This window comes from Sus scrofa, chromosome 6 (genome assembly GCF_000003025.6).
Source record: "Sus scrofa isolate TJ Tabasco breed Duroc chromosome 6, Sscrofa11.1, whole genome shotgun sequence".
NCBI lineage: Eukaryota > Metazoa > Chordata > Mammalia > Artiodactyla > Suidae > Sus > Sus scrofa.
Genome location: NC_010448.4, coordinates 444,791 through 724,313, shown reverse-complemented (window position 1 = coordinate 724,313; position 279,523 = coordinate 444,791). Strand labels below are relative to the sequence as shown.

At 58.6% G+C, this 279,523-nt stretch overlaps 3 protein-coding genes across 19 annotated transcripts; 2 read left to right on the top strand and 1 right to left on the bottom strand.

Moving 5' to 3' along the window:
• ACSF3 (acyl-CoA synthetase family member 3) lies at window positions 15,514–61,113 on the top strand. 8 transcript variants are annotated; one of them, XR_002344432.1, is made up of 12 exons: window positions 15,522–15,618; window positions 22,167–22,933; window positions 24,015–24,170; window positions 32,010–32,164; window positions 33,732–33,874; window positions 39,431–39,543; window positions 49,776–49,946; window positions 52,264–52,390; window positions 56,261–56,395; window positions 56,636–56,747; window positions 58,698–60,573; window positions 60,689–61,113. XR_002344432.1 is itself a non-coding variant. In XM_021093626.1 (11 exons), the coding sequence occupies exons 2-11, from the start codon at window positions 22,265–22,267 to the stop codon at window positions 58,834–58,836; spliced, it is 1,920 nt and encodes a 639-aa protein (XP_020949285.1). In that variant the 5' UTR covers window positions 15,514–15,618; window positions 22,239–22,264; the 3' UTR covers window positions 58,837–61,113. The 8 variants fall into 8 exon arrangements, 6 of the variants coding, with proteins under 6 accessions (XP_020949285.1, XP_020949289.1, XP_020949288.1 ...); XM_021093626.1 differs by having other exon boundaries at window positions 15,514–15,618; window positions 22,239–22,933; window positions 58,698–61,113; XR_002344433.1 differs by having other exon boundaries at window positions 15,521–15,618; window positions 56,636–58,031; window positions 58,698–61,113.
• On the top strand, window positions 72,054–87,964 carry CDH15 (cadherin 15). 2 transcript variants are annotated; one of them, XM_021093622.1, is made up of 14 exons: window positions 72,054–72,321; window positions 77,600–77,758; window positions 77,892–78,047; window positions 79,204–79,348; window positions 82,388–82,548; window positions 83,225–83,353; window positions 83,678–83,863; window positions 84,819–85,072; window positions 85,599–85,741; window positions 85,876–86,112; window positions 86,387–86,626; window positions 86,733–86,869; window positions 86,984–87,151; window positions 87,477–87,964. In XM_021093622.1, exons 1-14 carry the CDS (start codon window positions 72,280–72,282, stop codon window positions 87,675–87,677), a joined length of 2,358 nt encoding a protein of 785 aa, XP_020949281.1. In that variant the 5' UTR covers window positions 72,054–72,279; the 3' UTR covers window positions 87,678–87,964. The 2 variants fall into 2 exon arrangements, with proteins under 2 accessions (XP_020949281.1, XP_020949283.1); XM_021093624.1 differs by lacking the exon at window positions 77,600–77,758 and having other exon boundaries at window positions 72,178–72,321; window positions 87,477–87,938.
• ANKRD11 (ankyrin repeat domain 11) lies at window positions 111,436–268,458 on the bottom strand. Of its 9 annotated transcripts, none has more exons than XM_021097040.1 (14): window positions 268,197–268,458; window positions 204,402–204,486; window positions 137,559–137,700; window positions 135,291–135,426; window positions 129,173–129,269; window positions 128,570–128,740; window positions 128,256–128,459; window positions 126,712–126,854; window positions 124,467–124,614; window positions 117,771–124,201; window positions 115,792–115,890; window positions 115,580–115,723; window positions 114,382–114,474; window positions 111,436–112,305 (listed from the first exon to the last, which is right to left on the bottom strand). In XM_021097040.1, the coding sequence occupies exons 4-14, from the start codon at window positions 135,315–135,317 to the stop codon at window positions 112,120–112,122; spliced, it is 7,743 nt and encodes a 2,580-aa protein (XP_020952699.1). In that variant the 5' UTR covers window positions 135,318–135,426; window positions 137,559–137,700; window positions 204,402–204,486; window positions 268,197–268,458; the 3' UTR covers window positions 111,436–112,119. The 9 variants fall into 9 exon arrangements, with proteins under 9 accessions (XP_020952699.1, XP_020952701.1, XP_020952695.1 ...); XM_021097042.1 differs by having other exon boundaries at window positions 117,771–124,198; XM_021097036.1 differs by lacking the exon at window positions 129,173–129,269.

Sequence of the window (279,523 nt, the reverse complement as noted above, 5' to 3'; positions counted from 1 at the left end):
CTGTGGACAGTGCGGTAGGAATCCGACACCCGCGGCCCCAATGGGTTAAGGATCTGGCGGTGCTGTGGCTGCAGCTCGAATTCAGTCCCTGGCCCAAGAACGTCTTTGGGCCTCAAGTGCAGCCACAATAAAAGGAAAAAAGAAAGAAAGAAGATGCCAGAGGAGTTGAGAGATGAAGAGGTGTCGTGTCTGCCCCTTCGGCTCCGTGTTCGGAAAAAGCAGAGTGAGAGGTCTGTGCGGAGAGAGCGTGAAGTGTCGTGGACTCTTGACAGGGAAGGGACTGGGGACCCTCTTCGTACAGTTCCCCCAAATGTTCTGTCAACTTGAAAGTATTTTAAGGAGTTCCCGTCGTGGCGCAGTGGTTAACGAATCCGACTAGGAACCATGAGGTTTCCGGTTCGGTCCCTGGCCTTGCTCAGTGGGTTAAGGATCTGGCGTTGCCGTGAGCTGTGGTGTAGGCCGGCAGCTACAGCTCCGATTAGACCCCTAGCCTGGGAACCTCCATGTGCCACAGGAGCGGCCCTAGAAAAGGCAAAAAGACAAAAAAAGAAAAGAAAGAAAAAAAATGAAAGTATTTCAAAATAAAAAGTTACAAAACTGAGCAAATACACCTTCCCCCTGAAAGAAGTAAACGGATGATAAGGTCATCAAACAGGAGTTCCAGAGTTTCTCCTTCCTTCCTTCCTTCCTTTCCAGTTTCTCCTCCTCTGTGTTGGTGTGAGAAATTCTAGAAGTGGATCTCCTTCTGTGGAACGATGCTCGGGTTTCTGAGTGAACTGTGCTTGGTCGAAGTAGAATGTTCTCTAATACACAGGAAGAGTCCGTCTCTGATGTTTATTTTCCAGTGTCGGCTTTCGTGGCCACTGGAAGAACAGTCTGGCTTTCCTCTTCTTTTTCTGTTGCCTTAGTTTGGTTTTACGGTCAGTGTTAAGCTGTTCTCATAAAATAACTTGGGAATTGACTTTCCCGGACTGTTCAGAAGAGCTGTCTGAACCTAGGGGCCTCCTCAGAGTAACTTTTTAATTATTTTTTCGGTTTCTTCTTAACTGTAGTTATTGGTTCAGATTTTCTACTTCTTTAGTTCAGTTTTGATCACATATATTTCTAGGGAATTATGTTTCAATAATATTTAGAGGAGTTCCCGTCACGGCTCAGTGGTTAACAAATCCGACTAGCATCCATGAGGATGCGGGTTCGATCCTTGGCCTCGCTCAGTGGGTTAGAGATCCAGTGTTGCCGTGAGCTGTGGTGCGGGTCACAGACGCGGCTCGCATCCAGCCTTGCTGTGGCTGTGGCGTAGCTCCGATTCGACCCCTAGCCTGGGAATCTCCATATGCCGCAGGTGCGGCCCTAAAAAGACAGAAAACCAATGATGAGAATATTTAGAGTAGACTAGCATAGAATTATGCATGTTCTCTTGTGATATTCGAGTCCTCTCCTTGGTCATGGCACGGCCTTTCTTACGCCTCACTCTGGGTCCCAGTTTCTTATTTTCTAGGTTAGATAAAGTGGAGGTTAAACTATTGTATTGTTTGCTTGTTGAATCTAGAAATATCTCTCAACGGAATCTATCGATATGATTTTTTCTGCCTTCTAAATTATTTTTTCCTGCTTTCTTTCTTCTACTTTCTTTGGGTTTATTTCCTCTTTTCTAAGTTTTGCTTTGAATGCCTCATACCCCACGTTTAATAGTGAAAGTAGGAGTTCCCGTTGTGGCTCAGCAGAAACAAATCTAACTAGGATCCACGAGGCCGCAGGTTCGATCCCTGGCCTTGTTCATTGGGTTGAGGATCCGGCGTTGCTGTGAGCTGCGGTGTAGGTCTCAGGTGCGGCTTGGATCCCGCATTGCTGTGGCTCTGGCGTGGGCCGGTGGCTACAGCTCCAATTCGACCCCTAGCCTGGGAACCTCCATATGCCACAGATGCAGCCCTAGAAAAATTAAAAAGTGTTAAAAAGTGAAAGAATTTCCGTCCGTGGGTGTGCCTTTTAGTTCAGCTGGAACCGTACCCATGAGTGTAAACGCCTAGGAATCTCAGTATGTTAGTTTCTCGCTGCCTTGTAGCTCCAGTGGTTTTGATTGTCCTTGTGTTGAAATAGTCAGTCGTGTTATGTGTCACATTCTCACGTCAAATTGTAACAAAGCTTTGCTTGTTCATTAAATGAACCTTTCCTCAATTCCGTATTTTTACCGTGTGGGGCCTCTGGGTTCTGCCTGGGGGGGGGGTGGTGTCTGGGTGTCCGTCTGTGCTGGATGCCTGGGGACCGAAGGGCGTCCCAGGACGCAAGCCCTTCGATGCCAGGCAGATCGGGGCGGGCTGGTTGCCTTATCCCTACGGCTTACATTGTCACCTAAAATGTGACTTGTTTTAGTCCTTGCTACAAAGACCTTGAAAAGACTGTGTTTCTTGTTTGTAGGGGACAGGATTTAAATTTAGATGTACTTAATTAACTTAATGATATTTCTCAGTTCCTCAGTGTCTTTTTTTTCTAACTTGATTAGTCAAAAAAATGAGAGAAGTATGTTAAAGTAAGTCACCAGTGCCGTTCTGCCCGTTTCCCACACTTTTTTCAGACAGATTTTGCCTTGTATATTTCACTGCCGTTGTTTTTCACCTTAAGGTTTATTATTGTGGGAGTTCCCATTGTGGTTCAATGGTAATGAAGCCAACTCGTATCCTGAGGATGCGAGTTCAATCCCCGGCCTCACTCAGTGGCTTAGGGATCCCTCATTGCCGCAAGCTGTGGGTGGAGCTGTGGTGCAGGTCGACGACATGGCTCAGATCTTGCTGCAGCTGTGGTGTCGTTTGGCAGCTGCAGCTCTGATTCAACCTGTAGCCTGGAAACTTCCATATGCTGCAGGTGCAGCCCTGAAAGGCACAAAAAAAAACTGCCCCTCTTTGCAGATGATGTGATTGTCTATGTGAAAAAAAAAAAAAAAAAAAAGGAAAAGGATTCTACACCATACAATTAGAACGAATAAGTAAGTTCAACAAGGTTGCAGGATGCAAGGCCAACAGACAAAAGCCAAATATAACATTAATGTATATGTATCTCTACTGAAACTTAAAATCCCGTACGATTTATGATCACTTCAAAAAATGAAATGGTAAGGTCCCAGTGTAACAAAGCACAAGCTACGCTTGCTGGCACCCAGGCCCAGCGCCGTCTTCTTCCGGCGAGGCCCGTCTGTTTGCCGTTTCCGCTCATTCTGGGTGGTGGTGGTGTATTTGCGTTTGCCGAGGGCGTACGTTTTCTCCGCATTCTGTTGGCAGATGGACTCTATCTTATTTAATTCATTCTCATTAGTTGTTGGGAGATATTCTTCCTGTTCTTAATTCCTTGTAGTTACCATATTTTAAAAAATGTATTTGGAATTCCAGTCATGGCTCAGTGGTTAAAGAACCTGAGTAGTATCCCCCGAGGACTCGGGTTCAATCCCTGGCCCTGCTCCGTGGGTTAAGGATCCAGCGTTGCCCTGAGCTGTTGTCTAAGTCCCAGATGCGGCTCGGATCCTGTGTTGCTGTGGCTGTGGTGCAGGCCGGCAGCTGCAGCTCTGATTCAGCCCCTAGCCTGGGAGCCTCCATATGCGGCCCTAAAAAGACAAAAGATAAAAAAAACAAAAAACAAAAAAACACCGAAAAACGCATTTGAGCTCCTGTGTTCTAACTGGCGGTATCCGGGAGTTGGAGGAGCTTTGCCCTCCTGCCCCCGTCCCCAGCTTCACCCTCACAGTTTTAACTGGTTCATCAGGAAAAGGAAGACCCCACTGTTGGTGTCATTTGTTCAGTATATTGAATTTTCTTTTTGGTTTTTTGTTTGTTTGTTTTTGTTTTGTTTTTTGGCCTCACCTGCAGCATGCAGAAACTCTGGGGCCAGGGATCAAACCTGAGCCACAGCAGCGACCCACACTGCTGTGGTGACAATGCAGATTCTTAAGCTGCCGCGCCACAAGGGAACTACGTGAATTTCCTTTTTAAATTGTCTATGGCATGACAGTTTTGTCTTTTTTTTTTTTTTTGCTTTCTAAGGCTGCACCCGCAGCATATGGAGGTTCCCAGGCTGGAGTCAAATCAGAGCTACAGCCAATAGCCTTTGCCAGAGCCACAGCAACGCAGGATCCAAGCCGATTCTGTGACCTACACCACAGCTCATGGCAACACCAGATCCTTAACCCACAGAGCGAGGCCAGGGATCGAACCCGCAGCCTCATGGTTCCTAGTCGGATTCATTTCCGCTGCACCACGACGGGAACTCCAGTTGTGTGCTGTCTCGGGCTCTGTCGCAGGTCGTTTGCATTTGTCTCTAACGTAGACTTTCTGGCTCCCGGTCCCCACGTCTCCCCACTTCCTTACTCCTCTGGGGCCCCACCTGGGCTGGGGCTGCTGCGCTTGCGCATGACGGGGCGTCTTTCTGCTGCAGTCACACAGGGCAGCACCTTGGTTCTCACGAACGCTTGCATCAGAACTGCTTTCTTCCAGAACCCTGACTGTCTTGCTTATTCTCAGAATTCATTGCTTTAAGGAAGTGCTGAATGTAATGTAATTTTTTTCTGCCTGGAAGTTAACAGCATTTAGTCTCCAGGGTTGAAGTATTTTTTCCTCTGAGATCACCTAAGGTTTTTTCCTTTCATTACTTTCACCAGATACAAGACGGGCCGTCTCGCCTTTAGGGGACGTCTGCTCTGCCACGTGACGGGCAGGGGGGCAGCCCCCGGCCAGGGCCACCGCCCCCCCCCCCCATTCTCCTGGCCTCTCGCAGGCTGCTCCCCCTTCGCTGGCCAGGCCGTCAACCCCTTAGACAGACACAGGATACACTGCACCTGGTACGTTCTGACATCAGCATTTAGTCACGAAGTTACCGCAACCAAGACACTGAGTACAGGAGCGCCCGTCGGGGCTCAGTGGTTAACAAACCCACCTAGTATCTGTGAGGACTCGGGTTCAATCCCTGGCCTTGCTCCGAGGGTGAAGGATTCGGTGTTGCTGTGAGCTGAGGTGCAGGTCGCAGACGTGGCTCAGATGCTGCATCGCCGTGGCTGTGGTGTAGACCGGCGGCTACAGCTCTGGTTGCACCCCTAGCCTGGCCCGGGGGAGCCTTCCTGCAGACACCGGGGACCCCAGCGGCTGCCGTTCCCACCCCCACCCCATATGCCGCAGGTGCAGCCCTAAAGAGACGAACAAACCAACGAACCACGATACGGAGCCTGCTCGTCACCGCCAAGGTTCCCGCGCATCCTTGGGACCCGGCCCTCCCACCAGGGGCGTGGGGAGAGGAAGCTGATGGGGACAAGGAGAGGGTCCCGGTGTCAGGGCACAGCCAGCCCTGACAGGTGTGACAAGGACAGACGTGCCCCTGTGTGGTCGTTGGGGCCGTGGTGACCAGGGCCCTGAGGGGTACGGGGCCGTGACGGGTGCGATGACAGGAGGATCCTGTCGTCCCCGGGGTCTCTGGCAGGCCGGGGTTGACCCAAGAACAGAGCCAGGACCCTGCCGTAAAGGGTCAGCTCCCATCCCTGCAGCGTCACCAACCGGTGCCTGGGCCTCCCGGGCCAGCCCACTGGGTCGAGACCACTGGCCCAAGGGCTGGAGGCGCCGGCGGCTCTCGGAGGCGCAGAGCGGAGGTCAGCCTGAGGCTGTCTGGGGGCCCAGCCCTGCCCCGCTTCCGGCCATGGCCCTTGTCTCTGGGCCGCAGGTGCGCGCGGTCCGCCGAAGCCGGGTGGTCGTCTGCCCGCCCACCGGCCGAGTGGCTGGCGCTGCGGTGGCCTCCATCTGCCTCTGCACCACGGGCGTGCAGGGGGCTCTGGGGGGCCTCGCCTCACACCCTCCTTGTGGGAGGAGCCCTGGGGTGCTGGGGTGCACGGGAGGAGGCTGAGAAGAGGGCAGCTGCCGGGGCCGCAGCCCAGGTGTGGTCCGGCCAGGCCGGGCCCGAGGAAAGAGGAAGGGCGGGGAGTTTCCAGCCGCACAGCCAGCCCCTGCCCGGCGCCCGGGGGCCCGGAAACAAGGGCCGGCCAGGCGCGTGACCCACTGGCCTGCCCACCCCAGACCACGGGACAGCAGGACAGCTGGCTGCAGGCTGGGCCACGTGTCACCCGGGGCGCCCCTGGCCTGCCTGGAAGGGAGGCCGCCGAAGCCCTGGCTTGACCCCAGGGTGCATGTGGGCTCAGCAAGGGGCCGGAGAGGGGCTGCCCTGCCGAGCCCAGGCTTTGGGTCTTGCTGCTGTGCTGTAGGAGTCCCAGTCCTGCCTCGACCTGGGCCTGAGCCTGGGCTCGGCTGGCCTCTCTGCTTCCTGGTGGGGTGGGGCTGGGAACGGCCGCCGCTGGGGTCCCCGGTGTCTGCCACAAGGCTCCCCCTGGGCCACCAAGGAGTCCAGCTGTTCCCACCGGGCCCCTGACTGGGCCCTGAGCAGTGTGGGGTTCAGCCGGACAGGACCTGCCCCCCTGCTGGCTGCACGTGTTCCTCTCTGAGCCTCAGTCTGCTCGGCCGCTGGCTGGGAATGGGGGCCCCTAGCACAGCTGGGCCATCTGCGATGTCCCCATGCTAGTTCCTGTCCCCCGGCCCCACCCCGCCCAGGCTTCACTGCAGGGGCACGGGAAGCTGTGCCTTCCCTCCCACGAGAGCAGGGGCCACGTGGTGACTGGGGGAGAAAACCAGGATTAGGCCAGAGGTTTCTCTGTGCCTGTTAGGTCTGAGCCTCGGGGCTTTACCAGGCTCCGGGTGTCACTGCTGAACGAGGTTACGAGTGATATTTCTAAGGCCCTGCCCACCCAGAGCCCTCTCAGTGGCCCTCCTTTGCCAAGAGCCCGCTGGCCTCAGGGGCCCCGCCGCCTCCCCCAGGGACTCTAGGACCAAGGCAGCCAGCCTGCAGGGAGCCAGGCCCCCACTGCGCCTCCACGGTTGTCCTGAGCACAAAGAGCCCCTAGCGACCCAGAGGGGTGCGTGTTTGTCCTGGGTCCCCGGCAGGTCCGTGGGCACCCCTGACCGGGACCAGGCTTGCCTGTCTCCCTCTGGCCAGGAAGACCCAGAGGCTGCAGGCGTTTGCAGGGATCACTCGGAGAGCCCTGGGGTGGCCGAGGCTGGTCCTGTGAGAGGGCTCAGCTGGGGCCAGGTTGCTCTGCTGCAGCTTCTGGAAGTTTCCATGGGCTTGATGGCGTGGCCAGGTGAGCCCCTGGCCTCGCTGATCACACCCTCAGCCTGCCGCTCCTCCCCCTGGAGAGCGACCACCGGCGGCAGTGGCTCCAGCCCAGGCCGTGAGAGCGGCGGCTGCACCTGAGCAGAGGGGACGGCGTGTGGGCGCAGGGATGTTCCGCCCGCAGCGGCGCCCCACCCACCGACTGGGAAGTGAAATCGCCGGTGGCGGGCCGTCGGGGTGGCTGGGCCTGGCCTTTCCGCCCAGGCACCGGGGCAGAGGCTGGGGTCCGCAGCGCCAGACCCAGGGGGGTGCGGTAAAGAGACCCCACTGACCGCCGGCCTGGGCCAGAGGCCGTTCTGCCCCGGGTCAGTGGCACCGGCCCAGGTGGCCCCCAGCACGTCATCACCACAGCCCCGCAGCGGTGCCCTCATCACCCCATCCCTCTGAGAGGAGCCAGCTGCGGCCTAGGGCCAGGACCAGCGACAGCATCTGTGCGGTCCACAGAAAATGAAAATTCGGGCACTTGTTTAAAAAGTCTGGAGCGTTTGAAGACATTGACAGCCAAGCCCTCACCAAGGCGGGCGTCCCTGAGCCTTGGGGACAGCTAAGGTCTTGCCCCAGCGCAGCCCAGCCCCCAGGCGGCTCCCACGACCAGGCACTCCCAGGCCACGCTGCACGGGTCCAAAGGTGGCCTAGGCTGGGCACTCTCAATCTGGGTTCCCTAGAGGATTGGGTGCCCCTCAGAGGCTGTGCTGGGGCGGCCAGGGAAGCCCACAACCCCGCCCACCCCCAGGAACCCCAGCGACCTGTGTACGCACTCCCGGGTCAGCAGTGTTTGGAGTAAGAGAATCTTGGGCTTCCATGTTAAGAAAAAGGAAACTGGGCTTGGCGTTCCTCCTGTGGTGCAGCGGAAACCCACCTGACTAGGAATATGAGGTTGCAGGAACAGTGACAGGAGGCCAGGCCGTCCCTCACACCCGGCCTCTGTCCCCTTACCCGCTGACCAGGGACCAGGAGCAGTGATGGCCAAGGCGGATGACGCCAGCCAGGTTCAGACGAGGAGGTAAGTGGGGGCACGGGCAGCAGGGGGGTCACACCTTAGCAAAGAGGTCGAAGTTTTAAAAGAGAGGTGTGCACGGGCCAAATAAAACCGCTGCACAGCGGCCTCGGCCAGGCCTGCCGCTCAGGCCGACCCTGTGCCCTGGAGCCTCCTCCTTTGCTGCCTCCTCCCTGCCGTCAGCGGATGTCAGCCGGGTGGCTTCAGGCACCTGCCCCACATCCTCCCTGAGGCACCAGGAGCAGAGCCAGCCCTGCCGCGGGGCTCTGAGTTTGGGTCCTCCTCTGCCGTGGGCTTGCCATGGGGCCCCGGTAAGCTGCGGGCCCTCTCTGACCAGGGCCTGCCAGTGGAGCTGAAGCAGCACTGGCGCCCTGGGGCTGCAGCGGCCGTGGAGACGCAGCTCATGTGTCTCCCATGCCCGAGGGGCCTGGCCATAGTGCAGCAGTACTGCCATCCTGCAGGCCTGGGTGCCCAGCCAGACATGTGGCAGGCGGCGCCCAGCACTGCCCCACAGCAGGGGCTCTTGCGTGCAGAGTGTTGCCCAGGGCGGCTGGGCCTTGCCGAGGCAGCCCCACCCCGATCACTCTGCCCAGGGCTGGAGGCCGAGCTGTAGTTGGCAGCTGCTGCCCTTACCCTGGTTTCCTGCTCGGCAGCCTCCCAGGCAGGGATTCCTGTCACTCACAGGGCCCAACGTGCTGGTCGGTGAGGGGGTCCTGAGTGCCAGGTGCCATGGGAGACCCCGGGAAGGTCCGGGTGGCCCAGTCTCAACACTGAGCTCACGGGGGCTCCCACTGAGTGTATTTCATGAGCTCGAGTCAGGGTCTTTGACGCCGTTCCGTCCAGTTGCAGGAGAGGGGCCGCGATGACCTGAGGCCACGCGGCTGGGGGACAGGCAGTGGGGATTCAGCCAGGGTGGTGGTCACGAGGGTGGCGGTGGCGGTGAGGATGGCGGTGGTGGTCATGACAGTTATGGCGGAGGTGGTGGCGGGGGTGGCGGCGGGGATGGCGGTGGGGGTGGCGGGGGTGGTGTCTAATGCAGCACTTACTGCAGCACCCGTGCTCTTAGCAGGCTAAGCGTAATAACCCTTTTAATTCTCAGAGTTAGCCAGTGAGCATCTCCGGTCTACAGATTAGGACAGGGAGGCATAAAAACGGGAGTAAAGAGGAAGTTCCCATCGTGGCCCAGCGGTAGTGAACCTGACTAGTATCCACGAGGACGCAGGTTCAATCCCTGGCTTTGCTCAGGATGGTAACGCGGCAGAGGTTTAAGGCTTCAGGCGGGGTGGGCTGAGCTCCAGACGGCGCCAGCCCCAACTGGGCGGGGATGCTGGCCTTACCAAGGCTCTGTGGCGGTGGGAATCTGTGGTTGCAGTTTACACAGGAGCTTGTGGCAGGAGCGACGAAGGAGGGAAGGTCGAGGGAGGGTAGGGGATCGAGTCTGGTGACAGAAGGCAGTTAATTTATGCACGCCGTTGTTTTCTGCAGTCCATTGTTTCTTGCTGCCCAACTTGAGCCTCCACATGCCAGCAAAGGTTGTGGGTCTTGTGCTGAGCTGCCCCCATGTCCCCAGCAGCTCTCCAGGGTGAGCAGCCGCATTTGGGGGCTGGGGGTGTCTGTCTCCATCCTCCTGGGAACTTATCACTAAGTGGGAAGGAGAATCCTTGGCTCACCCAAGCAAAAGTCCTGAGCAGGAGTTCCCGTCGTGGCTCAGTGGTTAACAAATCTGACGAGGAACCATGAGGTTTCGGGGGTGATCCCTGGCCTTGCTCAGTGGGTTAAGGATCTGGCATTGCCATGAGCTGTGGTGTAGGTTGCAGATGCGCTCGGATCCCTCGTTGCTGTGGCTCTGGCACAGGCCAGCGGCTACAACTCCGATTAGACTCCTAGCCTGGGAACCTCCATATGCCACAGGAGCAGCCCTGGAAAAGACAAAAAAAAAAAAAAAAAAAAAAAAAGTCGAGAGCAGGACAGCTCCAGGTACAAAGGCAGAGGCGCTGGATGTCGCTCTGCACTCAGGGTCTGTCTGCCTGTCCTTCTGTCGGCTCACTCTCAGGATAGCACTCGTGGGTACAGGAAGGCTGCAGTGACTCCAGCCATTGCATGCAGACAAACATCCACCATGGAAAAAGAGGGGCACTTCTTCCAGCACATCTCTTTTCCTTGGTGAGGAGAACCTGTCCAGACTTGCCCTCACATGTCATGGGCCAGAATCTCTGGCAAGGAGAACGAGAGCCCAGTGGCTGGTGTAGGCCAATCACGGCCTGCCCTTGAGACTGGCGGTTGGGGCCCCATCTTTCTGGAAACAGATGACTTGTGGGGAAGGCGGGACTGTGAACAAGGTCAGGGCTCAGAGGAAAGAAGGAAGGTAGAGCGGCCAACGTCTGTCGCCTGGGCATCCGCAGAATCTGCCAGAACCCTGGGCGCGGGGAGTAAGCAGGTCAGGTGGCAGCAGTAGTCTGTGACAGTTCCAGCGCCAGGCACCCTCTTCAGCACTTGTGCCTGCCAGAATCTGTGAGCTGTTGGGAGTTGGGAGAGTTTAACTCATTCGCAGCCACTTCTTCCAGAGGGCTTTCGTGCGCTGGGAGAGCATGAGGGCCAGCTGTGGCCTTGGCGTGAAGGGCCGCCACCTCCCCACGGCTCAGAACCGGTGGCTTCGGATCCCACAGCGTAAACGCGAGACCCTGTAACTCCAGCGCCCCACCCTGACTCCAAGTGGGCTTCAGAGTCTCACCAACTCTTGCCCCGAGGTTCCGCCGAGCACCGCCTGCCCTCCGCGGCCCGCCTGCCCTGCCTCCGTCCCCGGGTCTAGAGCCCGGTTCTCCTTTAAGGGCCCCTTCAGGGGTCACATCTCCACAGAGCCTTTCTGGAGCCCACCAGCTCTTCCGAAGCCCTTCCCATCTTGTGATGGAGGTGTTTATGTCAACATTGTATAATATGGGAACCATTTCAGCATTCGCGGAATCCCAGGCACGTTGCCAGGAGCTTTTTTCATTTTGGGGACCTCCGTTGGAGGTGGGCACTCTGGCCCTTAGGTGAGAAACTGATTCAGGTTAATTTACCCTCGATCACACAGCTACACCTGGGAGAGGGTAGCCGTTCTATTGCTGTGTTCAAATCACTCCAAACTTCGCAGCTGAAACAATACAAATCTCTTGGTTTCTGTGGGTGTCGAATCCAGCAGTGGCTCAGCCAGGGCTGCCCGAGCGCCCCCCACCCCAGGGTGGCTCCCCCTCCTCAGGTGAGCCATCGAGAGCCAAGAGGAGGCCTGGTGCTGTCAGGACCTCGCCCAGGTCAGCCCTCCTCGGCTGGGATGGGACTGCATGTAGGGCGGGGACCCCAAGAGGCGGCTGGACCCTAACACCGGGGCCCACAGCCTCCCCCCAGCTGCTGGCTAGTCCCTCCTCTGTGTGTCCAGAGCTGCCTCCTGGGTGCCGCCTCAGTCTGCAGAGGAGCCCTTAGTGAGCACGCTGCTGCCAGCGCATCTGTGTTTTGCTTTAATCCAGTGAAAAGGTGTGACCAAGATTCCAGCAGTTTGGGCTCATTAGGCTGGAGGTGCCAACAGAGTCCCGGAGGGAGAGAGGGCGGCTCCCTCTTCTCTGGGGGAGGCTGGGGCTGGGAATGGATGGGGGCCCTCAGAGCAAGGTGCCAGGTGGGGAGGCCCACCTGCCCCCTGGAGGGGCCCGGGAGCCCCCCACCCCCACGCGGAGGCCCCTGGCTTCCTAGAGAATCCACCGGTTTGATGGACTGACTTCCATCTACCCAGTGCCTGCTCAGGGTCTCCCCGAGGGGCTGGTGACAACCATGCTGGCAGCGGTGGCTGCAGAGGGTGAGCGCAGGGCCTTAGGTGTCCCTTCTCCTTGGGCTCAGGGGCTGAGCGAGGAGGGATGGGCAGCACCTCCCAAACACACATTGGCGGGGCTCTCAGCTGCAGCAGGTGCAGGCTCCGTGGCCAGCACCCCCTCCCCGGGGTGGGGGGTGGGGGCAGGTCCAAGGGCAGCTCGGGTCCCCTCCAGCACGACCCGCGCCGACTGACCAGCCCCTGGAGCCCGTCTCTTCCTCAAGCGTCCAGACTGGGAAATCCTAGTGCACAGTTTTGTGTTCCCATCTTTAAATTTGAGGGTCTAGGGAATTAACTTCTATTTCATGCTATTTTTATTCAACTGAAGAGGCGATGTTTGCGGTGTGGCTGCTGCGGCCACCATCCAGGACACAACCCAAGTCCCTCCGCAGACCGTTCACTACGGAGCATTGTCTGGTGCGTGGGGGAGTTTGGTTTCTTTCTGTCTGTCTGTCTCTTTTTTCTTTCTTTCTTTTTTTTTTTTTTTAGGGCCACACCCACGGCATATGGAAGTTCCCAGGCTACGGGTCAAACCAGAGCTACAGGGGTTCCCGTCATGGTTCAGCAGAAATGAATCCAACTAGGAACCATGAGTTTGCAGGTTCGATCCCTGGCCTCACTCTGGGCTAAGGATCCGGCATTGCCATGAGCAGTGGTGTAGGCTGTAGGCACAGCTCGGATCTGGCGTTGCTGTGGCTGTGGCGTAGGCTGGTGGCCACAGCTCTGATTGGACCCCTAGCCTGGGAATCTCCGCATGTCGCAGGTGCGGCCCTAAAAAGAAAAAAAAAAAAAAATCGGAGCTACAGTTGTTGCCCTACACCACAGCCACAGGAACGCAGGATCTGAGCCACATCTGCAACCCACACCACAGCTCACGGCAACGCCGGATCCTTAACTCACTCATCGAGGCCAGGGATTGAACCTGTGTCCTCATGGACACTAGTCAGGTTCATTACTGCTGAACCACAACGGGAACTCCAAGAGTTTGGTTTTAATCACATGAACACAGCGTCTGCCTGTTCACTGGAGAACTTCACAGCCACGAATGTGGGAGGCAGGCGGCGGAGTTCTGGGCTCAGCCCCCAGCTCTGTCACTCTGTCAGCAGGTCATGTGACCTACTTCTCCAGCCTCCGCTGCCCCGTGTGTGACCCGGGGCCCCCAGTGTCTGCAGGCCTCCCTGGCCTTGACCTGTCATCCGCCTTAGTCTGGACGCGTAAGCAACAGGTGCCTATTTCTCAGAGTTCCCAAGGCTGGAATCTAAGGTCCTGTGTCTGATGAGAGCCACTTCTTGGCCTGCAGACAGCCGTTTTCTCCCGTGTCCTCACCAGCTAGAGGGCAGAGAGGGAGGCACGCTCTCTCGTGACTCTCATGAGGACACGAATCCCGTCCTGGGGGAGGCAAAAGTTCAGTCTATGACGTCATCAGCATCATCAGTGGCTCATCAAGGACATCTGACTTGTCTAACTACGCCCTTTCCTTGTCCCCCACAAGCATGTAAGTGACAGGAGTGCGATGGCTCTCTTACCCCTCGCCCCCGTGCCTGCAACATGCCCGGGGACAGGTTGGCATCTGCACCAACACCCACCTGCCCATTGGGAGCTGTGGGGAGCCAGTAGCAAGATGGTAAGGATTCGTGTGGACGCTGATCAGGCCCCTTTTCCCATCCTGTGCCGGGTAGAAAGCAAACCCTGGGGGAGTTCCCGTCGTGGCACAGGGGAAATGAACCCGACTAGTGTCTGTGCCGTGAGCTGTGGTGTAGGTCGAAGATGCAGCTCAGATCTGGCATTGCTGTGGCTCTGATTCAACTTCCACGTGCCAAGAGTGCGGCCCTAAAAAACAAAAACAAAGCAAACCCTGGGGGCGAGGTGAGTGTACTGCGGAGAAGGCTCAGTGGTGGGCAGGGGCTGCCTGGAGGCGGAGGGGAGACTCGTCCACGTGGACATCCTTGAGGGGCTTCCCCGTGCCCTCCCCCTTCGCAAAGTACTTTATAGTCTAATGCCACTTATCGTCATCACAGGTTCGGACTGCCTTCTCCTTCCCAACCACCAGAGGCTCGACTTGGGGTTAATTCTCTTGATTTTTGCCTCCCTGTGTCCAAATAGTGTCACGGTCACCCTGTCCCTGTTTGTTCCTACGATGGACACCCCAGGCTTCCTCTCCTTCTCCACCCCCACCCGCTTCCTGGGCCCGAGTCCCTCCTGCCTCACAGAGGGTCTGCCTAGACGGGCTTAGATCAGCTTGAGGGCAGGGTCAGTGTCCGCATGTCAGCATGTAGGTGGAAACCCTTAGTTACCACATGTCTGCACCAAGCCTCCCGGAGCTACATGGTTCCCTCGCCTTTGCGGTTTTCCCAGGATTTTGTCATCACCTGCTTTTTCTTCATCAGTGTTCTAGGTACGTACCATTTTCTGTCCCCAAGCTCTCCCTCGATGGTTCAGAGCTCTTCTCCGAGCAGACACCCCAGATATTCCCCCTGTGCCATCTTCCTGAGAATGACTGCTCCCCTCTGTCAGGTGGGGGCCCCAGGAGTCCAGGATACTGGCGTCTGACCAGGGTCTGAGTGTCACCTGAGTCACCTGGCTGCTGTGCTGGGAACAGACCAGGAAGTGCGGCAGGTGCAAGCAGGACCTGGCAAGAGGCTATTTTAGCAACTGGGATGTGAAACCAGGGTCTCCTAGCCCCTCCCCTCTGCCCCTTGCCTTCTTAGTCCAAGATCAAGGGCAGCTGCCTGCTGTGTCCTCACATGGAGAAGGGGCCAGGGAGCCCTGCGGGGTCTCACCTTTAGGAACCCTGATCCCATTCAGCCCCCTCATGACCTGTCACCTCCCAGAGGCCCCTCTCCTAACACCATCACGTGGCGCGATTAGGGCTTCAACACACGAACTTGGGGGCACACAGAATTCAGAACACTGCAGGGAAGATGCGCGTTGACGGGCGGGGCACGTGCACGTGGGTGTCGCCTGGGCGGTTTAGGGTCGACACCCCCCCCCCACGCTTTTCCAGGCTGAGTCGCCGCCACTCGCTCCAACCTGGAAGCTCTGCGGACGTCCCTTTCTTTCTTTGGCCGTTTCCTCCCCGGTCTGGACTCTGTCCCTTCCTGTCTTTTTTCTTCCTGAGCGCTCGGCGGCCCAGGGGCGACCCCTCCCCCTCGTGCTCCCCGCGTCCTGCTGCTTCGGGGCGTTCGCAGCCCCTCTTCCCTCGCGTTGGGCCGCCGGTCCGGCTCTGGGGAAGAAGGACGGCGGGAAGGCGCCTAGTGGCTTTTCCCTCTAGGGAGCCCTCCGGTCCCGGTCCCGGTCCCGGCGATGGGCGCCGTGCCCCGCTCCGCCCAGCAGCGAGTTAGGGCCGTCGGCGCGCGTTCCCAGTCGTCTGCGGGCCGGAGCGCGCAGTGGCCGGCCCGCCGCGCTCGCCCCGCGACGCCGGGTCTGGAGCCGCGCGGGTCGGCCGGGCTGGGGAACGTTCGCGCCCGGAACCCGCGCCGCCGCGCCGCGCCGCGCCGGGGGGCGCGCTTGGGCAACGGACGCAGGGTGCGCGCTCCGCGTTCCGGTTCCGGTTCCGACCCGGCGAGGAGGAGGCGTGCGTGCCCGGCCGGCAGAGGTAGAGCCCGCGCGTCCCCCGCCCCGGCGCAGGGGCCGCGGCGCGGGGGTTCCTGCTGGCCCTGGAGAGCTGGCGCCTCTGAGCGCACCTGAGGCCCGCGGGTGTGGGAGGGTCCGCGTGCAGCCACGTTGCAGGGAATCTGGTCTGTCGAGTCTAAACCAGACCGCTTGGGGCCTCTTTGGGCAGCAGGAAGCCTCCTTGAAGTACCTTTACCCCCGGCCTCGCCCCCGTGGGCTTGCTCGTGCAGCGTTAGGTGCAGATGCCCAGCTCCTGTGGGCAGGTCTGTATGTAAACAAAGGCAGAATGTTAAGTCGGAGGTTTTGGGGAGGCCTTGTGAGCAGCCAACTTCCCGGAAAGACTAAAGAGGAGGTGATACTGAGTCGGGTTTTGAAGGATGAGTAGGAGTTTGCCGAAAGGAGAAAGGGGAACAGTGAAAGGTGGGAACAGGAAACACATGTTTGAAGCGTACAGGTGGGAGGGAGATGTGTGTCAGGGGCCTCGGCAGTTGGGAAGGGGCACCAGTGCTGGGCCCAGGAGCACAGACGCACCCAGTGGGCGTCAGGTGGCCTGCGGGAGGTTCTTGTGTGAAACGCGAGTCTAGCGACCTTTCCAATGCCTGCTATGCCCCCCCCCCCGGCCCAAGTCCCAGAACCACTGTTCAAAGCAGACAGCAGCTGTGGATTAAACGACAGGCCTAGGAGAGTCAGCTTCATCCTTCTGACGGCATCTTTAAAATAATGTTTTACCTCCTAATATGGATATGGGTTTAAGAATTTGTTTTTCCCTTTTGGTTGTTTGATTTGAATGCAGTGCTCATGAATGCAGTGTGAATGCCTGTCACTTAAAAACGTAACTTTGGAAACAACCCCAAACCGCAGGCTGAAACTAGTGTCCTGCCCAGAGGGAGAGTGCGGCCCCTTCCCCCAGCCCATACCTCCCCCGGGGGTGGGGGAGAGCGGGTGGCGCTGGTCCATCAGGTGCCGTTTTATTCATTTCGAAACCAGCCACCTTCGTTTGAATGCAAGTATCATTCTTATCAAGTAGTTTGCGTCTCCTGGCGAACATGGTGGTGAAGACGGCAGAGCCGCTTGCTTCCTCCTCTGCCGCGGGCTGGTTCCCACGGGCACCCTCTGCAGCCGGTCTTGTTATCATCCCTGCGCAGACTTGGAAACGAAGGCTTGGGCAGGAAGAACGGGGGGCTCTTTCAGTCTGCTGTGTTTGGACTCACAAACCTGTGCTCCTTCCCGCACCCTGGTTAGGCCGGCACAGCTGCCACCTTCCTGGCGTTGGGCACGCGTCCTGAGAGGGCTGTGTGGGGTCGGCGGTGTGACCCGAGATCCTGACGGTTAGTCTCCGTCTGGGCTCCGCCTCCTGGAGGAGTCTGAGCTCAGATGCGGCTTTCCCGGGAGGAGGCGCCCGTGCACCAGACTCTAGGTCTCCGTGCTCTGGGCTGCCACCGGCTTCGAGAAGCTGATGAATCAGGATGGGGAGGAGGGGGGATGGACAGCGATCTGGGGTTAACAGATGCAAAGTATTGCGTCCGGAGTGGATGAGCAGTGAGAGCCTGCCGCACAGCACCGGGAGCTATGTCTAGTCACTCGTGATGGAGCAGGATGGAGGATGACGTGAGAAAAAGAATGTGTGTGTGTACGTGTGTGTCTGTGACTGCGTCCCCTTGCTGTGCAGTAGATAACTGACACAACACTGTAAACCAGCTATAATGGAAAAAATATAAATCATTATTTAAAAAAAAAAAAAAAAAAGATGGGGAAAAACCTGCATTTACCTGGTGGCAGTGTCGCTCCAGAATGGGCCACCGGGTGAGGAGAGCCCGTGACCAGGAGGCCGTGGTTGGGAGGCCCAGGGCCTCTTCCTGAGGCAGCTGTTGATCTTTCCGCATCTGGAGCTGCTCAGGACACAGTCATCTGCCCCAACCAGGTGCTTCTGCCCGATCAAGGCAGGGCCTGATCCCCACGGCCTAGGAGGTCTGAGCTCTGTGCTGAAAGACAGGGATGAGCTGTTTCAGGATCCCCACCCGGGGACAGAGCAGCTGCTTCGAAGGGGTGGCCCCATGCTCCCCTGTGTTTGGTGGGAGAGTAAGTTAGGGCAGCCTCTCTAGGCGACTCTCTGGTGGCATTTCCCAAGTTAAGGGTCCATGGTGAGCAGGCCCTCTCCACATCTGCCCCAGTGCGTGCCCAGCTCCCGCCCCTGAGCCTCCCTCCCTGCAGGTGAACTTGGGGCTCCCCCCCCAGCACACACACTGGGGGCCTGCCTGTAGGGTGCTGTGCCACAGGTCACCGTCTCTGCGCTGAGCGCAGGCGGGGGCCAGTCCCTGCTGCCAGATGCTAGCCTGGCGGTGCTCTGAGTGCCAGCGCAGGGCGTGTCCATGCCGCTTCTGGGAGACCTGCCTCTTCACCGTCTGCCTAAACCGCCTGTGAACCCCTAGCTCTAAATAAAAGAAGTTCTTATCTCACTTTGATTTGCTTCTACCATTTTGAGAAATTAAAGAGCTATAGACTATTACACACAGCCTGTAGATCCACCATCCAGAATGAATGATTTTGATATTTTTGTCTTCGTTGTATAAAAGAAAACGTTCATGCTGAATGTGAAACATCTCTGCTTTAAGATATAAATGTCGTTTATTAGACTTTAAAAATCTGATTATAAAAGTCACACATGCTCAGTGCAGAAAATTAGGGAAACCCAAGACGCACTTAGAAAACAAGAGTCACTGGCAGCCCTGCCACCTTGTGACCACCTGGAGGTGACCTCTGACGGGTGTCCCTCCCCTGGGCAGCGCTGTGGGCGGGCGCTTCTGCAGTTGGGCTGGGGCCCCAGCACCGCACGTGTGTGTCCTGCGTTCCTCAGACCTTCCTGGCCGCCTGGTTTGGCTCGTTTTTCTTTTCTTTTTCTAATGGCCACATCCCAGGCATATGGAAATTCCTGGACCAGGGACTGAACCCATGCCTCCACTTAGCTTGCTTTTCAGTATCAGACATGACCCTGCCGTGAGCACCCTGTTTGTGAAGCTTTGTGTCCATCGCCGACGAGCCCTTTGGGACACGTTTAACAGCTGGCTGCAGTGCGGGCTCCGAGGGCCTGCGGGCCTCTTTACCTCTTTTCATTTGTCATCTTGAAGGGACCTGCCAAGTGTCTCTTGGGTGGCAGAGTGGATGCCCTGGGCCTCACCCGACTCGTCGCTGGTGACGCTGGGGCAGCCGCCCAGCACGGACTTGCCCCCACGGGCTCCTCGCCCCTGGGTGTCAGAGTGGGCAGCGTGCTGGGGCAGCCGGGCCGGGTGCAGCCGCGTCTCCTGTTCCCTGCAGCCTTGGGCGGGCAGCTTCACGTCTTCCCTTTGGCGGTGCTGTTCTGGTGCCTGCGCACCGCCTCCGTGCCAGCCTGCGGTGGTTCCACTGCTGTGGAGTCGCGAGTCAGCTGGCCAGAGAGGGAGGGAAACTGGGGATCAGCTCTGTTTTCCCCCGATTCTCCCTGGCTCTGGGCCCCTTGTGGGGTGTCTGCATGGGGGCAGGCAGAGCCGGAGTCCCCTGGCTGAGGCCTGGCAGGCGGAGGGACAGGAGGCCATCCTGGGTCTCTGGGTGTCTGTGAGAGCCTGGTTGCTCTGCTCCTCAGCCCCCCAGGAAATGGGGGGGCACCCCTTACATCTCTCTTGCATTGTCACCAGCGGAGCCTGGCTTCGGCCGTAACCCGGAAACACTGCAGTAGGTTTTCTGTTTATAGGTTGTCTTGCTTGCTCTCGCCTGTGGAGCAATCGGAGACGAGTTTGCTAGAAGTGAGACCGGGAAGCTTGTGAAGACCCGGGCCCTCCCTTGCCCACGCTGGCACCTCACACGTGTTTATCACATGTCTTGCTGTCTCGGGTGGAGCCCAGCTGTTTTCTTACACTTAGTCAGCTTTCTTTAGAGTAACAGGAGTCCAGAGGTGTAAAGCCGGCCGTGAATCCGCCTCTGAACCTTGTGCAAAGGGCGGAGCGCGGAGGCGTCACGGGACGCTGTGGCTTCCGATGGCACCCCTCTGATCCCGAAAGCGTGTGGGCCCTGAGCACTAGAGAGCCCACCGGCTGCTGGCGGCTGCAGGGCCTTCCACAGTTGTTGCCCGGGACCTCAGAGGAGCCCCTGGGCTGGAGAGGGGTCTGCCCGGGGCCCTGTGGGCAGGAGGGCAGGGTGGGGTCTCCGCAGTGGGTGCCAGGTTTCCACCTGCTTGGCCCCGAGGCTCGGAGGCCTTGTGGCAGGAGCCCCCAGCTGCAGGGGCACAGCTCGGGGAGCCAGGCTCTTGTGCTGGGGGCTGTTCGTTAGGTGATTATAAAGTGCCAGGTGTCTGCTTTTTAAATTGAGAGCAGAGAGCAAAACTGTTTGGCATATAGAACAAACATAACACGTTCATTTTGCCCTGTGGCAAGGAGCTGAGAGCAACCGGAGGAGGCTCTGCCCAGAGAGGAGGAGCCGAGCCAGGACAAGAGCCTCCTGCCTTCCTGGTTTTGCTGGACCAGCCCCTCGCAGGCGTGCTCATCCACCTCAGACATTCAGAGCCTTCTGGGTCCCTGTGCCTCCCCCCCTCCCCCCCCCCCCCCGCTCCACCCGATGGCACGGCCAGCATCAGGTTATTTCACTGGGTCCTCATGGGGCTTCTGGCCGCGCAGGCTTACAGCGCATTTGACTCTGGCGGGGACAGTGGCTGGTGTGGGGGGCGCCTCTGGTCCACCTCCGATCTCTAATCGGGTCGCTGGGCAACTGCATTTTCTTATGTGTGAGACAGGGTTAAAAGTGGCCGCCTGGTTTATTGAGCAAGGCAGTTGAAGGTAAAAATGACAAGATGAAAATGACAGAGTAACACGTCAAGGGTATCATCATGTCAAATAATAGTCTTTTTTTTTCTTTTTCTTTTTAGGGCCGCCCCTGCGGCATATGGAAGTTCACAGGCTGGGGGTCAGATCCGAGCTGCCGGCCTACACCGCGGCCATGGCAAATGCCACATCCCTCACTCCCGCACGAGGCCAGGGACTGAACCTGCCTCCTCATGAGACCTAGTCAGATTTGTTACTGCTGAGCCACAGCGGGAACTCCAGAATAATACCCATTACTGATCCTTCGGGAACAGCTTGGCGAGCTGGCCCACCCTGGTCAGAGATGCTGCTCTGAGTCAGTGCCCTGTTGGAGCTGAGGCTGGCAGAGGCCAGAGGGAGCTCCAGGCGGGAGGGGACCCTGCCTGCCTGCCCCAGAAGCGGCAGTGGGGCGGCATGTGGGTGGGGGCTCCAAGCCAGGGCAGATGGTTGTGGGCCCCGCCGGCCACCCTGGCACTGGGGAGGAAGCGGCTTCCTTCAGAAGCTCCTCGCTTCTTGGTAAAGCGACGTGCGGCTATGACCCGCCCCGGATGCAGAGGCATTTTGGAATGTGCACCTTTTCTAGCTAAGTGCCCACACCTGGGGCTGCGGGCCGGGTGCCCTAGGGCAGACACCATCAGGCCGGCCCTGTCCTGGGCCTCCCTTCTCTCCAGCAGCCTGGAGAACTCAGGAGAAGGTCATGGGTCATGCCCTCCTGGGGAGCCCTCCTTGCTGTTGGGTCAGTAGCCGTTAGCCTGTCGGGGAGAGAGGGAGGTTGTTTCAGCTTTAAAAAGCAGACTGAAGGGGAGTTCCCGTTGTGGCTCAGTGGTTAGCAAATCCAACTAGGAACCATGAGGTTGCAGGTTCAATCCCTGGCCTTGCTCAGTGGGTTAAGGATCCAGCGTTCCCGTGAGCTGTGGTGTAGGTCGCAGACGCGGCTCAGATCCTGCATTGCTGTGGCTGTGGTGTAGGCTGGCAGCTGTAGCTCCAATTCAATCCCTAGCCTGGGAACCTCCATATGCCACAGCTGCAGCCATTAAAACAACAACAAGACAGCCTGACACTTTGCTAACACATGAACTTGCTCTGTTGTGGACAATTTCTGAAATGTTCACAGTTGGGAGTTCCCTGGTGGCTCAGTGTGTTAAGGATCTAGTTGTCACTGCAGTGGCTCCGGTCACTATACTATAGTGTGGCTTCTGTCCCTAGCCTGGGAACTTCTGCCTGCTTCAGGTGCCGCCAAAAGATGGATGGATGGATGGATAAAAGTCAGTGTGGACACTGGCAGGATCGAGTCCTGACCTGTGTTCCTGCTGCTGACCCTCGGCAGTCAGAAACCCTCAGACCCTCACAGCCAGCCCTTCCTGCGAGCTGGCCTGGGCTTCCTTGGACCCTGCGAAGTCCACCTGCTCGTGGGCAGCATGGTTGGCCCAGGGCCAGCTGCATTTCCTCTCTGGGCCTTAGTCCGTTTTCCTCTTCAGCTGGCATTTCCCCAGGCTTAGGCTTTTAAGAACCATTGTTCAGAATTCACCTGAAGTGCATTGGATTCTACTTGCTTCTCCTTGGCTTTACTTAGTTTAGTTCATTGTTTTAGAATCTTGTAAGTTTTTAAAAAATCCTTGAAATAATGAAATTAACAGGCCGAAACGCTGGCCATTTAAGTTGCCAAGGCATGTGTGTTGAGAGGACCGATCCGCTCCCGTTTCAGGTGTCCCCTCGTCACTGGGTGTCCGGCTGCTTCCCGCCTGCGCAGTGACTGCCTGCCCTCTCCCTGCCCCAGGTGCCTCCTGCCGCCTTGCGTCGGCGATGCTGCCCCACGTGGGGAGGTTCCCAGTCCGGTGCCTGCTCTGCGCCCTGGCCTCCTGCCGCCGGGCTCCCTGGAGACCCCGAGGAAGCAGCGCCCTGCACACGGCCCCGGCATTGCGCTCGGACGGGAGCGGCCCGGTCTTCACCCGCGCCCTGGCCTTCGGGGACCGGATCGCCCTCGTGGACCAGCACGGCCGCCACACGTACGCGGACCTGTACTCCCGCAGTCTCCGCCTGTCCCGCGAGATCTGCGCGCTCCGCGCCTGCGCCGACGGGGACCTCCGGGAGGAGCGGGTCTCCCTGCTGTGCGCCAACGACGCCTCCTACGTGGTGGCGCTGTGGGCCACGTGGATGAGCGGCGGCGTCGCCGTGCCCCTCTACCGGAAGCACCCCCCGGCCCAGCTGGAGTACTTCATCCGGGACTCCCGCAGCTCCGTGGTCCTGGCCGGCCCGGAGCACGCGGGGGTGCTGGGCCCGGTGGTCGGGAAGCTGGGGGTCCCGCTCCTGCCTCTCTCGCCCGAGGTCTACCTGGGGGCGGCCGAGGCCCCCGGGGCGGGGCGGGTGCCGGAGCGGGACTGGAGAAAGCGAGCCGCCACCATCATCTACACCAGCGGGACCACGGGGAGGCCCAAGGGCGTTCTGAGCACCCATCGCAACCTCGAGGCCGTGGTGAGTGGTGGTGAGTGCTGGCGGGGCCGCTACCCTGGGGAGGCGTCTGCTCTCGCCATCCAGCCACCCTGCCTATAGGGCGCCGAGGGCCCTGGCTCCGCAGGTGACCACTCTGGCATGAAGGAGGCTCTTGGGAGGGCCGAGGGGGGTGGCCCCGGGTGGCGGCCGCGGGAACTTACAGCCCCACTCGGCTCCCCAGGGCATGGGGGCGATGAAGCCGCCGCAATAGGTGATGTTGCTGTGGTTTTCACAGAAACCAGCCACCGAGCGCATACGAGGGTGTGCACCGACCGACGCCTGAGGTCGTGGCCCATTTGGGAAATAAGAAAGTCTCGACTTCAGCAGTAGTTTATGTTCTGTGGCCCGTTAGCATCTCTGTCAAACTGCCGGCCACTTTACTTATCTGCAGTTTGTACCCTTCTTGCTGCCAGAAAATATGTCTGCCTTCGACAGACGCGTACAGCAGGGGTGGTGACGTGAGAGGCCCAGAGCACAGAGGAAGCTCAGAGGCCAGTGGCACTGAGTCAGGCCGATTCAGCCCAGGGTCCGTGGTGAGCTGAGTCGGCTGCCTGCAGCAAGGCCTGACTACGTGTTGGGCCTGTCTCCTAGACCAGGATGTGCTCTTTCTCCGGAGAGGCCGTCTCTGGGCCGGATTTCTGGGGCCTCTGCGGCATGCACGGGACGGGGAGGTTCTGGTGGAGCCAGGGTGAGATGGCGCCCCGGCGTCTCAGACGGGCAGTGGAGCTGGGGAGCTAGATTCCAGCCAGCCTGGACCCTGGGGAGGCCGAGTCCTAGGGACCTCTGACCACCCTGGGGAGAGCTGCCAGGGGTGTCAGCAGAGGCCATGGGCCCTGATCAAAGCCCCAACCGCAGCCAGCTCTGCTGGCTCCAGGAGGGCAAGCCGGTGGACAGACAGAGCCTCACCCGTCCAGGAGCTGTCGTGCTCCCCCTGCTTAGCGGGGGCGGTGGGGGGCGGGGCGAGCCTTCTCCTCTCGGCTGGGGGCCGGGAGCACCCTGGCTGAGCCCCAGCTTCATGGCCGAGGCTCCTCTGCTGTTCTGAGGCTCTGCTCTCCTCCCGCAGGTGACGGGGCTGGTCCGCAAGTGGGCCTGGACTCAGGACGACGTGATCCTCCACGTCCTCCCGCTGCACCACGTCCACGGCCTGGTCAACAAGCTGCTGTGTCCGCTCTGGGTCGGGGCCGCCTGCGTGATGCTGCCTGAGTTCAGCGCCCAGCAGGCAAGTCGGCTCAGGCTCCTGCGTGAGCCCCTGTGCCCGGGGCCGGCGGGCCGGGCGCGCCTGAGGGAGAGGCTGCCGGGAGGCCAGGGCTCGGAGGGGGCCCCAGGCTGGCACTGATTCGCACCCTAACTTAAACCCCGAACCGGCGGAAAGGGGCTGCTCAGTGCGGGTCGGAAAGCGCGGGAGTGTGGCTGGGAGCGCCAGGCAGCCCTGAGCTGGGCTGGGCTGGGCGCACCCGGGAGGGGCCTGGAGACCCTGCGCAGGGTGGGGCGGGGCCGGCCTGGGGTCTGGAGAAGCTCCCAGCTTGCCCCGCAGCGCAGAATTTGCAGAATTTGCCGTGTACACATTTCAGTCAAGTGTGACCTTTCCCCCGAGGGGCTCTGAGTCTGCAGGCTTCATCCGTCCCCGAGGTCCCTTCGCGTCTCCTCCAGAAAGAGGTGGCTCTAGAAAGGTGGCCCCCCGCATGTCCCCTCGCACAGTGCCTGCCAGTGGCAGGAGCGGGAGGATGAGGCGCTAAGGACAGGCCGGCCCAGGGCGCCCTCCGCCTCTCTGACCCTGCGTCTCTCCCTCTAAAGGGGGAGCGGTGCGCAGCACGCGGGCACCGCGGGCCCCTGCCCTCCGCCTCACCGGAGTGAAACCCTTGAGGGTCCCGCGTGCAGAGCAGCGTCGGGGGCCAGGGAGCGGGTGCGGACAGGCGGCGCCTCTGGGACTCAGTGGAGACAGAGCAGGCCTTTCCCTCCCCAGACCAGAGACCCGGGAGGTGAAGAAGGGGCAGGAAGGCTTGCCTTCCACCCGGCCAGCCAGGCCTCGCCCGGGAAGGGCGCCCCCACCTCCTCCGCTCCGCCCCTGCTGCCCGGGGCCTGGCCTGCCGGGCTCTGTCTCCACGGGTCTTTGCCCTGCTGCTCACTTCTGCCCCAGGGTCACCCTCAGGACCTGGGTGTTCTTTCTCGACCCGGTGTGTCTGTCCCCAGGGCCTAGAGCTTTTGTGGTCATTCAGGGGCTCCTGCCCACGTGACCAGGAGAGCGGCTGGCGGCCTGCACCCTCTCTAGAGGCCTCCCTGCTGCTGCTGTCCCTCTGGGTTTGTGAACAGGCACGGGGGGTATTTGGTGAATGATAGCTTTACTGTGTTAGCTCTTCAGGAGTCAGAGCGTAAACACAAACAGTGCAACAAGATTCCACTGAAAAAGCCACAGGTTTTCCTGAGACGCACAGGCTCTTCTGCGCACTGTGGGTTCGTAAACAGCCGAAGGGACACACCGGGGCTCCCGGGCAGCTCAGCTTCTTTCAGCCCCTGCCAGTGTGTCGCTTGGAATGTGTAGCTTCGATGGTGTGGAAGGAGAGCGGGCTTTGGACAAGGAAGCCCTCGAGGGGGAAACAGGCCTCAGGGACGCCCACCTGCTCCCAGACCGCCCAGGCCCTGCATGTTTTCTTTGGCCTCTGGGTTTCCCCTCTCTCCAGGGGTCCCTCGCCATCACCCCTCAGCCTCCCTCCTGCCAGGGTGCCCATCTGGCACACTTTCCTGGTTCTCGGCACTGCCTGGGGATTTCTCAGAACTGTGCAGCGTGGGAGGTGGCAGTTGAGACCAGATTGCAACCCTGGACTTCTTGCTGTGGTGCAGTGGAATCAGCGGCATCTCGGGAGTGCTAGGATGCAGGTTCAATCCCCGGCCCAGCACATTGGGTTAAGGATCTGGCATTGCTGCAGCTGCAGCTTAGGACACAACTATGGCTTAGATCTGATTCCTGGCCTGGGACCTGCACGTGCTGCAGGATGGCCAAAAAAGAAGGAAAAAAAAAAAAGATTGCAGCCCTGAGTTTCAGTCCTGTGAATTTAGATACTTATATTAGTAAAATACCACTTTTAGCATTATTAAAGGATTGTCTAAGTATTTTTATTTTAATTAAAAAAAATTTTTTTTTCTTTTGTTTTTTTAGGGCCGCACCCATGCCATATGGAGGTTCCCAGGCTAGGAGTCTAATTGGAGCTACAGCTGCCAGCCTACACCACAGCCACAGCAACACCAGATCTGAGCTGCATCTGCGACCTACACCACAGCTCACGGGAACGCTGGATCCTTAACCCACCGAGCAAGGCCAGGGATCGAACCCGCAACCCCGTGGTTCCTAGTCAGATTCGTTTCTGCTGCACCCCGACGGGACCTCCTAAGCATGTATTTAAGAAATAAGTGTAGAGTAGTTGTGTTTAAAGGGTCTCGGGTCTTGGCCTCTTCAAATCCTCCTACGGACATGGGGTGACAGGCTGCTGGCGTCTGACAAGCTGCCTGACGAGGTGGCAGTGACTTGGGGACAGCAGGAAGCTGGGCAGCGGGCTGGCCGCCGTCACCCGCGCGGGAGAGAGTCTGGCCGATGACTAGGTGGCCCCGTCTCCATCGATTCATCACTTCAGATGGTCCCTCTGGGGACCTCCTCCGTGATGCCCAGCGCTGGGCACTAAACCAAGCCAGGACCTGCTGGCCACCTGCGGGGCAGAGACCAGGCCAAGAGTGTGATGAGCTGGCGAGGTGGGAGGGCGGTCCCTGGGGCTGCAGGGCCACCACCAGCAGACTCTGTGGAGACCAGCCCCTGCGCAGGACTCCCGTTCGCTTGGTGAAGGGCACAGCCCGGCACACCTCGGCCCAGGCCCCACTCTGAGCTTTGAGAGACTGGCAGCGTCGGAAGCAGGCGGCTGTGCAGGTGGCGTCTGGGGTGGGGGGAGCAGAGCTCCTAAGCGCAAGGCGTCTCAGAACTGACCCACAGCCTGGGGTTGCCAGGGCGGGGCCACACACAGGCCCGAGGACCCTCTGCTCCTGTCTGCAGCCTTTCGTCGTGGGGCGACCTTTCTCATTGCCAGATTTTGGCCAGAGCACCTTAAAAGACAGAACCAGGAGTTCCCGTCGTGGCGCAGTGGTTAACGAATCCGACTAGGAACCACGAGGTTGCGGGTTCGATCCCTGGCCTCGCTCAGTGGGTTAAGGTTCCAGCGTTGCCGTGGGCTGTGGTGTAGGTCGCAGATGCAGCTTGGGTCCCGTGTTGCTGTGGCTGTGGTGTAGGCCAGCGGCCACAGCTCTGATTCGACCCGTAGCTCGGGAACCGCGCAGCCGTGCTGCACTCTGGTCTGGCTGCCGCAGGCGTGTTTTCACTGGTAAACCACGGGCTTCGAGGGGCCTCTGAGGGGGCCTCCCGCCCTCCTTCTCAGGTTTGCGGATGTGCAGGAGCCTCCTGGAGGGGGAGCCGCTGTTTAAGCGTCTTGCTCCAGGCCTGTGGCTGCGGGCGGCTCTCGGGCGGCAGCACCTGGGGGAGATTGTCCCCTTGCCGGGGTCAGATGTTCCTGCTGATGACCGCAGGACCGGCCCTCACCCTCCACGTGGCCCTCAGTGGGCTCTGTCCTGGCTCCGGCCTCTGGTGGGCAGCCTGGCTGGAGACCACGTGTGCAGTCGCTGGAGGAGGCCTGGCTGGGACACGGGTCCCCAGAGTGGATGACCAGCTTGCCCCCTCCTGGGCCGGGCACGGCACCTCAGCGGGCACGTGGGACGGTCTGTGCGTCTCGTCCCCGTGTTCCTGGTGTGGGCGAGCCCTGGCGAGTGGGTGTTGTTGAGACTCGCTGGGCTGGGGGGGAGGTCTGTGCACATTCGAGCAACACGGCCGCTCACCGTAGACGCCTGGGTGGGCGAGAGGCTGCTCCTGGACAGCCAGTTGGGGACATCCTGCTTCTGGGGGAGCCCGAGTGGCGTCTGGTGTGTCCCCTTGGCCGGGCTCCTCCAGGGATCCCCACCCCCCGTGCCCTGCTCCCGGGCAGTGCCCTGCCCAGGCAGATGGACCGGCGGCCATGTCTCGCCACAGGCCAGCGGCAGGTAGGAGGCCACACAGAGCTTCCAGCAGGTCCGCCTCTCAGCTCGGAAGGGACCTGAGGGCCTGTGTCCACGTGATCCCTGTGGTGTGAGGCCAGGGAGAAAGCCGCAGGCCCGTCAAGGCCACCGCCACAGCAGGCGGGGAGGCCGCCTGTCGGGTGGTCTGGTCGCCGAGCCCCCGGCGGAGGGCAGCCCACTGCCCGGGCCGCATCTCCTTCCTGCTCAGCGCGGGAAGAGGCGGAGCTTGTGGGAGGGGACTCCGCTTATCTCCTCCACTTGTCACTTCTCTGAGAGAGCCCGGTGGCAGGCGACAGGCGCCAGCTCCTCTGTCATTCCACCTGCGGAGGGTGTCACGTGCACTGCTCCCGTTTTCCCATAAATAACAGAAGCTCATTTCCTTGCCTGTGAAGGAGGCCCGGGTATCGCGTCTTACAGGCCCTTGGAGAACCGCCGGCCCCCACCCCGGACCCCTCTTCTCATCGTCTTTCTGAGACGGAAGATCATGGAACTGCTCAAGCATCTGCAGGCGCCTCGGTTCCCTGGAGCCGCTGCCCGGCTCCGCGATTTTAATTCAGAGCCATCCTGGGTTCACGGGGAAAGCGCTTCCGTCTCAGGGTCACTGCCGGGCCAGCGTCCAGCCTCACCGGCCTCAGGTCTCCGCCGGGCGGGGTGCTGCCGCCGCGCCTCAGCCGTCCCTGCCCCCTGCCCCTCGTTGGAACTGGATTCACATGACACCCCTCCCGAGTGCCACTCGGGGCGCCCCTCTCATCCGCCTCCCCCGGCCTTGGCCCCGCCGTTGCTGTTTGCGAGGCCGGGCCTGCCCACCGGCCAGTTTCGGGGGTCGCTCCCCGGGATGCTGCTTAACAGGCCCTGCCCTCCCTGGTGTTTCTCGCACGTTGCTGGTTCGCGCCGGAGGCGGAGGCGGCTCAGGGCTGTGCTTTGCCCTGTCGTTGGTGGGGAGGCCGCGGCCGTGAGGCGGGGCCTTGAAGTCCCACTTGCTCGCAGCCGGAGCTGTGACATGACCGGGGTTTGTAAAGCGGGGCGCGTCCCCACGGCTTCTTTTATTTTACGTAAAGCGCCTGTGCCGGCCGAGGCCCAGGACGGTCACCAAATGACAGTCACCTCTCCGACGGACAAAGACAGAGAGCGGTTCATCCCCACAGAGGGTCTCTCCTCTCGGAGGTGGCACCAGCTGGCTTCTGTCACCATAGCGTAGTGGCACGGGGTTTGGGGGTTTTATTTTTTCATCTTTTTAGGGCCACACCTGTGGCATATGGCGGTTCCCAGGCTAGGGGTCGAATCGGAGCTGCAGCTGCCGGCCTGCACCACAGCCACAGCAATGCTGGATCCGAGCCGAGTCAGCAGCCTGCACCACAGCTCACGGCAATGCAGATCCCTTAACCCACTGAGCGAGGCCAGGGATCAAACCTGTGTCCTCATGGATGCTAGTCAGGTTCGTTTCCACTGTGCCACGACGGGAGCTGCCCGGTTTCACGCATTCTTAGCAGTGCTTTCTGTTAGCTGTACTGTATTATTTAGACTTGTTCTTGTGCTCTGTCAGCTGTTCGTTGTTCTTTTTGTGTTGCCATGTTGTGTTTTTTTGTCTGAAAGTGCCACCATTTCTCCGCTCTGCCGTCGAAGGACCTGGCCTGTTCCACAGACACTGTGAGTAAAGCTGCTGCGTGAAGACCTTTCTGTGGACGTGTTTCTTAGACCTGTGTTGTCCTGCTGCTGCTGCTGGACACCCACTGGGCCAGGTGTGCGTGTCATTGTGGGCGGAACTGCCTCTCCCACCTGGCTGCACACCATACCCCACCCGTGACCTGGGAGAGCCTGGGACTCCCGTCCTGCCTGCACCTCGGATGGTCGGTCCTGTTAACTGGAGCCCGCTCCGTGCACGTGTCTTTGTCTCCTTTTGCCGAGGCGGATGTCCAGGAAGTGCACTGCACAGGTCTCAGCGCACCCCAGCGGGTTTCGGTGACGGCCCTTGCGTAACCCACACCCAGGCCTCCAGAGAGCCCTGTCCCGTCGCCGCCGAAGCTCTTTCTCGACTCCCCCAGTCACCCCTGCAGGCTCCACCTCTCCTGATCCTCAGGCCTCAGGCCGTGGATGCTTCTGGAAACGTGCCCGGGACGGGACGGGACCCGCGTGTGTGTGCCTGGCTCTCCTTCCTCTTGGAGTGCCGGGCGGTTCATCTGAGCCGCCGGTGTCCACCCAACACCCCGTGCCCACACTCGTCCCTCTTGCTGGTGGCACCTGGGTTCTTCCGCTCGGGCTTTTATGAAAGAAACTGCTGGGAACATTCTCAGACGTCCTCCCGCAGACGCACGTTCTTATTTCTCCTGGGGAAACACCCGGGGTTAGAATTACTGGTTCCCAGCGTCGTGCGTGTTAAACTTCATGAGAAGCACTTGTGAGAAGCACTCAGGGAAAGAGCGTTAAACACTGTAGGGACCCTGCGTGTTGCCAACGTGCGGGTCCGCGCGAGGTGGGCGCCCAGCCCTCGTAGCACCTGGGGAAGCCTCTTCTGACTCCAGCATCACCTCAGTGTCCTGATAAAATCTGCAGTTCTTGGAGTTCCTGTCGTGGTGCAGTGGTTAATGAATCCGACTAGGAGCCATGACGTTGCGGGTTCCCTCCCTGGCCTCGCTCAGTGGGTTAAGGATCTGGCGTTGCCATGAGCTGTGGTGTAGGCTGCAGACTTGGCTCGGATCCCCTGTGGCTGAGGCTGTGGTGTAGGCCGGTGGCTACAGCTCCGATTTGACCCCTGGCCTGGGAACCTCCGCATGCCACAGGTCCAGCCCTAAAAAGACAAAAAAATAGATCTGAAGTTCTCTGATGAGTAACCCTGGTGGGCACTGTGCCTACTAGTCATTCAGAGATGGGTTTTTTTGTCTTTTTTTTTTTTTTTTTTTTTTTTTTAGGGCCATACCCACAGCATATGGAGGGTCCCAGGCCAGGGGTCGGGTCGGAGCTGTAGCTGCCGACCTACACCACAGCCACAGCAACGCCAGATCCAAGCCTCGTCTTTGACCTACACCGCAGCTCATGGCAACACCGGATCCTTAACCCACTGAGTGAGGCCAGGAACTGAACCTGCGTCCTCATGGATGTTAGTCGGGTTTGTTAACTGCTGAGCCACAGCAGGAACGCCCGTCTGAATTCTTTGGCCTATGTAATGATTTGTTGTAGTTACTTAGAATTCCTCATCTGATCACGCCCATGCCTAGATCCTGAGGCTCTGCTTCTGTTGACGCTTTTGGCCTTTGGCTCTTTCTGTTGTCGTGCGTGCTTTGTGAGTCAGGGCGTGTTGGTCACTGTCTTGCAGAGAGTGACATTTTCTTCCCCAGGGCGAGGCGCCGGTCCCGGTGTCTGGCTGGGAGCAGGGTGGGTGGCGGCCGGCACAGCGCCCACACCTCCCCAGGTTTCAGCTGCGGGGGTGAGGCAGTCTGTGCTGCGGGCTCCGCACTCGCACATGGCTGACGCACAGGCGCTGCGCCTGCTGAGACACTGGAAGCATCTCTGTGTTAAAACGAGAAGCATGCGTTAGAGAACAGGGGACAAAGCTGACGTGACTGCTTTGGACAACACGGCGGGCGCCACCTGTCCCCAGGCCCCCTGTGCCAGGCACCGGGCTGTGCTCGGCCCGTGGGAACCACTTCCCCAGCACCGTCAACGGTCGTCCACGTGGCTGGGACGCTCTGAGGTGCCACATCTGAACCCAGGGCCCCCTCCTCCCCTCCCCCTCCCCACAGGCCACCCCGAGGCCAGACAGGAATGTCCCTGCACAGAGACTGCACAGAAGGGCCAGGGGCTCACCTCACCCTGTCCAAGTGGGACCCCTCTGGGGCGGGAGCCGCTTACAGACCCGCCTCCCCCAAACGCGGGGGCTCCCCTGCTGAGCGCAGTGTTCTGGAAGCGGGGGTCTCCGCACGTCTGTGCAGGTGTGTTTTCTCACCTCTCTTCCGTGCGCTCCCTTTTCCCGCTGTAGGTTTGGGAGAAGTTCTTAAGTCCGGAAGCTCCCCGGGTCAACGTGTTCATGGCCGTGCCCACCATCTACAGCAAGCTGATGGACTATCACGACAGGCACTTCACCCAGCCGCACGTCCGGGATTTCGTGCGCGCCGTTTGCGAAGAGAAAATCAGGTAAACGCCAAGTCTTCAGGTCGGCAGCTCTGTCTTCCTTTTAGCGAGTCCTTTCTTCTGAGTCTCAGGAAGCGGGTTTCTGTTTCTCTGCAACGTCTCTGCCCACCTCTGTGGTACCCACACCCCCGATGCTGCGGCCGGGACCCGGGGTGCCCAGCTCTGTCCTAGCTCCGCGTCGCTCTCTCTCTGTCCGCCTGCCCTGCGGGAGATCTCAAGGACGAGGGTGAGGATGTCTTTCCTTTTTTTTTTTTTCTTGTCTTTTTGTCTTTTTTAGGGCCACACCCGCGGCACATGGAGGTTCCCAGGCTAGGGGTCCAGTTGGAGCTGCAGCCGCTGGCCTACGCCAGAGCCACAGCAACGTGGGATCCGAGCCGTGTCTGTGACCTACACCACAGCTCACAGCAACGCCGGATCCTTCACCCACTGAGCAAGGCCAGGGATCGAACCCGTGACCTCGTGGCTCCCAGTGGGATTCGTTTCCGCTGCGCCACAGCTCTGAAGACACCTTCTCTGATCTCACGTCACACGGCTCTCGTCCCCTCAGCGAGCGTCCCCAGAGCCTGTGACCCCAGCACCTCCGCTCACAGTCCGCGTGCTCCCCCCGGGGGCACTGGAGGCGAGTAGCTGGCGAGTTTTCTCGCCGCAGACAGCCCGTGCGCCCCGGCGGCGTGGCACGCTGTCCGTGGCTGGCGCAGCCTTTGAGACGGTGGTGAGAGGGCGCCGGCCGCCGTGAACATCAGGCCCTCCGGGCGTCTGATGCCCGGGCAGGAGGAGCTCAGGACGCCACCTTCGCGGCCTGGCCAGAGTTCTGGGCCGTCCAGCATCTCGTGTCGGGGTCCCTCTGCTGTCCCGGCCTCTCCCTGCGCCTCTCCCCCCAAGCCCTCTTGGTGGAGCTAGAGCTTTTGTGAGGGTGCTGCTGCCGCCAGCTACCTGGTCCAAAGCCTGGCCGCCAGGACCCAAGGGGGACTGGCACATGCTCTACCCAGGTGGCAGGAGCCAAGAACGAGATCAGAGAGGGCGGCCACCCAGGGAGACTTTTGCGTGACAGAGGCCCTCTGACCTCACAGGCCCGGCTCCTGGCAGGGAGGGTCCGGGTGGCTGCGCCCTGTGGGAGGCAGTGCTGGCTGGTCACTGCAGCAGCATCTTCCTTCCACACACAAGGCTTGCGTGAAGCCCTCGGATGTCACCACGTGTCACTGTCACCGCCAGGCCGGCAGCACCAGGCGGTGTGCGTGAAGGACCCCCGAGCACCGCCTCCGGTAGACGGCCACCTCCCACCTGCGCTTCCCCAAGAGCCGGGGGCGTGTGAGGCATGAGCCACCGCCTCTGCGCGGCTCTTGCTCAGGGCTGTGTTTGGGGAGCAGAGCGAGTGGCTGGAGACGCGCCAGAGCCCAGAGTCATCGCCTCCCGCGTGCCCCTTCCTCCGAAGCCCTTCTGTTTTACTGGCAGGCAGACCCAGGAGTCCTTTTCCGGGAAGGAGGGACCTCAGCGCTGCCCGCGGTGGCAACAGGGCCGGGCCGGGCGCGGCTGGGGGGCGCGGGCTCAGGCGCTGTGCTCGTGCCGGCAGGTTGATGGTCTCAGGCTCGGCCGCGCTGCCCCTGCCGGTGCTGGAGAAGTGGGAGGGCGTCACCGGGCACACGCTGCTGGAGCGCTACGGCATGACGGAGATTGGCATGGCCCTGTCCAACTCGCTGACCACGCGCCTGCCAGGTACGCGCGCCTGCCTCCGCTCCCTCTGCTGCTGGGCCAGGAGTGTCCCTCCCAGGTGACCCCGGGGGACAAGTGGGAAGAGGGGGCCCCACCAGAAGCAGAGTCCTCAGCGGGGCTCCCCCATCCCGGGCTCGGTGACCTGCACGCGTCTGGATGGCCCTCGGCTCTTCCTGTCCAGTCTTCTCTAGCACATTCCACAGGACAGAACTCACAGCCCGGGCCCCTGATAGGGAGCCCTCGGGCAGAGCCCCAGGCCCGAGTCACGAGCCTGGCCCTCTTCCTGGATGGTAAGTCCCTGCAGTTTGTCCAGGACACCAGAGCTGTCTCAGAGTGGAATGTAAACGAACCCCGACCCTCTCCTCTGTCCATCGCCCCACGTGTCTCACACACACAGTGAGAGTCACACTTGTCATGCTCAGGTCTGAGTTTTCAGGAACACGGTGACGTCGGGAGGTTTAACCGCCTCCAGAGCCTCCCTTTTCGGGAGCAGCGCCTCCCAGGCCCCACGAGCACGCACCTGCTTCCGCCCCTGGAAAGTCACATGGACCAACTCTCCAGGACCTGCCTTTGGGTCTGGCTTTTAGCAGGATGTGCCCAGTAGCATGTGTGGTGTGGACAAGCCGCCGTTTAACCTGTGCGCCACCTAAGGACACTGAGTCGCGTCCAGTCTTGGACGGTCACCAGTCAGGCTGCTGTGAACGTCCAGTGCGGGCCTCTGTGTACGCACGTCCCCGTGTGGTTGTGGGTCAGACGTGGCTGCAGGCTGCACATAACAGCCCTGACCCAGGGCTGACCTCCCGCCACCAGACCAGACGCCCTCTGTGGAAGCCTGCAGCGCTCAGGTTTGGAGGAAGGAGCCCTGCGTCCCAGGGCTCCGGAGATGCTGCTGATCCCGCTCTGCCACAGTGGGAACTCGGGGCAGTACCTCTCCAGTCTTAGATTCTGGCTGCAGCTCTTCTTCCAGCTCAGCGCGAGGCCTCTCCTGCTGGAACCGGACGCGAGGTCCATTCCCCATGTCGGTCAGTGCAGGGCCGGCTCTTTGATTTGGAAAAGATGAACCCATTCGCCCTCACCCTGAATCCCGGAGTGAGTCCCTGAGCACAGGCTCTGGAGGGAACAGGCCTTGGCCTCCGTGCCCGCGACCCCTGGGCCGGCTCCTCCAGCCAGAGGTACTGGGCTCACGCAGGACGCCGGCCCCTTCTCTCCAGCTACCACCAACACCCCAAGGCTGGTTATGGTTCACTGCAGCGCAGGGGCACACGGCCTAGAGGAGGGTGTTCAGCCGGCTGGCGCTCGGGGTCAGGTACCTGAAGGGAGGGGGGATGCTTGTGCCCTGTGGGGCTTGACGTGCCCTGATTGGGGTGGAGATCAGAAGCAGTGGCATCTCGGGGCCCTGAGAACGCCCCACCTTTTATCTCTTGGACCGAGTGGCAAGGTGGCCTGGTGCTCCTGGGCAGGGGGGACCCGTGGGACCCAGACAGACAGCGTCTGGGTCCCACGGACAGACCTGACAGCTCTTGGAAATCAGTTCTTCCCAGTGGCTGCTCTTGCCAAGGGGATGCCAGAGAGCCCTCCTCCAGTGGTGTGGGAGGGGCCGCGTGCACGTGCTGTGGGAGGCTGTGTCACGTGAGTGTAGGGGGGGTTTGCATCTGCGTATATACGAGGGCAGGTGCTGCTTGTTGACCCTCTCTGCCCCGCCAGCTTGGTGTGGGATGTGGGGGTGTGGGGTGAGCCTTTGGGGGAGGTGGTTGGGCTCTGAGCACCTGCCCGCCCTGTCAGCAGTGTCTGCTCTGTGTAGACCTCACTTTGGCAAATCCTAAGTCTGTCTGCATGGAGGTTTTAACTCCAGTGTTGTGTCATGCTGCAATTAAGATTCGGTTCGGGAGTTCCCGTCGTGGTGCAGTGCTTAACGAATCCGACCAGGAACCATGAGGTTGCGGGTTCCGTCCCTGCCCTTGCTCAGTGGGTTAACGATCCGGCGTTGCTGTGAGCTGTGGTGTAGGTTGCAGACGTGGCTCGGATCCTGCGTTGCTGTGGCTCTGGTGTAGGCCGGTGGCTACAGCTCCGATTGGACCCCTGGCCTGGGAACCTCCATATGCCGCGGTAGTGGCCCAAGAAATAGCAAAAAAGACAAAAAAAAAAAAAAAAAAAAAAGATTCAGTTTGGGGAGTTCCCGTCGTGGCGCAGTGCTTAACGAATCCGACTAGGAACCATGAGGTTGCAGGTTCCATCCCTGGCCTTGCTCAGTAGATTAAGGATTCAGCGTTGCCGTGAGCTGTGGTGTAGGTTGCAGACGTGGCTCGGATCCCGCGTTGCTGTGGCTGTGGTGTAGGCTGGTGGCTACAGCTCTGATTAGACCCCTAGCCTGGGAGCCTCCCTATGCCGCAGAAGCGGCCCCAGAAAAGGCAAAGAGACCAAAAAAAAAAAAAGAGAAGATTCAGTTCGTGATTTCATTGGAATTGTAACAGTGTATTTCAGTTCCGATGGGGGAGGGGAAGGCCTCACAGAACAGAGCGGGGCGCCCTGACCACCTCAGGGTGGGAGAGGAGCTGGAGGTTGAACCAGTTGCCAACGGCTGGTGATTTAGTCAACTGTGCCAGCGTCATAAAACCTCCATAAAAACCCAAAACAAGGCTAGTGAGGTGGGGGTTTGGTGCTGGGGGTGTGATGTGCCTGGAGACTAGAGAGAGTGCAAGTTCAGGGCCCCCCACGCCCCCCAACATACCAGGGGTGCCTCTTCCACCTGGCTGGTCCCAAGTCGTAGCCTTCGTGATGAGCTGGTGTTCTAGAAAGCGGTCTCTCTTCCGGGGCTCTGAGAGCCATTCTAGCAAATGACCGAAGCCAGGTTGGTGGGGGCGTTCCCAGGGAGCCCTCAGGTTACAGCCGAGTTGGACAGAAGTCTCGGGTAACCGGGACACACCCTGTGACAGGCAGGCCTGTGGCACTGAGAGGCAGGGTGGGCCGGCCGCATGCCTCCCCTGCCCTGAGGCCATGGCAGGGTGCCATCCTCCTGGATGGGGCCTCTGCCTGCTTCCTTGGGGAGGCCAGTCCCCCAGCCCCCACTGGGTGGCGGGAAAGGGAAGGGCAGCGCTTTTCTGCAGGCGCCGAGGAGCGCAGGAAGCCCGTGCTCGGAAGACCCCGACTCCCTGGAGGCTCTGGGAGGGGCTGCATCTCACGGACTGGCTCGCGCTTGGTGACAGGGTGGTCTCTCAGGAAGCCCGGTCACTGACCTTCCACTTCCCGCTGCTCTGGGGCCTCAGCCTGTGGTCCCCCCCACCCGCCGTGCCCCGGGGGGGCCTTGGGTCCTCAGGACGATGCAGGGCAGTGCTGGGCTGGCTGTGTGCGCCCTGGAGGAGCTGGGGCTCTGGTTCGTGCTGAGGTCTCATCCCTCTTCCGGCTTCCGTGCTTTTCCTTTGTGCCCGAGCCCCTCACCTCCCGGCTCGGTATTGACTTCGTCTGCTCTCTGGAGCTTCAGGGAGGCCTAAGAGTCTGAGACTAAAGTCTCTTCTACAAACAAGAAGCGGGGGACACGGGGCTTCTGGACCTAGTGGCCTGCACGGTCCTGCCTGGCTTGGGAGGGCTCACGTTTCCGGAGGCGTCGCCGTCCCACCGTTGCTGGGACAAGAGTTCGGACGGAAAGGGAGGAGGCGGCGCTGGGTTCTGCTTCAGGCTCTGCAGACAGTCCGTGGGGCGGCCCCGACGAAGTGCGCAGTGCCCGCTTGCCCAGGTGCAGTCGAGGGCCTCTGGCAGCTGCCCGACGTTCCCCAGCCAGTCTCCGAAGGCAACGGCTGGGTCCACGGCAGCAGGAAACCTGCCGACGGCCTCGGAACACAGGAAGGAGGGCTGTCAGCCCAGCGGGGCGGGGGGTGGCTGGGCCGCACAGCCCGTCAGATGTCCTGACGCGTGGCCCTTCTCGCTCGCACTTTACTGCCCGCGTCCCCCCTTAAGTGTTTCGTCCTGTGGCTGCTACACGTGCTAATGTCAAAATCCTGACCACACACTGGAGTCACTGAGGGCTAAAGCCAAGGCAGCTGCTGCAGTTTGGCCATAAAATGCAAGCCATCGTGAGGCATCTAAAGACCTTGGAAGACTCTCCAAGATGCCCGGCCGGGCCTCATCAGATGCTGGGTCCAGGGAGAAGCAGTGCAGACGGCAGGTCCCGAGCTAAGGGGCCGTTTTACCTAGAAAACCAATGCCCCTGAGGTCCCCTGCGCACTGCCTCCTGCGCGCTGGGGCGGCGGCCAGCCCTGGCCCAGGGTCCTGCAGAGCCTGCGGAAAGGTCCAGCTCAGACCCGGCTCACGGCCCAGGCGCCTCCTCTCTGGTCGTCTCGTCGTGCCTGCACTTGCCCTGCACACCGAGGGCAAGCGCCCCTCTTCCGGTCTCGGGTGACCGCAGAGATGCCCACGTGCTGCTCCTTTTGTACAGAATGTCCAGGGGCCAAGTCCGCAAGCAGAGTGGGTTAGCAGTTGGCAGAGGTGGGCGGGTGGTGGCTGCGGAGGGGACAGTTTCCTTTGGGGCTGATGGGACGTTCTGGAACTAGACGGGGGTGTTGGCTGCACAGCGTCGTGAGTGTGCTAAAGGCCCCGGAATCGTACGCGTCAAGATTAATTTTATCTTATGTGCATTTCACTCTGGTCTGTAAACTCTGGAAGCAGAGAGGAGGAGGTTGGGCAGGAGGAGAGGAAGAGGCGGTGGCGGGCCCTCAGCCCTCAGACGGAAAGCCGGGGGAGGACAGGGCGGCACCACTGCAGCAGAACGAGGCCGCGTCACAGGCCTCTTCAAGAGTGTGGCTCCCAGACCGTCAAGCGGCTTGTGGAGGCTGCTGCCCTCTGACAAATCCGCATTGAGGCCAGGGGTTAAAATAAAGGGCCTGAAACCTTGAAGGGACTCCTCTGACTCTGGGTCTCTGGTCCTGGCACCTCTGCCTCACCGCGGTGGTTTATGACAGTGGCCGCATGGACTCTGCGCCGGCCCCGCCTGCCCTCACCTTGGCAGGTTCAAAATCTGTAAGCTGCCCACCGCACACGCTAGCGAAGTGCAGGACCCTGTTAAGCCAGCCAGGGTGCCGGGGCCTCACCCCTGCCTTGAGGACCCGAGGACCCGCCCTCCCTCTGCCGGCCGTTCCTCTTGGACCTGCTCTGCACAGGCCCACTCCAGTCTCTCGAAGGGGCAAACTGCGGCCATCTGTGCCCCAAGCCTCCGGCCAGGCACTGGTGTGAAGCGGAAGAGCCCCTGTATCCTGCTCTGGGCGCTGGGGGGCCCTCCGCAGGTGACCTGAAGGCTCTCTGGGGCATTGGGAGCACTGGGTGCTGCCCAGCATGTCCTGCTGAGGCTGTGCCCTCCTTCCTGGGGCCTCGCTCTCTGTGCGCACGTGACGTCAGGTGGGGTGGCCCCGTGTGCGCACGTGACGTAAGCGCGGGATGGCTCTGTGCGCGCAGGTGCCGTGGGCGCGCCATCGTCTTTCGTGGGTGGTGTGGGATCCGGGCACGTCGGGGTGGGCTGCCCAGCCTCAGAACCCAGCCGACCGTCTCTTCGCCCGTGTCCCCGCCCTGCAGGCTCCGTGGGCACCCCGCTGCCCGGCGTTGAGGTGCGGATTGTCTCGGGAAACCTGCAGAAGGACGGCTGCCCCTGTATCGTCCATGCGGAAGGAAACGAGAGGGACACTGAGGTGAGCCCCGTGTTCTTGCTGGCAGGACCTCACAGCAGGCCGGTCGCAGAGGTGGAGTCCCCACCGCAGGGGGACGCTGGCTGGCCATGACTCAGGGCACTGCTGGCGTTTCGGGCGTGGCCCGCTGTGTGGCCATCGTGCCGAGGGGAGCCAGGCCCAGCAGTGGGGCAGCCAGGCCCCTCCCCGGCTCCATCCTCCCGTGGCTCTGAGGTGCGTCGTGGTCGCCTTGGCGGGGACAGCCCGAGTTATACAGAGGGCCTTGGCCTTGGCATTAGCTTGGGAATCCTGTGCTGGCAGGCCCCTGACCCCTACTCGGCACCGACGCTCACAGGGTGGCCGGGCCCCAGCCCTGCGATGGCTCCTTGCAGCAAATTTGCTGAGCCTGTAAACTGAGGTTTGTGGGGTTCCCGGTGTGGCGCGGTGGAAGCAAATCTGACGAGGATCCATGAGGACGCAGGTTCCATCCCTGCCCTCGCTCAGCGGGTTGAGGATCTGGCAGCGCAGGTCTGGGCTCCTGCTGCGGGGCCCCGTCCGTGTCCTGGGTGTGCAGCTGTCCGGCCCCTGCGGGGCGGTCTCTGGCCACAGCGGGGGGCGCTCAGCCGTCTGCTCTCAGCGCTCCCTGAGGCCTGCGCTTCCTTTGGCCCGATGGGAGCTGGAAGAGCGGTGGCCTCCCCACCACAGCTGGTGCCTTGTCCCGTTGGGGTGGTTCCGTATTGGAGGTGTGCTCTGGCTGCTGGCTCCTGTGCGGCCCCACGTGTGGCGCGTCTCTCCTCTGGCTGCGGCCCCGTTCACGCCGAGGCCTCCCAGCTGGTTCCCACCTGCAAGCGCGCCCCTGCATCGCGTGGTCTCTCCGCACCGGTGGCGTCCAGTCGCTCGCTTACAGGACAGCAAACGGCAACAGCAGCAGAGCTGGGTGCATCATGGGGTGGGCGGCAGCGCTGCGTGTCACACACAGGCGACCTGGCCTTCACACAGAGTCCGCTCGTCTGGAGGACGCAGGCCCCACCGGGGCGCGGGGTGGGCTGGAGCCCGCTTCCCGCCTTCCCCTTCAAACCTGTCACGGGGCAGGCGTCCCTCGGGCGGCCACTCAGGGCTGCTCTGCTCCGCGGCCGCCTGTGCTCCCGGCTGCCACCCACGTCATCCTCTCTCGTCTCCTGCTCCATCCTCCCCTCACTGCCCTCTGTCGCGGCTGCCGACCGCGGCTCAGGAGCCCTGGCGGTCTGGACACACTCTGCCTTGTGATGGGGGGCAGGGCGCTGTCCCCAAAAAGGCACTCAGTTCAGACCAGCAGCTGACTGTCATCCGCCCACACCCCTGCCTCTTGGGGTGTTGGGGTGTGTGGGTCCACGAGCCTGATGGGAGAAGTAGGACGTGCGTGGGGACTCTCCACCTGGAAAGGCGGGGCCACCCCTGAGGTGCCACCAGGGCCTCTTGTCCGCCCCCACGTGGGAGCAAGGCCCGGGAGCCGCCGCCTCCCTTGGCTCTGTCCTTCCTGGTGACGCGTCCGGCTTGGTCCAGGCTGCGTGTGGGTCGAAGCAGGACAGGGGCCTGGACCTTCGGGGACGGGCTCTGCCCTGAGTCCCGACTCCTCCCCCGCAGCCTCGGCCCTGCCGCCCGGGCTCCCGCACCTCCTTGGAGCTTGTGTTGCGGTTCCACCCGGGACTTTGCGCAGCTCCTGCCGCTGAGGGAGAAAAGGCGGCTGTTGCTGGCAGGTCCTCAGGCAACAGACTCGGTGCCAAACGGGCCCGGCCTGCTGCGCTTGAAGGTGGGATTCGTGCTTCCCGATGCAGGACGATGTTCTCGCCCCAGCAGCTTTTGGGTGCGGCCCTGGCCGCCCTGTGACGGGTGACCCTTGAACTCGGGGTGTGCGTGGCAGGTGTGGATACAGGCCCAAACACGGTCCCCTGTGAAGATGGCCCAGGCTTTTCACTGCAGGGTGGATGGCAGGTGTGGCTGAAGGTGCCCGGGTTCTGGGTGCATGCCCTGCCTCCTGCACCTTAGTGCCCTCAGGATCAGCTGGGTCCCCCACATGGCCCCCCAGCCCTGTGACGTAGTGAGCACGTGCATGGCTCTGCGGCATCACAGCGGAAGTCTGCGGGGTGCTGGCCTCGTGACGCAGGCGAGGGATTTGAGGCAAAGACCCTGCCTCTGGTCACGCGCTGGCTCAGGCCTCGGGTCCTCTCTCCACGCGGGCCCGGTCCCGGTCGGCTCCCGCGGGCCCAGGGCTGAGCCACAGCCGCTCCCCTTCCCGGCTCGGCTCCACCCTTGACTGCACCTCAGATCCTGGTCTCAGATCCCCAGACATCAGCCGCCAACGCTGAACTGGCCTTAAGGGCCCCGGTTGTGTCTGCTGAGCGGGGGCCCCTGCGAGGTGTGCAGGGTGTGTGTGCGCGTGTGTGCAACGCTGAACTGGGGGCTCCCTCCCCCCCTCCCCGAAGAAAGGAAAACATGCCTTGTCTTTGGCATAAAGAAGATGGGGACATGTCTTCGTTACCGGGTCCTCATTTTCCGCAGACCAGAGACTCCCTGGCGGGTGGGTGTGTCCGTCTTTCTGCTCCGGAACCAGCGATGGGAGCTGGAGCGTTAGACGACCCGAGAGCGGCGGTGGGTGTTGAATGGGACTGAGCTGCGGGTGGGCGTCTCGACAGGGTTTAGCGAAGGAGTTGAGTTGGTTCCAGAAGCCCCGACTCCGCGACTCTCTGGCCACGCAGCCGGCAGCTCCCGTGCTGGGGGGCTGCTCAGGGTGTCACTGGTGGGGGGGGGGTGCAACACCTGTGGACGGGGTCAGCCTTGTCACCAAATCCAAGTCACCGTCTGTGCTGAGACAGCCTCACGTCAGAGACGCTCGTCGGAATGAACACAACGAGGAGATGCGGAGCTCCCGTCGCGGCTCAGCGCAGACAGACCCACTTGGACCCGTGAGGACGCGGCTTTGATCCCTGGCCTCGCTCAGTGGGTCAGGGGCCCAGCAGGGCTGGGAGCAGTGGTGTGGGTCGCAGACACGGCTCGGAGCTGACATCGCTGTGGCCGTGGTGGGGGCTGCGGCCGCGGCTCAGCTCCGATGGGACCCCTAGCCTGGGAGCTTCGTGTGCCGCAAGCGCAGTTCAGAATCCAGCGAGTCCAGTACAGTTCACATCTCTTTGCTTCATCCAGTTCACCTCGTCTTCTCTTGCCGCGGGAAAGCAGAGATGTAGGGCTCAGTGCTCGGGTGGGCACGAAACCCTCCTGCCTTGATAAGCTCTGGTCCCTGCCTCCCTGCACCACGCAGACCCACTCACGAGCGGTCAGCATGCCCTTGGCCGTGGGCCCAGCGTGATGGGGACACAGAGAGGGTGCACAGGCTGCGGGAGCTGGAATGCCCACAGCACGGAGTGGGGTGCCGGCGTCTGAGTGACCACGCGGTGGGTGTGGTCGGGAGAGGGAGTCCCGGTGATGTGAACGTGGGTGGTGTCTTGTGATGCCCGGAGTGCCTGACCTGAGACAGAGGAGTGACCGTGACGAGCGGTCTCTCGAGGGCACCCAGAGCTGGGGGAGCCTCAAGACGGGGCTGTGCCTGTCAGGTGGGCTGGGATTCAGGTCTGCTCATTTCTCCCTGCCGTTCTGTCAGTTTTGTGCTTCGTACGTTTTTTTGGGCCTGTCAGTAGGTGTGTGAAAGCTTACAGTTGTTATAATCCTCTTGACGTATCAAACCTTTTCTTCTCACATAGTGTCCTCTGTGCTGTCCTGTAACCTTTTTTGATTTAAGGTCTGTTTTTTCTGACGTTGGTGCAGCCACCTGCTCTGTTTGGGTCGTGCGTTTACGTGGAGTGTCTTTTTTCCTCTTTCCCTCTCCCGCCACCTGTGTGTCTGAGCTCAGATGGGTTTCTTGTCGGCAGGATGTACAGCTGACCTTTGAACGCTGGGGGTTTGCACAGGTCCACGTACACGCGGGTTTTGCTCAGTAAACAGGCCCACCCCGTCCATGGTTGGCTGAATCCAGACTGTGGGGCGCGGGGGCGGAGCGCGGCTGTGACGTCACCTGCAGGTGTGCAGCTGGGCGGGGGCCGGGCGGTGACCCTCATGCTGTTGGCGGGTCGGCTGTGGCTGCAGCCGGAGCCTTCGTCCACTCTCTCGTCCAGCCTCTGTCTTGTGGCGGGAGACCCGTTCGCGTTTAAGCTGATTGCTGACGACGGTGGGCCCGTCACGCGCTGTCGGGGGTTGGTGGTCCTCTGTGTGCCGCGGAGTTTTTTGGTCCCTAATTTCCCGTCTCACGTTTGTATTTAATTCTTTTGTAGTGAGATTCCTTTCTCTTTTCCTTTTATGTATTTATTTGAGCTACTTTCTTTGCGGTTGCCGTGAGGATTATATTTAACATTCTAAAATTTTAACATTAATTTGAATTTATACCAACATAACATTATTATTATTATTTTGCTTTTAAGGGCTGCACGCGTGGCATATGGAGGGTCCCAGGCTAGGGGTCCGATTGGAGCTACAGCTGCCCGCCTGCACCACAGCCACAGCAACGTGGGATCTGAGCCACATCTGCAGCCTATACCGCGGCTCACGGCAATGCCGGATCCCCAACCCACTGAGCAAGGCCAGGGATGGAACCCGCAACCTCGTGAATACTAGTCGGATTCATTTCTGCTGTGCCTCAGTGGGAACTCCTAGCTTTATTTTTTTATTTTTTGGTTTTTAGGGCTGCATCTGTGGCTTATGGAGGTTCCCAGGCTAGGGGTCAAATCAGAGCTACAGCTGCCAGCCTGCGCCACAGCAATGCAGGATCCAAGCCGCATCTGCGACCTCCACCTACCCTCTGAGGCCAGGGATTGAACCCGCACGTTCATGGATACTAGTCGGATTCGTTTCCGCTGCGCCACATGGGGAACGCCCCCAGCGTAACTTTTTCTTTCTTTTCTTTTTTTTTTTTTTTTTTTTGCATTTACATATATGTACACACACACATATTTTGGTTTATAGTCTTTTTGTGTGTGTGTGTGCTCTTTTTGTCTTTTCTAGGGCTGCTCTCTTGGTTCCCAGGCTAGGGGTCGAATTGGAGGTGTAGCCACCGGCCTCCGCCAGAGCCACAGCAATGGGGGATCCGAGCCGCCTCTGCGACCTACACCACAGCTCACGGCATCGCCGAATTTAACCCACTGAGCGAGGCCAGGGGTCGATCCCGCAACCTCTTGGTTCGTAGTTGGATTCGTTAACCACTGAGCCACGACGGGAACTCCCTGTTTTATATTCTTTTCTGTTGTGGTTTATGATTGGAGAATATCTCCCCCCTTTTTTACTTTATTTTATCTTTTAAAGGGTCATAATCACTTTTATTACTTTTTTTTTTTTTTTTTTGTCTTTTTGTTATTTCTTGGGCCGCTTCCGCGGCATATGTAGGTTCCCAGGCTAGGGGTCGAATCGGAGCTGTAGCCACTGGCCTACACCAGAGCCACAGCAACGCAGGATCCGAACCATGTCTGCAACCTACACCACAGCTCATGGCAACGCCGGATCCTTAACCCACTGAGCAAGGGCAGGGACTGAACCCAAAACCTCATGGTTCCTAGTCGGATTCGTTAACCACTGCGCCATGACGGGAACTCCACTTTTATTACTATTTTTAATAGGTGTTTCCCCAATACAGTTTTTTCCTACTGTACCGCACGGTGACCCAGTCACACACACATGTACACATTCTATTTTCTCCCATTATCAGGCTCCATCATAAGTGACTAAGCATAGTTCCCAGGGCTACACAGCAGGATCTCATGGCTAAACCATTCCAAAGGCAATCGTTTGTTACCTATTAACCCCAAGCTCCCCAACCACCCCACTCCCTCCCCCTCCTCCTTGGCGACCACAAGTCTGTTCTCCAAGTTGATGAGTTTCTTTTCTGTGCAAAGGTTCATTTGTGCCGTATGTTAGATTCCAGATATAAGTAATATCATGTGGTATTTGTCTTTCTCTTTCTGACTTACTTCACTCAGCATGAGAGTCTCTAGTTCCATCCATGTGGCTGCAAATGGCATTGTTTTGTTCTTTTTTATGGCTGAGTAGTATTCCATTGTGTACGTGTACCACGTCTTCCTCATCCAGTCATCCGTCCATGGACATTCACATTGTTCCCATGTCTTGGCTCTTGTGAATAGAGCTGCAGTGAATGTGCGGGCGCATGTGTCTTTTTTAAGGAAAGTTTTGTCCGGATAGATGCCCAAGAGTGGGGTTGCTGGGTCATATGGAAGTTCTATGTATAGATTTCTAAGGTACCTCCATACTGTTCTCCATAGTGGCTGTACCAGCTTCCATTCCCACCAGCAGTGCAGGAGGGTTTCCTTTTCTCCACACCCCCTCCAGCGCTTGTTGTTTGTGGACTTTTTAATGATGGCCTTTCTGACTGGTGTGAGCTGGTATCTCACGGTAGTTTTGATTTGCTTAATCAGGGATGTGGAGCATTTTTTCACATGCTTGTTGGCCATCTGTACATCTTCCTTGGAGAAATGTCTATTCAGGTCCTTTGCCCATTTTCCATTGGGTTGTTTGCTTCTCTGCCGCTGAGTTGTATATTCTAGAGATTACGCCCTTGTCCGTTGCATCATTTCAAACGATTTTCTCCCATTCGGTAAGTTGTCTTTTTGTTTCCTTTTTGGTTTCCTTTGCTGTGCAGAAGCTTGTTAGTTTGATTGGGTCCCGTTGGTTTATTTTGCCCTTATTTCTGTTGCCCGGGCCCCCAGCGTAACTTTAATAACATTCAGAACCTCTGCTGCTTTGCAGCTCTGCTCCACCGCTTTCAGTTGTTGATGTCACGTGTCACAAGATCACCTCTGGTTTTGGCCACGCCTGTGGCGTGTGCACAAGTTCCAGGCCAGGGATCAAACCCATGGCACAGCAGTGGTCTGAGCCCCCGCAGTGACAGTGTTGGCTCCTGACCCACTAGGCGACCAGGGAGCTCCACACAGTTGTATCTTTATACATGGTGGGTCCACAGCCTAAGTTACTTCTTCTAGAAGCATTCGTCTCCTACGCTATGTAGAAAACAGGACTTGCAGTTACAAACCAGAGTTCGTCATACTAGCTTTTACGCTAGCAAGTTTTCGGAGGTGTCGGTGACTTGAATCTCATAGAAAAGAGAAGGTCCACCTTCCGCCCGTTGTTAGTCGTGCTGGCTACGATCCCTGTCGCTGAGGCCTTGTTCCTCTGCACAGGTCCAAGGTGCTGACCAGCGGGCTTTCTTTCCGCCTGCAGGGCTCACCGGGGTGTTCCTCGTGGGCGAGGTCCGGGGGTCGCGGGCTTCCTCGGCCGTGCTGGCAAGTCCTTGTGAAGGATTTTGCACCTGTGTTCATGAGGGACTCAGGGCTCTAGTTTCCTCTTCTTGTTCTTCTGTCATGATTTGGGTATCAAAGTGATACTGGCATCATAAAATTAGCTGGGGAGCTCCAGTCATGGCTCAGCGGAAACGAATCTGACGAGCCTCCGTGAGGGCACAGGTTCGAACCCTGGCCTCGCTCAAGTGGGTTCAGGATCCCGCGTTGCCGTGACCTGTGGTGTGTGTCGCAGATGCTGCTCGGACTCCGAGTGGCTGTGGCTGTGGTGTCGGCCATCGCTGCAGTTTCAATTCGACCCCTCGCCCGGGAACCTCCGTGTGCCGTGGGTGTGGCCCTAAAAAGACAGAGATGAAGCTGGATGAAATAGAAGTGGTCTTGTCCCTCCTGTCTCTGGAGGCGATGTCTGGAGGTGATGCACCACGTACTTTGTAGGATAGTCACTGAGGCCGCCTGGGCCTGGAGGGGTCTCTTCTGGAATGTTCTAACTATGAATTCAGTGTCTTCACTCGTTGTGCAGCTGCTCAGGCCGTCTCTTCCACCTCGGGTGAGTTTGGGCAGATGATGCTTTTTGAGGAACTGAACAATCTACGTGCATGTTTTTTCACAAGACGCGCTCGTGAGCCTTGTCACGTCTGCAGAATCTCGAGGGACACCCTTCCCGCGCCTCTTACTGGCAAGTTCTGTCTTTTTCTCCGTAAGTCTTGCTAGAAGATGATCTATTTTTAATCTTTTTTCACAGGGTCCAGTTTTGGAGTCATTGAATTTTCTTTATGGCCTTTCTCTTTTCAGTGTTAATTGGTTTCAGGTTTTATCTTCTTTTTCTGCTTGCTGTTGTCTTGCGTGTCTCTTTTTCGGGTTTCTGGGCGTAAATAAGCCTTTAGGTTGTTAACTGGGGACGTTTCCTCTTTCCCAACATGTGCTCTCAGGGACGCAGACGTCCCTCTACGTGTTGCTTTGGCGTTTTTACCCCTGGAATTCTGATATGTTGTCTTTTTTCACGCAGTTCCAAGTATTTTCTGATTTCAAGATTTTTTCATCCACGCATAGGTCAAGCCTGAGTTGATCTTCCAAGAACTTGGCGATGTTTGGGTTAGTATGATTCCGCCCCCGTCGGAAAGCAGGCTTGGTGGTATTTCCGATCCTCTGCGTCGGCCGAGGTGTGTTTCGGGCCCGGAATGTGGTCCCTGGCAGAGCAGAGCCGAGCCGAGGGTGCCATCCGCCGGGTTGGGCGAAGGCGCGCGGTCGGGGCCGGGGCAGGGGCTCTGATCTCCCGCGGCCCCGCCACCGGGGTTCTGGCGGCTCTTTCGGTTGCCAGGTGCGGAAGTCCGTTGCGGGGGAATAATGCGCATTCCTCGCTGCGCTGTCTTCCTGGCGAGGTGGGTTTATCGCCTGAGGCTGCCCAGGTGTCCTCCTGTTAGGCTGATTTGTTTGCCGCCTTCCCAGCCACTTGGTTTGGTTTTGATTGATGTTTGCGTGGCGTCTGTTTTCCGTCCCTTTGCTCCTAACCGACCTTGTGCCTTGTAACTGTGTTTGAAGCGAGTTTCTTACGGACACCACGTCGTTGGATCGTGGGTGTCCTTTAATCCGCTCGGACAGTGTCTTTTACCTTCCACGTGGCACGTCTACAGCGCGTGCATGTCATGTGACTCTTGATGTGCTTGAATTTAAACCTCCCGTCCGTTACTCGTTCACTGTGCTGTCACTCGGTTTCTCGTCGCCGGGCCTCCTTTTGCTGCCCTCTCAGGGTTTGTGTTGTGCTGCTGTTGTTTCAGTAATTCCATTTTAACGTGCAGAGTTTTTCCTTTTCTTTTTTTTATTATAGTTGCTTTGCGGTGTTGTGCCAATTTCTGCTGTACAGCAAAGTGACCCAGTCACACATACACAGACACTGAGGTTTTGCACGTGGGTTTTGCGTGGTTTTGTCGTGGTGGTTGTAGCGACTACCAAATACGTACTTCGCTTTTGCAGCCTGCCCAGACTCCACTTTCTGACACTTCCAGAAGAACGTGGAACTCCTTCCGTTGTCCGAGAAGGGTTTAGTCATCACGCTAAACCTTTGCTGGAGATGAGGGCTCGCTCCACTTGAGGCCTGTCGTGAGGGGTGCAGGGCCCCTGCGGTGGGGCTAGGAGGAGGGACAGTGTTGGCCGCTGGGTTCATCACCAAGGGGCAGGTGGGGTCCCTGGGTGGGAGGCACCAAGAGGAGGCGTCGGGACCGAGGGGCTCTGGCTGCGCTGACCTGACGGGGTCTTTGCCGAGGGCAGGCGGGTGATCAGACATTGCCTGGGAGGTGGTGGGGGGACAGGGGGCCCGGTCACACGTGAGGGGGTCCGGTACCAGGATGGGGGCTCCTGCTAGAGGAACCGAGCAGAGTTCTTTTTAAAACTGGATTGTGCAGGAAGTGCACCGACGGCCTTCGAAGGAGGGTCGGGAACCTGGCGGCAGCCCGAGGAAGCAAAGGGTCTTGGCCCTGTGTGGGTCACTTTGGCCTCTGCTCTCTGTGCTAGTGGTAACACCTCCGTGTGTGGTACCCTCCATGGGGCAGCGTTACAATTTTCGCTCTCAGTGATCAAAAATATTTTAGAGGAGTTCCCATCGTGGCGCAGTGGTTAACGAATCCGACTAGGAACCATGAGGTTGGGGGTTCGATCCCTGGCCTTGCTCAGTGGGTTAACAATACGGCGTTGCCTTGAGCTGTGGTGTAGGTTGCAGACGCGGCTCGGATCCCGCGTTGCTGTGGCTCTGGCGTAGGCCAGTGGCTACAGCTCCGATTCGACCCCTAGCCTGGGAACCTCCATATGCCGCTGGAGCGGCCGAAGAAATGGCAAAAAGACCAAAAAAAAATATCTTAGAGAACTCACGAGGAAAAGAAGAACGGATTTTACTCGACTAGGCGTTTACCAGTTCTCTTGTCCTTCCTTTGCTGTCAGTCTTCCCGGCGTTTGCAGGCGTCATTTGCGCTCTGGCTGAAGAACACTGTCGGTCAGATCTGCTGGCAAGGAACCCTCGTCTTTCGCCCTCCCCTGAGCATGTGCCTCATTTGCTGTCATCCCTGGGCGTTCTCGTCGCGGGCTTTGGAATTCCGCACGGCGGTTACCTCGGTGGGTGCTCGTAGAAGCCTCTTCCTCGTTTCTGGCCTCGTGGTTCCTGCTGAGAAGTCAGTCGTCTTGTGGCCTCCGCGCGACGCTCGGCCTCTCTGCGGCTGCTCTGCTCTTCGGTTTTCAGCGGCTGCACTGTCACAGGCCTGGGCCTCTGCTCCTTTGGGCTCGTCCTGTTTGAGGCTCCCGGAGCTTCTTGAATCTGTCCATTTTGTCTCCACCAAACGCGCAGGGTTCTAAACCAAATTTCATCAGGTAGCTCTCTGCCCGTAGTTTCTCCCCGTCTGGGAATCCGGCCGTGTGAATGGTCGCCCTTGCGGTGTGGCTCCAGGCTCCTGAGACTCTGTCTAGTTTTCCAGCAGCTTTTCGTCCTTGTTCAGATGATGGGTTCCTGTCGATTTCTCTGGAAGTCCTCAGGCTCTTCCCCTTTTTTCAATCTGTTTTCTTTTGGGGGGGCCACACGTGTGGCATGTGGAAGTTCCTGGGTTAGGGGTCAAATCAGAGCTGCAGCTGCAGCCTACACCACAGTCACAGCAACGCCAGATCCGAGCTGCATCTGGGACCTACGCCACAGGAACGCCAGGTCCGTGACCCACTGCGTGAGGCCGGGGGTAGAATGTGCGGCCCTTAACCTGCTCAGGGGCTCGTAACAGCCAGGCCGGCTCTCCCCGTCCTCTCCGCGTTGCTGTTGAGCTCACCCAGCAGGTGTTCCTTCTGTGTGTAACTGCGTTTTTCACTTCTAAACTCTCCGTTTGGTTCTGCTGGGTTTTGGGGGGTTTTTTTTTTTGTCTTTTTAGAGCCGCAGCTGTGGCATGTGGAGGTTCGCAGGCTGGGGGTCGAATCGGAGCTGTAGCTGCCAGGCTACACCCCAGCCACAGCAACACGGGATCTGAGCCGCGTCTGCGACCCGCACCACAGCTCACGGCAACACTGGATCCTTAACCCACTAAGCAAGGCCAGGGGTCGAACCCGTGACCTCATGGGTCCTAGTCGGATTCGTTAACCACTGCGCCACGACGGGACTTCCTGTTTGGTTCTGTCTTATGTCTTTATTTCTCTTCTGAGATGTTACAGTCTCCCGTCCTCCGGGCTGCTCTTCTTGGTTGCAGCGTGTGGACAAGGTGTGCTCTAGTGTCCCTCGGCCCCCGCCCCCAGCATCTGTGCCATCTGATGTGGTCCTGCACTGGCGGCCTCGTTACACAGCGGTGGACGTTTCTTTGGCTTCTCGTGTGCTCAGTAATTTTGTATTGTGTTCTGGACGTTTTGAGTATCGTATCACGAGACTCTGGATCTGGTTGACGTCCAGTGGAGAATGTTAGTATTTGTTATTTTGCTTTTATCCAGTTGGCTTAAATCTGCAAGTTTCAACCTGCCATCTCTGGGGCTGGTTTCCATGTCAGTTTATTTTCACAGCCTTTGCCCTGTAGGTGTGCCCCCCCAACCCCCGCCCCTGTGGCTAAGCTTCCCTGGGCAGTGGGCACATAAAGGACAGCGGTGGAAAAATGGGTGAAATTCAGATGAAGTCTGTTGAAAAACAAGCACCTCTGAGCCGGCTGAGGGCAGGAGCCCAGCCCCTCGGGCAGGAGACGCCGTGTGAGAGGCGGGGCGGCGGAGCTGCTGCTGCGGGGATGGCCGTCCTCGCCCTCCGCCTCTGTGCCCCTTGGGCGGGTTCACCTTCCAGTCCAGGCCCCGGACAGACACCTCGGCTGGTTTGCCAGCCTGTTTCAGAGTTCATCCCGCGAGGGCGCTGGCAGGCGACGCCGGCCTGCAGGGGGCGCCCGATCTCTTGGCTCACAGGTACTTGCGAACTCAGGACCACAGCGCCGGCCGCCCCTCCCCGGCTCTTTCCCGGCTCCGTGTCCTGTAAATCCCAGCCCCCTTCCCGCCCTTGCTGCGGTCCTGGCAGAGAGACACAGGCCACCTGCTTCCCGGGATGGTATGGGTTCCCAGGTGGCACCAGGTGTGGCAGTGACCCCGGGAGGCTCTGCAGCAGGTGCTGCCCACTCTGAGCCCCTCTCGCAGCCGCGGCAGGTGTGGGCAGCTGCCCACTCCTCCTGTGCCCACTATTTGCCCAAGACATACCCTGCAAACGGAGTTGCGTGGAGCATGGCTTTTAGAAGTGGACAGACACTGGAACCCGGCCAGGTGCCAGCCAGGCCCTGCGGACAGGGCTGTGCCAGGTGACGCGGTGGCGCGGGAGGCAGCCAGCTGTGGCGGCTGCACATTCCCACCCCGGTACCTGGCTTCAGAGGAGTGTGTGGGAGGGGGTGCGAGGAAGGCGGGAGGGGCACGCTCTGACACACACCTCTCTGCCCCGCAGGTGACCCCGGGGTTCGAGGAGAAGGAGGGGGAGCTGCTGGTCAGGGGGCCGTCCGTGTTCCGGGAGTACTGGGACCAGCCAGAAGAAACGAGAAGCGCCTTCACCTCGGATGGCTGGTTCAAAACAGGTAGGAGGGGGGCCCAGGGCGTCCTGCCCTCAAGTCTGCCCTCCGTGTCCTCTGCCAGAGCAGGGAGTATAGCCGGTGCCCGGGGCCGGGCGTGGGCAGGCAGAGGGCCCGCACGTGGGCGTCCTCTCACCCCCGTCGGCGCGGACCACACGCAGCTCTGGGGACAGACTCACCGTTGTGAGCACCCCGGGTCCCCATCGAGAAGCTGGGCTTCTGGGCAGTTTGCCCTTTTCTTACTGCCCGTCTGAGCTTCTAAAGCTTCCGTGCTGCCCGCGTGTTATTTCATGGTCACCTCAAAGCAGTGTTTTCCAAAAAGAAAGGCCCGGATACCTGTCATCACGTGCTGGCCTCATCATGACAAACGTCCCTTCTTGCAGGTTCTGCGGGAGCACTGCTGAGGGGCGCCCTGGGGGGACGGTGCCTGGGAATGGGGGGCCCCAGGGCACCGAGCGATGGGGTGCACTGCAGACGCCCCAGAAGTCGGGGTGCCGGGGGCCCAAGGGGGGAGGGCAGGCGAAGGGTCCTCCGGGGAGACCCCGAGGGGCTCCCTTTCTGCCCCGGAGCAGAGGCCCTGGGAGCCCGGGCCACCGTGTTCCCGCGGCCCTGCTTTCCCTTTGCTGACCCGGTGGCGCAAACCTGTGATTGTCCTTCAAATGCGGGTTTAACCGGATTACTTTTGAGCTGATTTTGCGTTTTGGGGGTGTCCCTCTCGTAATCCTCCTTCCAAACGTCCTGATCTGAAAATCTCACTCGCTTTCTGGTCGCCGTCTTTTATTTTTAAACTCTGTTAAAAAGCTGCAGTTTTTCTTCTTCAAAAACGCAGGAACCCAAACCCCGTGGATTTGCCGAGAGCGGATTCGCTGCACGCGGGGCTGGCAGTTAAAGCGTTGCAGCCACTGGTCTTGATGAATATTTCAGCTGAAAGGAATAGCATGCATTAATTATTGTAAAGAGATGTCTTTAGGAGAAAATGATTTCGAAATTCAGTTTAATTTCATTGTAATGCGCAGCAAACAGGAAGGGAGTATGTGTGTTTAATTGGCTCTCGGGGGTGAGGCCTGGAAGCCGCGTGCCTTTGTCACAGGCCATTAGCGATACAGGCTGCATAATGAGTGCCCGCAATCAGCTCACAGCTGCCGCTCCGACGGGAGAGCATGATATTAAATAGAAATCAGGAGGAATTAAACTTAACCCTTTCCCCGGCCAGCCTCTCCTGCCGCCCAGATTCGGGCCCGACTGGGAGAAGGACTGTGTCCGCCGGGTCGCCCCAAGGGCCTCCCCCGACTGGACAGAGGAGAGAGGCCACCCGCTTCCACACCGGCCCCTCCCGCCCGCTCACCTGCACGGAGCCTGGTTCTCCAGCACAGGGAGCTCCATTAGCCCCGAGGCCCTGCGGCTGCTCAGGGAGGGCATCAAAGCTGTCCCACCAGGAGCCCCCACCCCCAACACTGGCGACACCAGCCTTGTTCCACCTGAGCACACCAGGCCTGGCGAGAACGTTACACACACCCACCCACCCCCTGGTGCCAGCCAGCCCTGGGCAGGGAGATGGAGATGCCAGGACCCAGCTCAGGACCCAGGGCTTTCCTGCTGCTGGAGATGGAGCTAAAGATACACGTGAAGACGCAGAAATGGGGACGCAGGAGAGGTGGGGCCCTGGGCCGGGGCAGAGCTCCCGCCCTCGGCACGTGGAGGCTGGTACTGGCACCCGAGGAGACACGAGCCTGTGACTCACTCTGGGGCCGCCTCACACAGCTCGATGGTAGGAGGCGGCGGTGACTGCCGCAGAAGCCACGCGGTGACGGGGCGAGGACTGTAGGAGCCCTGGCCGTTAGCGGAGGGCCTTCGGGCTGAGCTCGCTCCCGCTCTTTTCTTCCGCAGTGAGCACATCCTCTTATCTTCAGAGAAAAACGCTGAAGCCTCTTTTTCTAAGACAAAAAAGATCTGCAGCAGAGCGACAGGGGAGCCCTGCCGTGGCCTCCACACCCGTGGCCGGACTTTGCAGCCCTGGCGACGCGGCGGGGGGTGGGGGTGGGCGCAGGAGCGGGTCCCTGAGCCCAGCCGATCCCAGCAGGAACAAGGCCACAGGCAGATCTCGGGAGAAGTGCCGGCGGCCGTGGACACGGAATGGTTCCCTGCCCGATGGTGAAAGGGACTAACGTGGAAACACACTCCTTCCACTGAATCGGCAAACAGTCCCACGAGGCTGACACTCGGGGCTCTGAGGTGGCGGCACCGTGGCAGGGCGCCCTGGGAAGCTGCTGGCAGGAAGCAGGGTCGGACGCATGGGTGGGGAGCTGTGTTGGGGGGGTGGAGTGCCTCCTGCGGGTCCAGACGGGAGCTCTGCCCCCGCTGACGGGGTGGCCCGAGGAGCTGGCTGCTCTGCACACGGCAGGGAGTGGGGCGGGCAGACGGAGAGCCAGGAGGGGGTTGGGGTTGGGGGTGTCCCCTCGAGGGGCAGGGCCCCTGCCAGGCAGGGGCTGCAGCCGTGGTGGGCGGCCTCTCACCCTGGCTTAGCTGCTGCCCCACAGGCGATGCGGACTGGGGCCCAGCGGCCACGCTGGCTTTGCTCTGGGCAGGGGTGGGGCGGCCCTGGCAGAACAAGGACGGTGGGGGGGGGGGGGAGCCCAGGGCAGGGCTGCAGGTGGAGGCAGTGGGAGCCGGATCTGGAAGCCCCGGTAGGGGCCTGAGCACCAGGGCACCCCGGCAGTGGCGACCAGACGGGCCGGGCTGGGGCCATGCATCGCCTGATTCAGGGGCTGGTGTTCAGTGATGGGAAGCAGTCGGGAGCCCGGACAGCCCCCTAGCCTGGGGGGAGCCTGGCCGGAGCCAGGGCTGACAGCAGGAATGGGAACGCGGCCGTGGCGGGCCTCGTGGGATGGGGACAGACAGCGTCCAGTCCCCGGGGCCCGCCTGTCGCTCCAGGCCTGCGTTCTTCCCTGCTAGCCCGTGGCCGTCGCTCAGGCTGTCCTGGGACCTTGACGGCTCCCTTCCTCCTGCTTCTGCCAGCGCGGGAGAGCCTGCCGTACCTGCAGAAGCTGGGCTCCCGCTGCGTCGTAAACCGCACAGCCATCCGTCTTGTCTAACAGGCTGGGGCGCCTGCGCCACGCGGGTCGCCAGGAGCGCGAGGTGATGGATGGCGCCTCCTGCCTGGGCGTCGCGAGGGGTCATGAAATATGTACGACTTAGGCCGGCTCCCGTCCCTCGTGGAGCACGGCGCGCGGGGCAGGCGGGGCGTCAGCGCGGCTCTCAGAGCCCAGGGGGGGCCTCCCCGCGTGCACCGCTCCCAGGGACACACAGGCGGGGAGGCCCGCTCACACTCAGCCCGCCGTCCACGATGCCCCCCGGCCTCGTCCCGCCCACCCCCACCCCGGGCTCGGGCTGGCGGGACCTCGTGGGTCCTCAGCTGGGCAGGGCTCCCGCTAGGCCTGGCGTCCAGGAGGAGGAGGTGGGGAAGCAGCACTGAGTGTGGGGCGGGGGTCCCTTCCTCCTGCCAGACCCCCGCCTGACACTGTGAGGCTCCTGAGCCCCGTCGGAGGGGCCGCACTGCCGCCCACACCAGGGCTCTGCGGTGGAAGCCCCAGTTCTCCTGGGAAACGCGGGAAGGGCACGGGGTCACCGAAGGACCTCCCTGTCCCCGTGGGACACTGGCCCTGCACAGGGACACGGCCAGGGGGCTTCTGGCGTCGGCATCGTGTGGGGTCAGACACCAGGCATCCGAGGCGGTCCTTGCCGCCTCGTCCCAGAAAGGTGCGGATGCTCGCCCAGGGGAAGCCACCCGTGAGGGGCGGGCAGCGCCCCCAGGCGTGTGCACCCGACCCACGCTGAGCCGCGGCCGGGCGCGGCCCGCTGACCGGGGCCTCTCCTCAGGTGACACGGCCGTGTTCAGGGACAGCAGCTACTGGATCCGCGGCCGCACGTCTGTGGACATCATCAAGAGCGGCGGCTACAAGGTCAGCGCTCTGGAGGTGGAGCGGCTCCTGCTGGGTCACCCCAGCATCACGGGTGAGTAGCCGGCCGACACTGCCGTCCAAGCCCACAGCCCTTGCCGGCGGGAACCCCGTGCTTAGGGGCGGAGGTGTGCTCGGGGCCAGCCTCCGCCCGAGCGCCCTGGGCAGGACTGGAGCCAGGGGCCACCCTGGCCCTCAGAGCCACCGTGTCCCGTGTCCCCCCCGCCCCTGGCGTTTCCTGCACACCAGACCGCAGCGGACTGTTTGGAGACCTCACCCTCTTCTTCCTCCACAGACGTGGCTGTGATCGGAGTTCCAGACATGACGTGGGGCCAGCGGGTCACGGCAGTGGTGACCCTTCAAGAGGGACACTCACTGTCCCACAGGGAGCTCAAAGAGTGGGCCAGGTGTGCCTGGGCGGGCAGGGCCGGGGAGGGGGCCTGAGGTTGGCTTCGTGGTCTCTGTGGAACTGCAGCTCCACGGAGGGCCCTGGGGGAGCTGCATGGTGACAGCAGGTGCAGGTGTGGGGCCCAGTCACACCTACACCCAAGGGCCACCAGCAACAGAGGAACCAGGGGTTGCGTGTGTCTCAGAGGCTGGTTCCGAGGTGACGGGTCCCGCGCTGAGCGAGTGCGTCCTGTCCCCGGTGTAGACGGACCCTGTTGGGGAAGGTCCAGAGCAGCGTGATCCTGATGTGGGCTGAGCAAGCTGGGGTGCCCCCGCCATGTCCTCGATGCTCCCAGCGCCTGCTCTGAACACAGGCTCCTGCCTTTGGGGCTCTGGCCACAGACTCCGCCACCCTCACGTCCTCTTTGCGTCTTTGGTGGCTTGAACTCCCCTCACCCTGAACCTCCCCCAGAGGCCCTCCTGCCCGTCCTTGGTCCCCGGTCCCAGGGCCCGGCCTGAACCTCTGTGCTTGTCGGGGGCTGGACAGGACGAGGGTGGCGCTCTGACCCGCAGCGGCTGAGAGAGGAGCCGATGGGAACATCTCCAGGTTCCTTTGGGTCTGAGAGGCCCCTCCTGCCTCGCCCCGCTCCCTGCACCCCGGCTGGACCTGCGTCCCCCTTCTCCTTGGTGCTGAAGGAGGGAGACTTCCCGAACAGCAGGAACCCTGTTTGTCAGGGCTGCACTGCCGGGCAGGTCAACTCCCCTGGGATTGCAGAGTCACAGGGGATGCTGCGGTTTCAGAGGCGCCGAGAGTTCGCGGGTCAGCTCTGCGGCTTCACTTAAACCCTTGCTCTGTTCCTGTTAAGAACCCGAGGCGGAGTTCCCGTCGTGGCGCAGTGGTTAACGAATCCAACTAGGAACCATGAGGTTGTGGGTTTGATCCTTGGCCTTGCTCCGTGGGTTAAGGATCCAGCATTGCCGTGAGCTGTGGTGTGGGTCACAGGCGCGGCTTGGATCCTGCGTGGCTGTGGCTGTGGTGTAGGCCGGCGGCTGCAGCTCTGATTCGACGCCCAGCCTGGGAACCTCCATATGCCACGGGAGCGGCCCAAGAAAAGGCAAAAAGAGAAAAAAAACAAAACAAAACCCGAGGCACCTGCGAGGACCCAGGTTCACTCCCGGGCCTCGGACACCCACGTGCCCTAGGGGTGGCCGTCAAAGAAAAGCCAGGGCATTTCCCTGCGGCTCAGCGGGCTCAGAACCCGACCCGTGTCCGTGAGGATCCGTGTTCTTCCCAGCCTCGCCAGGTGGGTTAAGGATGAAGCGCCTGGAGCCGGGTGCTGCTGGGGACTCCAGCTTCCTGGGATTCCAGGCCAGCGGGTTTTCTTTTAGTTCGCGCTTTGTGACCTGGTCCTCGTGGCCACACCCGATGCGCTTATGGCTGGCGGGCAGAGGGAAGTCGGGGGGCCGGGCGGCCGTGTTCCAGGAACAGGGCGGCCCTGAGGTGGTGGTTCTCGCTGTCTGTGGGCAGATGGCCCAAGGCCACGCGCCCTGCATTTACTCGCGGGCACCGGCTGCTGAATGGAGACGTGGTGATTTCTCTGCCAACCGCCCTGCAGGGGTGGGGGGGGGGGGTACAGGCCGGCTCCTGGACCCAGACAGGCTCCTCCCCCCGTTTGCGAGGGGCGGCGCCAGCCTGAGCACATGGTCAGGGCACCCAGGGGTCTGCGGGGTGCCCACCCACCTCCCGCGGCCACAGTCTAGCCAGAGCCACACTGAGTGGGCGGCAGGGTTGGGACCAGGGTCTCGGCAGGCCTGACCTGAATGAGGCTCACCTTCTCCCCTGTGGGAAAGAGGGACCAGTAGGGCCTCGGACAGTGTGGCGTCTTGGTGGCGGAGGCCACACCCCGGCCCGCTGGGGAGGTGCGGCCTGCTCCCCCAGCGCCACGCTCAGGCCCTTCTTGTCTCTGCAGAGGCGTCCTAGCCCCGTACGCGGTGCCCTCGGAGCTCCTGCTGGTGGAGGAGATTCCTCGGAACCAGATGGGCAAGGTGAACAAGCGGGAGCTCGTCAGGCAGTTCTACCCGGGCGCCCCCGAGGCCGGGCGCCCGTGACCACAGCCGTTCTCCCTGCCCGGGCCTTGGGGCCGCGGCCACAGCGAGCAGCCCTGCAGGTCCGGAGGTGTCGCTGGGGTAGCAGGTCTCCCCAGGGAACGCAATAAAGGCTCCATGGAGAAGCTAACGCCGTCCCGGTCCCGTGCTCGCGTGCGAGGCTCGTGGGGCCGCGTCTCCCTGGACTCGGAGGCGGGACCCTGGCGGCCGAGGAGGGTGTTTGCCGGCTCGGGAGGCTCGTGGCGGTGGGCGCCTGTCCCTGCGGCCCTGGTGGCTCACCAGGCCTTCCAGGCTAGGGCGTAGCTCCGGTGCCAGAGGGGAGGAGGCGGAGTGCCCCTCGGCCACCGAAGGGGACGCCCTGGGACTGAAAGGGGCCCATGTGTTTCCTGTTGCGGCTGCAGCTGGCATCCCGCTGTGCTCACACGGCGTCCTGAGCGCTCACGGTAGCCAGCGGCTGACCACGAATGGCTCTGCCGCTGCACTTCCTGCCTGCAGGTAACGCTCCCTGGGCGGTGAAGACCGTGGGAAAGGCCGAGCCGTGGAGAGGCTTGGCGAGTGTCTCCAGGACAGGGGCCTACCCAGAACCATGCCTTTCCCAGCCTGGGAGGGGTGGGAGCACAGGCCGGACGCGGCCCCAGGGGCCTGGGCGAGCATCCTGTGACCCATGGCCCCCAAGGCCACGCAGGCCCGTTACCCTGGGACTGGGCCACAGGCTGGTCAGCCTCTGCCCACCCCACAGGCTCCTCAGGGACTGCCCGCCTCTGACCCCTGACCCCAGGTACACCCGGCTCCTGGGCCTCTGCTGACGCCAGGGCTTTCCATGGGCCTAACGCGTGCAGGCACGTGAGGTGCAGGCACGTGGGGCTGGGTCTCCACCCCCACGTGTGTGTGCCAGCAGCTGTGTGTGTGGGTTTCCATGCAGGCTTCTGGACACAGTCTCCCCACGCCTGGGGACATGCCTGTAGGGTGGCAGCATAGCACCCCACCCACCTTCACATTTCTCCACACGGTGCCCCCCGTGCCCCCCACCCCCACTGACTGGCAGCACACGATACACAGCCTTGGTCACTGTAACGGCTGCGGCCCTTAGGCCATTAGTCTGTCCCCCCCCATCAAGCCCTTCAGGCGACCGCGTCCTTGCGGTATCAGCCCCGTCCCTCAGCACCCGCGAGCTGGGGCGAGGCCGGCGAGGCACCTGACCGGCGGGAGTGGCTGCCTCGTGCACCACATGCGTGCAAACAGGGCAGGACATGGGGCGAGTCCACACGTGTGCACTCCATCCTGTACAGACACACCACTCAGACACGTACAGACACAGACACCTGCACGTACGAAGGGACACAGGCAGAGACACGCACACGTATATACCCGTGCGGGGCCACATACACATGCCTGCCGGTGCACACGTACCTGGATGTAGAGACATGGAATCACACAAACTGCACACCTGGACACGGAAGTGTCCATAAACAGCCCAGTCTGGGCTCCGAAGCCCAGGGGTCAGCGGGTCTGGCCCCCACTCCCTGGTCAGTAGGTGGGGTCCACAGAGCCCCGTGTGTCCTGAGGCTCCTCGCAGCCCTAGAGCGTGGAATCAACCGAGGACAGATTAAGCATGTCTTAAGTCGCTCAACACCGAGGACAGAAGAGGGGCGCCTGACCACTGTGTGTCCTGCCAAGGGGCTCTTTCTCAAGATGAAAACACAGCAGCTGGTGCCTCCCCCCAAGCCTGCCTCCTGGGAGGTAAACACGGGCAGGGGCTGAGCGGTGGCGGTGTGATGGTTTTACGGGCGCCAGGTGCGCCCCCGCAGCACCATCATTGGCAAAGTGGCCTCCCCACATCACTTCCTGTGTGCAGGTGCAGAAATTTGTCCAGAAAACACTCCTGGGTGGTGCAGTTACAGGATTTCAGGCTCCGCTGTATGATCGGCTGGAGGTCCAGCCCCATTCTTGCAAAAGCAGTGGTGCCCGTGTCGCCCGGCCTGCCAGCCCCTTCCCTCTCCTCCAAGCCAGGCAAGAACAGAGTGGTGGTCTTCGCCTTTGGGCTGGGTCTGAAGTGGAGTCTCTTTGTCTCCACTTGCACTTCCCTGATTATTAACTAGGCGGGATCTTTTGAAAAGTTTACTGGCCATTTGGGTTTTTATTCTGTGAACTGCCTCTTCATGTTCTTTGCCCATTTTCTGCTTGGGTGTGGATAATTTTCTTGATTGTGCATTGCTTACGTGGCTGGCCTGCTAGTGGTAGCTATTGGCGTGCAGAATTTGAAAGTGTTAATATCTTCAAGTGCATTTGTCTTTTTGATGTGTTTTTCTCGTCTGAAACATCTTGTCAAACCCTAAGCTATTAAATATTTTCCCATATCTAAAAGTTACAAAGCTCTGCTCTTCCCTTTTAAGCCCTAATTCATCCGAAATTTATTTCCATGTGTCGTGTGAAGAGCTAGTTTTTCCCAGAAGGGATAAGCGGTGGTCCCAGCGTGGCTTTCAGCATCTTCCGTTTCTCCCCACCGGCCTGGGGCGGCCTTGTTCGCATCCGTGTCCAGGCTGCCCTGCTCCCTGCCCCCACCGCCGCCTCCCGGCACAGCCCTGGCTGTTCTTGGCCCTTCTCTTTCCCATATGAATGCTAAGGGCGGCTTGAACGATTGCGTCTGGAGTGCATAAGCAACGAGAACTTGCTGTGGAGCACGGGGAGCTGTATCCAGTCACTTAGGCTGGAACGCGATGGAGGACGATGTGAGAAAAAGAACGTTCGTGTGTGACGGGTCACTTTGCTCGCAGTAGAAATTGACAGCACTGTAAACCAAGTATAGTGGAAAGAATACAAATCATTGTTTAAGAGCAAGCCGCTGACAGTTCCTCTCAAACACAGCAGCAGCAGCAGCCCTCCTTGGAACAGTCGTTGGAGGCGATTGGCTGTGTAGGTGAACGGAATCCTCCAGCGCGCGCTCCGCAGCCTTCTCTGCCCGTCCTGCAGTTGGAGGGCTGAGCCCCGGCTGTCGCGCCGCTCTGCTGTGATGCGAATGCATCTTTTCTTTCCTTCCTTCCGCGGGTTCTCAGTGTGCGGTCCTGTCTGCACCCGCAGGGCTGGCCTCTCCAGTGAAGTGAAAGCCGGGGCAGAGGCGGCTGGGGGCGCGGGGCGCGTCCCCCGGCAGGTGCCTGCAGGCCACGCCCCCTGAGACCCGGGCGCTCCCGGTGGCTGCCCGGATCGCTGAGGTCCTCGGGGAGGGGCGCTCAGGTGGACCGAGGCCTTTCGTGTCTGCTGAATTGACCATCCTTGGCGTCCGCAGTCTGTGGATACGAGGTCGCGACGAGTTCGGAGGCCAGAGGGCGCTGCTGCCGCTGGACACCCCCTCCCTCACCGTGCAGGGAGCCGGGCTGTGGCGACCCTTTAATGTAGTTGTTTCAAACCCCAGAAAGCTCAGGATATCCAAGTTGTTTGGTTTGGGTTTTATTTTCTTTGTGTTTGCGGTAACCTCATTTGGCAGGACTGATACTCGTGTGTTGGAAGGAGAGTCCCAGTGTGATGGGGGCGGGGGAGGGGGGGTGCCCGCTGGGACGGGGTGAGGTGGGGGGACCCTTATGTTGGGATCAGGGCTCCCTCAGCTCTTTTCCAGCCAAGGTGAGGCATTTGCCGGAGCCAGCATCTTGGGCTTGCAGCCTCCGGAACTGTGAGATGCGAAGTCGGTGTGCTTTTGTCACAGTGGCGCAAATGCACTGAGACAGGACGTGTGGGTTTGGACCGACCTGAGGCCAGTGAGCCTTCTGGACACACTCGTGCGAGCACCAGGACCCGAGGGAGTGGCATCCTGTGGCAAACATGGCATCCAAGTGTGGGAAAGGCTCTGAGTCCCGCACACTCTCTGCCCAGGGCTTTGGGGTGGGGCGTGGGCCCCGAGCCGTGTCCACCTCAGGCTTCTGACAGGTGGGACCCACCCGCCCGGCTGTCTTTGGTGACTGACTGGGACTCCTCCGTGGCGAGTGGTCACTTTCACCTGCTCCCCTGAATCTTGCGTAAAGCCACGTCTGTCATCCAGGCTTGGGATCTGTTGGCAGGTTGTCACAGGCCTTTCTTGGGACGTCAGACCCCTGTCCCTGCAAAGGTGCTTCTCCTCCTCAGCCCGGAGCCCCTCCTGGGCCCTCCTTCTCCTGTCCTGGTGGCCGCTGGGACCCACTCTTGCTGGCTCCCTCCCAGGGCTCCAAAATCTGGGTCTCTCTGCTTTAATTTAATCTCTCAACCCACGAGCAACCGAAGCAAATCTTCTTTTTCTTTCTTTCTTTTTTTTTTTTTTTTTTTTTTATCTTTTAGGGCCGCACCTGCGGCATATGGAGGTTCCCAGGCTAGGAGCTGAATCGAGCTGCAGCCGCCAGCCTACACCACAGCCACAGCAACGCCAGATCCGAGCCGCGTCCTCGACCTACACCACAGTTCACGGCAACACCGGATCCTTAACCCACGGAGCGAGGCCAGGGACTGAACCCGCGTCCTCATGGATGCCAGTCAAATTGGTGTCTGCTGCGCCACGGCAGGAACTCCTGGAGCACAGTTCTATCCACCATTTTCCCCTGACCTCTGCAGGGACGAGAGCACAGGCCATGGGGTTCCTGGGCTTTGAATTCAAGGCCCCTTGTGTATCCTCCACAGCCGTTTTTGTTCCAGGGCGGATGGCTACACAGAATCTGTCAGGGGAAACCTTGGCTTCCTTGGTGCCTCCCTGGGCCTGCTGGTCTCAGCGAAGTCAGGAGCCACCTGTTCCCACTCCCTTGCAACGACTCTCCTTCAGTTTTTCAGAGCTGGCCCAGGCCCAGCCTGTACTTGATTCTTACATATTTCCCCTCATATCATGTTTTTCCTGAGATCGGTACCCCTGTTCTGACCTCTGGTGGGGGCGTATTTAAACGGACGTCCCTGGAGTTCCCATCGTGGTGCAGTGGAAACATATCCGACTAGGACCCATGAGGACACGGGTTCAGTCCCTGGCCTTGCTCAGGGTTAAGGATCCGGCGTTGCCGTGAGCTGTGGTGTGGGAAGCAGACACGGCTCGGATCCCGCATTGCTGTGGCTGTGGTGTAGACTGGCGGCTGCAGCTCCGATTCGACCCCTAGCCTGGGAACCTCCATGTGCCACGGGTGCAGCCCTAAAAAGCAAAAAAGAAGAAAGCAAGCCATCAGAAGGTCTTGGAACAAAGCAGGCTTGCTTCGCTGTAAAACCACGACTAAAAGCAGGAGCTCTGCCTCAGGTCATTAAGCGAAAGGGAAAGTGAGGCCCGCACTCAAGTTCACAAGACAGTGAGTTCAAGGGAAGGGTGACCTTGCAGTCGGGGACCCTCATTGTACAAACCCGAGATGATTCGACGCACCTCAGCGTCTGCTGCCACCCTCGGCCGACGTGAGCCAGCATCGTGACGGTCCTAGTCTGACCTCGGAGGGCCAGACACTCCCTTCCCCAGTGCAAAGAGCTGACGGTGTCAGCCCGCTGTCTGCCCGAGGGGCGAGGAAGCTGGTCCCTTCGCCCCTGCCCCCCGCATGTGACACTGCAGCCCACCTAATCCTCAGGGCACAGCTTCTTTGCCAGCCCGAGTGTATTTCTCACAAGCATCTTTTTTTTTTTTTTAAAGAACCACACCCACGGCACACGGAGGTTCCCAGGCTAGGGGCTGAATCAGAGCTGCCCCTGCTGGACTACACCACAGCCACACCAGATCCTTAACCCACTGATCAAGGCCAGGGATCGAACCAGAGTCCTCATGGATCCTCATCGGATTCATTTCCACTGTGCCACAACGGGAACTCCCACAAGCGTCCTACCTTAGTAAATCTGTTTCTTGCCTATCACTTTGACCCTGCATGAATTCCTTCTGCGCCAAGACACAAAGAACCTGAACCTCAGTAAGTCCAGGCACCAGGTGAGTGATTCTCATGTAAAAACTGCCCGTTGGAGTCAGAGGTGTTTTGGTTTCACTGCTTTCCCCGCAGTCCCTGACCCTCTGCCGTCTTGACCTGTCCTGGAGCATTTCGCTTTTGTTTGGGAGACGGAAATTAATAGGCTTTGTTGTTACAAGCAGTTATTTCAGTTTACTGACGTTTTACCAACTTCTTAGCTGAACTCATTTCATCTTAACGAATCATTCTCAGCAGTAGTTGTTTCCGGAACAGTCTCTGAGTGTCTGTCTCTGTAATTCGCACCCTTGAGCGACGGGCTGTCCGGCGGCCCGCGTCCTCTGCTGCCGCTAAGGCGGTCTTGCTCCTCCGCCCCATTCTGCCTACGCAGCGCTCCTGCCCCTCTTGGCCTGACTCGCTCACCCGCCCCGCGCAGAGCCGGCCCGGGTCCCGGCCCGGGAGAGCGGCTGGCTGCCAGCAGGGGGAGCCAGAGTGCGGGGAGCCGGCGGGCTCGGGTTCCCCGCAGCGGGCTGGGTGGAGCCGCGCGGCGGGGCGGGGCTCAGCCGGAGGGCGGGGCGTCCAGCCGAGCCCCGGAGCCGGGGGAGCTGCGGGCGCCGCTCAGGAGTGCACAGGCCCCGGCTCACAGGAAAAGGGGGACAGGGGGACCAGGACAGCGGCTGAAACAGGCCGCCTCTCCCCAAAGGGGCCAGGAGACCGCAGCTGGGCCTCCAGCCCGGGACCTGGCGTCCTGGACGCGGCGGGGAGGCCTCTCCCAGGCCGTCTACCCGGGTCCTCTGTCTGGAGGAGAAAGGGCCCACGGCCTGCCCACCCCATTCTTCAAGGCTGTCCCTTTGTGGCGGAGCGGAAATGTTGTGGTTTCATCCCTGCCCTCGCTCAGTGGGTTAAGGATCCCGTGTTGCTGCGGCTGTGGTGTAGGTTGCAGACGCGGCTTGGATCTGGCATTGCTGTGGCTGTGGTCTAGGCTGGCGGCTTCAGCTCTGATTAGACCCCTAGCCTGGGAACCTCCATACGCCGCGGGTGCGACCCTAGAAAAAGACAAAAGACAAAAAAAATGACCAAAAAAAAGGCTCTCCCTGCAGAGGGACACACCACAGGTCCCAGGAGACCCTGCTGAGTGAGTCTGCCCCAGCCCCACTCCAGCGAGACCAGCGGTTGTCAGACTAAAGTGATTCTGTTACAGCGATGATTTAATCTGGCGGTGATTACTGTGATTTATACGGATGTTTGGGATTCTTTGCGCCCAAATTTGTCACCTGTCCACTTGATAGTAATTGGTGCTGGAGTCAAGGTGAGCGGGATGGGGGATGGGCAGGGGCTACACTGCCTGGCGGACTGGGGGACCCCACACCCTCCTGAAGCACCCCCAGCCCCTCAAGTCCCCCTCCCTTGCCAGCACCCCCTCCATCCCTTCCAGCCTCACCTGCCCTGACTGGGGAGATGCCCAGAAGCTGCCACACTGGCGGCTCTTCTGGGCCACATGGGAAGAACCATGAAGCAGACGAGGGAACCGCTGTCCTGCAGCCCCCGGGCAGCCTGCGGTACAGCCCTGGCCCCCTCCTCCAGGACCAACCCTGGCCCTACCCCAAACCCAAGGTTCATCCCCTGGCCCCCTCCCCCAGAACTAGCACCTGGCCCTACCCCCAAAGCCAAGGACCCACTAGCTCCCAGGCCCCTCCCCTCCTCATGGAACAAGCCCCCTGCCCTCCTCAACCCCCAGGACCAGCCCCTGCCCTCCTCCCCTCCCCTCCCCACCCTAGGCAGCCTCATTGACCTGAGCCCATCCCACCAGGGCCACAAGGACCCCCCAGCCTGGCCTTGCACCAGGGTAAGCCTGTCATGCAGCACAGAGAGCTCAGAAATGAGTGAGCCGGGAGTTCCCGTCGTGGCGCAGTGGTTAATGAATCCGACTAGGAACCATGAGGTTTCGGGTTCAATCCCTGCCTTGCTCAGTGGGTTGACGATCCGGCGTTGCCATGAGCTGTGGTGTAGGTTGCAGACGCGGCTTGGATCCCGCGTTGCTGTGGCTCTGGCGTGGGCCGGCGGCTACAGCTCCGATTGGACCCCTAGCCTGGAACCTCCACATGCCGCGGGAGCAGCCCAAGAAATAACAAAAAGACAGAAAAAAAAAAAAGAAATGAGTGAGCAGGACACAGCCTGGCCACATCTACCGCCCCAGGAGCCCCCAGAGCAGAGCCCCCCTGGTCTCCCCCACACTTCCTGCTCCCCCACGTCCGCCCGTTCCAGCCAGGAGATCCTGGGGAGGGGACCCGAGAGGGTGTCACCCTGGCCACTGGCCCGTGCCTGCCCCTGCCTCCCAGGTCGGGGCAAATGGCCTCTCCTGGTCCCCAGCTCCTGGAAACCAGGACAGAGGCCTGCACCCCTGCCCTGGAGTCTTGGGGTGAGTGGGTGCCCCAGCCCACCTTGCTAGAGGCTTTTCCCAGAGTGAGTTTTTCCGTCAAAGCCCCGCTCGGGGGTGACAGTTATGCTTATAAATTGCTTTAAAACTTGACTGGAGTTCCTGTCGTGGCACAGTGGTTAACGAATCCGACCAGGAACCATGAGGTTGCAGGTTCAATCCCTGGCTTTGCTCTGTGGGTTAAGGATCTGGCGTTGCCGTGAGCTGTGGTGTGGGTTGCAGATGTGGCTCGAATCTGCTGTGGCTGTGGCTCTGGTGTAGGATGGCTGTAGCTCCGATTGGACCCCTAGCCTGGGAAGCTCTATATGCCGCGGGTGAGGCCCTAAAAAGCAAAATAAACAAACCAAGGAACTTGACCATCTGAGCCCACAGACCTGAGCTCTCCAGTGTGCACTGCCCCTCTGTCACTGTGGCCGGGGCTGCCCCTCACTGGTACTCACCACAGTCTGAACTGAGCTTGGGAGCTCAGGGTTCTGGCAGGGAGCCTGGCTCAGCCAAGGAAGGTGCCATCTGGCAGAGGCAATGCCCCCCAGACCGCAGGGCCTTCCCTGGAGCCACACTGCCCTCTGCCGGTCCTGGTGGGTGTGACGGGGGCCACCAGGACCCCTGCTCTCCTGCTGCTGCTGCCTGACCTAGCTGGGGGCAGCTGGGACAGAGGCTGCCCCCTCAGGGCCTCCAGATCCTGAGTTCTTTGGGCCACAGGGCCTGTGGGGGCGGCCAGCACCCAGTCTCTCTTCTGTCTTCTGTCTCTGTCCATCTGTCTGTCTGCCCATAATTTTGAGCAACCAGGACTTGAAAAACATAGTTTGAGAATGGCCAGCTATTATGTGCTCGGGGAAGATGTCACAGGCTGCTGAACAGGCAAAGCTGACGGCAGCCCCTCAAACCAGGGCTGGCAGCCTGACTGTGCCGAGGCCAACCGGGGACACGCGCAGCCTGGACCAGCAGTGACACCCTGTGCTCCCCAGGCCACCTGTGTTACCGTCCAGGGCTCCTGGCCCCCTTGATCAGTGGAAGTTGATGAGAAGCCACACAGGAAAACAGGCAAGGTTTTACTGGGGCCCCTGCAGGGAAGTGACAACAACCGGTTCCTTTGTTCCCTGGGGTGGGGAGTTCCCACCGGCCTGCACCACAGCCACGGCCACGCCGGATCCGAGCCACATCTGCCACCGACACCACAGCTCCCGGCAGTGCCGGATCCCTAACCCACTGAGCGAGGCCAGGGATTGAACCCGAATCCTCATGGATCCTAGTCAGATTCCTTAACCTCTGAGCCATGACGGGAACTCTATTTTGAGTTCCTTATGGTTTCTCTGTATTTGTTGCTCCAGGAGGTGTTTGTCCACGTGCCAGTATTGCCGCCACTGCAGCAAAGGGCCCCAGGCCCCAGGCCCAGCCTGTCTCACCTGCACGCCTCCCCCTCCAGCCCACCCCAGCACCCCTCTGACCCGGGAACCCATTTAAAGGCATGAAGCCCTCTGCAGGATCCCACTGCTTGACCCAGGCCACGGGGCCAGGTGGGCTGCAGGACCCTTCCCGACCTGCCCCCGCTGTTTGCCTGGCTCCGTTGCAGCTCCTCCCTCATGCTGCTTCAGCACGTCAGGTCTGTTGTCTGCCCTAGGAGTGCTTTAGTAGGGCTAACGCCCTGGCGCACGGAAGGGGCCTGGCACAGGGGGACTAGAAGGCGGGAGGAGGCGGGCAGGGGGGCAGAGTCTGCATCCACCTAGCCTCCTGCCCACCTGCGGACCAGGCTCCAACGTGGAAAGGGCGTGGGCCCTGCAGCCGGATGCCTTTGCTGCTGCCAGGACCCACCGTCCGTGTCGCCTTGGCCTTCTCAAGCCTCCGGTCCTTGCTGGTAAAAGGAGGCCCCAGCGGTACCAGCCGCGTGTGACTGGGTCAGTGACTGGGCCTCTAGGAGCACCTGGAGTCTGACTGTTGTTACTGTCGCTGCTGCCCTCTGGGCGCCGCCACCTGGATGGCAACGGTCATGCCCAGGCCGATGCCTGGTGTCCTCCTGAGAGCCAGGCATTCTTCTTCCTCTGCGCTGTGTCCACTCTCTCTCCAGCCCCCAGCCCGGTCACAGGAGCCTGAACCCCGGCCAGGCGGGCACCCCAAGGAGCTGCGTCCCCGCCATCCCCTTGCCACACAGCCCTACGTGACCCTCGCTTGTGAAACAGATGCAATGCAGATGCCCCATGAGACCAGTTGTGCTGCCAAGTCACATGGCCACCTGCACCCCCAGATCACTTACTGCCAACGGCTGACAAATACGGCTCCATTATCTCCCCATCTTAGGTCAGGCGTCTCGGGGGCTCTTCGGAGTCGTCTGTTCCAGGTCACACGAGGCGAAATTGTCCCCTGGAGCTGGGGACAATTTGAATCAAACTCAGCAGGTCCTTGGCAGAATCTGGCTCCTGGGGGTTGTGGAGCTGAGGGCCCGGCTCCCTGGCTGTGGGCCGGCTGCCCTCCGCTGCCAGAGGCCTCCTGCTCCTGAGCCCACCTCAAACTCTGGCTCCTTCTTGCTGCGTTTTTCCAGCTCAGCCGGCCCCTCTCTGCTCCTGAGGGTGCTTGTGACTCGATGAAACCCGCCCCACAGTCCACGACCCTTCCTTGCCGCAGGGTCAGCTCCTTCTGTCAGGGAACTGGGTGTTTTCACAGGCTCAGGGAGGGGACTTCGGCCATCTGGGTGGCACCTGTGTAGCCGGAGTGTCACCAAACATCTGGCCCTTAGGACAGGGTAGCTTGTGTCCAGTTTGGTGTAAGCCTGCCTGCTTTCACACTGGACAGTTCTTATTTCGCTGTATAACTACAGTAGTCCTTTTTTTTTTTTTAGGGCCACCCTGCAGCATATGGAGGTTCCCAGGCCAGGGGTTTTATCAGAGCTGCAGCTGCCGGCTTCGCCCCCAGCCACAGCAACAGCCACACCAGATCCGAGCCACGTCTTCGACCTACACCACAGCTCACGGCACCATCGGATCCTTAACCCACTGAGAGAGGCCAGGGACTGAACCCACATCCTCGTGGACACTTGCTGGGTTCTTAACCTGCTGAGCCACAATGGGAACTCCCCTAATGTACCTACTTATACTTCTCTCAAGTTAATAATAGCTTCACTTCTCTGCTGGAGGTCTCAGTACCCGCTTTTATCAAGGGCACCGGCCCCTCCTTCCCACACCCCCTACACCCCTCCCCCAGCAGGGGGGCCAGTGCCCTTCCAGCTCACAGGTGCACCCCAGTGTATACGTATTGCCAGCCTGTAGACCAGACTCCAGCCCGAGTGGACGCGCAGGTCATCTGCCCAACTGTGTCCCCAAGAGGGGGGTGGTCATCCAGGGTCAGGGGGGTCCTGGCTCCCCACGAGGTTGGATGGGGAGCCCCTAGCGCCTTGGGCTCCAGCCACTCCTGCACCGCACCAAGGACCTGAGGGAGGTCAAAGGTGGGACCCTGGTGTTGGCCACCTGGTACGCAGGAGGGGGCACCAGAGCCCATCTGGAAAGTGGGCTTTGGGGGAGGGGCCTGGCCCTCATTAGCAAGGAAGGCCAACTGGCCCTTGCCGCCTGGGGTGGACCAGCACCAGATGGGACCTCGGGGCTCAGGGAAGCCATCCCTCCTCTGGGTCACAAGAGGAAACGGAGGAAATGGCCACAAAAGTGAAGGGAACGTGCTTCGTGGGGCCCAGAGATGGGACCGACTGCAGGCTGCCCTGGCCCAGGAAGCAGGGCCGTGGGGGGCCCTACCGGCCTGGGGACCACAGCCCTCCCCCAGCGGCCCCTTCCTGCCCTTGGGGCTCCCCTGTGACCAGCTTTCCCATGCCCCCGCAGACGCTCACACCCCGGAGGCTGTTGAGCGGGAGACAGGAGGCCAGGAGCAAGGCGGGGGAGGGGTGCCTGGGGTCAGCCCCTGGGACTCCGCCCAGCCCCCAGACCCCCTACTTCGCCTGCTGCACTGCGACCAGGGACGGAAACCCAAAGCTTCAGAGGGCTTCTCCACCCAGGGTCTGGCGTCCCTGACCTCAGAGGCAGGACAGTGGCTCCAGGGCCGCTCAGCCCCAGGATTTCAGATCCTGTGGCTGGAAGATCTGCAGAGCCTTCAGAGCAGTGAGTGCCAGCGTCACGCTGGAGCCCCCCACTGCCGCCCGCGGCAGCCTGGCCTCCGGCCAAGCAGGCCAAGGGCACAGATGGCGCAGCACCTGCTCAGCTGCCCCTCAACCTGGAGAGGAGGGCAGAGGCCCGTGACTGCTCCTCCCCAGCCCAGGCTCTCCTCGCCCTATGGGGCGGGGAAGGGGGGGGTGTCAGGGGTGCAGGGCCAGGAGAGAGACCCTCGCTCCCCTTCGCCAAGTAGTCACCAACCCAATAATGGCCCATCCCGCAGTAGGAAGACCTTCTGGGTGAAGGGCAGGCCGGGCACCAGCCAGGGCTGCCCTGTCCTTCCTGTGTGTTAGCCCCGTGGGTCAGCAGTCGACAAGCAGCCCTGGGGGCTGCACTCCAGCGCGCGCGGGGGGGGGGGGGGAAGACCGTGACCACACACAGCAAATGTGATCCGAGCCCTCAGGGAGGCGAGCGGCTGGCCTTAGGGACAGTCGGAGAAGCAGTTCTGGTGAGGGCGCGGCCAGTGCAAAGGCCCTGAGACAGGAGCCTGCCTGGTGCTCAGACAGAGGGACTCCACTCTGGTCCCTAATTCAGCCCCACCACCGCTGCCTTTCTGCCCGCCTCCGCCGCTCCACGGCCTGACCCTGGAGCCAGGCATCCAGCTTGGGTCACTGCCTGACCCCTGCTCTGCCCCACACGTGGGGAACACTATGTGCTGTCACTCAGCCCCACGCCCCGCCCCCGCGCCCGGGCTGTCGCTCGGCCCCCTGGCCCGCCCCGCCCACCACGTGCCGTCACTCAGGCCCCCAAGTCCCGCCCCGCGCACGTGCCGTCGCTCAGCCCCCTGGCCCGCCCCGCCCACCACGTGCCCTCACTTAGTTCCCAGGCCCCGCCTGGCCCCGCCCAGCCTCGCCCCCGCACACGTGTTATCACTCGCTCGGCCCCGCCCGCCGCACACTTGTGCTGTCACTCAGCCGGGTCCCGTCCAGCAATAGGCGCCGCTCCCGCCGGCCGGCCGGACACTCGGCCGGACCCCCACCGCCGACCCATGGACGCCGCGCTTCTCCTCGCCCTCGGGCTGCTGGCCCAGGTAAGGCTCCGGCGCCGCTCGAGGTCCCTGCCCCCGCACTGAAGCGGGCATCCCGGCGTCTGGGCCCAGTGGCCCTGGGCACTCTTGGGGGCCCGTGAGCTGAGGGGCCCGGGAGGGTCCTGGGCGGGGCAGCACGGTCAGGGTGCTCGCGCCACGTTCCCGGGGTGAGTGTAGCAGCCTCTGCTGGAGAGAACTCCGAGCCAAACGGGGGTGCCGCCCGCGGATCAGGTCTAGGGTATTCAGCCTTGGGGGGTGGCAGGGGGAGAAGGGAGCGCCGGAGCACCCCCAGCTGGAAAAGCCTGGAGGCCAGATTCCTAGGGACGCCATGAGCTGCTCCTCTCGAGTCTAGCTTCGGGTGGAGCCGGAGCCCCCACGGGTCCAGGCGGTAGGGCAGGTGCTGGCTCTTGGCTCCAGGAACCCCTTCTCCTTGGGAGCACCCTGTGTCCAGGAGACCCCAGTTCCAGCCCCCACAGGGCCACCCTCCACACATCCTAAGGAACCCCAACTTGCCCACCCCTCAGCTGGTCCACGCCACGCCGGCACAGGAGAGGTGGAAGGAGCAGGACCACCCAGCTCCCCACATGGCCACCCGCTGGGTGGAACCACCGATGCCTTAGGCTGCTGGGCAGGCGCCAGGACTCACCTGGGAGTGGGGCAGGCGGCCTCCTGCCCCAGCAGACCCAGCTGAGCCAGGGTCACCGCTGAGGGCCAGCCTGCGAGAACGGCCTCAGACCTCCCAGACTTGAGCAGATGTGTTGCCGTTCCAGCTCCAGACCCATGAGGCAGTGTGGACGCTGTGAGGGCCCCCAATCCCGGGCTCGCTGGCCAGCTCAGTTCTCAGCCCCTGGCAGGTGCTGGGGTGCCCACCAGCCGGCCCCTCCTGCACACGGCCCCACCACCCCAGCCATGCCAGCCCTGCCCTGGGGTCCTCTCACCGGCCCCAGTGGAGATGGCGCCTGCTGCTCCCAACTGGTCACTCAGCCGGCACGGCCTGGCCGCCACGCTCCACCTGAGCCCCTGAGCCCTCTGCTGGGTGCCCACCCAGGGCAGCAGGCCCTCTGGCAGCCCCACACTCACTCCAGAAGGCTCTGGCCTCCTCGCGTGACCCTACCTACTTGTTCCAGGAACAGGCTGACACCCACTCCTTTGGGTCTGGGGGTGTCATCCTTTCAGCAGGACCTGGGAGACTCCGTTGTGGGGGCAGGGGGAGCTCCTTCTCAGATTCCTCTCCCCTCTCCCAAGGCAACTGCAGAATGCACCCCCTCCCAGACAGCTGGAGACTGCAGGGATTCTGGTGGGGGTGGGGGGCCAGCCAAGGGCCTGGCCGCTCATGTTCCCACACTCGGTGTGGCTCAAATTAGCTCCGGTGTGAGGGGAGCGTCTCCGGGCCTCGCTGAAATATGTCCGTGACAGAACCTGGCCCAGCCCTCCCCCACCCAGCTCAGCTTTCAGACGTTTGTCCCCCCGTCCAGCTACATGGTCCTGTGACCGCCTCCTGGACTCTCCTCCCTCCACCTCTGGGAGCCCCCAAGGAGGCTGGTGCAGGCATAGCAGGACTCCTCGGTGGCCTCTGGGGTGGGGGCCTGTTGACCATCGCCTGTTTCGTAGCCGTGGACCAGCCTCATTCTTCCTCTGCCTGTGTCCCCCTAGATCTCAGCCAGGGGCCGAGCGTGTCTTTCAGAACTGGCCTCTGGGGGCCCCCTTTCCTGTGCCCACGGCATCCCAGCAGCTGGGCCCCTGGGGGCCTGTCCTACCGGAAGGGGGGGAATGGGAGCACAGGTGGTAGGGGCAGACCCTTGCCGTTTTGGGGAGGCCCCGAGCCTGCGCCCAGCTCCGGGAGGCCGTGTGGGACTGTGCAGGATGCCAGCCACCACTGCTTTCAGGCCTGGCTTTTAACTCTTGGGACCAGGTGGGAGGCCTGGAGCCTGGGGGGATGTGCACGAGGTTTGCGGGGGCAGGGGGAGAGGCCGAGGTGCTTTGTGGGCAGAAGGCCCCCGCAAGCTTCCCAGGCATTAGCCCCTTCCCACCCCACCCCCCCAGCTGGAATCCAGACCACCCCGTTCCTGGATGGCCTGGCGGGCATCAGGCATGCCAGGAATGGACCCAGCTGTCTGCCTGGCCCGGAGCGGCCCCCACGTCTCCCCTGAGCCCCCCTCCAGCTGTTGCAGGCTTCAGGATGGTGAGACAGAGGTGCAGCTGTCCCTCCAGCCTGCCGGCTGCAGCCCCACTGGGGCAAGTCCTGTGTTCCCGGATGTCCTGCCCACCTTCAGTAGGCAGGGGTCCAGCCCGGCTTCCCTGGGTTCCTGTCACACCGACCTGGAGCGGATTCCCGTGCCTGCTCTGGAGGAGACGCTGTGTATCTCCTGCTCCAGGACTTGCCCACGTTGCCCCCCCGCTTGGCAAAGCCCCCGGCAGTGTGGACTCAGAACCCCTCCACGAACCAACCTGAGCTGTGGAAGTTCTGCCTGGTTGCGCCATTCCGTCAACCGGTGCCACTCCCGGAGCCGTCAGAGGCCGCAGTGCCAGCGCTGGGGCAGGCTCTCCTCCCTGTCCACTGCGCTCCGTGGTCAGCAGCATCTCTGCCCAGAGCAGCTGAGTGTCCAGCTTTCTTCCCGGCTCCCTGCCTGGGGAATTCTGTGTTCGGAACCCACCGAGGGCTGGTGGAGTGAGGCAGAGAGGTCTGCGGCCCCCAGGTCCGGGCAGGACAGACCCCCGTGGGGGGCAAGGGCTGTCAGCAGAGCCTCCAGGGCTCAGGCACTTTCCTACTGTTGCTTTAAAACCGTTGTTGGTGGCGTCGTGCCCACCCCACACGCAGAATCTCCCAGGGGTGGAGTGGAGCGGGAGCCAGGTCAGGGCTGGGGGACCCACGTGTTTTTGTTTTTGTTTTTCCATTTTGGCCACCCTGCGGCGTGTGGCGTTGCCAGGCCAGGAACCAGATGCAAGCCGTGTTTGCCATCTAAGCCACAGCTGCGGCAGCGCCGGGTCCTTAACCCACCGTGCTGGGCTGGAGATGGAACCTGCGGCTGAGCGCTCTCAAGATGCCACTGACCCCGCTGCAGCACAGTGGGAGCTCCCCGGCTGACCCTCAGAATGAGCGTTAGGAAGCCCGGATCTGTGTGAGGGGCCGTCCCACTGCGTCAGCCCCCCAGGGAGGAGGGCGTGGGGACCGCCGGAGGCCAGCAAAGCACCCAGCAGGGGGCATCTCTGGGGGAGGCGGCCTCGCCGGGGTCTGTGCAGGGGACACCATCCCTGCCCTGCAGTGGCATGTGAAGTGCTTACCACGCAGCCAGGTCCCACTGGCTCCACCTGCGGCCTGGAGCTCTCTACTCCGTGGGCTTGGCGGACCGGCCCAGGCTGTGCTCTCAGGCTCTGGGCCAAGGGCGGGGCCGAGGTGGGTCCCTGACACCCGTCGGCTCTAGAGAGTGAGCGGCGGGGGGAGGTGGCATCTGTGAGCAGCGTCCAGCCGAGGTGCTTTCATGGCTGCACACTTGCTGGGCTTCTGAGGCGGCCTTGTCTGTGGGCCTTTGTCCTGGCTCCGGATGTCCCTTGACCCCCCAGGCGGCTCCCAGGCCTTCCCCGAACCACCCACATCTTCTGGGAAGGGGTGGTGGGAGGACAGAGGATGAGAGAGAGAGAGATGTCCCCAGAGCCGGAGGTCAGCTGCACTGCAGCCTGGCCACCCCACCCTCCCAGGCTCTGATCTGAGCAAGGGGCCCCTGCCCAGGCTCGGTGGCTCCTGCCGCTCTTGTGAACTTGGTCCGCAGGGAGCCAGGGAGCTGGGACTCCAGGCTCTGCCACCACCACGCCAAGCTGGTGGGCGTCCTACAGTGTTGCCAAGGCCACTGGCAGGGAGGGCACAGCCACAGGCTCTGCGGTGGGCTGCAGGGGCAGAATGCGTCCCCCATGTCCTCCAAGGGCCTGAGGTCAAGGAGCACCCGCAGACTGTCCCTCCCGCCCAGTCGTCCCCCCCACCCCGGCTGTGCCCCTGGGTGTCACATAAAGGCAGTAGAGATTCAGGCGTGGCTCCCAGCCCTGCTGCTCTCGGGGCTGTGAGGCTGAGAGGGGCTGGGGCGGGCCGGCAAGGGAGCATGCCAAGCTCGCTGTCCCCAGGAGCGCTGTGACAAAGGCCGCCAGGTTCCCGCTTGGTGGGAACAGCAAGCTGGCCTGGAAGTGCCAGTGCTGGGCCGTCCTGGTGGGAAGCCAGCTGCCCAGGAGGCGTGGAGCCCAGCAGTGCCATCTGTTGGGCACGGGGAGCTGGGGGCCTGGTAACCCGCCCGTCCTTTCTCTCAACTGGGTTTGGTGCTTCTTGGGGTCCAGACCTTGGCCCTTCGGGTGAGAGCAGGAGGGGGACTCAGAACCGGGGGGGGCTGGCCCGGGCCCGGCGGTGGGGGGGGGGCAGCCCTGGTCTGGAGGTTACTCTCACTCTGTCAGCAAAGGGCGTGAGGAGCCGGGTGGGTTGCCCTGGAGGAGGGCGCCAGCCAGAGGTTGTGCAGGACAGCAGCCCCCCCTACCTCCCCCCAGCCCCCTGTTTACCAGTCACCGCTCCCTCCTCCCCTGGCGTCTCCAGCCCGGGGCGGCCCCTCCACAGACTGTGAGGGGACAGCAAGCTTGGCAGAAGTCAGCAGGACCCAGGCTGGGGGTGGGGACCAGGGCTTGAGGAGCAGCCAGGGAGGGTCCCCCTCCAGAAGAGTTCAGAGGGCGGAGAGCGGCCTGCGCAGGAGTGTCCCTTCCGTGTCCTGTGTCCTTCCCCTGTCCCTGAGGCTGCCCCTGCCTTGGGTTGGAGGAGGGAGCGCAGGGAGCTACAGACGCAGGGGACGAATTTTGACAGCCCGGGGGGGCCTGCTGCCCCTCTCCCTCCCTGGGCCTTGCCAGTCCTTACCCGAGCCCAAGCAGTTAGTTCTGTGCCGGCAAGAGCTGCAGCTGTGTCAGCCCCACTCAGGATTTGGGAAGCAGCAGGCCTGCAGTATCTCCGCACCCAGCCGCCACCCACGCCCAGTCAGGGTGCGGGTGCAGGGGCCGCGGGTTTCAACCAGGGCCTTGCGGGAGTGCGCGGTGATGGTTGGGGCTGCTGCCCGCTCTGCCCTCAAGCCCCCAGAGGGCTTCCTTTTCTGGGCCTCGGTTCCCGCTCTGAGCGGTGGAGGTGGGGCGAGTTCCGGCAGGGCAGGTGCCTGCCTCCCCCAGGCTTCATCAGGTACCTCGGCTGGGGGAGCGCGCTGCGCTGCCTGGCCCACCAGGGCTCTGGGTGTGTGCTGGGTGACGCGGTTTGTCTTTGTGGCAGAGTGTGTGCCTGTCACTGGGGGTCCCCGGGCTGAGGAGGCCCCGCACCCTGTACCCCTGGCGCCGAGCGCCCACGCAGGGCCGTGTGCGGAGAGCCTGGGTCATCCCTCCCATCAGCGTGTCCGAGAACCACAAGCGCTTGCCCTTCCCCCTGGTGCAGGTGAGGGGCGGGGCTGGCGGGCGGGGGCGGGGCTGGCAGGGGCGGGGGCGGGGCTGGCAGGGGCGGGGCTGGCGGGGTGGGGCTGTCCCCCCTGCTCCTGGGGACACCCAGCAAGCCCATTTCCGGCCCGCAGATCAAGTCCGACAAGCAGCAGGCGGGCGGCGTCATCTACAGCATCCAGGGGCCCGGCGTGGACGAAGAGCCCCAGGGCGTCTTCTCCATAGACAAGTTCACCGGCAGGGTTTTCCTGAACGCCCTGCTGGACCGAGAGAAGACCGACCGCTTCAGGGTGGGCCCCTGCCCTCTCCGTTCTCCCCCTCCCCCACTTGCCCCCCTCCCCTCTTAGATAGGGTCGCTTAGGGGTCGGCGGCCACAGGCTCCCACTCCCAAGGGGTCAGCGGCCACACCTTCTCCAGCAAGACGCAGCGTTCTTTTTGCCAGGGCCTTGGAAGTGCTGGGGTAGGGATTGGACCCGCACCACCGCAGTGACCTGAGCCACCACACTGACCTAGTGGGATCCTTAACCTGCTGCACCACAGGGGAACTCCCAGGACCTAGCATTCTTAACTGGGGGCCAGGAGTGGGATTTGGGACCATTTGGCAGATAAGCCTGAGCAGCCTGAGGGCTGGCGCTGCCCCCCCACCCCACCCCCGGAGAACTGGGCAGCAGGGTGGGTGTCAGCTTCCCCAGGAAAGCAGCGCTGGACAGTGGTGTCACCATTCCTCCCCCAGCATGTGCTGTGCCTTGTGGGGGCTGGGAGGCTTGAAGAACCCCAGCAGCAGCCGCCCCAGGACTGTTGGGGTAGGATGGAGGTGGCCTGGAAGCTGGCCCTTGAAAGGCTTGGGCTGTGGGGTCTAGGACAAAGAGCCGTGGAGAGAGGGAGGAGAGCTGGGCCAAGGAGGGAACGTAGAACTCACCTGAGTCCCTATAGACATGGGTACCCCCCGGGCTGACCTGACCCAGGGAAGGGGCTTCAGCCTTTGCCATTCAGGTGCCCTAAAGCCTTGTCAAGCTTTAAGAACCCTCTTTGGTTTCCACAGAAAGACTGTGTTTTCCTTGGAAGTTAAATCTCACCTATTCTCTGAGGGGCAGGAGGTAGGTTAAGTCAAAACTGCACCCATACAGAGAAGTTAAACTTCAAGAGCAGCCAAAACCATTTACAGAAAAAGAGAGAGAGGCTAGGAGAGCATCGCCTGAGTCACGTTTGAAACATGGCTGTGAGCTTCCTGGTGGCCAAGGTGATAGGGGAAGCATGGCGGCCGCCCTGCCTGCTGGGAGGAAATGGGCTCTTCTTGGGGGATTCTGTCTGCCCCTGAACTGCTTCTCACTTGTTTCAGTGGGGTTTTCAGCAGGCACCACCTCTGCATTTGCTGTCCCATTTGCCTTTGGGGGGCTGCTGAAAATTGGGGAACCCAGTGCCAGCCCTTGCTCTCTGCTCAATTAGCTCAGGGCCTTCGCTCTGGACCTGGGGGGGTCCACCCTGGAGGAGCCCACAGATCTGGAGATCGTGGTTGTGGACCAGAATGACAACCGGCCGGTCTTCAGGCAGGAGGTGTTCACTGGCCAGGTGCTGGAAGGCGCTGTCCCAGGTGAGTGCCAGCCACCTGCTCCAGCTGCCAGTGAGGTAGGGAGCCTAGAGGTGGGTGCTGGGGAGCTCAGGAATCCAGGGGTTCTCCTCACCGAGGACTTGAAAAATAGGTACATAGCCTCCACGACTGCAGGAGTTTCCACAGGTCACTTCTTGCAGTGTAAATTCAAGCCGCACGTCTTCCAAAGCTGGAGAGCATCTGCGGATGGCTAAGCTCTGGTGGTTCCTCTGCTCCCCCCTCCCCATCCCCTCTCTCTCCCCCCTTTTCTAAATTGAGGTGAAGTTCACATAACCTGAAATTAACCATTTTAAACTGAGCAGTTCATGGCATTTACGCGTTCACAGCGCACAGGCCCCACACATCACCCCCGAAAGGAGGCTCCGGCCTGTTAGCTGTCACTTCCTGAATCACGACAGCTGTGGCGACGCGGGATCCTTAACCCACTGGCCAGGCCGGGGATCAAACCCGTGCCTCCACAGCAACGTGAGCAGCTGCTGCATATGGAAGTTCCCAGGCTAAGGGTCGAATTGGAGCTGCTGGCCTGCACCTCAACCACAGCAACAGTAAATGCAAGCCAGGTCTGCGACCTACACCACAGCTCACGGCAACACCAGATCCTTAACCCACCGAGCGAGGCGAGGGATCGAACCTGCATCCTTCAGGAGCACAGAGACTAGTCAAGTTCTTAACTTGCCGAGCCACAGCGGGAACTCCTCGTTGATTCTTGATTCCATGTTTTCATGGCAAAAGCCCCACAACGCTTTGTCTGTCATGGGCCCTGAGGCAGCACCTCGCTTGCCTGAGTAAATGCTTTGACTTTATAGGCAAAGGAGGTGTTTTTGGGACTCGAGGGGGGCAGGACTGAAGCTGCAGGTTGCGTTGGGTAGTCCTGTCATCTTAGCAATTTGCCCTCTTCCAAACCGTGACTGTGGCTTGTGTTTGCAGCCGTCTGCGTTTCCTTGCATTCCTCTCAGCAGCGTTTTCTGCTTCTCACTCACTGTTCATTCTGCCACCTCCCCTTGGTTGCGATTGTCTCCAGGTGTGGGTCTGTGTGCCTGGAGGCCCCCTGAGACCCTGGTTCCGGGGCTTCCTGCTGTTCCCTTTGTTTTTTTTTTTTTTTTTTTCCTTGGGCCGCTCCTGCAGCATATGGAGGTTCCCAGGCTAGGGGTCGAATCAGAGCTGTAGCTGCCAGCCTACGCCAGAGCCACAGCAACTCGGGACCCGAGCCGCATCTGCAACCTACACCACAGCTCACGGCAACGTCGGATCCTTAACCCGCTGAGCAAGGGCAGGGACCGAACCCGCAACCTCATGGTTCCTAGTCAGATTCGTTAACCACTGCGCCACGGCGGGAACTCCTGCTGTTCCCTTTGTGATGAATAGGCCTCTGGTGGAAGGTTCTCTGCAGGCCCTGCTGCCCTCAGACCGCCCGCCCCCGGGCTCCTGCCTGAATCTCCACTGTCCCCATTCTTGTTTCATCCTGTCCTTCGTCTCCGTTACACGATAGAACTCAAGTGCTTGTACGTACTGTATATGTCTGTGTGTCTTCAGTGTGTGCATGTGTGTGTGTACATAGGTGTGTGTGCGTGTGCTTTGGGTATATGTGTATTCACATATGTTAGTCTGGACGCTTCATGTCCTCTTAATTCAATGGGTAAGAATTCTTTCTATTTTATGATCGTTATTTTTTTGGCCTCCCCGTGGCGTATAGGTTCTCTCTCTGGGGGTCAGATCTGACCTAATCCGCAGCTGCAGCCGTGCTGGATCCTTAATGCACCTTGCCGGGCGGGGGAACGAACCTGTGTCCTAGCGCTCCCAAGATGCCGCGGATCCCATTGGGCCACTGCGGGCACCCCATTGCTTGATCATTCTTCGCAGCCGTGATTTTTTTTTTTTTTTTTTGCTCTTAAAGGCCGCACCCTCGGCATATGGAGGTTCCCAGTCTAGGGGTCCTGTCGGAGCTGTAGCCACCGGCCTACACCAGAGCCACAGCAACGCGAGATCCGAGCTGCATCTGCAACCTACACCACAGCTCACGGCTGTGCCGGATCCTTAACCCACTGATCGAGGCCAAGGATTGAACCTGCATCCTCATAGATACTAGTCGGGTCTGTTAACTGCTAAGCCATGACGGGAACTCCTGCAGCCATGATTTGATGCTCGCGTTGGCTCAGTGAGAAACTCATCCACTGGCCCAGGCCCTTTCAGCAGGCAGAGCTGGGCAGTAAGTTCACAAAGGTGCAGCTGTGCATGTGTCTGCGTGTGCGTGTGTGTCTGGCGTGTATGTGTGCGCTCAGCCATGTTTGCACGCTCCTCCACCTTCCTTCTGAGTCACAAGTCCTTGCCAGCACCCACTGGCATCCCGGGTCTGCGAGGTCCCTTGTGGGGTCCCTTCTCTGATGGTGAGAAGCTGGGCCCCGGTCCCCCGTGTGTGCTCACCTGCCGGGCGTCGGGGCTTGGGGCCCCTCGGAGCGGCTCACCTGCGCTCCAGGAAGGGGGCTGCTTGGAGCGCTGTTTCTGGCTCTACTCTGGGGTCCAGAGTTGCACCAGGACGTACCTGCTTGGTGGCTCCCCACCTTCCGTGGCTTGGCCAGCGGCTGCTTTGATGCTGTTCCTTAGTCACCCGCCAGCGACAGGCCTGGCTGCCTGGGCTGCTCCCAGGCAGGGGAGCGTGCAGTGCCCCAGGGATCAGAAGGAACGCAGGGCACCGGGACTGGTGGGCCTCCGCTGCAGTGACCCCTCTCCTGAGGCTTGCTGTCCTGTTTGCCCTGGAGCTGCCCAGCTTGCCTGCACTCTCTTCCTCCTGGGGCTGGGGTTCGGGGCCAGGCCCAGGTGTCCCGTGGAAAACAGGTGTCAGCTGTGCACGTCGGACACCCACCTCCCCCAACCCAAGCAGCACGAGTCAGCAGCTTGGACGTTGGGCATGGGCTGAACACAGCCTGGACTGGGCCCGTGGGCTGCAGCAGAGCAGGCAGGGTGTGCTGGAGTTAGGGGCTGGTGCCCGTGGGTGTCACCGCCACACGTCCCCGCCCTTCCCAGGTACCTTGGTGACCAGGGCGGAGGCCACAGACGCGGACGACCCGGAGACGGACAACGCGGCCCTCCGGTACTCGATCCTGGAGCAGGGGGGCCCCCAGCTCTTCAGCATCGATGCGCTCTCAGGGGACATCCGCACGGTGCAAGTGGGCCTGGACCGCGAGGTGAGGGCTGCTCACCGCGGCCGACATTCCCCTCGGGCCTGGGCCGGGCAGACCCAGCCTGAGCCACCCTGCCCTGTGGGTGGGCGGGTGGGTAGATCCGAAGCCGGTTTACGGGCCCTCAGCCCCTTTTCAGCCCAAAGTCCCGCCTGTTGCCTGTGAAGAATTCAGGCTCCCTGGCCCGGGGTAGGGCCGTCCGTGTGGCCCCTCGCTGCCAGGCTCCTTTCCGTGTGGCATCTGCACCTCCAGGAAGCCCTCCTTGGTTCCCCACAGCCACCCAGGTGCTCTGTCTGGCTACTTACCATGCGAGGTGATCTTTGCCCCCTTTCTCTGCCACTGCTCCCGGCTCCCCAGGGCAGGGACTAGCACCTTGCATGCAGCAGGCGCTCTGTAAATGCTTATCTGACTCGGTCACTGCTCTTCTGCCTGCTCACAGGCTGGGGCAGAGCCTGGAGTCGACAGTCCTGTGGTGGGACTGAGAAGCCAGGCAGCACCTTGTGCCCCAGGACTGCAGAGCAGGGCAGGTACTCGAGCCACCTGGGGTCTCAGAGCCACGAGCGCCTGGCAGGGGGCTGAGCTGCAGGGGGTGTGCCTACCCTGCCCCCAAGCCCTAAGGTGGCCACGCAGCCCTGGCCACATGCTCCATCCAGTCTCCTGATGCTGCGTCACCTGTCCCCAGGTGGTCGCCGTGTACAACCTGACCCTGCAGGTGGCAGACATGTCTGGAGACGGGCTCACGGCCACCGCCTCAGCTGTCATCACGCTCCAGGATGTCAATGACAACGCCCCCGAGTTCACTGGGGAAGAGGTGGTGGCTCCGCCCTTGCCCCGCTGCCGCTGCTTGGGGCTGCCCTGGTCGGGGCTCCTGGTGAGGGGTGGGGGGCTGGGAGCCCGGAGGAGACACCCCGCATGGTTGGTTCAAGGCCCCGATCAGCACAGGTGGCTTGTGAGCACGTCAAGCGTCGGGAGCTTGGTGGTGGGGGCCGTGGCCCTGCCTTGGAGAGGGCAGTGCCTGCCTGGCCAGCAGCTGAGGGGGGCGGTGGTTCCCGGGCCCCTGGGCCAGAGGACTGCGCTTGGGTGGGCAGTGGGTGGGAGAGACCGGCCTGTGGGTAACGGGGCCGAGTTTCTGCAGTTCTTCCTGGAGGCCGCCGAGGCCGTCAGCGGCGTGGACGTGGGGCGGCTTGAGGTGGAGGACCGGGACCTGCCCGGCTCCCCCAACTGGGCGGCCAGGTTCACCATCTTGGAGGGTGACCCTCAGGGGCACTTCGCCATCCGCACGGACCCCAGGACCAACGAGGGCGTGCTGTCCGTGGTGAAGGTGAGCTGGCGGGCGTCTCTCACACCGGCCACCTGATGGAAGCGTCCGTGGCCCCTCAGGAAGGAGCAGCCAGAGGGCCTGGCGCGCGGGGACTGCAGGCTTGGGTCACGCAACACAGGACGACAGGGCTGAGAGGCGGGGCAGCACCACCCGCTCGGGGTTATTTCCGGCGTTCGACGCATGTTCCCGGTGAGCACGTGCAGACCTCACGTGTCGACTGACCTGAAACCAGAGAGAGAACCAGCAAGAGATACATTTCTGCATGCCTGTGCACACACAGCTACACACACGCGTGCACACACGTGCACATGCATGCGCACACAGCCACACATGCACACACACATGCGCACGCACGGCTACACACACAGCTATACACACGCATGCATGCACACGTATGCGTGCACACTGCAGCTCACATATGTTTGTGCAGAGAGAGATTTCGATGGTTCCTGGGGCCACTGAGTGGCAGCTGGCCGGCTGAAAGCCTAGGAGCTGAGGCCGCACCTGGAGGCCGGGTTCCTTCTTCTGCAGGGAGATGGCACGTTTGCTCTCAAAGGCTTCCAGCCACAGACAAGACCCTTCCCCACCCGCTTATCCAGGATAAGCCGCTTGGTTTAAAGTTTCTGTATGGCCAGCTTAAGCATGGGGCCCGATGAGTGTCTGCCCCCCTGAGTCACTGAGGGGGACAGTCCAGCCAAGTGACAGAAAACTGACCACACAGCTCCCCACAGACTCATTTCGAGTGAAGAGTATTTGTCGTTTTTACAGTCTTCTTCGTGCTTTTTGTCTTGCATTATTTTTATTTTCCCAAGGCTGAAAAGAAGGAAGTTGGGGCTCTGAGGTCAGAGGAGGGCGGCAGTGCCAGTGTGCAGGGCTCTCCAGCCCAAGCTGCCTGGGGCGCCCCCGCTGCGCAGGGCCCCGAGGCGTGATGGGCCGCCCCTCTGCTTTCCTGCAGCCCCTGGACTATGAGAGCTGCGAGCGGTACACCCTCAAAGTGGCGGTGCAGAATGAGGCCCCCCTGCAGGCAGCCGCCCCCAGGGCTGAACGGGGCCAGGCCAGGGTCAGCGTGCAGGTGCGGGATGTCAACGAGCCCCCCGTGTTCCGGGAGAACCCGCTAAGGGCCAGCCTGGCTGAGGGGGCAGCCCCAGGAACCCCCGTGGCCACCTTCTCTGCCCGAGACCCTGACACACGTCGGCCGCAGAGGCTCAGGTGGGGGCCTCGGCTGAGCAGAGGGGACCCCCAGCCAGGGCAGCACAGCTCAGAGTGTGAGGCCTGTGCCCCGGGTTCCCGCAGGTCTGCGCTGTGGTTGGAGGGTGGGGGCTCATCCGTGTGTGTCACCAAGCGTCCACGCATGTGCTTGTGTTCATGCGGCCTTGCTGGCGGGGCAGGGCTGGGCTCTCCCCGGCGCAGCTGACTTGGCCTCCATCGTTCCCCAGCCGCGCTGGGAAGCCGCTGTTCCCGTGGGACTGGGTGTTAACACCTTGGACTTCACCCCCTGCCCTGGCCCCGTGGATCTGGGTCTGTCCCCGTGGTGCCACGGTTGAACCCTGTTGTCACTCAGGGGCCGGGGGCCCTGAGCAGCTTGCCTGCCCTCCCGACCCTCAGTTTCTTCGTCTGCTGTTTGGGCCGCGTAGGGCTCTAGAACCAGCTTCAGAGGTGTCTGTGTGTCTCCGTGGGACACACCCCTGGGGTCGCACTTGGGCCCAAGGCCACCCACTGCCCTGCCCCCCAACAGCTACTCCAAGGACTACGACCCTGAAGACTGGCTGCACGTGGACGGGGCCACTGGCCAGGTCCAGACGCAGCGTGTGCTCAGCCCCGCATCCCCCTTCCTCAAGGATGGCTGGTATCGCGCCGTCATCCTGGCCCAAGACGATGGTGAGTGCGGAGCCCGGCCTGGGCCCCCCGCTGCTGCCCAAGGGCTCTGGGCTGGGGGCTCCACCGAGCAGGCCTGCGGGGGGAGGCGAGGGTTCCCGTGGGCCGAGGGCTCACCAGGCCCGTCCTGCCTGCAGCCTCACCACCCAGCACGGCCACTGGGACCCTGTCCATTGAGATCCTGGAGGTCAACGACCACGCCCCCGAGCTGTCCCCGCCTTGGGGCAGCCTGTGCAGCGCGCCAGACCAGGGCTCCGGCCTTCTCCTGGGGGCCACGGATGAGGACCTCCCCCCCCACGGGGCCCCCTTCCACTTCCAGCTGAGCCCCAGGGTTCCAGAGCTGGCCCGGAACTGGAGCCTCAGCCCTGTGAATGGTGAGCTCTCCCCACGCCCCTGCGGGTCCAGAGCCTGGGGCCTGCCGGGGTCACTCCGCATCGTGGTCCCACTGGCTCCCTCCGCGGTGCCTCCGCGGGCCGGGTAGGGATGGGTGACACACCCTATGGACAGATGGGGAGGCAGAGCCCCAGCATCTCAGGAACCCCACGCAGCAGGCTCCCACCCCAAGCACAGGCACAGAGGGGGTCGGGAGGTGGATGGGCAGCTCGGAGCTGCTGCCTCGCCCCTGCTGACCGCGAGCGCCCTCTGCAGTGAGCCATGCGCGCCTGCAGCTGCGGCACCAGGTCCAGGAGGGTCTGTACCGCCTCAGCCTGCTGCTTCGGGACTCAGGACAGCCGCCGCAGCAGCGCGAGCAGCCCCTGAACGTGACCGTGTGCCGCTGTGGCCAGGACGGCACCTGCCTGCCAGGAGCCGCTGCGCTGCGGGCGGGCGGCGCCGGCATCAGCCTGGGGGCCCTGGTCATCGTGCTGGCCAGCGTCATCCTGCTGCTCTGTGAGTGCCGGCCTGCGCACCCCAGCGCTCGGACCCACGCCCCCCGCAGCCCCTTCCGTCTCCCCTGCCCCATGCCCACCCGACCTCCGCCCCATCCCCCACCTAGTGCTCGCCCTGCTGGTGGCCCTCCTGGCGCGGTCCCGGCAGCAGTCGTGGGACAAGGGGCTTCTGCACGGGCTGCAGGACGATCTCCGGGACAACATCCTCAACTACGATGAGCAGGGGGGCGGGGAGGAGGACCAGGTGAGGGGACGGGGCTTGAAGTGCTGAGTGGGGGGGGTCTCTGTGGGGCCCCTGCCGGCCGCCCCAGGAGGGCACCCAGACCCGCGGCTGAGCTCCCTGGCGCTCTGTCCACAGGATGCCTATGACATGGACCAACTGCGCCACCCAGAAGAGCTGGCGGCCCTGAGCGCCCCCCTAGGAAGGCCGCTGATGCGCCGAGATGCCCCGTTTGGCCGAGCGCGCCCCCAGGCTCCCCGTGCGCTGCCCACCAGCCCCACTGACATCGCTGACTTCATCCTCGATGTAGGTGCCAAGCGGGTGGCGGGACCAGGCCCGTGCTCACATGCCCCCTCACGCCTGGGGCGCGCTTGGGGCGCAGGATGGAGGGCTGGAGGTAGGGGCTCGAGTCCGCGAGAGGGAAACCCACCCAGAGGGGACCTTGCCTCTAGTCCGCGTTCTGTGGCAGGTGCTCCCAAGGGCCGGCTCAGGGCTGCTGTGCCAACCCTGGTCACCCCTTTCCCCCTTCTGGCTCTGTCTCCCGGGAGCCTCTCCGGAGCCACTGCCACAGTGGCGGAGGCCACCGGCCGGGCAGGTCAGCACTGCTCCTGAGCCCCAGGCCTGTTCACAGGGCTTGGAGGCTGCAGACAGTGACCCCAGCGTCCCCCCCTACGACACGGCTCTCATCTACGACTACGAGGGGGACGGCTCTGTGGCCGGGACGCTGAGCTCCATCCTGTCCAGCCTGGGCGACGAGGACCAGGACTACAGCTGCCTCCAGGACTGGGGCCCCCGCTTCGCCCGGCTGGCCGATTTGTACGGGCCCCCGTGAAGGTGCCGGGGACGTGGCTTTCGGATGGACCTGTACCCTCCTTGCTCAGGGCACTTCCTCCCCATCCAGAGGGCACACCACAGGGGTCCAAGTGGACACGCTGGACTGGGCTGTGTGGCCGGAAGGGTCAGCTGACCTCTGCACGGCAGACAGGGCACCAGGTCCGTGGCGTGGGTGGGTGGCCTGAGGCGTAGGCCAGCAGCTGCAGCTCCGATTCAGGAACTTCCATATGCCTTGGGTGCAACAACAACAAAAAAAAGCAAAAAAAAAAAAAAAAAAAAAAAAAATAGCCCCTTCATGTAGAATCCTTCTGACCTTAGTCCCTCGGGCCTCGGATTCCCCAGTGCACCCTGGGTAGACGGACAGGGTAGAACGAACAGCAGCCTCCTGCCCACCAATCATTCTGAGGGCTGACCCCAGAGCTGCACCCCCAACCAATGGGCAGACCTCCGGCCAAGCAACAGCTCTGTTGGCCTGCAGGGCCCACACTCACATTGGCCCCCATGAGGAGAAGTAGGGATGCCAGCCTAGGACCAAGGCAGCAGCACCAGGCAGCACCCCCAGAGATTTGCCGCTGCCTCCAGGCTGGCCGCCAGGAAGCAGGGCCAAGAGAAGGCGGGCTCACACGGGGCCAGGCTGCGCAGGAAGTTGACTGATGCCCCTGCCCCTCAGCCTGGGAGGGCTGGCCAAGCTCCAGGCCACCCAGCCAGGGACTCTTGGCCCAAGGAGAAGGCGGAGACCTCACTCCAGCCTTCCCACACCCTCCCTTCCTCACAAACCGAAGCCCAGGATGAGTCCGTTTCTCCAGGCGATGCGGGTGTGCCAGGGTGCCAGGACATGGGTGCCAGGGCTGGGGGCACCCCGCACACTGCACGTCCAGCTCTGTGGCCCCAGGGATACAAAGGGGCACGAGTGATGGATGTCACCTGTCCTCACTTCACCAGCACCGGCGCCCCTTCTCCCTGCTGCTGCATTACCCAAGGCCAGGGTACACCTCCTCCGAGCTGTCCTCGGGGTCCACGCCGCCGGCTTCTGCAAAGGGCCATGAGATCTTGGTTCTGGCTGGCTGCCCTGTGGCGATCAGCCAGCAGGGAGATTCGGGAAGCAGGGCTGGAAACCTGCAGGGTTGGGTGAAGGTGCCAGAGGGCAGGCAGAGGCCAAGCCCTGTCCCTGGACCCAGTGGGGACGCACACGACCTCCCGCGTCTCCGTGCCGTGTACTTAGAGCTGCACGGAGGTCAAGGGGAAGCAACCCCGGTGACCTCCACCGAAGATGTGAAGCCTGGTCCCGCCACTGGGACCCGGAGGAGCAGCAGGAGTCCTGTTGCCGAGGCGGTGTGGGGGCCCCGCAGCTCCAGGCCTGAGCAGACACAGGCAGCCTGAGGTCCAGGCCTCTCGAGAGGGCTCTGGGGACCGTTGTCTGAGGCCAGCTCGAGGTCCACGCCCGCGGCTGCCCGCGACGGCAGAGCTCACCCAGCCAACAGTGTCCCTCTGGCTGCCGGGTCAGGGCCCATAACGGAAGCCAGAGAGTCACCCTCCAGCGGGTCAGAGGCCTTGCCTGAGTGGGCTTGCCCCAGCGCCCCCCCAGGGACCCCACAGTGTTCTCAGGCCACGTGAAGTGCAAGGGAGGCCCCTGCGAAGCAGCCACAGAACCAGCGGGTGGCCAAGGCTGTGCTGACCCCCAGGGCTGCGGCCAGCCCCAGGGCGGCCACACACACAGCCTGGCAGCCAAACCTGATGGGCAGAAGGGGACACACGGATTCAGGTCAGGAGACCTCAGGATTCCACCTGCACCCTCGGGGCTCGAGGGAGGGCTGCCAGGGCGGGAAGGAAGGGGCGGTGCCTCCCCGGTCACAGCCCCTGCCCAGGAGGGCACAGCCCAGCAGCCAGCCCAGGAGGTGGGCCCTCTGCGCCAGCAGCACCTGCCAGCCATTCACACACGAGGCTCCCCTGTGGGCGACACCAGTCACCTGTGGGCTAGTCAGGAACTCCCCCTTGCTGGGGTTCCCAGAATGTCAGGCTGGAAGGGGACCCTGGATGTGCTGCTCCAGTTCCTCCCTGGAAAGGAGGGAACCGGCACAGAGGCATGTGCTTTGGTCGGGGTTGCAGGGGGTGCTCTCCTGACTCTGTGGTCTTCCTGTGCAGTTGGAACAATTTCCTCTGGGGGCAATGACCTGGGGTCCCCAGGACACCCTCGTGGAGCCCCAGGTCTGGTTTCTTTGCTCTGGATGGGGTTGCACCCACCTGTCTCCAGCCATCACTCTCCCAGCACAGCTGGTCCCAGGGCCTCCCCCGCCCCTCCTCCTGCCCTGTGCCCTTCAAGAGCCACTCCCAGAACAGGCCGTAGGGCCGTGCTCACCGGATTTTCCCGGCCGAGGGCCCCTGACCTCCATTTGCACCTCCGTGCCCAGCCTGGGCCTTCTCTCCAAGCCACTGACAAAGGTGTTGGCACTGTTTTGGGTCATACCACAGCAGACTTTTTATTTAAAATCCGACCGCTTGTGACAGCTGATCCATCACTACAGGTGGGCAGGAGGAAGCCCAGCCGGTTCGGGCCCAGACAGGCCTGACAGGGATGTGGCAACCCTGTCCCAGGCTCCTGCAGGCTTCTTCCGCCAGGGTGGAGGTGGGGCTGTGGGGCAGAGGCTGCCAAGAGGAAGGCCTAGCCCAAGCTCTTGCCATGCTGTGTAACCCTGAGCAAAGGGTGGGCTAGGCGGTCCCAGCGACCCCCTCCCGGAGCCCTGGGTTGCCCCCTCTGCGCCCCTGCCTCTTGCTAAGCCTGTATATGTCTCACAGGTGGGAGGCCTGCTCCTCGAAAAATGGAAGTGACGGGAGTGGCTCAGTAGTTAACGAATCCGACTAGGAACCATGAGGTTGCAGGTTCGATTCCTGGCCTTGCTCAGTGGGTTGAGGATCTGGCGTTGCCGTGAGCTGTGGCATAGGCCAGCGGCTGTAGCTCTGATTAGACCCCTAGCCTGGGAACCTCCATATGCTGTGGGCAAATGGCAAAGAAATGGCAAAAAAGACCAAAAAAAAAAAAAAAAAAAGGAAGCGACAGAATCGCTCTCTTGGTTCAAAGTCTTGGGAACCCAGTCCTGGGACGCGGGCACAGCCCCAGCCACAGATGATTGCTAGAACGTTCACCACCCTGAAGTGAACTCCAGGCTCTGCTGACAGCTGGGCACCTACCTACTCAGACCTTCAGCAGAGCGCCTCCTTGCCCCCAGACGGCCTGCCCACCGCGCAGCCTTCAGTTCACACTCTACTTTTAGGCCTGGCACCCTGCCTACTTGGGCATCTGCTGCACCGTCAGACGGGAGGGGACTGCCTCTAACCCAGGACCCAGTATGACAGCCCCAGCCGACCAAAGGCAGACTAGAAAAGGGTGATCAGAGGAGAGGAACAGAGGAAGGGGGCAGAAGGCAGGGGGACGGAGAAAGAGAGACAGCAGGAAAGCAGAGGCGGGGGGGTGGGCAGGTGCAGGCCTGGGTGACCGGACTGCACAGCAGGCCGCCGGCAGCCATCGCGTAGTGCCAGCCGCGGGTGCAGGGCCGCGTGGCGTTGGGGCAGGCGCGGGTCGCGGGCTCGCGGTAGGTCAGCGGCAGGCAGGGGGCTCGGGGCACGGGCGGAGTCCAGCCGGCAGTGATGCGCAGGCAGCGCAGAGAACAGCGACTCGGAGCTCAGCGCCAGCCCCAGCGCCACGCACGGCTGCCACCAGGCGGCGGCCAGCAGGCAGCGGTCCCGGCCGAAGCCGCCCGCTAAGTGCAGCACCCACGCCTCCGGCTACAGCCTAGGCCTCCACGATCCGGCAGCCGGGCACCGAAGGATGGGGCCGGAGAGAGCGGGGCCCCGTAGGAGCCGATCTGCCCTCGGGCGGCCGGCGCAGCGCTGCCTGGGCCGGGCTCTCGGAGGCGGGGCGCGGGCGGTCCCGGGGCGTGTCCGCGGGGCGGGGCCCTGGGAGGCCCAGCGGGGCTCCGGGCAGGGCCTGGGCCGAGGGGCGGGGCCTCTAGAGGGGGGGCCCTGGAGCTGAGGGGCGGGGCCACAGAGGGCTGGTCCGGTGAGGGCCCGGGCGCGGGGGCCGCGTGGCTGGCGCGGGCGCAGGGGCGTGGTCAGCGAGGCGTCCTAGCGCGGGGCGGGGCCTCGGGGACGCAGTCGGCAGGGCGCTCAGGTGCGCGCGAGGTCGGAGCGGCGTCCGAGCGGCGCGCGGCGCGGGAGGTGGTGTGTCGGTCCCCGCTGCGGACGCCGGGAGGACGCCCCCTCGAGCGGCACGTGGCGTCGAGAGGCCGGGGGTCCCGGCGGGGGTCGCGGGCCCGTCCCACCCAGGACCGGGTACCCGCCTCGGGCCCGGCCTGCGGAGCGCGGGCCACCACTGCCTCCCGGCGGCCGGCCGCGGCGCTGCAGCCAGAGAGAGCTCCGGCCGTCCAGCTGCGACCGTCCCGCTCGGCCGCCCTGCTTGGACCGACCTGCGTGGCCACAGGTGCTGCGGCTCCGGCGCAGCGTGGGGTCCGGGAAGGAGAGGCCGCCCTCGGTGGTCTGCGTCCCCAGAAGTGTGCGGGTTACCTGAGGGTTATTCTGCAAAACGAGCCTGGAAGTTACTTCACCCGCGTTGGTCCTTTCGTGAACTTGACTCCGAATACGCTGCCCTTCGGGTTAAGTAGCGACCTCCGACACCGTGCCCCTCGTGGGTCTTGCATCTCAGGCGCAAGGTAAGTGGCGTTTGTTTCTAACTTGTTCGCTGGGAGGAAGGTTCCAGTAGGTCCTGGGGATTACGCTTTAGGTTTATTTTTGTTGAGAAATTGACGTAACGAACCGTCTGTGGGACCACCACGTTTATCGGGTTCTAAAGGAGCATCGGGAGGAGAGGAACCTGGTGTCCGTGGAGTGAGTGCCAGGTGATCGCTTCCCATTCCTCCTCCCTCAGCCACCTGGCAGCCACCAGCCGTACCACGCGCCTTGGGGTCTGGCTTCTCGAGTCATGTTTTCAAGCTCCCCTACATTGTAGCATGTGTCAGGGCTTCGTTCTCTTTTATGGCTTGAGCACCACTCTATTAAATCGATACGTCACTTTTTTTGGTCCCGTCTGTCGGACGTTTAGGTTGCTTCCACTCTTTGCCTTTGGTGACTGGTGTCGCTGCCACCATTTGTGTTCAAGGGTTTGAGACGGTATTTCGGTTCTTTCGGGCGTGTACCCAGGGTGGAATTGCTAGGTCATGTGGAGAGTGTATGTTTGATATTTTGAGGGACCACAAGCCGTTTTGCACAGTGGCTGCCTATGTGGCATTCCCACCAGCAGTTTCCAACGGAAATTGGAAATTGGAAATTTCTCCACCTCCTTGCCAGCGTCTGTTATCTTCTCTTTAAAATAAAACACACCCATCCCCAGCCTGACGGGTGTGAGGTCTCTCATTTTGATTTGCATTTCCCTCGGGGCTAGAGACTCGGAGCCTTGTTGGATGTGTGTGAGCCTTTGGAGGAGCTATTGTTCACATCCTTTGCCCCTTTTCTACTTGGGTTGCATGCCTTTTTGTTATTTAGCTGTAAGAGTTCTTTACGGATTCTGGATACACATCATCAGATATATGGTGTGCAAATATTTTCTCCCAGCTTGTGGATTTTGTCTTTTCACTTTCTTTCTTTCTTTTTTTTAAGGGCCGCATTTGCAGCATGTGGAAGTTCCCAGGCTAGGGGTTGAATCCGAGCTGCAGCCGCCGGCCTGCACCACAGCCCCAGCCACGCTGGATCCAAGTCACGAGCATGACCAGACACCCCAGCTCTCGGCAGCGGCAGGTCCTTCACGCACGGAGCGAGGCCAGGGATCTAACCCCTGTCCTCGTGGATACCCGTGAGGTTCCTAACCCGCTGGGCCACGACGGGAACTCCTCCAGGAACCGTTTGTTGAAAGACTTATTCTCTTTACCCGCTGAATTGTGCTGACGTCCTTCATGAAACCAACCGCATGGTTAATATCCAGACAGCACTGAGCTACGGGTCCTCATGCCAGAAGCATCGTGTCCTGAAAACTGGACCTTCGTAGTTTGTTTTGAAATTGGGAAGTGTGGGTCCTCCAGCTCTGGTCTTTTTCAAGATTATTTTGACTCTTTGACTTCTTCTCTAGCAACTCCATACGAATTTTATCGTCACTTTTTCTGCTTCTGCAACCCAGGACGTGGGGACTTTGGTGGAGCTTGCACTACCTCGTAGGGCACGTGGGGTCGTTTCGCAGCCCTTGGACACAAGACTCTGGCCCTTTGCCTTAAGCCGTCTGTAGTTTCTGCCAGGAGGACTTTGTGGTTTGGGCCGTAGAAATGTTGTGCCCGATTAATTTATTCCTAAGTATTTTATTCTTTTTGATGCTACTGTAAATGAGGTTATCTTATAAACCCCCCCCTTTTTATCTTTTTGCCATTTTTTGGGCCGCTCCCACGGCATATGGAGGTTCCCAGGCTAGGGGTCTAGTTGGAGCTGTAGCCGCCCGCCTACGCCAGAGCCACAGCAAGGTGGGATCCGAGTTGCATCTGCCTACACCAACCACAGTTCACAGCAATGCTGGATCCTTAACCCACTGAGCAAGGCCAGGAATCGAACCTGCAACTTCATGGTTCCTAGTTGGATTCGTTAACCACTGAGCCGTGACGGGACCTCCTAAATTTCCTTTTTACATTGTTCATTGCTAGAGAATGGAAATACAACTCATTTAGAAAACACTGATCTGTAATCTGAGAGGTTTTTTTTTTTTTAGGGCCACCCCTCAGGCACATGGAGGTTCCCAGGCGAGGGGTCGAATCGGAGCTGTAGCTGCCGGCCTACACCAGAGCCACAGCAACGCAGGATCCAAGCCGCATCTGCAGCCTACACCACAGCTCATGGCAACGCCAGATCCTTAACCCACTGAGCAAGGCCAGGGATCGAACCCGCGTCCTCATGGATACTAGTCGGGTTCGTTTCTGCTGCGCCACAATGGGAGTTCCCTCTTGGGATGTTTTTGTGTACTGTCTCAATCTCATTCTTTCTTTTTTTTTTTTTTTTTTTCGTTTTTTTGGTTTTTTTTGTTTTTTAATGGACTCATCCATGGCACACGGAAGTTCCTGGTCCAGGGAATGAATCTGAGCTGCTTCTGTGGCAACACCAGATTTGCCCAGGTGGGCAATTGATGCCACACCTAGCGACCCACGCTGCTGCAGTCAGGTTTACCGCCGCCTGTGCCAAGGCAGGAACTCCAGTCTTGTTACTTCGTATAGCTCTCTTGAGATTTTCTATTTCTTTTTGGGTCATTTTGGGTAGTGTGTATGTTTTTAGGTGTTTGTCCATTCATCTCTGTTTTCTAATGTTCTGACATTGTTTAAAGTATAACCTTTCCGGAGTCCCGTTGTGGCACAGAGGTATGGTATCAGACTAGTATCCATGAGGACTTGGGTTCGATCCCTGGCCTCACTCAGTGGGTTAAGGATCCAGCATTGTTGTCAGCTGTGGTGTAGGTTGCAGATGCGGCTCGGATGCCCCATGGCTGTGGTGGAGACCAGCAGCTACAGCCCTGATTCTACCCCTAGCAACCTCCACGGGCCGTGGGTGCAGCCCTAAAAAGACACACACACCCAAGTATAACCGTTCCTTAATTCTGCAGAATCCGTACTAATGTGCTTTTGTTCGCTGCTGACTATCGTAATTCGTGTCTTTTTCTCAGCCGTTTTATTGATCTTTTCAAAGAACCGGCTTGTTTGTCCTGGTGTTTATTTCGTGTATCATCGGCCGTCTTGGTCATTTCCTCCCTCTGGCCTTGGGTTTCGTCGGCTCTTCTTTCCCTTGTTCCTTAAGGCGTAAAGGTGGGTTGCTGATTTCGTCGGTTTTCGGAGCACCGCGTCTGCTGCGCCCGTGTTTTTTCACTTTCTGTGGTCGGTCTCCAAGCGTTTTTAAATTTCCCTCGCGATCTTTAACTTACTGGCGTTTGGAAGAGCGTGTTCTTTAATTTCGCCGTGTGTGGCATTTTCCGCTTTCCTTTCTGTCGCGAATTTCTGGCTTCATTCCGGTCAGAGACGATGGATCACGGATTGCTCTGTGGCCCAGCGCGTGATGCGCTCTTGAGAGTGTTCCCTGCGCAGCGCATGAGAAGGGCGTTTACTCCGTTGTGTTTGTTCTGAAATGGTCTGTGTGCACATGTCTCTTGGATTGAACTGGTTTATGGTGTACCGTCTTTCTTTCCTCACTGAATTCCCGTCTAGTTGTTCCGTCCATTGGGAAAGTCGGGAACTTGACGTTTCCAGCTGCAGTCGTAGAACTATCTTTTTCCTCCTCTCAGTGCTGTTAGTTTCTAATTGGTGCCTTTGGGACTCTGTTGTTTGGTGTGTGCATGTCTCCTTGATGGGTTGACCTTTTATTATTATTATTCTTTTTGCTTTTTAGCGCTGCACCCAGGGCAGATGGAGGTTCCCAGGCTAGGGGTTGAATGGAGCTCCAGCTGCTGGCCTACACCACAGCTCACAGCAGCACTGGATCCTTAACCCACTGAGTGAGGCCAGCGATCGAACCCATATCCTCATGGATCCTAGTGGGGTTTGTTAACTTCTGAGCCACGAAGGGAACTCCCCTGGGTTGACCTTTGAGAAAATCAGTGTTTAGGAGTTCCCACTGTGGCTTGGCGGAAACAAACCTGATGAGTATCTGTGAGGATGCGAGTTTGATCCCTGGCCTTGCTCAGTGCATTAAGGATCTGGCGTTGTTGTGAGCTGTGGTGTAGGTCGCAGACACGGCTTGGATCCCGAGTTGCTGTGGCCGGCAGCTGCAGCTCCAATTTGACCCCTAGCCTGGGAACTTCCATGTGCTGTGAGTGCAGCCCTAAAAAGTAAAAAAAAAAAAAAAAAAAAAAAAAAAATCTGATGTATTTTTTGTGGCTCTTGTACAGTCTCTCAGTTACGTTCTGTTTTGTCTGATGTTCGTGTAACCACCCCAGCTCTTTTTTGGATTTACTTCTCCACTTGTTTGTTTTCTGCCGTCTTTGTTTTTATTCCTCAGTTCTTTCATTCCTGCCTGCTTTTGTATTCAGTTGTTTTTGAGACATACCATCCTGGAGTTCCCGTTGTGGCCTAGTGGTTTAAGAACCTCGCTAGTATCCCCAGGACGCAGGTTCAATCCCCGGCCCTGCCGAGCAGGTTGAGGATCTGGCGTTGCCACAAGCCGTGGTGTAGGTGCAGACGGGGCCTGGTGCCACTGTGGCTGTGGTGCAGGCCAGCAGCTGTAGCTCTGATTTGATCCCTAGCCTGGGAACCTCCATATGCTGCAGGTGCGACCCTAGAAAGAAAAAAAAAATACCGTCGTGATTCCTTTCTCTTTTGTCACACGTCTTTCTAGTTATGTTAGTGGCGGTCTTGGGGGATGCAGTTTACAGCCCACCGCAGTCTAGGCTACTTTATGTCCACGTTCCCATTTAAGTGGCGTTTAATTGATACCATGTTTAGGAGCTTCCACTGTGACCGAAGGGGACCAGTGGCATCGCTGCAGCTCCAGGATGCAGGTTGATCCTTGGCGAGTACAGTGGGTTAAGGATCCAGCACTGCTGCAGCTGTGGCGTGTGTAACCACATCGGCTCAGACCTGATCCCTGGCCTAGGAGCTGTATGCGGCAGGTGGCCAGACCAAAACGAAACAAAACAGGCGTTTTTTGTCTCTTGAGGGCCGCACCCACAGCATGTGGAGGTTCCCAGGCTAAGGGTCAAATGGGAGCTGCAGCTGCCGGCCTGCACCACAGCCACAAGGGATGCAAGCCACACCTGCGACCTGCACCACAGCTCACAGCAATGCCAGATTCTTAACCCACGGAGTGAGGCCAGGGATCAAACCTGCGTCCTCACGGATCCTCGCCAGATTCGTTAACTGCTGAGCCACGATGGGAACTACCGTTTCCTTCATGTTTTTCCGCTCCTTACTCCCTTCGTTTAGAAATTCCTTGAACGCGTCTGTCGCTGTTTCTTGGTATCCCACTGGCTCTGTCCATTTCACCTCACGAATTCTTTCTGCTCCTCAGACGGAACGGTTTCTGGTGTCTTCCAGTTGGCTGACTGTTTCTTCTGTCTGCTCAAATCTGCTGTGAACCCTTGAGTGAGGTTCTTGTTTTACTCATCGTATTGTCTACTTTAAGAGTTTATTTGGTTCTGTTTTAATAATTTCTGTATATTTATTAATATTTACATTTTGTTCCTGAAATAAATACGCTGATTTCCTGATTTACTCTAGTACTTTTCTCTTAGGTTCTTTAGTTCATCAAACATGTTTCATACCATGTATTTAATACCCGCGCCCAATAATTGCAATATCTGGCCTTCTGCAGGGATGGCTCTGTCAAAAATTTTCTCCTTGAACGGGACCTGTCTTCTTATTACTATGTGGTATACTTTTTTTGCTGAGAATTGGCTTTTTTGAGTATTATGTTGTAGGAATTTGTATTTTCTCATTCCTTAGGGATTGCTGAATATTGCGGGCTGGATTTATTTGTTTGTGACTTTTCCAAACTCTTTCTGTGCGTTCCCTTGTAGCATGGAGCCATTAAAATGTCTATTTTGTATCTCCTCCATCAGCCAGTGACCTGACAGAGATTTTTTTCAATGTTTGGCTCCCAAAAGGGGGGAAAAATGAACAAAAAAATACTACCGCTCTCTCTCTCCAGGAATCCACTCCGGCCTGCGGAGGTTTAAACAACGGCCAGTAACCCTTGTTCTGGCCGCTTAGCGAACAGAAGCAGTGATCAGCAGCCAGCAGCTAGAATCCCTGCATTTGAGTAAAAGGGTTTTATTGCTGGCCCTGGCCCTGGCCCTGGCTCTGGCCTTGGCCCTGGCCCTGGCCCTGGCCCTGGCCCTGGCTCTGGCCCTGGCAAGCTCCTCCGGGAGCAGGGGCTGCCTCTGCCGGGGCTGAGTTGGGAGATGGAGGCTGCTGTCATGAAGTTTACCTGAACTTACCAGCCTTTCACCCGCTCTTCTGTAAATACATCAGGACGACAGAGCTTCAGAACAATCACTGCAGAGTTTCTGCTTCAGGTGGAACTTTAGCTTTCTTTCTCTGATACTGCCAACATTTGCAGCCTTTTTCTGCATGAAGGATTTCCAGTTTTGTAAACTTTTTAAATTGCATTCTAGAGATCTCAAAGCTTGAGGCCGTTGCTGCTGGTTTAACGGTGGCTGTGATGGAGGGATGGCATTTTGGAGTTTTTATTTCACCGCTTTTGGACCGTCACCCCTACGTATCTTTTTAAGAAACTGTTTTCCAAACAGTGGCTCATTTTCAGCTTTCGCATCAGCATGTCAGATGGCGGGCACTCCCAGGTCCCCTGCAGTCTGTGGTGTGTTCAGGGCGCCTGTGGACGAGTGACTTCCGTCGGGAGGCGGGCTCATTGTCACTCGGGCGTGCACGCTCAGTCGTGTGCCCGTGATTTGCAGAAGCACCCCAGACATTTCTGTGCAGTCACGTTTTGGTCGTTGCTGATTGTGGGCAGAGCCGTCCATCCGTCGCCATCGAGTGCGGCGTCAGCTGCAGGTTTTCGCAGGGCCCTGTGTTGGGGCGAGGAGGGCAGCTTCTTTTCATCGCTCTCAGTTTTTAAGTTGGGAGCAGATTTTCGATCTTGTGAAGACCTTGCTCTGACTCGGTAGATGGTCGCTCTTGCTTTGTCACTGGGGTAGCCGACACGACGGCTTGAGGTGTCTGGGCCTCTCTGGGCCTCACGGATGGAGCGGGTCGGGACGTCCTCCTTCACATCCCGGGGCAGATCTGACACGAGCTTCGCAGTGTCTTCCTGAGCGGTGGGTGGGATTCAGCAGCGAAGCCGTGAAGCGGGACGGGAGTGGTGAGTTTTGCCTTAAGGGAGTGTTTCCCCACGCGGCCTCTTCCGCAGCGCAGAGCGGAGGAGGTGGTGTGTTTGTTCGTGTGTGAACCGTATTGGTGTCTTTCCACTGAGCGGGTGACTTCCCTGGTGTAAAAGTTGTTGACAGTCCCCCCCCCACCCCCGCTGCAGGTGCTTTAGTCACACGGCCGCTCTCACTCCTGACGTCGGGAACCTGTGTCTCGACTTTGCTCTTTTTCTGAACAGTCTGGCTGGGGCTTCATTGATTTTATTGACGTTAATCAGAGGACTGGCTTTTGGGTTTCCCACTGGATTTCTTCTTTGATCCCTAGGTTTTAAGGAATTGTGGTATTTACTTTGTACATATTTGGAGTTTTGTGTGTGTTTTGCTTTTTGGGGGCACACTTGCAGCATATGGAGGTTCCCAGGCTAGGGACCTAGCTGCCGGCCTGCACGGCAGCCACAGCAACACGGGATCAGTTTGGACTGCATCTGTGACCCACACCACAGCTCACGGCGTTAACCCACTGAGTGAAGCCGGGGATTGAACCCACAACCTCATGGTTCCTAGTTGGATTCATTTCTGCTGCATCACGACGGGAACTCCCGTACGTGGAGATTTTGAAAGAGTCTTTTCCTCTTTGATTTTTCATATGATTTTGGGATCAGCTTCTTTTTTTTTTTTGTCTTTTTTTGCTATTTCTTGGGCCGCTCCCGCGGCATATGGAGGTTCCCAGGCTAGGGGTCCAATCGGAGCTGTAGCCGCCGGCCTACGCCAGAGCCACAGCAACGCGGGATCCGAGCTGCATCTGCAACCTACACCACAGCTCACGGCAACGCCGGATCCTTAACCCACTGAGCAAGGGCAGGGACCGAACCCGCAACCTCATGGTTCCTAGTTGGATTCGTTAACCACTGTGCCACAATGGGAACTCCTGAAAGAGTCTTTTCATTGCTGTTTTCTTTTTTCTTTTTCTGTCTTTTTGTGTTTTCTAGGGCCACACCTGCAGCATATGCAGGTTCCCAGGCTAGGGGGTGAATTGGAGCTGTAGCTGCCATCCGACACCACAGCCACAGCAACGCGGGATCCGAGCCGCGTCTGCAACCTACACCACAGCTCACGGCAATGCCGGATCCTTAACCCACGGAGCAAGGCCAGGGATCGAACCCGCAACCTCATGGTTCCTCCTCGGGTTCGTTAACCACTGTGCCACGACGGGAACTCCTCATTGCTGATATGTAAACGGAGGCTGCAGCAAGCTGGCGCTGGAAGAAGTGGGTTGAAGCGCCGGGTTCCCCGTGTGCGGGTGTTTTTCAGCGAAGGTTCCGTCCTGACCTCCACCGCCTGTGGTTGGCTGGTTGAATCTGCAGATGCAGAGGGCAGGGTGGGTTGCACATGGGCTTTCTACTGCTCGTAGGGCCCGCACCCCTCACTCCCGTGTTGTTCCAAGGTCAACTATGTTTTGGGGGGGGATTTTTAATTTTTTAATTTTCAAAATGGTAAAAGTCAGTGGATTTTATGTTTTCAGCTGTGCAGCCATCGTCACAACCTAATTCTAGAATATTTCCATCCGAAGCCCAGCCCTCCTCCTCCAGCCCTGTCCCCAGTCAGTTTTTCAAAGTCAGTGTCTGTTCTGCGAGTAAGTTTATTGCGTCCTTTTTTTCTTAGATTCCGCATGTCAGTGGGGTCTCATTGTCTGACTGACTTCACTTAGCATGATAATTTCTAGGTCCACCCACGTGGTAAAAATGCTAGTATTTCGTGCCTTTTCACGGCGGAGCCATAGTCCGTGGTGTGTATGCACCACATCTGGATCCCTCCTCTGCCGATGGACACGTAGGTTGTTTCCGTGTCTTGGCTGTTGGCACTAGTGCTGCAGGGAGCATCGGGGTCCATGCGTCTTTGCGAGTCCAGGTTTTCTCCGCATAGACGCCCGGGAGTGGGTTGCTGGATCCGGTGATACTTCTATCTTTAGTTTTCTGAGGAACCTCCACACTGTTCCCCACAGTGGCTGCACCAGTTTACGTTCCCACCAGCAGTGTAGGAGGCTCCCTTTCCCCCACGCCCTCCTCCGCACTTACTGTCTGTGGCCTTTGTGACGATGGCCGTTCTGGCGGCTGTGACGGGACTGCGTTACCTCACGGTGCTTCTGATGTGCACCTCCCCACTGAGGAGGCTGGCGAGCATCGTTTCGTGTGTTTCCCGGCCACCCGCATGGCTTCTTTGGAGAGCTGTCTGTTTAGCTCTTCTGCCCATTTCTTGATGGGGTCGTGCTGTTTTGATACTGAGCCGCAGGAGGTGTTTATGTGTTTGGAGATCAGTCCTTGGCAGTTGCTTCCTCTGCAGTATTTTCTCCCATTTCTGGGGGTGGACTTTCTGTTTAGGGTTTCCTCTGCTGTGCAAAACTTTGGAGCTGAATTAGGTCTCCTTTCTTTTTGTTTTCATCGTCATTGCTCTAAGAGGTGGATCTGAGAAGATACTGCTGAGGTTTATGTCGGAGAGTGTTCGGCCCGTGTTTTCCTCTAAGTTTTATAGCATCTGGTCTGATGTTTAGGCCTTGAATCCGTTTGAGTTTATTTTGTGTGTGGTGTTAGTGCTGTGATTTCGCGTTTGCACATGGAGCTGCCCAATTTTCCCAGCACCACTTAGTGAAGGGGCTGTCTTTTCTCTCTTGCGTATTCTGCCTCCTTTGTCGTAGATGAATTGACCGCAGGTGCATGGGTTTAATTCTGGGTCTTGTATCCTGTGCTGCGGATCTGTATTTGTTTTTGTGCCGGTAACGTACTGTTTTGATGTTTTGAAATCACAGTCTCAGTCTCAGTGCTCGTGAGCGGTCTGCTCATCTTCTGTTTCTTCTTGGTCTGGTCTTGGGAGACGGTGCTTCCCGAAGAGTTTTCCCACTTCGTCTGGCTTTTCCATTTTACTGGCATATGGCTGGTTGGGGCCGTCTCGTGCTCCTTGGCAGTTCTCTGAAGTCCATTGTAACTTCTTTTTCGTCTCTGATTTTACTGATGGGAGCCCCTTTCTTGACGCGTCTGGCCAAGGGTTTATCGCTTCTGTGGCTCTTCTCCAAGAGCCAGTTTTTATCTCATTGGCCTCGAGTGGCTTCTTCATTTCCGTTTCGTTTATTTCGGCTCTCGGCTCTGTGATTTCTTTCCTTCTGGTGACCTTGGGTTTTGTCTGTTCTTTCTCCAGTTGCTCTGGGTGTAAAGTTAGGTTGTTTATTGGAGGTTTTCTTGTTTTGTGAGGCTGCCATAAAGTCCCCACATCCCATAGGTTTGGGTGGTTTTGCGTCTTTGTTGTCATTGCTTCCAGGTATTTTTTCATTTCCCCTCCGATTTCTTCAGTGACCCATTGGCTGTTTAGTAGCATGATGTTTAGTCTCCACGTGTTTGTGTTTTTTGCAGTTTTTTTCTTTTTCTTTTCTTTTCTTTTTTTTTTTTTTTTTGGTCTTTTTAGGGCCGCTCCCAAGGCATATGGAGGTTCCCAGGCTGGGGGTCTAATCGGAGCTGTAGCCACCAGCCTACGCCAGAGCCACAGCAACGCGGGATCCGAGCCACGTCTGTGACCTACACCCCAGCTCACGGCGTCGCCGGATCCTTAACCCACTGAGCCAGGCCAGGGGTCGAACCCGCAACCTCGTGGTTCCTTGTCGGATTCGTTAACCACTGCACCGCGACGGCAGCTCCTGCGATTTTTTCATGTTCATTTCTCGTATGACAGCATTGTGGTCAGGAAAGATGCTTGATTTGGTTTTCAGTTTTCTTAAACTTATCACGGCTTGGTCCGTGGCCCAGAACGTGATCTTCCCGGAGAAGGTTCCGTGTGCGCTCGAGAGGACTGCGGCTTCTGCTGCTTTCGGGTGGAGTGGTCTGTAAATGCCTCTCAAGTCCGCCTGGTCTGATGCGTTGTCTGAGGCCTGTGTTTCCCTGTCGATTTTCTGTCTGAGGATCTGGGCGTTAATGTCCCCGCTGTCACGGTGTCCCTGTCAGTTTTTCCTTTCAAGGCCGTGCACGGGGAGGGCCCCTGTGGGGGGCACACGCTTGCCGCTGTTGTGCCTTCTGCTGGGGTTGGCCCTTGGATGGCTGAGCGGCGTCCTCCTCTGGCTCTGCTAACCGCCCTACGTCAAGGCCTCCTTTGTCCGATGGGGCGTTGCTGCCCCCGGTTTCTTTTGGTCTCTGCTCCCTGGAGCATTTTCTTCCGTCCTCCCTCTTGCAGTTTGTGGGGGTCTCTAGAGGACCGCGTGCACACATGCACACGTGCACACATGCACACGTGCACGTGGCTCTTGTTTCCGTACCCAGTCAGCCAGCCGGTGGCGTTCGGTGGGGCATTTAGTCCATTTACATTTAAGGCAATTACGATTCATATGCTCTTTGGCTATTTTGTGAATTGTTTTGGATTTATTTTTGTTGGTCTTCATTCTTCCTTTTTCTCTTGTGGTTTGATGACTGTCGTTAGTGTCGTGTTTGGATTGCTTTTTTTTTTTTTTGCCTTTTCTGGGCCCGCTCCCGTGACATAGGGAGGTTCCCAGGCTAGGGGTCGAATTGGAGCTGCAGCCGCCGGCCTAGACCAGAGCCACAGCAGCGCAGGGTCCAAGGCGGGTCTGCACCACAGCCCACGGCAACGCTGGATCCTTAACCCACTGAGCGAGGCCAGGGATGGAGCCCGCACCCTCATGGTTCCTTGGCACTGCGCCACGATGGGAACTCCTTGGATTGCTTTCTTTTACGTGTGTGCGTATTGACTGTAGATTTTGGTCCGCAGCTGCCGTGACGTTGTGATGCACAGCATTGTTTTAGGTTGCTGGTCTCTCAGTTGCAAGTGCATCTCCGCTGTCCTGCACTTGTGCCTCCTCTTCTCAGGCTTTCTGGTTTTGGTGGCATGTTGGTGCGTGGGTGACTTGCCACTGCTGAGCCTTGTCATTTGTCGTATTTTTGTTTCTCGTCGTGGCCTTTTCTTCTCCACCCAGAGAAGTTCCTTTAGTATTTATTGTACAGCTGGTTTCGTGTGTTGAATTCTCTCAGCTTTCGCTTGTCTGTGAAGCTTTTGATTTCTCCTTCAAAGCTGAAGGAGAGCCTTGCTGGGTGGAAGTTTTTTCCTTTCGTCACTTTCCGTACGTGGTGCTGCTCCCGTCCGGCCTGCAGTGTCTGCTGAAGAAGCGCTGACGGCCTTGCTGGGCTTCCCTTGTCTGTTGCTGGCGTCTTTCCCCGCCCGCCTTCCGTCTTTTGTGTCTGCGCTTGGTGCCTTTGATGACGATGTGTCTCGGGAGCTCCCCCTTGGGCGGACTTTATATGCTGCTCGCTGCGTTTGCTGGGTTGAGGGGCTCCTTTCCCATGTTAGGAAAGTTCTCAGCTCCCATCTCTTCCAGTATTTTTTCTGTCCCTTCTCTCCCTCCTCCTCCTGACACCCCCGTCACGCAGATGTTGGTGTGTTTCACGTTGTCCCAGAGTTCTCTGAGACTCGCTTCGTTTCTTTGCAGTGTTTTTTCTTTTCGGTTCCACATCCGTGATTTCCACGCGCTGTCCTCCACGGCGCGTACTCGTTCTTCCGCCTCCTGTGTTCTGCTTCTGGTGAGTTTTATGTCAGTTACTGTCTTTGCATCTCTGCTTGCTCATTCCTTAAAGCTTCTCTTTCTTTGCTCGGTGTGTCTTGTAATGTCTCAGCCTTTGCCTCCAGTGTATTTCCAAGGCCTGCGGTCCTCGTCACTGTCTTTGGTCCGAAGTCTTTGATGGAGGTTGGCAATCTCCGGGTCCCTTAGCTGTTTTTCTGGGGACTTTTCTCGTTCCTTTATCTGCGCCTCTACCTTTTCATTTTGTGTGGGTTTTGGGGTGGTTTTCTTTTTGTAGACAGAGTCGTAGCCTCTCTTGCCCGTGGTGTCTGCCCCGCTGTGGGCGCAGTCGGTTTGGGGGCTTGTTGCAGGCGGCCTGATGGGAGGGTCTGGCGCCTGCCCACTGGTAAGTGGAGCTGAGTCTCAGGCCTCTGCTGGGTGGGGCTTTGTCTCTGGGTGGGAGGAGAGGAGGCTTCAGGCCTCGGGGGTCTTTAGGTTTGCTGATGGGTGGGGCTGTGTTCCCAGCCAGATATTGTTTGGCCTGGGGCATCTCAGCCCGGAGGAGGTGTGGGGCCAGGTTTTTCCAGAACGCCGCCTCCGGGGAGCCCACACGGATGACTGCTCCCGAGACCTTTGCCTCCAGTGACCTTCCCCCACAAGCCACAGCCGCCCCCTCTTTTCCCAGGAGGTCCTCCAAGGTCGGCAGGCAGGTCTGACCCAGATGCCGGTGGAGTATCTGCTTTGCCCCGGGACCCAGTGCTCGGAGCCACCTGTGGAGTCTGTTTCCCCGAGGCCCGCGGAGCTCCTGCGCCCGCGCCCAGCAGGTCCTCACCGCCAGGTGCTCGGGGCGCCTCCTCCCTCTGCCAGGCCCCTGGGCGTGGGGGAGCCTCTGTGACAGGGTCACTTTCCAGGCGGAGGCTCGCCCGCCCCGCGGGTGCGGAGTCACTCGTATCGCATAAGTGACCCTCGGACCGCTAGACGGGGCTTCTTTGTCTCGCGGGGCAGGGGATCTTTTCTGGCGGTTTCCCGTCTGTTTTGCGGATGGTAATCCAGCAGTTTGCTGTGGTTCGCCTGCGAGCAGGTGAGCTGCCGTCCTTCTGCTCTGCCGTCCGGGTCCCATCCCGGGGTCCGCTGCGCTCGGCGGGACCTGAACCCTCCAACGCCACCGAGCTGCGTTTAGTGTCCCGGCGTCGCGTGCGATGGCCTGTGGCTGCAGCTGGGTCCGTGTGGCGCGGCTGTTCACTGCCTGTCTCTGCTGCTTTTCTGCCTGTTCTGTGCTGTTGCCGAGAGCGGGGGTTCCGTCTTGGACTCAGTCTCGGAGTTGCCTGTGTCTCCGTGCAGTTTCCTCGGCCTCGGCCACACGCGTTTTGAAAATTGTCACGAGGCGCGTAGACCCTGCCAGCGCTGCGTGGATTGACCCGTTTGTCCTGAGATGAGCCCCTCATCTCTAACCATGCTTTGTCCTGAATACACTTGGCGGCTATGAAGAGAGCCTAGATCCTGGCTTTCTCTGGCTTTGCGTGAAGGAACTGTGTTTCACTGGCAGTACGCACACACGCACGCATGCACACGCACACACGCACACACACACACACACACGAGAATGTGACGGAATCTGTGCCCACAGAGGGAGCACCGATCTGTGCGTGTGCATCAGGCATGGTTTTTGCGTCTCTTTTGTCCCAACGGTGTAGACACCGGTCTCCACCACAGCCGCAGCTGTGCGGGATCCGAGCCGCGTCTGCGACCTACACCCCAGCTCACGGCCACGCGGGTTCCTTAACCCACTGAGGAGGCCAGGGGTCAAGCCTGTGTCCTCACGGGTGCTAGTCGGGCTCACGCACTGCTGACCCCCCCGGGCGCTCCCAGCAGAGCAGCCCCACTGACTTGCCTCCGCCCTCGCCCGCTCCTTCCCACCAGCGGAGATCCGGCCGCGGTGCCTGTCAGACGCAGAACGCCCCGGGGATTCGAACCTGTCTCTGTTCTCTCTTTACCGGTACCCTCTGCTGGGGACGATGCCATCCTCTTGCTGGCATCTACTTCTTCAGGCGTGGTTGCTTTTAGTCACGTGACCACGATCTATAAAAGCGGATTTTAAGTCTTCGTCTAATGAATCGTGTGCGCCAACAAAACAGAACCCTTGGAAAATACACAGATGGGCAGATCAGTGGATGTTCTGGGAACTGACTCCACCCCAGTTGCGGAGGCTGGCAAGTCCCAAATCTGCAGGCAGGCTGGCAGGCTGGAGCCCCAGGGAAGAGCTGATGCTGCGTTTTGAGTCTCGTTTTTGTTTAATTTTTTTTTTATTTTTTTGCTTTTCAGGGCCACACCCGCGGCACATGGAGGTTCCCAGGCGAGGGGTCGAATCAGAGCCACAGCTGCCAGCCTGCACCACAGCCACAGCCAGCAACACAGGATCCGAGCCGCGTCTGCGACCCACACCACAGCTCACGGCAACGCGGGATCCTTAACCCACGGAGCGAGGCCAGGGATCGAACCCACCACCTCATGGGTCCTAGTCGGACGTGTTTCCACCGCACCTCGGCGGGCACTTGGGCGTCCGAGTCCCAGAGGCCCTGCGGGCAGAGGGCCCCCCTCTAGGGGCAGGGCCTCCGTCCTCCTCAGGCGTCACTCGGGTCACCTGCCGGGAGGGACCTCGCGCAGGACCCTCCGCTGGACTGGGGGGCTGAGACCGCAGACGGTGGCCTCGTTGGAAACGGCCTCGCACAACAGCCGGGAGGACTGTCGGATTCGGTTTCTGGGCCGCGGCCGAGGGACACTGGCGTCTCGGTGACCGTCTTTGGCCGCCTTTTCCGCCTTCCTTCCAGGATTCCCGTTCACGGCCGTGAGCTGCCTCGGCTCCCCCGTGACCTGTTCGCGTCCTGCAGGTCACGGAACCTGCTCGTTTTCCTTCTTTTGTTTCTTTTTTCCTCAGATTTGATTATCTTCAAGTTTGCTGATTCTTCTGCCCACTGAAATTCATGTACTTTCAACAACAGAATTTCCATTTTCCTTTTCTGCATGTGTGTGTGCATTTAGTTTATTTTAGGGCCGCATCTGCAGCACATGGAGGTTCCCAGGCTAGGGGTCCCATCAAAGCTGTAGCTGCTGGCCTACACCACAGCCGCAGCAATGCAGGACCCGAGCCATGTCTGCGACCTACACCACAGCTCACGGCAACGCTGGATCCTTAACCCACTGAGCGAGGCCAGGGACCGAACCCGCAACCTCATGGTTCCTAGTCAGATTCGATTCGTTTGATGGGAACTCCAAAAATAGCCATTTTAAGTAACATAATGTAATGTCATATAATTTAAGTAATATAATGTGTAACTCTGGAAATCCATTTCCTAGTCCCCAGACTCTGGTTTCTGTTGCTGGTTGCTCTTGGTGCCGTGTTTACTGACTCTCCTGAACTCATCTTTGAGCTCCCTGGTATGTGTGGATGGTGAAGTCTCTGCTGGCAGCTCGTTGCTCAGCCGAGTGCACAGAGATTTCCTTAGGAACCTGGGTCCAGAGACCCTTCAAGGTCCCGCAGGTGACCGCTCTGCCTTACCCGTCGCTGCCTGCTTCCACAAGGGTCAGGGTTGGCAAAACCTGAGAAAGCAGGACGTCTCGGTCCCTGGGCGTGTGCACAGCCCTGCAGACGCGAATGGCCTTCGTGCCCAGGGAAGTGTCAGAGTGTCTAAGTGTGCTCATGGGTGTTTTATGCCCCAGATCTTTTTAACCTTTTTGTCCCTCCTGCTTATCACACCTCTGGCAGCTGTGATGTTAAACACTCAGCGCTGATGGTTTCTGACAAACGCTCTGGGCTTTTCCCAACGAGTGGACCTTAAGTCAGGCCAGACAATGACCAGCCCTACAAATGGGGCTTTCCAAGGAGCTGCCAGACAGGTCAGATACCCCAGAGATGGGACTCACCTGGGGAACTCCACCCTCAGGCCGAGCCCTGGTGGCTGCTGGGCTGCTGGTTTTTAAGGCTAATCTTGGAGTGTAGACAGAGGAATGGAAACACAGGAACATGTCAAAAGCTCGTTCCTGAGCTTTATTAGCTGTTTTTCCTTGACTATTCATTCCTTGATTTTAGCAAGCGGAGGTTAGTTTCTGGAATTCTGGAAAAGTTGATTTTGATGGTGTTCTTTCTTCCTTTCTCCAGTGTTCCCCTCATGGGGGGCGCTTTTTGGAAGTCCTTGCTCTGCTGATCTAAACTCCCACTTCATTCTCCATCAGATTAACTCACCTTGCTTTTTCTCTTCTCCATTTCTCAGAGGTTCCAATCTATAATAGAATCATTTTCCCTTAACCAGCACTGCTTTGACCTCACCCCCTCCCACCCTGTCCTCATTCTGGGGACTCTGACGGGACGGCAGACGGCTCCGACGGCTGTTTTCACTCGGCATTCTGCAGCATGTGCTCCAAAACACGTCTGTGAATGTCATTCTGGCTTCCTGGGAAAATAAGTGTATTCCACTTCTTTCTTTCTCTTTCTTTCTCTGCTCTTTAGGGCTGCACTTGCAACATATGCAAGTTTCCAGGCTAGGGTCGCATCAGAGCTGCCCCTCGAGTTAGCACACCTCAGGTACCCATGCAGTCAGCACGCAGGCGCAGACAGTCCCGCCCGCAGCCCCGCGTCCTCGCGTGTTCCCGGCTCGAGCGCCCGCCGTGCGGTTGTTCTCCCCTCGTCTCACCCTTTTTGGACTCACACAAGTTCTCTCTGCAGCTGGACTGGGTGAGTCTTCATTGCCTCATGGAAGCCAGTGGGGGTGACTGCCCCGGAGGGAGCATCGTCCCTGCCTGGAGACAGTGCGGTCACCGCGCGGCTGGGCTGCGGGCGGGACTGGCGTTCCCTCCGTCTGTGCCCGTGAGCGTTTGTTACTGTGGGTTCTCTGCCGTGTCATCACCCCCAGAGTAGCTTGAGGGCCCAGCTCTGCTGTGTGACAAGCATGCCCGGGCACCTGCCAGCCCGCACCCCCTCTGCCGGGTTTTCTCCTGGCTGCTGTTCGTTTCCTACTCGATTTTCCAACAAACATGAGCTGGAGCCAGTTCTTCCCGCTGCCCTGCGTGCTGTGTTGCGAGCAAGCTGGAAACAGGCCGCCAGGGCGCCCACCCCACACGGGAGCGGCCATCCAGGTCACCCGCTGTCCCTCAGCCCTGGGCGTCCTCGATGGAGACCCCTCCCCGGCCATCTGACGGGACCGGAGGCTGCAAGGCCGCCTGCCCAGGGCCCCCCCTCCAGCTCCCGGCAGCTGAGGAGCCGTCGTTGCGGGAGAGCTGACCGCGGCTTGTCGGGAACAGCACTCACCGGCTTGCAGGTGCGGCCGCCACCCGCTTCTCCTCGCCCAGGGTTCCAGAGCCCCGATCCAGAGCCCCGATCGCGTTCGTCTTTCCACCTCAGCCGGCCCGTGGCCGGGGGTGCACCGGCGCCCAGCGCCTTCGAGCCCTGAAGACCGAGGGGTCATCACGTGTCTGCACAGAGCAGCGACCCTCTCATACCCTCTGCACCAGGGCCAGCACCCCCGGCAGCGGCTTTCCCTCCAGGTCGACGACTGACCCTTCCAACCGCGGCACCGGGCTTGGGGTGACTCGGTCAGGAATCTCCAGCAGGTGCAGCTCTGGACTCGGGGACCTTGTGCCGACACCCACACTGGCTCCTCCAGGCCAGACAGAGGTGAGCGTGGGAGAGGCAGGCAGCCAGCCTTCGTTCTCGGGGACACAGCCCTGGCTGGTGCCCAGCTCAGCAGTGCGCGGGCAGAGCGCCTGTGCACCTTGTCGCCTGTAGCAGGAAGGGGCACACGGACCTCGCAAAGGGCGTCGCGACGTCTGTTTCAAAGATGCCCGAGTGGAGGGGTGTGCGGTGTGAGCGCGGCCGCCATCCACACGCACCCACGACAGGCGGGACGGGCTGGGTGTGGGCTGCGAGCCGGCGCCCACGTGGGCTGGCGCGTCCAGGGCTCTGCGGTCCAGAGCGGCTGATGCCACGACCTCGGTGTGAACGAGCACCCCGCCCCGCGTTTGCTCAGGTGGCCCTGCCGTCGGGGGCTCGCGCTGAAGGGATCGGAAGGGAGGGGAGGGCGCCCAGGGACCCCGCTTCCCGCGGGCCCGGGGCTGCTGCGGGGACGCTGGTGGCCCAGAGCCTGCGTGGGGTCACTCAGGCACAGGAAGGGGTGTGCGCGCGTGTGCAAAGTTCCCGGACCCCACGTCCTCTCGTCCTGCAGCTCGGGCCAGGTGTCGGCTGGGAGCTGTGGACGGAGGGGCCCCTGTGGGAGCCTCCTCGGGAGCGCGCCAGGCGCTGGCCCCCGCCGCCCTGCAGCCCAGGGTGAGCGCCTCGCTGCCCCCCCACCCCCGTGCTGGGCGCCGTCACGCGCGCAGGCCGGCCGCTTCCGGGGCTGTCGTGTACAAAGAGCATTTAATTAATTTATTTCTTTACACATAACTGAAGTGATGTTACAGTACATAAGTTATTTACAACTGTGCAGTAATGTGTTGCAAAATAAATTATCTAGAAGGCAGCAAAAGTACATTGTGAACGTGTATAAAACTGTACAGCGTTTGCGGGTACACTTTTTATATGATTATTGGCTCTGTAGTGTTTCAAGTTACGTTCTCAGAAAGAGAAACAAAATGCCCAAGATTAAAGGAAAAATATACAAACCACGTGGATTTGACTCCATTAAAAACCCAGCTGAGAGCCCGGACCCGTGTCCTCTGCGGCCTGCGGCCAGCCGGCTCCCAGCGCCCCGGCCTCCCGCTGCTGAGGGCGGACACCCGCGCTGTTTGTCTTGAGTTGATCAGAATGGACCGCGGAGTCGGCAACCTGCACTCCGTCCTGCAGCTCCCGACGTGCCCGTGCAGCTGGCCGGAAAGGAGACCCCGAGGCCAGCGCCGCGTCCCCTGGGCTCCGCGTCCTCCCCCGGCGGCGGGCATGAAAGCGCCACGCTCCCGGGGCCGGGGGGCGGCCTTCTCCCGGGTGTCCCCGCCTGGGGACGAGGCCTCCTCCCCCTGCCGGGGCCCCGTAGCTCCGGGCAGGCGCGCGGGGCCTGGCCTGCGTGCTGCGGGGCTGCCCCGGCCGCGTCAGGCCGGCAGGAGCACGAAGTCGTCGTTGACGTCCACCATGGGCACGTAGAAGGACGGCACCTCGTTCACGCACAGCGACTTGTGCCCGGCGGGGTCCAGCTCCTGGACCTTCAGCTGCCACTCCATCCTCTGCACGGCGTTGAGGGCGGCGGCCTCGTGCTGCTGCCGCATCAGGAGACACGTCTGCGCGGGAAACACGGCAGGTGAGGGCGGGGCGGTGGGACCCCGGCCGCCCCGCCGCCTGCTCGGAGGATGGGGTCAGGGGACCCAGGTCGAGCTCTGGCCACGGGTGGGCCTCTCGCCTCTGGGCCGTGTCCTGCCCTCAGAGGCCTCGCCGACCACGTGGGGGGGGGTCTCACTGCTCTGCGCCCCCACCCCCGGGGCTCCCCTACAGCATCGGGTCGGGATTCGTAACAGCGTTTCCGTCCTCGTTCTACCACTGCCTCGTCGACGGCTGGTGTGTGCGCGTGGTTTCACTTGCGTTTGTACTAAGTGAGACTAGGCCTTTTGAAAGTGCACTCGATTGTGGAGTTCCCGCTGTAGCCCAACAGGACTGGCGGTGTCTTGGGGGCCCTGGGTCGAAGGTCTGATCCCCAGCTCACCACGCTGGGTGAAGGAGCTGGCATGGCTGCAGCTGCGGCTCAGATCTCATCCCTAGCCTGGAACTCTATTCGCCGCAGGGCAGCCAAAAATGAAGAAAAATAAAGTGCCCACATTTTTCAAAAGGGTCGTCCAGAGTGCCGCGGTCAGTGCGCCCGTGCTTACTCCCGAGTCTGCACCAGGCGGGGGTCCAGTCCCACCCGGACAGAGTGCTCGGTGCACCTGCTGTGGACAGTGGGGTGACGGCGGGAACTGGGTGAGCGAGACGGGACCCGGCAGGTGGCAGCAGCAGACCGCGCTGCGGGGGAACCTCTGACCCGTCCTAGTGACCACGTGGGGCAGACCGTGCCTTTTCTTAAATGACCCCCGAGCACCCAGGGTCGGGGCTCACCATCTCTAAAGTGCTTTCAAATAAAGAACTCGCTTTAAAAAGGTGCGTGTTGGGGGGGCGGGGAGCTGAACCCCTCTCCGACCTCGTGCTCTGGAAGCGAGCACCACGCGTGCAGCGTGGCGGCCGAGCCACGACGTTGCCAGCAGGCCCCAGGCCGTGGTGTCTGCACCGCAGGCCGACTCCATGCTCAGCGGGACCCTGCCAGCGTGAACGGCTCAGCCAGCCCCGGGAGCGGCCGCTTTTGCCCAAGTGGGATGCCAGGCAGCATCCCGCCGGGCAGCATCCCTCCGCTGAATGACTGACGGGCCTCTAGGTTTCCACCGCCCCGCGGCGTCCCGGGTGGAAAAGGAGGCTGCTGGGCCGGCCCCCTGTGAGATGGCAGGGGGCTCTGCACCCCGCAAAACTTGCCAAGGCTGCGGGAGTTTGGGGGTGGCGGGGTGGGCTGTCTTCCAAACAAGCTGCCCTCTTCCTGTGGCTCTGAGACACGTGGTCACGGAACCCTTTCAGGAAGCTGTGACCGTGTCCCGTCGTCATGTACCCGACTCATCCCTTACTTTTCTTTTTTTCCCACTTTTGACCCATTGCTACGTTCGCTGCACATGAAGGAAATGAGACGTGCGTGGCACTTCCAGCGGGCAGGCCTAACTTCAACTGGGGAAGGGTCCTGGGTGGCTCCCTTCGAGCCGGCTGGGGGGACGAGGTGGGGGGTGAGAAGAGCGACCCCTTCACCCTCGTCCCGGGAGCCCGGGCCCGCAGCGGCCTGGGGGACGGTTCCTCTGCGCTGCACCCGCTGCGGCGGTGCGCGGCCGGGCACGGGAGGTGGGGTCCCGCCTCCATCAGCCCCACGGGGCTGCGGGGGCCCAGCCCGCCAGGCCTGCGCGGCTCGGCTGCTAAGCGTTCACGGGCGACCCCGTGGCCCCCCTCGCGCCTGCGGACGAGGGCTTGCTTCTTACTTGCTAATCTCTATCTCCCCCCCATCCTCTGCCCGCTGCACTGGTCAGCGCGTCCAGGGCAGGGGTGGTGGGCGGGCGCTGTGACCTCTGAGGAGGGCTCAGGGTGGGTCCCACAGAGGCCTGACCGCCAGCTGGTGACAGGAGCTGCTCCCCGCACACCTGGACAGGAGGGAAGACACTCTAAGAGGCAACACGGGGGCGGGCGGCCTGGGGGGCCCCAGCGAGCCTGAGCTGTCGTCTCCTCCGCACGCGGCCCGCGGAGCCGCCCCCGCCCAGGGAGCCCTGGGTCCGCGGCCACTGCCCGGCGGGGCTCACCTTCATGCGGTCGTACTTGTCGTCCACGTCCTGCAGCCACGAGATGAACTGGCGGGCGTTGAACCGGTCCCTCACCGACTTGTTCTCGTCACCCTGCAAGGAGGGCAGGCGGCGTGTGGGCGTCTGGGGGCGCGGCGGGGGCCCCACGGCCCAGGACGGCCAGACGGGAGGTCCCCCTCCCCTCCCGCCACCGCCTGCGGCGCGAGGGCCCTGGGGACTCCGGCGGCCTCGTGCCTGGCGTGGCGCCTGCAGACGCGCCTCCACCTGCTTGGGAACAGCTGGCGCTGGCCGCTGGCCCCCATCTCTTCGTTGTAAAAGCCAGAAGGGTCTCTGGGGAGGCCTGGGCTGGTCCGGGGGTCCGGCCTCCTGTCCCCCCCCCGCCCCGTGGGGAGCAGCCCCTGTGCCTGGGCAGCCTCCCCTCGCGGCCACACCCGCCCAGGGCGGAGACACGTGTTTGAGAAAAAAAAAGGCCGCGTGGGACCCCCTCTCCCCTCAACACTCAGAAGAACTAAGAAAAGCCCTTCCAGGTTAGCGGAAAGCCGAAGCTCCCACCCAAGCCACGCGTCATCCGTCTGGTTTGTGGACAGATGGCTCTGCTCGGGGACAAGCCCTGCAGTGCGCCCAGGATGCCAAGTGGGCAAAGTTACGAAGGCGGGTCCTTCAAGAAGATGCCCGAGTGAGCGCCAAGTCCTTAAGGCGCAAGGAAGAACTCGGTTTCTAACCACTGCACCCCCGTGTCACGAGGCGGCCCACCCGGGCTGCTCCTCTGTAGCTGTGGGGTCCCTGGAGGACGTGTGTGCCGGGGGCCTGGACGACAGGCTCTGGGCTCCGTCCCAGTCAGTGGCTGCCAGGAGGACGTGTGGCTGAGTGCGCCCTTCCCGCCCGGGCGGACGCTCAGACGTGTCTGCTGGCGCGGGCGGCCATGGGGCTGGGGGCGGGGAGGGGCGGGCAGGCGGGCTGGGCCCGCAGCAGCACAGTCAGGGCCGAGCGTGCGCCCTGCCCCAGACCAGCGCGTCCCTCCTAAGAGGACCCAGGGCCCGCGCGCCCGTCGAGGAAGCACCGGGGCTCAGCGGCCTCAGGCGCCGACATCTCTGGGCCCTTGGCTGCGGCTCACGCCCACCGTCCGTCCACGAGGGTCGGAGGCCCCGAGAGGGGCTCTGGCAGGGCCGGCCCCTCGCCCGGCCGGCCGGCCACCCACCTGGCTCTCCAGAGGCATGTTGTACACCTCCGAGTCCAGCAGCATGGTGCAGGCGCTGAAGGGCACCGCCTGGTTCGCGATGGTCCTCGCCGCCCGGCAGTGCACCCGCAGGATCTCCTGCTCGCAGGAGACGATGAGCTTCTCCTGGGAGAGAGGGCCGGGTGAGCGGAGGCTGGCGGCCGGGCGCCCGGCGCCCTCGCCCGCACGCTTACCCGCTCGATGCTGTGCTGCAGCCGCAGCTTCCCCCGCACGGCCTCCTGCTGCTTGAACAGCTCCTTCAGTGGCTCCGCCAGGGAAGGCGGGGGCGCGATCTGTGTCAGAGGGCGAGGCAGGGGGTCAGCGGTGTGTGCGCGTGACACGTCCCCGTGAAACCCACGCACCAGGTGGCCCCGCAACGAGCGGGTCCTTGGCCACGTGCCCTGGAGGGGGCAGCAGCGGCCGGGAGGAAGGGTGGGGAGTGGGCTGCTGCGAGGGGAGGGCGCCAAGGACAGAGCGTCTGCGAAGATGGAGGTGCGGGCTGTCCTGTGGGTCCAGCCACTGGGACGCAGGCACCATGAAGCAGCTCACTCGCCTGGGTCCCTTTGGAGGAGCCCCCGCAGAGGCCGCTGCTCCCCGCGCGCACAGGCAGCGAGTCCCCACAGCACAGGTGCGCTGGGGTACCTCGGGGCCCAGGAGCGAGTGTGTGTTTACAAAAGACGGGCCATCGAGGGGGCCCTCGTGGCCAAGGACAGGCGGACAGTGTCCACAGAGGAGCCCCTTTGAGGGGCTAAGTTAGTGGCGCAAGATCGAGGCCCGTGCTGCCTTCAGACGGGCCCGTCTGAGATCAGCTCAGAGGTGAGAGGAAGTCGTGCAGCCGCACACCCTGCCCAGCACCTGCCCAGACCCCTCCGTCTGGGGGCCCAGGGTGTCTTCTTCGCCTGAGCCCACGTGGGTCCCCTGCAGTGGCGCCAGGCGCGACGGCAAAGGTCTGTGTACGGGGGTCTTGTGCGGGGCTGTCTGGGGTCTGAGGGTTGGTTCTTCTGGGGTTTGTTTTTTGTCTTTTTAGGGCCACACCTGCAGCATATGGAGGCTCCCAGGCCAGGGGTTGAATCAGAGCTGCAGCTGCCGGCCTGCACCACAGCCAGAGCAAGGTGGGATCCGAGCCGTGTCTGCGACCTGCACCACAGCTCAGGGTGATGCCGTATCCCCAAACCACTGAGAGGCCGGGGATCGAACCCACGTCCTCTTGGACGCCAATCAGATTCGTCTCTGCTGTGCCACAACAGGAACTCCAGTCGGGGAACTTCCAAGGCCCCACCTCCTCACCTTGCTCTGCTCTGAGAGGGAGCCGAGCCCCGGCCCGTGTCCGGTGAGCAGAGGCTCGGGCCTGTGCTCTGCCCACCCTCACCCAACAGCTTGGGTCTCAGTTGGCCTGACAGGACAGGAACCTGAGCTTCCTCTAGGACAGGCTGAGCCTTAGGAGCTCGGGGGCAGGGCACGGAGGGACCCATGCTGTCTCCCTTTAGATTGCAAATGCTTCTTGTTTCCTTAATAAAATTCAGACAAATGGCAGCAAGCCTCCCTGAGCGGACACCGGAGATCTGGTGGGGTGGGGGCCGGGGCAGCCGCCCCCAGCGCTTGCCCTGCGTGCTGCTCAGAGCCGGTCCTGGTTCGGGAGACATCTCCCGCCTGGGCTCAGTGGCCAGGACTGCGGTGGGACAGCTCTGCAGGCCTCTGGAAGTGGAGCACCTGCGCCCCGGGACCTGGCTCGTCCTGGGCCCAGTGGACAAAACTAACAGAGAGCCCAGCTCCTCCTCCGCGTGGGAAGCGAGTCTGCCACGCGCAGCAGTAGCCCCGGCTACCGCTGGGCAGAGGCCGACAGGAGCCCCGGGGCCGGGGCGCCGATGGGCAGGGTTCGCGGACGTCACAGAGGGGGTGTACACGGCGAGGCCCGCGGAGAGGGGGCGGGGCCCGGCTCGGGCCGGGCAGCCTGGGGGCCAAGGATGGACCGACTTCAGAGCAGGGGCGTCCTCAGGCCGCGGGCAGAGGAGCCAGAGGAGCCTCGCGTCAAGGAGCGGGGTGGGGGGTGGAGGCCGCAGGCCTCGGTGGAGGGGGACCCTGAGGCCAGTGGGGGTCTGTTTCTGCCGCCCGTCCCGTCCCGCGCGCCCTGCCGGGCTGGGAGGCGACAGCGCAGCGGGTCCCCGCCACTCACCACGGGGATGTGCAGCTTGCTGAGCGGCTTGCCGTCCAGGAGGTAGGAGCCGGTGTAGGTGACGTACTCGGCGTAGCACTGCGGCGCCTGCGGGCTGATGTAACACAGGATCTTGCGCTTCTCCTCGATCTTCTTCCGGATCTGCAGGTACTCGAAGTACGGGTTGGACCTGTCGCTGTGGTACGGCTCGATGGCGTCCAGCTTGATGGCGTCCACGATGGCGGCCAGTGTCTGCTGGATCACCTCCCGCGTCTGCCGCGTGGACGTGTGCACCTGCGGCGTCAGCTGCTGGCTGGAGCGCTGGAAGCGGCGTTTGCGCGGGTGCTGGGCCTGGGGGTCGTCGTCCTCGGAGCCGCGGCCCTTGGCCCTGGCGGCGGGCGCGGGCGCCGGCTCCTTCTCGGCGGGGGGCGAGCTCTGCTTGTGCTGGTTGGCCAGCATCTGGGCCCGGTTCCTGGTCATGCGCTGCGGGACCTCCTCCACTTTGGGCGCCTTGGGGGCCTCCGCCGTGGGTCTGGGTTCCGGCTCAGGCGCTTCGGGCTGGGTGCCGCCGGGAGGCCCCTCAAGCCCGGGCTCGTCCTGGGGGCCAGCCCCGTCCGCCGCGAGGGCCTGTGCCGAGCCGTCCCCAGGAGCGTCAGGTGGGCCCTGGGGCGCGGCCGAGGAGTCCGGGCCCTCGGCTGCCTCCTCCCCACTCCCCAGGGGCCGCTGCTCCGAGGGGGCCGGCGTGGGCCCCGAGCTGGGCTCGGAGTCCTGGGGGCCCCTCCCCTCGGGCCCGGGCCCCGCCTCCGCCGCCGCAGCCTCCAGCGGCCCGGCGGGCTCGGGGTCCTCCGACGGCTCGGCTGCGGGCTCGGCAGGGAGCCGGGCAGCTGCGGGGTCCGGAGGCAGCACGAGCTGCTCCTCAGGGGCCGCTGCAGCCAGGTCGCAGGCGCCCGTGGCCACGGGGGCCCCCGCGGGGCCGGGTTCTGGAGGAGCGGGAGGGGCTTCGTCCACAGGCTCTGTCTCCACGTCCGAGCCGTCCTTGGCCTGGAGCGGGAGCTCCGGCAGGGAGAAGGGCCCCAGGTCCAGGTCGTCCTCGGCGGCGGGGAAGGCACCGGGCCAGGGCACCGGCTCCACCTGGCCGAGCGCGGCCAGGCCGTGGCCACCTTCCAGGAAGCTGTTTTCCAGGGGCCCCAGAGCCTCCACCTGAGCCACGCTGGTCACACACGCAGGCTCTGGCGGCCCCTCGGGCGCTTCGGGAAGGGACTTGCAGTTACCAAAGAAGGACTCCAGCCTGGAGGGAGGGGCGAACGGGGCGGGCTCGTCCGAAGGCGGGACGGTGGCCGGGGCCGCGTCCCCCGCCTCGCCTTTGACTTCCAGGCCGGGCTCGGTGACCGACAGAGGGTAGGAGACAGGGGACACGGGGTAAGGGGACTCTGGCTGCAGGGACTCGGCAGGGCAGAAATGTTTGGGGGACTCCGGGAATCTCTGTGGGGACTTCAGCAGGAGGTCCGACCCCACGGGCCAGCTGACGGGGTTTTCGGGGGCACTCCCGAGGAGGCCGGAGGCGAGGCCCTGCTCGGCGGCTGTGGGGTGCGCCCACTCGACCGGCTCCTCCGTGATGACCGTGCTGAAGGGGCCCTCGTCCAGGGGCTCCAGGAAGCTGGGCTCCGGGGGGATGATGGCCGCGGTGGCCTGCTGGTCCTCCGTGGCGTCCAGGGGGATGCCCAGGTCCGGGGGGAGGGTCCCCTCCATGGACGGCGCCAAGAGCTCATCTCTGTGTGGAGGGGGGGACTTGGCTTGTAAACCGGAGAAGGCGCCCTCCGGGGAGGGGACAAGGTTGACCGCGGCTGCGGGCGCGCAGTGCAGGGCGTCCGCCTTGGGGGAGGGGATGCCGTAGTCTGGGGAGTAGTACCCCGGCGACAGGCAGGCGAACTTCTCGGCGGGTCCGGGGGGCCCAGCGGCCTTGTCGTCCAGCTGCGGCCCTGGCGAGCTGTAGCTGGACGCAGCGGGGACGCTCTGCTGTCTGAAGAGCTTGTCCCCCACGCTGAACTCGTCCTCCGGGGTCCTCCTGACGTCCACCGAGACCGAGCGGTACAGGCTCGTGCACAGCGGCCGCGTGGGCGTCTGGCCCGGGGTCTCCGAGACAGCGCTCGCAGCCACAGAGAACCCGTCGAAGAAGGAGGACGCGCAGGCGCTGGCGGCCGTGCTGGAGACGGGCTGGGGGTCCGCGCAGTCGAACATGAGGTCAGAGTAGTCGTCGGCGCTGCAGGACGGGGTGCGGGGTGTGTGCATGGCCTCCTCGTAGCTGGGGCAGGACACCACGGAGGCGGGCGTGGGGACCCCGGTGGGCCGGCCGTGGTCGGGCCTGGGAGACGCGGGCAGGACCTCTTTCATGTGCGGCCCCGCCAGCCAGTCCCGGGGGTCCCCGGCGGGGGCCGGGTGGGGCCTGCTCTCGGCGGCGGCGGGGGCCGCGGGAGCCGCCTCCTTGAGCTTCTTGTCCTTCAGGGCGGGGTCCGGCCCCGGCGGCTTCTTTGGGGGGGCGTCCAGACCCTTCTTGCGCGCGTCCTCGGCCAGCCTCGCCTTGTCCCTGAGCTTGGGGTCCCCGGAGCGGTGCCGCAGCTTCTCCATCTGCTTCATCCTCTCCTTGTGCCGCTTGTGCCGCTCCTCCACCTCCAGGTCCTTCTGCGACAGCATCCGCTCGAAGCTGGTCATCATCAGGTCGCCGTCCCCCAGGAGCTTCTCGCGCGGCCGGGCGTCCCTGCGGCCCGGGTCTCGGGGCGCGAGGAGCCTGTCGGCCGCGGCGGCCGCCTTCTCCTTCTCCGGGTTGTCCCTGACCTTGTCCTTCGGCTTGCTCTCGCCCAGCTTCAGGCTCTCGTCCTTGGGCCTGTCCCTGTCGCGGGCCGCGGGCCGGGGCTCCTCGCAGTGGGGCCGCAGGGGCGCGTCCCCGTGCCGCTCTCGGTGCCGCTCCTTCTCGTCCCTCCACCTCTCGCGGTGCTTCTCCCGCCGCCTCTTCTCCTTGAGGAGGCTGGGGGCGCCCGACCCGAAGGGCCGCAGCTCCTTCTCCGCCTTCTTGGGAGCGTCTCTCTCGGGCTCGTTCTTGTCCTTCTTCTCGGGGGAGAAGAGCTCGATGGGCTTATCCGGTTCGTCCTCCGCGTCGGCCTTGGCGCCATAGGGGCCGCCGCCGTAGGCGTCGGCGTCCAGGAAGTCCTTGTCGTGCTGGCCGGGGTCCTTCCGGCCGCTGCCCAGCTCCTTGTAGTCGTCGCCCTTCTCCTTCCTCTCGGGCTTTTCCTTCCGGACCCGCTCCCGCTCGTGGCTCTTCTTGGACGAGGACGAGGAGTGCCGGTGCCGCTCGCGCTCCCGGGCCCGCTCCTCCGGGGGCTCCGGGAAAGACACCTCCAGGAGGGCGCTCAGGCCCGGGTCCTGGCCGCGCTCAGGGAAGCTGTCGGAGGACGCCTCGCTGGCCTTGTCGTTGGCATCGTCGCGGAAGTCCTGCAGCGCCTCCTCCTCCAGCCGCTCCAGCAGGCTCTTCTCGGCGTCACCGCCCTTGCCGGCCTTCCTCTCGCGGTCCGGCCTCTCCCGGTGCCTGCCCTTGGCCTTGTCCTCCGCGGGGGGCCTCCTGTCCCCCTTGTCAGGCGGCTTCTGCCTGGGCCGCCTGTCCTGAGCGGCGTCCACGGCGGCGCGGTCCCTGCGGTCCCGGGCCCGCTCGGCCGCCTCTCTGTCCCGCCGGTCCCTGGGCCTCTCCAAGGCCTTCTCCTTCCTGTCCTTCCCGCCGTCCAGGGCGCCCTTGTCCTTCTTCCTCTCGCGCGCCTCCTTGTCCTTCTGCTTCTCCGGGTGCTGCCGGTCGGCGGCCGCGTGCTTGCGGGGTCTGTCCAGGGGGAGCCCCTCGTCCCTCTCGGGGAGCCCCTCCCCCCGCCCCTCGCCGGCCTCTCCGGCTTTGAAGCCGCTCGCCGCGTAGTCATCCTTCTCGTCCTCGCTTTCGTCCGTGAATATGTCGGCAATGTACCAGCTCTTCTCCTTGCCCTTCTTCTCGTCTCTTCTCTCGGTGAACTCCTCTGAGAGGGCCCCGGGGAAGGCCTTCTCCCGGCTGCCTTTTCCTTGGTCCAGGGGCGCCTTCCTGTCTTTGTCTTTGCCGTGCCCGTCTTTGTGCTTGTCCTTGGCGTCCCTCTTCTCCTTAAAACTCTTCTCGAACTCTTTGTCCTTGGGGCCCTTTTCGGGGACGGCTCTCTCGCTTTTGTCCTTGTCGCCGGGCTTGTCTCGGTGCTTCTCCGGCTTCGCCTTCTCCTTCTTCTCCTTCTCCCTTGCCGCCTGCGGCCGCTCCCAGGGCTCCAGAACCTTCCCCAAGTCGCAGTCGGGCCTGTCCTTGAAGGCGCCCTCGCAGCCGTACTCCCTCAGCTCCTCCCTGTGGGCGTCGTCGGGCTTGGCGCGGCCGTCTCTGCGCTCCTTGGCGGCCTCGGGGGGCTCCTTCCTGTCCCGCCCGCCCTCGGCCGACTCCCTCCTCCGCTTGTCCCGCTCCGGGAGGTAGCCGGGGCCGCCCCGGTGCTTCTCGGCCGCGTGCTCCCTCCGCCGCTCGCAGCCCCGCTGCAGGGGGTCCCTGTCCTTCCTCCGAGGGCAGGCGTCCTTGTCGGCCCGCTTCTCCCGGGCCTTGCTCTCCCGCCGCTTGTCTCTGGGGTCCTCCTTCACTGTCTCCAGGATCAGCCTGGCCACGGAGTCGGCCTTCAGGTCCCGGTAGTCGGTCACGGGAGAGTCCCAGCTGTCGTCGGCCTTGAAGTCGAAGGAGGAGTCGGACAGGTCCGAAAACCAGCGGTCCTGCGGGTCGTCGGAGAGGCTGAACTTGGCGTCGTCGTTCTCCAGAAACTGGCCTTTGCCGCAGAACTCGTCCGCCGCGGCCTCCTCCCTGCAGACCTTCTCCTTCCTGAGCGCCTTCTCCCTCTCCCTGGAGGCCTTGTCCTCTCGCAGGTCGTTCTTCCTCTCCGACTTGGAGGGCCTGTCCTTGCACTTCTTCTTCCGCTCCTCTCTGTAGAGCCTCCGCTTCTCCTCCTTGGGGGACTTCTCCTTCGGCAGCTTGTCCCGCTCGCCCCGGACGCCGCCGCCGCCGCGCTCCTTCTCCTCCCGGGCAGGCCGGGCCCCGTCCCGGGCCAGCTCCCTCAGCCTCTTGAGGGGCTTGTCCTCTCTGGACGCCTTGGCCGGCTCGTCCCTGAAGAGCCAGTCCTTGTCGTCGGCCTTCAGCCGGCCCAGCTTGTCCTCCCGCTTGAAGTGCTCGCGCTCGTGCTTGGCCGCCTTCAGCCTGCCCTCGGCGGGGGCGTCGCCGTCCGGGGGGGCGCCCTTGTCCGGCCTGGGCTTGGCGTCCTCGTACTCGTAGGCGAAGCCCTTCAGCGCCAGCTCCTGGCTGACGGCGCACAGCCCCTTCTCCTTGGTCCTGTGCTTGTGCTTCGTCTTGTGTTTCTTGACAACCTTGCCCTCCCGGTCCAGCTTGGGCACGGCGCCGTCCCCGCCGGCGTGGAGGGGGCCCTTCCGGTCGGGCAGCGTGCTCTGCAGGCCCCTCTTGCGGTGCTCCTGCCGCTTCCGCACCGGCTTCAGCGACTCCACGCTGGAGCCCTCGGAGGAGCAGTCAGACTCGCTGCTCAGTCTCGTCCTTGTGGAGTCTGACAAGGAGCTGACCTCCGACCAGGCAGGAGAGGAGATGGTTTTCCAGTTGTCCGTCCGCCAGTGCTTGGCGTGCGGCTCCGCGTGGCTGGAGTGATGCTTCTGGGGGGCGGCGGAGCTGCCGTGGGACGACGTGGAGGAGGCGGACAGGGAGCTGAACAGGGCGGGGTCCTTCAGCACCAGCGGGGACTCCTTGAGGCAGCCGGGACTCCCCGCCGAGTCCCCGCCGTCCCCGCCGCTCTCCGAGGACTCGCTGTCCGACTCGGAGGAGCAGAACCTGTCGCTCCGCTTCCCAAAGCGCACCTCTTTGCCCTTGGCCTCCTTCTTCCGCTTCTTCTTGACTTTACCCTTGTCCCTCGGCGGCTTGGCGGTAGGAGGCTCCCGCGTCTTGCTGCCGGGCAGCAGCGTGGGCGCCGAGAGTCGCAGCTTCTCCCCCGTCCCCACAGCGACCCCGACGTCCTCCTCGTCCGACGTGTCCGACACGATGCGATGCGACGCCTTCTTTGGTGCCATGGCGCTGTTCTTAGTGTAGCTCTTCACTTCCATCTTGGGTATCGAAATAAAACTATTCGCCTTGGTTTCTTTTCTGTGGTCCTTTTTCAGCAGGTGTTTGTCGTCCACGGGGGGGACCCTGTCCTGCTCGTCGTCCTCGTCGAACTCGTACTCGTCCTTTACGGGCGTCGCGGTTTTCTGGGGCTCGGGGTTCTTGGCCTTGTGCTTCAGGCCCTTCTCGAACTCGGAGTCCGTGTTGTTGCCGTCCACCGAGCTGGACGGCGCGAACGACGGGGCGTCCTCCTCCTCGGAGCTCTCTGCTGGGAACAGGGAGAAAGCCGTCAGAGGCGGGGCCCTGCTCGGGAGAGGGGGCTGCGGGCGGCCTGGGGCGGGGGGCTGGGCTTGGGGGGCGCAGGCTCCCACCAGACAAGCGCCAGCACAGCGGGTTAAACCTGAGGCCAACCCTGGGCGGAGGGAAGCCCAGAGAGGCCCGTACAGAGCCGGCCCCTGGCGCGGAAGCCACCGTCGGCGCCCGGTGTCCGAGCAGGCCAGGAGGGCCGCCCGCCCCGCCCTGCCCGCACTGACCGGCCGAGCTCTCCTCGCTGGACGTGTAGGTGCCCTTGCCCAGCAGCAGGTTCACCATGGTCGGGGAGCTGGCCACCTTCAGTGGCGTCTCGCCTTTCCGGTTGCTCTGCTGCGGGTTCCCTCCGTACCGGAGCAGCAGCTTCACCACCTGCAGGGCAGCAAGACACGCGTCAGGGACTTGGAGAAGCACGGAGCAGCCGTCCTGCCTGCGCAGAACTGCAGCCCAGGCGGAGCCCCGGGTGGCCAGGCAGGGGCCGGGGCTGTGCAGCGGTGCCTGGGGGGGCCCTCCCGCTCGCCAGGAGCCCCTGTCGCCCAGGCTCCCTGCCTGGCAGGGCGCTGCAGCGTGGCTGGGTTCTGGCCATTAGAGGGAAAGGGCTTTTCAGAACAGAGAAACCAAGACCCAGCTTCTTCACGTTTTCATTTGTTTTAAAAGCAAGCTCGCCGCGCCCCTAGTTGCCCACGGTCAGGGTGGGTGTCACTGACACTGGGGCTGGCGTGTCAGCTGCGTGTTTTAACCCAGGCCCAGGACAGCCGACTCACTCGAGGAGCGGCAGAGCTTGCTGTACTGCGCGTCGCAGAAAACTGCCACGGTGACAGACAAGGTCTGAGGCCCCGATCACCTTTGGCAGCTCTCGCGGCATTTCAAACCCTCCACGAGCACAGAGTTCACGGGTCGCTGGGGTGCAGAGGCCATCAGAGCTGTTTGCCAGGAAGGCGCCTGGCAGCCCTGGTCTGCGTGTCCTGGGACACGGCTGCCGGGCACGTGGCGGCCACCCTCTAGCGAAGACGCATCGGGAGCCACGGAATGCACACGACCGGCTTGGGTGAGGCCACTGTCTCCCTGACCTCAGACACAGCCTCCCGGGGGGCCCTTTCTCCCACCCATGGTCTGGCTCCTTCCTCACAAGTGGGGGGCTCCCATCCTGTCCACTGTGCCAGCCGAGGCCACTCCAGCTGCAGGAGGCCACCACGTTCCTTGGCTACGGCCCCTTCCTGCATGGCCAGCACACAGTCCAGTCCCTCACGCTCCCTTTTCTCCGGCCTGTAAGGACCCTTGAAAGCCCCAGGTCTGCCTGGGTGACCGGGGTCAGCCCTCTCCTGGGCCTGCCCCTGCTCCCGCTTCTCGGCGCCCCCGTCGCCTGAGGCCACATGTGCACACGTGCCAGGTCGGGATAGGGAGGTCTCTGGGTCCCACCACCTGTCCTCCCCTCCCGGTCTGGTTACTCCACCATCCAGTTTCAGCAGAGATTACAAAGGTAGAGGCTCAAACGACAGCGCCAGCCCCCAGCGGCAGCGCCCACCAGCCCCCAGCCTCATGGCACCCACACCTGCCCTCCCCCAGGTGTGTTTAGCAAATCCAGGCATTTCATAAACTTTGTCAGCATGTTTCTCTAAAAGGGCTCTCTTTTTATTTATTTTTTAAATTGATTTTATTGCTTTTTAGGGCTGCACCAAGGCATATGGAGGTTCCCAGGCTAGGGGTCCAATCGGAACTGCAGCTGCCGGCCTGTACCCCAGCCCCAGCAATGCCAGATCCTTAACCCACTGAGTGAGGCCAGGGATCCGACCTGCAACCTCCTCATGGCTCCTTGTTGGATTGGTTTCCAACTGCGTGAGAGGCACTTTTAAAAAGACCAAAAAACGCCCCTGCAAAGGGGACTGTGAGTCCCAGCACCCAGCCTCGCAGAAGCCTCAGCTCAGAGTCCCCCCACCTTCCCCGCACTGACCTGTCTCCAGCTGAGCTCGCCACCCTCGCCTCACTGCAGGTTCCCTGGCCCCTGCCAGATGGCCCACAGGGCTGCCACCAGAGAGCACAGGGAACTCACAGCTGGTCAGCGTCCCTGCCACGCCTGCTGCCTCTGAACAGACAGACCCTCGCTTCGTGCCTGGCCTCCCTCTGCGGCGTCAGACCTGGCGGCTGAGCCCAGGTGCTCAGGGGCTTGTGTTGGCTGCCCAGGTCAGGGACTCCCAGGTGTGACAGTGGCACAGGGACGGGACAGAGGTCCCCTCCTCTGGGTAGGGCTGCTTCCCCACGACCAGAGCTGAGCCTGCCAAGCCAGACGCAGGTGGCGTGAGAGGTGTCCAGGTGCTGACCCCGGACAAGCCAGCTGGCTGCTCAGGGAGGACAGTGAGGGTGGGATGGGGTGTGGGAGCCTCACTTCCTGGTGACCCAACAGCAGGACGGACGAGGCAGCAAGCTGCAGCCCAGTGCTCGGTGGGCGCGGGCCTGCAGGGAGGCGCCCACCTTGTAGTGCCCGTTGTTGGCAGCGTCGTGCAAGGGCGTGTCGTCGTCCAGCCCCTTGGTGTTCACCTCCGCGCCCGCGGCCAGCAGCTGCTTTGCGACGTCGTAGTAACCCCGGTTACAGGCCTCATGCAGCGCCGTCCAGCCTGCAAGACAAGACACTTGACACCTGCAGTGCGTGACCCCCAGGAACGCCACCCCCACCTCCAGGCGGCTCTCGGGAAGGGCTCTGCCCGGGACAAAGGCCTGAGGGGCGCCTCTGGTTTGCACAGGGACCTCCAGCTGGTTCACCTGCAGAGTAACAGGGGAGATCGGACCAGCGGCCTGGCGGGCACAGCCCTGCTGGACACGGTGTCGGGAATGGCAGCCTCAGCCCGTCCTCAGTCAGCACGTGGGGAGGGAGGAAAGAGGGCAGCGGGGAGTTCCCGTCGTGGCGCAGTGGTTAACGAACCCGACTAGGAACCATGAGGTTGCGGGTTCGGTCCCTGGCCTTGCTCAGTGGGTTAACGATCCGGCGTTGCCGTGAGCTGTGGTGTAGGTTGCAGACGCGGCTCGGATCCCGCGTTGCTGTGGCTCTGGCGTAGGCCGGTGGCTACAGCTCCGATTCGACCCCTAGCCTGGGAACCTCCATGTGTCGCGGGAGCGGCCCAAAGAAATAGCAAAAAAAGACAAAAAAAAAAAGAAAGAGGGCAGCGGGCGGCATGCAGGGCCACAGCCACAGGTCTGGAGGTGGCCTGCGCACAGACAGGGCCACCCCGTGGCCAGACTGCAGTGCTTTGGGAAAACCTCAATTTAGGAAAACTGCTTTTTTTAAAAAAGGTGCTAAATTCGGTGCGCGTCAGACACCCAGGGCCGTAGGGAAGCCGAGGCGTCTACATGGAGTCCTCCTGCGCCGAAGGCGGCCCTGAGCCCCCGGCACAGGCAGGGCGCCCTGCGCGTCTCACCAGCTCGGAGCTTCACGGTGATGGTCCTTCCCGGGGAGGGTGGGAGGCTCACGGGCACCGAGCCACCCTCTGCCAGGGCGGCACGGAGCCAGAACAAGCCCTCCAGCACAGAACTGGGGCTTAGAGAACACGTCAGAGGAATGTCTGAAAACTCCTCAATTCTCTTAAAAATAATGAAAAATAAGACTATAGTTTTATTTGGAAACATTTCCCAAGAAACAGGACTTCTTCCTCCTCAGAAAGAGCAAACTACAGGAGTCCCTGTCGTGGCTCAGCGGTAACGAACCCAACCAGGGTCCACGAGGACACAGGTTTGATCCCCGGCCTCGCTCAGCAGGTTAAGGATGCGATGCTGCCGGCAGCTCTGGTGCAGGTCGTAGTGGTGGCTCGGCTCTGGCGTGGCTGCGGCTGTGGCTGCGGCGAGGGCCGGTGGTTACAGCTCCGACGGGACCCCTAGCCTGGGAACCTCCACATGCCGCAGGCGCGGCCCTAAAAGGACGCACACGCACACAGGCCACACTGCATTCGTGCTGGAGAGTGTCCGCCGGGCACGACGGGAGGCCGAGGCCGCGTGGCGCCTCCTCGGGGCCCCCCCGCACTCACCCGCGAAGTCCTTGACGTTGACGTCCGCCCCCTCGCTGATGAGCTCCTTGATGCGCCGGGCGTCCCCCCGGATGGCCGCCCGGTGCAGGCGGGTCTCCCCACGCTCGTTTCTCTTGTTCACTTTATCTTTGGTTTTTGAGGCAGAGCTGGGTGTCCCCTTCTGACACACCGTCGACTGGGAGGGGTGCTTTGGTGTTGTGTCCACTGCAGGCCGAGGAGAGGACAGGCCAGGTCACCCGGGGGGGGCCACCTCAGACCCTGGGCCACGGTCCTACCCTTTCCACGGGGCCGCCCGCGGGGGCACCCGGCCTCACCCGGGCTGTTGGCAGACTCCTCAGCCGTCATCTGCATGAGGAGGGCCACCTGCTGGCGCTCGGAGAGCGGGTACCCGGCCCGGATCCCGGACAGCCCCATGCCAAACAGCAGCCCGGCCTTGCGGGGGACAGGCTCCTTCTTGATCCTCTTCCGCTCAGGACCCTGCTTCTCTGTGAGCCGGTGGGGAGAGAGGGGAGACTTCATGCCATGGGGCCCTCAGACCCCGGAGCCCCGCCTGGCACCACGGAGCCCCGCCTCCCACCCCACCGCTGGCGGGAACAGGGGAGGGGCAGAGCTGGCAGCCCTCACGCTGCCATCGCCACCTCTTCTGGCAGCAACTGTGATGGGGATCCGATTGCGACACCGCGTCACCAGCCACTGAAGCCAAGCCTTGGCCCCCACCGACCACCTACTGCTCCAGGTGCCTCCCCAGACCGTCCCCTGCGCGAGGCGGGGGGACAGCCGATGGCCGACGTCCCGGGTCACACAGGACAGGTCTCGTAGCAAGCTCGTGTCTGTGGTCCAGGTCCTCCATCCCCGCCCCGCCTCCAAACGGCTCAGAAACCCGTGGAGAGATCAAGGCTGACTTGGCAGTACTGTACCTTTCTTCTTGCTTCTAGGCGCCTCCATTTCAGGCCACGGCGCTTCGAGGAGCGAACCAGCCTTGCAGTACCACGGCGTGGACTGGGCTGGAGGCATCTAGAGGCATCAACACAGAGCACTAACGAGACACGGGGACAGCCTCCTCACGGCGAGCACGCCCTGCGCTCCTCCGGCCCCTCTCCAGGCCCCCTGCCACCTCCACCACGGACGCAGGGCGCCGCTCCTGCCGCCAGGGGCAGGGGGGACGCAGCAGCACCAGGCACCAGCAACCGGGAGCCGAGAGCTCACTCTCCTCACGCTCACCCTCCTGCTCGGGGCAGGCGGGGTTCACCGAGAGCCTCCGTCCCCCCCCCCCACCCTCCCCCGCTGCCCTGTGCGTTCTGGGGGCCAAGTTGGCTTTGGGGTGTTCCAGGTCACAGGGTGCAGACTGCAGGAAGGGGAGCAGGGCTGCCACGGGGCTGGGCTCCCTGGGGGGCACTCCCTGCTCTCAGGGTGGGGTGGGGGGCAGCACCCACAGAGGAGGGCGCCTCCTCTCCCAGAACAGCACCCCTTTACCACCTGCTGCCTCCGGCCCCATAACCATGCCGTGGTCCATTTCCTTCACGGTCTTCTGCACTGTCACCTCCTTGAAAGGTACTTTAAACCACCCTCTTATGGCTAAAGGTGTGACCTGCTGAGAAGGCTGGTCTGTGGTTTAAGGCCCAACTCCCAGGTACCACCACCAGCAGCGAGTGATCTGTCAGCAGCCCACCAGGCGCAGGTCTGAAAAGGGGTCCATTCCACCACGAACGTGCCTCTGGGGGACCCAGGACCCGGCTCATCCACCCCCAGGGACCCAGGAAGCTTAGAGAAAGAAGCGAAGCTGCACAGCAGCAGCTCAGCCACTGGACTGGCCAGGGCTCCGCTTAAGAAGTGCTCCAAGGGCCACAGCGCCTCCCCTGAGACCTGACCGGGCCCACCTGGCCCGCCCCCAGGGGCACTCCCGGTCCCAAAGAGCCGGAGCACCGGGCCTCTCGGGGGCCCTCCCCCTACAGCCCCACTGAGCACGCAGTCTGGAGCCCGCTGCCCACCTGCCCTGGGACGGAGGGACTCCAAGCCCAGAGGAAGAAGAGGCAGAGCCTCAGCAAAGCACACGTCCCCATGGTACCCACCAGGTGTGGGTGGCATCTGCCAGTTCTGCAGCCTCACTTTGGACCTGCCCCGCATCACCGCCACGTCTGTGCCTCTGGACAGACACGCCAATGATTTCACACACCAGAGGAACCCAGCAGAAGGCCACAAAGTGGCTGACCGATGCCGTGGGTGGTGGACATGCAGGAGCCAGGAGGCACCACCAGGGCTTCCCCCGTCCCTCCGTGAGTGGCAGCTGAGGAACACGGCTGCCCTAGGGCCCAGAGACGCTGAGCCCTGCTGCAGAGCCGGGCCCTGTGGTCTCAGGAAGGGGTGAAGGTCATGTGTGACCTGTGCACAGGCGGCCAGGAGATCCCCAAGGCCGAGGGCACCCCTGCGGGGATCCCACGCCCTCACAGGCCCTGCCCGCCCACACGGGTCAGGGAGCAGCTGCCCTCCGCTCTTCCAGACTTAAAACGGGCAGAGCCCCAATGGGATCCCATCTCCTGAGATGCACTTTCTCGACAGATGTAGCTGCCCACGGGGCCCTGTGGACGCCCCATGGTCTTCTGCTAGGGGTCTCCTTCTTCCTCTTTTTTTTTTTTTTTTTTTTTTTTTTTTTGCTTTTTAGGGCTGCACCTGCGGCATATTGAAGTTCCCAGGCTAGGGGTTGAATCAGAGCTGTAGCTGCCAGGCTACACCACAGCCACAGCAATGCCAGATCCGAGCTGTGTCTGTGACGTACACCACAGCTCACGGCAACGCCGGATCCTTAACCCACGGAGCGAGGCCAGGGATCGAACCTCTGTTCTCATGGATTCTAGTCGGGTTCATTACCGCTAAGCCACAACAGGAACTCTAGGGTTTTGTTTCTAATATCCAACGGCAAGCGAAGTAGAATTTCCCCAAATCCCAGAGGGCATGAGCCAAGCTACAGACGAGAAAGCTGGCGGGTCTGCACGGGCGCCAAAGAGCAGGCTGGGCGGCAGCAGGGCCGGGGTCTGTGGCGGGGGAGGTGAGGGCTGGGGGTACCGCACCTTCTGGCTCCTGGTGAGGGCGGCCGTGCCCTCTTCCCAGGCTGACAGCAGGCGGTCCCCAGCACCCCCCGCAGAGCATGGCCACGTGGCAGGGCCGCATCTCCACGCACACTGCCGGTCGCGGCACTGGGCCTCCAGGAGCTGAAGCCACGTTTTTATCGCCTCTTGCTGGGACGCCCACCCCGCCTCCCCAGGTGTCCCCGGGGTTCCCACGAGGCCCTTTCAGGCCCACCTGGAGGCTTCCTGCTGGGACGCGGCCTCTCCTGGGGGGTGGGCTGCAGAGGGCGGCCCTCGGGGCTCTGTTACAGGACACCCCCGCCCCCCCTACAGCTCAGACTCGCAGGGAAGAAAAGACGTGTCTGAGTTACAGCGAATTCTGGCCGCAGAGACGGGGACTCCCCGGAGGAAGCGTCTGCAGGCAACGCACCAGCAGCGTCCAGTCTGCGGGGTCAGGGCGCTTCCACTTGCAGGATGTGCTCTGCAGACACAGCCCACCCAGCCCCCTCCTGCAGCTTCAGCGGGACTCACATGCTGCCCTCTTCCCCCACCGTGACTCCAGCTACGCCCTGAAGCCTGGGCCCCACCGCCTCCACAAGCAGGGCAGCCTGTCTCCTTCGAGCAGCCCAGGCTGGGGCCCCTCCCGTGTCCTGTCTCTTTCCCTCTGGGCCTTGGTCAAGGCGACGTCTTTAGCTGTAACTTCAATCCACTCGGGCCTGCCTGTCGGGCCTCCTAAGCTCGGAGTCCGTGCCAGTGCTAACTCCCCTCTCCCTGTGTTCTGGCCTTAAAACCCTGCCCAGCCAGCTGTCTGCACCCTGTCTTGTTCTGGTTCCCCCCGCTTCTCCCTGCTGCTCCGTCTCCGTAGCTGATCCTTCCACCAGGAAGGCCTGAGGTGTGGGCAGGCGTGGCTCTCACGGGGCCCTTGCTAGGCCCTCGCCCGCCCACAGCCCCCCAAGCCCTGTGCTGGCAGGTAGTGGGGAGACACACGCCCACCGTGTTCTTCCTAGGCCTCTCCAGCCAAGGGCGGTCTTGGGAGACATCGCGGCCTGTGGTACCCACGGGGCTGGGGCGGGGGGTGGGGGGCATCGACGTGCAAGCTCGCCCCAGGCCAGGTGGACTGATAGCAGCGGGTGGGACCTGGGCCTGTGGCTGTCCCGCCAGCACCTGTCTCATGGCCTCAGGAGCAGACCTTCCTCGCTGAGCAGGCCTATCTCCATGCTCAGTCAGAAAGACAGACTATGGCCCAGGAAGCTCAGCTCATGGACAGACGCCCTCCCCGGCACCACACTCGCCTCTGCTGGGGGCACGGGGCTGGCACGGGGCTCTCCCTCCAGGTTCCTGCTGTCTCTCGCCTTTAAAGGAAGCACCCATGCTGCAGGAGAGAGGGGTCTGTGTGGCCTCTGAGAGGGAAAGGCCAACCCCAGGTGCTCTGGCTGCAATGGGCAGCTCCATCTGGGTGAGGGCACAGCAGTGCCCGGCCCACAGGGGCCCGCAATCAAGAGGCCAGTTTCTAGGAGGTAAAGGGGGCATGAAGGGCCAGACAGCGACCCCCTCCTCCACTGCAGCAACCGCACCAGTTCAAACTCCCACTGGCGCACGGCGGTGCCCTCTGCCCAGCTGACAGGCCCCAACCCTCACGGAGTCGGCAACAGGGGCCAGCGACCCACGCCAGCCCTTCTGGCTCTGGGGTCCTGAGAGCTCCAGGTCACCGCGTGGGCGGCCGTGCCCTGCTGGCCAGTGACCCGGAGTGCAGGTGGAACCCGCCGCAGGCACGCGCAGGCAGCCTGCACTCGGCGGGACACGTGCTCGGAGCTGCGAGGGACCTGGCGCCTCCCTGCACACCCAGGGCAGCCCCGGAGCAAAAGTCACAGCGCAGGGAAGACCGTCCCCGTGACCTCAGTCCCCAAACCGCGACCCAGCCACTCGCACGACTGCACCGTGGAGTCCACACAAAGTCAAACGGGAGCGCCTCAATCTGCCCTCATCCCGGACACGTGGGGGGGGGGGAGGAGACAGGCCCTGCCCTGGAGGGTCCCGGAGGCTCCAGGAAGGTGACAGGGCTGGGGTCAGACCCAGGAGGAAGCCCGCACGGCTGGTTATTATCCACACCATCCTGGACAAGACAATAGGTGTGTGCGGATTTTGAGGCTGGGTGGGGACATTCAAATGCAAAAGGCAGAACAGCAAGGGGCACCCAAGCGGTGCTGCGCCCCTCCCGCCCAACGGGCTGCTCAGGCCAGAGCTCCTGGTAACCCCGGGCTGCGCGCTCTTGGCAGGCCGCCCCCAGCCCTGACTAAGCACTGTGGAGACCCGCCTCCCAGGGCCAGGAAGCCCAGGATGGTCTTAGGCAGGCGGGACTGGGGACGGGGGCGTCCTTTGAAGGAGGCCCATCAGCTGGTGGGGGTGGGGGGGCCCTACACGGAGAGACGTCCTCTTGGCGCTCTGAGCCCCTCACCCAAGTGCCAGGCTGCATCTTCCCAGCAGAGGGCGCTGGAGGGACGGCAGGAGCGGGGCTGCTGGGGCAGAAACCCTTTGCATAATAGCTCCCACGACGGGCCTGACCCCAGCTATCTGCTCAGCATGACGTGCAGTCAGAGTCAGAGGTCCCCCGCAAAGGGACAGCGGACACTCCCACCTATCAGAGAGGCCACAGGTACCAGAGGCCACGCAGCAGGGAGCCCAGCCAGTGGAGTCAGCCCCACAGGCCATGCTGCAGCGCTGCTACTGGAAAAACCACTCGACTGGACTTGCGGTTCAGCCTGTGTTGCTCAGGGGTCAGGGGTGCCCTAACCTGCCCCCCGGGGGGCCAAAAAACCAATGAGGGGCAAACGTCCTAGTTCACGCACAGAATCGAGCCCCTGCCTGGAACCCAACCTTGCAAACGTTCCTCACTGTGTGCACGCCCCTCCTCCCACCAGGGGGGTGCCCGGGAAACCCCTGGGCACTGAGACGCTTCGAGTCCACAAGGCTTTGCAGACACCCCAGCAGCTGGGACAGGGCAGCAGCCCGGGAACGGCCCAGAGGTGACAGGACCTCAGCCCCCAGCCAGCTTGGGAACCAACAGCAGCAGCACACCCTCCACGACAGAGCTGGCACAGATGCTCTGGCCCTAAGGCCTAACACACAGGGGCCCGGGTGCACGCAGCTCACCCTCTGCTCCTCGCCTCGGCCTGGCCCTTCCCTTCCTTGCACCCAGGCCAGCACGACCAGACCCGGCTCCCTGGCCTCTAGTTAACCCAGGTCCAGGCTCCGCAGCTCCATGAATGGAGGCCGTGGCACAGACATGCCCGCCAGGCTGTTTCCTCTGCCACGTCTCCCAATTTTCTTGAGTTTGCCTCGTTTCTGTCCCTGACACTTTGCTGCAACCTGCCACAGTCCCTCTGGTGCAGGATGCCCCACCAGATCCAGGGCCTCAGCCCAGGGCTGCAGCAGGCACAGGGCCTGCGGTCAGATGAGCAGCAAGCAGCCGGCCCAGGATCGAGAGGAAGAGAGCGAGGGGCTGGGTTCTTGCCTGGACCCGGCACGCGCCCCACGAGCAGCTCGAGATGGAAACTGGAAAGCACGCCTCACGTGCTGCTAACCAGGCTGCGCCCACGCGCCCACCGCCTTTGTAGGAAGCCCGCACCAGCCCTGCTTATACGTCCCCTTGGCTTGCATTTCAAACAACGGGGTTCAATTTTTGTGCTTTTGCAGCCCTGAAGGAAAATGTTTACCCTCCAATGTGAAGCCCTCGGGGGATTAAACAGCACAGGTGCCTGGAAGCCTCGAGGGCGAGAAGGCGGCCCTCACCCACCCGTCACGTCACACGGGGAGGCCCCTGGGCAGGCGCGGGCTGGGGGCGCTGCTGCTTTGCACGCTGGCGGGAGTTCTCTGCATGGAAGTCACCCTAGCATCAGGAAGGGGCTTACTCCAGCACCCCCAGGTCTGCTGCAGGACTGGGGCGTCTGCCCTGGGGCACGTCCCCGAGCAGTACCTGTGTCCGAGTCCTTCTGCTCTCCATGGGCCCCCACGGTGAAGGGCAGCTTCCGCTTGGTGGCTCGCTCTCTCACGTCCTTTCCATCGCTGCGGTCCAGCTTCGGGGTCTTGGGTAGGGAAATTTTCTCTTTATCCTGGAAAAGAAAGTGGCACTTGCAGCCCCAGCCCCCAATCACCCCCTCCAAGCGCTCACGTCTCCCGGGACTTCCCTCCGCGGCAGGAAAGCCCATCTCTTACGTGGGCAGCTAACAGCCCCTGCCTGCCAGGCTCCGGTGTGCCTACAGGACCCCATCCTCCCTGAAAGCCAGGGCGCCACGCTCACCAGCCAGGCAGGGGGACAGAGCTGCTGCTGAGCCCTGACCCCGGTCTAGTGTGGCCCCATTTCTCACCCCAACTCTGAAGGAGTCTGGAGAAGCTGCCCCTAAGGAATCTTCCCGTGAGTATGAAGGAACAGAGACAAACAGCAGCTGATTCGGTAAAAAGAGAAAAGGCGCCTCCATGGCTGACAGACCCCGCCCTCCACCACCAGTCTCCCTGCAGAATCCCGAGCCGGCCTCCCGCCGTCCTGCAGTGCGTCTGCCCCACTGCCCTGCGGTGCCCCCTCCTCCTCCCGCGTCATCCCCACACGCCCCCGGGCCTGAGCCCCGCGCCGCAGGCCTGTGACACTGCAGGGCTATCTTCAGGACATGTGCAGCAACAGCGGCCCAGCAGAGCCCGTGCAGGCAGGCGCCCCAAGCGGCGGCCAGCGAAGAGGGGCAGGCAAGGACCGAGAAGCCCGGAGGTCCAGCAGCACACGGGCCTCGGTGTCACCATCTGCAGAGTGGGAGACGGAGCCCAGTCCAAGGCAGGGGGAGGGCCCGGCGTGCAGAGCTGCCAGGCCAGAGCGGGGGGCAGGCTGCTTGGTGGAGTCTTCAAACGCCAACCGAGATCCCAGCTCATCTGCCCCCTGGGCACAGGGCCAACGCGGAAGAAGGGCTGCTACAAACACACGTCGCCCTTCCCCACCAGCAAGCTTTCCTTCCAGAATTCTTCCCAGGGAGATGGCTGGCAGCTAGACTGTCTTGAGCACTGGGCCTCAGGGGCCCCATGAAGTCCTGTCTCCAGGACCCCGACAGCCCTCCAGCTTGATGGCACGTGGCGTCACGCGGCGGTGGTTACCGAGGGGCAGCCCGCAGCACACACTGCCAGCACAGAGGGCGTCGGCGGGCAGAGCCCAAGCTGCAGCCACGCTGCTGGAGTGAGGACAGCTCCTGGGAGTTGGCTGTGCCAGGGCTGGGCGGCCTGCCCACCACTCCTGCCCCCCGGTACTGGGGGACAGGGGAACCCACAGGTAACCCCCCCCAAAAATGTAATAAGTAACTTCCCACCAAGAAAACTCCCGACCCAGTTGGTGGATCTGATCTACAGACACATAAAAAAGATAATACAATTAACAACATATTCCGGAGAGCAAGAAAAGGAAAAATCAGTGTAATTCACCACATTAAGAAAATAAAGGACAGGAAACCAGTGACCATCTCAACAGCTGCAGAGAGTCTGAGGTCCTAACGCGAAGTCTCAGGACACCGGGGAAGGGGGCATCCTCCCCTGCACGGGCTCGGGGGCAGGACACTGGGTGCTGCCCTCAGAAGCCTATACCCCCGTCAACTGAAAAACACCAAGATTTTCTTAAGGAGCAAAAGATCTGAACATGCACTTTGCAGAAGAAAATATCCAGACAGCCAAACAGTGTTTATAAAGGCGGTTGGCGTTAAGAAAACTCAAAACCACAAGGAGACGCAGAATGGCTAAAGGAACAGAGCAACTGGACTCGGCTGCCGTGGGCGGCCGCTCAGAGTTTCTGTCAGAACTGGTGGGACGAGTGATGGGTCACACACATGGACAGTAGAAAAGGGGCAGCAGCTGCCCATCGAAAGGCAAATAGGTACACGCGCCCCAGGACTGCTCCAGACTGAACATGCCACAGCCCAACACACGCCCCCCGCCCCCCGGGGGAGAGGGCACGTCCTTCCAGGGAGCAGGGGGAGGGGGAGCAGGAGCAGGAGGGAAGGGGGAAGATGAGGAGGGGGAGCAGGAGGGAGGGGAGCAGGAGGGGAGGGGAGCAGGGGAGGGAGCGGGAGGGGGGAGGGGGGAGCAGGGGGAGGGGAGCGGGAGGGGGGAGGGGGGAGCAGGGGGAGGGGAGCAGGGGGAGGGGAGCGGGAGGGGGGAGGGGGGAGCAGGGGGAGGGGAGGGGGAGGGGGAGGGGGGGCAGGGGGCAGGGGCTCACCTTTTTCCCGGGCTGCTTCTCCACCATGTCGTGGCTGAGGGCGCGCTCCTCCTGCTGGGCTGGCCTAGAACACCCACCCCTGGGCATCGTCTCCTCCTCAGCCAGCCGTCATCTACGCCGCCATCGCTTCATCCTCCACAGTCTGCTCCGAGAGAGGACACAGGGGTCAAGGGCTGCTGAACTGACCCGCGGCCCGAGCAAGGGCCAGTTCTGCCACCCCACCCCCCCACACACACCGGGGAGGGACCCTCTGGAGGCAGCCCGGGCGGTCCACACCAGCAAGAACCTCGTCTACACTGCCGGATGGAGAACACTTCACAGCAAGGGGCTTAGAGCTGAGGAAGGTGGGCGCGGGGGGCCACTCTGCTCTGCGGAGCACCATGTGCCAGGGGCAGGGTGACATCTCGAGGGCCCTGCTCACCCCACGTGCACACCCCAACAGAAGGTCAGAATGAGATGGCACCAGGTCCGCCCACCCTCAACTTCCTGAAAATAAGATGTGCAGAGGGCGCCCCCTCTTGCAGGTGGGCCCAAGGCCTTGGCCCCTGCACGTCCCAGGAAATGGCAGGACACGCACTGGGTCCATCCCATTTCTCATTTTCTGATGTTCTGGCATCTTTAAAAGGTTGCTGTCTGGGTAGAGACAGCCCTCCCACGAGATGGCAGAGCCCCCAGAACCACGTGCCACACCCCCTGCCTCTCACGTGCGAGCCCGCCATCCCCCCACCTTACTCCAGACACCAGCCCACACCCACGGCCCCTGGCGCTGTTCCACAGCGGGCTGGCCCACACCCCGCCTGGCACTCCTGCCCTCTGCCCCCGACCACCCCGGCTGCCCTGTTCAGCACACGCCAGCCTCTCTCTGGACCTGTGCGTGGTCTTCTCTGCCCGACGACCATGACGATGGCGTGCGGGGGCGGGGGGGTCTCTCCCCCTCCCACCCTCCCGGGCAACCCCGGGGAAGAAGAGGAGAAAGCGCTCCCTCTCTCGGAGGTTGGCACACAGGTCACACGAACCCATCACATGGCGGGATCCCCTGCCAGGTGGCACGAGATGCCTTTAGACTGACCCCCTGGCGCTCAGCGGCCGCCGCTCTCGAGCCTGCGGCTTTGGCGGCCACGTGCAGAGCAAGGCCACGTGCAGAGCGTTCTGGAGTAGCAGCTGCTTCCCTGCGGGCACACATCTCAGCGCGCTCCGTGGAGCGGGGCCCGCACACGAGCGGCGGGTCTGGGCCTGCGCGCACCCGCCCCCACGGCCAGGCCAGGAGTGGGCCTCACGCGCGCTCTCTGTGCCCAGCACGAGGGCTCCTAAGCGCATCTGCAGCTCCCACTGCAAGACTGGACGGTCGCAGCCTGGGGGCGGGAGGCCTCCCGGAGCCGACTCGGGACAGCTGCCCAGGGCTGCCTGGGACCCCATCAGCCATGTTTCCTTAGCAAGTTACACAGCGGCCCGAGGTGAAATTCTTACAGAGCTCCCAACGGCCTCTGCCGTGACGGAAAACCCAAGGCAAGGAGCCCCAGGCCGTTTGACTCCTGCTCCCTGATGCGAACACACCTCCGTCGTGCAGCCCAGGCAGGAGAACAGCCCAGATCCCATGACTCCTGGACCCAGGAGGGCACACGGACGGCCAGCCCATGCTGTAAAAGGCTGCTTTCACCAAGGGTCCCGAGCTGGCTCGGCTAGATGTCTCCACTCAAAGCAGCGCAAGGCCTGAACGGAAACGCCTGCCCCCCTTTTCCAGCGCAGCACTAAGAACACCTCACTGCAAGGCCCAGAAGCCGTGGGCAAGAGGAAGGGGTGACACAGTGGGGAGCCCACTCCCCCCGGGCCGTGGTGCAGCGGGGGTGGGCGCCTGCCTGTGCTGTGCCCACCCAGGACCTTCCAGGGCACTGGCCACATGCAAACTCTGCGATGCTCCCAGTGCGGCGGTCACTGGTGTTCAAGGGAAAACACTTGGAGGTCCTGCCGTGGCGCAGTGGTTAACGAATCCGACTAGGAGCCATGAGGGTGCGGGTTCCATCCCTGGCCTTGCTCGGTGGGTTAAGGATCCGGCGTTGCCGTGAGCTGTGGTGTCGGTTGCAGGCGTGGCTCGGATCCCGGTGGCCACGGGTCCAAATGGAGCCCTAGCCTGGGAACCTCCATATGCCACGGGAAGCGGCCCTAGAAAAAGGCAAAACAAAACAAAACAAAACAAAACAAAAGCAACACTAACTCCGCCAGGAGACACTGGCCACTGTTCTCAGCTTGTGAGCAATCAGCCAGGTGATTCTTGGAGACCCGCCAGAGCCCGGCGGGCCCACACCTCACCAGGATGCCCCGTGCTGATGGCCGGCCACACGAGCTGCGTCCCCTCCCTGTGGGCTTCACTCAGGCTGGAGAGGGCCGCTGTCCTCCAGGCACTGCCTTTCAGCTGCAGAGGCAGGGCTGGGCTGTGCCCGCAGTGCCTTTCCAGTCCCCTTTCTAGGAGGAGGGCTGCAGGCACGCGGCCACCCGTCCCAGGCGCCCAGGACCAGACTGGTGAGCTGCAGCACCCCCGACTGTGCCCCTGTCTTGCTGACGAACTAGATGAGAACAAACACTCAGGTGCACGTCCATCCTCTTCCCACTTGGCCATCGTGACCCCCAGAGGCTGTCCCCTGCCACCCCGAGCCCCTCATCCAGGCAGCCTCTCCCTCCCTCTGGCCTGTGCCCAGCCGGGGAACGATGTCTGCAGAGGCCCTGGCAGGACAGAGGTGACGTGAGCCTCTCGACAAGGACAAGGACGCACGCTCCTCCCCAAAGTGCTCTGGGCACCGTTGGACCCAGCCCCACGGGCACGCGCCCTCCTTTCTCTGCGCAGAATACGGCACTGCCGGGGGCCCGCGTCGGCTGGGATGTGTGCATGGAAGAGGACGGCAGGTGCGCTCCAATGCCCGCCCTGCAGCCCAAACCCCGGGGACCTGAGCCCCATCCTGCTTCCTCAAGGGACAGGCTGACAGCAAGAACCAACGGGGAGTGGGGGCTTCTCGCGGCCTCTTGTGGATGGAGCTGGAATGTGAGTGGGAGAAGCCGCCACATGCCCACGTTCCCACAGGCACTGTGGGCCAGCAGCTCTGGGAGGACAGGCAGTGGAGCAGGAGAGGCACACAGCCCTGCCACCCAGGGTGCCCCCTCCTGTGAGGCTCCAGGCACAGGGGAGAGTGGAGAGCAAGAAGCCCCAAGTCAGAGCCCCCAGCGAGGCCCCTGGGGCCTCACAGAACAAAGGCAGGTGCGGGAAGAGACAGATGCCAGCAACGCTGGCTTCGGCAGAGTCTAGGGCAGCTTGGAGCAGACGATTCAGAACGTTGAAAATGAGAGGAAACTGGAGTTCCTGTTGTGGCTCAGCAGCAACGAGCCTGACTAATACCCAGGAGAACTTGGGTTGGATCCCTGGCCTCGCTCAGTGGGTTAAGGATCTGCTGGTGCTGTGAGCTTTGGTGCAGGTCAAAGATGTGGCTCGGATCCCGTGATGCTGTGGCTGTGGCTGGTAGCTGCAGCTCCAATGTGACCCCGAGCCTGGGAACTTCTATGTGCCACAGGCTCGACCCTAAAAAGAAAAAATTTTAAATAAAAATTTTTTAATTTAAAAAGTAAATAACATGAGAGAAAACCTAAGTCCTTGAGCATCAGTCCAAAAAGCCCGCTGACACACACAGGCAAAGTCACTCCCCGCGTAATCAAAGCCAACGGCCCGGGACAGGCCTCTTCAACCAAACAGCAGAACCAGCTGAGCCTCAGCCTCTCCCAGCCACCAAGGTCCTCCGTGCAGAGGACAGACCTCATCAGACCTGCCACCCGCTCTGTGCAGGCCGCAGGGTGTGCAGTGCCAGTCCCGGGAAACCCACTTTCAGACCGAGACACCAAATTTAGCCATACTGTCAACCACAGTAAGAACAAAACACATTTTCTTTTTTTTTTTTTTTTTGTCTTTTGTTGTTGTTGTTGCTATTTCTGGGGCCGCTCCCACGGCATATGGAGGTTCCCAGGCTAGGGGTCGAATCGGAGCTGTAGCCACCAGCCTACGCCAGAGCCACAGCAACGCGGGATCCGAGCTGCGTCTGCAACCTACACCACAGCTCACGGCAACGCTGGATCGTTAACCCAGTGAGCAAGGGCAGGGACCGAACCCGCAACCTCATGGTTCCTAGTCGGATTCGTTAACCACTGCGCCACAACGGGAACTCCACAAAACACATTTTCAAGCCAGTGGAAACGTGGAGTGAAAGCCCCCAGCAGCTCCAGCAGGGCTGGCGAAGGACGGCCCTGGGCAGAGCTGTGCTTGAAGAAAGGTTTGAATTTAAAGCCTTGGGATTAAAGAAAATCAAGACTAGGGGCTCTGGTCACGGCTCAGTGGTTAAGGCACCGGACTGGCATCCATGAGGATGCTGGTTTGATCCCTGGCCTGCTCAGTGGGTTAAGGATCTGGCGTGGCTGTGGTGCAGGCCGGCAGCTACAGCTTAGATGCGACCCCTAGCCTGGGAACCTCCATATGCTGTGGGTGCAGCCCTAAAAAAAAAAAAGAAAGAAAAGAAAATCAAGACTGATGTTTTGTCACCAATGAAAGCTGCATGGGGTTAGAATTTCTATGTCCCTGAGTAAAGTTTTACTGGGCTGAAGCTGCACCCAGACGCCGGTCCAGGTCCCAACAGCCCTCGCACAGCTGCCACCCTGAGGGCACCCGAAGCCCTGGGCCCCGAGCACCCACCTCACGACACAGGGCTGCCGTGAACGAGCTGTCCCCCGCCCCCAACGAAGCAGCAGCAGGGACGAGTTCTCCGCTAAGCCCAGATCCCTGTCCCCCAGGCCTGTGACGAGACGGCCGCCTGCGGGGAGCACGAGACGCATCCGCGCAAAGGCTGCTGGCGGCCCAGAGGCCGGGTCCTGCCTCGAAGACGCCGCCAGACAAACTGTCGGCCTTACCAAGGGCTTCCCTGACAGTCATTTTCTCAGAAGTGAACAAACTGATGCTTTCAAGTCAAGGAAAATTAACAGCAGTTGCAACCAATAATAAAATTTGAGCTTTCACATGAAATCTGAATTTTTGAATTCTGGAAAATGTGTATCCGTCTCCTAGCTTCCTCACATCGCAGCTTGAGGACATTTTAAAGGAGGTTGGTAGTGATACAAAAAAGGTTTTTTTGTTGTTGCTGTTTTGCTTTTTTGTCTTTTTAGGGCCGCACCCTCGGCATACGGAGGTTCCCAGGCTAGGGGTCCCATCGGAGCTGCAGCCGCCGGCCTCCACCACAGCCACAGCCACGCGGGATCTGAGCCGCGTGTGTGACCTTCACCACAGCTCACGGCAACGCCGGATCCTTAACCCACTGGGCGAGGCCAGGGATCGAACCCGCGTCCTCGTGGATGCTAGGCAGGTTCGCACCGCGACGGGGACTCCCCAAAACGTTATTTTTCCAATAGCTTGTGGTGGAAGTCAACACACAGACGAGCCGCGTGACCCCGTGGACATGCTCTTTCCAAACGGCCAGGACGGGGCCTCACGAAAGCACGGGCCGGGGCAGACCAGCGGGCGGCAGGGTGGCGCCGGACCAGCAGGGTCGCCAGGTTCTACGGGACCCAGCAGAGGGGACCCCACTGTCCCTCATGACACAGCTGCGAGAGGCTGCTCCTCACGGCGAGTGGGGATCTGCCGGGCGGAGAGGGTGCCAACACCAGCGGGGTTTGCAGATGCCTCAGACGATGCCAGGCTTCTCATTTGCCTTTAGCTCCTATGTAAGAGCTACTTTTCAGTACAAGACGACATGGGACATGTATTGTTAGGGTCGTTACTCTCACATGCACGAATACGTCAAACTGCCTCTGCTTCAATTTTTAGGGTGACCGTGAATGCCACAACTGGACAGCAAAGCTCTGGGGGCCTCCCCGCCGGGCCTCAACCGCTGGCAGGGGTTCGGGTGGGGGCGGGGGGGTGCGAGGCCCGTGTGGAGGGTGAGGGCAGCCCCACCTTGTGGCAAAGACACTCCGTGGGCCAACCCGGAGCCCAAACCAGAAAAGCGGGGACCTGAGACCATAAAATGCCTCTGGTGCACAAGCCCAAATTGGCCGAAGAAGAAAAAAGCAAAGGCCTGTGTTTTTGTTTCCCCAGGGCCGCACCTGCAGCACACGGAGGTTCCCAGGTTCGGGGTCGAACTGGAGCTACAGCTGCCGGCCTGCACCACAGCCACCCCCACCCCGGATCAGAGCTGCATCTGCGACCGACACCACAGCCACAGCAATGCCAGATCCTTAACCCACTGAGCGAGGCCAGGGATCCAACCCGCAACCTCATGGATACTAGTCAGATTCGTTTCCGCTGCATCACAACGGGAACCCCACAAAAGTCCTTTACATAAAACTCAGGCAAATAAAATTGAAAGGGAAGAGCCTCGAACTGCATAAGGAAGTGTTGGGGGGGTAAAGTTTAAAAGTTGCAGAACAGCGCTAACCAGCGTGATGCCGACACAAGGAGCTGACAGGTGGGCCACGGGCTCATGGACCTACGTTCTGACCAGGAGCCCCTTGGGGACCAGAGAGGGGACAGTCCACGCGCAGACAGGCAGGGAGATGATCCCACGTCACACCACAGAGGGGACCAACTCTGTGCAGCCGCTGGACGGCAGTCAAAACTCAAACAAATTTTCAGTTTGTGTGCGTGAGTGAGACCGTCACCAATTCCAGGTCGAGGAGGATCCTGCACAACCAGAGACACGAACCAAAGGGAAGGTCTGAGAGGCCTGCCGCCCTTCCAAGGAGCAAGTTCTGTCGCCGACTCCCGCAGGTGTAGCTCACCCAGCACATCCGAAGAGCTCTGCCAGACCGAGAGGCAAAGACAAACCACCCACTTCCGCAAAGGGAGAAGTCCCAAACCGGAAGCAGGTGGAAAAAGACCCTCAGCGTCTTTAAGCGGCGGGAAAACGCGAGCAAGACGCACAGTGAGACGCGGACCGCCAGGCAGCGTGTGTGGGCAAGAAGCAGCGGGCGCGCTCTGACGCCCACCCACAGCCCACGGTCCCGCAGGCTCGCTCTGGGCCGCGGGGCAGCCAGCACCAGCAGGCTGGCACGGAGCATGACACAGCAGGGCTGCCCAGTCTCACACTTAATGTGGCAAAGGTTACGCAATGTGTGCACGTCTTGAAAACACCGTGGGCTGCAGAGCTGAGGGATGCGAGCCTAGGCGGCGAGACTGTTACAGATGGGAAGAGGGGCCGCAAGACTGGAGGGCAGCGGGGCTGGGGCATCGCGGCTGCGAGCGCCACCAGGAGTTTCCCACACGAGGTCACGTATCCTTTGTGACCATGAACAGTGCGTTTATACTCTGCAGCCTCTGGAATGTTCTACCACATTTCACAATAATCAAGTGAAAGAAGCGGCACCGTGTTCCAGCTATGGTGCAGGCCGCACCCTGGCAAGACTGTAGAAGGTCAGGGGCTGGTCGCTGCTGCAGGACTCGCTCCCTCGGGCCCCCCCCATCCTCCACGTGGCCTGCTGAGGAGGGCGGCTGCGGGGCCGCAGTGGGGCCGACCCCGAGGTTCCCCAGGTGTGGAAAGCCCCTCACCTGGGCACAAAGCATACAACGTGCCACGCTCACTGCAGGACAGGATGCAAACGAAAACCCCTCCGAGAACAGTGAACACACAGCTCGAAGAAGGGGGGGGGTGGAGGAGGGCTGGAGACAAAAGGGAAAACGCCTCGTACACAGAAGGAACCAAGACGCAGACAAGGTGCGGTGAAAGAAGAACAGGAAATGCCAGAATCCTCAACCCAGCCACCAAGCGCCCCTCGGAACGGGGGCCACACACCAGGCTGCTGCACAGAGGGGGCAGCGGCAGGGGCAGAGGCCCAGGAACGGGGCCAGGACAGGAGAAGCTGCACGGGACCAGCCTGCAGCACTGCAAGAGGCTGGGTCACAGAGCCCACCCACGAGGTGGTCACAGCACAACAGGGGGCAGACCCGGCACCAGCACCGTGGCATGACCCCCACAAGTGTTGCCAACTGGAGAGGGCGGCCAGAGAGAGATGGGTACAGCTACGCTTGTGTCGCAAAATACAGAATAGGAGTTCCTGTGTGGCTCAGCGGATTAAGAACCCGACAAGTATCCACGAGGATGTAGGTTCAATCCCTGACCTCGCTCGGTGGGTTAAGGATCTGGTGTTACCAAGAGCTGTGGTGTAGGTTAGATCCCGTGCCGCTGTGGGTGTGGTGTAGGATGGCAGCTATAGCTCCGATTTGACCCCTGGCCAAGAAACTTCCATATGACGTGCAGGTGCGGCCATCAAAAGCGGGGAAAAAGACTGCAGAAGATGCAAACATAGTTCAATCCTCAGAAACAATCAGTGCGATCCACCACAGGCACCGGCCAAAGAAAACAATCACCTAATCCTGCCGCGTGACGCAGAAAAGGCCCCTCACACAAGCCAAAGCTCGCGACACAGACGTCAGCACCACAGGGAGCCCCTCAAAGCAGGGGGGCGTGTCCGCAGCATCGGCACCCTTAACCCTTAACCCGGGGCCCTGACGGAGGCCCCTCCCACACCGCCCGAGACGTCACACTCACGCTGTAGCCAGGGCGACATCCAGAAGGGGAACAGAGGAGTCCCCGTGAGGCCCAACAGGTTGAGGACCACCACCGCCACCATCACTACCGGGGCTCTGGTCGCCACGGTGGTGGGGTTCAGTCCCTGGCCGAGGGAACTTCCTCATGCCGTAGTCTCCCAAGGCAACAGAAATGAAAACAAAACTAAACCAAGGGGACCTGATCAAACTTTCAAGCTTTTGCACAGCCACGGAAACTCTAAAGAAAGGTAAGACAACCTACAGAACGGAGACTATAGCTGCAAGCAAGGCAACCGACAAGGGCTCAATCTCCAAAATATGCAAAGAACTCAGACAGCGAAGCAACAAAAACACAACCCCTCGAAAACTGGGCAGAGGGCCGAACACACACTTCCTCAGAGAAGACACCCAGGCGGCCCCAGGCCCGGGAAGAAGCCCTCGGCATCCTGATGGTTCGAGAGCTGCGAATCCAAACTGCACCGAGGCACCGCCTCCCGCCCGTCAGAACGGCCATCGCTCCCACTGCCGCAGCGGGCGTGGAGCAGCGGGAGCCCTCCCGCGCTGCTGGGGGGAACGTAAGCTGGGGCAGCGGCTGTGGAGAACCGTCTGGAGGGGCCCTAGAAAACCAAACACAGAACGACCATGTGATCCAGCAACCCCCCGCTGGGCGTCGATCCAGAGAGAACTACTCTTCAAAAGGACACACGCACCCTGTGTTCCCGCAGCACTCTTCACAGTAACCACGAGAACCACGCACACGGCCATCGACGGAGGGACGGATTCAGGAGACGGGGTGCACATGCACCTCGGAACACTCGTCAGCCATAAAAAGAACGAAGTAAGGGTGCCACGGTGGCCCGGTGGTAATGAACCCAATTAGTACCCGTGAGCACGTGGGCTGATCGCTGGCCTCGCTCAGCGTGTTAAGGATCCGGCGCTGCCGTGAGCTGTGGTGCAGGCTGCAGATTTGGCTCAGATCTCACACTGCTGCGGCTGCGGTACAGCTACCACTCCGATTCAACCCCTAGCCTGGGAACTTCCACATGCTGCAGGTGCGACCCTAAAAAGACAACAAAAGACAGGAACAAAAAAACGAACAAACAGAAAAAAACCAAAAAAACGGACATAATGCCCTTTGCAGCAACCAGGGCGGAGCTGGAGAGTCTCATACTAAGCACGCCGTCTGACACCACTTCCATGTGGAACCTAAGACACAGCTCAGATGGACCCGCCTGCAGAACAGACACACATCACAGACACGAGAGCAGACCGCGGTCGCCGCGGGGGAGGGGGACGGAGTGGGTGGGCGGGGAGTCTGGGTTCGGTAGGTGCAGCTGTGACCTTGAGAATGGATAAGCAACGAGGTGCCGCTGTCCAGCACCGGCAGCTCTGTCCAGTCTCCTGTGACACCACACGACGGAGGTCAGTACGAGAAAAAGGATGCATGCAGACGTATGACGGGGGCGCTTGGCTGTACAGCAGAAATGGACAGAACATTGCAAATCAGCTACATTTAAAAAAAAAAAAAAAAAAGTGAAGTAACAGAGAAGGGAAAACACCGGGAGGCCACACACCCAGCCTCGCATGAAGCAGCGTGTCTTGTGGACGTGTGCTCAGGGCGGGTGTTAAAAGGCAGACGTAAATCCCATGGGAAGCTGTCAGGACACTTCAGAGACACTGGCCTAAATGGGTAAGACCAGAAATCTGTTGCTTTTCTACACACTAACAATGAGCTATAGAAAGAGAAAGGAAAAAGCAAGACAAAGACAAAGAGTGAAAGAATTGTACCTGCATCAAGATAAAACACCCAGGTAAGAGATCATCAGAAAACGATACCACACTGAGGAAGGGAATCTGAAGATGGGGAAGGCGGGACGGGAAGACGAACCATGCTCTGGGACTGGAAAAATTACTACTGTTAAAACGGCCACGTACCCGCCCCCATCTACAGACTTAAGGCAATCCATATCAAGATACCTCAGACATTTTTCACAGAACTCAAACAAATAATCCTAAAATTTATATGGAACCACACATTCTGCCAAACTGCCGAAGTGAGCTTAAGGAAGAAGAATGTGGCAAAGTCAGGCTCCTTGGCTTCAGACTAGACTACAAAGTGACAGTAATTAAAACAGTACGGGAGTTCCCGTCGTGGCGCAGTGGTTAACGAATCCGACTAGGAACCATGAGGTTGCGGGTTCGATCTCTGCCCCTGCTCAGTGGGTTAAGGATCCGGCGTTGCCGTGAGCTGTGGTGCAGGTTGCAGACGCGGCTCGGATCCCGCACTGCTGTGCCTCTGGCGTAGGCCGGTGGCTATAGCTCCGATTCAACCCCTAGCCTGGGAACCTCCATATGCCGCGGGAGCGGCCCAAGAAATAGCAACAACAGCAACAACAACAACAACAGACAAAAAGACAAAAAAAAAAAAAAAAAAAAAAAACAGTACGGTGCTGGCACAGAGACAGACACATGGGTCAATGAACAAGACAGAAAGCCCAGAGACACACACTTCAAATAATCCACAACGGAGGGGCAAGAATATACACTGTAAAAGACAAACCTCTTCAATAAGTGGTGCTGGAAAAACTGGATAGCTACACACGAAAGAGTGAAATTAAACTCCAACACGATATGCAAAATAAACTCAAAATGGACTAAAGACCTACACCTAAGACTGGAAACCGTAAACTCCTAAAAGAAAACATGGGCAGAACTTTGACAGAAATCAGAGCAGTATTTTTTGTCTCTTAAGGCACAAGAAATAAAAGTAAACAAAAGGGATCTAATTACACTGAGAAGCTTTTGCACAACAAAGGAAACCACCTAAGAAAAGACAACCAACTGAACTGGAGAAACATCTGCAAATGATACAACCAGAGAGGAGTCATCTACAAACTACACCCACAGCCCAGAAACTCAAATACGGGAAAAAAAAAAAAAAAAAAAAAAAAAAACCAAACAAAAAACAGGCAAAAAACCAGAATAGACGTTTTCCAAACGGAGACACACAGACGGCCTGTTCAACCCCACGGACGGTGAGAGAAACACAAATCCAAACCACAATTAGGCACCACCTCACCCCCGTCATGATGGCCATTATCCAAAAGCCAACACGAGTCCCCTGGGGGCCTCGCGGTTAGGGGCCTGGGGTTGGTTCTGCTGTGGTCTGGGCTCAGTCTCCGACCTGGGAACTTCCACATGCCTCAGGCGAGGGTGTGCAGAAAACAGTGTGACCTCACTGGTGGGGATGGCAGCTGGTGCAGCCACTGCGGGGAACAGTCTGGACGTTCCTTAAAAACTAAAACCACCCCATGATCCGGCAGTCCCACTCCTGGGAATACGCCTGGGGGGGAACCAATTCAAACACATACACGCTTCCCAGTGGTCATGGCAGAACCATTCATCGGAGCCAAGATGTGGAAGCAGCACACGTGTCCACAACAGATGAACAGAAAAAGACAACGCGGTACCAACAGACAACGGTGTGTGAGGTATGAAAAGAGCCAGCACTTCCGCCGTCTGCAGCGACGCAGACGGACGCGGATGGCAGTGTGCTTAGTGCCATCAACCAGACAGCGAAAGATACACGTTGTACGATGCCACTAATACGTGAAATCTGAAACGTACACCAAACTAGTGAGTATTTAAAAAAAAGAAGCCGGAGTTCCTGTCATGGCACAGTGGTTAACGAATCCAACTAGGAACCATGAGGTTGCGGGTTCGGTCCCTGGCCTTGCTCCGTGGGTTAAGGATCCGGCGTTGCCGTGAGCTGTGGTGCAGGTTGCAGACACGGCTCGGATCCCGCGTTGCTGTGGCTGTGGTGTAGGCCGGTGGCTACAGCTCCGATTCGACCCCTAGCCTGGGAACCTCCATATGCCGCAGGAGCGGCCCAAAGAAATGGCAAAAAGACCGGAAAAAAAAAAAAAAAAAAAAAGAAGAAGAAGAAGAAACCGATTCTCAGAGAGAACAAAGCATGAGAACAAACCAGTGGGGAGGGAACAGGGGAGGGCCAGACACGGCCGGGGATTGGAGATACAGTATCTAGGAGTTGCCACTGCGGCTCAGAAGGCTCAGGGTACATTACACAGCACAGGGAATTACAGCCAGCATCTTGGAACTTTCACTGGCGTGTAATCTGTAAAACACGGAATCGCTTTGCTGTACACCTGGAACAAATAATAGTAATACAGCAGATCAACTACACTTCAATGGAGAAAAAAAACCAGTGTGGGCTTGTGACTGGATATGTTGAGAAAATGGAAATAAACCCCATTTCTATCAAGAGCTTAGGGCCCGCTCTGACACCCGAGCCCGGGCTCCATCGGCTGCCCTCCACCTCAGGCGGGGGAGGGTGGGCTGAACCTGGAAAGCCCAGAGGCCAGTGTTTCCAGGGCTGCTGCCCTCTCCAAGGACCCGCTCTCCTCTTGCCATGGCTTTACTGCCCCCAAAGGGTGAGCCAAGAGCCACAGGGGGACAGGTGACAAGCTGTGTGGGGCGAGGGGGGGAGGCAGGGGCCCTGCCCTCGCTGCACTGCAGGCAGTCATGGGCAGGCCACCGAGGCCAGGTCCCGGCCACACCAACGTGGGCACAGGCTGCTAACCGTCAAACGCGCCCCAGGAGGGCAGGCGGAGAGCGGGCACTGCGGATGGGGCCCCACAGATCCGGAGGCAGAGGGGCCTCGCCAGGGACACTCGGTCCTCCCTCGGGAGCAGCACGGATGCCGCTGCACCGCTGCTGCTGGTAGGCGAGGCCTCTGCACTCAGGGCTCTGCCCGGGAGCTCTGGGTGGGACGGGCGCTCCCAGAGGCCTGCACCGGGCACACAGCTCTGCCCCGACGGTGCCTGCGGCCTTGCCTGCGACGCACCTGTGCATGTGGGCCAGCAGAGCGGGTCCTCCCGGGGAGCAGGAGACCCCGGGCCCACGGACCGCGCAGGTTTATCGCCCGCATCTCCCCAGGGCCCCTCAGCTGCCTCAAGCCTGCATTTGGCAGAGGGCGGTGAGCAGACAGCAGCGGCCGCCTTTGCTGGACGAAGCATCGTTGCGAAGCCGGCCGGGGACATGCCTCCCTCGGCCTAGCGACACCTCAGGAGATCTTTCAACAGCTCTAAATTAAGAAGTCCAGGCGACATCACAGGAAGCTCAACACGTCCTGCCAGCTGGTTTGAAAAGCCTTATTGTAACGTGATGGTGGGTTTCTGACCTGTGACCCTGCAGCCGGGAGGCCTGAGGACCGCGGTCAAGACAAGGACCCTGCCTTCGCCGGAGCCCAGGCGGCCTGGCTGAGTCCACGCGCAGCAGACACACCTTGAAGCCTGGCCGGCTGGGCCCACGAGGAAATGCTAAGCCCTGGCATGTTCCCAGGGGGCTCCGATCACAGCCACCGCCACTGCGGGAACCGGGAACTCAGAGGCGCCCTGTCTACACAAGGCGCCTTTCAAGAAGCGGGTGGGTAGCTGCCTGCCCGGAGGCCCCGCAGTTCCTCCTGCTCAGCACCACCCCCAGCACTTCCGTGAGCCCCAGGATGGTCCCTGCGGCTGGACAAGCCAAAGGACAGGTGACCAAAGGACCCTGTACAGGTGTGCCGTTTCAGACACAAAGCGACACCTTCCCCCAGGACACGCAGCAAAGGAGACCCCAAGCAGAGCATCGGGCGCAGCCACACGCCCCCCCCGCCCCATGCAAACCCAGGGAGGGTCCGGGCCCTGGCCTCCAGGGGCCTTGGTGAGACTCTCCCCCTCCGTCCTGCTCACACAGCGGGCTTGTCCGGCCGAGTCCAGGGGAGCACTCCCGAGGCCTCCGCCCTTTCAGCACACGGGCATTTCAGAGCCAGGCCTCCGGGGTCCCGTCTCGAGCCCACGGGCCGCGTCGACTGTGTGGCCAGCCCCGTTCCTGCAGCGGCGAGCAGGGAGTGAGGATGCGCGGTCTGCGGGGCGCCCAGGCCCCGACTCTTCCCCAGCTGCTTCTTAGGAAAGGGTGCTCCACCTCTACGCTTTATACTGAAGATAAGTTAGCTTTCAATCCATTCGAAACTTTTTTAAGGAAATAAGCTGTTGGGCTAAAGCTGTATAAATGTGCTTTGTATTTTCTGGATGTACAAGGAAAGTTTATACTGATATTTCACTGCATCATATCTGATTGCTGAAAAAAGAAATAAATAAATAAAAATTAAAAAGGCTCTTCCCATCCAGCTCCTGGTGCACCTGGCCAGCCGTCTGGCCGCACCTCCCCCGGCGGCCACCTGCTCTGCGTGCGCTGGCTGTGCCGCAGGGAGGCGGCAGGTCCAGCTGGCACACCCTTCTTCATTCAAGGACTTGTGTGTTGACTCAGAGCATCTCAGGAAAAAGCTGCTGGCTCAGCTCTGAGCCAGGCTGGGAGGTGCGCCGGGGCCTGGTTGGAGTGCGGCCGCAGCGGCACAGGCCGGGGCACGGGTCCTCTTCCCTTTGCTCGCGGGCCACAGCACGAGCCTGGACCTGTGTGCATTACAGCCTCCACGACATGCTCGACGCAGCTGTCAGAGGGACCTCCCAGTGCAGGCAGCAGCCTCACCACAGCACCCCAGGGTACATACCCAGCACCCGCCTTCAGGGTGGGTGATGCCCTCAGGGGCATCCGCTGCCGGGCAGGGGGGCTACCTCTGAGCCCCCCTGACACACCTCTCTCCTGCACCCCTGCAGGGCCCTCTGTGTCACGTGCTGCCGAGGGTCCCCAGGACAACCCTCTGTCACAGAGGACGGTGACAGTGCTGTCTGGCCCCCAAACTCCAACAGCAACTAGGAAAAAGCCCATCTGTCCTGAAAATGTGTGTCCGCAGTCATGGCTGGCTCCCTAAAACAGAAAACCTTTTGCAGAAAACGGCCGTGCCGAGAAGGGTCGCCTCTGCTCCCCTGTGTTTACATCTTCGGCTGGTAATTTCCCTCCTTACCGCCAAGTTCGCCAGACGGAAGCCTGGGGCAAAACAAGCCTACGCAGGAACCACTGAATCACCCACAAGCACACCCATGATGAACCCCTCCTCTGCCCCAAAGTCGCCAGGCCCTGGCCTGTGCCATTAGACTTGGGGACGGAAAACCAGGGAGGGACATTCTGGTCACCGCTTGGGGACAAGTCCCTCAGGCCAACATTCTTCTCAACACGGCTCTCCCTCACCCAGGAAGGAGAGATTTCCACGTCCCACCTGTGATGTGCCGGGAGCTGCCGCTGCGGCACAGGGAGGGTGAGCCCGGCTTTCCCTCATGCCAACAGGAGGCGCAGGCTCGGGTGACGCTGCGACGCTGCCAGACGCACCTGTGCCACCTTGTGGGATGGGATGGCAGGGACGCGGCCTGTAGAAGCAGAGCCCACTGCTCGTGCCAGCTGTGGACATCACCAGCTGAGAGCACAGACACCACGGAAACCAGGCCCGACACTCAGCTTGGCCCCTCCTGCTCACATGGCCCACGCTGGCAAAACCGGGGAGAAGCATCTCCCGGCTGGAGCGGTGACACGACTTTCCCTTGCTGGGAGGCCTGAGAGAACATGTCTACATGTGAGTTCCCAGAGTTCCCATCGTGGCGCAGCGGAAGCGAATCCGACTGGGAACCATGAGGGTGTGAGTTCGATCCCCGGCCTCGCTCAGTGGGTTAAGGATCCGGTGCTGCCGTGAGCTGTGGTCACAGATGCGGCTCGGATCCTGCATTGCTGTTGCTACGGCTATGGTGTAGGCTGGCGGCTACAGCTCCGATTAGACCCCTAGCCTGGGAGCCTCCATATGCCGCAGGTGTGGCCCTAAAAGACAAAAGACGTGAAAAAAAAAAAAAAAAAGAAAGAAAGAAAAGGGTGTTCTCACTCCCAGAGAGAGGCCATGGGCCACACCTGCCCTGCCACCCTGGGAGCGCCTGGCACCCACAGAGACGGCGGTGTCTCAGTGGGCCTGAGTTTCTGCACCGAGGACACTCGAAACTTGTGCCGAGTTACAGCTGCCTTGAGAGAAAAGCTACACATTTGCCTCAAGAAAACATGGCTGGGGATGGAGTTCTCGCTGTGGTGCGACAGCACCGGCAGCCTCTCTGGAGCAATGGGCCGCAGGTCTGCTCCTGGGCTGGCACTGCTGCAGCTGCGGCTTAGGTCGAAACTACAGCTTGGATTGGATTCCCGGCCGAGGAGCTCCACGTGCCCCGTGATGGCCAAAGAAGGAAAACAAGGAGGTCCCGTTGTGGCTCAGTGGACGTGGGTCTGATTGGTGTCCACAAGGATGCAGGTTTGACCCCTCGCCTCGCTTAGTGTATTAAGGATCCAGCAACGAGCTGTGGTGTAGGAAGGCGGGCAGCTACAGGTCCAATTCAACCCCTGGCTTGGAAACCTCCATATGCTACGGGTGTGCCACCAAAAAGACAACAAAATGCAAAAAAGTGCTGGTGGTTGAATGGCGGGCCCATTCTCAGGTCCATCCACGCGGACCTGTGCCTGTGGCCTTACCTGGGAACTTGGGTAAGGACCAAAGATGAGCCGGTTCTGGGCCACAGGCCGGGGGAGCCAGCCAAGACTCTACCCGGGCACCCTCCCCAGCAAGGCGTGTGCACCTGCCAACACCCACGCTCAGTGCCGGGCTCCAGAGCTGCAGAGGGTGCACTTCCGCCCTCAGTGTGTGACAACGATGATGGCAGCCCCGGGAACGAGGGCAACATCCAGGCAAAACGAAGGGCCTTGTGGACCGTCCTGTGACTGGCCATTTGCTCTGCAAAGCTTGTATCCTGCACCCAGCCCTCACCCTCCAGATCTCGAGTAAGGTGGCACCTGGCTTCAGGGGTCATCTCCGTCCAGAGGCAGGGCCTCGGCCTGGCTGGCTGGCTGCTGCCCCTGCCACAGACTCACCTCTTTGTGGTCATTCCCTGCCCAGGGGTGCTCAGCACAGAAGCTGGGTGTGTGTGCAGGGATCTAAAAAATGTCTCAGGGGAAGTTCCCATTCTGGCTCAGTGGTTAACACATCCGACTAGGAACCGTGAGGTTGTGGGTTCGATCCCTGGCCTTGCTCAGTGGGTTAAGGATCCGGCATTGCCGTGAGCTGTGGTGTAGGTCGCAGATGTGGCTCGGATCCCGCATTGCTGTGGCTCTGGCGGAGGCCAGCGGCTACAGCTCTGATTCAACCCGTAGCCTGGGACCCTCCACATGCCGCGGGGTGGCCCAAGAAATGGAAAAAAGACAAAAAAATAAATAAATAAATAAAATAAAAAAGGCCTCAGGTGAGCTCCCGGCAAGAGGCCCGGGGGCATGGGCGGCCCCTCCCTGGAGAAAGGGGACGCTGGGAGAAGACCCCAGAGGGATCCTTGTAACAACTCGCGCAGTGGCCTCGCCTGCAGACAGCGGCCCACGGGCCGAGGGAACAGCCGCCACACAGCCTCTCCAGGAGGAGCCTGCAACCCGGACTGCCCGGCCCCGGGTGAAGCAGACCTCTCCGCCGCAGAGCCCAAGGGCAGTGTGAAAAGGAGAATGGGTGTGACGGGGTCCGGCTGCTGCACAGCAGAGATGCCCGGAACACTGTAAATCAACCGGAATACAACATAAAACAAGAAAAGAAAAAGGCAAAGACCACTAACCCTGCGCTCGGCCGAGGCAGGGACAGACACGCTCAACAGCAGGCCACTTCCGAGCCCTGGAGCGAAACCCAGGGTCCGCAAACAGCTCTGCCATCTACTGAAACGCAGAGGTAGAGACGCTGCTGGGGAGACTCCAGTTCGAGATGTAGGATCTCAGTTTTGCTAAAATAAACCACGCAGTAACAACCTGTAATTAACCCACAGAACAAGACTCCAGAAGCCAGGAGCGCAGCCATCCCGGCAGGAAGGCGCTCACAGTCTGACTTACGTTCCCCTACTCGCCACCAGGCAACATGCTGCCCCGTAATCTAATCACAGAATAAAATAGACGGCACTGCAAACTGCTTCCCCAATACCTTGTTTGTGTCACATCGCATGTTTTATTTATCACTTTACCTACAGGATCAGGAAATAGGACATATATTCCACAGGTTAACAAATGAAATCTGTGCAGTGGGAACACTGTGCCCAAGCTGGCAGCTGGCAGGGTCCAGAGGGAACCCTGTGCCACACAGGAAGTCCCCCAAGTGTTTTTTTGTTTGTTGCTTTTTCAGGGCTGCACCTGCGGCATACGGAGGTTCCCGGGCTAGGGGCTGAATCAGAGCTACAGCTGCCGGCCTACACCGCAGCCACAGCAACAGCAATGCAGGATCCGAGCCGCATCTGTGACCTACACCACAGCTCAGGACAACGCCAGATCCTTAACCCACTGAGCCAGGCTAGGGATCAAAGCCGCAACCTCATGGTTCCCAGTCGAATTAACTCGTTTCTGCTGCTCCCCGACGGGAACTCCCCTGCCCGGTGTACTGTTTTCCACAGTGGCCGCACCAGCTGCCGTCCCGCTTTCCTGCTCTCCACACTCTCTCCGGCACTGACTGCTCGTAGACTCTTTGACCGTCACTCTGACTGGTGTGACGTGGTACCTTGCTGTGGTTTTAATTTGCGTCGCTCTAATAATGAATGATGTTTTGCATCTTTTCGTGTTTCCTTCGCCCATTTTTAAAATTCTTTTTGTTTGTTTTTGTGTGTGGATCTGTTTTTGTTTTTTGCTTTTTTCTTTTTATGGCCACAACTGCAGCATGCAGAGGCTCCTGGGCCAGGGTCTGAGCCCAAGCCATAGCAGCAACCTGAGCTGCTGCAGAGCCAGTGCTGGATCCTTAACACGCTGCACCACAAGCAAAGCCCTGGCTTGGGGAGCTTTTAATATAAACACACCACATACATAGTAGGACCCTCTCATGAATCCTGCTCTCGTCCCTCCTCTTCACCAAAGTCGCGGCTTGGCTGCTGACCGTCACTGCACGCGCTCCTACACGTGCGCCCCCACGGACGCCCGCTCAGCTCCCCAGACAGCGCTGCCCACCAGCGTGCGCTGCGGCTCCGCAGGGATCGGCTCCGGCCCTGCTGCCGTGTGCGCTTCACGGTCGGGAAGGCGACAGTTCTCTTCCGGACGGACGGGCACTGGCTTTCTTCCTGCTCCTTGGGCGCACAGACAAAGCCACAAGCGACACCGTCTTCGTACTTCTTTACCCGAACGCCTGCGCTTCCTTTAAGGCTCCCAGCCGGCAGGGGAACTGCCCGATGCCAACCAAGTCCTGGCACAGCTCTGATGCGGCTTCACGCCGCACAGCCATTCACACCGCGGCCCCTGCCGCTTCCGACTGTGGCACATGACTTAAGTTTCGCGATTATCAGGAGACCTTGACTGAGAAAGGGAAAAAGGTATTTCGCATGGAAGAGACTCTCATGGAACAAGAGGAGGTTCCACAAAAAAAAAAAAAAAAAAAAAAAAGTCAACAATCGGCAATGGTCAGTCGTCTACACAGAAACTGTCACGGGAAGCGCTAACGTGAGGCTCCCCGGGCAAGGCCTCCGAGGCCAAGGGCAGTGCCACCTGAGCTGAGCGGACGACAGCCCGGAGCCCCAGGAACCACACAGGAAAAGCGCAGATGTGTGAGTTTCCCCAGGAGAGGATCCCCAGCTCTTAACCCGGTTCTCGGGGTCCATGACCCGAACAGCTGGACAGCTTCTCTTCCTGAACACACAGCAACGTGCAAGCGAACGGGAGGCTGAGGCCACCCCGTGGAACACAGGAACACTGTACAAACTCCACCTTCAAGGAGAATGCAAAGCCACCGAGACAGCCACACAGGCGTCGTGACAAAGGACTGGACTTCCTCACCCAGAGAAAAACCATCAAGCAAACCCAAGTCGCAGGACTAACGGAGTCCACACGCGGTGGTGGAGAAGTGCCTATGTTCTTCTTTCTCTTCAAGGCCTAGGATTGCAGCAGACGGAAGGTCACAGGCTCGGGGTTGAATTGGAGCCACAGCTGCCGGCCAACCCCACGGCCACAGCCACCCGGATCCGAGCCACATCTGTGACCTGCACCACAGCTCACGGCAACACCGGATCCTTGACCCGCTGACGGAGGCCAGCGACTGAACCCACATCCTCACGGATGCCGTGCTGGGTTCTCGACCTGCTGAGCCACAGTGGAAACTTGCAGTAACGGCGAAATGTGTCAACCGAGAGTTCGGCTGACCGAGGTCTGAAGCCCGCGCCGCCTCCAAGGAGACGAGTGAAAACCGCAGCGCCCACGCCGTGCTCCCTCTCTCCTGGGAGGCGCGAGGCAGCAGCCTCGTTTTGAGCTGCCAGGTGAAGCTCGCGGGCAACCGCGGGGAAACCGAGTGAAAAGGGAACAGGCAAGGTGCGCTGGAACAGGGCGGCCTGCAGACCCCTCGAGGGACAGACCCCACCAAGCGTCCCACCTCCCCCAGGGACGGCGTGGGCACCCGCCGAGGCTCATCCCCTTGGCAGCAGCACTGACGTGCGTGCGTGCGTGCGTGCGTGCGGTGAGACCAGATGCTTTCTGAGAGTGTCAGCTGAGGAGAATGGCCTAACAGTTGCAGGTTCAAGCAGGGACCACCCACCCTCCCGTGCTAGACCCTACCCACGGCATAAATCCCACCGGTGCCACCAAGAGCCCTTCCCTGGAAGCCAATGTGCTCTTACTCCCCACAGAGACCAAACACTGCAAAATCGCGCACCTACAGAAGCAAAGCAAGGCCTGGCTTAAGCATCTCTGTCCAAACTCATGGACGGACATGAAGTGGCCACGAGACGGCAGAGTGTGGGCACCAGACGAGAGCCGGAAGCAGCTGCAGTGAGCTCGGGGATGTCTGGGACCTGCTCCCCGGTGCCAAGGTTCCTGTGACTTAACTCAGCACCTGGCTTCAAAGGAAGCCAGGACGTCCCAAGAGAGAAGGAGGGTGGCAGGCCTGCAGCCTGGGGAGGTGGGCCAAGGGCGGGCCCAGGCCAGACAGCCTCCGGTGTCAGCCTCGGAACCCAGCACCAATGCCCTCGAGAGACACCGTCCCTTTCACCTTGGGGAAGACGACGTGGAATCCCCTGGAGATTCTGAGACCCGGGACCAAATCACTCAGCCCGGGATAAACCAACAGGGTGAAGAGGGCTACCCTTGGCCAAGCCGCAAAGGGAGCCCCACACGCACGCAGCGGAAGGGGCAAGGGCTCCTCCTCCACCAGGACCACGAGCGCCAGCCGGGGCCTCCAGCCTTCTCCCAGCAGGGATGTGAAAACCACATGCTCTCTCCTGCTTCCTCTCTACCACATTCTTAAAGCATCGCACCGAAAACTAGGCAAATACATCTCCAACTGTGAGCTGACATCTTTAAGAGGAAAAACAAACAATATGTCATGTTGCAAAAATCTACTTATGGAAGTTCCCGTCGTGGCTCAGTGGTAACGAACCCGACTGGCATCCATGAGGACGCGGGTTTGATCCCTGGCCTCGCTCCGTGGGTTAAGGATCTGGTGTTGCCGTGAGCTGTGGTGTAGGTCGCAGACGCAGCTCAGACCTGGTGTTGCTGTGGCTGTGGTGTAGGCCGGCAGATGCAGCTCCAATTCCAGCCCTAGCCTGGGAACCTCCATATGTCAAAGGCACAGCCTTAGGAAGCTGGGGGAGGGGGGGGAAGGTCTGAGAAACTGTTTTTACAGAGTAACCAAGCTTTTTTTGCTCCAAGTGTCCTCTGCAGGGATCCGCTCCCAGATGGAAAGGGGTGGGGTGGGGCGGGGGGGGGAGGCCTGTGTCACCACATGCTTTAGAATTCTGGACGTAGGACGCAGAATCAACAGAAATGACGCAGCCATGTCCGTGCACAACCCTAAGTCCCTGAACAGACAGACACATCAGCATCGACAGACTCTGGCGCAGCTGTTTTAAAGATGCAGCTGTTTCATTTGCATCGATGGCAAAGTCTTTCAAACTAAGTACCAAGTCAGATTTGCCTCTTGTTGGGAACCTTCTTGCAAATCAGAGGACAGAGGTGTCCCAGCGCGGGGCTGTGGGGTGGGGGTGCAGGCAGGCCCAGGGTCTCCTCGCCACCGCCGGCCCTGCAGAGAGCCTCCGGGGAGAGAACACACGGCACGCAGGGGGCGTGTCTGCCAGGTACGGCTGGACAAGGAGCGGTTGTCATCCCAGCCACAGGCTCCCTCCCGAAGCTCCTGGCTCCTGGAGCTCAAGGAAGCACCACGGTGCTGACTGGAGATCCCGCCGCCACCGAACGCCCCCGCCCCCCGCCGCTCTTGCTCCAACTCGGGGAAGTGGACCCAGGAGGTGGAAGGAAGGCCCCCAGGGGCCTGGAGGACTCAGGGCAGCTTCCGGCCACGGCACCTGCAGGCCAGACCCTCACAACCCCTGGATACGGCTCTGGCCACGCGCTGGCTGAAACGCGAGCACGCCACGGAGGCTGCAGCTCAGGCTCCCTGCCTTTACGGAACCTGGGGGAAACCACTGTCCTTCGGGGCCACCTGCCCCAGGCCCATGGGCAGCTGGATTCAACGACAGCGCCCCACGCCCTTCAGTAAGGGCTCGGGCTTTGCTGATCCGTGTGCCATGTGCCCGTGCTCTCCTCTCAAGCCCTGTTTCACGTTCAGCCCCCAACCAGCCTCACCGAACAAAAGCGCGAGGAGTGCCCAGCCAGGCCCCACCAAGGACCAGGGCTCAGAACCACGGCCAAGGGTGGGCGGATCGGCGCAAAGTGAATGGCACAGATGTCACCCTCTCAGGGATAAAATCATCCCGACTTGCCGAATGACCACTGAATACAGGAGTCCTGCCCTGCCCTGGCCTCAAAGCACCTGGGAGTCCTGAGGACAACCATGGGCACTTGCCTGCAGTCTGGGAGGGCATCTGAGGGCCCCTGAGAACACGGCCCACGGAGGCTCGGCCGAGGCCGGCCCCGACAAGGGCTCCAGCTTCGGCGGTGAGCACCAGCGTGCATTCCTCTGGTTTCATCACGAAACTTCTTGGGGAAGACCCCAGTAAAGACGATGAGTCAGAAGAAGTTGTAGGTGAAAATATATAAACACACTCACAAGTGAAACAAGAGCGGACACAGCGTGTGAGGAAAGGCAGGCTGGGGGGGTGTCCCAGGGTTAAGTCAGAGGCCACGGCTCCACGACCCCGCACTTAAAAGCTTCTTCAAAGCGTTGGAGTTCCCGCTGCCGCACAGTGGGATCGGCAGTGTCTGTAGTGCCAGGACACAGGTTCGATTCCTGGCCCGGCACAGCGAGGTAAAGGATCTGGCACTGGGGCAACGACTGCTGGGATCTGATCCCCGGCCTGAGCACTCCACATGCCTCGGGCAGGGGGCGGGGGGGCGGACAAGGGAAGGGGGGAGAAAAGGCACTTCTTCAAAGCTTTTGCAAGTTCCAAAATTTGGGAGGATCCACCAAGGAAGCAACAGAAAAGGCTGGCATGCCACACGCCACTGACTTACAAGGTGACCGCAAAAGAAAGGGGATAATTTCCAAATCTGTAGAGAAAAAGAAAGGAGCACACACTAAAAATATCTAAAAAAGCAAAATAGGGGAGAGCAAATAAAAGTCAGAATAAAAAGAAGCCACACACACGTTTACAAGTAAATGTTTATTCAGTACAAAAGTAAGAGGACTGAGAAATAAAGCAGAAGACCGTCTGTCTGACTGGGGTGGAAAAAGCCATCTACCCAGTTCAGAAGGAGCAAGACACGTGACAAACACAGAATCCAGAAAGCTTCAGAGCAAGGCAGAGAAGAGATACTCCAGGCAACAGTGAGACGGACAGGCCCGTGGCACAAATCCTGATTCAGGAGGCAGGGTGCAGCCAGGGGCTCCATGCGCAAAGGCAGAAGAGAGCCTCGGCCTCGGGGTCAAGAGCAAAGCCTGGCAGGCCCGGAGGACAGCGCTGCGATCACAGGAGCAGGCCATCAAGCACCTTGAGGGACAAAGAGACAAGCCCAGCAAACATGGGACATGCAGACTGGGACTCACTGGCAGCTCTGTCCAGCGAGCCCTGCAACCACGCCCGGCAGCGCGCACGCGCCGCCCACTCTCCTCAAGGAGGCCCAGGCGACTGGCCACACACGACCCCAGAGAGGAAGTCTGCCCACGGCAAGGACCAACTTCTTAGAGCAGAGGGTGTGGTTGGGGGCCGGGGGGCCGGGGGCAGGGGGGTTCGAGGGCCAGGAAACGCACTTCCACGTACGAGGATCAGAGAGGAAACGCGGGTAGGAACCGAAACCGTCAACGCTGGGAATGACACAACGCTGCACAGTAACCGGGCATCACAGGCGGTTCTCAGAGGAAAATGTACTCATTTCCAAAGCGCACCCCGATACAGAAGCTTTTACAGTCAGGATACACCACAAAGCAGAGAAGGAAAATATGATGACGGCGCTAACAAAAAACAAACACAAACCAAATGTATACGCAACAGAGCCGACACCAAGTCCAGGTGGATTTTCATCTTAACGCCTCATCCACAGGCAGGAAACAGAGGAAGGCCAGCGCTGCAGCAGGAAAGCAGCACCGGGGCCAGAAGGGAGGCTCCTCCGTGGGTGCAGGGATGGGAGACGCCGCCCTGCGGACGGCCGAGCACGGGCGCAGGCGGCGTCCGATGAGACAGACACTCGCTGAGGCAGAAAGGCGGCAACCTCGGAACGGAAGGAGGCAGGATTTTACAACATTGAGAAAGACGCCCGACACAGTCCTATCGTCAGGGCTCAGTCGGAGACACAGCCTCGCGTCTTGAGAGATTTACTGCAAGGACTCAGCTCCCAGGACGCAGGGGGCGGCTCTGGGCAGGAGCCTTGGCACAGCTGGTCCCAGGCCTTCGGCCACAGGGAATCGGGCCACCCGCCTGACTCAGCCGCTGCCTGACTCGGCCGCTGACCGCAGGTGCTGTCCACAGCTGCAGGTGCGCCACAGCAGCGCGGGGACCACTGCGGGACTAAGCCCGTGGCCACCGCGCACACCCGTACAACCACACACCTGTGTGAACTCGCACAGGCAGGAAGAGCTCTCCAGGCAGTGCAAGTGGGATGTTCTACGCTTCATTTCTCCTTATCAGTGTCTCTTAATTTTCCAAAGCGCAGCTTCAACAGTAACGGTCATTTTTAAAAAGAGACTGGGGAGTTCCCGTTGTCGTGCAACAGGATGGGCTGTGTCCCTGCAGCACCACGACACAGGTTCACTCCCCAGCCCGGCGCAGTGGGTTAAGGATCCAGCGCAGCTGCGCCCGCGAGAGGCCACAAGCATGGCTCGGATACGATCCCTGGCCCAGGACCTCCATGTGCCGCAAGGTGGCCAGAGAGAGAGGACGAAGGGGAGTTCCCTGGTGATCTAGAGGGTCGAGGATCCGGCACTGTCGCTGCTGTGGTGCGGGTTCAATCCCTGGCCCAGGAACTCCTGTGTGCTGTGGGCGGAGACAGAGAGAGAAAACCCCACCAGCACACATCCTCCTGGCATCACGAGCGTGCTCCGTGGCCCACGCTTAACGGAGGCATCATGCGGGATCCCGGAGGGCCGCGCTGCCACCCTGTTGGCATGTTTTTACCATGAATAGGTATGGAACGTGGTCAAACATTTTTTTTTCTACCTGCATCTTTTGAGCTGACCTCATGGTTTTTCTTTTTTATTGTGTCAACATGGCATGTTACAGCCATCGATTTCTGAATGTTACACCAGAGGTGAGCTTCTGAGATACACCTGCCTGTGTTACTACTGGTTGTCACTGAGGGTTTTACAGCCCCATTCACGTGGGTGGGGAGTGGCTTTTAGTTTTCTTTTCTGGTCACATCCTTCTCTGGTCACGGTATCAAGATAATCCTGCCTCATGGAAAATGGAGAGGCCTGGGCACGGCGGACACCCCTCGTCTGGAACAGAGGATAGAAGTCACCAGTGAGGACATCAGGGACGCAAGGGCCCTTTGTGACAAGATTTTAATTACAAGTTCAATTTCTTTTTTTTTTTGTCCTTTCTTTTTCTTTTTTTTTGGTCTTTTGTCATTTTAGGGCCGTACTCGCAGCATATGGAGGTTCCCAGGCGAGGGGTCGAACTGGAGCTACAGCTGCCGGCCTACACCACAGCCAGAGCAACTCAGAATCCGAGCCGCGTCTGGGACCTACACCACAGCTCATGGCAACGCCAGATCCTTAACCCACTGAGCGAGGCCAGGGAGGGAACCTGTGTCCTCATGGTTCCTAGTCAGGTTTGTTAACCACTGAGCCACGACAGGAACTCCAAAACTTCAATTTCTTTAATAGATACGGGGCTACTTGGGTGCTCCATTTCTTCTTGAATGAGCTTAGGTAATTTGTGTCATTTAAGGAATCTGTTCATTCATCTAAGCTGTCAAAACTTGTGGCATAAAGCTACTCACAAAATTCCCTTATCCTTGCTATTGCGAATATGTGTCTTTTTCCCCTGATCACTCCAGCTAAAAGTCTATCAGTTTTGCTTCTCTTTGGTGGACCAACTTTTGGTTTCATTGATTTTTCTCTATTGCTTTTTTTTTTTTTTTTTTGGCTGCACTCACAGCATGAGGAAGTTCCCAGACCAAGGATCAAACCTGTGCCACAGGAGTGATAATGCCAAATCCTTAACTGCTAGGCCACCAGGGAATTCCTCTATTGAATTTTGTTTTAAAGTTAGCATAGGTGGGAGTTCCCGTCATGGTGCAGTGGTTAACGAATCCGACTAGGAACCATGAGGTTGCGGGTTTGGTCCCTGCCCTTGCTCAGTGGGTTAATGATCCGGCATTGCCGTGAGCTGTGGTGTAGGTTGCAGACGCGGCTCGGATCCTGCGTTGCTGTGGCTCTGGCGTAGGCTGGTGGCTACAGCTCCGATTGGACCCCTAGCCTGGGAACCTCCATATGCCGCGGGAGCGGCCCAAGAAATAGCAAAAAGACAAAAAAAATAAAAAATAAAAAAAATAAAGTTAGCATAGGTGAGAAAAAGCGTAGGACAAAACCCTACTCCTGTATGTATTGAAAACTCTGCACAAGAAAAGAAAACTTCAACTTAATAAAACATTTTAATATTTGTATGAAAACAAAAAAGACTCTGAATAGCCAGAGTCATCTTGAAAAAGAAAAGGAATCAGGCTCCTGGATTTCAGACCATACTACAAAGCTACAGTCATCAAAACAGTATGGTACTGGCACAAAACCAGAAACACAGATCAATGGAAAAGGACAGCAAGCCCAGAAATAAACCCAAGCACCTACGGTCAACTACTCTACGACAAAGGGGGCAAGAACATACAGTGAAGGAAAAGCAGTCTCGTCAATAAGAGGTGCTGGGGAAAACCGGACAGCTACGTGTCAAAGAATGAAATTACATTTTCCAACACTATACACAAAAATAAACTCAAAATGGGTTAAAAACCTAAACATGAGGCCAGATACCATAAAACTCCTAAAGGGAAACCTTGGCAGAACATTCTCTTATATAAATTTGTGCAGTATCTTTTCTGATCCACCTCCTCAAGAAATGAAAACAAAAACAAAAACAAACAAATGGCACCTCACTAACCTTAAAAGCTTCTGCACAGTAAAGAAAACAATTTAAAAAGAAAAGACAAGACAACCCAAACCACGGAACGGGAGAAAATCTTTGCAAGTGAAGCAATCAACAAGGGATCAATCTCCAAAATATACAGACATCTCATTCAGCCTTTTATATCAAAAAAACAAACCCAATTAAAAAATGGTCAGAAAATCTAAATAGACATTTCTCTAAAGAAGACAGACAGACGGCAAAAAGCACATGAAAAGATGCTCAATATCACTAGTTATCAGAGAAATATGCAAATCAAAACTACAATGAGGTACTATGGCCATCATCAAAAAGTCTACAAACAGAAGCTCTCTTGTGGTGCAACGGATTAAGGATCCAGCTTGTCACTGCAGTGGCTCAGGTGGTCACTGCTGCAGCGCAGATTCAGTGTCTGGCCTGGGAATCTCCCTCATACTGAAGGTGAGGCGAAAAAAAAGAAAAAAAAAAAACCTCTATAAAACTGTAAATGCTGGAGAGGGTGTGGACAAAGGGAACCCTCCAACACTGCTGATGGGAATGCAGCTGCTGCAACCACTGTGCAGGACAGTGTGGCGGTTCCTTAGAAAACTAAATACACAACTACCATATGATCCAGCAATCCCACTATGGGGCACATACCCCGAGAAAACCATAATTTGAAAAGATACGGAGCTCCCGTAGTGGCTCAGTGGTTAACGAACCCAACTGGTAACCATGAGGCTGTGGGTTCGATCCCCAGCCTCGCTCAGTGGGTTAAGGATCCAGCGTTGCCGTGAGCTGTAGTGTAGCTTGCAGATGCGACTCGGATCCGGCGTTGCTGTGGCTGCGGTGTAGGCCAGCAGCTGTAGCTCCAATTAGACCCCTAGCCTGGGAACCTACATATGCCCAGGAACAGCCTTTAAAAAGGACAAAAGACAAAAAAAAAGAGAGAGAGAGAGAGATAGGTGCACCCCAACGTTCACATCAGCCCTCTTCACCATAGCCAAGACACGGAAACAACCCAAATGTCCACAACAGGGGATGGGAAAGATGGGCGCATATAAACAACGGACTCCTACTCGACCACAAGAAGGAATGGGGTAATGCCACTGACAGCAACGTGGATGCACCTAGCAATTATTTACAGATGAAATTAAGTCAGAGAAAGACAAATATCGCATCGCTTATATGTGAAACCTAGCAAAAAAAGAATACAAAGGAGCTTCGGTACTGAACAGAAACAAACTCGCAGGTTTCACAATCACACCTGAGCACTGAGACCCTGCCGTGTGGCGCAGGGAACTGTCTCCAGCCACTTGCGATAGACCGTGACGGAGGCTGATGTGAGAAAAAGAGCACACACATGGCACACAGGTATGACGGCCTCACGCAGCTACACGGGACAAACGCACAGAGCGACGGACAGAAACTGCAAATCAACTGCAGAGGAAAAAGCAAAAATCATTACGAAAATAAAATCAAACCTGGGGTTCTGGGGGGGAACCACGGGGGGGGGGGCTGGGGGGCTGGCACATGCACACGACTATATACGGAGCAGGGACCAACACGGACCTACTGTACCGCACGGGGAGCTCGACTCGGCGTTCTGAAATAACCCCATGGGAAAACAGAACAGACAGATGCGTTTGCAGAGCTGATTCCTTTGCTGTAACCCTGAAGCTAACCTAACAGTGCACGTCAACAACGGCTCAACACGATCTTTTGAAAAATAGAGGGATCTACTGAAGCTTGACAGTCACAGACTGAACGGGGAAGGGCTGCGCCCCGCAGGGACACCCGCCCTCCACAGGGCAATTCAGGCCTGGCTGCAGACCCCACACAGAGCAGCCAGACAGGAACGCGAAACACAGGGGCACCGGGTGGAAGGGCAAAGGGAAAGGTGTCTTCATTCACTGTGACAGAAACATCCACAGAGAAAAGCCTACAGACTCTCGCCCTTTTTCGGCTGCCCGAGGGCACATGGAGTTCCCGGGTCAGGCATCAGATCCGAGCCGGAGCAGTGACTTACGCCGTAGCTGCAGCGATGCCGGAGCCTTAACCCACGGAGCCAGGCCGGGGATGAAATCCCCATCCCAGCACTTCCAAGATACCTGCCAATCCCGTGTGCCACAGTGGGCGCGCCTAGAATCTACTAAAAATAAATAAGTAACTACAAGTAAAGCCTACTGTTGGAGTTCCCATCATGGCTCATCAGGTTAAGGACCAGATGTCTCTATGAGAATGGCGGTCCGATTCTCGGGCTTTCTCAGTGGGTTAAGGATCTGGCAGTGCAGTAAGCTGCAGCATAAGCTGCAGATGGCTCTGTTGCTGTGGGTGTGATGTAGCCCTCAGCTGCAGCTCCAATAACCCCTGGCCCAGGAACTTCCATACGCTGCAGGTGCGGTGGTAAAAAGAAAACACAAAATAAAAATTAAAAAAAAGAAAATTTTAATACTACGGTAAATGAACTTAGCAAATTTGCAAAGTAGCTCACTATTACAAAAATAAAAAATAAAAAATAAACTATACCTCTATGCACTACCAACAAACAGGAAACTCAAATTTTAAAAAAGCAAGACAATCACAAGAGCACCTAAAATGAAATGGCTTAGGGATAAAATGCGTGCACGAGCTCACTCCATAAACGTAGCACTCCACGCTGTGAAGACAGCTACTCCCCACACTCAGCTACAGAGTTAACACGCCCTCAATCCCTGCTGCCGTTTTTGGGAGAAACTGACGAGCTGATTCTAAATTGCACACGGAAAAGAAAAGGACGCCGCGCGGCCTCAGCAAAGGCTGAGGAGGCAACGTGGAAAGACGCCTGCTCCCGGGCCTCAGGACCTACTACGGGGCGCAGCGCAGCTGTCGGGACGGACGTGCCAGCACTGGCACAAAGCAGGAAGCCTGGAGCAGCCCCACACGTACATGCAACTATCTTTTAATAAAGGAGAAGCAGTCAGCTCACCAAGAGTGTAAAAAAAAAAAAGAAAGAAAAAAGACAAAGAAAGCTTTAAACCTTTATTATACAAAAAGGATCACAGGGGTTCCCATCACGGCACAGTGGAAACGAATCCAACTAGGAACCATGAGGTTGCAGGTTCGATCCCTGGCCTCACTCAGAGGGTTAAGGATTCAGCGTTGTCGTGAGCTGGGGTGTAGGTTGCAGATGTGGCTTGGATCTGGCGTGGCTGTGGCTGTGGCCTCGGCTTGCAGCTCTAGCTCCTATTAAGACTCCTAGCCTGGGAACCTCCATATACCGAGGGTGTGGCCATAAAAAGCAAAAAGAGAGAGAGAGAAGATCTTGAGACGTTAGGTTAGACAAAGATTTAAGACATACAAAAGCATGAAGCATCAAAGAAAAAAACTGTTAGCTTGGACTTCATCAAAATATGAAACTTTGCTCTTCAAAAGACACTGTGAGGGAAATGACAAGACAGGCCACAGACTGGGAGAAAACACCTGCACAACAAATCTGGTAATGGGCTCACGCCTAAAATAGGGGAGGAGCTCTTAAAAGTGCGCAATTAGAAAGACCGCTAAGTAAGACAACACAATTTTTTTAATGGACCAAAAACAATGCCATGAAGGAAAACACTTCACCCAAAGAGCACACGCACACGCACAGAGGAGAAGATAACCAGTGTCGCACGTCACGAGGGAGACGGGAGTCGAAGCCACAAGGATCCAAGCTACCAGGAGTGACCACGCCAACAGACGGTGAGGACGAAGAGCGGCTGGACTCCCCTTCACTGCCGTCTCCTCACCTTGTAGAACTCTCTAAAAGGTTCTTGAAAAGTTCACCATTCCTGAACGTCCTGCTGTGGCTCAGCAGGTTAAGAACCAGACAGCGTACGTAAGGATGCAGGCTGGACCCCTGGCCTCGCTCAGTGCGTTAAGGATCTGGCGTCGATGGGAGCGGCAGCAGAGGCTGCAGATGTGGCTTGGATCCCATGTTGCTGTGGCTGTGGCGCAGGTCTCAGCTGCAGCTCCCATTCGACCCCAAGCCCAGCAACTTCCATTTGCCACGGTGCAGCCCAGTGGCTGGGCTGGGAACCATGCCGCTGCCGGAAACGCCAGTCCCAGGCACTCGCCAAAAAGAAAGGCCAACTACACAACTGCCCACAGCAGCTCTGATCCTAAGAGGTCAGGACTAGAAATATTCCAAGAGCCCAAGGCTGCTGACTGGACAGACAGGTGCCACGCGGGTCCAGTGAGACGGCAGTGAGTGGAAGAGTGAGTGGGACTCTAAGTTTCCATCTGCGTCAAATTCCAGAAAAGAAAACCCACAGGGACCACAGCGCAGCACAGCGGTTTCCTGGGTCCAGGCACGGGACAGAAACGCTGGCTTCGGAGAGTCACTCTGGAAACCCCGGGATGCCTCAGGCCCCACTGAAGGGAGGGACACGACGCCGGGATCTGTGCAGCTCTGGACACCGGGGACTTAAACCTGTCACATTCCACCGCACGTACGCTCCATCCGCACAAAGCTCGCAAAAGCAGACGAACCAAAGCCCAAGGTCACCTGCTCTCCGAGAGGACGCTGTCGGCGTTTCTGCTGTGGACCAGAGGGATGGGCGGCATCGGAGCAGCACCGCGACTCAGGTTCCATCCCCTCAGGTCGCAGCTGCAGCTCAGATCTGATCCCTGGCCTGGGAACGCCACATGATGAGAGGCAGCCAAAAAAAATGTTTTAAGGACAAAAAAGACGAAGAAAAGCGGGTGCTGCTGGCAGTACAGTGGGCTGGGGGTCTTGTAAAGAGGGGAAGGACAGCAGTCTGGTGCCCACGGGTGCCACTGGCAGTAGAGTGGGCTGGGGGGGGTCTCGTAAAGAGGGAAGGACAGCAGTCTGGTGCCCGTGGCACCCCGCTCTCAGCACTCAGCCCCCAACAACAAGCTGAGGGGGGCCTGGGGGAGCGAAGCCGGGGCCCTAATGACTGACACAACACACGAGTTCTCACTCAGTCTGGATCAAAGGTTGCAGTGCGGTGCTGTCTTCGCGGCATCCGTCAGTTCAGCTACGGACATCTGGGTTCTTCCTGGGTCTCTGCATGGCAGGCGAGGCTGCCGCAGGCACTCCTGCCACGTGCTGGGCACTCACAGGACGGAGCCCCCTGGGGAGCCTACTGGTCAGCCTCTTCCCACCCACCCTGCCTCCTGGACCCCAAGGCCTCTTTCCGCTGAGACGCTCTGCGCAGCCACACGTGTGAGCAAAGGGGACCATGACAACGAGGCTACTTTGAAAATCACAGGCTTGAAGACCGAGAACGGATCACTGGCCCTTTCATCAGTGAACACTAAAGCCGCAGGGCTTACTCCCTTGATGCTGGCCCGGCTGTAAACTGACGCAACCAGAGGAGCGGACACACGCTCCTCCGCGCCTCAACGGAGCGTCTCCGCCGGCGAGAAACACCGGCTCGAAGATTCGCCACAAGTGACCACCACCCCAGGCAACTGGCCGAACAAGCAAGCGGTAAAATGTCAACATCTTCCCCTACAGGGAATTTCGCCTCCGTCTGGGGGCCATTCGATCTCTCCCCGCTATGACAGGGAGCATCAGAAGACCCCGAACCAGACCTGCAAATCACAGGCTCGCCACTGTTAAAACGAGGAGTTTTGGGTTTTTTGGTTTCTTTAGGGCCGCACCTGCAGCACATGGAGGTTCCCAGGCTAGGGGTCGAATCGGAGCTGCAGTTGCCAGCCTGCACCACAGCCACAGCCACGTGGGATCCGAGCTGCGTCTGCGACCTACACCACAGCTCACAGCCAGGCCAGATCCTTAACCCACCGAGCAAGGCCAGGGATCGAACCCGCAGCCTCATGGTTCCTAGTTAGATTCGTTCCCACTGAGGCATGATGGGAACAGTTTTTGTTCCCGAATAAACTGAAAAGCTTGTTTTCACTAGATCTTGGGATACGCAGATGTACCCTGAGGGCAGGGAGCTTCCTGAGGACAGGTCAAGGGGAGCAGCCTTCACCAGAGGTCAGGCCTGCATGGGGCTGTTTCATGGAACCGTGAAAGAACCCACGACACAAGGGGCTGGGCACACGACTGCCATCACCCCAACATCACAAGAAATGGAGCCTAGAGGAGTCACCGGCCTTGGTCCCCAGGTCCCCCAAGCGCTGGTGAGCGCTGGCAGGGAGCAGAGAGACTGGGCCGGAGCCGACAGAGGGGTGCAGAAGCGTTCTGAAAACCTGACCACAACTAGGGCTGATTTTCACGAACAAAACAGCATTTCCTCAATCAGAAATTTCTGTTCCTTATCTTTCCAAAAATGAAACATTTAGAGACTGCAAACAATCGTCCACTGTGGATTTTAAAAACTGTTTACTATTGGTTTTCAGCAAGTCCATGCACGAGAGCTCTTGTCAGGAGCACAGTGCAAACATGCAGAGATGAGCCAGGCGTTCCAGGCCGTCCTCGCCGGGGCCCAGCGGACCCTGCTGGGAAGAGGAAACGGGCGCAGGAGGCTGGAAGGACCACGAGGGGCCTCAGAGCCAGGGTGCAGGAAGGAGGCCTTCAAGGGCCAGCCCGTGAAAGAGGCCCAAGTGCACCCAGCATCAACGGAAGCCGGGTGTCACGCCCCAGGGCTTCTCCCAGGCCCATCGGCCGTCACCTCAGGGCCCAGGCCCCAGCTCCTGGTACAGCCACCATGCAGAACACCGCGGAGGTCTGAACACACTCAGTGCAGAAGGGCAGGTGCACTGCCGAGCGCCCGCCCCAGGGAGAGCGGCTGTCCGCTCTCCTGTGTTCCCAGCAGCTCTACACACGGAGTCAGAACACGGAAGCCACCCAAGTGCCTGCTGAGAACTGAATGGACGCGGTTTATCTACACAACACAGTCTTCATCAGCCGGCCTTAAAACGGAAGGAGCGTCCACAACGTGCCCCACAGACGGCAGGACACCACAGACGCCCCGCGCAGGGAGCGGCGCCAGCCGCAGGAAGACAGACACCCCACGAGCCCACCGACGGGAGCCCCCGAAGAGTCCCGTCCACAGAGACAGAGAGCAGACGGGACAAGGGGCCATGTGTGCTCACTGGCATCACAGCCCCGCCCCAGCCCACCCGGGGGGGCCTCTCCCGCCCGGCCCCCTCTCAGCCTGGGCAGAGACGCACAAAGGCCAGCCACGCCTCGGTGCCCATGCGCAGGCACTCTGGCCCCAGGTCCTCCCAAGGTGACACCTGCCGGGAGGCCAGATGAAACCGGGGAAGCCCCCCGCCCGCGGCACTCCATGCGGCCCCTTCTGGCCCAGCCTCGGGAGAGCCCACGGCTGCCCCGGCCCACGGGGACCTGAGCGGAGGGCAGCAGGTGGGCAGGGTCAGAGGGCAGAGCCAGGAGGTGGGCCGGTGCACCAGGGGAGGGCCCCGGGACGGCTGCTCTTCAAGTGAAGCACCCGGGGCCCAGTAACGAGAAGCGGGAGGACCCAGGAACACAGGCAGGCGGCGTTCCTCTGCGCCCTGCTCGGCTGCACCTTCGAAGCCGGTCCTGGGCGGAGCAACTCCGCTGTGGCTCGGCGGCAGCAAAGCCAGGCCCGACGAGTGTCCATGAGGACGCGGGCCCTGTGGTCCCTGTGAGGCCACGAAGGGGGCTCAGAAAGACCAAGTCCCCCCCGCCCCCCCACACCCCTCAGCTCCTTGGAGTGAAAGCACCAGCCGTCGCCACGGTGCTCCCTTGACACAGGCGCAGCTCTGGGTCCTGAGGGCCCGGGGACAGGAAAACGCCACGGTGAACACTGGCCAAAGCCTCTGGTGTGAATCGGAGCAAACGACACCGTGTCGCCTCTCCGACTTCAGCATGGAGAGCACCTTCCAAGGGGCCGCCCGATGTCCTGGAGGCTGGGACCCCAGTAAAGCAGCAAGTCTGGAAGCCAAAATCGTCAAGATCCTGAGATGCAGATTCTCGAGTGACACAGCTCCTTGCCGCGGCCCTCTCTTCGTCGCAGGCGGTGCCATCGTGCCTCTGAGCGGCTGCTGCTCTGTCCTGTGAACAGCTACCAGGGACAAGAGCCGGCCGCCTGGCGAGCTGACATCGTGGAGGCCACCAACGGGCAGGAGGAGGCGTGCCAGCGCAGCAAGGGGTGTACGCGGGCTCCGCCGGCTAAGAACAGGTCCCTGTGAACCCCGTGCAGCTCCCCGCAGTGAACTCCAAACCCCTGGAGCTCAGGGGTGGATGAAACAGACATGCGAGACCAGCCCCAGCTTCCCCTGGTAGAAACTGCGGCTCGTGACAGAACCGGGCAGGTTCGGATACCAGGAGCGGAAGGCTGAACTGCCTTGGGAGAAAGACGACAAACACAGACCGGGCAACCAGCCCTTGGTGCAGAGTCGTGAAGCCATCGGGCATCTGAGGTGGCCAGGCGTGTGCCCAGGACAGGTGCGACCACAGTGGCAGCGCCTGGACTTCCGGAACCACCCTCAAAACCATTCCGGGCCCGCATGTGTAGGGAGCCCACAGCTCCTCCAGCCCTGCAGCCGCTAAACAGAAACCTATCCCTGCCCCCCACCCCCCCGCAGTGCCACATGGGTGTTGACACGTGCTCAGGGGCAGGCCAGTGGCACTTACTGGGATGAGCCCGTCCCTGGAGCTGGCCCCACAGGAGCTCATCACACACTGAGCCTGAGCCCTGGGAAGCCCCACACAGCAGACCCTTCGGCTCTGCAGGCTGTGCTGCTGTGAAACCCACCCTCAGCAATCTGGCTGCATAAACACTGGCCTGTGGCCAAGCAGCGAGCTGCCCAGGTCCCTGGCCAGGGCCTCCCCACCTCTCGGCCTCGTCAGACGCTGGCCACTGCTCCATGCCTCAGCTCGCGTCTGTGTGCAAGGACAGAGAAGCCACACGGCCAGGCAGTGCTTGAGGTCCCTCCTCTGCAGAGCAACCCAAGGAAACCAGACAGGGCTGCAGCTCTCTAACAGCCCCCGTGGAGCTCCCCAAGGTCCCACGCAGGCTCCCTGCGGCGACCTCCCAGCCTGCAGTGGCCACGGCGTGCTCCAGCCCTGTGTCCAGCTCCCGGCCCTCCCCCTGCCACGTCCCGAGACCACGTGTGTGCTGCGGCCCCTCCCAGATGCCACCGGCCATAGATGGAGGCCACACCACCACCAAAAGACCCCCGTGAGAGTGCTCGGAAAACGCTCCTGGATGCACACCAGGCCCTACCAGTCACTCCTCATTTCAGACCAAAACCAGTTTTCTTGAGGGAAGTGACACCAACACAGTAATTCAAAGCAACAGAGGCCTCTTAAATCTCCTGCCTCCCCTCCCCAGAAGCAGGCGGGCCTGCCGTGTGGGAGCCTTCCCGTTGCCATCTGCTCTCGGCCACCTGCCCAGGTGAAACACCTCTCTGGACGGCAGTGCACTTGCAGCCGGCGCCTCTGCGGAGCTACAGGCACCTTTACCTGCTTCCAGCGCTGCTCACGAGACCAGTGCCCAGTGGGGTCAGCAATGAGGCCTCAGTGGAACCATGGCCCATGTCTCTGTCCCCAGGCATCCTGTCAAAGCTTTTCTCTGCCCCTTTCTCTCGCTCTCAAACCAACTTCTTGCTCCACGTGGACAACACGGAGCAACCGAGACTGCAGGTGGGAACAGGGCAACCCCGCCCGGCTCTCAGAGGCAGGTGGTCGTGCAGCCACGTGGGATCTGCAGGTGGGAGGGAGGCTCCTCCCCCTGGGCAGCACCCCCACCTCCACAGACTTTCCAGAAAGAGAACATCCGTCTCTCACCTCAAAGGCTGAAGTCAAAGCAAATGGCAGGGCAGCATATCCCATCCCGGGACAGCCTGAGGACAAAACCCACGGCCCACAGAAACCCACGTCCACAGCAGCGCCACCCGCAGTCACCAGGGAGGGGCATCGATTCGGGTGTCTGTCAACTCACGAAGAGACGCACGACCCGTGGACACACCCGCACAGCGAGAGTCCTCGGCCACAGCCGGCAGTCGCGCTCGGACAGGCACACAATGCGGATGAAGCTCAAAACACGATGCTCCGTGGGGAAGCAGACACAAAAGGCCACGTTTACGTGCAAAGTCCATCACAGGCAAACCCACGCACACGGAAAGCAAGTCAGCGGCCCAACTGCAAAGACGAGCAGGGCCTTCCTCTGTCAACGGCGGGGCTGAACACAGGGAGCTACACACAGGAGCAACTGCACAGCAGGAGACACACGCTCGACCAAGTAAAACCAAGGAAGGAAGTTTGGTCAAACCAGTGGGTTTGACCAAGGCGCATATCCAAATGGGTCATGGTATTGTCCAGATGTGCCAAATGTCACCATTGGAGAAACCGGGCCAAGGGGACAAGCCTCTGTCTGATTCCTTACAACTGCACGTGACTCTGCACGCGGGCACACCATCTCAACACCCGCCCAGCACAAGCCTCCCTGGAGGACCAGGTCACGCTCAGGGTGCTCCCCAGCCAGCTGCCACGTACACGCCCAGGACGGACAGAGCAACGCAGGCCGGGTGCACGTCCGCCCCTCGGCGCTGCCTTCCCTTTCGTGACCGCGACAGGGGACACCCTGGCCTCTCAGCTCGCCGACAGAGGGCGAGGCGCCATCACGCAGTGGGAGTGAAGGGCTCATCCGGTCTAACCCCACACAGCGGTTACCTTCCAGCACCTTCAGCAGAAAAGCTCTATTTCCAAAAATACTCCAAAATAAATGGTGCAGCTAGCTGTGGGTTGAAAGACCACAGCCACATCACATCAGCCTGACCCCTGGGCTGCTGGAACCTCACAGTCAAGGGCTTCGGGCTGTGTGGGACTGCCAGCAGCAGCCTAGTCCCTACGGGCAGTGCAACCAGGAGCGCGTGGGCCCACCCTCAGCTCCGAGGGGGGCTCCCCTCCTGACCCCCAGGCCTGACACCAGGACAAAGCCTCTTCCTTGTGACTCAGAGAACAGTCTACACACAACGCAAGATCAAGTTCCATGTCTAGAAAGGGAATTCGAGGGAGCAGGAGACGCGGTGACGTGCCAGCCTCGGCACAGGGCTGGCGCACGCCACACAGACTGCCGGGGTGACCGGGCCAATTTCTGTGCGAGGGGGTGGTCTCGCCTGAAACCAGCCGCTCCCGGAAGAAAGTGCCACCAATACCTGAAGCTCGTGCTCCCGTGAGACACTTCGCTCAGCAAGAATCCAAATGCTGCTGGGTCTCACGAGCACTTACCCCAGCCCGCGGGCAGGTGCTGCGAACCCGAGGCTGGATGGGCCTGATCATGGAAGCAATTGCAAGCGCAACTGCTGACAGACACAGTGCAGAGAAACAGAGGTGGGGGCTTGGGTCCCCGCAGTGGGGGGGGGGGGGGGGGGGACGACACCAGGCAGCCCATCTGCTTCTAGGGCGGAGCGAACGGGACCTCAGGACTCTGGGCAACAGCGGCCAGGAAGCACCATGCTTCCTAAGCAACCTCTCTCACCTTTCAGCCACAGGCCCCTTTTCTCCACGCCGGGCAGAAGGGCTGGACCAGGGCATGGCTGCCCCAAGCGCGGGCTCGTGAAAGGAGGGGTCCGGGGTGTGCTCCGCCTCCCCGCACCCCGCCCACACACAGCTGTCCCTCCAGGCCCAGCAGGCGCACAGAGAGGACAACCCGACGCAGACGCCTGCGGGGATGGTGTGGCCAGCCGGCCCCCGCCGGCTCCGCTCAGAGCCTCTCTCTGCCCTGTCTGCTAGTGCACGGCTCAGTTAGACGCTCCTATGGCCGATATTCTGTCTCCTTTCGTGAACTCATCTGTGCCTGGAGACGGTGAGGGCTTCGAAAGTGCCTGACACAGCACCTACTACTGAGCGAGCAGAAGCAAGCCGGATGCGTGGGGCCAAATGAAACGCGTCGCCGAGGCTGCGCCTCTCCTGCCTCCTCCTGCTCTGTGCTCTGGGACAGAGATGGACTGGTACTGGGTCGTTTCCTACCCACACGTCTACGAAGCTGCAGCGAGGGGACATTCACTTCCAAGTGAATGAGGGCCAGGGCAGAGAAGTGTCGGGGAAAAGACAACATTTGTTTTGGCCGGGCCTTGGCATGCAGAAGTTCCTGGGCCAGGAATCGAACCTGCACGCTAACAGCAGTGACCTGAGCCATAGCAGCAACAACACTGGAACCTTAACACTCTGAGCCACCAGGGAGCTCCAACAAAAATTTTAAAGAATTATTTTACGGGAAATTCTCTTCACCCTCTCTCCTCCCCATGATATTCTTTCAACAAATCCTCTGTACACAACAGCTCTTTAAAACATTAAATATCAGATTTTTGCACATGTGTAGCATTTTAATAGAAATCACCCAGATTTTGTGCTTCTGAACCTACTATTCTCTTCAGCACACAATCAGAAGCCACAGCCACATCTGTGTGAGCAGTTTCACTGGAACGTGGTCACACTCACCAGCACACACACCACCCTTGGCTTCCTTTTTTCTACACAGACAGTGTACTCTGGGCAGCAAAGCCACCCGGCGCAGACACTCTGCAGGGCCTGCTCGGGGCCACCGTCCTCAAGCTGGTTCCCGGCGAGTCAGATGCCACCGGATGGAATGAACCAACCTATCTTCTTCCCTCTGCTTCTAGAACGAGCCATCCACGCAGCATCCGAAGTAAGAAAACTACCACTCAGACCAGCTCAGCTTCGATGAGAAGAGCCTTTCAGCTCAGGGTCCAGGTTAAGTGCAAGAAAGGTGGGGATTAAAACACCCAAGTTCAAGGCACACATGACTAACATGTAGACGTATGTATAATAATGATTTTTATTAAAAAGAAGGTCTACCATCTTGATCACAGTGATATTTGCTCCCAATTCTTTTTTTCTTTCTTTTTTTTTTTTGGTGAGAGCAGGGGGAGCAGGTATGGCACATGGGGGTTCCCAGGCTCGAGGTCCAATCGGAGCTGTAGCCACTGGCCTACACCACAGCCACAGCAATGCAGGATCCGAGCCACATCTGCAACCTACACCACAGCTCACAGTAACGCCAGGTCCTTAACCCACTGAGCAAGGCCAGGGATTGAACCCGTGTCCTCATGGATGCTAGTCAGGTTTGTTAACCACTGAGCCACGACAGGAACTCCCCAATTCTTGATACTAATTTCAAGTCATGACATTTAAGCTTGACCACCCTAACAACCTCCACAGAAAATAACACAAATGCAGAGCTTAAGAAGATCGCAAGCCCAGTTTATGTGCCATTAGGCTACAGATAAAGCAGGCTGAAAAGACAGTAACAGGTTATAAAGCATGGCTAACCCACAAGATGCCTTGAGAAAATGCTACGCACAAAGACCTGGAATAGAAACAGGCTAAGAAAAAGGCACCTAAATGTGTCCATAGCCTGAGTGACAAGCCCCACAATACGCAAAAACAAAAAACAGCTCCAGCGTCGCGGTGGCTAGCAGATCACTCGGTTCACAGCCACCCAAGGCTGCGTGGCTCCCTGAGCGCTCCACCCGGGGTCTCCACGACCACAGGAGCCCCGCCGCACACAGGGCAGGGGCCGCGCCTGCCAGGGGCCCCCCGTGGGGACCCTGCTCTGGTTAGGAATCATTTCTGCGAGCAGCACCGGAGAGGAGGTGCCGCCAGGGAGGCGGGGAAGGCCGGGGCAGCTTCTCTGCTTTCGCGCGTCTTCCGTGGGGAAGGGCTGTGTAAAACTGCAAGTCCTCTCAGACCCAGATCACTGTGGAGGGCGTGGTCAGCACACTGGCGGGGCAGGGCATCTCTGCGGCCACGGCCACGCCCAGACCCGGAGGGGCAGCAGTGCCCCCAGCCAGCACGACGAAGGGCACAGTCATCCCCCAAGAGAAAAGACTCAGCATGCTGGCTCATCCATGGCCACCAGTGTTCTTCAAGAGCTGGCCCAGGAGCTCCCTTGCGGCTCAGCTGGCTAAGGATCCAGCACTGTCATTGCAGTGGCTTGGGTCACTGCCATGGTGCAGGTTCAATCCCTGGTCCGGGAACTTCCGCATGCTATAGGTGCAGCCAAAAAAGGGGGTGGGGTGGGGGAGTGGGGCTGGCCCAAAAACATGCAAAGCTGGGGCATTTCTGGAAAGCCTTGTGGACTGGTTACAAAAAGGAAGGCAGGGCAGCTGTGGAGGAGTCCAAGGAAGAAGCGGCAGGGCACGGAGGGTCGTCACCTCAGAAGCTAAGAACTCCTGACTTAGACCTTCTACCGCTTCCTGAGCAGAGTGAAGTACATATAGAAGAATTTAAAAAAAACAGATCAAATGTCAATCTTGAATGGGGCTCTGGATACGCCTTGAAAACTGACCATGGGATGAAAAGGCGGCCGGACTGGAGGCACGGCCTGGATGAAGTGACCGAGGGCTCCAGCCCTTGTCAGGGTGTCCGGACACTGGCTGCTGCAACTGACCCTTGACCTCTGAGCAGGCTGCCCATCGCCAGGTTCGGTTTCCCCTAAGGCGGGGGCTCCCACGGTTCGAGAGAACTGGGGCTGAAGGAAGGGGGCAAGTGGGACATCAGCTCCACCCGTGTTCTAACTGCGTCCAATAATTTCCTAAGAAATGCTAATGCGTATTTTTGTAAATAAAGAAAAACAAAAAAGAAAGGAATGACCTGCTTCAGAAACCTGCCTTCTCACAGTCTGCAATCCTCGGGCTCGGGACCACCCGCACCTTCACTCGCCCACCGCCCTATTTTCTACGCCTCCCAACTGCTCAACTCGGGCCCACATGCACGCGGACATAAAACCTTCTCCTTCCCACCAAGAACTTCGCCAGGAAAGATGCCTTTCGGGCACCCGGCTGCAGAGCGCTGACGCCCTGTGGGTCCCTTTCCTCCGGGGCTGGTTGAGGGCCGCGGCCTCCAGCTGTGCCGCCAGGCTGTCCCAGGACCCCACGAGCCACACCTACACCCTCGGGGGGCGGGGAGAGGCGCTCTGGGCCCCAGAGCCCACATTTGGGCTGTAGCGCTAAACGAGTCTTTGTTGAAAGGCAATAATCAACAGCACACAGGTCCAAGGGCAGGAATCCAGAGAAGATGACAGTGGAGCTTGAAAGACCACGGGGCTGAGAGCCGCGGCTCTTGCTAGGATGTGGTCCAGGAGCAGCAGAGAAACCGGGACACAAGCTCGACACGTGACAGGCTCCGCCCAAGTGCCTAGCCTGAGAGCGGGGCCAGCGTTTAAAGGACAGGGAGTTCCCGCTGAGGCTCAGCGGTAACAAATCTGACTAGTATCCATATGCTGCCGGCGCGGCCCTAAAAAGACAAAACATAAAGTGAAGGAGGACAGCACCTGTGTGGCTCCGGCCCAAAGGCCTTGAGGCCTGCGAGGCCCACACCCAGCCCACACTCTGGTGACAACCGCAGGCAGCGCCCTAGGGGTGCTCTGGCCAGACCACCAGGCACCATGTGCACAGGTCCCAGGCCCAAGCCCTGGGCAGATGGTAAGAACCCAATCCAAAAAGCCATGAGAACGGCGGGTGACATCAGAGACCACAGCAAGAAGGACACCAAGAACCTGCCAACACCCCTGGGCATGCGGCCGGAAGGGCAACTGCTCTCCCGCTGGAAGGACCGCAAGCTCAAGCCACCACCAAAAAGCCGAGCATCACAAGTACTCTGTGCATGAAAGAGGCTAGATGACACGGTTCCAACCCTAATGAAGAGACAGCCTTAATCCTGTCCTGAGGCTGCGGGACCTCGTCCACCAGCCCCATTCCCTGTGAGGGGCTGCACCTGCCACCTGGAACAAGGGAGCACCTACGGGGCCCGGGCCTGCTCCCCGGCTCCAGGCCTCCAACCTCCAGGGCTCTGCGTGGGCACCTACTTTCCCGTGAACCAGCCTCAACCCGTGCAGGCAGGGGGGAAAGCAGTGCCTGAACCCAGACCCTCTGCCCTCCGCTGCCCAGTGCCCTGAGCCGGGGACTCACTCAGGGGCGGCAGGCAGGGCACAGGTTTACACCGCAAACAGCAGAGAGCCTCAAGCACAGCCTGCAAGGTCTGCTCAGACAAGGAGCCCTCCGTCCAACCACAGTCCAGAGCAAACCAGAGAGCACCCCACCTGCAGGCTCCAGCAGACACAGGGTCCAAGAGCCAGACCTTTGGAATCCCCACCATGAGAAATTAATACCCGTCAGCTACTCCAACTCAAACTGGAGAGTATTTGTCAGTGTGTGTGTCTGCACACACGTATGTATACACACACACACACACACCCCAACTGACTCACGTTATCATCCACTGTCTAGAGGGCATTTGCAGCCCCACACTGATGTTCCGGGGGGCGGGCGTCAGGTCTCAGGGCATCTGACAACTGGCCGCAGGTCCCTCACTTGGTGACACCATGCCTGTCTGTTCCCCCCAGGACCACTCGAGAACCTTCACGTCCAAGTTCTTTGCAGCAGTGCTGTGGAGGCCAAGATACACGCCCCCAACACACGCCTGTTCTGACCCACCTCCTTCTCCCCCTGCAGCCCTCAAGTCATCCAACGCTGCCGCCAGGGGCCGCCGCCACTGCCGGGGATGCCCAGGCCAAGGTGAAGGGCATCTTCTGCTCTAGCCTCTGCTGCCCGAGAGCTGTCTCAAAGTCCCGAAGTCAACATTCTGTCCCCGCCGCACAGCCTACCGCGAAAGTCAAAGTGCAGTCTTCAAAACACAAGACCGTTTATTTATTCGACCATGCTGGGTCCTGTGACTCTGTCCTGTCTGGATTTTCAACACTGACACCACGCAGCTCATCAGAGTTAAGCACGCACACGTGATGGATGGACGTGCTCACGCAGGCACGGCCAGGCCCGCGGCTCAGGGCGGGAGAAAAGTGAATCCGCTGAGGCAGGACCTCTCTCAACAACCGCACCGTGAGAATAGGAGCAGCATGTGCTACGTATTTACTGGTAAAAAGAGTGAAAACATGCGCGCGCGCGCGCACACACACACACACACACACAGAAAGGAAAGGAATGCGTCTCCAGCAAAACACCAATCAAAAGCCCCGCCCCGTGAAGCCTACAAGCCCCAACCGTGAGCAAACTTCCCCCAACTCAGTCAAAACACAGGACTGACCCCCAGACCCGCTCTACAGGGCTCCACACTGATTTATACCACTCCAACCTACGTGCCCCGACCGCTCTGCTTCGCAGCAGAAAAGCTGGGATTCAATCCCAAGTCCCAGGGCTGGAGTTCCCCTCACGGCGCAGCAGAAACGAATCCGACCAGGAACCATGAGGTTGCAGGTTCCATCCCTGGCCTCGCTCCGTGGGTGAAGGACTCGGCGTGGCTGTGGTGTACACCGGCAGCTGCAGCTCCGATTCAACCCCCTAGCCTGGGAACCTGCCTATGCCGTGGGTGCAGTCCTACAAAGCAAGAAGAAGAAGAAGGGGGAAAAGTCCCAGGGTGGTGCAGCCGGTGCTCAGCCCCTCTCCCGAAGAGCTGAATGCGAAACGTGGTCACGTCATGAACAGGTGACCACAGCCTCAGGGGACGCCACCGGACAGCTCCCGGGGGGGGGGGCGCTGGGGGCCTCTCGACCCCTCCCTCCTGGGACCAGCCCCCCTTCCCAGTTCTCATCTCTTCAGGCAGCTGCTCCATGAGCAGGGCCAACAGCCTCTTGCCACCTGGAAGTGCGTACCAGTGACCAGAGGCAAAAAAGACACGGGCTGTGCTGGGCAGGGTGCGAGAAGCCCTGAAGGCCCTGGAGGGCGTTTCAACACAACAACTCTGCGGGGAGGGTGGGCCTTCGAGTCCCAGCTTCTCTGCATCCTGAGGGACCAGCAACGCTGAGGAGAAACCACCGCCTCCCCCTGCACAGAGGACGCACGGACCGCTGCTGGACACTGCGGACCAAACAACACTGCAGCCGCCCTTCCAGTCGGGGTGGCTTCTGCCTGATTCCCGACCACGGCGTGGTGCCGTGTTAACTCCTTCAATTTATTGGGTTACCGTGGTGACAGAGTCGCCATGGACTAAAGCTGCACCAGAAGCAGCCGGAACTCGGAGGCCCGAGCACGTCGAGGCTGCACTGAGGCGCCACCCTCTGCAGATGTCAGATGCAGCAGGTGGGCGAACAAACCCTGACACCAAGTGGGCACGAACACAGGTCCACTGCTCCTGGAAAGCCGCCGCCACCCTCCCTCCCGCCTGCCTCCCCCACACGGTGTCCAGGATGACGGGTGACCCTGGTCACACCACTAGTGCCCTGCAGGAACCCCCCTTGCTGGGGAGCCTGTCGGGCGCAGCTCCCGCTGAGGGAGGCAGTGAGCAGGTCGAAGCCCCAAACAGCCCTTCTCTGTCCGGAATGCGCCACTGCCCTTGGGAGACAGGATGTTCTCTAAGCGCAGGCCTGTCCCAGACTCCACCCTCGGCCCCGGGACCATCTCCTGGAATGGCCTGACCCCACGGACGGACCTGTTTGCAAACACGGCTCTGAGCCAAACCCAGACACAGCCTGCCTGCCAGGGTCAGGCTGTCACAGGCACGGCCGTGGGGGGCCCCTGGGTGTGTGCTGACACAGGACAGGAGGCCCAGCTCACCTGGGAAGCAGGCGAGACCTGTGTGGAACCTTCCCCTTGGAGCAGGAACTACCTGTGTGGGCCCTGCTCTGAGCCAGAGACTAAGGTGGGAGCCGTCGGCTGGATGTGGACCTCAAGCTGAGACCCAGAGCACAACTCCCCGACCAAAACCAGCCCCCGGAGCTGGGCAGCAGGCCCATGAACAGAAGGCTGGCAAGGTGAGGGGGGAAAAGGCCAGAGGGCGTCTTACAGGCTCTCATCCCAAGCAAGAAACAACATCTGTAGCCGTGCGTGTGGCGACAGATGGTGCCCAGACTCACTGTGGGCATCTCTCAACACACTTGAAACTTACACAAGGCTCAGTGTCAGTTATATCTCAGTATCACCGAGGGGGAATAAAACAGAGGAGTTCCCTTCGTGGCACAGCAGAAACAAATCCAATTAGGACCCATGAGGTTGCGGGTTCGATCCCTGGCCTCGCTCAGTGGGTTAAGGATCCAGCACTGCTGTGAGCTGTGGCGTAGGTCGCAGACACGGCTTGGATCTGGCCTTGCTGTGGCTGTGGTGTAGGCCGGCAGCTGTAGCTCCAGTTCGACCCCTAGCCTGGGAACCTCCATACGCCGCAAGTGTGCCCCTAAAAAGACCCCCTCCCCCCAAAAAAAAGGACTGGGGTCACTGTGCTGTACAGGAGAAATCTTTTTTTTTTTTTTTGGTCTTTTTGTCATTTCTAGGGCTGTTCCTGCGGCACATGGAGGTTCCCAGGCTAGGGGTCGAATCGGAGCTGTAGCCGCCAGCCTACGCCAGAGCCACAGTAACACGGGATCCGAACCGCGTCTGCGACCTACACCACAGCTCACGGTAACACCGGATCCTTAACCCACTGAGCAAGGCCAGGGATTGAACCCACAACCTCATGGTTCTTAGTCGGATTCATTAACCACTGAGCCACGAAAGGAACTCCTGTACAGGAGAAATCTGACACAACCCTGTAAACCAGCTATAATGGAAAAATAAATAAATAAATAAATAAAAATCATTTTAAAAAACCATAAAAATTAAAAAGGAACAGGAATTGCTTTTTCCCTCATTTTACCTCAACCAGGGGAGCTCTGGTCTTACACATTTCCCAGCAACCCTCACTGCCTGTCTGCAGCATCCCACCCCCACAGCCCTGCGCCTGCCAGAGCCAGGGATGGCCCGCAAGGGTGTGTGGGCACGAAGGGGAGGAGACGCCTGAGAACGAGTGAGCTCGAGGAGGCGGCTGTTCCTGGCACAGCCTGGGAGCGGCTATACAAGGCACCTGAGACTTGGCTGCCATCGGTTTCTATAAAGCATGACGACAGTCGCGCACACTCCTGCAGCAGGAGAGAGGGCGGCACGAGCCTGGCGCGAGGATGGCACCCTTCCCAGGACGGCGCGCTGGCCACCAAGAGCCAAAGCGCAGGATGAAGGCAGCCGGCAGCACCCAGAGCCACACAGACTCTGCCTTAGCAAGGGCGACCAGCTCCCAACTGCTAAACAACAAACCAGACAGACTTGGGCGCCTCGTAAACTTTATTCTCCTATTTTCTAATCAGACCACTGAGTTGAGAAAACACCAACTAAATAGCTTCTGAAGGCCAGCCAGACGCCAGCTGGCTCACTCTTCTGCTGCAGCTTTTCTGAAAACAGGTTCCAAGAGAGGCTGCGGTGAATGCAGTTCTCCACGGCCAAGGCCACGGCACCTGGGCAGATGGCACACTCAGACACGGGGACCAGCCCTTTCTGAGCGGTTGCCACGCCCAGAGGCCTCGGTGCCAGGACCTCCTGCCAGGGCCACAGTGGCAGTGCCACCACCCAGGGACCCTGGTGTAGACGGCACCCAGGGCGCCTGCAGGTCCTCTGGGTGGAAAGGAGAGCCTGGCCGGGGGCGGGGGGGACGGACGACAGACCCCCAACAGCAACCCAGGACCAGAGGACCAGGCTCTCAGTCAGGCTTTTCCAGAGACTGCAGAAGTTCCATTCACTTCAGGTGCAACCCTCAACCACAGCCTCAGGAAGAAAACTAGCCCCGCTGGCTGGCACTGTTCTCTCTCCCTCTCTCTTTTTTTTTTTTATTTTGGTCTTTTTGGGGCCACACCCGCAACACATGGAGGTTCCCAGGCTAGGGGTCGAATGGGAGCTTCAGCTGCCGGCCTACAGCATAACCACAGCCACAGCCACGCGGGATCCAAGCTGTGTCTGCGACCTACACCAATAGCTCACAGCAACGCCAGATCCTTGACCCACTGAGCAAGGACAGGGACTGAATCTGCATCCTCATGGATACTAGTTGGGTTCCTAACCTGCTGAGCCACAGCGGGAACTCCTGTTCTCCATTTCTGTAGCAGAAAGCCCCACATGGGCAGTGACCTGCCTGTGCGGAAACCCTGCTGGGGCCGCGGGGAGCACGTCCTCCCCGTGCAGTCCCAGGGTCACGGGCGCCAGAACCACCCTCGGGTCCATCATGTCCCCATGGGCTGTCTGCAGGGCCCCCAAACCCGACGGCCAAGCGCAGAGGGCAGAGCTTCATTTTAACCCACCTGACGGAAGGACAGGAACCACTTGGAGCAACTGACTGACTTTAAAACCTTAAGGAACACAGTCACACAAGGTAACAGTGACTAGTTTTGTCCTATTTGCTGGCAAAGGAAGCCAAGAGGCTGCCACACGGTCTTCCCTTCTCCTCAGATCAGAGCTGTTTGAATGAAGCCCTTGCTGATCAAAAACGGTAGCGCCGGACTTCGGATGAACAGTTTGCCTATTTTTAATGTGAGTCAAAAAGAAAACCCACACGGCAAGGCTTTCTATAAGCATAATGACTGAATACAACACGAAGGCATGGGAGCTCCTGCTGACCCGGGAGCTCTGCAGCGGCCAAGGAGCTGGTTCGATCCCAGACACAGCGCAGCAGGTAGAGGATCCGGCACTGCCACAGCTATGGCGTCGGTCACAACCGCAGCTCGGGTTCAATCCCCGGCCCAGGAACTTCCATGTTCTGAGGACGTGGCCATTAAAAAAAAAAAAAAGAAAAAAAGAAGAAAAAAGGAGAGAAGAAGGAAAGTGAGAGCCTTGACAGCACAGACGACGTCAAGCCGAACAAGCACCGCCGTCTCTTCAGGCGCGGTGATCCCGGCTGTGCAGCAGGGACCTGGCAGACACCCCTCCTCCAGGCCGCTGAGCTTGGACACCAGGAGTCCCGGCAACGGCTGCACATAACCGGGTGTGACGCGAAGGCCCTTCACCTCTGGGGCCCCCTCCCTCCAGCACCAAAACCCCTTCCCTGCTGGCCTGCTGGCCTCCAGATCCACCGCGGCTGCCGAAAACAGCAGCCCGAGGGGACGGGACAGCTCAGTGCAACGGGGTGTGTGGGGGGCGGGGGTGCCTGGGACAGAAGCGGGACCCCAGGCAAGGACGCCGTGAGGCCCCGCAGAGTCCGAGTGAGAAGTACAGAGCGTGGAGCTGCGGGCTGGGCCGCGGGGGAGCGCCCACCACACAACACTGCCCCCAAGGACACGGCCACCAGAGAGGCCGTGGGGAGCTGTCAGCCCGAGGGAGGCAGCCGAAGGGGCAGCGCAAGCCACAAGGGGCCGCAGCCGGTGCGAGGCGACAGCACGAGGCGGGAAGGGAGGCGGCAGGCAGGGCCGCTGGGGAGCAGAGGAGGCCTCCGCACTCGGCCACCCGCCCCGCGGGCGCCTGGTGTGAGCGGCCGTCAAAGGGGCGCCTGCGGGACGGGGCTTTGCACAAAGCGCCCCCCAGCTGTGGGCTGCCCGCAGGCGACCCTCCGGGCAGGAAAGACAGGACGGAGGGCCCGGAAGACGCAGGAGGATCCGCAGGCTGTTGCCGGCCCCAGAGAGCCGCTACGGGCACAGTGCAGACTGTGGTCAGCGGTGGGACACCAGGTTGCCGTGTTCCCGTCGAGGCGCAGCGGCAACGACCCCAAGGATCCATGAGGACGCACTTCCATCCCTGGCCCCGCTCAGCGGGTTAAGGATCCGGCGTGGCCGTGAGCTCTGTGGGGGAGGCCGGCAGCGGCAGCGGCAGCTCTGATTCCACCCCTAGCCTGGGAACCTCCATATGCCATGGGTGCAGCCCTAAAAAGCAAAAAAAAGGGGGGTGGGGTGGGGGCAGAGTCTCAAACAAAACTGAGCTCCAGGACACAACAAAGGAAAGCTCCCTGATGGCGCAGCGGGTGAAGCATCCGGCATGGTCACTGCTGTGGCTCAGGTTCCATCTCTGGCACGGGAACGCCACATGCCACAGGGGCAGCCAGAGAAACAAACATCCGTGCAAAGTGACAGACCTGCACAGAGAGGCACAGAAACCACCCTCCAGAGGCTTCGATGGCTCTCCCTGAAAACTGACGGCACAGACGCATGGAAACCTGGGAGCTGCTTGGGGGCCGTGAAGAGACCCATCACCCGGACGGTGGAGTTTCAGGGAGACTCCCTCCTTCCCACTGCTCCTCGGGTTTCCCACACTGGGTGGGAAGAGGAAATCAGGAAAATACCGTCAGAGTCCCCTTGTGGCGCAACAGGTTCAGGGTCCAGCACTGTCACTGCAGCAGCTTGGGCTGTGGCTCGGGTTCAATCCCTGTCATGGGACGTTCCACATGCCCCAGGGGCAGCCAAAGAAAAAAAAAAGAGGAAAGAACAATAATGCGTATTTCTTTCTTTCTCTCCCGGTCCACTTTCTAAGCAAAAGGGGAGCAGGGAAGAAGCAAGCAGGGCTCAGGGGCCCGATCCCAGTTCAGGAAACAGCCCCTGCACACTAAGCCGGGCAGGCGACACCACAACAGCCTGACCCAACCACGCCCCAGAAGGGGTGAGAGGACAGGCTTGTCCACAACCCTACGACATAAACAAGCTCAGCGGCTGCCCACCCAGGGCTGCAACGAGCCCAGAGCCAGGGCCTCCAAACCTCCCAACTCCTGGAACAGAAAATGTCCCAGGGCCCTCTCTCCTCAACAGGACGTAGGAGCACTGCCAACAGATTTTAAACAACTCCCTTAGCAAAGAAGGAACACGGCCATGGGGGAGCCTGCGCTGCATCCCCACTCATGACCGTGCCTGTCACCTAAAACAAGCACAGGGTCCCCCTGCACCCGATTCAACAAGGGCACCTGGGTATCAACGTGTTCCTTCCCTGGCCCCCAACTCATAAAAAAGCCTCAAAGCAAGCAGTTCAGAAAATGCGCAGGACCTACTGTGAAGAACTGCGAGGCGAGACCCCAAAGCCCCAGGTGGACAGAGACCATCACATGGTGCTGCCCCCACCCCCACCCCCACCCCCGGGCAGGCGAGTGTCACAGGAAAGAGGGCTGAGAGTGGAACAACCCATGTGGGCCTGAGAAAATGAAAAACACGGGTGTCAGCTGCATTGGGCAAGGGCCGCCCCCAAAAGATCTGAAGCAGCCCCTACAGAGCCATGGTGGCTGCAGCTGAGTTCCCTCCACTCCACTGCCACCACTCAGGCACACGGCTGCTTGGGAGAGGTCCGGAATCCACAGGCAGACCCAGGGTGGGAGACAGGGCTGCCCGGGCCAGCCCTCCCCGCAGCCTCCAGGTGGGCGGGGATGCCGCCCTGGACCGCACCGCTTCACACGCCCCCAGGCTGCCACGTCACAGGAAGCAGGGGAAGCGGCTGACACAAAGCAAAGACCCGTTTCAAGCTGAAGCAAACGAGAACTGATGGTCTGAAGAGTCAGACACAGGCCCCCACCGACCTATCGGGAAAGGTCCCGCGTCCTTATGCCTCCCTGAAAAGGATCAGCTCCATCACCACTGGAAACTCGGGGTCTCGTCACATTTTAATTCAGAAAGAAAAAAGTAAAGGTTGAGTTTACAGCACTCTGTAACTCTAAAAAGTTCTCCAAACCAGCAACTGTGTATCAGTATACTTCTAGTCACCACAATCCAGATCATCTTCAAAGATCTGCAAGATTTGCAGTTTCCGTCATGGCTCAGTGATCAACGAATCCAACTAGGAACCATGAGGTTGCGGGTTCGATCCCTGCCCTTGCTCAGTGGGTTAAGAATCGGGCATTGCCGTGAGCTGTGGTGTAGGTTGCAGACGCGGCTCGGATCCCGCGTTGCTGTGGCTCTGGCGTAGACCAGTGGCTACAGCTCCAATTAGACCCCTAGCCTGGGAATCTCCACATGCCATGGGATCAGCCCTAGAAAAGGCAAATAAATAAATATATAAATAAGATCTGCAAAATTTAGAAAAACAGAGACAAATTTTTAGGAGTTCCCACTGTGGCTCAGCAGTATGAACCCAATTAGTCTCCATGAGGTTGTGGGTTCGATCCCTGGCCTTGCTCAGTGGGTTAAGGACCCTGCATTGCCGTGAGCTGTGGTGTAGGTCACAGGCTCAGCTCGGATCTGGCGTTGCTGTGGCTGTAGTGTAGGCCAGCAGCTGTAGCTCCGATGAGACCCTTAGCCTGGGAACTTCCATTTGCCGTGGGTATGGCCAAAAAAGACCGGGGGAAAAAAAAAAAGGACAAATTTTTAGATCAGGTGATGAGGCTGAACTACAAAAAACAAAACTAAATTGAGTCAAGAGAAAGTAACATGAATCAAATGATCCAAGAGCATCAGGGTCTAAAACACCAGACGGGAGTTCCCGTCGTGGCGCAGTGGTTAACGAATCCGACTAGGAACCATGAGGTTGCGGGTTCGGTCCCTGCCCTTGCTCAGTGGGTTAACGATCCGGCGTTGCCGTGAGCTGTGGTGTAGGTTGCAGACGCGGCTCGGATCCTGCGTTGCTGTGCCTCTGGCATAGGCCGGTGGCTACAGCTCCGATTCAACCCCTAGCCTGGGAACCTCCATATGCCACGGGAGCGGCCCAAGAAATAGCAACAACAACAACAACAACAAAAGACAAAAAAAAAAAAAAAAAAAAAAAAAAAAAAAAAAAAAAAAAAAAAAACACCAGACGCACAGTCAGTTCTGAAACAGCTTCTCTTTGGGTGTGTGTGTTTGTTTAATACAGAGTTCCCAGGCCAGGAATCAGATCCAAGCCACAGTTGGGTCTGCAGCTGTGGCAACACCAGATCCTTAACCCACTGTGCCAGGCCGGGGATCAAACCTGCGTCCTGGTGCTTCAGAGACGCCACTGATCCCATCACGCTACAGTGGGAATTCCTGAGACAGCTCCTTAAGAGGGAGAAAACAGGATGAGCCCAGAGGAGGGCTGGCCTCTCCCAGGAGCAGAGCCCCGGGGGCGGTGGTCCAGGCCGGCCGGCCTGTGCTGCAGTGCCTTCCACCGGTGGCCTGAGAGCCGAGGAAGGGGAGCGGCCCGGTGAGCAATAGCCCTACGGGGGGGTGGGGGGGGGTGGTGACACCTCCCCAGGGACTGTGTGGGCGCTGCGGACAAATGTGCCCACACTCGCGAGCTTCCCCAAGGCTGGGAGATTCCGAGGGACGGATGAGCCCCGAGGCCACCGTGCTGGGGTCAAGCTCATTGCTGCAAGGGCTCGAAGGCTGAGGACAGCTGTTCACCAAGCGCCCGAGGACCTCCGGGGACCTGCAGCCCTTCAGCACCATTTTTCACAGCAACACTGTCTTCTCAGCTCAGGTGACGGCAGCACCGCTGACACAGAGCTGATGGTCCCGTTTGCTTCAGAATCTCGGTGAAGCCACAGTCATTACTGGCATTAAACACCCAGCCCTTCCAGACCTGTCTTTTTCACATCCTAGGTGACAAAATGCCAAGCGGACATGCAGCCTCCCTGCTGTGTCTCCAGCAAAAGCACTTTTTCAGGGCACAGAGTCTGATGTGGGGGAACGGCTGATAAACAAACCCTAGTCACACAGACAGGAGTATTTGGCAGACTGCTTCTGGAAAATGACCAAAATGACACTCGGACTCGGAGGAGAACCGCCTGATGTACTACTGCCCATGCTGATTCACCACCCAGGCGAAAACTCAAGCATCCGGTCACATATAACCACTGGGCAAACCCCACGGCCAGGCAGCTTCTGAGGGCTTTCAGGCCCTTCTGACGAGAGGGGCAGCAACAGAAACAAGACGAAAAATCAATCACATCAGCTTCCGGGAGCACGAACTCACTGAGCCCATGGCAGCAGATCAGTCACCCAGCCCGGTGCCCCCAGATCCCGAGCTGAGGAGGAGCAGCGCGTGGCCGAGGGCAGGACCCACCCTGCCCCTGACCTGAGCAGGACCTTTTGCTGGGTTTTGGTGTCTTATCAAATACAAACTCCAAAATCACACCAAAAAGCAATTCAAATGTTCTTCCCTGTTCCAACGACATGTTTTTGGTATACTTTAGCCAGAGCACCCCATGACATATGTGCTACTTAGAGTAACGGGCAAGGGGTTTATTATTCCCACTTTCAAATGAAGTGAGTAGGAGTTCCCGTCGTGGCTCAGTGGTTAGCGAACCCGACTAGGAACCATGAGGTTGCGGGTTTGATCCCTGGCCTTGGTCAGTGGGTTAAGGATCTGGCGTTGCCATGAGCTGTGGTGTAGGTCGCAGACGCGGCTCAGATCCCGCGTTGCTGTGGTTCTGGTGTAGGCTGGTGGCTACGGCTCCGATTCGACCCCTAGCCTGGGAACCTCCATATGTTGCGGGAGCAGCCCAAGAAAAGACAAAAAGCCAAAAAAAAAACAAAAAAAAAAAAAACAAATGAAGTGCTGACAGTTCTCTGGGTGCCCCCTACTTCTACAACACGGTGAGTTCCCCAGGGGGCAGGCTCCCTAAGGGATGGCCACTCCAGCCCCCCACCCCCACCAAAGACAAGCCCTTAACTCGAGTGTCCCACTCCCTGGCCCCCACCGAAAACAGTGGCAGCTAGGCGAGAAGAGAGCCAAGACCAACACACACAAAACCTGGCAGCCTCTCAAAAAGCACCGGCCCATCTCCCTGGTGACAGCAGACGCCCGGGACGGGGCCTGCATTGCTTGGTGTCAGGAGCTCGGAGGGGCCGGGAGCAGGGAGGCGGGTCTGTCTGCTGTTCCGTCACCTCGACCCTGGTGAATGCAGGACACCAGAGGCCCGGATGCTTCAGGCTGGGGCACGGCTGGGCCTTCGTCCTCTTGGTTCAGTGGAAGAGACCCGACGGCATCCTCTCACAGACCCCGCCCCACGACTCTCCTCTGAGCGGCGAGGTGAGCAAGATGCTGACCCGCGTGTCTACAGACAAGGAAGTGAAGTCCGGTGCTGAGGCTGCAGCCCAGGGGAGAGTGCTCCAGACCCCGGGCCCCAGCTGCCGCAGGTGGCTACCAGAACCACAGTGAGTTCGGAGGAACCGGTGACCCCGTGAAAGAGCGACAGACCCCACGACACCCTACATGTCCTGAACCCAGGGGAGGCGTTACCAGCCTTCTCTCTAAAAGGAGAACGGAAGGGTGCGGCGGCCAAAGACACAGAAGCTGGACGGTCAGGCACCCCCGAGCGTCTGGCCAGGGTGCTCCGCCCTGGACTGGGGTGCGCCCTCGGAGAGCCAGGAGAGACCCCGCCTGAGGCCGCCCTGCTCCCTGTCGCCTATCACCAGCTCAACCGGTGTCGACAACGTGCAGGCTGTTTCCGCACAAGGCGTTTCGGGCGTCCCCTGAGCAGAGGCGGCGCTTGTCTTGAGCAACGTCCTGTCCCAGTGCAGGGCTCTCTGGGCAGCAGCACCCCCTCTTCCAGGCTGGCTTTGTTTCCTCACTGTCCACTTCCCACCCGAGAAGACCAGAGAGACCACGAACAGCGATCCGAGGGCCGTCGGTAGGCGACCGGCTCAACCAGGCGTGTGGCATCCAGACGACGGGCTATTTCTCGGCAATCAAGCCGTGGAAAGATGCGCGGGAACGTGCATGTGGCAGCGTGGAAGCAGCCCGCCGGAACAGGCGCTATGATTCCACGTAGGACCTTCTGGAAGAGGCGCAGCTGCGGAGAAGGGAAAGGCCAGCAGAGGCGGGGGAGAGGGAGGGCGGCCGAGCGGGGCAGCTGTGTTCCGGGCCAAGGACCCGCTGCAGGGCCGCGACATGGACACACCGTCCCGGAAGAAAGCCCAGGGCAGGCTGTGGGCCCTGGTGGTCACGGCTGCCAGGGCGGGTCCCTGGTTCAAGCAAATGGGCCTGGGGCGGGGGAGTGTATGAGGGAAGGCGCTGGATCTTTTTGCTCGATTTTGCTGTGAGCCTGAAGCTGCTCTAAAAAATGAAGTCAGTTACTGGGGGGAAAAAAAAGTGAGCCTCCTGACACAAGCTCCCTGTGCGGGCCCAGAGGCCCCGAAGGGAACAGGGTGTGCCTGGTCTACACAGCAAAGGTGGCCAGGTAGGGCTGGGCCCGCCCCCAGACCGGCCTCACCTGCACCCACCCAGTGCCCACCCCTCACCTCCGCAGGACCCTCTGCCACGAGGAGGCAGACAGGGTACAAGGGGCGAAGGCCTCTTCTCCCTTTACCAGAAAGTGTGACAATCAGGGAGGCCCCGTGGAGGCTCAGCAGAAAGGAACCTGACTAGCATCCATGAGGACACAGGTTCGATCCCTGGCCTCAATCAATGGGTTAAGGAGCCAGCGTTGCTGGGGCTGTGGTGCAGGCCAGCAGCTACAGCTCCTGATTCAACCCCTAGCCTGGGAACCTCCATGTGCTGCAAGTGCGACCCTAAAAAAAACCAAAAAAAAAAAAGAAAGAAGAAGAAGAAGAAAGAAAAGAAAATGTGAAAATCAAACTTTCATCAGGCATACTGTACATGTTGCTCCCTAGATTGATGGAGTCACTAAAAGTCACATTTTAAAATTCATGTCATGGGAAAGTAATGCTAAGTTTTAAAGTGAAGAACATGTAAGTTTATATACAGTCGGATCCCTATTTTGTGAAATGTACAAAGTCCAAAAAACTTGGGGGGGCCACGCCTGCAGCATGTGGAAGTTCCAGGGCCAGGGACTGAACCTACGCCACAGCTATGACCAGAGCCACAGCAGTGACAATACCAGATCCTTATGCTAAGCCACAAGGGAACTCCAAAATTTTTCATCTCTATGTTTATCTTTGGATAGTAGGATTACAAATGATTTTTATTTTATTCTTTTTGGGAGGGCAATGTAGTGGTGGGAGATTATCAAAGTTCTCTTATTTTTAATTCATTTCTTAGGAGTTCGCATCATGGCTCAGCGGTTAATGAATCCCACTAGGATCCACAGGGACGCAGGTTCGATCCTTGGCCTCGCTCAATGGATTAAGGATCCAGTGTTGCTGTGAGCTGTGGCGTAGGTCTCAGACGCAGCTCGGATCCAGTGTTGCTGTGGCTGTGGCGTAGGCTAGAAGCTAAGCTCTGATTTGACCCCAACCTGGGAACCTCCGTATGTTGAGGGGTATGTTTGTTTTGTTTTGTTTTTCCTTTATTTTTATATTTATTTATTTATTTATTTAAAATCTTTTTTTGGCCGGCACACAGCATATGGAGTTCCCAGAAATCAGATCCCAAGCTATAGCACAGCTCCAGCAATGCCAGATCCTTTAACCCAGTGTGTAGGGCCAGGGATTGAACCTGCGTCCTAGCACTGCAAAGACGCCATTAATCCCCTTGTACCAAAGAGGGAACTCCTATTTTATTCTTTTTTTTTTTTTTTGGTCTTTTTGTCTTTTCTAGGGCCATACCCGCGGATTATGGAGGGTCCCAGGCGAGGGGTCCAATTAGAGCTGTAGCCACCAGCCTATGCCAGAGCCACAGAAATGCCAGATTCAAGCCACGTCTGCAATCTACCCCACAGCTCATGGCAAGGCCAGATCCTTAACCTACTGAGTGAGGCCAGGGATCAAACACGCAACCTCATGGTTCCTAGTCGGATTCGTTAACCACTGAGCCATGACCGAATGCCTCCGTTTTATTCTTAATTTACATTAAGTGATATCATCTGACTTGTGATCCCCCCCAAATTGTTGTGGGGTCCTAACCCCCAGCACCGGAGAAGGCGGCCTCACTTGGAACCCGGGTCCTTGTGCGGGTCAAGGTGAGATCACAGGGGTGGGTGTTCCCCCAGGACCACGGGTGTCCTTAGAAAAAGGGGAAACTGGACACAGACACGCCCACGGGGAGACGCCTGGTGAAGATGGAGGCAGAGGTGGGGTGACACTTCTACGAGCCCCACAACACCGAGGAGCCGGTGAACGCAGGATCTGGGCGAGGCCGGGGACAGACCCTCCTGGCCCCCAGGGCTGCAGGCTGCGGCGGCCGCCCCAGGACACCGACAGGCTGAGTTCTGCTCAGTGCACATCGACAACTTCAGGGATGGGAGCCCCGGTTTGCCTCAAAGACACACAAGAGCCCAACTCTTAACATAAAGGTCAGATCCCTGCTGTTCACTGCCCTGAAAACCGTCCTCTCGATCCGAGAAGGCGGCGGCAGACAAGCCCGTCTGCGACCGAGGCTCCCGTCCCCCAGCCCCGCGGGCCAAAGCGGGGGCCGGCCCGCCGGCCGCAATCTCCCTGGAACCGCAGCAAGCGCAGCAGGGCAGAGAGACGGAGGGTGCTGCCACCTGCTAGGACGCATGTGCCAGCGAGGCTGTGACAACTGTGGGGGATGCAGGGCTCATTCTCCACACCAGCTCCATTTCCTGAGAACCCCAAATCCACCACCAACCTCCCAACAATCAACAACAGTTCCTGTACGAGGCTTTGGAAGAGATCGAGCAAACTCTGAAGGCCCCGAGTGCCAGCCCAGACAAAGGCGGCTTGAGGGCAGGGATGGCGGACGCAGTCTGTCCACGCGGACACCGCGAACACTGCCGAGCCTCTGGGGAGGCGGGGCACAGCCCCAGCCCCAGCCGACAGGCGGGTGCCACTCCCCTGCTGCAGGCCACCTGCTCCCCGGCAGCAGACGCTCTGGCAGATCCAGCAGGGGGCTGCGGGAGGGGCCCGGGCACTTGGAAAGAGCAGACCCGCCAGCCTCCCGCATGAAAGGCCGCTCCGCTTCTAAAGCACTAACGGCCACAGAATGTTCTTGTGTTCTTCCAGCGCATCAGAAAAGGCAGCATCAGCTCAAAGGGTCATGGGTCTGGGCAAAAGGGACGGGAACAGACAGTGGCCACATAGGCCCCAGTCCTCTGGCCACGGCCCGGCCTTCCCCTTGGAGCACAAACCGGCGGCATCGCCCTCGCCCAAGCTCGTGGGCTGGTCCAGGACGCAGGACTCCACCTGGCTCCCAAACGCTGTCCAGAAGAGACCACCTTGGGGGCACGCTGCTCACCTCAAGCCCACTGTCCGTCCTCTGGACTGGGGACACAGAGCTCACGGGCCACCATAAATGCAGTTTGTTGTCGAAATAAAACTGGAGTCACGCTTCCAAAAAGAAGCATCTAACGGTCTCGCCTCTCCACACCACCCAGGGTGTCACACCCCAGGCCACCGTCACAGGTTCTCAGGCAGCACCACCCACCTGGCGAGCCTGGTGAGGCTGCTGAGGCCAAGAGGGAGGGAACCTTCAGGAAAACGACCTGTCATCTCTCTGTGAGGACATTTCCAAGGGAGCTTCAGAGCAGCTTTGCCTGCAGATTCCGGGCTCGCAGTGATTTCACCCGCTTGAGACACAGCTCCCACGCGGAGCAGCGGGAAGAGAAAGCAAGCGTCGGTGCAAGAGCCGCTGCGGAGCCTGTCCTCACCCAGGACGGCAAGCAGCCTCCCCGGGACAGACCGCATTCAAGGCAAGGCTGCCCTTCGGTTCTTTCTCTGTCTTTCTGCCTTTCCTAGGGCTGCACCCGCGTCTCACAGAGAGTCCCAGGCTAGGGGTCCAACTGGAGCTGTAACCGGCGGCCCCAGCACAGCAACGCGGGCTTCGAGCTGAGTCTGTGACCCACACCGCAGCTCACGGCAACGAGGCAGGGATCCAACACGAGTGCCCGTGGAGCCTGATGGGACCGCCTGCCCTTAGCATCTTAGAGGCCATTCCCAGGAGCCCTGGGGACCCACACCAGCCCCAGCACCAGGGTCCCGGGACTATGCGACGCGTGGGGTGCACCGCGGCGAACCTCAACACTCCGACCGGACGAGGCCAGGCTGCACCTGGCTGTGTGTGTCCTGACCCCCCCCTCTGACCACAGCGCAGGACCGGCCCGAGGCTCCGAGGGCACAGCCATGCCCCAGCCCGCCCGCGGGGAAGGCCCCGTCAGGAACACTCAGTTCACAGGCACTGGCAGCGAGTCCTGGGGGAGCAGCCAAGGCCGCCGGTGCGAAGGCGCCCCCCGGGCCGTGGGGAGAGGACAGCTGAAGAGGGAGAGAGACCCCCCTGGTGGGAGGGCCAGGGTGACGGACACACGAGGACAGCGGGTGCAGCCGCCATCTGCCTGGATGGCAGATGAGGACAAAGCCCTCCTGGAAGACAGGCCTGGCCGCCTCTCTAGCTCACAGGGCAACCGTGCGCCTGAGCCAGGACACAGGACAACGCCACACGTCCCGGGGCAGAGGCGGCGCTCCCAGGGGTGCAGAACGAGAAGAGGTGGGGGAGCAGGCAGGCCGGGGAGGCCCAGAGAGAGCAGGGCTCAGACGGAGCAGGCAGGCCACAGGCAGGCCCTGTGCCCAGAGGCTCTGCGGGGAGCGAGGAGGAGGTCCAGGGAGGCCTGGTGGCCCTGCCACCGCACCCCAAGGGCTACGGCCCCACCTGACCAGCGTCAGGGCCAGAGAGCAAAGACGCCGCCTCCGCGGTCTGCAGGCTACAACTCATCTTCCGCTGAACTGCTCAATGACTACATCAGTGAAGAGCCCACGGAGCAGAAGCTCGGAGCAGCAAGCGAAGCTGTCCCCCCAGCCACAGAGGTCACCGCAAACACAGACAGCAGGAGCCGCTGGCACCCAGGCAGCCACAGCCATGCCGGTGAGACTCCGAGGGCACTGCCAGCTTCTCCAGGGGCCGTGGGTCCAGCGACGACTCTGCGGCGACTGGAAAAGGTGTGAACAGACAAGAGAAGCAAAAGACAGCAGGTTCGGGACCTTCAAACGGGCTCTGTCGTGAACCAAGGGACGCGGACCCAGGTCCTGCCTGGGCCTGTGCAGCTCATTAAGCACAGGAACCTGCCCAAGGCGAAGCGGTGCCCCCCGCCCGGCGCCTGGGCCAGACTCGCAGCCAGGCGCCAGCAAGTGCGCTCCCTCTTTAGCGAGAGAAGGGCCCCGAGACCCACTCACTCTGCCTGCGATCGGCTCTGGAGCCCTGAAAGCCCAACTACTCCCCATCCTCCAGGCCTGGGGGCTGCGCATAAAGCGCGGACGTGCTATCGATTCCTTGGGGTGTGTGAGGGGAGAAGAGGACCTAAGCAGAGGTACCGGCCGTCTGTGCCTCTCACAGACATCAAGGCTTCTGAAGGGTACAAACCAGCCGGCACTGCCGGCGCACAGGCGCCAGGCGACACAGAAGCCCCAACCCGGAGACCCCTGAGCAGAAGCCTGGAGTAGCCCCCACCAGAGAAGAAAGCCAGAGAGGTGTCCTGCAGGTTGGGGTAAAAAGAACAGCCTCAACACAAAGAAAAGGGATTTTTAATGAAAAGCGAGAGGGTTTTAGCCTAAGGAGGTCAGATGAGCTTACGCACCTGATTACAGCTCTCCCTCTCGCTCCTCCAGCCCTCGGGTTCCTGCCCCTGCCCGGCCTCTGCAGACACAGCACGCAGCACATGCAGGGCTGTGCAAGGAGTGCGTGAGCACCACCTTCCACGCCGGCTCCGCTGCGAACGCGGCCAGAGCCCTCCACGAGGGGTTTCTTAGAGAAAGGCCGTGCACACGGCCAAGGCCACGGGAGCAGACCCTGCCCAGCCCCAGCCGGGGTGCCTGCCGGCACCATCGGGCCAGAGACTGGAGCGCTGCTCTGCTCTGCTCCCCTTTCAAGCTGGTGACCCTGGGGGCCCTCGGCTCCACCTCTGCATCCCTCACACAGCTTGGGGGGCGCCTCGCGACAACTCGGACTGCAGAGGACTCTGCTGAGCAAACACCGCACCCCCGCTTCCAGCACACAATTCAAACCTCCCCACCACCACCTCTGTGGCACTAACAGAGCCCAGACCCTCCTTGCAATGGCAACACAAACCACGGAGGTGCCTCTCTAGACTGAGCAGAGACCGCATTTCTCAACAGGCCCACCCACCAAGGCGCCTCCGGACTCTCCTGGCCACTGGCCAAGCCCCAGACGCGGGCCCTCCATCCATTCCCCGCCTCCTTCCTCCCCCCAAGATCCAAGCGGGCTGCAGGGGGAGCTCCTGTCCCTGCGCTAGAGCAGGAAGGCGAGGTGGGCTTGGGGTGGTTCCAGCAGTCAAGCCTAGAGCAATTTTAACAGAACTTGGGGGGCCTACTGGAGGGCAGATACAGGCAAGTCTCTCCACCTCAAATACAAAGCCGGGAGGAAGGCTTTAGGCAGCTTCCACCTGGGATGGCATTAAAGGATACAATCAGCACGGCTCCTCGAGAGCCCCTGCAGCCACCAACGGAGGGGACAGGTGCCGGGAGAAGCGGGGCACAGTCTGCAACCCTTCCGGCGGCCCGCCTTCCTTCCGCCTGCGGCTGAGCCCCAGGCCTGGAGGCCCCGACGGCCAGGAACACCCCAAGGGGGAGGACAGGGCCCAACAGCCAGGACCCAGAGCCCCGGCACAGACCCTGCGGGGGCACAGGCTGGGCTTGGACCCTCCCTTTCTGCTCCGACCTGCCTGGTTCCAAACCCCCTCCTCCCTGGGCACCTCAAACCCCCGGAAGGAGAGGACCTGAGTTCTCCTGACCCACAAGGGCCAGGGCGGGGGAGCCTGAGAACTTTTTCAGGGGGTGCATATGCGAACATAACTGCCAGTTTTTACATGAGCGAAACGCATGCGTTTAATGAAATCTGCCTTAAATGACATCCAATATTTTGTATTTTCTAAGGGAGCCTAAAAACTCTAAAATTACTCAAACACTCTAAAATTACTATAAAAATTTATCACATTCAAAAATTCAGAGGAGTTCCTGTCGTGGCGCAGTGGTTAACGAATCCGACTAGGAACCATGAGGTTGCGGGTTCGGTCCCTGGCCTCCCTCAGTGGGTTAAGGATCCGGCGTTGCCGTGAGCTGTGGTGTAGGTTGCAGACGCGGCTCGGATCCTGGATTGCTCTGGCTCCGGCGTAGGCCGGTGGCTACAGCTCCGATTCGACCCCTAGCCTGGGAACCTCCATATGCTGCGGGAGCGGCCCCAGAAAAAGGCAAAAAGACAAAAAAAATAAAAATAAAAAATCAGAATACTCAAGTTATATGGCATAATTAGCTATGCATGTTTCTGTGAGAAAGAAGCGAAATGTGCTTTGTTATCTATTGTTAAATCCTGACAAACGTTTTTGTTAAAAAGGCAACTGTGTTATTAGCATCAGGACCTTCAAGCTCCTGGCAACCTGCAAATGCAGCCCAGCCCAACCTCTGCCCTCGGAAACAGCCGCCAAGCCTCGGGACAGACCCTCCAGCGGCCACATGTGCTGTAACCATGAACTGCCACCGCCACCACTGCCCAGCTGCCACCTGGGTGATGGCAAGGTCAGCAAAACGCCACTCCTACCACGCAAGGGGCAGAAAGACCTGCCCAGAAGGGGCTCCAACACCAGGCGGCAACACGGCCTGTCAGGAGGGCGCCAAGGACAGGACCCTCCCCGACCCCCGCCCTCTAACCCCAGGTGGGGGCAGCAGGCAGAGGGACTGGGCACCTGCAGTCCACAGCTCTCTCCAGGGAGCTCCAGGGACACAACAGAGCAGGCCTGTCACAGCTCTGCACACCTTGCACAGTTCCACACTTCAGTGAGGCAGAGAGAGGTCATTTTATAATAACTAGAAATGTGGCACAGCATTAAAACTTGTGACTGACTGCATCGTACACCTGTAACTTACGTAATACCATACCGTACCTCCGTTTTTAAAAAGTAATCACTTTCCTATTCCATTTTACTTTAATTTTAGGGCCACACCCGTGGCATATGGAAGTTCCCAGGCTAGAGCTCAAACTGGAGCTGCAGCTGACGGTCTACACCACAGCCACATCAATGCCAGATCCAAGACATGCCTGCGGCCGACACCACAGCTCACGGCAACACCAGATCCTTAACCCACTGAGCAAGGCCAGGGATTGAACCCACACCCTCATGGATACTAGTCAGGGTCATTCCTGCTGAGCCACAACAGGAACTCCAAAACAGTCCCTCCTTTAAATAGAAGTGTTCCATTAAAAACATAAACCATTAGGGCCAAGCCTCATTCCGAAAGACAACTGCCTTTATTATTACAACAAGCCACTCTGAGACACCAGCGTGTTTCTGGAAACATAATTCAAAACCCCTGTTTCCCAGTAAGAGACTGTCACATCCCTGTGCGGGGCGGGGGTCAGGACTGCTCAACACTCCCCCGCCCCCCGCCGGTGTGGCAGCCTCACTCTGGCCCTGTCCACAGGCGCCTTTGGACCCAGGGGAACAGGCCCTCAAGAGCCACTTCCACCGCCTCACTTCTGACCCTTCTGCTTGACCAAGAAAGGTGTTAACCAAGTGAGAATGACGCCAGCTGTCAGATGGAACTAGAGTGTTTTGCTAGAGACAAGAAACCAAAAACTAAACCTAATTATTTTAAAGCTTCTATTTTCACTGAGCTTTCGTTTCATAAACAGTGTCACTTACTCTCTAAAGAAACCTTTAAAATGAGTCTCGCCACCATCGGTTCACAGGGATGGGGGGAGGGGGACCCCCCCCCCAGGAGGAACCAGACCCTGGAGCCCCAGCACTTCCGGAACCCCTCGGGGCCAGCCCAGCCCAGAACCCACCCACGCCAGCCCCACGGATCCCCAGACGGGAGGCGAGAGGCAGCAGGAGACTCCTCCCCGGAAAGAAGCATCCTACATCCCGTCTAAACGGCTGCCACTCGTCCTTTACGAGGCCAACTTGAAAACCACCAGTTACGAATGACAGAAATGACCACGAAAAAGCATCAGAGAGCCTACACAACCACCCTCTTCTCAAACTGTGCCTTGTGATGCCAGAAAGGACTTGCGGGTCCGGGAGGTGGGCTCCCTGCCGGGCAGCCGCACTGGCACCTTGACCTCTAGTCAGTCCAGACACTGTGGGCTCTGGAAGACCATCGTGATGAGCAGGAAGAGCAGAGTCGCGGGCACAGAGGGAGAAACGGCACTGGGCGTCAGAGCACTACCACACGGTACCACCAAGCGCCAACTCGGCCACGCCGGGGAACCTTTCCCACGCGAGCACACCTGCTGCTCTCAACCCACCCGCGCCGTCGGCCAGCCCCAGAATCCCGCAGCGGAACTGCTCCTAACTGGCTTTCGTTTCATCGGGGCTCACCAAACACGAGTCGACTACTTCGGCAGCACACTGTTCTTCCTTGTTGGAGATCAAGGCCAATGTCACAGGTGCCCCTCTGCCCCATCTCTCCTGAGGCCAGTCCTGATGTCTCGGGCTGTGACGACCGAGGTGAATGCACGGGCACTCCTGGGGGGTCCCCAGCCCACCACCGTCCTGCCCTCCTCACCACCAGCACCCACACGCCGGGCTGCCTTAGACCACCCTGCGGACTAAGAGGGACCAGTCCCATGCCAACGTAAGAGACACCAAAGGCCCTCTTTCCATCATGCCTCATCCGGCGCCAAGGAAATACCGTGGCCCGTCGAAGGGGCCGGCCAGGTCCACTTCGAAGGGGCCTGAGACAGGGATGGCCGCGAAGAAGGATGAGGGAGGTGTCTTTCCCGTCTGCTAGAAACACCACCACAACCGGTAACACACTTTGGGACAGTCTGGTGGAACACACTCACACCTGCCCAAGGCATGAAAAGCTAAACGGCCCAGAGTGTTCTTTCCAACGGCTACTCGTGAAGAAAACACCCCCCCCACCCCGCCCCAAGGCGCTCGGTCAGGCCAGGGCTGCGGGAGAGCAGAGCCCGTTCTGGCGAGGAGGCCCGGGGGCAGGGCGCTACGGAGCCCTTCCGCAACCCACCGCTCGGGCTGGCACGGGCTGGCCTCGACCGTGGAGGAAAAGGACCAGCGGCTCCTTGGGGCGCGGGACACGGGGCAGGGCACAGCCCGGCCGCCACCGCCTCCCCAGAGGGGCCCACGAGGCCTGCCCGGAGCCAGCGGCCTCCCGATCACAGGGGGCTGGGCCAGCAAGTCGAAGGGCACCGTCCTTCAGAGGCCAGGCTGCCGGCCCGTTTCACGCTTCCCAGAGAGCGCCTGGCACTGGGCCCGAGGAGGCTGCGTGTGGCCCGCGCACGCTCACCTCCGCCGACACACGGCGCGCAGCGAGTCCACGCGAGTCCAGGACGACGCCCGCGCCTCCGAGCCCCGCCCTGTCCGCCCGAGACGAGCCGCGTGGCGACGTCAGCACCACAGGATACTTCCTCTCCCAAACCAACGCAGAGGCCACAACGGGGCAGCAAGGCACTTACCGATTCCATAGCTGCAGGCGGCAAAGGCTGAAGAGGGCTGGGCAGCGAATAAATCCACAGCGGCGCCCGCGGCGCTGAGCGGACCCTGAAACACAGCACGGCGTCAGTGGCGTGGGCAGGCCCCCCAGGCCCCTCTCAGGGGCACCGGCATTCCCTCTGCGACCACCCGCCTCCCTCTCCCGCGACCGCAGACGGGCCGCACGCTGCGAAAACGGGCGCTTGGCCCCCGCGTTCTGAGGGCCCTCCCCACGCACACCTCGGTTCTCAGGAACTGCTGGCAAGCGGCGCTCAGAAAGGCCAAGTTCAGCCCCCCAGAGCGCCCGAATGCTGCCCCCAGAAACAGGGCGTCGGGCCTGGGGCCCTCAAAGGTCCGGCCAGAGATGCTCTCCTCACAGAGTCTGCTGGAAATCTCACGATTACGACGCCTCTGTCGAGTTACCATCATGCACCCTCTGAGGACTTCCTGTCACGCTCAGAATGACACCTAAACGCCCCCACGGCCACCCCTGCAGCCCCCCGCCACCTGGAGGCCCCCTCGGCACTGCCCACGCTGCCTGCCGCTCTCAGTCTGTGCTCCCCCGTCCCTCTCAGGGAACAGTCCTGGCCACCCTACACCCACTGCCCCCTCCATCTAGCGAGGGACCTCCGCTCAGATCACACACGGCCCACGTGGTTCCAGGTCGGAGCTGTGTTCCCACCTCCTCCCAGCACAGCACAGGACACTCGGGAACAGGGGCAGCCCCCGAGGGACGTCCCTGGGACGGAGTACAGCCGTGGCCTCCTGGGCAGTGCAGCACAGGCCCGCGATGTGCCAGCAGAGGAGCCCTGCCACGCGCCCCCTCTGCGCCTGCCCTGCGGGCACCATGCTCATGACGCCGGCAAAGCCCCAACGCCCAAGGAGAAAGGGCTCCGAGGGCACGGGGAGCACCTGGCATCTTCGAAAGCACACGAAACCTTATCTATGTGACGTACACGAATACAGTAAAACATCAATGAAAACCCAGCAGTTATAAATCTCAAAATAACGGTTCCTCCTGGGAGTGGGGTGTGGCGGCCCCCAACGGGGGAAGCACCTCCAGAAGCCGGCAGTGCTGGTGACGCCGGCTGCCTAGAGCCCGGTCCTCACATCTGCACCACGACAAGCCCTACAGCTCACACCAGGGGCAGAGCACCCCCCCCCAGCTCCGGCAGTGACGGGCTGCAGGCCCTCGTCCCTCCACGCACTGCTCCCTGGACTGCGTGACTGGTCACCGCTTCATTTTGTGATGGACTGAGAAAATGTATTTCTGGAGCTCCCGTCGTGGCTCAGTGGTTAACGAATCCAACCAGGAGCTGTGAGGTTGTGGGATCGATCCCTGGCCTCGTTCAGTGGGTTAAGGATCCTGTCTTGCCGTGAGCTGTGGTGCAGGTGGCAGATTCAGCTCAGATCTGGCATTGCTGTGGCTGTGGTGTAGGCCAGTGGCTACAGCTCCGATTCAACCCCTAGCCTGGGAACCTCCATATGCCGAGGGTGTGGCCCTAGAAAAAACAAAAACGAAACAAACAAAAAAGACAAGACAAAAGAAAAAATGCATTTCTATCCCTCAAAGCTAGGAGTCCAAAGGTACACCGACAACTAAAAACATTTTTTCATTCATCAAATATTTTTACATTCAAAACAAAGCAATTCCAACTATTTGAAGATAAACCCAAAATCTAGTATCAAAAAAGGGCAAAAAGCACAGTACACAATTTTCCAAAATTCCGATAAAACAGCTTCTACTGAGAATCCTCTCAAATGAAGCACATGCCAGAAACCAGGAAATCAAGGCACCACCTGCCCCACCATGTGGACAGTGTGATGAGAGAGGGCACACGTGCCACAGTGACAGACACTGGACCCTCTGAGAGCTCGCACGCACAGCACAGCAGCAGTAAGCAACAGAGGAGAAGCAGCTCCATCCACACCCATGTCCCCACAACCCAGTCTCCAAACACGGCTGTGCAGCATCAGGGGACCTGCGGGCCACCGGGCGGTGGGGGGGCTTGCAGACGGCGGCGCCCCGGCCTGCGCTCCCGTCCCGGAAGACCTAGGGGTCCGCCCTGTGTGTACAGGTGTGTAGGTGTATTCTGCAAAGATGGATTGAGACGGCCCTGTCCTTAGATTCCTGGTACGTGATTTTTCAGGGCTGACGTCAGCATTCAGGACTAACCACCACCACACACAGAAGAGCAGCTTCTCATCACACTTTGGTTTCCCTGAAAAGCAGTCAGTCAGTCACTAAGCTTTTAACTTCTCCTAGCTTATGACGAAAAGGAAAGCAGCAAACGGTAACAGTTAGGATTCAGTTTGGAATGAAACCCGAGTTTCTCAAACCCAGCGCTGTCACCTGGGCCCACCAGGGTGCAAGAAGCACCTCCCCACAGTGGGACAGCAGAATGTCTCTGCACACTGTCACAAGTCCCCTGAAGGGCAAAATCCTGTGGGGAGAGAACCAGTGCTCTAATCCAACTGGTATTTTACAGATAAGGAAACTAGGCCCAAGTTAAGAAAAGTGAGGTGTAAAAGAATTAAAAAAAAAAAAAAAATTTAGGTCTTCGGGAGTTCCCGCTGTGGCGCAGCAGAAACGAATCCAACTAGGAACCATGAGGTTGCGGGTTCGACCACTGGCCTCACTCAGTGGGTTGAGGACCCGGCGATGCTACAAGCTGCAGTGGAGCTCGTGTGGATTCGGCTGGGCTCTGAGGGGGCTGTGGTGGAGGCTGGCATCTGCAGCTCCAATTAGACCCCTAGCCTGGGAACCTCCATGTGCCACAGGTGCGGCCATAAAAAGACAAAAGACAAGACAAAGTCTTCAATCACCGGAGGTCACGCAGGGAATTAAATCAAGATGAAAACAAAACCCAGGTCTTCTGGGAGTTCCCACTGCGGTGCCAGGGGATCTCAGCGGCTCTCCAGAGCACTGAGTTCGATCCCCGGCCTGGCACAGTGGGTTTAGCATCCAACACTGTTGCCGCAGCTGCAGTGTCAGGTTGCAACTGTGGCTCAGATCTGATTCCTAGGCCAGGAACTCCATATGCCTCACGGCGGCCAAAAAAACACCAGGCCTTCTAAAGGTCTTTTCACCTTAAGGAAAAATACTTAGTAACTGACTCCATTATTCCTGGAAGACAATACAAATTAAGAGTCTCTAAAATACACCTTTTGACAGAGTAACCCCACTTCTGGGGAAAGCATGTTGAAGAAACATCCTAAGATACGAAAGAGCTCGAGTAGCAGACATGTTCGTATCCACGTCACCACCGCCACGATGGGCAAGCCACAGGCTCAACGAGAAAGAGCAGACTCCACGTACCACTGCCAGGCCTCTGGCTCCCGCCCAGAGGCCGTGGGGATGCGGGCCCAGAGGCGAGCGGCATCCAGCAGGCTGGGGTGGCCAGCGAGGAGCTGCGGGGACTCGGCAGTGGACAGCACGGCCGGGGGCCGGGCCGCCTCTCCAAGAAGCCACAGAAAGGTTCCGGGAGACGCCCAGCGGGACCAGCAAGAAGCCCAGGACGCCACAGCAAGGGCCGAGGAGGTGCAACCCGCATGAGGAAGACGACGCGCCCTTCTGAGACAAACAAGGAAATGTGTGCACACTGGCGTGGTCGCCTCTGGATGGAGGGCGTGTGTGACGCAAGGCTTAACCTTCCTACTCACCCCATCTCACCAGGTCCTCCAAGGAGGAGCTCTGCCCCAGCCCTGGCGATGCCGGGACGGTGCGGCAGTACCGGATCCTTCAACCCACTGTACCAGGCTGGGATGGGAACCTGCCCCTCTGAAGCACCCTGAGCCGCTGCAGTTGGATCCCTAACCTGCCACAGCAGGGGCAGAAAAAAACTTAGTTACCGGAAGTTCTGCCCTGGTGCAGCAGGTTAGGGATCCAACTGCAGCGGCTCAGGGCGCCTCAGAAGTGCAGGTTCCCATCCCAGCCTGGTACAGTGGGTTGAAGGATCCGGTACTGCCACACCATCCCGGCATCGCCAGGGCTCGGGTTCAATCCCTGGTCCAGGAACTTCCACATGCTGCTGGTATGGCCATAGAAATAAATATTTTAAAAAATTTTAAGTTGTGAAGAAACAGCCCAACCTCATCTCACTTACGCACAAACTGACACCGAAGCGCTGCCTCCCTCCCTCGGCTTCCGCCCAGGCTCTCTCCACGGAACGTCACCGGCCATAGCACACTCTGTGCCCAGCACGCAGCCACCTGCTTGCGAGGACCCCTGAGGGTCGGGGGAGGACCAAAATGTCACCAGGGACAGTCGGTCTCTTCTCCTCCAACGTGTTCTGGAAGACTGTACTTGGACAGCTGTTTAATATTAAATTCACTTCCATTTTTATTCATCTAATCCTAGAACTGCTAAGCCTGGCTTCGGACCAGCACCCGCACACTCGGTTCCCAAGCACTGAGCCCAGCTCTGGCCTCCCTCATGCCCTGCGCCACCATCTTTCAAAGTGCCCCAAATGCCAGGAATCCAAATTCACCTTGCTACACTGGCCTTAGCCCACAGATCTTAAAACAGAGACCCGTTTTTCAATCCCATCTCACGTGGAACTACAGTTCTCATGAGCAGAAACCAGGGTCGAGACAAGACTACCGTGGGAGCCCCGTGCAGGGAGGTATGCCACACACACACACCAGGTGACACAGCAGCATGAGCACCCCGGGTCCGGGCGGCGCTCGCACGAGAGGCTGCAGGCTGACTTCCGCGTTTCCTTCCCCGATTCCTGCAGACGTGCTGGCGAGGGTCAGTTCCCTCTCGGGAAGCTGTGCGCAGAGGAGCTCAGGGCCAGAGCTGTGGCCCTCCTGTCACTAAGTCCAGATACAAGCAGGAGGTGGCGACACATTTCCAGGTCTGCACGGAAACTGGCTAAGGCACCACGTCCACACGCAGAGCAGAGCACCAGGGCCTCTGGTGCCAGCCTGAGCCTCTGGACAGGACCATCTGGGGAGGTCAAAAACAGTCCAATTATTTCCACGGAATGTTCGGAGCAGTTTTATTCCTAATTCCCCAAAACTGGAAGCAGTGCAGAGATGTGCTTCAACGGGGGACGGTAAATGAACTGTGGTCCGTGGCGTCAGGAGGCAGCGCTCAGCAGCAAAAAGGAAAGGCCACCAGTGTGGCCACAGGTCAGGGGGACTCCAGGGCCCGCAGGAGCCAATCCCGGAAGATTACACCTTCAAGGATTCCACGCACGTGGCAAGATTTTAGAAGGGCAGGCTAGGTGGCACCAGGGTTAAGTTAGAAAGGCTCGCTAGGTGGCTGCCAGGGTTGAGGTTAGAAATGCAGGCTGGGTGGCTGCGAGGGTGAAGGTTAGAAGGGCAGGCTGGGTGGCTGCGAGGGTGAAGGTTAGAAGGGCAGGCTGGGTGGCTGCGAGGGTGAAGGTTAGAAGGGCAAGGAGACAAAGCAGAAAGGAGGTGGGTGTGGCTGAGGAAGTGCAGACAGGAACAACCCTCGTGGAGCTGGTGGACACAGGACAACACAGGGCAAGACCTGCCCCTCCTAAGATTCCAGGGCTGTACCCGTGTCCACACCCTGTGCATTTTTACAAAGTGTCACCAATGCAAGAAACTGAGCAAAGTACCCAGGGGGTCTCTCGGTAGTATTTCTTACAACATGTGAATCCACAATCTCAATTTAAAAAAAAAAAAAGGTCTAATGTTGGCAGCTTCCTATGGTTTAGCCTGACATTAACTCCACTGAACCCTCCCAACAATACCTGAGGCAGGCGACACTGTTACCCCCACTCTGCGCCTGAGACCTCCAAGCCCCCGCGGAGGTGTGCAGCCTGGCCAAGTGCTCTGTTGAGCGGCGGGCCAGGACTCAGACCCAGGCTGACCCCAGAGCCCACACAACCACCGTCTCCCAGAATATGGACAGGAAAACTCACGTGTCCATGTGGGTCTCACCGTGGCTTTAAAAACCACCCTAAAATGCAGCCAAGAGGCCCCAGGGCACTGCGTGAAAAACAGCGGGGAGCCATGCCCCACTGTGTCCCCAGCCACAGAAAGACAGGGCCTGCAGGGCACAGGGCCCCCGTCCGGAGGTACCCAGAGTACGCAACTCAAAACCTCGCTCTGCTGTGGGGGGCGGGGGGGCTGGTCAGACTGTCGCCCTGACCTTCCGTTGCTGTTTCAGGAGGGGCACTGTCGCCGTGTGGGGGTGTGGCGGAATGAGAGGGAACAGGTGCGGAGACAGTGTCCAGAGCCAAGGCCGGTGGGAAAGAAGCTGGACAACTCCCCTCTTCAACTCCAATGCTCCTTCTTCACCACAGGACAATGCAAACAAGAAGCAGAAAAACTGGTTCTCCTGTGGCTCAGTGGGTTATGGATCTGGCATTGTCACTGCTATGGAGCGGGTTCAATCCCTGGCCCAGGAACTTATACATGCCACAGGTGCAGCCAAAAAAAAAAAAAAGAAAAAAAAATTAATGTTTTGATTTTAAAAGATTAACTCTAAATAATCAAAAAAAAAAATTGGGGGGGGGTCTTTTTGCCTTTTCTAGGGCCGCACCTGTGGCATATGGAGGTTCCCAGGCTAGGGGTCGAATCAGACCTGCAGCTGCCCGCCTACACCAGAGCCACAGCAAGGTGGGATCCGAGCCACGTCTGCAACCTACACCACAGCTCACAGCAACGCCAGATCCTTAACCCACTGAGCAAGGCCAGGAATTGAACCCGCAACCTCATGGTTTCTAGTCGGATTCATTAACCACTGCGCCACAACGGAACTCCCTAAAAAGATTAATTTTAAAAGACAATTCTCTCTTGCCGCAGCACAGAGGCAGGAGGGCATGGGGGCAGCGAGCCTGGGGCCCCAGGGCAGAGGGCCTCTCCTGCCCTGGCCCAGCCCCCAGAGCCTGGGAAGGGTGGCCTCTTACACCTCTGGACGCATAGCAGCAAGGGAAACACTGCCAGCGCGAAACCGGGAAACTGCTGAAGATGGGGTTAAACGCCTGGGGTCAAAGCAGGGAAAGACACCGGGCATGCCCGTGGAAAAAGGCCCTAGACAGGGAGGGCGGCAGTGCTGGCCCTGCAAAGCCAGCTACCCGTTCGCGGCGGGGACACTGACAGCCGGACTCTGGGTCAGGAAGCCCCCGGCTCCCTCTCCCCGCTCACACCGCAAAGCGCACGGAGGACAGCGGCGCAGATGGACGCCCTGGAGGACAGGACGGAAGGCGGCTTCTCTGCGGGGCCCAGTCAGACCACAGGTCGCCAGTCTCGCCAGCACAGAGCGACTCAGCGCTTCCGGTCAGCACGAGGCTCAGAGGACAACACTCCAGAGAAAGCGGGACAGCTGTCACCTGCCACCAGGGTGCGCCCCAAATCCCAGCCGCTGAGGACCAGGGTCTGGCATCAGGTCAGCTCACAGGAATCGGGGTTGCGGCCACCCCACTGCAGCCGGGTCAGCGATCCTGTATCTTCTCAGCCTCTCACAACTCTCTTGTCCTAGTCCCACAAAAGGCCTCATCCGAGGACAAGAGCCCACCCCGTGAGGTCACTGTTCGCAGGCCACACGCACGTTCACACGAAGCACTAACAGAAGCCGAGCGCCCAGCCCTCAGGGACACAGGCGGGAAGCCACAACCTACCTCGTCGGGACACAACTAACGCTGGAACTAAACCGGGTTGTCCAGCTAGAAACCTCACCTCTCAAAAACACAGGAGTTCCCATCGTGGCTCAGCAGTAGGCCGGCAGCTGTAGCTCCAATTCGACCCCTGGCTGGGAACCTCCATGTGCCGTGGGTGTGACCCTAACAAGCAAAAAAACCAAAAGGGAGTACAGGAGTTCCCGCCGTGGTGCACACGATCAGCAGCAGCATCTCCGGAGCGCTGGGACACAGGCTCCATCCCCAGCCCAGCCCAGTGAGTTAAAAGAGCTGGTGTTGCTGCAAGCACAGCTCAGATCTGTTCCCTGGCCAGGAACTCAATATACCTGCCATGGAGTGGCCAAAAAAGAAAAAAAGAAAAATGAATACAAACCCCTAAAAGAATCTACAAGAAACAATGAGAACCGGTAAGCGAGCCCAGCCCGACAAGACTGCAGGTCACAAGACTAGCGGCCGCAGTCGGCTCTACTTCTACACACAAGCAGTGAGCTCTCCCAAAGGGGAATTAAGACGGGGCTGCACCAAAAGGCACACAACGCCCAGACGTGGATTTAACCAAAGAGGTACAAGCTTTGCACAATGAAATCCCCCAAAACATCCCGACGGAAATTCAAGACGACCCAGGTGGGTGGGAGAGCCTGCGCTCCTGGGTGGGGGCAAGGCTGCCCAGTCATCCCCCGTGTCCCCCCGCCAGAGACCCATGGCTGCGACACAGCTCAGCTGCAGCTGCCTTTCCCCAAACTGGCGAGGGCCCTGGACGATTGCGAAGACTGTCACAGATGCCGTCCTTTAAACACTTCACACGGGGCCTGTCCAAAACGAGCTGGGTGACAGCTCCCAGCTCAGAAGGCCGGGGTTGAGCTGCTCCTCCCTCCACACGGGAGCACAGCATCCCACCCACAGCTCTGCTCCGCGGGCGTTCGGCACCCAGGACAAGCCACCCACCCTGGGGCTCCAGCAGCCCTCGCTACACCCCAGCACCAGCGCTCCAGGGCGGAGCTCCTGCTCAAGGCCCAAGTCCAGGGCGTCAGAGACACAGCCAGAGTCTGCGGTCCCACCGAGGAGACCACGCGTCCCCACCCAGAGGCCTTCGGCAAGCGCCACAGCCCAAGCCAGCTCCGGCTTCCCACCCCGCTCCTCCCACTCCCGCCTCAGCTGGTCGGGCTACCCCCATGTCACCCCCCCACCCCACCCCCACCCCCGTGTTTCACGGGCAGCCGAGAGGGGGACAGAGCCGGCCCAGCCCACCTCTGTGCACACCTCATGCCTGCCCACAGCTCTCACGGGTCTTCGAGTGTGTTTGCCCGTGTTCTCCCAAAGCCAGACCCGCCCACACGAGAGGCATCACAGGAAAAGGCTCACTCCCTCCTCCACGGGAGGCACCCCAATGTCTCCTGCTGGACCCCGGTTGCTGGAGGTGCTTGGTGTGAAGGTGGGTGTGCCTCCTGGAGCTGATTTCACGGCCCCTCCGCACGACAACCCTGCTGCAAAGCCCCAGGACACGGGCAAGGATGGTGCAGTCCCCGCTGAACTCACAGGAGCTGCCCCTTGCCCAGTGCAGCCCCGGGCAAGCTCCTACTCAACCCTCAGCAGCACACTCAGGCCTCACTCCCTTCCTAACCTCAGCACCATCTCCCAGGCCATCCAGAGGGACGGGCACAGCTTTCTGCTTCACACCCTGCTCCCGCCTGGCTGCACAGCAGGTGCTGTGTCCATCTCCCAGGCTGCATCCTGGGCTCAGAAGCCCTCTCCACCTACCTAGCCTGTGACCATGAGCCCCAGCTGAGTGGCCGTGCCTGGTCGGCTCCGGGCAATGACCCAAGACTGCTGACACCACATACTATCCCTCGGGCCCCCTGATGCCACCTCAGCTCCAAATCAGAATGTTTCCGTGAACAGTGTCCACGTCCTTCTCTGGAGATGGCAGGCAGCTCCCCTGACTGTTCGCCAGGTCACCAGCGCCTGCCTCCTCCCCTTCACCGCCACCCATAAAACCTCCAAGCTAAAGCATTACAGGTGCAGGAGAAGAACAGTTCACTAGGCCCGATTCGAGCAAGAGTGAGACAGGCGCATCACCCTCGCGGGGCAGAGGGGCTGGTGTGGGGAGGGAGGCGCCGAACTACAAACCTCCTGCTTCAGCCACGGGGGTGGGGGACAGGACACGGTACCCAGCAGGACTTTCAGCTCTGCCCGCCGCCCGGCCGGCTCCACCCTCTAGAGAGCCCCAAGACACAGCACCCGTACTCCACACCCCCACCCCTCCCAAGAGGCTCTGCCCGCCTGTGTGCCCGGGGCTGAGAATGTAAACCTGTTTTGTCTTTTTCTTCCTTAACCCACTGAGCGAGGCCAGGGACTGAACTGCATCCTCAGAGACAACGCTGAGTTCTTACCCTGCTGAACCACAACGGGAACTCCTAAAACTGGGTTTTTTTAAAGCTTTCAAAGCAAATCTAATAAATAATCACTCATCTACGCCCCCTTTCTCACCCAAACCCCCAATTACGAAACTGTGGGAACAATCCCAGAAAGCACTGTTTCTCAGCCGGAGAGAGAGTCTCACTCTCCCTCTAAACCAAGTCAGAGAGGCCTCCTTGGAGAAGAACACAGACACGACACGATTCCACGAGAGGCCTTTCGGCCAGGAGCACAGGCCGCGAGAGCCCAGCCGGGCCAGAGTCCAGTGAGCGCCCCCGCACAGGCTGCCCTGAGACAGGGGTCACCCGCAGCCCCGCTCAACATGGAGACACAAGGACACTGGTCCAGCAACCGGGCCCTAGCCCAGCTACTCGGCCAACCGAAAGCCTACCAGCCCTGACGCTACAGGGCACGACCCATGTCTCCTGGAGCCCAGACGTGCACTGAGAGGCAAGATCCAAACCTCATTCGTTCCCAGGGTGCAAGGAGATGGGCCAATCAGACTGGCCATGCCACACACCAGAGGACCTGGGACTCAAACGCAGGTGACGACCCCCAGGCCTGGGGTGAGGGAGCGTGTGACGAGCAAGCTCTGGCTACGCTCCGGGCGTGGGAAGATTGCGCAAACACACCCACCAGCACGGCAACCCCGGGCTGAAGTGCAAGTGCCAGGGCAGAAGGGCTGCAGGGCGGAGGGCAGGCTCGTCAGCAGGTGTGCCCAGGGCCCTGGTGACTCACCCTGGAGACGTCACCCACTCCCAACCCGCGATGGCCGTCTGTGTTCAGTGTGTCAGCAGAAGGCCCTTTCGCCTCCAGGTTCTGCATGTGATCCAACATGCTGGCAGGCCTGCCTCTAAGTCACTCAAATCTCCAGAACAACCCTGTTCCAGAGACAGTGTTAAAGCGACCTTTTTGCTGCCAAGCAGGGAGACGCTGGCACATCCACCCAGGTTCCCCCAGCCTCACAGGAGATCCCTGGCCCCCGCAAGCAAAGCGCAGTCTCCATTCAGAAAAGCGGAGTAAAACGTTCTATCACAACAAAACCCCAGGTTACTTTCCCGGTAGACAGCCTCCCGCCAGGAGACGGTCCAGAACCCAAGACACACTGTTTCCTAACGAGCACCACGCAGGCCCGCAGACGCCTGTCTGGGGACGAAAAGGACACACTGGGTGACGCTCGGCAAGAAGGGGGCTCCAGCTGTGGGGGGCGGGGTCAGCAGCTCAGATCCAGCGCGCTCAGAGGCCCTTAAACCGACCCTCGGAGTGAAATGCAGGACAACAACGTGCAGAAAACCTACAAACTCAGACGGCACGCTTCCAACAGTGATTTAATTATCTTAAACTATTACCAGAGGGACCTGGCCAATTATCAGGTGAGACATCCCGAAGAAAGGTGAGATGATGGTCCTCCTTGAAAAGAAGTTACGTTTCACTCTTTGATAGACTGACTTGCTTCCTCTAAGTGAATAAAATTCTGAATTTAATATATATTTATCAACAGTATCTTTCAAAAGATGGGTGGGGGGGGCGTCCTCAAAGTAGTTTCATTTAAACGGAAGATGGCCAGAGCTGATGAGCTCAGCATAACTTGTCCCCAATCTCCTAAAAGGTGACACGCAAGAAAGGAGCATCGAATAGAAAAGTAACACCCACCCAAGTCTCATTTGCTAAGTATGCTACCGTTTTCAAAACAGTGAAATGAGCTAAGTGAGATTCCTTGAGAAGCAGCCCAAAGTGAAAAACAAAGGACCAGTGCTGTCTCTAAACTAAGATGCGATGTCCAGGAGTTCCCGCTGGGGCAGAGTAGGTTAAAAGCCCTGCATTGCCACAGCGGTGGCGCAGGTTGCAGCTGCCGCTCAGATTCAACCCCTGACCCAGGAACTTCCACATGCCGCCCATTTATAGACTGGGGGGCAGTGGGACACCCAACTCTCACTCGGTGAATCAGAAGTGACACTGATTCACCTCCCGACAGAATAAGAGAGAAGAGCCACACGAAGTCTTCAATTACACACCACACTGGAGCCCTGACTGCCAAGAGGCCTGGTTTCCTCCCCCAGCAGTGGGATCCAGGGCCCTGGAGGAGGCCCTCCTCCCAGCACGTCCTCTCTCCCCCACGCCCAACCTCGCCCTGGGTGGGCCACAGGCTCCCCTGCCTGCCGCCCACGTCACCTCCGAGCCAGCAGCCCCTCAAGCCTCCTGTCTCAAGCCTGTCATCTCCCGGAGGCCCCAGCCCTGCTGCACACCTCCACCGGCTTTGCAAACACAGAGCCTCCTGGCCTGCGGGCCTCGCTGCCACGGCTCCACTGCTCCTGACGCCCCGGGAGCGCCGGCGTGTGGCCCTTCCTGCCGGTCGCCTTCCAACGTGCCTTCATGCTGGAGCCACGGTCCACGGTCCTGCAGCTCCGTGGGGGCGACGTCTGCAAGGGCAGACCACCAACCCCGGGGTCTGACGGCCGTCATGCAAATTCTGACCCTGCCACTGTACTGGCCGTGCCCTTTGGGTTCATGCCAGCAGCCTGTGGTTCCTGGGTGTAAAATATAAAATGAGTACCCACAGGCCGACTGCACCTCTAGAGAGCGAGAACTACCAGCACACGAGATGAAGACGAGGTGGCGTCACCAGAGCAGACAAGCCGACTGACAGGACGCATCGGGGGGGCCTGGCTCAGGGCCGTCGGCACCGCCGTCAGCACGCACAGAACAGCCAACTCACGAACGAGGCCAGGACCACTGGTCTTCCCGGGAAGACGGTGCGCAGTCGGGCTCGTACAAAGAATTACTGCAGCAAGATGAACGGTCCGATGCGAACAGCAAAAGCACCACCCTTCCCAAGGACGGGACGCCGTCTCTGGGTCCACGCACAGGGCGCCCTGACGGAGGCGCGCGGGCTTCTGAGGCAGGCGTCCGTCTCCAGGCGCCCAGGAGAACGCGCCTTCCCGTCCATCGCGGAGGTGGACAGGAGCACAGAGACCGTCACCTCAGAGCATGACACGTGCCGTCCAAAGCGCCAGCACGCGCACGACGGGAACAGAACCCTCACTTCCCTGCTCTGCACCACGCCCCGGTGCTTCTGCTAACGGAAGACCTTCTGGGCGATGGACAGGAGGGCGGCACGGGCAGCTCTGGGGAGGAGCCACGGGCACCACCTCCAGGACCTCTCGACCCAGAGCCCCACGTCCGTGCTTTCCTCCCCGAGAGGCAGAATCGAACACACATCCCCTCCGGGTGTGGCAAAGGAACACCCAAGGGACCCAATTCTCCACGGGAAACGTGACGACAGACCTGAGCGAGAGAACCCGGCGGAAACGCAGAGCCACACGGAAGCCGAGCGGAAGCTTACAAGAGCGAGCGTGTCAGGGAGCAGGGCTGTGACGCGGCCACACGGCCCACGAAGGAGCGCCCACCCTGGTGGGCACCAAAGGAGCCGACCCTGAGAAAGGCCCTCCCTCCACACCCTCGCAGCCGGGCCTGGGGCAGGCAACAGCGAGCGAGCCCGGCCCGCACAGCCTCCCGGAGGCCCGCCTGCTCGTCCTCGGCGGAGCTGAGCCACACCCACCCTTTCCACCGCGCGATCTGTGCCCTGACTCCCAGGAGAGTCGCAGAGGGATTCAGGGCACGCCGGGACCAGGGGCCACAACAACGCACACAGTTCCCCGCTTCCAGCCCCGCGCGTCCCTACGCTCTCCCCGCCTCCGTGCAGGCTCCTGTCTTCGAGGGGACAACAGATGACACACAGCACAGGCTTCCTCCAAACCTCCAGTGCGCCGCTGCTACACAACGGACGGATGGCTATCAAACAGCGTCTAAGACGACCACGCTCCCGTGGGGCGGGCCGACAGTCCGGGAGAACCAAGGAGGATGCCCATCAGACAACAGCAAGGCCCACCGCGGGCCCAGGAGAGCCCCGGGCACAGAACCTGGAGAGGGTGGCAGGGCCAGGCAGGGGCGGCCACCCTGGGGTGAGGACAGTGCCAGCACTTCCTCGAGTCCCGCCAGCACCTCGCAGGGGCTCACACCCTCTGGGAGCCAGACCTAAAACACTTCAATGAATTTTCATTCTGAAGAAACTAAAGAAATTCTCAAAACAGGCTCTATTACCTACTCTTTTTAAGATCTTGCTAACCCATCGCCAGAATATATTCTGCCACCCAAGTACAAAAGTCATAAAAAAAAAAAAAAATCAACCTTCAAAAGAAGAATTATTTCAAAGATGTGCGACTGACTCGAAACAACTAATCCTACCGGGCATAATCAACTAAAGCCGCGTGCCCAGCGCCGCCACAGTGCCACTTGGCGTCGGCCCACCAGAGCCGCTCGCGGAGGGCTGCCCTTCAGGTACCCTCCCTACAAACGGCTTCCTGACTCCACTCAAGAGCCCGGCCTGGCAGTGCGCTGTTGGCAGATTGCAAAACCACTTACTTCGGTTTAAATAAGTCCAAAGTAAAAAGTCTGTCAGTTAAAAATCCTTGCACTGGAAGCAAATTCAAGATCAGTTGTGACTAAGAACCTAGAAGCATGCCTTTTTTAGAAAGTAATGAGCAGTAATTAAACCTGTGAGGAGTCAGAGCCGGGCCCTGCGTGGAGCAGCCCGAGCTCAGGCAGAGGGGCTGCGGGACCCACGGCGCCGGCGAGGGCCCGAGGGACACTCCACACGCGGGGCCCCGGGAGAGACGCGGGCTCTGCCTCCGTCCCTCAACCTGGGGCTCAATCTCCACAGGCTACGTTCTCCTCTAACTCTTCAACACACAGCTCAGAGGTTCCCAGGGCGGTTCAGCAGGCTAAGAACTCGACATCATGCCCCGGAGCACACGGGTTCAATCCTTGGCCTGGCTCAGTGGGTCACGGATCTGGCGAGGCCGCAAGCGGCAGCACAGGGCACAGACCGGGATCAGATCCGGTGCTGCCGTGGCTGTGATGCAGGCCGGCAGCTGCAGCTCCACTTCGACCCCTAGCCCGGGAACCTCCACATGACGCAGGTGCAGCCCTAAAAAAACAATAATAATAATAATAATAGTAATTTAAAGCTCTGTTGTTAGATATGATGGACTTTATTTAGGTAACACTTTGGCAACCCCACCTCAGAAAGCCACCTGTTGAGAAGAAGCAAAGGCTTCTAGACTCTTGCTTTCCCTGGAGTTTCTACTCAAAACTAATGCTGAGTAAAAAAAAAAAAAATTCTATCAAGTCTCTCAAGAAACAGCTTATCCAGACACACCGTCCTGGCTCTCTCGCAAATGCCCCAGGTTTCAGGCCAGAGCAGACCCTCTGTTTCCTGGCTGCAGGGTCATTCAGGACTGTTTCCAGAAGACTCTGTCAGCAGCCCGCAGAGGAGGCCGCGTCTTACAAAAGGGCAGACCGGGGCTGGTTCAGCCACGTGCCCACCACCTGCCAGGAACGGGGCTGGGCGGCCCCCCGGCAGCTCGGAGGCCTGGGCTCCCGGGCCTCCTCCAGCCCTGTCTCGGCCCGTGCGCCGCCCCCGGCCAGCCCGCAGGGACGGTCCTGGTCGCTTCTCCCAACTGGCGCCATCACCAAGCGCTTGGCCACAACAGCCGGGCTCGCTCTCCCGCTTTCGCTAGAATGACAAACATGAGTTTTTACTCTAGCTAGTAAATCTGTCAAATGCCAACTACTCGACACCAGACTTGCTTCTACTCAGCAAAAGCTAACAGGTACCCGCACGCCAGGGCGTCAGGGGCCCTCCAGTCAGCAGTCAGAGCAGCACAAAGGCCCGTCGCCAGCACCGCCCTGCGCATGAGGATGCCAGGCCCGTACCCTCCTTCCCAACACGCGCGGAAACCCTTCGAGCAGCACCCTCCCCATCCGGGGCCAACCAGACCTGTTAGGCCCTTTCGGCAGGTTTGGCGAGCCCGAGAAATGAACCGATGACGGGCCTACGTACGAGGGAGGACGCCCTTTTCACACGCAGACACACACAGACAGGACGAATCGAGTGGGGGCACAAGACAGTGACCCATCACAAGACGGGTTAGGAAGCAGGTCCGCGCATGTGCTGAGAAGAGAGGCCTGTCCCTGGAGGCCGGTGTGCGGAGGCCGCTGCGCTGAGCCGAGCACCAGGCACACGTGTTCAAGCCTGCCGAGGCTGGGTCCACAGCTGATGGAGAGTGTAAGTATGACACCAGCCCTAACGCCCTTAGAGGGTTTCACCAAGGAAAGTAGTTAAATAAATCTTACACTTTTGCGTGACATAGTAACAAAACTCAAAACAGAAAAATACAGCTGTGCAACTTTTTAAAATATAAGCAAAATAAACAACAACCGTACTGGAAACCTTTACATCAAGAAGCAGTGGGCAAAAGCATTTAGCAGTAAGAGGGAGTTCCTGCCGTGGCTCAGAGGTTAATGACTAGTATCCATGAGGAAGCGGGTTCCATCCCCGGCCTTGTGCATTGGTTTAAGGATCAGGCGTTGCCGTGAGCTGTGCTGTAGGTCACAGGCTCGGCTCGGATCCGCGTTGCTGTGGCTGTGGTGTAGGCCGGTAGCTGCAGGTCCAATTCGACCCCTAGCCTGGGAACTTCCACATGCCTCGGGTGTGGCCCAAAAAAGACAAAAAAGAATTTGTCAACAAGAAAGGTTTCATGCCCAGAGATGCTCTCGATATAATTTCCCCTGAAAGGTTACCCTAAACAGATGGAAACTGCTAGCAGCTGCTGGCCTGAAATTTCTTACGCATGAAAGCCTTTGTGTGGGGGAGGGAGCCAGTCATCTGAGACCCCCCCAACCATGAGAAGAGAAGTGCAGCCAGACCCCCGGAGCGATCACCCTGTGGAAAGTAACACGAGGTCTTTTCTGTCGGAGGAAATCTTGGTGCCTCCATTTTGCTCCCGCGCCCCTTCCTGCGACCCCCTCCTCGTCCCCTCTTCTCCCAGGAACAACCCGTCTCAAATGAGCCAACAGGAAGGATGTGAGCCCTGACGGGACCCGCAGGAAGGGGACAGGGACATCGCCCGCGCTAGGGACAAGCGGCGGGGGGGGGGGGGGGTCCTAAGTTCGGCGCGCGCGCGCTTTTTGGAGCACCCGCACCTCTCTGCACAAGTCAGGAGCCTTGTTTGTCACTTCTCCCCCTGTTCATGGGTCCCGTTTCTCGACGCTGACGGTCCGAGCCATTCCCCAGCAACCCCAGGACCCAGCTCCTCGGACCTGGAGTGGTGAGACACAGGGACACGCAGGGACCTGAACGGACAGGACACGGGAAAATGCACCGCACAGACCCACTTCCTAACACCAGGAAAAGCTGGTGGCACCAAGTGGAGCCAGAGGGAGGCGCCGGCAGAGGAGGCTTCGGGACACCCGGGCTGCGGTCCAGGCCTCCAGACCCAGCACACCCAGGGAAACCAACAGACCAGGTCCCTGGTCCACAGGCACCACCTCCCTTGAACCGTAACCCCCAAACCCTCCCTGGGACCAGTGCCCAAGCCCCCAGGGAGTCACCCCCGCCTCCTCCAACTGCCGGGAACAAAAGAGAACAGGCCTCACGAACACAGTGACAACATCCTGCCCTACAGTCAAGCCCCTACTCTGACAGCTTGACAGCCTCTTTACTAAAATCAGGAAACAGGTGTAGTTTTTTAAAAAGAAAGATTTTTTTCTTTCTTTCGTCTTTCTGTATTTTCAGGGCTGCACCCGTGGCATATGGATGTTCCCAGGCTAGGGGTCGAATCAGAGCTGTAGCCGCCGGCCTCCACCACAGCCACAGCCACGCGGGATCCAAGCCGTGTCTGCGACCTACACCACAGCTCACGGCGATGCCGGATCCTTAACCCACCAAGCAGGGCTAGGGATCGAACCCGCATCCTCATGAATGCTAGTCTGTTAACCACTGAGCCACAACGGGAACTCCTAAAAAGAAAGATCTCGTAAAATATTTTTTTGAAAGTGGACTGGCCTGGGATCCGGCATTGTCACTCTGGCGGCTCAGGTTCAATACCTGGCACTGGAAACGTCCACAGGCAGCGGCAGGCACGGCAAAAAGAGGAAGGGACTGGCCTGGCCTAGCACACATCCTGCAGCAAGTGGGCAGTAAAGAGCATACCGGGTTTTGTCTTCGAGGAGAAGCACGCACAGGCCCGTCTCAGGGAACAGGGCTTGACAGTTTTCACAATAACCCTTAAAGGTTCCCTTCCCGCTGCGTTTAGCACAGGACGTAAGATCCACTCCTGGTTAGACACGATTTCAAGCGAGGCGCTGCCGTGATGGAGATGAGGGGGAGTGGGCCGAGGACCCCAGGCTGCCCGACCCGGGTGGGGCTCCACCGAAGGCCAGGCCTCCAGCACGCGCGCTTCTCTGAGCAGCTACCGGCCGCCAGAGGCCCGGGTGCTCCAGTCTCTGCCACTGCGCGCAGGAGAGACTCCAAGCACACAGACGGTAGAGAAGAGGCAGCCACACTGGGGCCGGTCTACGCGAGGGCCTCTTCAAACGGGTTATTCTAAACGCCTGTACACACGTGCACGCGACCACACCTGGGCTGCACACACGTACACCCACACGCATTCCACATGCAGGCTCTGTCAACGGGGAGTGTGCTACCTACACACTCACACGCGTTACACCCACACGCGCTGCAGACACGCATGTTAGACTGCCGCACACATTCCACGTGCACACAACTGTTACATGTACACCCACACGTGTGGTGCTTGCCTTCTTCAGCCCTGGAAAGGCAGAGCCAATATCTGAGCTGTGTCTGCAACCTACACCGCAGCTCACAACAGAGGGATCCTTAACCCACTGGGCAGGGACGGGGATCAAACCCACGTCCTCGTGGACACTAGTTCGGTTCAATTTCACTGTGCCACAGTGGGAACTCCCCTATTTAGGTGTTTTTATAGAAATTCGGGTGTGGGGAGTTCCTGTGGTGGCTCAACGGTTAATGAAGGTCGCAGACATGGCTCGGATCCCACATGGCTGTGGCCGCAGTGTAGGCCAGAGGCTAGAGTGCCAACTGGACCCCTGGCATGGGAACCTCCATATGCCACGGGTGCGGCCCTAAAAAGGCAAAAAAAGAAAAAGAAATTCGTGTATAGATAAAAACATATCAAGTTAATCACTTCAGGAATTCCCACTGTGGCTCAGCAGGTAAAGAATCTAACTAGTGTCCATGAGGACGCAGGTTTGATCCTCGGCCTCGCTCAGTGGGTTAAGGATGCGGTGTTGCCAAGAGCTGAGGTGTAGGTTGCAGATGCAGCTCGGATCCAGCTTGCTGTGGCTGCGGTATAGGCCAGCAGTTGTGATTCCAACTGGACCCCTAGCCTGGGAACTTCCATATGTTGCAGGTGTGATCCTAAAAAGACACACACACACACACACACACACACACACTTAATCACTTCATCTTCTTCCTGGAATTCTTTTTTTTTTTTTTTTTTTTTTTGTCTTTTGTCTGTTGTTGTTGTTGCTATTTCTTGGGCCGCTCCCGCGGCATATGGAGGTTCCCAGGCTAGGGGTCCAATCGGAGCTGTAGACACCGGCCTATGCCAGAGCCACAGCAACGCGGGATCCGAGCCGCGTCTGCAACCTACACCACAGCTCATGGCAACGCCGGATCGTTAACCCACTGAACAAGGGCAGGGACCGAACCCGCAACCTCATGGTTCCTAGTCGGATTCGTTAACCACTGCGCCACGACGGGAACTCCCTGGAATTCTTTTATATTTTAGAGACAAGAAGTTGTCAGGAGAGAAAGTTAAAATAACTGAACTGCACCAGAATACAACTATATTCTGATTCTGAAGAAGTCTCAGAAACTCCCAAGCCAATTCTCAACTCCACAGTGCGCAGCCAGATGCCCTAAGCCCCACCCCAAGCTGCATTTCTGCAGAAGGGCTGCAATGCACCAGATAGCAGGGATAATCCAAAGTCAGTCAGAAAAAACCCACGGTCCTAGTGACGAAATGAAGTTGACTTACACGAGCCCTCGCTCACACAGCCCCTCCGGATCCACACGCCAGATGAGGAGAGCGCGGTCACAGGCCGGAAATAGCGGCCCGAGACCGCGAGGGTGGGAGGCGGGAATCCGGAGGCTCAGGTTAGTCCAGTCTGCGATCTCGCTTCACGTGGGCCTTTCCTCGAAAAGCCTTTTATTAGAGACCGCTCCCAGCAGAGCAGGCCTGCGGGAAGTGGGTGCCAAGAGCCCCAGCCCTGGGAAACAGAAGCAGAGTCACTTTCCACGCATGTATGGTGGTGTGCGTGCCCCAGGGGCCATCAGGCAATGGTGGGAGGACCGGGGGCCAGCAGGATCCTCGGGGCCACTCCCTGTAAGCAGGATCGCACCCCAGGAACCAGCACCATTTCCCCGAATGGGCCAAGCCAGGACCAGCCCAGGGAGGTCCAGCACGGAGGGCAGCGGGCGCACTCCTATGGGGGAGGGGCACGGTCCAGGGGGACAAGGCGGGCTGGCTGCACCCCTGACTGCGGAACAGCCACCCCATGCTGGGCGGCATCCTGGGAGTTGCTGTGCTGCCTCCTCAGCTCCCAAACGAGTGCCTCGCCTTCAGCACCCGGTGAAGAGATGAGCACCGCAGAGTGAGACGAACAAAGAGAAGACAGCACGTCTGGGCACACAGAAGCATGGGTGTCTGGGCACACAGAGGCATGGGCGTCTGGGCACACAGAGGCATGGGCGTCTGGGCACATTTCTAAATCTACTCACATGTATATATTTTTATTTACGTATTTATTTTGCTTTTTTTAGGGTCCACCCGCCACATATGGAGGTTCCCAAGCTAGGGGTCGAATGGGAGCTGCAGCTGCCAGCCTACACCACAGCCACAGCCATGTGGGATCCGAGCCATGTCTGTGACCTACCCCACAGCTCAGGGCATCGCTGGATCGCTGACACACTGAGCAAGGCCAGAGATCGAACCTCACCCTCATGGATTCTAGGCAGATGCGTTCCCACTGCACCACAACGGGAACTCCCTAAAATCTAACATATACCTGCCCCCGCTTGCTGCCTCATGCCCGGGCAGGCACTGAGGGCTCCATAACTAGACACAAGCCCCCACGCACACGCCTGCGGCGGGCCATGTGTGTAGACTGTCAGCTTATGCTCTACACACCTCAACGCTGCTCAAAACACAGCGCTTTATTAATTTTTTTTATTTTTTTGATTTTCAGGGCCACACCTGCAGCATATGGAGGTTCCCAGAGTAGGGGCCCAACTGAAACTGCAGCTGCCGGCCTACGCCCGAGTCACAGCAATGCCAGAGCTGAGCCAGGTCTGCAACCTACACCACCGCTCCTGGCAATGCCGGATGCCCAACCCACTGAGCGAGGCCAGGGATGGAAGCCATGCCTTCATGGATGTTAGTCGGGTTCACTCCGCTGCACCCCGGGGGCCTCCAGAACACAACACTTCAGAAGCTCCCTGGTGGCTGAGCAGGTTAAGGATCCCGCACTGTCACTGCTGTCACAGGAGTTTCATGCCTGGCCTGGGAACTTCCACATGCCATGGGCACAGCCCAAAAAAACCCACATGGCACTTTTACACACTGGAGACGCGATGGAAGCCCACTGTGGCTGAGCAGGTTCGGGACCAGCATTGCTGCAAGCTGCAGCATGGGTCTCAGATGTGCCTTGGATCTGGGGTTGCTATGGCTGTAGTGTAGGTCTCAGCTGTAGCTCTGATTTGACCTCTAGCCCCGAAATTTCCATATGCCACAGGTGCAGCAGCAAAAGGGGGGGGGGGATCTGAAGGGAATTTTTCCATTTTGCAAAAAAAGTAAATAAAAACAGAAAACTCCCAGACAGGATGCAAGAGTAAGACACAGAGCACAGCCGCCCAGGACAACCTCCACAGCAACAACTGCCCCTGACAGGGCAGAGGGGCCAGCAGGACCAAACCCACACCGAATGGTCCAGAGGGGGCTGTTCTTCCAAGTCAATTAACTGATCAACATTTAAATTAAGAACTTTTAAGTCTCAAAACCATTCCTTTTCCTATTTCTGCTGATGAGTGCTTGCTCATGATCCTACAAAACTCTAATCTTTCTTGCAATCAGCACACCCAAAATCTCTTAAACTACTACGCACGCACTCCTAAATTCCTCATTTCTCGGGACTGTCAGGACAGCCTAAATCCCAGCTTTATCTTTCCAGATAGCTTCACATTTTATGTATCTGATTATCTCCCCCAGAAACTAAGCATGTGCCACACCAGCCATTGAAATGACTCAAGGAAGGTCTCAGCCAGGCTTCTGCAGCAGCTCCCTCTGGCCCACAGCCATCCAAGGACACCGGGCCACACTGGTTCTGTCGAGAGTCCTGCAACAGGCTGCCCCCTTCTCCTACCCACTACCCAGGGCTACTGTCACGGTTCATGACTAAGGTGGGCCCTTCTGACAGACACCTGTGGCCCCAGGCCCAAAATGCCGACCCTCGGGCCCTCTGTGCCAGACCCAAGGGGACGCTCAAGCAAAGGTAAGGTGCGTCTGCACAGACAAGTGAGCGACGACTGCTGCTTTTAAGGAAGGAGTTCCAGGGCTTTTATTTTCAAAGTGAAGCATCTGTAAAGGCAAATCTAGAGAGCCAGAAAGCGGACCAGCCACTGCCTGGGGCTGGGGGAGAGAGGGACAGGAATGAGGGATCTGAGTCTACTTAGCAAAAACCACTAAAACAAACCCTTCAAATGAGCCAGTTTACGCCACGCAAGTTACGCCTCAATAACTTCAGAAAACGTCTGCGTTAGCACCTGTGGCTGTGCTCTTATCATCCAGGACTAAAGCTCAGGGCACAACTTACAGTCGTGCCCTCCACACGCCTCTCAGACAGGGGTCCCAAGCCTTGACCCCGTAATTAACCCCTTCATCTGAGACAGCCCGGGGCTCCCCGGGGCTGCAGGGCGGGCACATACAGGCAGACCCGACCCTGGGCGGCGGGGGCACGGGCCACCCATGGCCCCAGGTCCTCCAGCCTCCATCCACACAAGGAAGTATGGATGCTTGGCCTGGGCGTCCACACTCCAGACGTGCTGTGAACAAAAACCCCGGCTCTGAGTAACCACAGAGATGGACACGGCCATTTTACCTGTCATGAAGGAAGCTTTCTGTTTGTTTTTGGCCACACCTGCGACATGTGCAAGTTCCCAGACCAGGGGGTGAACCCAGGCCATGTGGCGACACCACCAGATCCTGGCAGCACAAAGGGACTCTGCCACCACAGCCCAGTGGAGCAGGAAGACACTCAGGGTGCAGGGTATCGGTGCTGGAGAGGAGCGGACCACACGTCCTTACTGTCCAAGAAGAGGGGCGGAGAGGGGTGGCTCTCAGAGCACAGGCAGCTGGTGACAGCAGAGCGGGGCGGGGGGGGGGGGGGACCCCCACAAGGGAGGCTCTGAGCCAGGCTGCGCCCCGCCCAACACCACCCGGCCTGCCCCTCGTGACCTGTGGGGCCCTGGGCGCTGGCCCACCTCGGGGCCTCCGCACGGTCCCTCTGCAGCAGAGGGACGGACAAGCCCACCTGCGCCTCAGGCGCTGCCACGACGACAGGAGGTCAAGAGTGCAGAGGGGGCCACGGAGGGACCCCGAGAGGAGGTGCTGTCCCGGGGCCTGGAGGCAGAGCACTCTCCGTCCCCCAAAGCGAAAACCCGGCCCTGGGGGCCCAGACCTGCCAGCAGGTGGGGGGCCGCTCCCAGAGCCCCCCTGGCCCAGAAGCTCTGCGCCTCCGAAACCCAGCCTCTCCAGAAAGGCGCTCGGAGAGGCCGCCGCCACAGCAGCGACCGGCGCCGGGAGCCCGCAGCCGGGCCTGCTCAGCGAGGACAGGCCCCGACGTGGCCACCCAGACACACGTCAGAGCACCTGGCCGGGCGATGACGGCCCCAAGGCGGCAGAACGGGAACTCCACAAGCCCGTCCCTCCACAGAAAGCAACAGACAAGCTGGCGAGAGCCGTCGGAACCAACCTTTGAATGCCGGACCGTGCCCGAGAGCGCCCGGCTGCAGGCGCCAAGGGAGCACGGGCGGGGCGGCAGGGCTGACTGCTCGCCACCGCAGCCCCCGAGGACCAGAGCCCACACCCTCGGGCAGGTGGTGGCAGAGGACGGCAGCGCGCCCGCGATCCACTCGGACCGTGGCTGTGCTCCTGGCCACAGGGCAGGGACACAAAGTGGAGCAACAGCTACGGCAGAGTTTGGCAGTTCCTCCAAAAGTTAACGGCAGAGATGTCACATGAGCCAGCATCCCACCCCGAGGCACACACCTGCACGGTGCCAAACAGGCCGGGCACGCAGCAGCACTGCTGACGACAGCCAGCAGCAGGGAGCAGCCACGGCCATCACAGACGAAGGGCAACAAGACGTGTACATGCGACAGACAAATCCTCCTCACAGCCGAAAAAGAGCCTCAGGACGAGCCTGGAAAACGTCCTGCGGAAGGGGCCCCTCGATGTGACGTGTCCGCAGCAGGCGCGCGCGGCGGAAGGGCTGCAGGGCACACGGAGACGCTGTCTGACGGGACAGGGTTCCTCTCAGGGCACGAAGCATCTAGAACCTGGGGGTCCCGCTGGGGCCCAAGGGGATCAGGGGCCTCGCCGGAGCACTGGGGCTCAGCGGAGATCCCCAGCCCGCACAGGGGTGAAGGGTCCGCCACTGCTGTGGCTGCGGCACAGGTCGCAACTGCCTCCCTGATGTGACCCCTGGTCCGGGAACTCCACATGCCAGGGGGCAGCCGAGCCCAGGAAGAGGGGAGGGCTGCACGACACTATAAACAGGTTAAAGCCGGAGAACTGCTCACTGTAAAACAGCCAAACCCCGAGTTTTAAAAATATCTCACCAGAGGAATAATGTGAACCACAAAGAGAGTGCATGTATCCCAAACCAACCTATGACAAAACTCTATCGACACAGCACTGCAAATCAGCTATACTTGGACAACATACATTTTTAAAAAACTTGGGAGTTCCTGGAGTTCCCACTGTGGTTCAGGGGGTTAGGGACCGACATTTTCTCTGTGAAGATATGGGTTCAACTGCTGGCCTCGCTCAGTGGGTTAAGGATCCAGCAGTGCCATGGCTGTGGCACAGCCCTCAGCTGCAGCTCCAGTTCGATCCCAGGCGCAGGAACATCCATGTGCCACAGGTATGGCCAAAAATGGGAGGGTAAAATGAATAGGCGGTTGTATGCTAGGGACCTTCTGCGGGTGACAGAAATGTCCTTACTGCCAGCACAAGGGGTAATGCAACAGCCAAGTTTCCTTGAAGAGGCACTGCGGGAAGGCACTAAAACAATCTCAGGTGTGTCGGGGACCACCCTGAGACACACTGCGCTTCAACTCAGGTCAAGCTGGAGGTCAGGCCTCCCCCGGGGTAACAAGCCACTCCCACACAAAGACCCCACCCCCACCCCGGCAAAGCCTCAGAGACACCCCCTTGGAACAAGAGCCCACCAGCACAGGTGACCTGCTCTCCGTGACACTGCTGCTGCAAGGCGACCTAGGGAAGGCACTGATGCCAACAGAAAAGAGTTCTCTGCCTTTTTTTCTTTTTCTTTTCTGTCTTTTTAGATCTGCACCTGTGGCATATGGAGGTTCCCAGGCTAGGGGTGGAATCGGAGCTGTAGCTGCCAGCCAACACCACAGCGACAGCACTGTCAGAGCCAAGCTGCATCTGCGACCTACACCACAGCTCACGGCATCGCTGGATCCTTAACCCACTGAGCCAGGCCAGGGATCAAACCCGCAACCTCATGGACACTAGTCAGATTCATTAACCACTGCGCCACGACAGGAATGCCAAGAGTTCTCTGAAACGACTCATTTTCCAAGTTTATTCAAAACAAAAGCCGCTCACTTTGTTCTCCATAGTACATCCCTGCTCCTACATCCCTTGAGCACACGCTTTATGTGACTTATAGAAAAAAGCTCTCCAGGGCTTTCATTTCTTTCCCAATTCCATGGGAAGGCTAACCATCATTGCTGTGTTCAGACACCTTCCATCAACCTTCAAAGCTGCTGGCTACAAAGAAGCTGCTTCATTCCACACCATTCCTTTAAAAAAAATCCAAACCTAACTTTAGCAAAGTTAGCAAAATTTGATTTACATTCCCCAAATGGGAACCAAGCCTACAGGCATCTTCTGTACCCTAAAACGTATCTCAGAGCCGCGCAATTTCAAGGCTGCAGCCCCGACCCCTCTCTACCCTCTCCACCCCTTTCAGCCTCTGGTCACCCCCCCCACCCCGACCCAGCACTGGCAGTGCACTGGGCAGCAGCCGTGAGACCACACCCACCGTCGTAACGTAGCAGGAGATGCCTGCCTCCTTCCGGAGTCAGCCTGTGCGAGGAAGGTAACCATGCTGGGTCCTCAGCACAAATCAGGAGGTCCTGCTGTGGCTCAGCAGTAACGCATCTGACTACTGTCCATGAGGATTCGGGTTCGATCCCTGCGCTGGGGCTGGGGAGTTAAGTGTTTCAAGGAACCCCGCTCAGGGGGTTGAGGATCCAGAGTTGCCGTGAGCTGTGCTACAGGTTACAGATGCAGCTCGGATCCAGTGTTGCTGTGGCTGCGGCGTCAGCCAGCAGCTGTAGCTCCGAATTAACCCCAAGCCTGAGAACTTCCATATAACCCCTAGCCATAGAACTTCCAGGTGCGGCCCTAAAAAGAAAAGAAAAAAAGAACTTAGGAAGGTATGAAGTGTACCTCCTACCGATGAGGACAGGGGCCTCTGACCAAGCACTTGTGCCACTGACCGGGCCACACGGGCACAGAGCCCAGCTTCGCCAGAAGAACGATGGACAGTCCTTCCACAAGTAAACACCAGTCGGTGTTTGTTACTACGAAATCTGAGCTCCCAAGCAAAATATTTACATTTTGGAAAACTCCTGTCCCAGCTTCCACTCTGCACCAGGTAGAATAAAAGGAACATGCTCACCATCCCCCACACCAGGAAAGAACTAAGGAACAATGGTTTGCAAGGCTCTGGACAGGAGGCGGTGCGGAACCTGACCGAGAGGGGAGAAGGAAGTGGGTGAGGGATCCCGAGCCACAGCACGGGCGGGGAAAGCCAGCACCCCCTCGGGAGAAGGCGGCCCTGAATTCCAGGCAGGCAGGACCCCTGGAGTCTGCAGGGGAGCACAAAAGGGAGAGAACTCCAAAATCCATGAACTCGGCCCCAAACTAAAGGCTGCTGTGGCCCCACCCAACAAAGCTCGAAATAAAGACCTAAAGGAATCAACTGCTTCCAAGGAGCTTAACTACATTCAAGAACAAAGCCCAAGGATGTTTATAGTAACACAAAGATACCCAGCAACAACAAGGTAAAATTAACAATGTCTGGCACACAATCAAAAATTACCACCACGCAGCAGGAAAGAATGAGCAACAGGAGAGAAACCAGCCAAGCGGAAATGACACAGAAGAGACAGTTGATGAATGACGACCCGGAAGTGAAAGACCCCACACGCTGGCCAGACAGACGGAAGCTCTCAAGGACCCAGATCACACCTCTTGACAAGTCAAAACCACAATACACAAGGTAAAAATGTTTGAGACGGGAGTTCCCATCACGGCTCAGTGGAAACAAATCCGACTAGCATCCATGAGGACCCAGGTTTGATCCCCGGACCGCTCAGTGGGTCAAGGATCCGGCTCAGTGGGTCAAGGATCCGGCGATGCCGTGAGCTGCGGTGTAGGTTGCAGACACAGCTTGGATCTGGCGTTGCTGTGGCCGGCGGCTGCAGCTCCAATTGGACGCCTAGCCTGGGAACCTCCAGGTGCCACGGGTGCGGCCCTAAAGAAGACAAAAGGCAAAAAAGAAAAACCGTCTGAGACAAAAACCGTCGGGTGTGGCAGACACCACCAAAGAAAAGAGTGGTGAGCGAGCGGAGAGAGTCCCGGCAACGGAAAGCGCCCAAGATAAGAAACAGAGAAAACAGGAAGAAAAAAGGAACAGCTGGAGTTGCCACTGTCAGTTAAGAAGCCCACTGCAGCAGCTTAGGTCCCTGCATAGGTGCAGCTTCGATCGCAAGCCCAGCACAGCAGGTTAGAGGATCCAGCATTGCCACAGCTGCAGCTCAGATTCAATCCCTGGCCTGGAAACGTCCATACACCACAGACACAGCCATAAAAACAAAAAAGAAGAAAAAGAAAAAAATGAACAGGGTACCACTGTGCTGGCTGATACTCTAAACAATCCCATATAAATTTAAATGCAATTTACAAATGAAAAAGGGAGGGACAGAAAAGTATTGGAAAAAATTCCAACTCTGATGAACTAAATCCACAGATCCATACATAAAGCTCAACAAACCCAAGCACAAGAAACATGAGTAAAAACTACTTCCCACGCTACACCATACACCAAATAACCTCGACTGTCAAAAGCCTTCAGAGAAAAAAGCCGCTTTCCAGACAAAGGCTTGAGGACCAGGACGACAGCAGATTCTCGATGGAAACAGGGCCAGTGAGAATTCACGGAAGGACTTGACTGCAGTGCTCAAGGAATACAGGGCAGCCTGCAAAACACCTTTCAAAAACAAAAGCTAGAGAAACACACAAAGGGGAGGCAGACAAAAGCTGGAAGAACTCAGGGCCAGGAGTCCGCCAGGAGAAATCCCACCCAGAGGAATGAGAAAACCAAATCCTGGAAGCGATGCAGCTTCTCTGCAGTTCCACTCCTCCAACTGAAGAGAACTGCTACCTCGGCCACGGCATTTCGGTTACCTAAAAAGTTCTGCAGGTCTAGGTTAAAAGCTTTTGAACTTATTGACTTAATTATTGTATTTCTGATTTATAATTATTTATTTAGAAGAAAACGATTAAAAGTGAAAATACAGTATGCTTTTTTTTTTTTTTTAGGGCCGCACCCAAGCATATAGGAGGTTCCCAGGCTAGGGGTCCAATCACAGCTACAGCTGCTGCCTAGGCCAGAGCCACAGCCACACAGGATCTGAGCCACGTCTGCGACCTACACCACAGCTCACGGCCACACCGGATCCTTAATCCACTGAGCAAGGCCAGGGATCGAACCAGCAACCTCACGGTTCCTAGTCAGATTCGCTTTGGCTGTGCCACGAAGGGAACTGCCAGTAGGCACTTTATAAGGCGCAGAGTAGGAGGCGGAGACCCCGAGGGGATGGAAGCACCAAAGCAGCAGAGCACCTCGCGCTCACGCACCCAGCCCCACCCCCGGGGCGGGAGACTCCAGGTGGGCCTGGGCACCGGTGCACCTAAAGACGCGACGCGCTGAGCGAGGCGAGCCGGCCGCGGCAGGCCCCGGAGGCACGAGTGGGTGCGGGCGGAGAGGTGCCTGGCCAGAGCGTCAGCCAGGGCGGGGGAAGCAGGTCTGGAAACGGAGGCGGTGGTGCCTGAGGGCTGCACAACCGCAGGCCTGGACACCTAAAAATGGCCAAAAGGGTGTGTTTTTATGTTACGTGTATTTTACACAATAAAAAGAAAATTCGGAGTTCCCGTTACAGCACAGCGGATACGAATCCGACGAGGAACCATGAGGCTGCAGGTTCGATCCCTGGCCTCGCTCTGTGCGTTAAGGACCCGGCGTTGTCGTGAGCTGTGGTGTCGGTCGCAGACGTGGCTCGGATCTGGCGTGGCTGAGGCTGTGGTGCAGGCTGGCAGCGGCAGCTCCGATTGGACCCCTAGCCTGGGAACCTCCACATGCCGTGGGTGCAGCCCTAAAAAGACAAAAGACAAAGAAGAAAAAAAGAAAAAAGAAAAGCAAACTCAAGTCGGCAACTATCCAGCTTAGTGAAGTTTTACTAAACCGGGAAAAATTCACAGACCCACTAGCTATTAACATCCTGCCGCAGTTGCCTGAATTCTCCAAACCTGTTCTCCTCACCGAGGAGAACGCGGATAAACAGTTCCTCCGACACCAACGACCGCGCTCATTTCCGAGGCTGCATCCGCACCGGCCTCACGGACCGCAGGGCAGCTCCCGGGGCGTCGAGGGCAGCGTCTCACCCTCTGGCTGCCCTCCCACCCGCTGTAGGCTCTGCCCCTCAGCATTTCCATATTTTCTCATTTTTTATTACAGCTGATCGCCAATGCTCCGTACATTTCTGCTGCGCAGCAAAGTGACCCGCTCGCACATCCGCACAGGCGCTCTTCTCCTCACACTGCCCTCCGCCGCCCTCCGTCACAAGCCGCCCTCGGTCACAAGCGGCGGCAGCTCCCTGTGCCGCGCAGCGGGGTCCCACCGCTTACCCACTCAGTGCGGACGCAGGCGTTTGCATCTTCCAACCCCAGGCCCCCCACACCCTCCCCTCCCTCTTGGCGTCCACACGTCCTTGGCGTTTCTTTAATGAACAGACTCTGCTCGTCCCAAGCACCTCATTAGTACCAACTCGAACATCACAAACACATCAGCCCAACGCATTACTCCACAGCAAAGCGTTCAGTTCACATTTAATCAAAATTAATTCCTTAACGTCACATACATGCATGATGACTGCTGCTAAATTTAACGTAGCCACAGTTTTCTACTTAAGGAAGACCTCATTTCTTCTGTACAAGTCAGAACACGCATGGGGAGGAGTTCCCTGGTGGCCTAGCGGTTAAGGACTTGGCACTGTCACTGCCATGGTACAGGTTCGATCACTGGTCAGAAACTCCTTTTTTTTTTTTAATTTTCTAATGTTTACTTTTTCCAGTATAGCTGGTTTATGGCCAAAAACTTCTGCAAGCCACGGATGTGGCCCAAAAAATATGGGAAGGTGCTTCCTGTTCAGAGTGCCGTCATGTGATGGCAGAATCTATCCTTTTATTCAAAAATTTCTCAGGAGTTTCCATTGTGGCTCAGGTGCTTTAAAAACCCCACATAGCACCCATGAGGATGCAGGTCCAATCTCTGGCCTTGCTCACTGGATTAAGAATCCAGCATTGCCACAAGCTTAGGTGTAGGTCACAGATGCAGCTCTCAGATCTGATATGGCTGTGGTGTAGGCCTTGGTTGCAGCTCTAATTTGACCTCTTCGCTGGGAACTTAGATATGCTGCAGGTACCGCCCTAAAAAGAAAAAAAAAATTCTTAAAAGTGACAAACTTTTTTTTTTTTTTTTTTTTTTTTGCTTTCTAGGGCTGCACTTGAGGCAAATGGAGGTTTCCAGGCTAGGGGTCGAATAGGAGCTACAGCTGCTCGCCTGCACCACAGCCTTAGCAAGAGGATCCGAACCCCGTCTTCAACCTACACCACAGCTCACGGCAACACCAGATTCTTAACCCACTGAGCGAGGCCAGGGATCGAACCCACAACCTCACCGTTCCTAGTTGGATTCATTTCCGCGGCACCACGATGGGAACTCCAAAAGCGACAGACATTTTTTTAAAAATAATTATATAATAGCACTGGAAAAGAGAATGGTTTATTAGTAGCTGACCAGCTCAGATTGTCAACTAAACCACGTCTTCGGAAACCACAGATCAAACTATAGAGATGGACCCAAGTCAAGACAGCTGCAGTTAAAAGACAGCTTCAAGGACAAAAGAAAGCAATGCATTTACGCACTTTTATCTAAAACGGCAAGCAGGGCCAGAAGGCCGAATGTGTCCCACTGCCTGTTTTCACAGAGTCCACGATCTAAGAACGGCTTTGTTTTTGTATCTGACTGACAAAAGAACGTTTTGTAAAAAGAGAAATTCAAATTTCAGTGTCCATATAAAGTTTCACTGGAACACAGCCAGGCTCCATTGTTACATATGGTCTGTGGTGCTTCCAGGGCAAAGCTGAGGAGAGGCAGCCTACAAACTCTACAACAGTTACTATCGGCCCCTTAGAGAAAAGCTTTGAGAGATGAATTAAAAAAAAAAAAAAAAAAAAAAAAACAGGAGTTCCCGTCGTGGCGCAGTGGTTAACGAATCCGACTGGGAACCATGAGGTTGCGGGTTCGGTCCCTGCCCTTGCTCAGTGGGTTAACGATCCGGTGTTGCCGTGAGCTGTGGTGTAGGTTGCAGACGCGGCTCGGATCCCGCGTTGCTGTGGCTCTGGCGTAGGCCGGTGGCTACAGCTCCGATTCAACCCCTAGCCTGGGAACCTCCATATGCCGCCGGAGCGGCCCAAGAAATAGCAACAACAACAATAATAACAACAACAACAACAATAAAAAAAAGACAAAAAAAAAAAAAAAAACTGGGATAATGTATTAAAAAAAAAAAAACAAAAAAACAAAAAAACAAAAAGACAAGTCTGGGAGTTCCTACTGTGGCTCAGCAGGTTAAGGATCTGACACAGTCTCCGTGACAACGCAGGTTCGACCTCTGGCCTCACTTCAGTGGGTTAAGGATCTGGCCTTGCCACAAGCTGCAGAATAGGTTGCAGATGCAGCTCAGATTCAGTGCTGCCATGGCTGCGGCACAAGCCTCAGGTGCAACTCCAATTCAACCCCTGGCCAGGAACCTCCACATGCTGCCAAGCGCAGCAATAAAAAGAAAAATAAATAAATAAATTAAAATAAAATAAAAAGACACGTCTGCATATTCGAAGAGCTGCTAGGAGTTCCTGCTGTGGCTCAGCGGTGAGCGAACCTGACTGGCATCCGGGATGACTCAGGTTCGATCCCTGGCCTTGCTCAGTGGGTTAAGGATCCGGCGGTGCCACACGCTGTGGTGTAGGTCGCAGACATCGCTCAGATCGCGTGTGGCTGTGGCAGTGGCTGTGGTGGAGGCCAGCAGCTACAGCTTTGACTGGACCCCTATCCTGGGAACCTCCACATGCTACAGGTGTGGTCCTAAAAAGACAAAAAACGAACCAAAAAAAGCTACTAAATACTGACCAGGATGAAAAACTCAAAACCAAACCCTCACAAATAGTGAAATTTCATACTCTCACAAAAAGAAAATCCAAGTTACCATAAAACTCCAAAAAAGATTACTTACAAAGAATCATGACTCTAGCTGGAGTCAGATGCCACATGACCCAGAACAGTGCCTGGAAACCTCTGACGCTCAGCCTACCAGTGCTGCGCTGGCTGGGGCCATGCATCCTAGTGCAGGCCCTGGGAACAGCTGTTCTGGCCAGTGGATGGGCCACCCAGGACCCATCAACAACACAGGACTCCTATTTAGTCCCAGGCACACCCACAGCTGCACAGTCACCAACCGCGCTTGGACAAGTGTCCCGCTGGGACGACAGCAGGGAGCAGGAGGAGGATGGTGTATCTGAACCCAGCAAGATGCCGGCAAAGCCACCCGCTGGCTGTAGGGCCTCCACGTCACAAGGCACGGGAAGGACACCGTGGGGCTCTTTCTGGACAAGCCCAACTCGGCGGACAGCTCAGCTCTCTTATTTGTCTAAAACCTGGAGGCCTTACTCCTTAAGCCTCGGGTTGGCCATCGGTAAAGAAGAGACCAGCAGGCCGACCACGCGTCATCACCGGGGTGGAGAGGACTGGTCGGCGCCTGGTCCACAGACCACTAAGAACCCGACAGAGGGCAGCATTAAGAAAATCACACGGACCGAGGAAGACGCACAGCTTAACTGCTCGCTAGGCTTAGGAGAGCCAGAGCCAGCCCCCAGCTAACGCTCCGACCGTGGTCAACTCAGCCTCAAAGCAGCTATGAGAGGTCAGAGAGGCCACGGGTGGGCGCTGCTCCCTGGGGCCTGCCTCTGGGCTCGGCCGGGTGCCAACATGGATGGCTCCGATGAGGCCCTTTGATCTCGGGCTCCTAGACACCCTGCCCGCTCAGCCCCGCAGCTCCCAGCCAGCTAGTCGGTTTCTGCTCCCTGGTAGGGACACTGCCTGTCTGAATAAACCAGACACACCACACGTACCACACACCACACGTGTCATGTAGTTAAAAACAAAAAAGCTCAGAGGCGACAGTGCTGCAGTGCACAAGGCCAGATCCCACCAGCCCAATGTGCGCGCGCACACACACACACTCTCATGGATGCACACAGACAACAGGAAAATACTGTGTTTGCAAAAATCATATACGACTGTGGAGTTCTCACGTAGCACAGCGGGTTAATGATCTGGCGTTGTCACTGCAGCAGCACTGCAACAGCTCAGGTCGCTGCTGTGGCACGGGTTCAATCCCTGGCTGAGGAACTTTCATACGACTCCGCGGGACCCCAAAAAAAAAAAATTAGATAAAATTGAGTTACTTGCTGCCCATTTCTTTTATTTTAGCCTTTTTAGGGCCGCACCTGTGGTATATACAAGTTCCCAGGCTAGGGGTCAAATTGGAGCTGCAGCTGCCAGCCTACACCACAGCCACAGCAATGCGAGATCCAAGGTACATCTGCAACCTATGCTGCAGCTTGTGGCAACACCAGATCCTTAACCCACCGAGGGAGGCCAGGGATGGAACCCATATCCTCACGGACACTATGTCAGGCTCTTACCCCACTGAGCCACAATGGGAACTCCACTACCCATGTTCTACCCACGTTAGGAAACCTGGCAAGAAGGACCCATTAGTTTTGCTTTAACTTGAAAAGAAAAACCAAAGCAGAGAGCTGAACATCTGTTAGGATAATTACAGTAAAAACGAAAGGATCTGAGTGCACAGTGATGAGAGCCAACTATACACAAGGCCCAAGTTCTTGCCTCACTGCCCACACCTGCAAAATGACTTGCAGCCCCTCCCGCCACGAGGTGCAGCGGCAGAATCCGCTTCGCATCCCCCATCTCTGGGCTGTCCTCACAACTTGCTCTGACCGGCTTTGGAGCTCAGGGCCTCTGGGGCCATACAGCTCCGACCCTCCCTCTTCCGCTGTTCTGAACACAGGTGGCCACACCCCAAGGACGAGAGGCACACAACCCAATGCCCCAGCCAGCCGTCTGGACAGCCAAGCACCACACAGAACCAAATGCATTTAACCCTCGAACTCAAGATGGGTCCAATGTTCGAACCACGATCCACGTAACTCACGGGATCCACAAACTGAAAAGGCAAAACTCTATCAGCATCAACTCAGTCAGTGCAAAAGGTTTTTGATAAAATCCAGTGTCCACTCCTGATAAACACGCAGCACATCTGGAAAAGAGAACTTCCTTAACCTGTGAAAACCCTATGCCTAGGATCACAGTTAACGGTGAAACGTGAACGCCTCACCACAATCGCAAACGCGCCTAGGACAGGGAGCGCCTCTCACCCCTGCTTTTCGTCACTGCACTGGGGGAGCAGGTCAGGGCGATCGGCCAAGAGAAGAGACAAGGGGCCGCAGCAGAGAGAGAGAGCGGCGCTGGCTTCATCTGTGGGCGGCACCATCAGCAACGCAGACAAGCCAACAAACCCCGTCAGGAGCCACTGGAACCAGCAAGGCGAGTTTGGTATAGCGACAGGACGCAGGGTTGAAAACATAAAGTTTTAACAAAAAATAAATAAATAAATAAAATAAAACACAAAGTTTTTTGGAGTTCCCGTCATGGCACAGCAGAAATGAATCTGACTAGGAACCATGAGGTTTCAGGTTCGATGCCTGGCCTCGCTCAGCGGGTTCAGGATCCGGCACTGCCGCGAGCTGTGGTGCAGGTCGCAGACACGGCTCAGATCTGGCATGGCTGTGGCTGTGGTGTAGGCCGGCAGCTGCAGCTCTGATTCCCTAGCCTGCGAACTGCCATATGCCACGGATGCGACCTTAAAAAGACAAAAGACAAAAAAATAGATAAATACATAAATAAATAACCAAAACAAATCTGCAAAAGAAAAACAAGTTCACTGTACTGACACCATAGGCAGGCAGGCTTCACTGCAAAGCTACAAGAACCATGACAGATAAAGAGAGGGATGCAGCCGCAGAGCGTCCAGAAACAGACCCACCCACAAACGGACAAAGATACAAGGCAATGGAGAGAAAAGAGATTCCATTTATATAAAATTCTACAACAAAAAAACAAAACAAAAAAACAAAACAAACAAACAACAAAAAAAATGGAGTTCCCGTCGTGGCGCAGTGGTTAACGAATCCGACTAGGAACCATGAGGTTGCGGGTTCAGTCCCTGCCCTTGCTCAGTGGGTTAACGATCCGGCGTTGCCGTGAGCTGTGGTGTAGGTTGCAGACGCGGCTTGGATCCCGCGTTGCTGTGGCTCTGGCGTAGGACGGAGGCTACAGCTCCAATTGGACCCCTAGCCTGGGAACCTCCATATGCCGCGGGAGCAGCCCAAGAAATAGCAACAACAACAACAACAAAAGACAAAAAAAAAAAATTAAAAAAATAAATAAATAAATAAAATTCTAGAACGCAGAGCAGCCTACAGCAATCGGGAGCAAGGCAAGGCTGGGGGGCCGGATTCGGAACAGGTCCTAGAATGTGGGGGTGACACACGCATTGGTTACCGTGCTGTGGTTTACACATACGTTGAAATTTATTAAAGTGTACACTTCAATAAGCACAGTTTATCATATTCACTAACACCTGAATAAAGCTAGGAGAAAAAACAGCACTTACCAGGCATCAAATGCCACACGTAGCCAAGCAAAATTGGGGAAAATAAGTAAAATCATTACTTAGGGTTGAAGTGCTGGTCCCGCTGCTGGCTGCTTTAACGGCCATCGGCTCCCTGCATCAGAAGGATTCCGAGAGGCGCCCTGAGAAGTGGAGGTAATCCCAACTCTTCTAAGAAAAACAAGAGAGGCACGAGGTGGTGTGCCTCTGCACACGGCCCTGACCCCATCTACACCTCCCACAGACGACGGCGGGGGTGCCACATGCCGTGCGCGCAGCACAGGAAGGCGCACACCTCGACTCCGGCCACGCTCAGGACAGGTGGCCATGGACTTCCTTTGTCCAGACTAAACAGAGGAGAGAAAAATCGGCTACTCTGGAGACAGAAAAGGAGAGACAGAACATTGGCCTCTGAGAAATCTCAGGAACGAGTGAGAGCCAGTCGCTTCTCTTCTCGGGCCTAAATTTAAAACACTATCGGAGTTCCTGTTGTGGCCCAGCAGTAAGGAACCTGACTAGTTCCCTTGAGGACGTGGGTTCGATCCCTGGCCTCACTCAGTGGGTTAAGGATCCAGTGTTGCCGTGCGCTGCAGTGTAGGTCGCAGGCGCAGCTCAGATCCTGCATTGCTCTGGCGGTGGTGGAGGCCGACAGCAGCAGCTCCAATTCGACCTCTAGCCTGGAAACCTTCATATGCTGCAAGAGCGGCCCTAAAAAGCCAAAAAAAAAAGGCACTATTGAACTTCAGACCCTGAGACTGTGCAGAAACTCTGACAATGTGCATAATCCAGCCTTTGAACAGCAGAACACAAAGCTCTACGAGACCTCATACCCCTCAGACACACCTGAGACAGGTGACCACAGCAAGCCAGGGAAAGCTCACAGGACGGCAAGCTGGCAGGACCCCTCCCGGGGGTGGAGGCCGCTGTCAGAGGCGGCGTGGGGCAAAAGCCCACAGTCACAAGGAAGCCCACGGCACAACTCACTCCCCAAATCACGCCCTCAACCCCACAGGAGGGCAAAAGGAAAGACGCCTCCAGCCACGGATTTCGGTACTGGCCGCCCTAGCTCCCAGGCCCTGTCCACCGCACACGGCAGGCGGCAGCGCCACGGGTGAACACAGGCCTGCCAAGCGCTACAGCCGTCACTGCACCTGGAGTTTTTAAACTATATTCCCTCTCAGACCAAGGGGGCCTGAGGGGTAAACTTAGCACAATCAGCCGTGTTTCTGACGCACCAGTCAGACATACATCACCATGCGCAGACAGACGGACACACGTCTGTAAAACACCAGAGGACCCAGTCTAAGGCCTCCTGTGGCCCTGACACCCGCCCAAGCGGGAGAGAGCAAGCGCGGCATGGGGACAGAGGCGGAGAGCAGCGCGTGCCCTCCCCCTTCTGCAGCTGAAGCTGCCCCATCGCCCTCCCAGGGCACAGAAGCACCAGCTGAGCCAGGTGCTGGGCTTACGCCTCCCTCCTCCAGACTGCGCTGGAGCCATGCTTTCATCTCTGCACAAAAGTGGGAGGAGGGAGCAAGGCCTCTGAGGCTGGGAGACAGGGATGTCCCCAGAGAAGAAACCATCTCGGCCTCGCACACGACCCAGCAACAGAGTAAGGAACTTCCCGACAAACGAGGCAAATGGGAAGCAAGGTGGGTCAAGACGGCCCGAGCGGACGGACCCAGCAACAGCAGCGGCCAGGAGCGCTGGCAGAGGCAGCGCCAGCTGGTGGGAGAGGCTACATAAAGGACAGGCATCACACAGAACAATCAACTGTCACCAGGGAGGGGGCAGAGGTACCTGGAGACTGAGGGTGAGAATCGAGCCCACTGGGGGCTGAAGGCACAGCCCAGCCAGGAGGGAGCCAGCCGGGGCATGGAGAAGGCGCGCTGGGGGCTGGGCCGGCGGGGGGAGTGTGGGCGGCTGCAGAGAAAGTGGGAAGAAGGGAGCACCGCCCCGCCGAACACCCAAAGACGGTGGTCGTCCTTCAGGGAGGGAGGAAGAGAGTCAGAGCGTCACTGCGGAAAAGCGCTTGGCTAGCTGTGTGGCAGTGTCAGGGCCCCGCTACAGAAGGGCAAGAAGGACCCACAGTGAGGCAGGGACAAATGGGGACAGACCGAAGGAGACGGCATGGAGGAGAGCCGAGCCAAGAGGCAGTGGGAAGCGTGGCCAGCCCCGGCTGCACGGCCTCAGAGAAGGCCCTGCCCTGGGCCGAGCCCAGGCCGGAGGGGCCGCAGCAAGGTGAGACCCCTCCACCCACGAGAGACGGTCGGCCGCAGCCTGGAGACGGGCAGTGCACGCCGCTGGGCAGCGCGGCCGGGGCGGGAGGCAAGCACCTGGCGAAGCGGGACAGGGCTGCAAGGTACTCGGGCCCCCGCCCGCGGCCACGGGGCTGTTCCAGTCGCACCCGTGCCAGCACACGTCAGATCGAGGGGACCTGGGGACGCCCAGGGGGGACCAGCCCAGCATGGAGGTCTTCGCGGGGGCTCCCCCTGGGGCAGGGCTGGGGCCCTGCTTCTAGCCCACGGTGGCTCTTCCTTGACTGGGTGGCACCCCAGGGCCAGGCTAGCGAGAGGCTCCAAGGTAAGGAGCCATAGGAAAAGGGGCTCCAGACAACAGGTAGCACAGCACAGGGGCTGTGCGAGCACAAGGAAGGAAACGCCTCCAGCAACCTGAGAGCCTGGAGGCGGACCACTCCCGCTCCGCAGGACTGTGACCAGGGTGAGGCCTCGAGCAGAGGGGGACCCACGGACACTGCGGGCAATAAAGGAGAGCTGCTTTCGGCTGCTACGTCGTGGTCCCTCGTGAGGCAGCCGCACGCACCACCCACAGTCCTCCGCCTGCGGGATGTGCTCAGGCCTCTCCGACACCAAGTTCAAGGACAACATCAGAACCAGGAGGGTCTCGGAAGAATGTCGCTCACAGAGGCTGGGCTACCAAGCCGAGACCAAGGTCTTTATAAACAGTTACCACACTGCAAGCTTTGTATCATTTAACAGACCGCTGCTCTCCAACTCCAACCCCAGAATAATGCATAACAGACTAAAATACACTGATCACAAAAAATAAATAAATAACTGGAGTTCCCACTGTGGCAAAGTGGATTAAGAACCCCACCGCAGCAGCTCAGGTCGCTGCAGAGGCACAGGTGTGGCCCCTGGCCAGGTGCACCAGGTTAAAGGCCCTGCTGCTGCCTGCTGCCACAGCTGCATTCGGATTCAATCTCTGGTCTGGGAACTTCCGAGTGCCATGCGTGCAGCCACAAAAAATTAATTAGTTGATCAATAGATTGATTTTTTTAAAAACTAGCTTTAACTGACCACTTTGCATGTGGCCCACTGGTCAAGCGCCCCCGTCCTCCCTGCCCTGCTGGCGCAGTGACGTGAGGACCTCCGCTAAGGGGCAAGCCGAGGGACCTGCACAGTTCAGGACAAAGTATGCCTGCTGCTCCCTGGGAGGCAAGGCTGGGGGGCTGCCCCGCAACTAGGGCTCCACACAGACTCCCAGGAGGGAGGGCGCCACGAACACTCCGTCTAAAAACAACAGCTCCCGGTTGCTCAGCAGGTTAAGGAGTCACCACAATGGCAACACCAGGTCTTCCGTTTTTAAGTCAGGAAAAAGTAGCAAAAGATTGCACAGGAGCAAGTCACCAAGTCCAAAAATTACAATCAAATCCAAGTTGATTTTTGCTCTCATACCCACATCAAACAAGAAATGCCCTCGCCAGAGTTCTCACTGTGGCACAGTAGAAACGAATCCAACCAGTATCCATGAGGATGTGGGTCTAATCCCTGGACTCACTCAGTGGCTTGGGGATCTGGCACTGCCATGAGCTGTGGTGTAGGTCGGAGATGCCATGGCTGTGGTATAGGACGGCAGCTGCAGCTCTGATTCAACCCCTAGCCAGGGAACTCCCACGTGCCACGGGTTCCTCCATTTAAGAAAAGAAATGCCCTCAGACGTCCGAAGAAAGACGTAACAACGGCTGAGCAAGGAGTTCCCAGTGTGGCTCCAGGGTCACGAGTCCGACTAGTATTCATGAGGACTCAGGTTCCATCCCCGGCCTCCATCAGCTGCTTAAGGTGTTGCCACAAGCTGTGCTGTGGGTCACGGATGCGGCTCAGATCCCAAAGTGCTGTGGCCGTGGTGCAGGCCTGCTGTGGCTGCTCGGATTCAGCCCCTAGCCTGGGAACTTCCATATGCCTCGGGTGTGGCCCTAAAAAAAAAATTTTAAAACAGCTGAGCAAGACCGAGACAGAAACCTGCAAATTCTGAGACCAAAACAACCTTACCCAATGCCTTCCTGCATCAAAGTAATGTTTTAAACCCAATTCAGGCACATCACCTCATTCTGAGAAATTTGAATCAAATTCCAAAGACCATGTCTTGGGCACCCCTAAAGCTGCGTCTCATCTGTCGCAACCTGAGTAACTCCACACAGTGAGGACAGCCATGCTGCTGCTGAGAGATGGATCAGAACCTCTTTTTTTTTTTTTTTTTTTTTTTTTTGTCTTTTAGGGCCACATTGTGGCATATGGAGGTTCCCAGGCTAGGGGTCCAATCGGAGCTGTAACCGCTGGCCTACACCACAGCTCATGGCAACGCCAGATCCTTAACCCATTGAGCAAGGCCAGGGATCGAACCTGTGTCCTAAGGGATACTAGTCAGATTTGTTTCCACCGAGCCATAACTGGAACTCCTGGAGCCGACCTCTTGCTTGGAGAACATTAATATTTCACACTATCCTTCATTCTGAGGTTGCTCAGGGAGCAGTACAGTGATTTGTTTTGTAATGATAAAATTATTATTCACATGCCAACACGTGGAAGAACTACAGACCAGGAGAGGCCTAGAGCCTGCAGGGCACGCGACAGGTCCTGACTCAGCTGGGCCCAGCTCTTCAAAGAGCAGTGACAGGCGCTAAGACCGCCAGCGGCAGGGACGGGACTGCCCAGAAAGACTTCTTCCTGCCCGCCACCTGACGCGGGGACCAGTTCTTCCGGCAAAAAGCTCTAGCAGCTTGCGTGCCAGCAGCACCGTGACCACTGCAGCCCTAGTGCCGACCACAGAAGCAGCCAGAGCCACCAAGAGGCCCCCTTACCAAAGACAAGCCCCCCCACCCCACCCCCGTCCTTCCTCAAACCCACCTGCGCCTCTAGGAACTCCCCGACCCAAAGAGAAAAAGCAGCCCAAAGAGAGCCTGCCCGTCCTCCGCTCCCACGTGGGGTTGACGGCGACTGAACCTGAGAGGGGACGCACTGTGGCTACACATCCTTTGTGGCACCAAAGGGCTTTCACAATGTGACACACGTGCAGATGCTGTCACACATAACTGCAAAGTAAACACCTGACAAACTCTAATAAAGAGTAACTGCCTAACGAGGAACCTTCTCAGCCTTTTCTGCACACAGTGAGATGCCTCTCTAAAACTCAGCCCCCACCAAACTCCAGGCCCTCAAAGTCCTCAGGAAGGTGGCCAGCCTGACATTCCTCTGGGGTCAGAATGTGCTGCTTCAAACCAAGTACAAGCAGCCACGTCTCCAGGGTACGTGGGAGCCAGCCACTTGTGTGAGCCACTCTGTACAACTCGTACACTTGTACACACAGGGTCATTCCTGCAAGGACACCTGGAGGAGGGAGAAGAAGCCACCAGATCTCAGCGCTGGAAAGCTGGGGGGCCAGGAGCCAATCTACAGGGAAAATCTTTTTCTTTTTCTTTTTCTTTTTTTTTTTAGGGCCACACCCAAGGCACATGGAGGTTCCCAGGCCTAGGGGTCGAATCCAAGCTGTAGCTGCCAGCCTACACCACAGCCACAGCAATGCCGGATTCTTAGCCCACTGAGCAAGGCCAGGGGGCCGAACATGCATCCTCAGGGGTGCTAGTGCGATTCATTCCCCCTGCGCCACGACGAGAACTCGAGAAGACCATTTTCAGTGGAAAAGCAGGCATGAAGACAAAAGCAAAACGCAACTGTGGGAAGAGAAGAGACCGGCCATCCTTAGACATCACAACAGAACTACCTACGTCACCTTGGACCTTAACAGCCCTGAGCAAGGACACTCTCGTCTCCTCCCGTTAGATCTGAAAACCTGGGAGTTCCTGTTGTGGCACAGTGGTTGATTGATCCGACTAGGATCCATGAGGTTGCGGGTTCGATCCCTGGGCTCGTTCAGTGGGTTAAGGATCCAGCATTGCCATGAGCTGTGGTGTAGGTCGCAGACAAGGCTTGGATCCCCCGTTGCTGTGGCTGTGGTATAGGCCAGTGGCTACAGCTCCGATTGGACCCCTAGCCTGGGAATCTCCATATGCGGCGAGAGCAGCCCTAGAAAAGGCAAAAAGACCAAAAAAAAAAAAAAAATCTGAAAACCTGAGCCAACATCTTCCTACCAAAATGTCCACATCAGTTCCCGAGTCTCCAGAACTAAAGTGGGCCAGGGAGTTCCGGCGGTGGCTCAGAGGTAACAAACCCAACTAATATCCATGAGGATGCAGGTTCGATCCCTGGCCTCACTCAGTGGGTTAAGGATCCCGTTTTGCTGTGAGCTGTGGTATAGGTCACAGACGCAGCTAGGATCTGGCATTGCTGTGACACAGGTCAGCAGCTGCTCCAATTGGACCCCTAGCCTTAGGAGCAGCCCTAAAAGGTTAAAAAAAAAAAAAAAAAAAAGTAGGCCAGACCTCAGTCACTTAACATCCGAATCTCAAGTGTCTTTAGCTCTTAATCTGAAGCCCAACCCTGGTGCTGTGCTCACTACCAAGCACCCCAGAGTGCCGATGAACCTGGCTCTCTGAGAGGCAGCAGAAGAGCTGCAGTGTAGACCAGATATGGGTATGTACTTCAGAATCTCTTCGGCCAGACTCAATTCTCTGTGTGTTGGACAACACCCCCCCACCCCACCCCACACACACACACGAACAGGCTGGCAACCTGTACCGCGTGGAGCTGGTGGGGCAGGTGTAAGTCTCTCCCACAAGCATCCTAACAAAACCCACGGCTCTGAGCCAGCAGGGAAAGGCTCTGCTCCGCGTCCCTGACCTCCTCTGCTGCAGGTGGAGGCCGCCGTGCAGCAGGCATCCCACGGCAGGATGTGGACGCAGCCAGGACGTGGACAGAGTCCCCCATGGAGGGTTTTTCCAGCACACCCACCCACACACGGCGCAGGCGCTGGCCAGACCCGAGGGCTCCCACTTCATCTCCCTCCCATCTCCAGACTGTGAGCGCAAGGAACAAGCTCCTGGGAACCACAAAACCATTCTCACGCCTAAGCAAAGCACTAATTACTCACTGATACTACCTGACATCTGGTTCATATTTAAATGTCCAAGTGTTTCCAAAACATTTTTTTAATGGCCAAACCCCCAGCATATGGAAGTTCCCAGGCCAGGGGCTGAATCTGAGCTGCAGCAACACCAGCTCCTTTAACTCACTGAGCAGGGCAGAGCATCAAACTCGTGCCTCCGCAGAAACCTGAGCACTGCAGGAATTCCCTCAAGACATTTTTCTAACTGAGGTATAACCGACACATACCTCAAAATATTTTTTATTAATAATAAAAGTTAGTATTTATTGTACACTTACAGTTTACTTTGGGTTTTGGTTTTTGGTTTTTTGCTTTTTTTAGGGCTGTGCCTGCGGCATGTGGAAACTCCAAGGCTAGGGGCGGAATCAGAGCTACAGCTGCCGGCCTCCACAACAACCAGAGCAGCTCGGGATCCGAGCTGTGTCTGCAACCTATACCACAGATCACAGCAATGCCAGATTTCCGACCCACTGAGCGAGGCCAGGGACCGAACCTGCATCCTCACGGATACTAGGCTGGATTGTTTCTGCTGCGCCACAAGGGGAACTCCCCAGACACTTAACGTTTTACATACATGAAGTCATTTAATCCTTGCCATCATGTTTTTTCCGTTGGTTTTTTTTAAGAACCGCACCCGCAGCCTTTTTTCATTTTTAAAAACCATACTGAGGTATAGCTGACTTACAAAGTTCTGACGATTCCTGCTGCACAGCAAAGTGGTCCAGCTGTACATATATACACATTCCTTCCTTTTCGAATTCTCTTCCCACAGATGATCACAAAACACTGAGCATCAAACCATTTTTTAAAAGTTCTTTTGCCCCCTCCCCCCAGACTAGCATCCAGGCAGTGTTACCTCACTGCACGCGGCCATTAACACGGATGAAGATTTAACATCAACTGGGGAGCTCCCTGTTGGCTCAGTGGGTTAGGATCTGGCATTGTCACTCCTGTGGCTTGGATCACTTCGGTGGCGCAGTTTTGATCCCTGGAAATTCTGTACGCCATGGGCACAGCCCAAAAAAATAAATAAATAGCTGGAATGGAAGCAACCACCAACAGCTAAATGAATAAAGAAGATGTGGTACAGGAGTTCCCATCGTGGCTCAGTGGTTAACGAACCCGGCTAGCATCCATGAGGATGAGGGTTCGATCCCTGGCCTCGCTCAGCGGGTTAAAGATCTGGCGTTGCCGTGAGCTGTGGTGTAGGTCACAGACTCGGCTCAGACCTAGCATTGCTGTGGCTGTGGTGTAGGTCAGCGGCTGCAGCTCTGATTGGACCCCCAGCCTGGGAACCTCCATACGTCTCGGGTGTGGCCTTAGATAAGAAGACAAAAAGAAGAAGAAGATCTAAACACACGCACATGCACACACATCTGATGGAATACTACTCGCCCCTCAAAAACAATGACATAATGTCATCTCAATTAAATTAACACAGATGGACTTGGAGATTATACACTAAGTGAGGTAAGTCAAACAGAGAATGGCAAATATCATATATCACTTATACATGGAATCCAAAAAAAAAAAAAAAGAGTTCCCTCATGGCCTAGCAGGTTAAGGATCCAGTGCTGTCACTGTGTGACTCAGGTCACTGCTGTGGCTTGGGTTCAATCCCTGGCCAAGAACTTCCACGTGCCACAGACACAGCCCCCCAAAAATAAACGAATAAACATAGTCTTTGAGATGACAAAAATGAACTTCTTTACAAAACAGAGCAGTTCCCATTGTGGCTCAGCAGGTTAAGAACCCAACTAGAGGATTTGGGCTTGATCTCTGGCCTCGCTCAGTGGGTTAAAGGATCCAGCACTGCCGCAAGCTGCAGCATAGGTCTGGGATACGGCTCGGATCTGGCACTGCTATGGCTATGGTCCAAGTCGGCTGCTATGGCTCTGACTGGACCCCTAGCCTGGAAACCTCCACATGCCAAAGGTGCAGCCCTAAAAAGACAAAAATACAAGAACAAAACAGAAACAGACTCAGACGTAAAAATCAAACGTATGGTTACCAAATGGGGTGAACTAGGAGTCTGGGGTGAACACATACACACTACTATACGTAAAATCAGTAACTACTAAGGTTCTGCTATACAGTGCAGTGCAGGGAACCACATGAAACGTTCAGTAACAACCTCCACGGGAGAGACTCCGACAAAGACTGGATATACGCACATGTGTAACTCATCCCCTTTGCCGTACACCTGAGACCAATGCAACATTGTTGTTATAAATAAGATAAATAACATAAATTGTTAATAAGTCAATTATTCTCTAAGGTGGACGGAAACAAATCTGACTGGCATCCATGAGGACAAAGGTTTGATCCCTGGCCTTGCTCAGTGGGTTAAGGATCCGACGTTGCTGTGAGCTGTGGTGTAGGTCACAGACGCGGCTTGGATCTGGCATTGCTGTGGCTGTGGCACAGGCTGGCAGCTATGGCTCCAATTCGACCCTTAGCCTGGGAACCTCTATACGCCGCGGGTGCGGCCCGAGGTCAACATTAGAGATGCTGAGACGGATCACCGGGCGAGGGCTGCCACCTAGGCCTTCCCGTGAAAGGCACGCATGTCCCCTGCAACCAAGTCATCCATGGGTAACCCCGAGTGAGCATGTCAGTACTGTGAACCGACCGCATCCAGGAGGAAAGATGTTGACGCTAACCCACGTTCGAATTACCAAAAAGCACAGGCAGAGTAGTAAAAGCGTAAGCCCCAACCGGGGAAAGCCAAACACGTCAAGGAGGGATTTCCAGCCACAGAAGACTGGGCTGGATGCAGAAGAGACAAGAGGGAGGGCCGCCACGAAGAACGCCAAGAAAAGGTATGAGCACAGCCTTCAGCGTGGACACACTGCGACCCAGCAGGTGCTGGTCCTACGACGCAGCAGAGGGTCGCTTTCCAGGATGCTCCTAAGGGTAGAGCGTCTCCAAGCTGCCAGGCAGCGAACACCCCCGCAGACAAAGGAAACAGGGCAGAGGCTCACGAGGGCTCAGACCAGACAGCAGCACACAGTGATCGCTGCTCTTCTTCCTGCCTCCACCTAGTACCGCCGTCTTCATCGTAAAAATTGGGGAAGTTTCCGTTGTGGCTCAGAGGGTTAAGAACCCAACTAGCATCTATCCATGAGGATGTGGGTTCAATCCCTGGCCGTCCTCAGCAGGTTAAGGATCAGGCGTTGCCGTGGCTGGGGTGCAGGCCAGCAGCTGTAGCTCCAATTCAACTCCCGGCCCGGGAAATTCCTTATGTCGCCGGTGCCGCCCTAAAAAGACCCTCCCCCCAAAAAAAGAGAGAGAAAAAAGTAAAACACTGATTTTTTTGTTCTTGTTGTCTTTTTAGGGCCAAACCTATGGCATTTTGTCTTTTTAGGGCCACACCCGGCATACAGAAGTTCCCAGGCTAGGGGTCGAATCAGAGCTACAGCTGCCAGCCACACCACAGTCACAGCAACACCAGATCCAAGCCACATCTTCAATCTACACCACAGCTCACAGCAACATGAGATCCTTAACCCACTGAGCAAGGCCAGGGATCGAATCTGCATCCTCATGGATGCTAGTTGGATTCGTTTCCACTGCACCACAATGGGAACTCCAAAACACTGATTTTTTTTTTGCATTCAAGTTTGCTAGACTAATAAGGGGTACTTACAAAATCAACTAAAGGAGTTCCCATCGTGGCGCAATGGTTAACGAATCCAACTAGGAACCATGAGGTTGCGGGTTCGGTCCCTGTGCTTGCTCGGTGGGTTGACGATCCGGCATTGCCGTGAGCTGTGGTGTAGGTTGCAGATGCGGCTCGGATCCCGCGTTGCTGTGGCTCTGGCGTAGGCCGGTGGCTACAGCTCCGATTGGACCCCTAGCCTGGGAACCTCCATGTGCCGCGGGAGCGGCCCAAGAAACAGCAAAAAGACAAAAAAAAAAAAAAAAAAAAAAAATCAACTAAAAATACTCTTAAACAGATACTGATGACGGGATTATATATAGTTTACTCTGCTAAGTATGGCAAAGGCAACGTGACTGCCTAAGAAACTGGCCTCAACGAAGCTTTTGTGGATCTGTAGTTTGTTTTCAAATAACTTCAACAAGGAGCTCCTGCTCTGGCGCAGCAGGTAAAGGAGGGAGCACTGGCTCTGGGGAGGCACGGGGTCCATCCCCAGCCTGGCACAGTGGGTTAAGGGTCCAGCGTTGCTATAGCTGTAGCAAAGATCGCAGTTCAGGCTCGGATCTGATCCTTGGCCAGGAACTTCCACCTGCCTTGGGTGTGGCCAAATAACACTTCAACAAAGCAATAATAAAGTGGAGTTTCATTGCAGCTCAGCAGTTAACAAACCTGACTGGCTTGAGGACGCAGGTTCAATCCCTGGCCTCGCTCAGTGGGTTAAGGATCCAGCATTGCTGTGGCCCTAGCGTTGGCTGGCGGCTACAGGTCCGACTGGACCCCTAGCCTGGGAACCTCCATATGCCACGGGTGCGGCCCTAAAAAGAGAGACAAAAATAACAGTACTAACGCAAAGATGGCGACATGCTGAAAACTCTAAATGATACGTGTAAGGCATTCACTTTACCATCCCACTTTTCCGCATTATAACAAAAAGTCAAACACGAGCATTCCTTTAAAAAAAAAAAGCGTGTTACTGGTGCAGCTGCTGTGGAAAACACTCTGGCAGTTTCTCAAAAAGTTAAAGATAGAATTACCATATGATCCACCAATTCCACTTCTGGGTGTACACCCACCAGAACTGAAAGCAGGACCCTTAACAGCTACCTGCACCACTGTGTTCCCAGCAGCCAAAACGTGGAAATCTAACTGTCCATCAACAGACAAATGGACCAACAAAATCTGTACGCATCAATCGGCCTTAACAAAGAAGGAAATCCTGCTACACGGATGAACCTTGGAAAGACACTGTGCTACGTGCAAGAGGCCAGGCACAAAATGATCAATAGTGTGTGAAGCCACTTATGTGGCATCTCTAGACTGGTCGGCTCCAGGGAGAGAGCATGGTGCACACAACGCAAGTGTACTCGAGGCCCCTGAGACGGACACTTAAAAGGGGTTAAAATGGGGAGCTCCCGGAGTTCCCGTTATGGCGCAGCAGAAAAGAATCCGACTAGGAACCATGAGGTTGCGGGTTCGATCCCTGACCTCGCTTAGTGGGTTATGGGTCCGGCATTGCCGTAAGCTGTGGTGTAGGTCACAGACGTGGCTTGGATCCTGCATTGCTATGGCTCAGGTGGAGGCCGGCGGCTACAGTTCTGATTAGACCCCTAGCCTGGGAACCTCCATATGCCGCAGGTGCAGCCCTAAAAAACAAAGACAAAAAAAAAGAAGGAAAAGCAATCAGACTGCAACAGCCTGGTTCAATCCCTGGCCTGAACAGTGGGTTAAAGGATTCGGTGTTGGGAGTTCCCGTCGTGGCGCAGCGGTTAACGAATCCGACTAGGAACCATGAGGTTGCGGGTTCGGTCCCTGCCCTTGCCCAGTGGGTTAACGATCTGGCGTTGCCGTGAGCCATGGTGTAGGTCACAGACTCGGCTCAGATCCCTCGTTGCTGTGGCTCCGCGTAGGCTGGTGGCTACAGCTCCGATTGGACCCCTAGCCTGGGAACCTCCACATGCCACAGGAGCGGCCCAAGAAATGGCAAAAAAAAAAAAAAAAAAGGATTCGGTATTGCCATAGCTGCAGCTCAGATTTTTTTTTTTTAATTTTTTTTTATTTTCCCACTGTACAGCAAGGGGGTCAGGTTATCCTTACATGAATACATTACAATTACATTTTTTCCCCCACCCTTTGTTCTGTTGCAACATGAGTATCTAGACATAGTTCTCAATGCTATTCAGCAGGATCTCCTTGTAAATCTATTCTAAGTTGTGTCTGATAAGCCCAAGCTCCCGATCCCTCCCACTCCCTCCCCCTCCCATCAGGCAGCCACAAGTCTCTTCTCCAAGTCCCTGATTTTCTTTTCTGAGGAGATGTTCATTTGTGCTGGATATTAGATTCCAGTTATAAGTGATATCATATGGTATTTGTCTTTGTCTTTCTGGCTCATTTCACTCAGTATGAGATTCTCTAGATCCATCCATGTTGCTGCAAATGGCATTATGTCATTCTTTTTTATGGCTGAGTAGTATTCCATTGTGTATATATACCACCTCTTCAGAATCCAATCATCTGTCGATGGACATTTGGGTTGTTTCCATGTCCTGGCTATTGTGAATAGTGTGCAGCTCAGATCTGACCCCTGGCCTGGGCACCTCCATATGCTGCAGGTGTGGCCATATTAAAAAAAAAAAAGTGGGGGGGGACTTTCTTCTTTTGATGAGAACTCTTGGGATCTCCTCCCCTACCAGCTTTCCTGCATGTTGTATGGCGGTGTCCACTACAGGGGACACGCTGCACAGCTCAGTCCCTGGACCACTTGACCTTATAATTGGAGGGCTGTACCTTTTTGTTTTGTTTCTGTTTTGCCTTTTGGCTGTGCCCACAGCATATGGGCAGTCCGGGGCCCAGGACTGAACCCAGGCTACAGCAACAACCCAAGCCATGGAGTGACAACACCAGATCCTTTTTTTTTGTCTTTTGTCTTTTTAGGGCCGTGGCATATGGAGGTTAGGGGTCGAAGTGGAGCTTAAGCTGGCGGCCTACACCACAGCCACAGCAACACAGGATCCGAGCCTTAACCCCTTAACCCACTGCACCACACAGGACTCCAGTGAGGTTTGTACCTTCCTCTCTCCCCACCCTCTGCCTCTGCTAACTATGGGTCTCATCTCCTTTCTATGACTTTAGTGGGGGGGGGGGTTGCCTTTTTTTAGCTGTTTAGGGCCACACCCTCGGCATATGGAGGTTCCCAGGCTAGGGGATCCAGAGCTGTAGCTGCCGGCCTACACGACAGCCACAGCAGCAACGTGGGATCCGAGCCGCATCTGCGACCTACACCACAGCTCATGGCAACGCCGGATCCTTAACCCACTGAGTGAGGCCAGGGATCAGACCTGCAACCTCATGGTTCCTGGTCGGATTTGTTAACCACTGCGCCATGACAGGACCTCCCCAGTTATTTGTCTTTTTCTGAATTTCACTTACCATAATACCCTCAAGGTCCAACCATGTTACTGCAAATAGCAAGATTTCCTCTTTTTTTCGTGGCTGAATAATATTCCACTGCATATATGTAGCACATCTTCCTTATTCATTCATCTATCGATGGACACTTCGGCTGTTGCCATTCCTTGGCTATTACAAATAATACTTCAGTGAACACGGGACGCATACACCTTTGTGATCTAGTGTTTTCATTTCATTTGAATAAATACCCGGAAGAGGAATTGCTGGATCACACGGCAGTCCTATTTTACTGTTCACAATAGATGCGCCAACTGACACTCCCTCCAAGAGAGCACACGGGGTCCCTTTTCTCCACATCCTCCCCATCATTCGGTATTTGCAGACGTGTTCACATTTTTTTGGCCACACTCATGTGGAAGCTTCCCGGCCAGGGAGCAAACCCACACCACAGCAGTGACAATGCCAAATCCTTAACTGCTAGGCCACCAGGGAACTCCCCTTTGCCCATTTTTTTTCTTTTCTGGCCGCCCCACAGCATACAGAGTTCCTGGATCAGGGATCAGATTCAAGCTGCAGCTGCAACCTAAGCTGCAAATAATGTGTCCCAGCACTCCCAAGACACCACTGAACCCACTGTGCCACAGTGGGAACTCCTACTCCTTTTTTTCTAAACTGGGTTATTTGGTTTTCTGCCATTGAGTTGTCTGAGCTCTTTATGTATTTTGGTTATTAACCCTTAACAGACGCCTAGTTTACAAGTATTTTCTCCAGTTCCATTAGGTTTTCTTTTCACATAAAGAATGGTTTTCTGGAGTTCCTGTTGTGGCGCAGTGGTTAACGAATCCGACTAGGAACCATGAGGTTGCGGGTTCGGTCCCTGCCCTTGCTCAGTGGGTTAACGATCCGGCGTTGCCGTGAGCTGTGGTGTAGGTTGCAGACGCGGCTCGGATCCCGCGTTGCTGTGGCTCTGGCATAGGCCGGTGGCTACAGCTCCGATTGGACCCCTAGCCTGGGAACCTCCATATGCCGCGGGAGCGGCCCCAGAAATAGCAACAACAACAACAAAGACAAAAAAGACCAAAAAAAAAAAAAAAAAAAAAAAGAATGGTTTTCTTTTGCTAATCGTAAATTATTAACATAAACTCACCACCACCTTGAGTGAATTGAGTTTTATGTTTTACATGCCAAAGAGTAATTTTTTAATTTGTTTTATTATTTACTTACCTTTTGTTTTTGTTTTTTTATTTTTTTGCCTTTTCTAGGGCATATGGAGGTTCCCAGGCTGGGGGTCTAATCGGAGCTGGAGCCACTGGCCTACGATGGAGCCACAGCAACGTGGAATCCAAGCTGTGTCTGCGACCTACGCCACAGCTCATGGCAACGCTGGATCCTTAACCCACTGAGCAAGGCCAGGGATCAAACCCGCAACCTCATGGTTCCTAGTCGGACTCGCTAGCCACTGAGCCACGACGGGAACTCCTTAATTTGTTTTATTAAAGTATAGTTGATTTACAATGTTCTGTCCATTTCTGCTTTACAGCAAAGTGACCCAGTCACACATATAGATACATTCTTTTTTTCATATTATCTTCCACCATGTTCTATCACCAAAGACTGGATATAGTTAGTTCCCTGTGCTGTGCAGCAGGACCTCATTGCCTATCCATTCTAAATGTAATAGTTGCATCTACTAACCCCAAACTCCCTGTCCATCCCTCTCCCATCAAAGAGTAATTCTCATTACTTAACATCTGTGAAATACGCCCATAAGACGATGAAACCCAGAGTTCCCACTGTCGTGCACCGGAAACAATCCAACTAGTATCGGTGAGGATACAGGTTCGATCCCTGGCCTTGCTCCATGGGTTAAGGACCTGGCGTTGCCATGAGCTGTGGGGTAGGTCACAGACGCAGCTCAGATCTGGCACTGCTGTGGCTGCGGTGTAGGCAGGCAGCTGCAGCTCCGAGTCAGCCCCAGCCTGGGAACCTCCACATGCAGCAGGTGTGGCCTACAAAGCAAAAAAAAAATAAAAAAAAAAGGAGGATGCACTCCACCACCACAGCCTCAGCCACACCGCCCTCGCCCTCCTGAGCCCCTCCGCACGCACACTTGGGGCGTCTGGGCAAGGCAACTGGCCTGCTCCCCCGACAGCAGGGGCCACACGAGCCTCTTCTCCCTCTGAGGCCGGGACAGTACCAGAGGACTCCATCCGCCAGGGAGTATGGACTACCATTGGTGGAGTTACAGGCCTGCCCTCCAAGTCGAACTACGAATGTGCTTACAGGAGAAACGTCATGAACTTGCTCCGAGCTGCGTGACTGTCCCTAAGCTCTGAATCGCATCAGGTGACAAGTTAGCTACAAATCAGCAGTAAAAGCTACGGCTGAGGAAATGCCGCGCCGACGGCAAACACTTGGTTCAGGATTTAGAAAGGACCCAGCAGCCAGGGAGGACCCCGGCCCCGGTTCCAACACTCGAGGGCCACCCTGTGACGGGCGGGGGAGCGGGGGTCAACACCTGGATGCCAGGCCACACAGGGGACACACACACCAACGTCACCCTGTTGGCTACAAGTCTCCCACCTCCCCACACAGCCTACAACCCACTTTCCGCCTCCCTGAGAGGTCCAGGTTTGTCATTTCCAAACAGGGTGAGGCCTGGCCCCTGTGTCTGCTGCGGAAGGCGCTTAGTACTGGAGTCTGCGGAAGCCTCGGCAGGGGCGGAGTCTGGGGACGGCCACTTCCCTTCACTGTAACCCACAGCAAGGAGGAGAACCTTCGGCCTCACCTGCAAACACTTCAAAACCAAACGGCTCTTACTCATCGATCCTGAATTATTTTTAGGAATCCTCTTCGCTGAAAGCGCCGCCCTTAAAAGCATTCTGGACAGAGACAACAGAAAGAAGCCAGCCTCCTCGGGGAGGGTGAGAAAAGGCCAGAGTCCCCTCACATCCCCCAGGCGGGTGGTGACCAGGGGCGGCGGGCAAACACTGTATCAGGGCCCTAACAACTGTGCAAACGAATGCTCGCCCTCAGACCAACAGTCACAGGTGAGATGCATTCCTGCCCCAGGGGCCCGGGCAGAGCTGTGGAGAGAGAGGTGCAGGAAGAGCCAACACAGAGCCACACACCACACAGCCCAACAGCCCGTTATCTCCGCGGCATCTGCGGCTGCGAGCAGGGAAGGGGCCCTGGCAGAAGCAGATGCCCAGGTCTCAGCGCTGCCCCGGGGCCCAAGTCCTGTGGCAAAGCGCGGGTCTGCTGTGACAGAGCAGCGTAAAGGCTGCCTTCTGGGGACTCGAAGCAAACCTCAAACGCTCTCGCGCGAGCTGGCACCTGGCACAGCGCTCCTGGATGACATGGTCCTTGTACAGAGGGCCGTGTGCTTCCTGCCAGGCGTCATCCCCTTCTCAGCCAAAAGTCCTGCCTCAGAATCATGATCGCTCAAGATGGACCGCTCAGGCAGACCCATCAGGCATCTGGTCACATGCGCATGAAAGGTGCAGATCTGAAACGGGGTCCCAGATAAGCCCGACTTCTCCGCAGCCACCCACCTCCACCAAGGCCACAGCTCCCCCGACATCTCCAGCCCTTACAAGGACCCCAACTACTCTCCTTGGCCTGCAGGCCTAAGAGGTGTTCAAGCCCACCCCAGGCTCCTGGTCCTGGCCTTCAGTAGGTGCTCCGCGCACCCCAGGAGCTGCCTACCGCCACTCTGGGAAGCAAGCACCCGAGACCAGGGCGCTGGGGCTGTCAGGGCTCCCGCCGGCAGAGGACCTGTATTTATAAAAGTGGTCAGCCCTCTAAAGAGCCCACCCTCTCACTTTCGCGTACTTACGGAAATACCTGCTAACAAACACCACTAAGCCTCCACTTGTTGTCTGTGGAGCCCACTCCCCATTTCGAGCTTCTCTAGATCCTCTCAGGAAGGTCTCACAAGGAGAGACCCTCCCTCGCCAATGGCCTCTGTGGAGGCGCCAACTTCACTGCTCGTCACTTTTCTGGGACGGCGCCTCCGCAAGTCACGTGGACTCAGGTCTTGCTCCTACGGCCCAGTCTCAACCCCGTCCGCATTTCCACCTGGTCATCTGACATCCTCCCTAGCAAAGTGTTCCCACTCTCTCTATACCGTCTCGACGGAGACCTTTTAACCACGACAGCCACCAAACGCAGAGGACGGTGGGGGTAAAAATGCAGAAGGGAAGACGAGGACCTCGCCTGAGCAGCGGTCCAGCTGGGCCACGCTCCCCCCGCCCCTGGTCTCCGCACCTCCCGGCGCCTGCAACGCCTTCTACCCACCAGCCGCTCTGACTTGCCTCTGGCCTGTCCAGCACGCCCAGACGTGGCCTCCCGCTCAGCAAGCCGAGCCCAGCTCCCTCATCCCAAGTCCTATGCTGAGTCCAGTCCGTCTCCCTGGCTTCGCCTGCTACCACTTTCTCTCCCCAGCTCCATGTTCAAACAGGCCGAGCTGACACTCTCACCTTACAGATCGGCCTCCCAGCCTTTGTCCCAGCCTTCCCGCCGTCTGTGGCCTCACCCTGCTCTCCTCCGGAGGACACCTCCAGGGACCCTCGCAGCTCCTAGACCTCCCCTGCTGCCCCCCCACCCACATCTCCCCTTCATCTGCTCCCTACAATGCAGCCCTGCACACAGTGCACAACCAGCACACATCTGGACAAAAGCTGTGTGTCCGGTCTCAGAAGCCCCTCCATAAACACGTAACTCATTCCAGGTGCAAAAAGACACTCTTCGCCCCATACAGGGCGACGTACGTGGGAACCTGGTCAGCTGCTTTACAACTGTGCCAAACGGCTGAACGGCTCAAAGACAAAAAAACAAAGACTGTACTCTCCAAAACTGCCAGGAAGGCTGAAACACTGTTACAGACTGGAAGAGACTAAGGAGACAGACAGCCAGATGCAGGCGGAACCCAGAGGAGTAAGAGGCCCTTCCGGGATACCGGTGGAATCCGAAGGAACCTGGGACTCACCTGACAAGAGGCTGATACGAGAGGACCTGGGTGAGGATCTAATGGACTCTGCACTGCCTCTGCAACTCCTCCGCGAGTCCAAAACCATCCCAAAGTCAAAGTTTATTTAAAGCAAAACTAAAACCTGCTCAGAAGGACATTTCCACCACTAACTCCCTGTCAATGCCAACCTGCAACGGCCAACCGAGAGCACTGAGTCTACCAGGAGCCAAGATGGTTCTGGCGAACCAAGCCAAGCACCAGGGCCGCCCGCACAATGACCTAACCAACCTCATCTGTCCTGACAGCGTCCACGGCGTCCTGCTGCGGTCGGCGGAGCAACGCCCCAAGGAGTCCCCATCCCAGTCCCAGTCCCGGCAACCTCCGGACATCTCGGGTTACAAGGCAAAGGGGAACTCAAGTTACTGACCAGCACGTGGGGAGTATTCCAGATTATCCAGTGGGCCTAAGGTAATCACAGGAGTCTCAAAAAGTGCAAGACCAAGGAGTGCCCGTCGTGGCTCAGCAATGACTCTGACTGGCATCCATGAGGTCTCGGGTTTGACTCCTGGCCTCGCTCAGTGGGTTAAGAATACGGCGTTGCTGTGAGCTGTGGTATAGCTTGAAGACACAGCTCAGACCCAGTGTTGCTGCGGCTGTGGGCGTAGGCCAGTGGCTACAGCTTCCATTCTACCCTAGCCTGGGAACCTCCATATGCCGGAGATGTGGCCCTAAAAAGACCAAAGTTTAGTAGAACCAGATCTAACCAGTTCACCAAAGAAGAACAAACTTCACATATAAATCTCGTTAGGTTACACCTGCTGAAAATTACACAGGTTGTGAGTGAGAACAAGTACCGCTTTCTAAGCTTCACAGGAAAAGATAAGAGGCTCACCTTTCCCAATTATCAGGGAGAATTCTTTCCATAAGAAAATGTCCTGAGGTTTTAGCATATTCAGTATAAGCTCTAAACTAAAAAACTTCAAATTTCAGATTGGCTATTCTTTTTTTTTTTTTTTTTTTTTTTTTTGGTCTTCTGTCTTTTCAGGGCCACACCCGAGGCATATGGAGGTTCCTAGGCTAAGGGTCGAATCGGAGCTACAGGTGCCGGCCTACACCACAGCCACAGCAACGCCAGGTCAGAGCCACGTCTGCAACGTACACCACAGCTCACGACAAGGCCGGATCCTTAACCCACTGAGTGAGGCCAGGAATGGAACCCGAAACCTCATGGTTCCTAGACAGATCAGTGAGACTGGCTATTCTTTTTTTTTTTTTTTTGGCCATTTCTAGGGCCGCTTCCGCGGCATCTGGAGGTTCCCAGGCTAGGGGCCTAATCAGAGCTGTAGCCGCCAGCCTACAACAGGGCCACAGCAACACGGGATCCGAGCCGCGTCTGCTACCTACACCACAGCTCGTGGCAACACTGGATCCTTAACCCACTGAGCAAGGCCAGGGATCGAACCCGCAACCTCATGGTTCCTAGTCGGATTCGTTAACCGCTGCGCCACGACGGGAACTCCAAGATCGGCTATTCTTAAAATAATGGAAATAGCTATGTAGTAAGCTAAAGTTAAATACATTAGGAGCAAACCACACCTCTAGCAAATAAGGAAGCGACAAAGTCTAAAAATCCTTTGAAGTCACAATCACCTTGGGACGTTAGTTTCATACCCCTAAAGGATGGCTTTTCTTCTCTATAACAATCCAAAAAGGCAGGATTTTTTACACAGTGTACTGCACATCCTTTAATTAGCCAGGCATTTTACTAATTGAAAAAACAGTTAATTCCTCCAAGTGTGCTGGTTTGGGTTTTTTTTGTTGTTGTTGTTGTTTTATTTTTATTTTTACTTCCTGCTTTACAGGATGTAAAACCACTTTTAAAAACATGCTACATACTAGCAAGGCTTAACTGCTTAAGAGTAATAATAAGATTCTTCACTGCTTTTCTCCTCTATTTCAGCTAAGTTTACACAGTACAGACATACAAAGATCTCAAGCCTACATTACCACCCAGAATTAAATGGAAGTCTTTTTTATTTTGCTGGATATTAATGCAGTTTTTTTTTTTTTAAGTAAATTTAAAAAAAAGAAAAAAAAGGAGTTCCTGCTGTGGCACAACAGGATGGGTGGCATCTCTGGAGCCTGGGACTCAAGGTGGACCCACAGCGGGGCTAAGGGTCCCCAAGTGCCGCTGCTGAAACTGAAGCTCAGATCTGACCCCAGGCCTGGGAACTTCCCTATGCCGCAGGGCAGGGCAAGGCAGCCAAAAAAGAAAAACAGCGACACACCATTCCTAACTTTAGACAAAACCTTATGAACCAAGCACCTTCCTGCAGTGTTCTCATTACTTAAAAATGTTCATTATTCCAGGACATCTGCGCTGAGTGTAGAGACTGCCACTGGCAAGGGGGTGAAGGAAAGGAGGTGAGCTACTAATATGCTGAGAAGTCTACCGGCCATAGTTTAGATGAAAAATAATCTCTGGCGCAAGCCAGCAGCTGCATCTCCCTCCAATTCGACCCCTAGCCTGGGAACCTCCATATGCCACAGGAGTGGCCTCAAAAAACAAAAAAAGAAAAAGAATCTCTCATATCACAAAGTAACTAAGCATTCACAAGTTAAATTTCAACCTTGGCTATTCTTTCTTCTTCTTTTTTTTTTTTTTTTTTTTTTTTTTTTTGGCTTTTCAGGGCCGCACCCACGGCATATGGAAGTTCCCAGGCTGGGGATCCAATCGGAGCTACAGCTGCCAGCCACAGCCACTGCGCGAGGCCAGAGATCAAACCTACGTCCTCATGGATCCCAGCCGGATTCTTTTCTTTCGCTGCACCAGGACGGGAACTCCCCCAGGCATTCTTAAAGATTACATTTTTTACAGTTAAACTTCTAACTGGAAAGGGGGGATTTTTATTAATTTTACTTTATCTTTTTTGTTTGTTTTTCAGCTGCCCGGTTGGCATGTGAAATTTCCCGGGCCAGGGATCAAACACACCACAGCAGCAATCGGAACCACTGCAAAGACAAGACCAGCTCCTTAACCCACTGCACCACACCAGGAACTTTATTTATTTATTTTAAATAAATAAATTTATTTAATTTAATTTTATTTAATCTTGACCAAAAAAAATTTTTTTTTTGAGATAATCAAAAATGTTTTAAGTTGAGAAAAGGACAACCTTCTTTTTTTTTTTTTTTGCTTTTTAGGGCCACATTTGCGGCATATGGAGGTTCCCAGGTTAGGGGTCTAATCAGAGCTGCAGCTGCTGGCCACAGCCACAGCCACAGCCACGCAGGATCCGAGCCAGGTCTGCGACCTACACCACAGCTCATGGCAACGCCGGATCCTGAACCCACTGAGCGAGGCCAGAGAACAAACCTGAAACCTCATGGTTCCTCACTGGATTGTTTCCGCTGCGCCACGACGGGAACTTCAAGGATAACAGTCTTTGTTTTTTTTGCATGGCTGTACCCGAGGCATATGAAGTTCCAGGACCAGGGATCCAACCCACTCCACAGCAGTGACAACAGCAGATCCTTAACCCACTGAGCCACCAAGGAAATCCAAAAATATTTTTTATCTTTTTACAGCCACAACTGCAACATATGGAGGTTCCAGGGCCAGGGGTCAAAGCTGAGCTGCACCTGGGGCCTTCGCCACAGCCAAGCCAGACCCTTAACCCACTGAGCAGAGGCCAGGGATAGAACCTGCATCCTCCCCGAGACTACCTCGGGTCTTTAACCGGCTAAGCCACAACAGGAACTCCAAGACCAACACGCTCACGTCGTGAAGAGATGCCACACTGGATGCTTTCCAAGTTGAAAAAGAGGGCCCACAGATTTTTCGGGGTAACAAATAATTCACTGCACAAGTGCCAAGGGCAGGGCTGGAAGCATGGGCCTTGCCCTCAGCCGGCCAGCAAGGACACTGTAACTCAGACAGCAGCTCCCCGCAACAGTCACCTCGATCCTGGGCGGGGGTGGGGAGTGGAGGGGGCATCGCAGAGGCCTTGGCCCCGCAACAGGATTTTCAGTGCTTTCAGCTCTCGAAAAACCTAAGCTATATTAGTAGGACAGACTGAAAACCCACTTAACTCTTTATTCACAGAACCAGAGTTAGAACTGTGGTTCCTTACGATTTCTTTAAATGTTTTCAACAACAACCAATTCCCCTTACTCCTCAGCACCTAAAAAGTTAAAACCACACATATCCTCTGTTATCTAAACCGAGAACTCGTCTCCATCACCCAAATTATACCCTTAATTAGTCTTCTCGATAACAATCTTTTGCTAAGTACAAAACAGGTTCACTTTTTTTTTAATTTTTTTATTTACTTTTTTTTGGCCAGACCCACAGCATGCAGCTCCCAGGGCCAGGGGTCAAACCTGAGCCATAGCAGTAACAATGCCAGATCACTAACCCACTGAGCCACCGCAAAACTCCTAAAAATTTTAGAAAACATAAACATAAGTGGGAAAAAATACCATTTGGTATATTTCCCTCCAGAGAGATTCTTTTTTTTCCTCATTAAAATGCCAAGACAGGGCTGGGGTGAAGGAAGACTTAGGGGCCACCTCCATTCTGGAGTTTTTGGTTGGTTTGCTTGTCTTTCCTAGGGCCACCCCCGTAGCATATGGAGGGTCCCAGGCTAGGGGTCCAGTCGGAGTTGCAGCTGCCGGCCTACCGCACAGTCACAGCCACACGGGCTCCAAGCAGCATCTGCGACCTACACCACAGCTCACACCAATATCAGATCCTTAACCCACTGAGCAAAGCCAGGGATTGAACCTGTGTCCTCCTGGATGCTAGTCAGATTTGTTTCCACTGCGCCATGACGGTACTCCCAAAAGTGAATTTAAAGAGAAGTTTAAATATGGAGAGGGAGGGACAAGAGTTAGGAAAAGCACAGAGAAATGCTAACAAAAACATATTTAAGTACGCAGCTGAGTCTGACTCTGGTTTAAAAGATAGTAAGAATCAGATCCATCAAACAAAAAAAGAACCCCTTTGGAACAGAAAGACCTCTCTCAGAACTAACAGAGTAGTGGCTAAAGGGTCCACTTCCTAAGCCTGTTTAGAAAGGCTTTCCAGACGGATGATCTCCAACAGCCTGATTCCAGGCACTGGGAACTGACGGACATCGTCCTGCCCTGGGCTTTAGGATAAAAGTGGAAAAGGTGAACTGCGCAGAAATTCCACTTGAAATTCAAACTAAGAGAACACATACTGAAACCATTTCAAGACAGTAACTTTGAGTGATCTGAGTTCATTCAATTTTGTATAAAGTTTATCAAACGGGCCCACAGAGCACTGGCTGACCACAAGAATAAAGCAACAGAGCCTGAAGAGAGACGAGCAGGGCGTCACCATCTCACCGATTCCCGAGCAAATACCTTGCTATTAAAGGAAGCTCATCCGTTACACTTACATGTGAGAGATGAAGGGACTTCCAAGGGGTAATGGACAGATCAAACACTTATTTTGGCAACAAATGCAGACTATGCTCCGAACCAGCATTTACTGACACTCTCTAATTTTGTTATTTAATTGATGATGGGCTCATTGCCATCATGTGCAAAATAAATCTCTCATATTTGATGAAACATAACCTTACTACATCAAATGTGCTTAAAAACCCAAGGCACCCAAAGCTTCCTGAAAAATACTCCCAAATACAAATAGCACAGTTTCTTAACGCTATTTGTAGAAAGTTCTACTTGTCACTGTATCAACACTGTAATTAGAGCTAACATGACAGCCACTAGTCACAAGCAGCCCATCTGGTTTGGAGAGATGAAAGGCCTGCTGGTGCAGTGTGATTATCACCGCTGGTCCAGAGGGTCCTGAGAAAAACATTCAAAATTGGAAACACAAAGGTACAACTTCAAATGAGGAATTTAAAACTATGCAACACCTTTAAAAAAATTTTTTTCTGGTCAGTTTTGTTATGTATATTTTCCCACAATACAAAAAAAATTAGAAGAAAACCTTGCAAAGTTTCAAATTTAGGTCAAATTTGACACTATCTTTGGGGTAGCTTTTTAACTAACTCAAGAGGCATGCACGAAGAACACAGGAAAATGTCTCAGCAACTCGGTCTTTTGTTTCCTCATTAGAGCCAGCCCATCAAAGGAGAGCCTGCTCCAGAGCGTGACACCACAGAGCGCAGACGACAGCTGAAGGGAGGGCGGGGGACCAGGGGTCACTATCTAAGTTGAGCAAGATGTGTGCCCTTTTTCTTCTCTAACCCCGGTTTCAAAGTGATTGCCGAGCACTTTTGCAATCATCCTCCAAAAGCACAAACAGAACTCCAGGTCTTCCAGGACAGCACCACTCAGTAAGGGAGACCACGATCCCAAAGGCATGCAGTGCACGGTCTCAGGGGCTCTGATTTAGAAGCATCCAAGTTATGCCATTGACTGGGTTTGCACAAAGCAAAAATAGTAACTGTTTCAAGGGCACTTTTTCCACGAGCAGTATCATCTTACATCTTTTAGCTGAGTGCACTTCATCACCCCCAAAAGGATCAAAATAGTCTAAGTTTTACAACAACAACTGTGCACACATTCACTCCTCACTGGAAAAGGAATGTTAAGGACGTCCATCAAATCACTTGGGAAACCCTCTCACCCTGTGAGGAAGCCTGCAAGTCGAACTCTCTACCGAAAAATGGGCAAAGCCACCCTGCTCCTGCAAACAAACATAAAATTTCTGAAAACCTCTAGAAACAATGAAACCATGCTGCATCTAAACTGTTAGAAAGAAAATGCTTTTGAAAGCACAGGGTCCTCTTAGGCCAGCTTAATCTTCCAAAGCTGCTTCCAAAACTTTGGAAGCTGGACTACAAAACTAGCTTTCAAAACCCCAACGAAAGCAGAAAACCTTGATGGGGGACCAAGAAAAGAGCAGACCTCAAAAACATGAAGACTCCCCCCAAAACGGCAGAGATAAAAGATTTAACAACACAATCCCTCTTTAAGAGGGAATTGAATCCATGTGGCAGAGCCAACCTTACATATACATACATACACACACACACATACACACACACACACATACACACACACACACACACACACACACACACAGCTACCGCCCTGCCAGGGGATGATGAAATGAGGAACGGAAATTAACATTTCAGGCAACGTCTCACATTGTTCCTTGAGGCCAAGGGCTGCTGTTGCAGCCGCCGCCGCTTCCCTCCCCCCCCCGCCCCCCAGTCCCGCCTACCCTCCCCCCGAAACACCCCCGCGCCGCTGCCCCGCATTCCTGCCCCTCCGCGGGCCCACGCGCCTCCTGCGGCCCTAAAGCCCCCTCTCCCTCCAGGGCCCCGGCTCGCCCGCCCCCTCCGGCTCAGAGCCCAAAGCCGCCTGCTCCCATTTCAAAACAGCGATAATAATAGGGACGCTGGGAATAACAACTACGGCCCGCACCGCGAAGGCGCCCCTCCCGCGGGTCAGAGGTCTGCGGCCCGCTCCCCAGGTGCCCGGGGCCCCCTGCAGCCCCCCTGTCGGCCCCTCGAGGCGGCCCGGCCGCCCCGCCAAGGCCCCCTCGGAGCCCACCCTCTGCCCCTCCCGGCTGCCTAAGGACCCCCGGGTCCCCGGGCCCACCCGGAGCGCCCCGTCGGCCTCTCGAGCTCCCCAGACTCGCCCCAAGCCCACCCTCTGCCTCTCAAGGTTGTCCTGGGACCACCGTAGGCCCCCCCGGGTCCCCGGGCCCGCCCGGAGCCCCCAGTCAGGCCTCCGGGCCCCCCAGACCCACCCGCAGCCCCCCAGGCCCACCCGCAGCCCCCCAGGCCCCCAAGGCCAGCCTGGAGCCCCCCGGCGGCCCCAGGCTCCCAAGCCCGCCCGAAGTCAGCCGTCGGCCGTTTCGACTGCCCCCCAGGCCTTCAGGCCCGCCCGGAGCCCCATCGGCCCGTCAGGGCTGCCTGGGACCCCGGCCCCCAGACCCGCCGAGCCTGCAGCGCAGCTCCGCCCGGCGCGGGAGGCCTGCAGGCCGCGAAGCCGCCCCACGCCCCGCGCTCGTCCCGACCCCCGCGCGATCTCGGCTCTCACCGGTTCAGGCTCCGGCTCCGGCCCGCGGCTCAGGGGCGGCGCGCGGGCGAGGCCATGCAGCCCCGGCCCGTCCCCGGCCCGCGGCCCGAGCGGGAAGGCAGCGCGGGCTCCGAGCTCTGGCGCGGCGGCGAGGCGGCGGAGGCGAGTCCGCCCTCGGGCGGCGCCGTGGCGGTTGGGCGCTCACTGAGGGGGCGTCGGGCCGCGCGCTCGGCGACGCCTCCCCGCCTGGGGCCCTCGCTCCATCGCGCTCCGGCTCGGGCGGCCTCTGGCTCCGGGACCCGGCGGCGGCTGCGACGGCGCAGGCCGCATGAGACGCTGCCGCCCATTGGCCCGCCGTATCCGCCACCGCCATTGGCCCGCCGCAGTCGGGCTCAGGGCTGCGCACGTCACGGCGTCGGGGAGGAAGTGCGCGCGGGGCCAAGGGAGACGGCAAGATTGACAGCTTCTGGGACAGGCCGGGGCGGGACCAGAAGGAAGTCCCGGGACGGATTGGACAAGGTCGTACGACCAGGCGCACGGGACGCCGGGAGCAAGCAGCTTGAATTGGCTACCTGCATCGCGGAGGGGCGGGCCTTTGGTTCTCCGACGTGACGATTGGCCTTTCCAAGTGCCGGAAGCGGCAAGGGGAGCCGTCCAAAGTGGGTCTGGCGCGGAAGGCGCTGCAAGACAAGAACCGCGGTATCCACTAGGAGGTCAGCGGGGATTGGCCTGTAGTGCTCTGTCTGCTCACAGCAACTCGGTCTTGCTCTGGCTGCACCTGCTGCTAGACTAGGGGTGTTCCGCCGCCGGCCGCAGACCGACTCACCTCTCAGACCTCTTTTTTTTTTTTTGTCTTTTTTTTGACGTTTCTAAGGCCGCTCTCCAGGCATATGGAGGTTCCCACGCTAGGAGTCTAATCGGAGCTGTTAGTTAGCCGCTGGCCTACGCCACAGCCACAGCGACACGGGATCCGAGCCGCGTCTGCGACCTACACCACAGCTCACGGCAATGCCGGATCCTTAACCCACTGAGCAAGGCCATGGATCGAACCCGCAACCTCACGGCTCCTAGTCGGATTCGTTAACCGCTGCGCCACGACGGGAATTCCTCAGACCTCTTTCTTAAGGAGCAAATGGGAGACCCAGACGGTGCCCTCTCCTGGGGCCACGTCGGGACTGGACCAGGCTCTCACGCCTCTAGGCAGCTGGGTTTTGCCCTTCCCGTCCACAACCCACAGCTTCCCTAGGTGAAGGGACTCCCGACAGTTACAGCCAACCTGTGGGCCGACAAGCCTGTCTAAGATGTCCCAGGGATTGCTATATTTGCCATTGTAAGAATTAGCCAGTAGCAATCTCAGACTCCACCTGCTGTGCCAATCTCGATGGGAGGGAACTAAGAATTGGCATTTTTTATTTTGGTCCCTGATAATACTCATCCTTGGGAACATTTGAAAAACACTGACCTCAACCACATAGGGAATTTAAAGTAGGAAATATGAATACGGATGCAAGTGGCCTTGAAATAATCTGAAGTCATACTAAGACCAAAGAAAAGTGAAGTTCCACAGAAGCAGAATGGGTAGGAATACAGAGTAAAGACGTGCAGGCTAAAGGAAAAAGTTGTGCCCTTTAATACATTAATTCAAAAATATTGGGAGTTGGAGTTCCCATCGTGGCTCAGTGGTTAACGAATCTGACTAGGAACCATGAGGTTTCGGGTTCAATCCCTGGCCTTGCTCAGTGGGTTAAGGATCCAGCGTTGCTGTGAGCTGTGGTGTAGGCTGCAGACGCGGCTCAGATCCCGCGTTGCTGTGGCCAGCAGCTACAGCTCCGATTAGACCCCTAGGCTGGGAACCTCCATGTGCCACGGGAGTGGCCCAAGAAAATGGCACAAAGAAAAAAATTGGGAGTTTTCGGGAGTTCCCCTTGTGGCTCAGTGGTAACCAACCTGGCTAGCAACCAGGCAAACGCGGGATCAACCCCTGGCCTTGCTCAATGACTCAGTGGGTTAAGTGTCCGGCATTGCTGCAGTGAGCTGTGGTGTAGGTCACAGACTGGGCTCGGTCCCTGTGGCGTAGGCTGACAACTGCAGCTCCATTAGGACCCCTAACCTGGGAACTTCGATGTGCCCTAAGTGAGGCCCTAAAAAGCAAAAAATAAATAAATAGGGGGAGTTCCCGTCGTGGCGCAGTGGTTGACGAATCTGACTAGGAACCAAGAGATTGTGGGTTCAGTTCCTGCCCTTGCTCAGTGGGTTAAGGATCCGGCGTTGCCGTGAGCTGTGGTGTAGGTTGCAGACGCAGCTCGGATCGCGCGTGGCTGTGGCTGTGGCGTAGGCTGGTGGCTACAGCTCCGATTGGACCCCTAGCCTGGGAACCTCCATATGCCACGGGAGCAGCCCAAGAAATAGCAAAAAATAAAAATAAAATAAAATAAATAAATAAATAGAGGTTAGAGTTTCCATGTGGCACAGTGGACTAGTGATCTGGCTTATCTCTGTGGAGGCACTGGTTAGATCCCCGACCTGGCACAGTGGGTTATGCACCCGGCATCACAGGAAGCTGTGGCATAGGTCACTGCTCCTGCTGGTACTCAATCCCTGGCCCAGGAACGTCCATATGCTATGGGCGTGGCAGGCAGGGAGAGGGAAATGTTTATGGCGCGCCTGCTCTGGGCCAGGCAGTAAAGCAGACACTGGGAACAAACAGGAACAGCGGGTCTCGTCTCTACCAGCGCGTGATTTCTCAATAGGCAGGGAAAACACACAGTCATCAAAGAGCCATAAAAGTAGCTAGTTACAGACTGTGATGAGTGCTTTGAGAGAGAAACATAGGGAGTTATGAAAGAAAACACATCTAGGAGTTCCCTCGTGACTCAGCAAGTTAAGGAGCTAGCATTTTCACTTCTGTGGCGCAGGTGCAATCTCTGGCCTGGGAACTTATGCATGCCGTGGGCATGGCCAAAAAAGTAAATAAAATAAAATAAAATACTGAATTTCAAAGACCTAGTACAAAGAAGAAAAGAACATAGGGAGCTCTCGTCATGGCTCAGCAGAAACTGGTCTGCCTAGTATCCATGAGGATGCAGGTTTGATCCCTGGCCTCCCTCAGTGGGTCAAGGATCCTGTGTTGCCGTGAGCTGTGGTGTAGGTCACAGACATGGCTCGGATCTGACGTTGCTGTGGCTGTGGTGTAGGCTGGTGGCTACAGCTCCTATTTGACCCCTAGCCTGGGAACCTCCATATCCCACGGGTGCAGCCCTAAAAAGGAAAAAAAAAAGAAGAAGAAAAGAACATAAAACGTTTAAATCTAATTTTTTTTAATTTTACTAAGTGTGGAAATGATAGCATTTCAGTTAATTGCACTAGGATTTTTGCTTTTTTTTTTTTTTTTTTTTTTTTTTTGCTTTTTAGGGCCTGTGCCACAGCACACAGCAATGTCAAATCCCCGATCCACTGAGGGAGGCCAGGGATCGAACCCACATCCTTGTGGATATTAATCGGATTCGATTCTGCTGCACCACAGCAGGAACTCCTTTTTTTTTCTTTGCTTCACCTTCAGCATATGAAGTTTCCTGGCCAGGTATCAAATCCAAGTTGCGGCCATGACTGTGACCACAGCTGTGGCAACAATGGATCCTTAACCCACTGGGCCATAGTGGGAAGTCCACAGCCAGCCACTAGGAAATTTTAAATGACACCCTGGCTGCATTTGATTTCTGTGGGACACGTGCTACATAAGGTGGAGAGAAGCACGGTGACTGCAAGGACACCACTCATTTATTCAGAACATATTGAGGGCTTTTGAGTGCCTACCTGGTGCCTGGCACCGTTCTAAGGCCTGCATTCAACCCGGGGTAGTGGGGAAAGGCTCGGATAGGGATAGGATGACCTCGCAGCTGACTGTCGGAGGGAGCAGGGCGGACAGGCTGATGAAGAGCTCCACAAGCACACCGCAGAGCTGGCACAAACGAGGTGAGGGCATTGTCTGGTGAAGGTCCCCTCACCGAGTCAGGAGTTCCCGTGTGGCTCAGCAGTCAACAAACCCAACTAGCATCCATAAGGACAAGGGTTCGATCCCTGGCCTCGCTCAGTGGGTTAAGGATCCAGCATTGCCATGAGCTGTGGTGTAGGTCACAGGGGCAGCTCAGATCCCGTGTTGCTGTGGCTGTGATGTGGGCTACAGATCCAATGAGACCCCTAGCCTGGGAACCTCCATATGCCATGGGTGCGGCCCTAAACTGACAGAAAAACCAGAAAAAGAAAAAGAAAAGCCACAGAGGCCCCAAGAAGGCTAAGGGAACTACAGTGAAAGGGATTGCTCTGGAGACGATGGGAGCACAGAAGGGCAGTGCTGGCTGAGCAGTCAGGTCTGGGACATATTGGACCTCCGGCCTGTCAAAGTTCAGTGGCCAGGGATCGAACCCGCGATGCTGTTTCAACCTGCACCACAGTTGTGGGAACACTGGATCCTTAACCCGCTGGGTGCCATGGGCACTTCCTGGGCTGTGGTTCAAAGATAAGAGGAGGCAAGGTTTTGTGAGCTGTCGGAGAAGCAGAAGGGTCCAGAATGAAGTTTCTTCCCATTGGCTGGGAAGAGCCTGGGAAGGTACAAGGTGGGACTGAAAAGCCAGGAGCTGAATTGCGTAGAGTTAAGTCTGAGGTCCCTGGGCTTCCTTGGGAGGCACTAGGGGCACAGCAACAGGGAGCCAGCAGAGAGGCCTCTGGGCACAGGAGTGGTTCTTAGCCAATGCAGGTCTTCCATGGGGGGCACAGGAGCAGAGTCCTGCTGAGACAGCGTGAGGGTGGGGACTGAAGAGGCGGCCAGGTGGGGAGCTGTCACAGAAGAGCCCCGGGCCGTCATGAGCTTGGGTGGTGGCAGGGTGCTGGGACAGGCCTTGGGGCAGACACGGCGGGTGTTGGCCTGGGGCACTTGAGGGGCTGCCAGAGCCAACACGGCCACATCTTCCAGTTGGTTATTGGAAATTGAATTTTTAGTGGGCATGTCAACAAAAAAATTAATTTGTCAAACACTGTGTGGCCACACACAAGGAGATGTACCCATTCCAGGATCGGGTTTTTTTTTTGGGGGGGTTGCCTTTTAGGGCCGTATCCACAGCATATGGAACTTCTCAGACTAGGGGTCTAATCAGAGCTACATCTGCCAGCCTACACCGCAGCCACAGCAACACAGGATCCCAGCCGCGTCTGCAAGCTACACCACAGCTCACGGCAACACCGGATCCTCAACCCACGGAGTGAGGCCAGGGATAGAACCCGAAACCTCATGGTTCCTCGTCAGATTCGCTTCCACTGCGCCACGACGGGAAAGCCGAGATGTACAAATTCCCAGTCTCCATCCCCAAGTCGGTAGGTCCCCCCTTGCCTGGGAAAGGCTGCTTTCCTGACGACCACCGTTGTCAGGCCCCAGCCCCAGGTTCTGATGCGGGAGCTCTGGAGTGAGACCCAGAGCTTGCACCCAGGTGGTCCCGGGGCCACCCCCGGCTGGGTTAGGAAGGCCTGGCCCCTCCTCACCCACCCACACCCCTGGCTGGGGCCTGGGAGAGCTCCCGCTGCCGAGCATGATGCAGAAAGGCCAGAGATCGCTGCGGAGAAGGTGGCAGCCCAGCCACCTCGCTGTCCTTCTCCTTCCTCTTCTGCACAAGTGGCAGGAGTGGCTGGCACCTCCCTTCTTTCTCTTCCCTGGGGATGAAGTGATAAGACATCTGTGTTTGGGCCCCACCAGGCCAGCCTCACCCTGTGCTCCGGCCCAGTGCGCCCCGGCTCTTCGTGTTAGAATTTGGAAGCCAAGCAGGCATCACAGTAAATTACTCCGCATTTTGCTTTCCAGCTTCTGTAGCTCTGCGGTGTGTTGTCCCCCAGCCTCAAGGGAGGGGCGCCTGGAGCGTGGCTGGGATTCAGGGGTCTCCAGGGACACCAGAACCATCCCCACTTTCTAAAACCGCACCCAGTAGTTCCCTGTAGCCCAACCAGTTTTGACTTTCTTCTTTTTTTTTTAACTTTTTTAGCCACTCCCAAGGCATGTGGACGTTCCCAGGCCAGGGATCGAATCCGAGCCAGAGCTGTGACCTCCGCCACAGCGGCAGCAATGCTGGATCCGCACCCGCTTCGCTTGGGCCGGGGAGCAGACTTTTGCCTCCACAGAGACAAGTTGGATCCCTAAGCCGCTGGGCCACAGCGGGAGTTCCCTGATGTGACTTTAGCGTCTAACGGTCAGGATGTGTTCTTCTCTTTAATCGGGGCGTCGCAGACCCGGCCGGGAAGACGGGGAGGAGCAGGGACTCTTCCTGCCATTTTCCCGGCGCTGCTGTCCTCCTCCTGCACAATGAGCTTTCTGTGAAGAACTTTCGTCTGCAGAAAGCAAGGGCTTTGCTCAGCTGGAAGACAAACGCGTCCTCATTCGGCAAAGGATCGGCTGCCTGCTGTGTGCTGGGCAGGGTTACAGCCAAGACAAAACACAGAAACCTCTTAACACTTTCATAGTCAGACGGTCGGGACTTGAAGCACCATCCTGTGAAGACGGAACTGCGTAGACTATGCCAGAAGCTTTGGTGGGCAGCCACCCGCCGTAAGTGACATGACGCCCGTCTGCAGCCGCTCTCCGGGGGTGTGCGAAGGAGCCCCAGACCTACCTTCAGGGAGGCTCTGCTCCTGGCCATCCCCAGAAAGGAGCCCTGGAGATGCAGCTGGTGACAGTCCTTGGGCCAGCAGCCCTCGGGCAGGTTCCCGTGCGCTAACCTGCTCATTTTCCAGGATGGCAAATTCAGACCCTTTACCAACACTGAAGGCCGTAAAAACTTTACATTCAAAGCACATTCCCCCAATCGTCCCTTGGTATTTAAAGATGTCTCAGCTGGAGAGGTCCCCCAAGGGGGACCTGCCCCTCTGTTTGTGCTGGTTTGTTTTTAGGGCTCCACTGGTGCCATGTGGAAGTTCCCGGCCCAGGAGTTGGACTGGAGCTGCAGCTGCCAGCCTTCGCCACAGCCACAGCCACGCTGGATCCAAGTCGCGGCATCTGCAGACGACACCACAGCTCACGGTAATGCCGGATCCTTAACCCACCGAGCAGGGTCAGGGATCGAATCGGCATCCTCACAGATACTGTGTCTGGTTCCTGAGCCTCGATAGGAACCATGTCCTCTCGTTAAATGTAAACACTTGAAGTTCATAGATACGTCCGGTAAAAAATAACCCTAGTTACCTCAAAACTGCCGTGTGTGGCAGACCGCCAACGTGCCAAGTGAGGTCCAGGGAGGCCGCGGATGCCCCAGAACCCTTCGTGGGTATCGGCAAGGTCCACACTGCCTCCTGACAGCATCAGGAGGTTTCTGTGCGGCTCGTTCTCCTGAGTGCTCGGCCAGGATGTCGCTGCCACCTGACAGCTGAGGGACATGGATCTTGCCTTTGAAACATGTCTCAGTTGTGATGTGAAGGGGTACACACAAATCACATAAACGAGAGCGCGTTGTGCTGCTACCCAGAAGGGACATGTTTAAAGGCTTTGCCGGGGCCGAGGTCCACGCCACTGAGAGCACGCCCAGCCTGCACGAACCACGCACCAGCCGCTCCAAGGTCAAGTCCCCAGGAACTCCCTCGACAAAATAGCACAGAGTGTGTACTTAGTGCACGAAGGTAAGACAGTGACTGCAGACTGGGGCGGACAAGCCCCAGGCGCCCTCTCCCACGAGAGCTGTGGCTGAGCAATGCCCCTCTGCCTCCACTGCCTGAGACCCTCCACGCAGGGCCTCGGGCCCCCGGCGCGGCGCGGAGAGCCTCTGCCCACACGGCTAGAGCAGCCCGGCGGATGCCTGAGAACCCCCTCCCCAAGCTCAGGGGGCCCCTCGGGGAGCTGGTGCCTGAGGACCTGCTGCCGAAGCCGGCAGCTCGCTTCCGCTCTCCGATGCCCGCGGGAGAGGGCTGGGGCCGCACTCGGAGCCTGGGGTCTGGGGGAAACGGTGGCCGGCAGTGCGTAAAGACGGGTGGCCAGGCCTCAGTGGCTCTGGCTCGCCAGCCTGGAGACGCCCTGCAGGTCACTCGCGCACGTGGGCTCGGGTGGTCGTGGGAGCCACGCCCCTGCCCCCTCCCGGAGAAGCTTCCTCTTCGCCAGGTGCTAGTCTGCAGACGGCTCTCCCCGCGGGTCCACACCTCGCACGACACAGCAATACCCGACCGGGCGCAGCACGGGCGCTCGGCGTTATGGGAATAAACACGGTCTGTCACGGAGACGCAGCTTCTCAACTTTAAAATCTCTTCAGGGAGGTCCCGTCATGGCTCCGTGGTGAACGAATCCGACGAGGAACCGTGAGGTTGCAGGTTCGATCCCTGGCCTAGCTCAGGGAGTTAAGGATCCAGCATTGCCGTGGCTGTGGTGCAGGCCGGCAGCTGTAGCTCCGATTGGACCCCTAGCCTGGGAACCTCCATGTGCTGACACTGCGGCCCTAAAGAAGACAGACGGAAAGACAAATAAATAAGTAATAAGTGAAATAAAAGGCATTGAGAGGCCGGGAGGAGAGACGTCCCGTGAGCGGTGTGGAAGTGCGCTGGTTGGATGTCGGCCACCGCGTCCAGCCGCCCCCGCCAAGGCTTCAGTTAGTCCCTTCCGCCCACGGAGGTGGTTGTAAGTGTAGTCTATGGGATTTGTTCTGTTTTGCTGATTCTCTTTACAGAACTGTTACCCCGCAGAAGATCGCCTTGGGGCCCAAGTTCAGGCCGGATGAAAGCTAAAGCAGCAGCAATGGAAACAGCGAACTCAGACGGCAGGCTTGTATTTGACCTGTCTTGTTTTTTTGTTTTCTTCTTTTTGCAGGGCCACACCCACGGCATATGGAGGTTCCGGACTAGGGGTCAAACCTGAGCTAGAGCTGCCAGCCTACACCACAGCCACACCCATGTGGGATCTGAGCTGTGTCTGCGACCTACACCACAGCTCACGGCAGCTCCGTGGCCAGGGAGTGAACCCACAGCCTCGTGGATGCACATAGTCGGACTCGTTTCCGCTGAGCCACAGCAGGAACTCCTGGGCTTTGTTTTTCTCATTTTGTGGCCTCACCTGCCGCACGTGGAAGTTCCCAGGCCAGGGATTGATCCAAGCTGCGGCTGTGGCAACACCAGATCTGTGCTGCTCTGGGGATTGAACACACACCTCTGCAGTGACCCAAGTTGCTGCAATCAGGTTCTTAGTTGATTGTGTCACAGCGGGAACTCCTTGAGGCAAGTGTTTGAAGCCAAGGACTCTCCAGTCTGCAAGTCATCTCCAAGCGAGAACCTAATCAACTCTTGTGCCCCCTGCAACCAGCACTGGCTGGGGTTCCGAAAACCAGGGTGCGGAGGGAAGCTGGTGAGTGCCCTGCAAGAAGAGCCTGGTGCCCAGCCACCTCTGCTGGGCACCTGTTTCCAAGACCCATGGGGGGAGGAGCTTAGGTGAGCCCTGGCCCAGATTCTCTGCAGAAGGGGCACCACTTCCTCTGGCAGATCAACTCTGTCAATCACAGTGAAAAGGAGGCGGTGACGTGCCCCCCCTTAGACCTGACCCTGGGGGCCCCTGCCCCCTGTCCCAGCGGGAAGCTGGTCGGAGAGTTCAGTCTTCAGCTCACACAGCAGGCCGATGCTGTGCTCGGCAGCCTGGCCCCCCTGGGGCCGTGGGTCAAGCAAAGTGGCCAGCCAGTGGGCCAGCCGGAAGCTGCCCAGATTTTCGGTGCCCACCTCCCTTGCACCCAGACAGGGGCTTCCCACCCTCCCCTCGCCCCCTGCGGGTCTCTCTCTAGAGACCACTTCACAAAGCAGCCAAATGGTGCCTTTAAAGCAGACCCATTGGTCCTGAGCTCAAAATCCTCCACTTCCAGCGTGCGTGCAGGCGCGTGCTGGGCCGCCCCGGCCCTGGCTCCTCGCCTCGCCCCCGGTCTCAGCAGATCTTCGACCCCAGGCACTCCCAGCCTTTGCCTTCCCCTCGCTCTGCTCCAAAGCCCCCTCCAGAGGAACCAGGTTTCTGTCATGCATGGTTATCACCGTCTCATAGCTGTTCCCTTCTCTGCGAAGCCGGACCACCCACCTCAGGCTTTCTCTGTCTCTGTGGCCCCTGACCCTGTGCTTCGTGAGCCCTGCTTGCTCTGTCTTGCTCTGGAGTCACTAGAAGCAGAGCGGGCTGAGGACAGCCAGGGCTTTGTAAATATCTGCTAAAGGCAATTCCGGGTTTTTTGCTTTCATGTTTTTCTTTTATGGCCACACTCACGGCACGTGGAAGGTCTCGGACCAGGCATCGAACCTGCACCACGGCAGTGACCTAAGTTGCTGCAGTGACAGTGCCAGAGCCTTAACCTGCTGTGCCACAAGGGAACTCCATAGCAACCTCTGAGTTTGGGGACAGGACAGGAGGGTGGAGGAGGGCTGGCAGAAAAGGCAGGGACATCTGTAGACACTTGCTGTCACTGTGTCTTTTCTCTCTATGCTGTGGCTGTCCGAGTGCAGCGCAGTTCATGGGAGCTGCTGATTAGCTGAAAAACCGTAGTGGCTACAGACCTCTAGGATCTGGAAGCAACCACAAGTGTCACAACATGGAAAGGCATAAAGGCCTGGGATGGTCCTCTTTCAGGGGGTGGCATGCCACCCACCCAAGCTGAGTGTCATGGGGCACGGGATGCAATCCCTGGCTCACCCCGTGGCACCCTGTTGGCTACAGGGCACTTTCAGCAGGAAGCTCCGGGAGACCATACACAGACCGGCGGTTCCGCTTCTATCTTTGCATCACCAGGAACCAGAGGGGTCAGAGAGAAAGCCAGCTGCACAGGCTTTCAACCGCACCTCCAGACGTGATCCCTCTTTCTGGGGGCTGAGCCCACACCAACCTTCTCTCTTGGCACCAGGGCATGGAGGGGAACCTCTGATGGCAGCTCCCCAGGGGCTCGTGGACCTGGACAGAGGAAAGCCCACTGAGCCATCACACTGTGAGGAAGGCTTGGGTCCGCGACAGGGAAATGAAGCGGGAGCCCCTTGCAGTACCGGGATCTGGGGACACAAGGCGTGCTGTCCTGAGGCTCCCGGGAGCCCCTGCTTCTTCTGTGTGGGCAGCCCTGTCCCCCACAGCCGGGAAGGTGCCAGCAGCCCTGCCAAGTCCTGCTTCTGCTCCAGGACCCCAGGCAAGACCCTCTCCCCACCTTCAAAAGCAGGCCTGATGAAGGGCTTAGGGGTCAACTCTGCCGTTCCTGAACCAGCCCCTGTGGTGATGTGCGTGACATTCTGACGGGCAAAGACACAGGGACAGTGAGTAAGGGGATGTGTGTGGCCAAGAGCAGGCATCGTGTCTCATCATCACAGGCGTCAGAGGGCTCTGAGCT

Excerpts from the sequence above, each read along its gene's own strand:
- ACSF3 (XM_021093626.1), top strand. The coding sequence starts at position 22,265 with ATGCTGCCCCACGTGGGGAGGTTCCCAGTCCGGTGCCTGCTCTGCGCC. Across the intron at positions 33,875-39,430 it reads GCTGACCACGCGCCTGCCAG|GCTCCGTGGGCACCCCGCTG; the intron begins GTACGCGCGCCT and ends CCCGCCCTGCAG. Across the intron at positions 52,391-56,260 it reads GGATGGCTGGTTCAAAACAG|GTGACACGGCCGTGTTCAGG; the intron begins GTAGGAGGGGGG and ends GCCTCTCCTCAG.
- CDH15 (XM_021093622.1), top strand. The coding sequence starts at position 72,280 with ATGGACGCCGCGCTTCTCCTCGCCCTCGGGCTGCTGGCCCAG. Across the intron at positions 83,864-84,818 it reads GCGTGCTGTCCGTGGTGAAG|CCCCTGGACTATGAGAGCTG; the intron begins GTGAGCTGGCGG and ends GCTTTCCTGCAG. Across the intron at positions 85,073-85,598 it reads CGTCGGCCGCAGAGGCTCAG|CTACTCCAAGGACTACGACC; the intron begins GTGGGGGCCTCG and ends GCCCCCCAACAG.
- ANKRD11 (XM_021097034.1), bottom strand. The coding sequence starts at position 135,792 with ATGGAGGCGCCTTTTCTCTTTTTACCGAATCAGCTGCTGTTTGTCTCT. Across the intron at positions 126,855-128,255 it reads CAACGTCAAGGACTTCGCGG|GCTGGACGGCGCTGCATGAG; the intron begins GTGAGTGCGGGG and ends CTTGTCTTGCAG. Across the intron at positions 124,202-124,466 it reads CAGCGAGGAGAGCTCGGCCG|CAGAGAGCTCCGAGGAGGAG; the intron begins GTCAGTGCGGGC and ends CCCTGTTCCCAG.